Genomic DNA, 288,358 nt, shown 5'->3' on the forward strand with positions numbered 1-288,358 from the left:
TATGGATAAAATTTATTTTTCTTTGATTTTTTTCTTCATGTAATTTAAAAATGGACATGAATCAATCAATAAATCCTGAAAAAACATATTCACCTATATGGCAGGGGCGGCCCAAAAATGGATTTATTTATAAAATTTAATTTTCTTTGATTTTTTTTCATAAAAACTGAAAAATGGGCAAGAATCAATCAATAAATCCTGAAAAAACCATAATCACCTATATGGCAGGGGCGGCCCAAAAATGGATTTATGGATAAAATTTATTTTTCTTAGATTTTCTTCATGTAAATTTAAAAATGGACATGAATCAATCAATAAATCCTGAAAAAACATATTCACCTATATGGCAGGGGCGGCCCAAAAATGGATTTATGATAAAATTAATTTTCTTTTTGATTTTTTTTCATAAAATCTGAAAAATGGGCAAGAATCATCAATAAATCCTGAAAAAACCATAATCACCTATATGGCAGGGGCGGCCCAAAAATGGATTTATGAATAAAATTTAATTATCTTTGATTTTCTTCATGTAAATTTAAAAATGGGAATGAATCAATCAATAAATGCTGAAAAAACCATAATCACCTATATGGTAGGGGCGGCCCAAAAGTGGATTTATGGATAAAATATATTTTTCTTTGATTTTCTTCATGTAAATTTAAAAATTGGGCAAGAATCAATCAATAAATCCTGAAAAAACCATAATCACCTATATGGCAGGGGCGGCCCAAAAATGGATTTATGAATAAAATTTAATTTTCTTTGATTTTTTTTCATAAAATCTGAAAAATGGGCAAGAATCAATCAATAAATGCTGAAAAAACCATTATCACCTATATGGCAGGGGCGGCCCAAAATGGATTTATGAATAAAATTTAATTTTTCTTTGACTTTTTTCATGAAAATAGAAAAATGGGCACGCAACAATCAATATTTACTAAAAAAACCTTAATCACCTTTTTGGCAGGGGCTATATTGCGGGATAACTAAATATTCGTGATAATACTTATTGCGGGATAACTAAATATTCTTGATAATATATATTGCGGGATAACTAAATATTCGTGATAATATATATTGCGGGATAATATACATTGCGGGATAACTTAATATTTGTGATAATATATATTGCGGGATAACTAAATATTCGTGATAATATATATTGCGGGATAACTAAATATTCGGGATAATATATATTGCGGGATAACTAAATATTCGGGATAAATATATTTGCGGGATAACTAAATATTCGTGATAATATATATTGCGGGATAACTAAATATTCGTGATAATATATATTGCGGGATAACTAAATATTCGTGATAATATATATTGCGGGATAACTTAATATTCGTGATAATATATATTGCGGGATAACTAAATATGCCCAAAAATGGATTTATGAATAAAATTTAATTTTCTTTGATTTTTTTTCATATATTCTGAAAAATGGACATGAATCGATCAATAAATGCTGAAAAAACCATAATCACCTATATGGTAGGGGCGGCCCAAAAGTGGATTTATGGATAAAATATATTTTTCTTTGATTTTCTTCATGTAAATTTAAAAATTGGGCAAGAATCAATCAATAAATCCTAAAAAAACCATAATCACCTATATGGCTGGGGCGGCCCAAAAATGGATTTATGGATAAAATTTAATTTTCTTTGATTTTTTTTCATATATTCTGAAAAATGGACATGAATCGATCAATAAATGCTGAAAAAACCATAATCACCTATATGGCAGGGGCGGCCCAAAAATGGATTTATGAATAAAATTTAATTTTCTTTGATTTTTTTTCATAAAATCTGAAAAATGGACATGAATCAATCAATAAATCCTGAAAAAACATATTCACCTATATGGCATGGGCTGCCCAAAAATGGTTTTATGGATAAAATTTAATTTTCTTTGATTTTTTTTCATATATTCTGAAAAATGGGCAAGAATCAATCAATAAATCCTGAAAAAACCATAATCACCTATATGGCAGGGGCGGCCCAAAAATGGATTTATGGATACAATTTATTTTTCTTTGATTTTCTTCATGTAAATTTAAAAATGGGAATGAATCAATCAATTAATCCTGAAAAAACCATAATCACCTATATGGCAGGGGCGGCCCAAAAGTGGATTTATGGATAAAATTTAATTTTCTTTTTTTTTTTTCATATATTCTGAAAAATGGGCAAGAATCAATCAATAAATGCTGAAAAAACCATTATCACCTATATGGCAGGGGCGGCCCAAAAATGGATTTATGGATACAATTTATTTTTCTTTGATTTTCTTCATGTAAATTTAAAAATGGGCAAGAATCAATCAATAAATCCTAAAAAAACCATAATCACCTATATGGCAGGGGCGGCCCAAAAATGGATTTATGAATAAAATTTAATTTTCTTTGACTTTTTTCATGAAAATAGAAAAATGGGCACGCAACAATCAATATTACTAAAAAAACCTTAATCACCTTTTTGGCAGGGGCTATATTGCGGGATAACTAATATTCGTGATAATACTTATGCGGGATAACTAAATATTCTTGATAATATATATTGCGGGATAACTAAATATTCGTGATAATATATATTGCGGGATAATATACATTGCGGGATAACTTAATATTCGTGATAATATATATTGCGGATAACTAAATATTCGTGATAATATATATGCGGGATAACTAAATATTTGGGATAATATATATTGCGGGATAACTAAATATTCGGGATAATATATATTGCGGGATAACTAAATATTCGTGATAATATATATTGCGGGATAACTAAATATTCGTGATAATATATATTGCGGGATAACTAAATATTCGTGATAATATATATTGCGGGATAACTTAATATTCGTGATAATATATATTGCGGGATAACTAAATATGCCCAAAAATGGATTTATGAATAAAATTTAATTTTCTTTGTTTTTTTTTCATAAAATCTGAAAAATGGGCAAGAATCAATCATTAAATCATGAAAAAACCATAATCACCTATATGGCAGGGGCGGCCCAAAAATGGATTTATGGATACAATTTATTTTTCTTTGATTTTCTTCATGTAAATTTAAAAATGGGCAAGAATCAATCAATAAATCCTAAAAAAACCATAATCACCTATATGGCAGGGGCGGCCCAAAAATGGATTTATGAATAAAATTTAATTTTCTTTGACTTTTTCATGAAAATAGAAAAATGGGCACGCAACAATCAATATTTACTAAAAAAACCTTAATCACCTTTTTGGCAGGGGCTATATTGCGGGGAAACTAAATATTCGTGATAATACTTATTGCGGGATAACTAAATATTCTTGATAATATATATTGCGGGATAAAAAATATTCGTGATAATATATATGCGGGATAATATACATTGCGGGATAACTTAATATTTGTGATAATATATATTGCGCGGATAACTAAATATTCGTGATAATATATATTGCGGGATAACTAAATTCGGGATAATATATATTGCGGGATAACTAAATATTCGGGATAATATATATTGCGGGATAACTAAATATTCGTGATAATATATATTGCGGGATAACTAAATATTCGTGATAATATATATTGCGGGATAACTTAATATTCGTGATAATATATATTGCGGGATAACTAAATATGCCCAAAAATGGATTTATGAATAAAATTTAATTTTCTTTGATTTTTTTTCATAAAATCTGAAAAATGGGCAAGAATCAATCAATAAATCATGAAAAAACCATAATCACCTATATGGCAGGGGCGGCCCAAAAATGGATTTATGGATACAATTTAATTTTTTTTGATTTTTTTTCATATATTCTGAAAAATGGGCAAGAATCAATCAATAAATGCTGAAAAAACCATTATCACCTATATGGCAGGGGCGGCCCAAAAATGGATTTATGGATACAATTTATTTTTCTTTGATTTTCTTCATGTAAATTTAAAAATGGGCAAGAATCAATCAATAAATCCTAAAAAAACCATAATCACCTATATGGCAGGGGCGGCCCAAAAATGGATTTATGAATAAAATTTAATTTTCTTTGACTTTTTTCATGAAAATAGAAAAATGGGCACGCAACAATCAATATTTACTAAAAAAACCTTAATCACCTTTTTGGCAGGGGCTATATTGCGGGATAACTAAATATTCGTGATAATACTTATTGCGGGATAACTAAATATTCTTGATAATATATATTGCGGGATAACTAAATATTCGTGATAATATATATTGCGGGATAATATACATTGCGGGATAACTTAATATTCGTGATAATATATATTGCGGGATCACTAAATATTCGTGATAATATATATTGCGGGATAACTAAATATTTGGGATAATATATATTGCGGGATAACTAAATATTCGGGATAATATATATTGCGGGATAACTAAATATTCGTGATAATATATATTGCGGGATAACTAAATATTCGTGATAATATATATTGCGGGATAACTAAATATTCGTGATAATATATATTGCGGGATAACTTAATATTCGTGATAATATATATTGCGGGATAACTAAATATGCCCAAAAATGGATTTATGAATAAAATTTAATTTTCTTTGATTTTTTTTCATAAAATCTGAAAAATGGGCAAGAATCAATCATTAAATCATGAAAAAAACCATAATCACCTATATGGTAGGGGCAGCCCAAAAGTGGATTTATGGATAAAATTTATTTTTCTTTTTGCTTTTCTCTTCATGTAAATTTAAAAATGGACATGAATCAATCAATAAATCCCGAAAAAACCATAATCACCTATATGGCAGGGGCGGCCCAAAAATGGATTTATGGATAAAATTTAATTTTCTTTGATTTTTTTTCATATATTCTGAAAAATGGGCAAGAATCAATCAATAAATGCTGAAAAAACCATTATCACCTATATGGCAGGGGCGGCCCAAAAATGGATTTATGAATAAAATTTAATTTTCTTTGACTTTTTTCATGAAAATAGAAAAATGGGCACGCAACAATCAATATTTACTAAAAAAACCTTAATCACCTTTTTGGCAGGGGCTATATTGCGGGATAACTAAATATTCGTGATAATACTTATTGCGGGATAACTAAATATTCTTGATAATATATATTGCGGGATAACTAAATATTCGTGATAATATATATTGCGGGATAATATACATTGCGGGATAACTTAATATTTGTGATAATATATATTGCGGGATAACTAAATATTCGTGATAATATATATTGCGGGATAACTAAATATTCGTGATAATATATATTGCGGGATAACTTAATATTCGTGATAATATATATTGCGGGATAACTAAATATTCGTGATAATATATATTGCGGGATAACTAAATATTCGTGATAATATATATTGCGGGATAACTAAATATTCGTGATAATATATTGCGGGATAACTAAATATGCCCAAAAATGGATTTATGAATAAAATTTAATTTTCTTTGATGATTTTTTTTCATAAAATCTGAAAAATGGGCAAGAATCAATCAATAAATCATGAAAAAACCATAATCACCTATATGGCAGGGGCGGCCCAAAAATGGATTTATGGATACAATTTATTTTTCTTTTTTTTTTTTCATATATTCTGAAAAATGGGCAAGAATCAATCAATAAATGCTGAAAAAACCATTATCACCTATATGGCAGGGGCGGCCCAAAAATGGATTTATGGATACAATTTATTTTTCTTTGATTTTCTTCATGTAAATTTAAAAATGGGCAAGAATCAATCAATAAATCCTAAAAAAACCATAATCACCTATATGGCAGGGGCGGCCCAAAAATGGATTTATGAATAAAATTTAATTTTCTTTGACTTTTTTCATGAAAATAGAAAAATGGGCACGCAACAATCAATATTTACTAAAAAAAACTTAATCACCTTTTTGGCAGGGGCTATATTGCGGGATAACTAAATATTCGTGATAATACTTATTGCGGGATAACTAAATATTCTTGATAATATATATTGCGGGATAACTAAATATTCGTGATAATATATATTGCGGGATAATATACATTGCGGGATAACTTAATATTCGTGATAATATATATTGCGGGATCACTAATATTCGTGATAATATATATTGGCGGGATAACTAATATTTGGGATAATATATATTGCGGGATAACTAAATATTCGGGATAATATATATTGCGGATAACTAAATATTCGTGATAATATATATTGCGGGATAACTAACTATTCGTGATAATATATATTGCGGGATAACTAAATATTCGTGATAATATATATCGGGATAACTTAATATTCGTGATAATATATATTGCGGGATAACAAATATGCCCAAAAATGGATTTATGAATAAAATTTAATTTTCTTTGATTTTTTTTCATAAAATCTGAAAAATGGGCAAGAATCATTAAATAATCATGAAAAACCACATATATGGCAGGGCATAGGGAGGGGCGGCCCAAAATGGATTTATGGATACAATTTATTTTTCTTTGATTTTCTTCATGTAATTTAAAAATGGGCAAGAATCAATCAATAAATCCTAAAAAAACCATAATCACCTATTGGCAGGGGGCGGCCCAAAAATGGATTTATGAATAAAATTTAATTTTCTTTGATTTTCTTCATGTAAATTTAAAAATGGGAATGAATCTATCAATAAATCCTGAAAAAACCATAATCACCTATATGGCAGGGGCGGCCCAAAAATGGATTTATGGATAAAATTTAATTTTCTTTGATTTTTTTTTTTTCTATATTCTGAAAAATGGGCAAGAATCAATCAATAAATGCTAAAAAAACCATTATCACATCACCTTCTGGCAGGGGGCGGCCCAAAAATGGATTTATGGATAACATTTAATTTTCTTTGATTTTTTTTCATATATTCTGAAAAATGGACATGAATCGATCAATAAATGCTGAAAAAACCATAATCACCTATATGGTAGGGGCAGCCCAAAAGTGGATTTATGGATAAAATTTATTTTTCTTTGCTTTTCTTCATGTAAATTTAAAAATGGACATGAATCAATCAATAAATCCCGAAAAAACCATAATCACCTATATGGCAGGGGCGGCCCAAAAATGGATTTATGGATAAAATTTAATTTTCTTTGATTTTTTTTCATATATTCTGAAAAATGGGCAAGAATCAATCAATAAATGCTGAAAAAACCATTATCACCTATATGGCAGGGGCGGCCCAAAAATGGATTTATGATAAAATTTAATTTTCTTTGACTTTTTTCATGAAAATAGAAAAATGGGCACGCAACAATCAATATTTACTAAAAAAACCTTAATCACCTTTTTGGCAGGGGCTATATTGCGGGATAACTAAATATTCGTGATAATACTTATTGCGGGATAACTAAATATTCTTGATAATATATATTGCGGGATAACTAAATATTCGTGATAATATATATTGCGGGATAATATACATTGCGGGATAACTTAATATTTGTGATAATATATATTGCGGGATAACTAAATATTCGTGATAATATATATTGCGGGATAACTAAATATTCGGGATAATATATATTGCGGGATAACTAAATATTCGGGATAATATATATTGCGGGATAACTAAATATTCGTGATAATATATATTGCGGGATAACTAAATATTCGTGATAATATATATTGCGGGATAACTAAATATTCGTGATAATATATATTGCGGGATAACTAAATATGCCCAAAAATGGATTTATGAATAAAATTTAATTTTCTTTGATTTTTTTTCATAAAATCTGAAAAATGGGCAAGAATCAATCAATAAATCCTGAAAAAACCATAATCACCTATATGGCAGGGGCGGCCCAAAAATGGATTTATGAATAAAATTTAATTATCTTTGATTTTCTTCATGTAAATTTAAAAATGGGAATGAATCAATCAATAAATGCTGAAAAAACCATAATCACCTATATGGTAGGGGCGGCCCAAAAGTGGATTTATGGATAAAATATATTTTTCTTTGATTTTCTTCATGTAAATTTAAAAATTGGGCAAGAATCAATCAATAAATCCTGAAAAAACCATAATCACCTATATGGCAGGGGCGGCCCAAAAATGGATTTATGAATAAAATTAAATTTTCTTTGATTTTTTTTCATAAAATCTGAAAAATGGGCAAGAATCAATCAATAAATGCTGAAAAAACCATAATCACCTATATGGCAGGGGCGGCCCAAAAATGGATTTATGGATACAATTTATTTTTCTTTGATTTTCTTCATGTAAATTTAAAAATGGACATGAATCAATCAATAAATCCTGAAAAAACATATTCACCAATATGGCAGGCGCGGCCCAAAAATGGATTTATGGATAAAATTTAATTTTCTTTGATTTTTTTTCATATATTCTGAAAAATGGGCAAGAATCAATCAATAAATGCTGAAAAAACCATTATCACCTATATGGCAGGGGCGGACCAAAAATGGATTTATGAATAAAATTTAATTTTCTTTGACTTTTTTCATGAAAATAGAAAAATGGGCACGCAACAATCAATATTTACTAAAAAAACCTTAATCACCTTTTTGGCAGGGGCTATATTGCGGGATAACTAAATATTCGTGATAATATATATTGCGGGATAACTAAATATTCGGGATAATATAAATTGCGGGATAACTAAATATTCGGGATAATATATATTGCGGGATAACTAAATATTCGGGATAATATATATTGCGGGATAACTAAATATTCGGGATAATATATATTGCGGGATAACTAAATATTCGTGATAATATATATTGCGGGATAATATACATTGCGGGATAACTTAATATTCGTGATAATATATATTGCGGGATAACTAAATATTCGTGATAATATATATGCGGGATAACTAATATTCGGGATAATATATATTGCGGGATAACTAAATATTTGTGATAATATATATTGCGGGATAACTAAATATTCGTGATAATATATATTGCGGGATAACTAAATATTCGTGATATATATATTGCGGGATAACTTAATATTCGTGATAATATATATTGCGGGATAACTAATATGCCCAAAAATGGATTTATGAATAAAATTTAATTTTCTTTTCTTTGACTTTTTTTTCATAAAATCTGAAAAATGGGCAAGAATCAATCAATAAATCATGAAAAAACCATAATCACCTATATGGCAGGGGCGGCCCAAAAATGGATTTATGGATACAATTTATTTTTCTTTGATTTTCTTCATGTAAATTTAAAAATGGGCAAGAATCAATCAATAAATCCTAAAAAAACCATAATCACCTATATGGCAGGGGCGGCCCAAAAATGGATTTATGAATAAAATTTAATTTTCTTTGATTTTCTTCATGTAAATTTAAAAATGGGAATGAATCTATCAATAAATCCTGAAAAAACCATAATCACCTATATGGCAGGGGCGGCCCAAAAATGGATTTATGGATAAAATTTATTTTTCTTTGATTTTCTTCATGTAAATTTAAAAATGGACATGAATCAATCAATAAATCCTGAAAAAACATATTCACCTATATGGCAGGGGTGGCCCAAAAATGGATTTATGAATAAAATTTAATTTTCTTTGATTTTTTTTCATAAAATCTGAAAAATGGGCAAGAATCAAATTTTATCCATAAATCCATTTTTGGGCCGCCCCTGCCATATAGGTGATTATGGTTTTTTCAGGATTTATTTATTGTTGCTCATTTTTAAATTTACATGAAGAAAATCAAAGAAAAATAAATTTTATCCATAAATCCATTTTTGGGCCGCCCCTGCCATATAGGCGATTATGGTTTTTTTAGGATTTATTGATTGATTCGTGTCCATTTTTAAATTTACATGAAGAAAATCAAAGAAAAATAAATTTTTTCCATAAATCCATTTTCTGGCCGCCCCTGCCATATAGGCGATAATGGTTTTTTTAGGATTTATTGATTGATTCTTGCCCATTTTTCAGAATATTTGAAAAAAAATCAAAGAAAATTAAATTTTATCCATAAATCCATTTTTGGGCCGCCCCTGCCATATAGGTGATTATGGTTTTTTCAGGATTTATTGATTGATTCATGTCCATTTTTAAATTTACATGAAGAAAATCAAAGAAAAATAAATTTTATCCATAAATCCATTTTTGGGCCGCCCCTGCCATATAGGCGATTATGGTTTTTTTAGGATTTATTGATTGATTCTTGCCCATTTTCAAATTTTATGAAAAAAATCAAAGAAAATTAAATTTTATCCATAAATCCATTTTTGGGCCGCCCCTGCCATATAGGTGATTATGGTTTTTTCAGGATTTATTTATTGTTGCTCATTTTTAAATTTACATGAAGAAAATCAAAGAAAAATAAATTTTATCCATAAATCCATTTTTGGGCCGCCCCTGCCATATAGGTGATTATGGTTTTTTCAGGATTTATTTATTGTTGCTCATTTTTCAATTTACATGAAGAAAATCAAAGAAAAATAAATTTTATCCATAAATCCATTTTTGGGCCGCCCCTGCCATATAGGTGATTATGGTTTTTTCAGGATTTATTGATTGATTCATGTCCATTTTTAAATTTACATGAAGAAAATCAAAGAAAAATAAATTTTATCCATAAATCCATTTTTGGGCCGCCCCTGCCATATAGGTGATTATGGTTTTTTCAGCATTTATTGATTGATTCTTGCCCATTTTCAGATTTTATGAAAAAAAATCAAAGAAAATTAAATTTTATCCATAAATCCATTTTTGGGCCGCCCCTGCCATATAGGTGATTATGGTTTTTTCAGGATTTATTGATTGATTCATGTCCATTTTTAAATTTACATGAAGAAAATCAAAGAAAAATAAATTTTATCCATAAATCCATTTTTGGGCCGCCCCTGCCATATAGGTGATTATGGTTTTTTCAGGCTTTATTGATTGATTCGTGTCCATTTTTAAATTTACATGAAGAAAATCAAAGAAAATTAAATTTTATCCATAAATCCATTTTTGGGCCGCCCCTGCCATACAGGTGATTATGGTTTTTTCAGCATTTATTGATTGATTCTTGCCCATTTTTCAGAAAATATGAAAAAAAATCAAAGAAAATTAAATTTTATCTATAAATCCATTTTCGGGCCGCCCCTGCCATATAGGTGATTATGGTTTTTTCAGGATTTATTTATTGTTGCTCATTTTTAAATTTACATGAAGAAAATCAAAGAAAAATAAATTTTATCCATAAATCCATTTTTGGGCCGCCCCTGCCATATAGGTGATTATGGTTTTTTCAGCATTTATTGATTGATTCTTGCCCATTTTCAGATTTTATGAAAAAAAATCAAAGAAAATTAAATTTTATCCATAAATCCATTTTTGGGCCGCCCCTGCCATATAGGTGATTATGGTTTTTTCAGGATTTATTGATTGATTCATGTCCATTTTTAAATTACATGAAGAAAATCAAAGAAAAATAAATTTTATCCATAAATCCATTTTTGGGCCGCCCCTGCCATATAGGTGATTATGGTTTTTTCAGGCTTTATTGATTGATTCGTGTCCATTTTTAAATTTACATGAAGAAAATCAAAGAAAATTAAATTTTATCCATAAATCCATTTTCGGGCCGCCCCTGCCATATAGGTGATTATGGTTTTTTCAGGATTTATTTATTGCTGCTCATTTTTAAATTTACATGAAGAAAATCAAAGAAAATTAAATTTTATCCATAAATCCATTTTTGGGCCGCCCCTGCCATATAGTGATTATGGTTTTTTTCGGATTTATTTATTGTTGCTCATTTTTAAATTTACATGAAGAAAATCAAAGAAAAATAAATTTTATCCATAAATCCATTTTTGGGCCGCCCCTGCCATATAGGCGATTATGGTTTTTTTAGGATTTATTGATTGATTCTTGCCTATTTTCAAATTTTATGAAAAAAATCAAAGAAAATTAAATTTTATCCATAAATCCATTTTTGGGCCGCCCCTGCCATATAGGTGATAATGCTTTTTTCAGCATTTATGATTGATTCTTGCCCATTTTTCAGAATATTTGAAAAAAAATCAAAGAAATTAAATTTTAATCCATCCATAAATCCATTTTTGGGCCGCCCCTGCCATATAGGTGATAATAGCTTTTTCAGCATTTATTGATTGATTCTTGCCCATTTTCAGATTTTATGAAAAAAATCAAAGAAAATTAAATTTTATCCATAAATCCATTTTTGGGCCGCCCCTGCCATATAGGTGATTATGGTTTTTTCAGGATTTATTGATTGATTTATGTCCTTTTTTCAGATTTTATGAATTAAAATCAAAGAAAATTAAGTTTTATCCATAAATCCATTTTTGGGCCGCCCCTGCCATACAGGTGATTATGGTTTTTTCAGCATTTATTGATTGATTCTTGCCCATTTTTAAATTTACATGAAGAAAATCAAAGAAAATTAAATTTTATCCATAAATCCATTTTTGGGCCGCCCCTGCCATATAGGCGATTATGGTTTTTTTAGGATTTATTGATTGATTCGTGTCCATTTTTAAATTTACATGAAGAAAATCAAAGAAAAATAAATTTTTTCCATAAATCCATTTTTGGGCCGCCCCTGCCATATAGGCGATTATGGTTTTTTTAGGATTTATTGATTGATTCTTGCCCATTTTTCAGAATATTTGAAAAAAAATCAAAGAAAATTAAATTTTATCCATAAATCCATTTTTGGGCCGCCCCTGCCATATAGGTGATTATGGTTTTTTCAGGATTTATTGATTGATTCATGTCCATTTTTAAATTTACATGAAGAAAATCAAAGAAAAATAAATTTTATCCATAAATCCATTTTTTTGGCCGCCCCTGCCATATAGGTGATTATGGTTTTTTCAGCATTTATTGATTGATTCTTGCCCATTTTCAGATTTTATGAAAAAAAATCAAAGAAAATTAAATTTTATCCATAAATCCATTTTCGGGCCGCCCCTGCCATATAGGTGATTATGGTTTTTTCAGGATTTATTTATTGTTGCTCATTTTTAAATTTACATGAAGAAAATCAAAGAAAAATAAATTTTATCCATAAATCCATTTTTGGGCCGCCCCTGCCATATAGGTGATTATGGTTTTTTCAGGATTTATTTATTGTTGCTCATTTTTAAATTTACATGAAGAAAATCAAAGAAAATTAAATTTTATCCATAAATCCATTTTTGGGCCGCCCCTGCCATATAGGTGATTATGGTTTTTTCAGGATTTATTGATTGATTCATGTCCATTTTTAAATTTACATGAAGAAAATCAAAGAAAAATAAATTTTATCCATAAATCCATTTTTGGGCCGCCCCTGCCATATAGGTGATTATGGTTTTTTCAGGCTTTATTGATTGATTCGTGTCCATTTTTAAATTTACATGAAGAAAATCAAAGAAAATTAAATTTTATCCATAAATCCAATTTTGGGCCGCCCCTGCCATACAGGTGATTATGGTTTTTTCAGCATTTATTGATTGATTCTTGCCCATTTTTCAGAATATATGAAAAAAAATCAAAGAAAATTAAATTTTATCCATAAATCCATTTTTGGGCCGCCCCTGCCATATAGGCGATTATGGTTTTTTTAGGATTTATTGATTGATTCTTGCCCATTTTCAAATTTTATGAAAAAAATCAAAGAAAATTAAATTTTATCCATAAATCCATTTTTGGGCCGCCCCTGCCATATAGGTGATAATAGTTTTTTCAGCATTTATTGATTGATTCTTGCCCATTTTTCAGAATATTTGAAAAAAAATCAAAGAAAATTAAATTTTATCCATAAATCCATTTTCGGGCCGCCCCTGCCATATAGGTGATTATGGTTTTTTCAGGATTTATTTATTGTTGCTCATTTTTAAATTTACATGAAGAAAATCAAAGAAAAATAAATTTTATCCATAAATCCATTTTTGGGCCGCCCCTGCCATATAGGTGATTATGGTTTTTTCAGGATTTATTTATTGTTGCTCATTTTTAAATTTACATGAAGAAAATCAAAGAAAAATAAATTTTATCCATAAATCCATTTTTGGGCCGCCCCTGCCATATAGGTGATTATGGTTTTTTCAGCATTTATTGATTGATTCTTGCCCATTTTCAGATTTTATGAAAAAAAATCAAAGAAAATTAAATTTTATCCATAAATCCATTTTTGGGCCGCCCCTGCCATATAGGTGATTATGGTTTTTTCAGGATTTATTGATTGATTCATGTCCATTTTTAAATTTACATGAAGAAAATCAAAGAAAAATAAATTTTATCCATAAATCCATTTTTGGGCCGCCCCTGCCATATAGGTGATTATGGTTTTTTCAGGCTTTATTGATTGATTCGTGTCCATTTTTAAATTTACATGAAGAAAATCAAAGAAAATTAAATTTTATCCATAAATCCATTTTTGGGCCGCCCCTGCCATACAGGTGATTATGGTTTTTTCAGCATTTATTGATTGATTCTTGCCCATTTTCAGATTTTATGAAAAAAATCAAAGAAAATTAAATTTTATCCATAAATCCATTTTTGGGCCGCCCCTGCCATATAGGTGATTATGGTTTTTTCAGCATTTATTGATTGATTCTTGCCCATTTTTCAGAAAATATGAAAAAAAATCAAAGAAAGAAAATAAATTTTATCCATAAATCCATTTTTGGCCGCCTCTGCCATATAGGCGATTATGGTTTTTTTAGGATTTATTGATTGATTCTTGCCCATTTTCAAATTTTATGAAAAAAATCAAAGAAAATTAAATTTTATCCATAAATCCATTTTTGGGCCGCCCCTGCCATATAGGTGATAATAGCTTTTTCAGCATTTATTGATTGATTCTTGCCCATTTTTCAGAATATTTGAAAAAAAATCAAAGAAAATTAAATTTTATCCATAAATCCATTTTTGGGCCGCCCCTGCCATATAGGTGGTAATAGCTTTTTCAGCATTTATTGATTGATTCTTGCCCATTTTCAGATTTTATGAAAAAAAATCAAAGAAAATTAAATTTTATCCATAAATCCATTTTTGGGCCGCCCCTGCCATATAGGTGATTATGGTTTTTTCAGCATTTATTGATTGATTCTTGCCCATTTTCAGATTTTATGAAAAAAAATCAAAGAAAATTAAATTTTATCCATAAATCCATTTTCGGGCCGCCCCTGCCATATAGGTGATTATGGTTTTTTCAGGATTTATTTATTGTTGCTCATTTTTAAATTTACATGAAGAAAATCAAAGAAAAATAAATTTTATCCATAAATCCATTTTTGGGCCGCCCCTGCCATATAGGTGATTATGGTTTTTTCAGGATTTATTTATTGTTGCTCATTTTTAAATTTACATGAAGAAAATCAAAGAAAATTAAATTTTATCAATAAATCCATTTTTGGGCCGCCCCTGCCATACAGGGGATTATGGTTTTTTCAGTATTTATTGATTGATTCTTGCCCATTTTTCAGAATATATGAAAAAAATCAAAGAAAATTAAATTTTATCCATAAATCCATTTTTGGGCCGCCCCTGCCATATAGGCGATTATGGTTTTTTTAGGATTTATTGATTGATTCTTGCCCATTTTCAAATTTTATGAAAAAAATCAAAGAAAATTAAATTTTATCCATAAATCCATTTTTGGGCCGCCCCTGCCATATAGGTGATAATAGCTTTTTCAGCATTTATTGATTGATTCTTGCCCATTTTCAGATTTTATGAAAAAAAATCAAAGAAAATTAAATTTTATCCATAAATCCATTTTTGGGCCGCCCCTGCCATATAGGTGATTATGGTTTTTTCAGCATTTATTGATTGATTCTTGCCCATTTTTCAGAAAATATGAAAAAAAATCAAAGAAAATTAAATTTTATCCATAAATCCATTTTTGGGCCGCCTCTGCCATATAGGCGATTATGGTTTTTTTAGGATTTATTGATTGATTCTTGCCCATTTTCAAATTTTATGAAAAAAATCAAAGAAAATTAAATTTTATCCATAAATCCATTTTTGGGCCGCCCCTGCCATATAGGTGATAATAGTTTTTTCAGCATTTATTGATTGATTCTTGCCCATTTTTCAGAATATTTGAAAAAAAATCAAAGAAAATTAAATTTTATCCATAAATCCATTTTTGGGCCGCCCCTGCCATATAGGTGATTATGGTTTTTTCAGCATTTATTGATTGATTCTTGCCCATTTTCAGATTTTATGAATTAAAATCAAAGAAAATTAAGTTTTATCCATAAATCCATTTTTGGGCCGCCCCTGCCATATAGGTGATTATGGTTTTTTCAGCATTTATTGATTGATTCTTGCCATTTTCAGATTTTATGAAAAAAATCAAAGAAAATTAAATTTTATCCATAAATCCATTTTTGGGCCGCCCCTGCCATATAGGTGATTATGGTTTTTTCAGGATTTATTTATTGTTGCTCATTTTTAAATTTACATGAAGAAAATCAAAGAAAAATAAATTTTATCCATAAATCCATTTTTGGGCCGCCCCTGCCATATAGGTGATTATGGTTTTTTCAGCATTTATTGATTGATTCTTGCCCATTTTTAAATTTACATGAAGAAAATCAAAGAAAAATAAATTTTATCCATAAATCCATTTTTGGGCCGCCCCTGCCATATAGGTGATTATGGTTTTTTCAGCATTTATTGATTGATTCTTGCCCATTTTCAGATTTTATGAAAAAAATCAAAGAAAATTAAATTTTAAATTTTTATCCATAAATCCATTTTTGGGCCGCCCCTGCCATATAGGTGATTATGTTTTTTTCAGGATTTATTGATTGATTCATGTCCATTTTTAAATTTACATGAAGAAAATCAAAGAAAAATAAATTTTATCCATAAATCCATTTTTGGGCCGCCCCTGCCATATAGGTGATTATGGTTTTTTCAGGCTTTATTGATTGATTCGTGTCCATTTTTAAATTTACATGAAGAAAATCAAAGAAAATTAAATTTTATCCATAAATCCATTTTTGGGCCGCCCCTGCCATACAGGTGATTATGGTTTTTTCAGCATTTATTGATTGATTCTTGCCCATTTTTCAGAATATATGAAAAAAAATCAAAGAAAATTAAATTTTATCCATAAATCCATTTTTGGGCCGCCCCTGCCATATAGGCGATTATGGTTTTTTTAGGATTTATTGATTGATTCTTGCCCATTTTCAAATTTTATGAAAAAAATCAAAAAAATTAAATTTTATCCATAAATCATCCATAATCCATTTTTGGGCCGCCCCTGCCATATAGGTGATAATAGCTTTTTCAGCATTTATTGATTGATTCGTGTCCATTTTTAAATTTACATGAAGAAAATCAAAGAAAAATAAATTTTATCCATAAATCCATTTTTGGGCCGCCCCTGCCATATAGGTGATTATGGTTTTTTTAGGATTTATTGATTGATTCTTGCCCATTTTCAGATTTTATGAAAAAAAAATCAAAGAAAATTAAATTTTATCCATAAATCCATTTTTGGGCCGCCCCTGCCATATAGGTGATAATAGTTTTTTCAGCATTTATTGATTGATTCTTGCCCATTTTTAAATTTACATGAAGGAAATCAAAGAAAAATAATTTTTTTTATTTAATATTGTTAAATTTTGGATGAAAATCCACTGGTATAAAATTTTACGCTTTTATCCAATTTTGGGCTGCCCCTGCCTTATAGGTCACAATGGTTTTTTTTGTAAATATTGATTTGTTTCTTGCCCATTTTTCAATTTTTATGAACAAAATCTACTTGTATAAAATTTTACGCTTTTATAACCTAACCTTGGACCGCTTTCGCCATATAGATCACGATTGTTTTTTCAGGAATAATTGATTTTTTCTTGCCCATTTTTCAGTTTTCATGGAGATAATCAGTGAAAATTTTATTATTTTTCTTTTAATTTATGGGGAAGTCAACCCATTTTATTCTTGGCTTATAAATATGTTTTTAAGCTTATGTTTAGTTCTTTTTAAGACTACGTTATAAAATAGTCAATAAATTCAAATATTGCCTTCTATTATAATGTTTCTTGAGTTATTCTTGAGGGGTTTTCTAAAAATTAGAAATTCATCAAGAATTTCTATTTTTTATTGGTTCCCTGTGCATTTCCATAATATTGACAGAAGAATCTTTTTTTTTGTCTGATATTTTCAATGGTTTCTCAATGAAACTGCCAAATATTTGTGGCCTTTAAATATTTTTTAGACCTTACATTTAGTTGTCCTTAAAACTACGTTATAAAATAATCAATAAATATAAAAATTGTCTATAATGATGTTTATTGAGTTATTCTTGAGAATTTTTCGAAAAATTACATCCATTGTAAATTATGATTATCTATATTATAATAATTTAGCTCCCGCATTTTTGTATCCTCAAAACTCAAAAATTATTCAATGAATTGATTTTACATTTTTACATACTTGCATTTCTATCCATAAGTGTTGTTGTACACTTTTCGTTCCGAATTTCTAACAACAGGAACGAGAGATTTCAAATGTTTTGCGAGACACTAATAAAACAAGTATATCCGACCTAATCTATTCAAAATATAATATATCTAAGAAAATATTTTTATGTTATATAAAAAATATTTCATGTTTTTTATCCTTATTTTAGACAGTAGGGTACATAATATAACCAGCTATGGATATTTATTTAGATGTAGTATTTTTCTTTCTATCCTTTTATTGCACACTTAGTCACAACAACTCAATGTTAATTACTAATTAGGGTATTAAATTAAAATATGTATTTATCAGTAAATTTATGTTCATTTAAATGCTTTTATTCACATTCTTTATTATAAATAATTAATATCAACCTGAGCCATAGCAAAGCGTGACTGGATTCAGTCATGGGCGCCCATTGGGGAGTGCAAGATAAGGCACTTCCCCCCCCTGGACAAAAAATATTATGAACTTGTAACTCAATAAATATTAGCATAATATTATTAGTATTTTTATTATCTTACATTTGAAAACAATTTATTTTGACCCCCCCCCCTAAAATGTTACCTATGGGCGCCCATGGATTCAGTTAGTAAAATAAATTTTACAAAATATATAGGTATGCCGGCGTCTTAAATAGGTAATTTTAGTACATCAGCTGTGCACGGTTACCAATAAACGGCATGTCACGAGCAAAATAATAGTATACCTTATAATACCTTTATAGTTAATACAAATATTATTATGTGTATCGGATAATCGATATAGCTAGAAATATTATCCTTAATCTGAAGTCGTGTCTTCTTAATTTTTTAATAAAATAAAAAAAGAAGCAATTTCTCAAATATCAAAGCTATTTAATGCATAATTATTTTATTCTACGTATTATATTATTAATAAATACATTATAATATCATTTATAATAAGTATATATCTTTATTTTATTTTAACTTTTTATCTTTTAAATTAATGATCTTTTTTAAGTATTTAATGGATTTATATAAAACGAGTGTAGTTAAAGCTATAATAACGCTTATAAAAACCATTATGTCAATAACAAAATATTGATACCAACTCAAACTCGTGGATACAGGTGAAGTATGGTTAACACCGTTTCTGATTAAGTATTCAACCGAATACACTGCGGCATCCATCGCAGAAACTGGTAGGTCCAAGAAAATATTGGAAGCTCTTTGAGCGTTGTTCTTATAACTGAAATAAAATGTAGGTACCATTAATATATTTACAGATATTAGGTATAACCACGTAAAAAAAGGTGTAAAAATTTGGAGAATCAAACTAGTTTAAATTGGTTTTGAAAATAAATATCTTAAAAAATAATTACTAAAAAGGAAACACTAATTTTTTTCATGTTTTATTTGGCTTGATATTTCTTAAAATTAATTTGTGAACAAATGGTGGTTTCTATAAAGTATTCTTAAATGATAATATTATAATAACTTAAGTTTTTCTTGATTTATGGTAGTAAAAAAGTTTTATACTTATTGCAATTTCAAAATATTTAGACTATTCTTAAACTATTTAAATCACGAACGTATTCACACAGTTGCACGTTATAAGAAAGTTTAATATTGACAAATAAATTAATAACAGTAATATATGATTTAATAATTGCAATACAATAATTAAGTGTTTATAACATATTAGCAATAATTTAGATGAAAATGTGTAAACATATCATCAAAATACTAATAATCATAATAATTTAAATATGTAAATTATAAAATTTCCTTAGAAATTGAGACTGAAAACCCCGTTTCTACTAAGAATGATTTTAATTATGCAATAACTTATTATTGAATTCGAATATAACAATTAACAACTGTAACATATTCATTACTTTGACTAGTGTGACTTATACAGTGACAAACTATTAAGTGGCCCTTTGGCCCATAATAATATATTATTATTTAGCTGAAAGGGTTTTCCAATTAATTAAGAATCAGTTTGATACTTTCAAATACCAATTTAAACCAAATTGTTTAACTTGTTTTCAACTTAATTTATAATTTCGGATAAAAACTTTTCACGTAGTCATCTAAGCCATCTAACTATATTATATTTTTATATCCTTATTATTATATTACCTAATATTATTCAAAATATTTCCTAATGCATCGTCAAGGACTTTTAGATTCAGGTGGTCCAGTGAGATTTCAATTCCGAAACCGTTTTCGATAACAAACCTCATGTTATAATACTGGTCGGTATAAAACGGAAATCCAATCAACGGCAAACCAATGTGCAGGGCCTCCACGAGACTATGATATCCTCCGTGAGTGATGAACAACTTACAGTTCTTATGGCCTTTGAACAAAAGCAATTATACATCAATTACAATCGACCAGCATATATAGTTGTAGTTAATATAATATAAATTATAATGAAGTTTGATCGAAACGGTATTTCCAGGGTAATAACACGTCATATTTTTATGAAAATGCAGTGGTGACTCTTGTGTAGAGGTAACGGGGCGGTACCACTAAACTATTAGTAAATTACTTATTAAGAATTTAGATATTGATTTAAATATTAACAATTATCTCGTATAATATTATTAATGAAAGTAAAAATAGTTTTCTCTTATTATGAAAATACTATCGGATAATCGGAGTTTAAAAATATGAAACGTAATCTACTATAGTGTACAACAATATAGTTTAAATGGATAATACCCATCTGCACGATTATCGAGTATAGAATCAAAATCAATAGGTACAAATGGTACAATTATTATTTCATTTGTTATTAGGATTTGGCCATAGTGCTTGGCACTATTTTTTTTTTTATTGTTGGAGAAGCTAACAACCACCCGTTATAAACTTATGTTATAATTTATTATTTTATTTCAACTGGTTTACATCCTCTTTTTACCTTCTAAGCGACATGCTACTTTTTGGGGATTGGCCCAATTTTACATGTCAAGGTATGGAAAATGGTTCTTGGTTAACTACACTTGTAAAATTATATTAATTAAAAATCATGAATAATAAATAATATTATGTACCTAACTGTAAATCAACACACATGCAATATGTGTAAGTATTAATATTATAGGTACACTACCGCAACCTGGCAACCATATAGGTTTAATATTGGTTTCTAATACTGATATTTTCGTTGATTTTAAATTCATGAATTTGTGTAGGTCAATTTACAACGAATAATAGTATTTGACATTTAGATATGAATTTAAAGAATACAACTTAAATCTACTCTCTATTATTATAACTGTTACGTGTTATAACTAACACATTTAATTTAATTTATTCAAGATTTAATATAATTGACAATAAAAATAGTTTTTTTTAAATATTTCCATAAAGTTATTTACATATTTTTTCAATTAGGTACGTTTTACGATACTAATAGAAACAACAAGTTCCGCCTATCACTTGTTCGTTTTAATTACAGAGAAAAGATCTATTGAAAAATAATAAGGTACTAAACAACTAAACTGATTAAATTCTAATATGTTTTATAAAAAAAAATCAGTTAAGATAAGGAACAAAAAATACATTGAGTAATAATAATTTAAAATAGTTACAGTTTATATAATGATCATTTTAAAAAAAAATTATAGTAGGTATTATACTAGGTAGAATTAAGGAAAATAAATAATGATAAATGTTCATCGTAGAACCAATCAGGTTTATCTTCATAGTTAATGAAATAATATTAATTATACAGATTTGTGTAACACACGTTTCGAGATTATTAATCTTATAAACCATACCATACCTACTACCTATATTATATAGACTATAGCAAGGGTTCCCATATTTTTTTTTTTTTTTTGATTATCTTATTAAGATTTTCATTAATTTGCATGTTATATTATAATTTTGCTTTTACTTTATTTGGATAAACATACATAATCTGTCGTAATGAATCTGAAAACTTCATGAATTTTTAAAGTGGGTCTCCACTCTCCAACAATTCAAGAATTTGAATTGGTGCCTATCATCTATTTGTAAAATCAGTGCTTAACTGAGTTTAAGAACATGTACCTAGTATATTTAGTCAAATGTTCGATATTTGTTTATAACATTTATGGACCTACTCAAGATGTATTGCTGTGGAAACCATTTGTCGATGTACACGTTATCGGGCAGATTAGCAATGGTCCCATTTTCCCATTTCCACAGCACAATTTGTTTAAGCTTTCTAAACGATTCGACAAACACCTGTACGTCGCGTTCCGCCAGGTCCGACATCTTTAAATTCGATCCGAAACTGAAATAGATAACTCCATGAACCGCACCGTCAAGAAGTGCTTTGAATTTCTGTCGAACATTATAACAAAGAATATTTTAAAACGTGTTCGAAATTCACTATTTAAATAAATAAGTATTATTAGCTATTTAATTCAGTATTCAATCAATAAAGTAGATACCATCTACATTATAGTTTACTAAAATAAAAACTAAAACAAAATATGCGATATTTAGTTATACATTTTAAAATCGAGTGGGTATCTTTAATTTTATATTGTACACTCTCGCCCATTTAAGTTACTAACGACAGATACATCCTATAATAAGTTTTGTAAAATAACATTATGTATTTTTTCAAGAACTAAATCGTTCAATACATTAATTATAGAATTACATATTTCTATAAAATATTTATGGTAAGTACTAATATTATAATAATGTATAATTACAGACTACAGTGTTTTTAATTGTAAAGTTAATTTAGAAAGAACCAGCATAACTACTATCTATCTATCTAACTACCTATCTTTGAATCCTTGTTTACCAGGTATATCCTCATCATGCGTAAACGACTGGACCGATTTAGTTACCTAATTCTTTTTTTATTGTATTTGTTATTATCAGGAGAAGGATCTTATGAAAAAAAAAATAAGAGAATTACAGAGTTAGAGGGATATGACGTGGCAGTAATACAATTACAGTGGCATCATCTGTCTAGTAAAAAATAAACGAAATAATAATAATATATTTTTGTAATCAATGGGAACCATTTAATTAACAAAAAAACAAAATAAAATAAATTTATTATTATTGTTATAAGTTTTAATCATTTATTTAAAGTGTTTTGGAAAAGTTGTTTTTAAAAATGCCAGCAATTAGACGTACAAACGTAAGTTGTAGAACCACATTAGCTACAAGGCAAAGATATACATGAGCAAATGAAACTGACAATCAACGCGAGGCGATATGAAATTGAACGGAATCGAAATTGACAACAAATGGATGTTTTATTTAACCCCAATCGAGCTGCATTCAATTATAAAGTGAAAATCAATTACAGTTCACGGCAAATAGTTGCTATTGGACCAATAAACGTTGTGTGTCAATATTGCAAGGCATTTAAGTTTAAAAATGAAGCCCCTGAATTGTATTGCTCTAGCGGTAAAGTCAAATTGATGCCATTTGTACCGCCACCAGAGCCACGACTACATTCATTAGTTTACGAAAATGGCCTAATTCTAAACATCATTTGACTCATATCCAGCAATACAATAATTGCTTTCAAATTACACATCATTTGACGCAACTAAAGTTTTTCGAGAAAATTTTCAAATTAAGTATATTGAAATAGTATATTGTGTGGCAAGGGTGGGAAATGAGCCATTTCAGTCGCGGGCGTTGTGTGCGGTACGAGCCGTAGGCAAGTGCCGCATTTCGCCCAAGACTGAAATGGCCTTCCCGCGCGAGCCACACATACTATTTTTTGTCACGCCCCTGCGTTTATGAAAAAGGTTATGCAGGGATCTATGCAACAATTATAGACTATTACTAACGCATCGTTCGACGCCCTTATATAGGAACAGTGCGAATTAAATATGTTTAAATGTTTATGCGTCATGCAAGGAGGTTACTATACATTTAAGATGTAACCAAAAGTTTATGTTTTGTAAGAACCGTGGTAGGTGTACATTTTAGTTTCTGGTTGTGCAGGGGATACCTACGCGCCCGGTGGCCGGCACTTTTTGGGATTTCCTCTTTTCCGCCCGGCACTTTTGGGGATTTCCTCTTTTCCGCCCGGCACTTTGGGGATTTCCACTTTACCGCCCGCTGGAAGGAAAAAGGACGCTTTCGAACGCTTCAACCGTGGTCGAAAACCAAACTTTCGATGCAGGCGTGACAAAAAATACATTGTAGGTATATCACCTGTCCCTGTATCGGAATACCCACGAAATTGTTTATATATATATGAGCCAGAAAATAAAACAAAGAATGTAATGTATCATAAAGTAGGTATTAGAATAATAAACACAATGTTTTTGGAATTTTTTTTAATTATACCAATTAAAGCTGTTTTAATTGTATCACATTAGGGTTGTTATTTGATCCATACCGTTGCCTAATTTAAGCAAAAAAATAACTCAAGGTGATCCATAAGTAAATTAATAAATCACAAGCGTCAGTATTTTTAATAAGCAACGTAGTGCAAGAGATCAGCTAGTATTATGTTATATTTTCTCAATATTTAATAAGTTTTGTTTATTTAAATATACATTGAACACATATTGCATAATTTCAAATTATATACTGATAAGTTATATAGATAACATGAAATTGATATAATATGACATATTACTATAGAACATTATAAGGGTTGATTATTATTACTATATTTTTTTTTTTACTATTTTGTTGTACTTCCTTACAACTTAAGATAATGAAAAAAAAATAAAAGTTTCTTTTTTAGGTTAGGCCTCGCGTATAGCTTACCTTATCGACGAAGGTGGAAGTCTTAGACCGCATGTGCATGCCGGCCACTTGTACCACGTTTGGTGGATACGGCCTGGGGTATGACACGGAATAGTGGCCGTTGACCAACGTGAGTTGAACGGTTCGGCGGAGCTCGTCTAGCGGTGGGCAATTTTGGTGCCCGGGGTATGTGTACAGGTCGACTAGCATTTTCTGATTTTCGTAATGGAACACGACCTTAGATACAATCAGTTCAGCAACAGCGATTGCCGCGTTGTATAGGCGCTCACTGAATGACATAAAGTCCGAGTACCGGAGCCAGAATGACGGTACGTACGCAGGATGGTCCGGGATGCCCAGTGATTGGCTGAGTGTCACTGGTGGTGTCATGGGGCTCAAACACACTGTCGGAGCGGAATATCTACGTAGACAACGCGAAATTTTAATATACAGGATGATTAAAAATGAATACTAAAATCTTTTGTTTTCAATTTTATCAATTAAAAGAAACACAATGCAACTTTGAATAGTTAATCAACATAAATAGTGCATAAGAAAGTTTTTTTAGTAGAAAATACATAAATTCAAATATTCCCTCCAATGATCCTCTTGAAATACTCCAACGACATCAACCCAATAATTTCAGAGCGAACCTGAACAGTTCTTATTTTATCACACACAAGGAATTTGAGGTTACTCTCAGGTGAAGTACGCTCCTGTAAGCACATCTCAAAGTTCCTAAATTAAACTTCATAAGATTACTTAAACAATGACATATACCCCTTAGCTCTATTTCTTTTTTATAAAGACCTTGTTTTTTTAAAAAATGTGGCATAGTTTCTGAGTCACCGTGTAAACTGTAAATGTATAGGAGTAAATAAGTGGTGGAAAACCGTACACCATATAAATCGGATAATAATTCACAAAAAATATTTTCATCGACTATGTGAAACATTGGCTAAAAAAATGAGTAGGTACCTATGCTAAAAGAACATGCTTCAAATTTTGCTATTCTTAAAATTTATTATAGAAAGAGAGATGTTGTCCACTTATAATAAATTACGACGAAAATTTAAAAGTAAGTAATTTTTTAAAAGACACAACATTATTTATAATAATAAATTATAAATTTAACTATTTGATTAAAATATTTATGATAATTTATATCTATATCTATATCTATATCTATATCTATACTACTATATAAAATAGAACCCCCTTTTTTGTATGTACGCGCATAACTCAACAATGCCTGGGCCGATTTCGCTCATTCTTTTTTTGTTTGGGTCGTAATTGCCAGGAGAAGGTTCTTATGGACGAAAAATTTGAGAAAGTTATCGGGTTAGAGCAGGGGTGGCGAACCTATGGCACGCGTGCCAGAAGTGGCACGTTGACCAAATTTCAGTGGCACGAAAATATTATTTATCTTAAAAAAAAATTATATTTAAAAGTTTAGTACCTATGAGAAATTTTTAGAATCAAATTTATAAGTTTGTAATAAAACTTTACATATATACTATTTATTTATTAAATTATATACCTAATAAAATGTGTGTAATTATTGCATGCTTTTTTTTTCATCTTACCTAGTAAAATTCATTTTTTTTTTTTTGGCACGCGAGCATATTCCAAAAAACTTGATTTTAAATTTTGGCACTTGACCCAAAAAAGGTTCGCCACCCCTGGGTTAGAGAAATATGACGAGGTGGTGATGAAATTATAGAAGCGCCATCTATCCAGCAAATAGTCAACTAAATTATTTTTGGTAGTCAATGGCAACCATTTAAATAAAATAAATCATTTATTTAAAATGTTTTTAAAAATGCATGCAAATAGACATACAAACTTAAATCGTTGTCATAGTAAAAAAAGAAATTAAAAATCTATATATATAAAAATGGAGACAAAAATGTATAAAAATTCATCAATTGAGAACAGCTGAACCGATTTCGCTAATTATTTTTTAGTTGTATTTGTTATTGTCTGGAGAAAGTTTTTACGAAAGAAAATTTTTAAAAAGTCAACCGAATAAGTAGAAAAAGTGCAAAATCTATTCATTGATGTCTGGGATTTGAACTCGATACCATTGTCTTTATTTACTCTATGGTAGACGTAGACATCTAAACATCAGCTCGATGTACAATCAATATAATCTATGGTTTCTATAGTTATTTTAGTTTGGAAATTTGAAATTTGTTGAGTGAATTTTTTTTTAGTTCACAATAATCTATCTATCTTCTATCTTTATATAAATAAAAATAGAGACAAAAATGTATAACATTTCATCAATTGAGAACGGCTGGATCGATTTCGCTCATTCTTATTTTGTTTGGGTCGTAATTTCCAGGAGAAGGTTCTTATGTAAGAAAAAGTTAAGAAAATTGCACGGAAAATTAATAAAAATACAATGAAAAATAAAAAATACCGATGACTACTATTACTATTATTATTATTATAATTATTATTATTATTATTACTATTTTATTTTCGGTAATCATGGTAACAATTTTTTTGTTATTATTATTTATTTTCCCCATTTTGGTAACATTTTTCACTGATGATTTGCTCCTATTGGTCGCAAGAGAAGGTGCTTATGTAGTACAATTTTAGGAAAATAATTAGTTCTAATAGTTACGTTTAAAGATGTAAGTTTGAACATTTTCAATTAGAATTTCTTTTTTTTAACTTTCTTTGAAAATTTTAGTTAAATGTATTTTTCTTAACAGGATGTTATACTAACGTACATCATAGCAAATTTGCGTTCAGCAGAACACATTTTGTGATGCTAACTTTAATATTAGAGTAAATTTACATATTATCAAATTTAAAGGTAAGAATATTATCTAAGAAATTATTTTATGCTTTTTTGGACATTATCATTTTAAAGTGAGGTATAGCTATGTAAAATATTACAACTTTAAAATGATAGTATCAATAAAAGCATATGACATTTCCTTAGATAATATTTCAGTTATCTTTAAATTTGATAATATGTAAATTCACTCTAATATATCAAACTGAAACATAAAGTGAAAAAAATGTATGATAACCTGTTACATCAGCTGTCAAACCTTCGCTCTAAAATTATTGCCTGCTTAATTTTTTCTCGACTCAGTCCTACTTATTACTTTTGATTATTTATTGATTAAAATTTTCAAGCTATAATTATAATAATAATAATATAATAAATATAATAATAATAGTATAATAATATGTAATTACAATTATTTTGATTCGTTAATTGACAGTTATGACTATTTCGTTTGATGCCTTTACCCTTTAAACGTTTATTAGCAAAAAAAATTTTGGTGGTTAGTGGGATATTTAAAATAATTAAAAAACTTGAAATATTTCAAAACTTTGTGATAATAGAATAAATTTTTGTTTAAACTTTATCTGTATTATACATTTGTACAAAATGTACCGTATACAAATTACATTATTTAACTGTGTATAACAACATAAAAATCGATCAAACTATTCAAACTTACGAATGGCTCATGTACAAATAAAATAAAAGATAAAGCAAACACCCAAAAAAGAGAAAATGGATACTGATTCACTACTTAATTCCATAATCCATATACATTTTCTATAGAATCTGTTTAAATAAAACTACGAAATATATTTGTAGACATTGTTACCTATGCCCCAATGCCAGGTAAATGTCACTGTACCAACATTCAACTAACACCACATCGAAGGAATTCCGAGTGTTGTTGAGAAACGTACGGGTCTCATTGAGCATCAAAGTTCGCTTGACCGTTTTCATCATGGACCGCTGGACGTTAATCATATTGCTCACCCGATATGCATGCCGGATATCTATTAGATTTTGTTTTGTATTTCTTTGGATTTTTACTATACCACACAAAATAATCATATATTATACATTCGTTATTAAATAGATCTCGTTCTATAAAACCATACTATATTTAACTGATTTTAATATAATAAATTGTAGTTTATTCAGTTTATTGATATATTTTTCTACACAATAAATTTTTACTACTAAAATGGCAATATATGTTATTACTCATTAGCATAGGGAACTAATGGGAAATATTAATTTTTTTTAATGAATTCAGTATAATAATATTTTTGGCTAAAATAATAAAGCTGAACAGGGCCAAAGCTGGTGATATATGATTTCATACCTTTGTCCGTCTTAGAAAAAGGATTGCGTACGATTTCTTTAACAAACAATTTAAAAAATACTACAATTGTGTATAAAAATGAATGCAACGTTGTCAACATGCATATATATTTAGTATTCAATATTTTTAACAATAGTAATATTTTCAAATAAACATTATAAATTAACTGTTAAGACGTATGTTAAGAAATGTATGTTTATAGTCATATTATTCAATCAAGTTAATCAGTTTTTGTTACATATTATATCAAAAAAATAACATAATTTTAATTAAAACTATTGAAATAAAACTAATAGTAAAGTCAATATATATATATAACGTGATAAACTTACAAGTTATAAATTAAAACCTTGGAATCGATAACTGCAACTGGGAATAATAATCAAAGTAACTTTTATGAAATTGTATCAAAAAATAAACAATTATTTCTCAAAGTAAGTTATTTTACAAATTTTAACAATAGTGAATAACGTTAACTTTGCATTAAATTTGGATAGGAAAATCATACGCAATCGTAATAGTGAAAAAGGTCCATACGTAATCGTAACAGAACAGTCAAAATGAGTAGGTATAATTACGCATAATATTATTCACATATATATATATATATATATATATATTACATACTGTTAGGAATAGGTACATGTTGGTAAGTATTCGGCACGTCCCCTTTTGGATAAAACGGACTGACTACGGTTACGCGGTGACCGCGATTCGCCAATTCCAGAAATAGTGGATTGAAACCCGAAAAATGACTGTAAATTGGCAACGGGAAGAATGCTAATATATTCGCACCGGCAGTGATTGACCGCGCTACGTCGCTAGTGGAGATTATAAAAATCCCCATTACTATTGAAACCTGTGATAGAAATCAAAAAAAAATATTAAGTAAAACAAGTTAACTCAATACTCATAATAGAAAATGATCATTGATTATTATTTATATTTTCGATGACTCCATGAACGCCAAGTGAAGAAGTATAGACGAGTCACGTGTGTGAAGCTTTGCTCTTTACTATGATGGAAATATTTTTCCGAATAAATTATAAGTTATAACACTTAAATTGTTAAAGTATATAACAATATATCAATAAAAATGTTATTTAATAAAACAATACGTATTATACGTATACATAATTATAAACAACATCGTATAGTCTCATATACTTTTTAATATTTATAATGTATATGGAAGTCCGGAACTAAAAGTTTTATATATAAAATGTTGACCAAACTTTATTCTTATATGCGCCTACGGATCAAAATAAAGCTTGAATAAAATTTGCTTTGGATTAGTATTTTTAGACTCTGAAGATATTTCTATTTTTTTTTTTTGCAATAGAATTAATGTCTAAAGCTCAAAAACTCAAAACTTACTAAATTCGAGGATTACTACATATTAGACACCTACATTTCATAAGAAGCATTATTTCCACCAAACATTTGGGCTCAATGTAACAACGAATGCATGCGAGTCGTTTCACTCACATTTACCCCACTCATTTGAAAACACATATTATGCATATTCAAATATACATAATTTTACAAAAGTTCTATTAGATATTTAATCGTTCACTTACATACACATACAATACATACAGTATTAAAGGACCTATTAACCTCAAGTATCAATCTAAATTTTATATTTTATTCAAATAATTATTATTTTTTTTTTTTATTAACTCAATGTTCATTATTGATAACTAGTAATATTTTAGGTGCCTATATATTTTTTGTAAATTTATTTATTCATTTTTTTCCAACTAATTATTAACTAGTGATCATTATTGATTATTTTATACATTTAAAATTTCTGTAAAAAGATAGAAGTACCTATCTAAATATAATACGTTTAAATAATAAATCTGTACATAACTTAGGTATATGTATTATATTTTTATTTTTTTCAATTAACTACTCACTAGAGATCATTATTGATTATTATATAATTTTTAAATGTTTGTAAAAAAGATATAAGTATCTAAATAGTAAAAATATAGTACGTATAAATAATAAATATGTATACTATATACATAAATTATGTAGATACTTATTACCTATTGAAACTTATTTACGATAGTTTATTGTTATTGGGTGTATAGTGTATACTAGTTTTAATTTTTATCCCATATGCTATATTGTAAGCCGTAAGGTAATACTAATTAATTTGTCTAAAATGTAAGCGGGTATAAATCCCGAATATCTAAATAAAAATAAAATAATGTTATTTTTTTTTTTAAAACAACCCGGTGGAATTAACATTTTTTTAAAAGTAGTAAAAAATTACTAGTGAAATGAATATGAAAAAAAGTCTTAATCGGTGGAATTTACATGTACCGGATACCCCACTTCCATGTGGGCTGTAAGAACGTTTATATAAGTATTATTCCAAACATGTTTTATCGTTTAAATTGTTTAATTTCTTTGATAAAATAGATATAGGTATCTATCTTATCAAAGAAATTAAAAATAAAAACATGTTTTTTATGATATCGATGTTTTCTTTTTTAATACTAATTTTATTAAATATATTTATAGATACCTAATATACCTATATTATGTGTGTAAGAGAAGGAAGGAGTTAAAAATTTACAAGTAGGAACATGTTAAATAGTCATGCCATTGGTGGACTTTGCTACAATTCTGTTTGTAATAGTAACTCGCAAAAGTCAAGTTTAAAAAATGATATTATGATATTATGTTATATTAAGCAAGTCTCTATATTATATCATGTGTGGAATATGTTTAACGTGTATGTACTTACTTGATAAAACATTTTTCAAGAAGGTGACCGTTATAATACAAGCGTGTATAATATTTTATAATTTATATTGATCTTCTCGAACACACGATGATGTTTTAGTGATTTTATTTACTGTAATTTCGAAAAATAGACAAAACACTGTTGCTATGAGATGATGTTCGCAAATGAAACTGATCATTGTTTGAACACACAAAAGTAATCCTAAAATAACTGAAATATGAACTTACGTCGTTATCTATTTATTGATGTACATTTCTATTCGATTTACGTAACATATATATTTATGAATATACAGGATTGTTCAAATGATACCACTATTAAAATAAGTTCTTACAGGCTAATTTAAAATAAAATAAAAATAAATTTAATTAAAATTTTTAAAGTTAGGTACCTATACTGAACTTGACACTTGTTATTAGAAAATAATTTAGCGTCGTAAAAAGCAAAAAAAAAAATACGGCAATATTTACAAACGAACAACGCACAAAACCCCAAATCGTATTTAAAATCATAACAGCTAAAAGCCGATAGGGGTAGGTACTATTTTATGTAGGTACTTTTCAGGTAATTTAAATTAAACATTATTTATTTTAAAATGTAATAAAATGAAGTTCCATAATAATATAAATTATACAGTTAAATCAAATATAGATATTTACTTTAAAATTAAAAAAAAAAATTAATCAAACGAGATTTAACACAAGAATAAGAAGAATCAAATCTCCGAAAGTAAGTAGGTACCTTCACTTATTGCCACATCACTGTCGTCAAATGATTGAAGATAGTTCTTAGCTTACAGTCATAATCAATTATAATAAAAATATAATAAATAATGTTGTAGAACAGTAGAAGGCATAATATTATAGACTATAATCATCCTACTAGATTAAGTATATATTATATATTATCCATAAAAGGTAATTCTTTGACCACTATAAATGAATCATATAGGTTGTAGATTATATTATATGTTCTTGAAAATATTTTTATTCGTGTAATTTAAAGTAAAAACAATATATTTATTCTGTTTTGAGGTAAATTAAAAAAATATGTAGTCGTTTAAAAAGTAGAAACATTAAAATGTATTTTCAAGGCACATAATTTTACTAAGACGATAATTATTCAATGATAAATAAACACTCTGTATGGGTGCATCGTGTTATATGTACGCGTATTTTTTTTTTAATTTCATGTGTTATGACTTTGTAGCCAATTAGATGATAAATTATGATAATTAACCGTTACATAAAAAATTTTAAACATATAATTTTCTTTTTATACCGTTTTATTAAATAGATAAGCTTTTTAAAGATTATTTATTTAAAATTATTGTCGTGGTTCAAATTTTTATTTGCATTACCGCATTGGATAGCATAGGAACTTAATTCTTGATATCGAGATTTGTTAATTATGATTATTATACGATAATTTATTATAATGTATTAACCGTCCACTGTACACCTGCACTTGTTATAGCCACTTATAGGACTAGTGAAAACAAATAATAATATACATTTTACAGTAGTTTGCTGATACCTTATTATGGTCTTGTAATAGTCTAATACCCAATAGGCTATGTTGAATAGAGCCTTTATTTTCTATCCGCAATTCTAAACAAAAAAAAAATACAAAAAAGTAACACTTAAACAAGGTCAATTCGCCAATGTTTTTTGTTGAAAATCATACGACGATCATGACCTAGTCTTAAAATGACTAAAATTATGGCTTAAAAATCTGAATGTTGATCTATTTCGAAACAATGAAATAATCTCGAGTTGAAATCATTAAAAATTTCATACATAGATACATATAAAAAATTAAGTCGATGACTATTAATTTGTAATATACATATATTGTAATGTTTATGTATACTTATCTTTTCTAGCATAATATTATAATATAATGCTGGTAAAACAAAATACGGCATGTACCTACCTTTTTTAATGCATTGTAGCAGCCCACGGGTGTGCAACCGTATGTTGAAAAAGATTGTTAATACATGTATTATAAATATAAATACAGCAGTAAAAATGTAAAATGTTGAATTTAATAAACATGCAGAATAATAAGTAACTATAATACCTAATTAGTTTACTGGCTACTATATGTATACGACGTTATTTCTGGAGATTTATGTAACATAATATTTCTATATTATTGAACCATTTTTATGAGAAATTGTTTACCTAGTATATTTTTACCATTACAATTTTATAAATCATATTCTGTGCGAGATTTTCACGTTAAGTATGGCAGAATGTATACTTAAGTAATATTTGATCTTTTGTTATAGAAAAATAAGTTTAATGAGAAGTTGGATCGTTAAATTTTTTTTTTTTTTGGAAAAGGGGAAAGGATAAGTGAACAAATTTAAAATTACTGACTCTTTTGTTCGATTATTTCTTAACATTTTATAATTAGGTAATAAAAACATTTAGTTAAACTACTTACCTATATATTATATGACATTCACGGGGTACTTTTAATGATAATTTCACTCATTGAGGGTGATTTTTGGTAGCAAATGTGTTGCATATACCAAAGATGATAATATTTTTATTTAATATATTATTTATAATTATCAATAATATTATTATAAGTATATTTTATGATATATTTAAATTTATTTTTATACACGATATTTTATGTAAACTTAACTTGATTTATATATACATATATTTATATAAATTCTCTCTTATCCCATAAATACTCATGTAACTTTCTTGTACATTTAAATAGTAATTGGAATTATTTATTTATTCTGTAATAAATATTATTGTTATTAGGTATATTAAATCCCAAGTAGAGCAACAAATGTATAGATTTATCAATAATATATTTTTTTTTTTATCAAGTTATAAGGTTGGTTGCTCCAAGATTGATAATATTAAAATATAAATATTCATCTATTTTAAAGATAACTATGCTTTTAGTCCATTTAAATTCCAAATCAGGAAGTTAAGTTCCAAGTAAGAATTAAGCTAATTATGTTTATCTTTTAGGCATTAGTTTTAATGTTAAGGAATTAATTAAAAGTATACAAGTTAACTTTTAACAATCTCAACTTACTTTTTTCTATAATTAATTAAATTATTGAGTTACACAAATTTGTTCATTTTTTCTAATTTGTAAATCCTCGTCTACGACAGCAAACTAAAGTCGTAATATTATGTTCAATGCTAAAAATAATAGGTACATCAAAATTCTCAGGTTATACATCATATAAGATACACATTGAAGATATAATGAGAAAGGGTCTAAGCTATAAGAAAAGGTTTAATCTTCTGAAAAGTGGTATTTTTATATGTATCAATTTTTCATCCATAAGAACCCTCCATTTATAAGTTTGTAAATTTGATTCAGTAAAACAAAATTTATAAGCCGCGTCATAGAAAATAGTGATGTTTTTAAATAATAGCAGATCAATCAATATAGTACAGTAGATACAGTAGAGACTAGAGACAATACAAACATACTACAAAAAAAAATAGTCTACCTCTAAACAGCCATCTCCCGTTATACATATTATTAACTGTTTAAATACAATATAACATTACTGTATTGTAATAACACAAATACATTGTAGCCACTAATATTACAAGATATTTAAAATATTAGAAAAATAAAACAGACTTAAAAAAAACAACAATTTTTGTTTTATTATTGTTCTTCAATATTATATATACAAACATAATGTCATTATAACTTACAATCAACAGTTTGTGCATTAAATTTTGGCAAACAAAAATATAATAATTATAATTATAATAATATTGATGAAATTAAAATAATAAAAAAAATTTGTTACACAAAATCGAACATACACAACCTTAGTTTTAATAAGAGTACGGCAATGACATATCATCCACCAGAGACCCATTCACTCACATTATTTGTGTTTTTATATGTATATATATTAAATAAAAATCATAATTTAATATTAATTATCTGGTGTCAGTTAGATATTGGTTTCAATACAATAACAATAGAATCGTATTATATAAGGCATCGATATGATAATCATTAATATTGGACCATCACTATTGAATATTACGAGTACACTAGTAACATTTTTTTTTCTAAATATTATTACATTTTAATAATATTTATATTATACAAGTACTGTCTATAGTATTAATTAATATATAAATATATTTTAGTATTTTAGATTTTAATAATATTAATAATATTGTACGAAACTGCACAGTATTTATAAACAATAATAAAAATTATTATAGTAAAAAAAAAATATATAAAATATAAATTAGTCTAAATAAACATTTGACTAGACCCTTAAAAAAAAAAAAAAAAGAACCTGAAGATGTTTATATGGAACATTAAACAAATTACTTGTATGTAATCGTTGTCTAAACTGAGATTTCTTTTTTGAAAATCGATGTTCTCACAGCAAATATTATATAATACATAAATATATATATATATATATATATCCTCTAGAAAGCTCTAAAGTTAAGTCAATCTCAAGTGATGATTATATTTAATCGATGTTATCTTAAATGTAAAAACAAATAGTGTTATTTTTCTTCAATAATGTTTAAAAACTACTTAGATAAAAATTTAAAAGATAATGTAAAATAGGAATGTTGTCTTGATAATTATAATAATATTAAATCTGCGGGGACATGATCAGACTTAAATTGTCAATGTGCCGAACACAATCATACTAAATCATCACAATTGACGAGTGTAGTAGAGTAGAAATTTAATGTTTTTAATTTTATTTGTTCATCGTAACAAACTTAGTCAACTAACTAGCCTCCTTCGTCTGTTCTTTTTGATACGCTATGGGTGACTGTATGGCTTTCAGAAAGTCCTGTTGAGTCTGTAGTATTTGTCTGAGGTTCTGCAACCATTCGGAACGTGATTCGGGACTATGCGCATGGCACACGAACCAGAGTGGCGGCCTCTTGGGGTCAGTAGATTTGATGACAAACGACCCATCTGATGAGTCATCAGATGAGTTACTACTGGATGAACCATGCCTCTCATCTAGAGTCATTTTGTTCACCTGAAACGTGTTGATATAGATTAGGTCAATCCAACATATATACATATCACAGCACAAATAATAAAATAATAAGTTGATTAACGAAAACACAATTCAATAAGTAAAAACTTTTCACGTGATATGAAATTAACATTCAAATTTGGTATCATGTCTATTCACTTTATTATTTAATATAATTTTAATATTATTATCCAACATTATTATACTGTTGACAAATAGAGAAATTATAACCTCCTAATATAATAGAAATATAATGTATAATAGAACTGTTATTTTTTTTTTCATTTAAAGTATTGATTTTATAACTAATACGTTTTAATTTTTGTAAGTCAAATAAAATATTATAAATAATATACAACTATTTTAGAGTTTGAAAGCGAAACAATGAATGTATTGATTTTACAATGGTGTGTGTTATTTTGGTTTCTGCCATAACCTTCTGTGATAGGTAGTAAAAATGTTTCAAAAAAACAATGAAAAAAATAAATTAATTAAAGAGTGGTCAAGTAGGTAACCCTCTGCTATACAGTAGGTATTGAGTTGATCTTGGATATTGAGTATTTCACTATAATGAATGTGTTAAATTTTAATGCAATGATAGGTATCATTGTATACGAATAATTATTCTAAACAGAGATGATTTGTCAGCTTAGGATATATTTTCCACTGGGAGATGGTGAAAAAAGTGGATTATGTTTTATTGACCTGAATACTCAATACTTAAATCCAGTACAGAAAATAAAAATTTAAACAACTGGTGTACATTTAAACTGTTAAAAGTTTCTGCGGCTAGTAATTTTTAACTAAAATAAAAATCTAAAATTATTTGTTAGTTAATCGTTATTTTGCGCAAGAATAATGGATTTTAACGATTTCGTAAAAATGTTAACTTAAGATAATTTTTTAAACTTCTTTTTCAATTTTTTATAACTCAAAAATTAATAACTGTAGAAATTTTAAATTTTTAATAAGTGTTTAAATAATATTTTAATTTTTTTTCATAGAAGGTATTGTATAATTAAAAAAAAAAAAAGTCACATTTTTTTAATTATTTATAGCCTTATAGGTGTAAAAATGATTGGTATTTTTTACTCTTTACGGTAGATTCTTAACTGGGGTGCAGGGAACTTTATTAAGGGTTTAATCTTATTAACTTCTGTGATTATTATACAAGTACTAAACATTGTATATATCATTACATTATTGGTTAATTGCCCGGTAGGGCGTAAGTTAATTAAAATAAAATATAATAGGTACAAATGTTTATAAGTTAATATTATTTTTGTAATAAATTATAATTATATTATATTATTATTTAAATGTATACATAAATTGACAAATAAAAGTTTCAAAATTAGTTTCAATAATACATAACATAACATTATTATGATAAAAATATTTAATTTTACCTAAATCAAGGAAAAAACACTACATATGTTGCATCAAATTTGAGTTTTCATACCACCAAAAATTTGTCTATTTGAAGAAATTTTTTCAATACTTTACAGAGTATAAAAAAAATAGTTTAAATCTCACGAAATGGTATCTTTTTGTAAAAAGAAAAATGTGTTCAATTTTTATAAGCAAAAAAATATTGTAGACGATTGTGTACCTGAATGTGCGCCTTGTAAACATACACTGGGCTGCTAAACTGCGCCTTTTTACGCATTTCTTCGCTGAGTATTATGCTCTGTTCAAACAAGAATACGTGCAGGTCTCTGTGCGGTGGTACTCGGTTCGGATTACAGCTGGGTCCCTCAGCGCACGTCAACATTCCGTGCAATAGCAGCTTACCCTGAGCGGTAATTTTACCCTAAAAGATATTATAATAGGAGTCTATATTGTTGAGTCATTGAGTCATGTTTTAGTAGTATTATGGCCAAAGACATAAATTATTATTTAAAAATATGGGAAAAATAAAAGCAGAATAAAATATAAAAATTATACGTTATTTACATTTTCCAAAAAAATTAATTTATCAGGAATATATATTATTACTATTAAGTACTCCTGAAATTTTTCTACTTTAAAAATTAGCAATAGATTAATTAAAGAAATGACAAAATATCACATTAAAAAAAAAAAATGCATTTATCAAGAATGTGATTAGACAGTGATAAAAAGACTACCTTGTATTTTGAAATAAGGGTTTTACCAGGTTAATAGCGGTGTTAAATATTGTGTACTCACATCGAAACCTTGCAACCGACCGACGTCCATCATGTCATTGGCTGCTTTGGGAACTACTTGCATAACGTGCATAGCCTGCCGTAGAGCTTCCATCTCATCTGCTAGCTTTGCCCGCTCCGTATACTTGAACATGTCTCGCAACAGTAGCTGGTATTTCATAATCCTCTGCACAGGCTTGATGAGGATGTCACTTAGCTGGAGCTTGTGGCCTAGGAACTGACGCATTTCCTATAATAAACAACAAAGCAGGGGTTAGATTTTAGACAAACATATGGTTATAAATTAAAGCATATGTTTTGAACTACTTATATTTTTGGTTACATGATTGATAACATTACGATTAGTTGAAATAACAAAAAACACCATAGTTACTGTTCGGCTATCCATTAACCTAACAGTTCTCAGAAAAATTAAGCACTCTCTCATTGCCAACAGGAAAAAAAGTATGCAAGATAAAATAAACATTCAATTTGTTTGTTTAATTTTACATATGAGGCTATTGGAAAGCCATAGGCTTACGAACGCTTTTAAATTGCAAAAAACTAATTATAATTATATATTTATAATAAATTCTGTAACAAAAAAGCATATTTTGAGTTTCAGTTATACCTCAGTCAAATACATATTAAAGTCTATTCAATTTCGTTTTTATTGCATTATTACTAAAGATATTATTAACATAGAAAACTCCAGTATAGTTTGAATACGTTTTCGAAAAAAACAAATGACAAAAAAACAAATTGTTGAATATGAAGATTTCAACGTTTTTAAGTGTTTTGTTTAAAATCGAAATAGCTCAAAGATCATTTAAAATGATTTTATTATTCAGGATATCATTAATACTTAATTTAAAAGTTTTTGCACACTGCTACAGTGTTTGTACCTAAGGCTGTTCCTTAAATTTACGGGCACCCAATGTACAACCAAGGACTTGAGGACTTGGGCGTGGGAACGAGGTAGTTAGGACAAGGGACAGCTCTGTATTTAAAATTTTAAAATAAACATTTATCTCTAACGATGATTTATTTGTGAAAAAATTTACCTCGAAATAGTCATTGTGATCAGAAACGAGGTACTCAGAAACTGGCTTGTTCTGGCAGTAAACCACGTACATTAAAAGCTTGCGTTCGTATTTTTTGAACAGTTTTCCGAGTTCGTGCGGTCGGGTAAGACATCGCTCAACAGCCGCCAAAAATACACTGTAAAAAAAAAAAAGTAAAAATACAAAAAACTATACATCGAAAATACCGAAAACGATAAATTCAGTAGCCTGAAAATATGGTACGCTAAACAATGACGAGTGCACTTCCTGTATAATTTATTTCATTAACAATTAAATAATAAAATTAAGAATTAAAAACATTTTTCCAATAAATAATAATGGCATATCAATAATTAATAATTTAATTAAAAAAGAATTGTATGGTTAGTCGTTTTTAGTAATACCTATATAAATATATTATATTATTATATATATAACTATGATAATAATAATAATACATATTATATACATCTTAATTTACTACATGTTCAAGTTTAAAATTACTCACTCTCTGTGCCATTCGTAGATAAGTTCGATGTTACCAAAGATCATTTTGTCTTTACCAGACCTCAAGTCATCAGGCATGGGGATGTCACAGCCGGCGGCTTCGGGATCTCTCATCACAGTCATGTAACCTTCGACCACTAGCGACAAGTCTCTGACATAATCCCGTTCGGTCTCGACTAGCTCTCTCATAACGTATTCCCGTTTATGCAGTGCCTCTTCACACTCAACGTCTTCGTTTTTCAGTCTGGACTCACCACTCATCTTTTCGGCGGGGAAGATGGTGGGGGTGGTAATGGAGGCGGACGAGGAAGAAGCAGCTGCAGCGGCGGCAGCTGCGGCAGTGGTGGTGTGTTGTTCCTGTAAAACGATCAACGATTCAGACATGAAAATAAAACAACAAAAACAAAGAAATGAAAACATAAAAATACAAGCCGTGCATAATTAAATTACTATAATACTACTGTGATTGCACACACACACGCACATACAAACACAACACTAAACACTAAAAAATATTTCTATTTTCTATATAATCTTTAACAACTGTAGTCTATACAACAATTTTCACTCTCAAAATTCACCATTCTATCTTTGACGATCTGTTCGATTTCAGCCAGGTCGGCCGAAGATGAGGCTGTCACTTCTGCCGACAGTCCCGAGGTCTGAAGAATAACAAACACAATGTGGTTTTCGTCAATTATTAATTTGATTTAATATAATACAATATTATAAAAATACGAGTATAATATATACATAATTAATACACATGAATATAATTAGTCTTGTCACAGGACAATTACATAGATGCAACTTAAGAGTAGGTACCCTCATAGTCTATACTACCGTGGGTTGAAATCAGAGGGTTTGTGAGAGCTTATAATCACTTCCAAAACGTTTAAGAATTAGCTTACCCCTAGCAATACTTAAGTATAAAATGGTCATTATTCCATCTAAATATTCACACACACACACACACACATATATATATAAATGAAAATTTATTTTGAAATTGATAATTTAAACCCTTATTTATATCTAAGTAAATTTTTGGTATAGCTATAAAATAGTTTGATAAGAGTTAGTAGTATACTTAAAATTATTCATCTATATAAAAAAAAATCGTACAAATGTAAACTTAAGATAATTTTCTTTTAATTGGCCAACGCTCAACTTCTTTTATAATATTATTGTAAGTCAAACTTATGAAAAATCTTGTAATAAATTGTCCATTTTTAGCTATTGGTACAAAATTTTTTATAATTTTTAATTACAAAATAATTTACAAATACTCATGATTTTGACAAATTGTTGTCAATATTTAAACTTCAAACGCTAATAAAAAAATTGAGCCTATGTATTCTTATAATTTTTGAATCAATATAAGACTAACTCATGAGAAACTTTGTATTACATTTTTAAGTATTTTGACTAAGCCAAAAACATTTTATCGATATTTATGAAAAAAAAAAAAAAATTAAACTAAAACGGATATTTCAAATGGTTATAAATATAGCCTTAAAATAAGTGAAAAATTTTTAAATTCTGTAAAGAAAATGCCAATATAAATAGCTAATGAAATTTTTGAGTATTTACGACTTATAATTTTTGATTAATAACAAACATTGAAATCGTTTGAGGATAAATCGTTATGGTTACGCGATTAGTAAAAATTTAAAATACATAACATTTTCTTCTATAATGACGCTTTGAATTTTCTCTATAGATCTACTTTTAACATCAGATAAACATTTTTATGAATTTCCAACTGAAAAATTACTAGTAAATTTTTCCAATTTTGATAAACTTCGTAAAACATTGAACTTTTAACGCCCATAAAAAAAATTGTGATCAACGATTTTTGATTTTTTTTTAACTATAATAAGAACAACTTATAAGAAATCTAGTATTGAATTTTCAATTATTTTTGGGTTAGAATTATATATATATATATATTATATATTTTAAATTTTTTTCGTCGACATTATAAAATTCAAAATATTCAATTTTCTATAAATTGCTCAAAAAAACCATAGTATTTTGAAAATTTAAATGTACCTACATAGATAATACTAATATAAATATTTGTTGAAAATTTTAAGTATTGACAGTAATTTATTTTTGAGTTACAACCATATAAAAAAATTGATTTTTTCGAAAACTGGTTTTGCATAAAAATTTCGTTTTCCGTCACTTTTTTTTTGTTTTTCCCGATTTATTTGAAAACTTTAGAAACATTTTTACTTATTACTTATATTACTTAAAATGCACCAAGGATATTCACTTTGCCATCGGAAACCACCCCTGAAGTTTAAAATTGAAGAATTTTTTCGACAAGTTATGGTATATACACACACATACACACACATTAAGTAGTGTAAAATTAATAAATGCATAACTTCATTCAGAATTTAAAAAAAGATACATAGTTTTATCAATAGTGGTTTCTGAAAACACATAAAAGTTAAATATAATATCATCAGAACAAAAACTCTTGTAAAAATGACTAAGAAGAATTATAAAGATTAAAAGATGTGATATCGCGAATACATACTTCATACTAAGTAAAATAAATTAAAAGTACAATTCTTTTGTTTCAATAATTGATTTACTTGGCAAGGAATTCCTTACTTTCTACGATACGAAATAAAAAGAACAAAATAATAAAAAGACATTAGGACTTCATTATCAATTTTAAACATTAGAATGGAAATTTATGCTTGTCAGAATAATTTCTCGCCAAGTAAATACATTATGGAAACAAGAGAAGAGTACTTTAATTTGATTTACTTTGCATTTATTCATAATACTAAATCTTTATAGTGATTACAGATCTTATACTTATTTATTTAATTTTTTTTTTAGTTGGTTTATTACATAAAATTTTTTGAGTTTTTGTGGTGATATCACTAAGTGTTTTAGTACTTAATTACATTTTTATGTTTTATTTTTATTAATTTTGTCTCTTTAAGATTATAATAAAAACATGTTTACCATTTCGAGGCTTTTTTATTTATGATTAGATACGTTTTATATCTAAACCATTTATTTGTTTTTTTACTATACTTATGTATAATTGTGGTGACAAATTGCAGAAAATAAAATATATAAGTTTTCTAATCATTTTTAAAATTTTTATCAATAAAGATATTAATAACAGATTATGATTGTATTCTTATGAATCACTTAATCATTCTATAATTATAATTGAATATATAATTAAATACTTGAGAATGGTGCCCTGTTATATTACAGTAAATGCAATTAATTTCACGAAATATTATTTCTCACTTTTTTGATACAACACGTGCACGGAGACAAATAAACAATCTTGTAAGCAAACCAGAAGTCAAGAACAATGTGTTCGAGAAGAAATACAGCGATAAAATAATACGCGGACACTCGGCGATGGCACAGCAGTCATTTTCTCGCATCCAGCACACCAACGCTTCGCGCTGCGTAAACGAATTTGAATGAGAGTTCGGTCCACGCAACAACGCTTGATGCGATGGTAGCGATTCCAGATTTCACTATATAATTTTTCATTAAAAAGTTTGCACGCTTCATTAAATAAATTCATTTCTAGTCGTAAGATTTTCATAAATTTTATAAAAATATTATCTAAATAGTCTTTTTGATGCTTTGCCATACATTATGTAATATAATATATCAATTAGATTCAATAAATAACTATAGTTATCTCGTTTAAATAAAAACAATACAATATACGAGTAGGTATACACGCCTTAAATAAGAAACTCCTGATTCGTGAAAATATACATCATACACTATCGTGCCACCACTATGCATTATTTTTACTAAGCTCGCGCTACGATCACTGGATAAAATATTATGTTATATAGGTATACAAACCAAGGGTATTAATTTACATTATTATTGATAACATATTATACCATTACGATAATTGTAGATTCAAAAATAAACCTTACTGGTTAGTAATAAAAATAATAAATGTAATAATAATCATACTCACTCTTTGTGAGACGACTGTGTTCGGGTCGGAAGTGTTCACCAAAATCGACTCGGAAATGGGTTTCATGGGCGGAGGTAACTCTAGTTCGTCATCCGGTTCTTCACCGTTTTGTTCATCTTCGTTCGGTAACGATTTGGTGGCTTCACTGACGGGCGACTATAGAAACAAAAGAACACATATTACTATATCTAATATATAATAATACATATATATTTAAGCACATACAACAATAGAAGACTAAAAGTACATAATATGAGAACTTTTTACTTTGTATTGCTTAATACTATAATATTAATCATGGTTCGAGACTTGCAGCACGTAAAAACGTTAAAATATGATCTTTATACAAAAATTAATTTTTAAACAAAAATATATATGTAAAACATTATAGTATGATATTTATCTTAAAAGTTTCTTTTCTTTTTGATAAAAATAATTTCACTGCAATCAAACCACAAACTTAATATTTAAGGCCGGATAGATATATATATTTTACAATCTAGAGCAATTTTTCCCTTCCAAAGGATATGACGTCGTTAAATCTTAATAACATATTTAATTAAATAAATTCTAAAATACTTATTTTTGCAAATAGTTTAGGAACTAATAATGATTCATAAAGTATACCATAATAATTTAAATTATTTCATTTTTCACAATATATTTATGAATAAATCGTAATAAAATCCATTTAGAACTTTAGAAAAGTATAAATGGAAAAAACAGACATTCATATTATTTTTACTTAGATCGTATTAGTTGTATAATATATTACTTGGCTATATTTTATTATACATCTATTACAGTCATCAATAGACATACGCTAAAAATTGCGAACCTAGTGCAAGTGCATGTAATAATATGGTGGTTATAAGGTATACATTTAGGTTTACTTTGTATTTTTTATCCGATCCCTTTTTGGCCGACGACTGCACGTGGTTTTTGTCGACTTTGCTGCCATTGCTGAATTTTCTCAATGGTTGTGGGATCCACATCCTCCTGTGGACAAAACAAGACGTGAGAAATGAGTATACGACCTAATTAATAATTAAATTATAATATATACCATCGCGATCGCGGCTGTGGTCAGGTCTCAGAGACTACAATATATGTGTGTGTGTGTGTGTGTGTGTGTGTGTGTGTGTATATTATATACAACCGCTTATGGTCATAGACCGTAAAACGCGTATTATTATTATAATATATATGGTAATGGGCCGGAGGTTGGGAAATCTCCGTATAGCCCTATAAGGAAACCCAACGGACGAAATATCATCGCTGCAGCGGCGCCGAGGTAAATCGCTTTTATCAAAAATATCGCGTTACCGACGAGTTCGTTATAATGATATACGCCTTTACATGTATATAGGCACACAGGTATCAGTTATGTGTAGGTAATATATTTATTTATCACAAATATTAAATGTTAGTGTTCTACGATGAAAAGAGAGTCACGCAAAATAAGGATTATAAGAAGATAGTTGAAGAGTAATAATACTGTACGAGAAGGGCACATAGGTATATCCATAATATTATAATAAATATTACATTATCAACAGTGCATCGATATTATGAAATTTATATAATATGTATACTGTATAGTATCATAAAACAATATAAACTGTACTTATACATGAAATACGTTTTGGAAGTTTTTTTTAATTGAGGCGAGTTTAATTTTTGGCTAATAATAATATAGAATATATAGCCGTGCTTGTATTTTTTTTTATTTATTGCAACCTTAGAATAATATGGCAAAAATCTGCGATGGATAAAAAAAGAAATAATAATCACACTGCATACAGATACATCGGCACATGAATATGTCTTACGGCCACTATCACGTAATATCTTATCTTAATTTATTGCATAAACAATGGTTTTGTACATGACGTTATGGTAACATTCTTGGTGTTACACATACATTTTTGAAATGACCCCCACTGAGCTCAAGAACCTTATCAACAAACCTGAATATACAAATGTACATGACCTTTATACGACCCATAGTACTGTATGCCGCAGAAACATGGCCACTTAGGAAAAAGAAGAAACTAGACTAAAAGTATTTGAAAGGAGAATCCTACGAATAATTTATGGTTCATGCATCGACACATACACACACACACAAAGGTGAATGGCATAAACGTCATAATGAAAAATCCAAGGAATTATTTCAAAGATCGAACATCGCGAATGAGATTAAGAAAAGAAGGTTGTCTTGGGCAGGGTATGCATGGCGTAGAATGGGATCTATAGTCAGAACAATAATTGAAGAGAACCCGGTTGGTAAGAAACCCCTAGGATGACTACGCTTACTTTGGGAAGATTGCGTGAAAAAGGAGGTGGAAAACGTCAAATCAGAGATATGGAGAGTAGCGGCAGAAGATAGAGATAGGTGGAGAGAAATTTATTTGACGCGGTATGGTCTCAATGATCGAAAACCGAAAAAAATATATGTATTGATGCAGAATACTGATACAAGACTTTCAACTACACGTTACCAGGAAAAAATAAACTACATTGAAAAATATATTAACTTATATGCTCAAAAGCGAATTACTAGGTTAAAATTTTTTATTTCAGTTTGCTAAAATAATTATATTCGAGTGACGACTTAAAAAAAATTTAAAAAATATATTTTTAATATTATATTAACATGAACTATATGTATGTAACATGTTTGCAATCATTTTTAACCACGCTAATGACTAAAATCATTGTCAGTCCTAAGCCTGTAAGTGGGAAAGGAAATGAGTGTTTTCTAAACAAAAACCCTTTCAAATACATGATGATTTTGTTAAAATACTTATTTTGAGCCCAAGTGCAATTCAACCACTACCTGCTTTTTATCATACTGCAATTCGACCATTACCATTTTTAAGCTCAAGTGCAATTCGATCATACTCTCGAAAGTCCGAAAATAGAATTATATGTATATATTATAGTCAGTTTATATCGATCCCGTTTGCGACTGAAAATATAATATGCAATGATAAATTTGAGATATATTCCAAAACAGTTCGTTAAGTGTTGTCATAATAAATATATAATATGCCCGAACTTGTACGCTGTTATAAGTGTTAGCCTATATCCACCATCATAATTATATTTATTTGATAAAAATATAGAAACAGATAGTTTGATTTAATAATTTATCTTCTAAATAGTGTATTATTAATACAAATTTATAAAGAAAAAGTAATAATATTCAAATCGAATAATTTCATACTTAAGGTAAATCAAAATGTATTTCAATACGTATTAAGTCTCCATAGTACATTTCGTGACATATTACGTGTATTATATATATATAGATAGGGTATTTATGTATATTTTGTTTTTTCAAAATGACAAAATTGAATTAATTATAAATTTAAAACGGTTAAATTCTACATAAATATAGTAATTAGAGCAATATATTATATTATATATATAGAAGTTACTAATTTATGCATGCATAAGTTTTTTCTGCAAAAAAAAAAAATATTGACAGTAAAGACACGTTCGACTAGACCCACTTAATATTCGAACTTCAACTTCATAAAATATGCAAGATGAAAACGAAGTTTAAATCGATAAAATGTATTAGTAATAATATTGACAGACATTATAATTATTGCGATTAAAAACATGTTTTCAAAACAATCGATTTATACGATGGTATGTATGTATAATGTATATGTTCATAATTTAAATGAATTATTTATCAAATTTATGATAACACGTTGCGAACATTAGAATATAATTATATTATATATTTTATTATGCGACAATCGGTAAACCGGAAAATGTGTATATTTTCAAAACACTTGAAACGAATTAAATAGTATGCATACTGCTAACGTAGGTATATAAGATTAAAAAATTTTAAATTATAGAAAAAACCAATAGTTTAATAATAAATCACTATTTTACACCTATATTTAATATCTAATTTTGTAAAAATTTAGAATATAAAAAGTTCACACAAATTGTATAATAACACTCAATATTATTTTTTAATTCCAGTTATAAAAATAAATAGAAGTTCTTTTACCAAACGAAAAAATTTTATCGACATTTATAGTGAAAAAATAAAATTTAAAATGCTTATAAATAGCATCAAAATAGTCAAAATATTTAACTAAACCATCAATATATATAATATATTATCAAACATTTAGTGACAATTTAAAGTATCTTAAGACATTTTTAATTACAATAATATAATGAGAAAATTTTTACTCTTAACCTCCCGATGTACAAACGAAATTAATTTTCCTACCAGAAATATATAGATGAAGAAGATTGTAGAACTTTTACTGCTTTCATAGGTGATGACAGGCAAATAAAAACAGACTTTATAATAACATCAATACATTTATCTCTTTACTAAAATCTATAATATTTATAATAATAAAGTATTATTACATAATTGTGTTTTTAAATTTTCTTTTTTTTTAGTCATATAATTTTTTTTCTTGATTTTTCTATTATGGTTTTATAAGGAAACTTCTTCGTCTAATATTCTAATACTTAACTAAAATTACTAAATCACAGTGTTCAAAGACAAATATTAAATATTGTTCTCAAACAACTCTACTCAGACTAATTCAAAAATATGAGATATTATATGTATATATAATATTAAGAAAATAATCATCATTTCTTTTTGAATTAAATTGAAAAATATTTGTTTGAATGTTTGAATGCAATAACAAATTTCTTTAGATTTCACATTAGTAAAACGAAAAACGGGTTCATATGAAAAATTAAATATATACCTACTAAATTATTATAGATAAATACTCGTACAAACAGTACATTTTAGAGAACAATTTGCTTGCAATGCTTGCATACATCCGTTATCCAGTAATATAATAAATTATTATACTAATCAACTAATAGTGCCAATAAACAATCATGATATTTTTAACGACTTGAAGTCAATATATCAATAGTCAAATTATCTTGTTCGATAGAAAGTATAAAAATCAACAAGTTAAAAAATCAACATCGTATAGACGATAGTTGACAGAAACTATTCAATATTGTAAAGGTGAACACACAATTAGCGTTTCGAAAGCCAATAACGCGACATAAGGAGTTATACCTATTATTTAACACAAACGATATAGCAAAATACATCGACACACATAATAGGTATATAAAAGTTTTGACAAATAATATATAGGTGCCCGACAGTATGTATAATATATGATGTGGTATAGACGAATTGATCACTAATATATGAATAGATATCATAAAAAAATGACGGACTAATAAGTCTACAACAATTGTGCAAATAAAAAATTATTACGTACCCGCTGAAAACACGTCTTTTGGTTACTGGTGAGTTGTTGCAAGCCAAAGATGTTGCAACGGTGGCTGCAGTGTTATCCGCGCATTCTCCCGAGGTAGTTTCTGAAAGAAAAAAATTAATTTCAATTAGTACTTATCATTACAATCACAAATCGACCAAACTGACAGAATAAATGGACAACATATTATTAGCACATTATTAGTACCTATATAAATCTATCTCCTCGTAGGTCTTCTATAGAGCAAAAACAACACCGAAAACGTAAAATATTCGTTATACGTGATATAGCTTAAAATTATAATTCGATTGGTTAATAAGAAAAAAAAATGACGGTGACCATACTATTTTTTCCGTAAAAACGGCAGTTCAACACATTTGCCGTGATCGTCGTATGCACTATGTCATCATAATGCATATTATATTCCAAAAGCCGACGGCAGTACACGTTACAATTTATTTATCACTACGACTGGTACTATTGCGTAGAGGTAAATGGGGACTACATCATTTCCTATCTAGACAGGATATATTCAAGTGATGTGAGTGTGATGATGACTGAACAAGCCACAATACGACTACTTCCGGAACCAATAATAATAATACAAACAAATCAACCAGAGTCAAATAACAATCATTATTAAATTATAAAAAAAAAAATCGTGCTAGTATACAAAAAGTCTAATTGCTATCGGCACAAAAACTAAAATAACATTTAATAAATATACAATATTATATAGTAAATAATTTGACAAGTTTTATGTTTTTAAATTACTAAATAAATGATAAATTCTTTAAAACCACTCAATGACGATTGAGTCACCATTGGTTTTTAAAATAGGTAGTATCTACTTATGTATGATGTAATAATAAAATCAATTTTATTGTAATAATAATAATTATAATGTGTAACAACAGCGGACAGTGAATCCAGGCGGTTATTGTCACCCTAAAATTTACGAGGTACTCTTTAATATTATTAAATTATTAAAATATCTTTGTACTAGTAGAGTTGAATACATACAATATTGCGATGTATAATACAGACATCGATTTTGGAATTCGATAATAAACCAACGTGAGTCGTTCCGTCCCTAATCGATTTGGAAAAGCATTGAACGTACTTACTGTAGTATATCATAGTGTAGGACAGGGGTGGCGAACCTATGGCAAGCGTGCCAGAAGTGGCACGTTGACCAAATTTCAGTGGCACGCAAATATTATTTATCTTAAAAAAAAATTATATTTAAAAGTTTAGTACCTATGAGAAATTTTTAGAATCAAATTTATAAGTTTGTAATAAAACTTTACATATATACTATTTATTTATTAAATTATATACCTAATAAAATGTGTGTAATTATTGCATGCTTTTTTTTTCATCTTACCTAGTAAAATTCATTTTTTTTTTTTTTGGCACGCGAGCATATTCCAAAAAACTTGATTTTAAATTTTGGCACTTGACCCAAAAAAGGTTCGCCACCCCTGGTGTAGGATGATACTACAACGTTTTGTAACAAGAGATTTTTAAACGTTACAATATTATAGATTACTCCAATTAGATATTCTGAACATTTCGATTTACAAATATAAAACGTCTTGAATTGATGATAGTTTATTAAATATCTAACCAAACTTGTATAGGTATTTATGAACATTTGAAATTTGGTAAATTTATACAGACTTTGTGGACACTATCACCCGATATAAATCATTTCAAAAAATACTGAGCTTCAGAATTTTTTTTTTCAATTCCTTAAATAGTCAAATGACAAAAAAACAAAAACAAAAATTACGTCGAAAAAATTTCTGGTAGCACTAGCAATAATATATTGTACACTAGTGACTAGTATATGATAATAAAATATTTAAAATCTACGATTGCGAGACAGAACTGCTTAGGCGCTGAATTAGTTAAGAACGACCAACTCTTTTTTATTTTTATTTAGCTTTTATTAATAATTATACCTCATTAATTACATTACATTAAATCATTAACAATCCAATACAAAAAAACAACCATAATAATAACAATAGTAAGTTATATAAACTAAAAATATAAAAAACATTCAAATAACAAAACCAGCCTCCTAAATAATAGAAATAAGAAGAGTAACAACCTGTTCAGAGTTGGAATTTAAAATGGAGGAGAGTTTGAATGGAACGTTCAAGGAGTTAAGAGAAGTAACTATAAGTTATGGAGTTCTAAGAGAGTGAAAGACAATCGAAAAGAATAAATCGTAGATGCTTTCTTCCATATGAAGAAAACTTAATGTTAGCAAATATTGGAAAAACAAAAATAGATAAAATATTCATATACCTTTTAGCTTTATAACATCTCAATTAATTCTAATCATATTAGGTAAATCTAACAACACACAATTGAAACTGTTGAAGTCAAATTTGCTATATTCTACGATTTTAAAGATGAATACCACACACATATGCATATTTCACCCTACCTAACATATTTTGGAGGAAAATAGACCTACGTGAGTTACAAAATACTGACTTTAATTTTAAACCAATAAATTTATAATTTATTATTTCTTAAAAAGAAAAAATTTCTTACAAGGAATTATAGAAATTTAATTGGAAAAAAAATAGTTTTTTTTTTATGTATAAAATTCCAATTTGAAAGAATTTTTTTTTATATATTTCACAATATATTCAAATTCATTATTCGAAATTTAAGTCAAATTAGTACGTAAAAACATGTATAATTTTCGGTATATTTTACAAAAAAAAAAAAAAACGGTAGTGTATATCCCTAATAATCTAATAACCTAACCTAACCCCCCTACAGAAGCAAATACAATACGTTTTATGAAATAATTAATAAATTCATAGTCGATATACTTAATAAACATTACTTATTGTATTACTATAATATGTAATAAATGCCGTTTATTCAACAATATAACTTTTAATCACTATATAAAACCTATATTATAAATATATAATATATACACAACAAAATCTTGAACTGTAATATATATATAGCAATAAATTAAGTGGGTTTCAAATAAAAAAAGTTGGTAAATTTCAATAAAATTAAATCTATTTCGAATATAATAAAGGATGCTAACACAGAAAAAAGTACACTTAAGATTTTGCAGTTTAAAAGACCTTCTTCCGTGCATTTATTGGGTTAGTTTTTGGTACCTTTAGGTTATATATTTCCAAATAAATTATGCGTAATACAATAATAAATAAATTAAAAAAATTAAAATTAATAACCACTAAAGAAACAACGGAAACATCTAAGAGCTAATGTAACATGAAATATTATTCCACAAGATTTAATACGTACATAATCACAATAGAATGACGTAATTATAATCTATATCGATTAAAAATACTGTTTAAATATTATACTTTATAATATAACAGCCGTAAAGGTAGATACATTAAAATATACTTTAGCGATATATTATTTAGCTTAGGTAGATGTAAGTCGGTACACTTATACAATAGCTATTATTTTTTATAGTACTTAGTCGCAAACTTTATAGAATTAATATATATATTAAATGTATTTTAACGTACTATACAGAACCCTCTTCGATGTTATATTGTAAACACGTAAGTGGAAAGAAAAGAGCGAGCATCTATAGAAGAAATCGAGACGTTACCAATCTATGACAAAAATTAAACCACCTAACTAATTAATATACAAATAAATTGTCGTAAATACTATTACAATATATGTACATATAAATAAAATATACAATGGAATAAGTGAGGGCTATTATTAAAGACAATTGTAAAAACAACGACAACGGCATCACCATCATACAAATTGTACATACAAAATATATAAATATAAAATTATTCAGTATAAATTACACATTTTTCTTTTATATTGCATATTTCATTTTTATATCGTTAAATTATTTCGAATTTAGATGGTATACCTACGTAAATGAAATTTAGTTATATCACTAAACAATTTGTATAAATTGTGATCATATACTAGAGTACCACCATTATTATTATATATATATATATTGACAACGGATGACTATTATAGGTATAATATATTTGTTTTTTTTTAACAGTTAATTAAATAAATATCAATTATTTTAAAAATAGTCAATGACGATAACGAAAACAGGTCGAACTCCAGTTCAATTCGTATGAATTTAGTACACTGAGACGACTTTGATGAGATTTGTATCATAAACACGTATAATAACTCGTATAATATATAATATTACAATATAATGGAGTTGTGTAATGAATAATCAATTTTTACAGCAGTAACGCGGTCAATCGTATAAACCGGACCACCTCGCAGTAATTGGCAATTTCAATAACTATGATATTATGGAATGACGACTTTTAGCTATATGAGATGATTTTTGGAGCATAGTAGTGCAGAGGAGGCGAACGAGTGTTGTCTGAAGGCGACAATAGGTTAATAATATTATATGTACCATTGTACCTATTGTACCTATGCATTTTGCTTCCAGATGAAACGTATTGACCCTTTTTTCGGCTTTGAAATACTTGCTTAGAAGAATGATTCACAGAGTTAATATAATAAACTAAATGTACCTATAAAATGTTATTGCGTGCATTATTTTGAAGAATCTAAGAGCCTAACCTAACCTTGTATGGTACCAAAAAGTATATAGTACCACGCATATTTTCGACATTCTCTGGTTAACCGTCTTTAACGGAAGGATATATAAAAATTATTTTTTTATTATAAAACTTTATAGAAAATGTAACCTTGAAGGTAATAATGGCCTAATGTATTATGGCACGGAGACAGTGCAGTCTATATCGTTATTTTATTTATTATTTATTAAATATTAATACATAGCAATACTATTGTTTTAGTATTTAAACATGAGGAACGGGTGACAAATGATGTAAAAGCTCATAGACCGATCCATTAATTATATTATGATAAATAGTATGTAAAAGAGGATATTATTTCTCGAAAATCACGAAAATTAAGTAGGAAAACTATTGTGTTAAGATAGTCAGTAAGTAAAAATAAATAATAAACAGATTGCTTTGTATGTTAATGCACTCGTTATAATTATCGTTTGAGACTTACAAAAAAAAAAAAAAAAAAAAAACGATACAGTAATTATATTTGTAATATCATTCGTATACAGACATTAATATATGGTAGCAGGAATTTAACACAAACAAAATCACGGCAGTAGAATTATTCTTCTCAGTTCCTTAGCTGTCGCCGATAATATATTATTACAACATAATGCGTACCTAGTTATAAACACTGAAAGCCCGCTTCTTACGAAGACTTTTACAATTAAAGGATTCGAGAAAATACTACAAATCAAAGGCGATTGGCCCATTTATCGATTGCGTTAAATTCTATAAATAAAAAATGTATAGAGTAAATAATAATCGCTAATATACACATTACACAATATACCAATAATATTGTAATTATATTATATAATAATACATAAATGAGAAGTATTATAAATGATTTATAATATATATTATATGAGTTGTCTTTTAATTCGATATTACCTATACGTATCGCCAAACGGTAAAGAAGAAATAAGCATTCATGCGGAAAATCACCATAGCATTATTACAATAGTAATAATAAAATAAAATTAAATATCTATAAACTTTTTTTTCATATAATAAACACAAAATATTGTTTTTTTTAAATGTACGAGCTGTGCGTGTATAATATAATACGTATTATAATGTATAATATATCACGGTAAATTATGTTAAATAGAAATTAACATTATTCATCGGTTATTAAAGTTATTGACCAAATCCATAGATAATGATTGCTTAAGACCATATACGAGTATGCACGTGAAACTCAAATTTTATAATTTGAAAAATTATGTATGTAGGATTTTGAAAATAAAATTAATGCATTATTATTATTTATTTATTTCTACAAGTTGCACTGCGTAACATTTACTATTAGGTACACAACTTTTCTACCCTGCAACACGCACACCGTTTATTGTTGCAACCACTCTTGAAATGGCAGCACTGGTACCCTTGAGTACCAGTTACAACTACAGAACTATTACTAGCTACTTTTTAAATATATTTTTGAATTTCTAATATGTTTAATAAAATTACTGTAATCCTTAGTTAGGTTAAAACAAAGTAAAAAAAGAGTTATTATCATCCCGTTTGTTCATATTTTTAATTTTTTCGTAGTAAGTTGTACGAACAATTTGTACAACAATTATCAATAACCATTTCAAATTGGTACACACGACGACAGTTGTACACATATTAAGGTATAATCAACTATGCAATTTTTGTTAGGTATGATATTTTTAAATGTAACATCTACCGATGTTGGGCGACCATCATATTTAATATGTAGGTACGCCTTATCTGTGCCCGATAAAGTTTTATTAGTTTTTTTATAGTTAGTACCTACAGAAATAAGTTCAGCAGTCACCATAAAAGTGCTCCTTGAAAATTTATTTTATAAATTATTATAACCAACATTTCCCATTTCACACGTATTTATAATGGTGGGAAAGTAAATTCCCAAATGAGGAATTTCCCTAATGGGAAAGTGTAAGCAAATTTTTTCTTTGAAGTAAATACTATGCCAAAAATACTATTTTAAAGCAATCGGTAAAGCCTTTATCGAACGATAATTATGCATAATGGATTTCAAATGGTAATTGTGTTTGTATACGTTCAACGTTGTATAGAATATATAAGTATACTGCAGTACAATTAATCTATAGTAAATAAAAAATGTCGAACTACATACACAAATAATACATAGTATTTTATGCTGCTAGAATAAAATATGTAAAAATAAATGTGTTTTCAGCAAAATCGTCGTTTTATGTACGGTTATTTTTTTTCGGCACCATCATAAATCATTATTCAAACATTGTACACGTTCTTTATCCTATGATATCAAAATACGCATAAATACGCTAATATATTTCTCAACGTTTTAATCCAATATTGTTCGTTCTTATGTAGAATTCGGATAGATTCCTGCAGTATTTAATACATTCATCATAATTGATAATAAATGCCATTTGCGGGAATATAATACGGTTTGCCAAGTGCAGTGTACAAAGTCCTGTGTATTCGAAAAATTAATTTAGTTTCTAATATAATTTTAAGTACATGAATATGTTTTACTGTAGTTCGCAATGGGATTTGATTACGATTATAATGTATCATTGTTCACACGTATATATTTTATCGTAACAAATAGAAGTCATATTTTAATTTTATTTTACTAAGATGACGATTATGTATTATATTTAATAACATATATGCAGGGTAATCCACCCATCTAACTTTCACTACACTTTTTTTTTGTGTGTTTTTGAATTAAATGTTATTATTAATGAATCAAGTATTAATAATACTCTTCGTTTTTATAATTGTTTTTATTATAATAGGTTTTGGTTATTTTTAATTTCACGACCAGAAGCAGAATACTTTTCTAAAAATATTGATGTATAAATATAGAATAGTGAACAAATAGTATTATATAAATAAGTGTTAAAAGTTTAGACGAGGCGAGTAAAATAGCAAGGGATATAGGGTTATGGTCCATAACTTCTGCACTCATCTATTTAAGCTTTAATAATGCATGTATTTTAATAAACAAAACTGTTAAATATCTGATATTTTTTACACTAACATTTTTAGAAAATATACTGCTTTGAATATGGATTATTAAGTTTAAAAAAAAAATGTGATTTTATACTTCAAATTGTATCAAAACATTTTTATTTCAAAAATATATAAAGTGACTTGAAAAATGATTACTCAATAAATACGTGTAGTTGGTGTGCCGATGATAAGATATCGTGCATAATTAAATAAAAGCATAGATTCAAACCGTTAAACAAAAAACGTTTTATCTTCTTCGAAGTGTACACGTAACACGTGTATTGCAGATACTAAAGGAACTTTTTTCTCGACTACAATTACAAAATACGAGTATAAAATAAATTATAATATAATACACATGAACCAATCGTTGTCGATACTAACTGCGAAACCTACAATAAAACTTTTCATTTGTATTTACAATTTTTGGTTTTTATTTCTTTATTCTAGAAACTACTATGGTTCACAAATCTGAAGATTTGAATTAAATTACGTAGATAACACCGAGGAAGGAATTAATAACCAATTATTCGATAATTTGACAAAAATTGTTTCTAAATGTAGTGTATTAGTGTTTGAGACGTGAGTTACAGATATGTAACTCCAAGATTCACGCGTCATCGAATGAAAACAACTGTAGAAACCAATATTAAATGCACTGATTGCAACAGCGACATGTTAAACATCGTTTAGTAACAGAATACAGAAATGTACAGTATAAAAATGGGCAATAAAAAATAAATATATAGATAAAAAAAAAATTATTTGCAAAACTAATAATTAGGTACATGATAACCTGATAATAAAAAAACTCCTAATTACACTTATTAAATTAAATTTATTACGTAAATTACAAACCATCATGACATTATTATAATTATTATAATGTATTGAAATATTAAAATATATTAGACGGGTTAGGTCATAACATAAATGTTATCGGGGTTCCGAATCGGAACTTCCGATGACTGCAACAGCTAATGTTAAACTAAATGAGTGACTGCTTTGACTTTGTAAGTACTACGTCGGTATGTCCAAACTATTTAATAGGCAAAAAAAGCTTATGTTTCTACAGCTAGTCATTGGTAAACGAAATTGCGGATACGCACTTTGATTGACCGTCAAAACTCACAATATAATATATAGCTTATACGTTTATGTAGTTATTATACTAGACCTAAACAGGGTTATTTACTTTTTTTACCTGCGCCTATACAGACGCGGACCACATAGTTAGCTTATGGACTACAATAGTAAAACAATTTCAAAAATCAATTTTACCCGAAAGCATAATGACTTGGTGGCTTTGAGAGTATATTATTGCTAATCGAATGACAATTTTGTGAAACATCATGAAAAATAATATGAATTCTTCGTAGTTTTTCAAAGAAAAAACTAAAATTTTTAACATAAGCGAATACATTTTGTAATGAATTGAATTCACAATGTCGTTTATTATAATAAGTAATAACCAAGCCAAGCCGATTGATTTTTTCCCCGAATGACAACTTAGCTTCCATCTACTGTTCCACCCATTAACGATTATCTCACTGTCTATTCTTCAATTTAAATGATGATAATAAGTTACAACAATTATCAAAAATTTGTATAATTTGATTATAATTAATAACACATATAAATTCAGTTTATTGGAAGGAGGTAAAGCGCTGTAGACATTTCCTGAAATAGGCCTTATAACATGGACATAATATATACACCGTACAACACACATCACATCTCTAACCGTTTGTGCGCATTATATATTTATTATACAAAGAAGACGATGAAACACGATTCCCTGACATACATAGGTTTATCGTCAATAATGTCACTACGTTTCCAAACAAGTTATGTCATCTTCACTCAAGTATAAAAATTATAATTATGTCTATAAAAAGCATCCATGGCGTATATTATTATCTTATAACTATAATATATTTGCGTATTTAAATAGGTACACTGGTGTACTGCAACTTTTAGGTATTTTTTTTTATTTTTTTATTTTTTATTTTATTTTTTTTATTTTTAAACAAGAGAATTGTACAATCTGTAATTTAAGGTTTACAATAAGCACAAGTGATATTAGAATAGAATAATAATAATAATAATAATTGTTTGTTTATTTAAAAAATATTCTATGACTACATCACTAAGTGCGCAAATGTTTGTACAATAATGTAATATAAGACAGGAAAGATGAAAAATAAGACAATAAATTAATTTAAAAACTATTTATTTTTTTGTCTATAAAATACGATCATTATAAATTGTTTTATCGTATACACGTGCATTGCTATTTTTGAACGAAAACTTGGTGTAATAATAATAAAATAAATGAAAACAACAACGAATCATATAAACAGAGTAGGTACCATCCAAATCTAATGCGACAGTAGACTTCACTATGTGTATATAGTATACAATAAAGATACTCTCTCATCTCATGAAATTTTGGATAAACTTATTTAAAAAAAGACTATTAGATTTTTTACTTTAAAATTTCAAAACAACCATTTAAAATTAAAATATACACTATAACCCTTAAAATAAATTAAAATACATTTAAAAATAATATATAAATGAAATATACTTCAAAAATATAGTTCCCTATTTGAATTTTATAAGTTACTCCTAGGGGCCTCCATAAGACTAGATTCTAAGGAGCATTTTATAGACAATTTCTTATACATTTATATACGTTTTTTTTCCATTATTTTATTAATTAAATTTTTTTTAAAAAAAAAACGCAGCGTCTTGCCCTCAAAAATATTGTCGTAATTCAATTTTATAAAAAGTATATTTATACTCTAGAACCAAAATTGAGCAAGTTCTACTCAGTCTACTTAAACGCGTTTTGTCTATGTCGTACATGTGTACGACGGAGACTACATACCACATTATAAATAATGTCTGATACCATATGTAGCGGTTATACAGTGTAATTCTAAATAATGATAATAGTAACAACTGTATAACAAAAAAAATAATAACAAATAGGTAACTTGTATGATTTTCCAAACAACAATAATAGTCAATACATGTGTTTTATATTGTGTATACTACCTAAAATTCTAACCATATTACTGCCACCGTTTGCAGTGGTGGAACAAACCATAATCACATAAGATTGACGAAATACTGAACATTTTCATAAACTTAAATTTTCAATACACAAAATGTATTTTATTAGTACTTGTTGCATGTATATTTTTCAAAAAAAAAAAAACTAACAAACAAACAAATTAAAATTACGATTTATTCAATAAAAATATTTAATTAAACATATATTTATTATCTCCTTATAGCACACATAATTAACGTTTACAAAGATGATGGTCGTTTGTACATAAAACACGTTATTTTGGCGTAAAAAAATAATATATTATCATAATTTCAAATATGTAATCAGCGAATAGTCGCATTTTATGTTATAGTAATGATATTTATCTAAATAATAATCATAATATAATATGTTATATTATGTATTATCCATTGTAATTTTAGTGGATCACAGTTGACAATGACCAAATAAGTAAATATAGGTGATAATTATTGGTGAAAAACGTATACAATACGATATACAGCTGTAGACAATATATTTATACAAAATACTATTGATATACGACCGACTGACCGAGTAGGGAGAAGAGAGTGAGGTATAATGAACAATTGGCGTATTATACAAATTAAAAAAAAAAAAAATTGGCACTGTGTCCGATATTATTAGTGAACAATATTGTTGAGATGTATTCAAATTGAAATTCTAACTAATAGCAATATTTAGTGATATTGTATACTTAAAATAATTATAAAGGTGCTGTTCGATTATATAGTTGTATATTCACATGTTTGTCTTCAAACTATTGACAACTTCACCTCCCCTCCTCAATTATGCTTTGAAAACAAGAAACTGCAGGAATGAATTATACATAGTTTACATATCGCATAAGGCTAAATAATGGTGTATTTAATTTTGATTATCAAGTTTTTTTGCTAAATTTAAATTAAAATTTTAAAAAGCATTTATATCTGTTTAAAAATATAAAAGAAAAACATTATATTTCAATTGGAATATGTAGCTATTATAGGTGCGAGCAAAATGTATGATATTATACATATTGTTGGAATTCATGGGTTTAATTATAATTTTCTGATTATTTTATTACATTAAAACAAAAATATAAATTCAAATTCAAATTGTATAGATACTAAATAAAAATTTAATCTAGATAACAAATCTTTTATAACTATTCATAATATAAATCAGATTTTTTATTTATATTTTATATACTCAACATTTCACTACAATTAAATTAATAGATGAGATGAAAACAAGAAATACGAGATAAATAAATAAATAAGAGATATGTATAAACTATTAAATGATGAATTAATAAATTGTGTTAACGAATTATATTTTAGGGACAAACCGAAATCCTGATAAATATTTTCAGGACACTGGAGTAAATTTAAAAAAAGCACACCCGTAACAACTGGACACTAATTCATATTAAAGCCACTCCTAAAAAATACGTAATTCAAGGTAAAATACATATATGTCTGTAAGTAAACATACATGATAATAGCTACGACTAGCGAATAGATAAAATTTAAAGAATACAGTTGGCATTAGATACATGTAATGTTAGTATCGATTTGACGTTCCTATAGTGGCCATTGTTAATAATCAAAAATACATTTTTTGACATTTATAACTTTTTTCGAATTATTTTTTTGTAGTTTTATCACCCTCTCCCACACCAGAATCTAAAAACTATTAAAAAAAAGTTTTATCAATAGTTGTTCATAGTTTATTTTTAAATACGTATATAGATATATGTAAGATACATTTGAGATTAGATCACAACCTTTGATCATTTATTCGTAAGTCCAATTAATAATACAATTTATTGATCGAACAAATCAGTTGGCATGAGAAAAAGTTTAAATGATACTCGATCGAGCATCCATTTCATTCGCGTATTATAATGTTGTTAACTATATACTATTGTAGAGTTCCTAATGTGTAAATACAAACTCTGGTCACCGAGAAACATAATACGCGAATGTACTAGCGTACTGTAGTGTTATAATTACGACTCTGATAAAGGTCAACGTGGTTTGGTTAAATAGAATGAAATTTAAATATTTGGTTTCAAATGGCTGATGGCAGGGTGGCGGTAAACGATTCACAGTCATAAAAACCGTCCAACACACATTTTTGATTTTAAACTTTTCATAGCACATACACATAAATAACAAATATACCCGAGTCTGAAATTCCTGAGCGTTCACGAATTCGCTACATAACGTAAACTATTATTTTTAGTGTCTCTGAAGGACAGACACGCGCGTATATACGTTCTCAATGAAACCGAGCGCGAATCGGAAAACTTTTATTTTATACGTCAACACACGAGACGAGTGAAAACGGGATGAGCACCAATAATAAACAAAGATTATAATATACTATCATTTCTCTCACTCACTCATTCTCTATTGCATTCTTACGCGCTCTTTTCCTTTAAAAAATAAGAAATAACGAGACGACGACGCAACGATGAGTATAAAATCGATTATTCGCTGCAAAATAATAATATAATATATATTGAGTACTCGTGGCAGCAACAAGCGTTCGATAACGACAGAATGAATAGTTTGTTTGCCAACCCTCCTCTCAATACAGCACCGCTATCGTCAGAAAAAGCGGTTACCCAATTTTCTTGATAAAATAAAAATAATAATGATGAAAACTACAATCAAACGGACAAGTGGGTACCGAATACCAAGGGTAGTGGGGATAGCACGTTGTACATTTTTAGAATAAATACTTTTTTACGCCGTATACCTAACATTATTATTTTCGATTTTAATATACTTGCTCGATAAGTCGACACAAAAATAATAGTTGTTATTATTTTAGAAATCATTAAAAACAAAAAACCAGAGTTGGTGCGAATTGTATAAAATCGAGTCTATATAAATATTCTACCTGCTACAGGATTAGGAGGTAATGGTACAGGAGTGTTGCCTCCGTTACACTGTGGACACGACGACGACCCAGCGTTTGCGTCTACCATGGTCGAATGTCTGCGATGGCGGTGATGGCGATGATGATTATGGTGATGTCGGTGGTGACGGCTGTGGTGGTCATGTTTGGCCGCCACCACCGCCACTGAAGTTGACTTCTTATGCCGAAAAGACCGTATCTTTCGGCTCCACCGGCTCAACCGGCCCGGCGACGAAGATCCCGAAGACCCGTCCGAGTCGGCCCCACCACCACCGGCCGTACTGCAAGACGCATCGTCGGCCGACGACGAATCAGATGAATCACTGTTGTTGCCGGCACTGATGCTGCTGCTGCTGCTACTGCTGCCGGAGCTACTACTACTGCTGCTTGACCAAAAACCCATCGTGTCGTACGTTGGTTAAAGTTAAATGTCGTTTTTCACACACTATAGGTACTCTAGTTATGACAAACGCCTTTACGGGAAGGAACAGTTTTAAAAACACCAATATCGAGACCCGCAAATCGCAATTACATATACTGTACGACAACGAGAATAAAATATAATATAAAGACGAGAAACCGAGAGCAATGTATGTAAATTACGCACGATATACTAAGAAACACTCACGCGATAACCGTCGTCGTTTCGCCGACAGTCGTGCCGCGCGTCTAACAAGAAAAAACGTTGTCGGCGTCGGACTGCACGTCGCTGCACCAGTTCTTCTCACGTTCTCTCACTTCTGGGACGCACGTCGGTGACAAACTGTGAACGCGCTCACACTCACACACGGGCGAGACAGAACTTGGTGACCGGCCAAACGTGCGCGCGACACCCGTCCGAACTGGTGTCGCCTCCTCAGAGAGCGAGCGCGAGCAAATGCCACACACAAATTGCACTGTACAGTAACCACATTATTATAATATAAAACGTATATTATCATAATGTATAATGATACAATTCTGCGACAATTATTACCATTTAATAAATACATAACTATGATCCTTAATAAGAAGATTTTTCTGAGTTTCCATTTCTTCGATTCATCTTTCTATATATTATAATGCAATGTAATATAGATATTTAAGAAAAAAAATTCAACAGGTCCTTTATCAGAATAAAATTAATTTAAACCGCAATTACTAACAGAACATGATATTATATCTAATCCGGGAAAATTATAGAACAATAAATAACAGACGGCATAAATATTTGTTTCCATTTCAAATACATTAATTAGTACTATAATAGGAAAAGAACTACATAAATTAAAATTTAAGGATTTAAATATTTACCCAAGAAATCTAAATATTAAATATTCTCACATTTTTAAACCCACAAGAAAAATTGTCAACATAAATATTCCGTAAACAAAATATATACAAACATTAAGACTAGCCTTTTTCGAAAAACTAAACAATGAACATTTTACAAAATACTTTCAAACATGAAATTGGTGCTAACGCAAATACCCCGTTCTTCTTCTACATACCAATTAGGTAAGTTTAACAATAGAAAAAAAACACCAAATCATGGAAAAAAATCTATATTATGAATGAATACATAAAATATCGGTTCATATACATCTACATATATACGAAAGCTTCAAAAACAAATTAAAGAGTTTATAGTGTAGATATTGCAACAATATTTAACAAACCGTAATATCGGAAAACTGTAAAAAAAAATACAGCTGAAGCACTAATATATTAAGATACATTGTATCTTAATATGTATAATACCTATATATTAAACCTTTATTTTAGCCTACAAAATAAAAATTAATTATTTTTAACGAACTATGTGAGCATTATAATAATATTTACAAAAAATAACGATATTATTATTATTATTATTATTATTATTATAAATAATTAGCATCTAATAAAATTAACAATTATATAATTTAATGGTGAATACCGAGGCATTACACAATAATTGAAAACTAAAAACTATACTTGCTTAAGAAAAATAACCAAGAACACTTCGCCATTCTAGATACCTCTAGAATACAAGATGAAGTATGATTATAAAAAAAAATGTATCAAAAATAAAAAAGCAAGTCAAATATGAGCAATAAATTAAATGAAATAAAAATGGAACAAACAGAAGACACGATATACAAGTTATAGGTATTAAAGTTCAATTAAACCGTCTGAGAATTGGTCATACACATTACACAGATAGATATAGTCACATAAAAAAAAGAGCCACTGAAAATATGTCAAATATAATACGTATATACTACACCCATCAAACATATATTCACGCGATGTAGAGGACACAAGAAGCTCATTTAAAATTCAACATAATAATCATTTACCTTAATTGCTCACTTGGCATGACAAAACCACAGTTAAAAATTTAATATTATTCATCAAATACAATAATTTCAACAAATTAATGTAAGTTTATTGTATGTATATAATTACAATTTATATAAAAAAAAAGAATGTGTTAAAAAAAAAAACTTAAGTCAATGGTTTAGCGACCGAAGTAGCTTAAACAATAATAAAATAAATAAAAAAAGGTATCAGTATTTCACGAATTTTCAAAAGTTGATAATAAAATAGAATAAGGAAGTATATTATTGTAATAATGAGTAATGACTGCTTTTACAATACATAGGTAGGTATACATAAATACATCCACAAAACGCGCGTAGCATGTTTTGTGTTTACTCTATAATATATATATATAATATATATATATATTATATGATCGATATAAACGTCGACTATTACTCACATAAGTTTGAGGTTATCTCTGATTAATGAATAACATTGGGATGTTGACAAATGATTTTTCAACGCGATTTAAAACAAATTGATGGACTGCGTGATATTAAAAACAACGAAATTATAAGAGTATCATAAAAAATATACGACGATCGAGAATGGGTTTTTAATTTCTTTAATTTTATTTAATACAACGAAATTATGATGCGGTATATAAATATATAAATATAATGTAAATACATATTTATTTAACAGCAGAAGACAATAAAAGTATTAAAAAATATTAATAGTACAACTTTGATTCAACATATACATTAATTTTAAACATCACGTCAAATAAAAATATGGTTTAACGTTTTACTTTAAAGTAGTATTTTATATAATATTAGGTAAACCTCTGATGTCATCACTGGTTTATTAATTAAACATACGAGTGCGTTTTTGGCCTATATGTGTGTATAATAATAAGTTTGCTAATAATTGAAATATTTTTTACACGAAATATAATATTATAGTAAATATCAATATATTTGTACAATATATTTTCCCGCGTTTTGTGCGGGATGTTCATACTTGTTTGATTTCCGAGAATAATAAATATAATAACGTTAATTAATGTTAATTATATTATGCGAAACAAAACAAAATTGCGTATACCTATTATTGCTAATACTAAACGATTTAGATGCCGATTATGTCGAGGCGGAGGTTTTCACTGTGCATAATATATATATATATATATTATATATAATAAAATGGCGCCGACTGCCGGGATGACGGTTTAAAAAAAAATAATAATAACACTTTAACAATGTCACATAGTATTGCAGTTGGCGACCTTGGTCAAGTGTCATCTATATATAATACAATAAAATATGATGGAATACTGCAGCAGGAGGATGTGCCTAATTCGAATTTGATTCCGTACGCTGCAAATTCAGATCAAGGCCGTGGAGGACCCTAATGGCATTTTTAAACGCTAATAATGACTGCAGAGTATTAACAAGAGACAAACAGAAAGAGAGGGAGAACGCGGAGAAGCGACAAACCCGTTCAAAAAGCGATAACCGTGACTGGTACACAATGTGTTATGACATTAGAACAATTATGTAGCTAATATTGTAATAAATTATCATATTTGAAGCCACGCGAAAATAATGATAATTATCATTGGTTCTGGGAGTAATAACACGTGCAATAATACAATAATTATTAAAGAATCGATATTATTGTATAGTCATAAAATAAATCAGCATTAGCAGGTAACTTGTAATGCGAGTTTATATTCGTGTAATAAAATTAACTGTAACTTGAATACATATGTTATACATATATATATATATATATATACAAAAAGCACAGCGGTCAGTCTCTTTTTTACCTAGCCAAAAATGGCTATACAGTTGCAGACTGTCACGGCTTACATATTAAACATAATATATAAAGAAAGGCAAATGAGGTTGTTTATGTATATGTGTAATATGTAATGATAGTCAATGATATTAATAAGCTGATAAAATAATAACATCATTTGGTTAAAAATATTTAGTGTATAAAACCAAGTAATATAGATAGATGGTTGCATTATAGCTATTACGAGTACCTATATTGGTATATGAATTATATTAGGTTTTAAGAATTAAAACATATGTATGAAGAACGTAAGACTTTAACTGAGTCTAAAAAGCTCCACAGTTACTAAATGTAAATAAACTAACTATGATAAAATAAATTAAATTAAAAACAGAATTAGTTAACATAATGCATAATAAATATGGATATAGTTTTCTGTTAATGGTTAATTCTATGATACGGTATCGATATTTGAAAATATGTTTTTGGCCATCACTATTCACTAGTAATAATATGCGTATAATCTGCACACACACATACCTAACATTACGCAAATTACGACATATCGATTTGGCGCAAGAATATAACAAAAATAATATAGAACGATATATGCCAAACGTCAATGAAGGGAATTATTTTTAAAAAAAAAACATGCGCGCCAACGTATACACTATTCACATACTCGTATATATACAAATGAAAATTAGGGTCATCGTTAAATTTGTGGATATTCAGAATTTTGTAGTACATTTTTTTTTCGGGGGAATAAAAAAAAATACTAATAAATGTCTTGTGGAAAAAGCAAAAAAGATTGTGTCAGTCTAAAACACACGGTCGTATTGCAGAAATAGAATTTGGACAGTGGCCAGTAATGTGGATGTGTGTGTATATACAAGAAATAACACGGAGATAGAAAAGGGAAAAAAGACAAGAGACGCAAGTGTATTACCGCATAATACCATTATTATATTGTCCAAGCGTATGTGCCGCGATGACCTAGTTAGGATTTATTGAAGTAGTAAACAAACACTCGCGATGGATCTCTCAAGAACAAATTTATTGACCCATCATAACATTATCAAAATACCTACACTTGATCCAAAGTCATATAGCTATTTTATTCTTCATGATCGTAAATAAAATAGGTATAAAATAATATGCCCAAATATTGATTGTTTCCAATTTAATTAAGTTCAATGTTGTGGATAAAAAAGAGTATGAAATATATTAACTATATAACTGTATATTTTATATCTATAAGACTTTTTAAAACGCAGATTAAATAGTTTTTTGTACATCAACACAATATATGAAAGCCATGTGATTCTCGAGGACATTTTTTTTTTTTGTTATTATTATTGTACTGCAACAAGTATAGATAAATATATTTAGTTATATCTCTTAAATTAACTATATACATAAACGAATTTAAACAAGTTTAAGTCAAGTCAAGACTCTATGTCTCTATGTGTATACATAATACATATCCAATATCCAAAAAAGTTTCAATCAAATATCTATACTATATACAACTGTAATAGTTGCAGCTTTTTTAACACGTTTACAATAGGTATATGTTGTTATAGTATATTATTTACTTTTCAATACTATAAAAGGCATTATTATAATAAGCTAAATAAGCACATATAATAATATAATAATAATATGCAGTGCTCATTAAATTATATTAAAAGTAAGTCGCGTTTATTAATATAAAAGTTAATTTAGTGTTTTCACTACATTAATATAATGTAATGGCATAATTAATAGCACATGCCATATAGTATATAGTATTATAATAACTGCTACTAGATATATAACCTCGTCGAGTTTTAATGAAGTATTTTTGAACCGATTAGCTCAGACGAATTCAAATTATGTAATAAAATCATATATTTTCTCGTTATAAACGTTGACGAATTTTACTTCCAAATAAAAATACACTCTGAAAATGAAAAACCAACAAAACACATAAAACGACTAAAAAAACGACATCCATCATCCATTAAATTTCACGATCTAAAGCTTTTTTTAAGCAAAAGACATACTTTACAAAAACTATCTATCTTATATAAAATTTTATGAGTGATGTTTTTCTTTGACTCACGACGAATACAGTTAAGACGATTCAAGCTTTCGGGTCAAGCAAAATGTTCGTTCTACTTTGAGGTTTATAATATGCACAAATAAGAGATAAAATATTATATACATGTAGTGTATTGTATACTATACACATATGTCATCACGTTCAATCATTCTGTACGAATAGGTACCAATGAATAATAAATATGTGCACTTTAAAATAGAAGTTCTCGCGTACCGAACTATTGACATGTCTACCTACTTTATTTATTTTTTAACACTAACAAAAAAGGTCAAACGCAATAGTTATGGTTCACTATTGAGAGTTATCCTCTTCAAAATATTAAAAGGCGACCTCAAAAAATTTAATACATTAAACACATCGGCTCGTTTTTAAGAAAATGTACATAATATACGTGTTCCCATATTAATATGTACCTATTATCCCGTCAAATTTGAATTTAAGGTGTAATTTTAACACTTATGTGTGGAAATTAAAAGATGACATTTAAACATTTATTTTATATATGAATTTATATCAACGAGCAACATGAGCTTAAATGACTGCAAGAATCATAATAATAAAGATATAATCATCATTCGATTAACTTCAATTCAGCATATAGGTAGTTAGTTTTGAAAAAATATCATATTTTGTCTTTAACTTGAATAAATAAAAAAAAAAAATTGTTTTTTAAACTTATATTACATTATATTATAATTATATTATGAACGAATATGTATCATTGGGTTGGATAAAGATCAAAATGAGCAATCGTCTAAACTTAAGTACGGAACAAAAACTGACTATAAATTAAGTAGTTAGTAGTTATATAGAAAATACGACCAAACTTTATACATAAAACATTATTTATAAACAAACGATTTAGTGTTATTTTCATACGATTAAAACTTGATAAATTCATCGTACATCTTACAATAAAAAACACTCTGAATAAAAATCGCTAATACTATTAAAAAATATAATGCGTGATGGTAAAAAAAGGTTGGTGATTATTATTTAATTAAGTATACCTTTTAGAAAATAATTCATTTTTTCGAGTGACCAAGTGGTAATTAATAATTATAACCTAAAATATGTTTAATATATTATGCTATTAAATATAAAATATTATAAGAAACATATATTAACAACAACCCAAAAAAACCACTAAATTGTATTAATTTATATAAAAAGTATCAAAAGATTCATTGCGACGCGATACAATAGAGGAATCATTATAGAGAAATATGATGTATAGTAAACCGACCACCGACCGTTGGACACTAGCATTGATTAGCGTTTCCAGGCGAGGCACAATGATCTTTTCTCTCATAAATATAACATATTTAATACCACTATACTGTCTCTAATAGTTTTAGTTCGGAATCACAATTTATATTCGTCAGATCCGCTCTGCACTACAATCAGAACATGCCAAATATATAATACAACATTATAGAGTCGATAACAATAATTAAGAGTAAAAGAGTTCAATATAAAATATAGCAATAATTATATTATAGTATTATAGGTACATAATATAATATGATCTATACCTATTTGAAAAATACGTCGGAAAGATGCAGTAAGAATTATAATACCAATCATAAGAAATATTTAAATTTTGAATGGAATGATTAATTTATTAGCTACTTATAGTGTTTTACAAGATATACATTTTTTTTTTTAGCTTATTATGTCATCGATTTTTTAAGTGGTTTATAAGAAATATCGTTTTCAACTGTGAGAGTGGTTTTTGATAGATTTATATAGTTGTTAATACTTCAAAGGTTCTGAATTAAAAAAAAAATTCCTAATATTATTTAAAATTAATATATAAAAAAAAAACGGGGTATTTACATAAATTTGACTTTGTTCTTTAGGTTGTAATTCGTTTTTTATAAATATATATATACAATTTAAATTTTGACAAAATTCGTCAAAACCTACTTATATATATAGCTAAATATTCTGAATAATGATGAATACAACTCATTGTTAACAACCTATATACTATGATATAAATATAAAACATAATGAAAATAGAACTGTTGTCGACTAATAGTTGGAGATCTAAATTTAAAAAAGGGACATACGTATAGTTTTACACAAGTGCTTTAAAATTGTGATACCAAAAATATGGATATTAAAACATATTAACTTATATAATATTTAGATCTTACGTGATAATACGAAAACTAGATGGATCGTACATAACAATGAAATATAAAATTTAGTGTATAATAAATCGTTGCGCAGCTTTTCAAGTTATCCTTACTTAAATATTTTTATGTACAAAACTCCGATATCAGCAGGTTACGTTACATACACAAACCTCAGTTTCACAACATATTAAAATTGTAGTTACTTTTTTTATTATATCATTATAATATTATATACTTTTTTATATAATATAGTATAACTACATATTTGCAACACAAAATAGGCTATTTAACCATACACAATAAACGATATAATAAATTATAAACAATAAAATAGCATGTATCGTCATCAATATGATTACGTTATATGCGATTTAACTGAAACCACGAGTTTACAATCATATATAGAACACAAGTATTAAAGTTCAATAGATATATAACTATATAAGTTTTATTTGAGAATACCAAGTACACAAACAATATAAACATAAATAGGTAACATTATACGTAAGTACAGTGATCGTTTGCATAATATATAAATTATATATATACTTACGTATCAACCAGTATTGGACGGACGAAAATTGCGATGTCAAAGCGATAAAACGTTTCCCTTTATACTTTAACTATGTCGTACATATTTGCACATGGACGTGACTTATGTATTATGTACATTGTACATCGTTTCACTCGTATACGTATATATAAATATTTTCTTTTAGTCGTTATGTATATGCTACCCCTTTCTAAATTATATGACAGTCTTAGAATAAGAGAAACTTAGACACTTTTATCAAATTTTTAAATTAATTATTGTTTTATATCCGTAATGAGAATACTACCTATAAGACGAATGCCTCGTATAAAATATACATAGGTAATTATAATCAAATAATCTATATAGATGATAATAAAAATGAGTACCTACATAACAATTGCGCTTTATCACCTTTATGCAAAATATGTGCATAGGAGTCGGAAAATCTGATTATCTTAAGTGAATAAGCGATTTTGGTATTTTGCAATACGTATATGAACTACATTTGTAGAAAACCATTTTGCGTGGTAAAGAAACCAAATTATCAACATGGAAAAAAAATGAATTTGGATTTTAATATAGGTACCCACTGTTTTACGTTTTTGACAACACAAATATTTTTAAACTTAAACAAATGTTTTTAATTAAGTATAATTTTTGATAAAAATAAAAACAATGTCACGCGGCCATAGTTCTTTTTGCAAGGAAACAATTTGGTTTCATAACTATTTATATATGATAATTACCCTAATGGTATTCGCTCACTCGAAAGTGTAAAGATTTTAACAATAAATGTATTAAGTAATTTAAAATACGTCTAATCATAAAAGTGACTATTATAATACGTGAGATTTTTTATCATAATAGTTTTTATTTGAATTATTATACTCTTTTAAATAACAATACATACTCATATTTCATAGCAGAATACTTTTCTGAGAATAAAAATTGAATTATTTTGAATCAGAAGTTAATTAGCTATAATTATATTAGTTATTTCAAAAATACATAAATTGATCGATTAAGTTACTGTTAAATGATAAATAATCACTGAGTACAGATAGGAGGAGGTGACGTTTACCGTGGAACTTAGCCACCGGTTACCGATGTATAAATACATTATATAAACGACCACGAGTGGTGAATGCGTGTGCTTGAGAAATAATAATTTAATCGTACTGCGATGGAAAAGGCTCAATAATATAGTTGTTGTAACCGGAAAAACGAGGATTCGAGATGTAGTTACGGCCAACCGTCTTGGGAGCGTCGCGCCGTCGGTAACGGCGCCGGAAGCGATACACGTCGCGCAGCCGTGCGGCATTCGTCGACGGGGTTGTTCCATCGATTTGACTGCGGCCGCAGTGCAGCCTCCATCGCCCTCCGCCACGCTTTTTCCTCAACCACCCACCACAATGACCCTGACCTTCGTCCATATTTTATCTCGCGTCTCTCTATATCCCTTCATCAAAGCGTCCAAAAACCGAATTGTTTGAAATCAAAAAAACAAAATCATCGTACAACGGTATTTAGTTATAGTAATATAGAGAACATTAGGATATCATTGTTATAATCACACCGCCGTCAGTTACGATTATATAGGCAAATTCAGACGAAAATTTACACTACTTTCTAGCAGGCGTCACGCACAATTTGCAAGCCATAAATACTATGAAACGACCAAACAATGTTTGAAGCACTCAAATACGATATATAGTGATAATTTTGTTGCAAATCAAGCAATATTATATGACAGGAAGTACATTTTTTTTTTTTTACATATTCATATTACTTCCTTCGATATTGCCTAGTAACTAGTATATTAAGTAAATATCGCCCTGTATACAGTTTTACGACAAACAGTAAACAGTTCTAAATCAATCCGTTGTCCGTATCATTGGTGATGGTAGCTGTGAAAAGTTTACATTTAAAACACAAGTAAACAATAACAACAACAACGATGACGACGATTATAATATATAGTAACATCACAATATTCACAACTAAGATAATATCAAGTCAATAATATATAATATATATTTTTTTAAACAACGATTCTAATGTAAAACTAAGAATATAAATTCATCGTGCCAGAATAAAATATGTAATAAATTGTTTACATATTAATAATTTTATTCTCGCGACTCTAATATATTTAAAAACAATTATTGTTAAGGTATTTTATTTCTATCACCATTAATTTTCCCCATTGATTATAATTTATAAATCATAATCAATTATTTAAATCACTAAATATTCAATAGTATTTACTCGGTAAACTTAATAGCTATAGGTACCTGTTATACATATAAATACATAATATATAGATCATATTATTGCTATGTAACGATAAGTTACAACAATAATAAGTATGCAACGATCAAGCTGTCTGCAGAAGATCTATAATTTTATAGAAAAAATCTATAATAATCTAATTGTAATTTAAAATATGCCTACTTCACCTCTTTAATTTTATTATCCCATTCAAATACTATATTATAAATAAAATATTATGTATACTACTGTTTAATTAAATTACTATGGTATAGTCGTGACTTTAAACACATGATCTCTGCAAATATAGATACTAAAATCAAAAGTTTATTCCATTTATATTTGTTTTAATCATAAAATAAGGCACAGAAGTTCAATAAAATATTTAAAAAATAATATTACATTAATAACTTTCTACGCCTACACGGAGAATATTTATAACATATAGACAAAAAAATAAATAAATAAAACGCTGTGTTTTCCTTAAAAATATGTTATTCAAAACTTAGATGTATTTATAACCATGACATGGCGAAAACTTTAATGACAACTATATACCTATATATTATACTTGAAAATTATAGTTTGGTACGTTTTTGATGGATGCCCATTTTATAATATTTTGAGAGCTTAAGAAAATTCTAATGCTCCAGGAATAAAACCATAGTTCGGAAATAACAATAGCGTATTTTTATTGGATTTCATGGATCAAGGTCGAGATAAATATTATTACTTATTAGTAAATAAAATGTACAAAAAAACAAGAAATTTAATTACGCACGTTTTATGCATTTTATAAATGTTTGCATGTTTTAAGGATTTTGCTTTGTCAATAGGAATATAATATATTCAATATATTCAAAGGTTTTTTTATAGTATTTTATAAATAAATTAGTAAGAATAAAAAAATTTAATTTTAATGGGCTGATTGAAAATGTAAAAAGATTACCTTGCTATCAAACAACAATTAATATAATAAAATTTGATTTAAAAGCATAAAAAATATATTTGTTAATATATTTGTTGGCAATATCAGTAATAATATAAGGAAAAGAAAATCTTTAACAAGTTCAACCTACCGTATATTAGAAGAAAAATAAATTACCCAAAAGTTATATTAATAGAAATATACAGCAAAGCCAGTTCCTTGGATTTTACATTTACCTACAGAATTTAATTAAAAATTATAAACAGAGTTTTTCAAAACTATTATAGCTTCTACTAATTAAGAACTCAAGTCATCGTACTATTATCTCTTTGACCCACAGACAATATATAGCAAATTTGCATTCAGCAGAACTACTCTAATGTTGTTAGCTTTATTGTTAAAGTGAATTGATCTATTATCAAACTTTAAAGTAAAAATATTATCTATAAGGTACCTCTTTTATTGATATTTTAGCCAAGTAAGTTTTTACTATGTAAAATAATACAATTTAAAAATACTTATCACACTATAATATTGTTAACCTACATCGATTTTAAAAGATGTAAAATTTGCTCAGATTAGTTTAGGGAGGGCCTAGGCACAATTAATATTATACTAATAAGATATGTTCAACTAACGCGATTTTATATTATGGAGTGTATATTATATTTTTTACACAAAACGGACAATGTAAAGATAATGATGTTATTTATGTACTTCACGTAAAAAGCCCCTTGCTAAGAAATATCAGTGTTGAGATTGGAATAGGAATAGTTGTGAACAAACTGCTCTTAGTTTATGTGTATTGGTACAAAATAAATTATTATTATTATAATGCACTATTATTATAATTCGGTAAGCGCAGTTTAGGTTAACAGTCAACAATTATAAAACTAAACTACAAAATATTATTATTGCTGTTTTTAAATAGAAAATTAAATCATATAGGTAGGTACGTTACATTAAAATGTAACCACTATAATATTTACTTAGGTTAGGATATGAAACGTTATACTTCATTGAAGAGTTAAACAATCCACGAATCTCGCAACTATGTACACAAGTTTTTTTTTTAATAGGGAGGTATTAGGGGGTGTCAATTCTTACATTTGTCACAATCTTTTATTCAGTAATTTACAACCTCGTGGGATCTTTTCGCTTATTCAAACGCTCACAATTCCAAAGTTTACCAAAATGGATAAGTCTGCCCTAGTTACTGTAGTACATTCAAGTACCATGGAAGTAATGAGCCTCATTTTATAAGCCGGCTTATAAGGTCCTCCCTCATACATTAATTTCCATACAAGGTACAACGATGTCACATCCATAAAATTTCAATATCGAATATTATAAATAAAATAAAAGAAAAAATGTCGTTTTCAAAATACCAAGTATAAAGCGAAGATTTAACATTGAATCTTTCGTCTTTATTAGTTCTACCATCATGACAATGTATTATATATATATTATATAATACTTGAAAGTGGTGCAAGTCAAATGGTTTAATTTCGATACGTCGAAATTGCAATTTCGATAATTTTGTACTTTACTTCTGTTGCAATACAGGTTGACGATGAAAAATTCGAGTTTAACTTTTTATTCGTCTTATCGCCATATTTATATATTTACCCAGTATTTTCTACTTAATATTCAATGACTATTGTATTTAAAACATCATTGTAAGCGTTATATACAATGTACATGTATATATATATATATATATTATATATGCACTATGAGGGCAGTAGTGATAGAAAGTAATATTAATAATGCATTATACAAATTTTAATTAGGGCGGATTTTACTAAAATTTTGAATCGTGTATTACTTAAATATGAATTTGGTTGTGCAATGATTGGGTAAGGTGGACAGAGGACGTATACGTATCTGTCTATCAAACCTATCATATCATATCATATCATATCCTATCCTATCCTATCCTAGGATCATATAAATGATAATGACGATGCCCGATACCCGTAGTGATTTATGTCGTCAAAATAACAACTATCACCTATATCAATTTATGTGACTGAGAATATATTTATAACCGTGACACTTCGAAATGCGTTTCTTGATAGTTCGTACAGATTATATGATTAATATACAGGGCATATAAATAAGTACATATATAAAGCTATAACCTATTATATAAGTTACTATATAGCAGTTATGACGGTTTTTCTGTACCTACTCAACATATATACTAATACTGTACACGTGCGTGTGGGAACAAGATCGATAACGAAAAAATGTATCAGGTTAGCTCTACAGTTTTAATTCAGATTCTTTATAATTAAATAATTATAATATTTCTACAAATATAATATCGAAAGCTGAAAAGTTTGAGGCTATTTTTTCATGAGTTTTTAAAAAATTTAAAAGATTCAATAAAATGTAGAAATATAAAAATAATAATATTTACGAAATTTAAATAACAAACCCTGTAACAATAATAATTATACAATATATTATTATTATTATTTATCTTAACGAGTATAATAACGCGTAAAAGCTAAAGAATCAAACACTCACCAACATGCAGTTATAGATGAAGAAAAAATAATAAAACAATATAATAACTTCACTATTTGAAATTCAATTTACCTTTTACACGATACACCTGGCTAACATTGAAATCGTTTTGTCTGCGAGTATTCACTTTTTTATGGGTAAAATATTTTAAACTAACATTACAATTGATACATGAAAAGCTAACACGTTGTCGACCTTTGTTCGATCGATTTACAACATAAACGTAAACTATTGAATACATTTGATACTAAAGTTACCGCACTCGGGCACTGCACAACGGACAATTGTTATTATCAGTTCTCGTGTGAAGTTATAATTGGAAACATAGTTTGGAATTTTAATTCACACACACTGTTTACAAATATAAACTATTAGGTAAACGACATTGAAAAATTCCGCTCTATGTAATCTGGTTTTAAAGTCTCAATACACTCTAACGCCGCCACAGTATATGCGGCGGTAACATTTATTATTATTACAATAAATAAGATAATCGAATGCCACGAAATACAATCAAATTAGTCATTAGATAATAAACTAAAATCATAAAAAATATATTATTTAACCTTATTTGAAATAAAAAATCAGAATAAATTTGACAGAATATCCACAACGACGTGTTTTTCTATTTTTTTTATAATTATCTTACTTAGTATCTACTTAATATAAGTCAAAACGTGGGAACAGTTTATTTTTAAAATTTTCTAATAATAAATATATTTAATGCCAAAATATGTAAGATAATGAACTTAAAGGTTAAAAAAAATAACAATAAAACGTACAGACTTTGGATTAATCGATTAATGAAGTAATTAATAAAATTACTAATGAATATTACATTGAATTTATATATGACAGTTATTTATATAATTACAATGGTACACGAATAGATTATAGATTTTATATTCTGGAAATTTCAAATTAAATTATGAAATATTTTTGTTTAATTTTTGAAAGATAACTCATGTAAGTATAAATTTTTAATGTAAAATTAATTTTCGGTGATACGATATTGCAAAAATATAACAAAATCTAAACAATAAATCATTATTGATAATTATTGATTCTCTTTGGATATAATATATCCAAATAACAATGATGAAATAGATGGGTTAAAAGGAAATGGGGTCAAGCCGGGTTGGGACTTACTTTAAATTTCATTGTAGAAACTTTTTATTCTTGTTTCTTTTTTTTTTTCAATAACAGTGACCATATGTGGTTACTAATTTATAATGTCTTTTCACACTAATACAAGAACATTGATTATTGATAAAAAAAAAAAGATAAACAATTTTCCGTGACATTTAATGTGTCAATATTAGATTGACAATAAAAACTAAAAAATGAGTTAATATTGTAATATGTGAAGGATAAATTACGAAATGTAGGTATCCATTATGTTTATGTAGGTACTCCAAATGTATAAATTAAATTTAAGTTCATTTTAAATAAATAATACAAATACGTAATTAAAACCCTCTTCATACACTCGTTCAAATATAAACTTAACGCATATACGAATATAATACGAAGTAACTCAAAAATAAGGTAAGTTTTCTAAATCTTAAATTACAAACAAAATAGTTTATGTATTAATTTTAGCAATAAAGAATAAATAGCAGATAATTATATATAAATATAACCATTATCTATTTATTCGAATTTATTCGACAACTGTTTCAATTACGTTTATATTTTCAGTATCTATACCGTTGAAGTAGCAGCAACAATAGTTGTAACTTATAACACATAAAAAATATTTATAATAATCATTGCAATAATTACACGATATCTTGAATAAATTGTATAAGCTATATATAGATATATATCTTAAACAACTGAGAACTTGAACTTGTTGTATTCCTATACATTAAAATTATAGCCAATAGTTGTTTAAATGTTGTATTACAGTACTACACGCCTTATGCAAGTGTTCTGGTAATATAAATAAGTCTTATACAGTTATAAGTACACCATGGTATATAATAATATAGTTCGAATATGCCATGGGAATGACAAAGTCCTCGTAACTACATAGAATGACCAATAAAAAGTGTTAACCGAATTTTACACGATATGAATATCATGTTATATGCTACAAGGTCTACTTGCAGTACGAATATAAATCATAAGTAACTGGGATTAGGTATTATATTATATTATCATAATAGGAGATGAGTATTATAGGAATTAATAAGTAGGGAGCTTAACACATTATGTATCTACGAGTCATATACATTCAAACTATTGGTATCGTTCATTTAAAAAAATGTATAAAGTATAAACATTTAAAATATTGTAGGTATGTATATCACTAGTTTAGTCTTAAAGAACATTACACTTAAACTAATTATAATATGCAATATAGAGGTTTTAATTTTCATTGAAATAGCATCTTGGGGGAGTTGTTTAACCTACGCTATTACTCTCATATTTTATTCTCATCACGACCTTACAAATGTTATATACAAATGATACGATATCTATTATAACTATTTATAACATGAATGGTGTTTTTTCTTACCTGTGGCCTGCGGTGACTTGAGTGATGGTGGTTGCTTGAGTACGATATGAGGCACCATTCCTTCGGTACAGTCGGACGGTACACGCACTAAAACCATTTCGCTCGTACCACCACAGCAGTCCAGGAGCTCTACCTGCTGACCTTTGGAGACAGTCACCTGGCCGGCAGCCGTTGCCGTGAAATCCGCAATCACCCAAGTCATCTCCACGCCAGAGTTCTGTAAACAAAAATCATACATTAAAGCCAATGATCTTAATAAAATTTAAAAAAAAACAGTAGGTACCTAAATCTTATTACACGATATTATTATAATAATTATTTAAACAGAAAATGTTCTTATAGAATGTGCCTACGTTATAAAATACAAGCCTTATTATAAACCATTTAATATCATATTATATTCATGTACTTTTACTTATATCTCCCAGTCACTAGTGCCCAATGACCAAATTAAAATTAAAAAACAAAAGACCAAAAATTAATAAATTAACTAGAAATAATTTTAAACACTTAAGTATTACTTTTTAATTTATTTAACAAACTTTAATAAGTATTAATATGAGTTAAAAAATGTATAAAAAAAATAAAGTAATTAATATACTTGAGTAATATATTTGACACTATAAGTTACCTCCTTATATATTTAAGAGTGCTAGGAGTCAATTAAAATTATTTTTAGCATATTATGCTAAAAAAAAAAAAGTTTTACAGGACAATTTAATATTAAATAACATCAATGTAAAAATGTGTAAAAATGAAATTTTTACAAATAAATCTAAATTATTACATAAAGCAAAGATATATTAGTTTTTAGTTATTTTATATAAATATATACAGTTTTAAACAAATAATTCTTCAGTTATTTTTCAATAAGTACCAATTCGAAAAATAGCTCCAAAAATATGAACATAGAATACCCACATTAATTTTGCCTTTACCACAGACAACCCTTCACAAAACTAAAAGTTGAGGAAATCAGATAAATTACTCTGCCTTTTTAATATGCTACTGTTTCTAGAGACGAAGGTTTTTATAAATATAAATTTAGCTACAACACAAAAACTCTTTAATTGCATAAGTGTAAATTGCTATAATATAACACATATTGTAATAATTACCATTTTTGACGTATATATATATTGTAAAATTCAAAAACCATGGGAATAAAGCAATTATTGATCATTTGAAAAGTGCTGGTCAACATTTTATCCCTCATCTATGACAAAACCTAAAAAACCACTAGAGGCTTATACAAATAATAATACCTACACATAACTGAAATAGTATACATAAATATTAATTATGATATAGGTCGCATACGGGATTTTTAGATCGTGAATGACATTCAATAATACGCCACGAGCGCCAGGTGAAATTATGTGCAGTACATAATGATGAGAAATAATATGAATATATCAATGGTAATAAAACACGATTAATAATGGCAATGTTTAGCAGGTTCGAAACGAATACGGTTTTGTGCGGTCAAAGGGATTTTGAAACAGGTCAAGTGCATAAATATAATATATGCATGATGTAGGACATACGAGTACATTGTAGATATAGTAGTTTCGAGCTGCACACTAAACACCTGTGCAGCGAAATCAGGAATGTTTACGACGATTTAGTATCCTATTGTAGTATCCTATACTATAATACAAAAATGCTCACGTAACATATATTATTATATCATATAATGTACAGTGTACACCAACATAAAACTGTATAAAAAAGGATATCGTCCTAAATAAAATAAATTACTACATGACAAAAAGATATAGAGCAATGCTGAGATGCGTTTTTTTATATGACCTATACACCTATTACCTATACAATATACATATTATATTATCATATATATTATATATAATTTTATAATGTAGGTATACGTCTAGCTGTTGGTACACGGATATCTAATGCATGGGGATGCCAGGATATGTACCATTATATTCATTGGAATTTTCACCTATTTTAATACAAATCGACTCAGCTGTGCAAGTATAAATATATTTTATTCATATACAAGCACTGAACAATCTTCAAAAAATGCAATTAGTAAATAGTATAATATAACAGAATTACATAATATAGAAAGACAAGAAACAATTAAATAAAATATTTTTTTTGTATATAACAATGTCATGGATCAATCCATACCTGAAAACGATGTCAGTATGAATTACCGCATTTCCATGTTCGTTACATTTTATTAATTTAAAACGTGTTTACATTATTTAAAAAATATACATAAAAATAAAATGTATTATTAAATTATACCTATTATATAAACTTTATGCATGGACTACGACGGCACTTCAGTGGTATTCCACTGGCTGAATCATATGGTACCTGTATTATTTTATATAATTTCATGATTTACTTACATACTTAAATATACAAGAACAATTGAAATATAGCATATATATAATGTTGGTACAACTAAATAATAACCATTATTTTAATCGATAAAATATCCGTTTGATAAAAAAAAAATTAAAGGCACACTCAATTAATACTGTGCTTAATAGCAATAAATACGAATTAAATCGTTACACGCGTATGCGTACCACCAACTTTACAGTAACTAACTATTTTTTATCTAATAATAAGATGAAATTTGATACTGCTAGATATACTTTAATAATACTGAGGCTATATTATACAATATTATAATAAGGCTTATAAAATAAAATTTAAAGTGGAGCAAATTTTTTAAGCTCTTTTTATTTAAAAAGTAATAAAATATTCATACGGAATTATTCAAATGCACGAGGTATGCTATACAGATCATTTAACAACTATTAACAGCCAATTCTCAAGGGGTAAACTTTTGTTTCAAAAGTAGAAACGCTGCAAATAAAATTACGAATATTCTGACATATTATATTATACAGTTTCACAATAACGAAAGTTTCGTACTAAATTACAAAATTATATCATTTATGTATCGTACAAACAAACAAAATATTTATTAAAATATATAATAAATACATTTTAAGATGAAAAATATTTTATGCTTGTAGTGTATAAATATAAATGTAAAATGAATAATAATAACACTTAAGTTGATCTTAGATCTGTGTAAATATATTTAAGTGTATACTATATTTTATGTATAACATACTTCTTTTGATTTATAAAAGTGTGCATTTTAAATTAACTTTTAATTTTTAATTGAAATTTATAGTAACATATAATAACGTATAAATGGTATAAAGTTATTTATTTTAAATAACAATATGGGACATCCTTAAATTATAAACAAAAATGAATATATTCGACAATAACATTAAAATATATAAGCTTATTTTACACATTATAACATTTTTTTTAAATATATTTTAATCATTAACGTATAAATTATTACTATCGAAGAAAAAGAGAATTGTTGTTATATACTTAATGGACGAAAAGTGCTATACAATTATATGACACCAATATAGAAACCGTAAAGGAGAAAACAGGACAGTTAAATTTCAACTTGGGCCGTGGGAGTTGTAAACAAATTACGAGTTCTTCAACAGTAATAAATATTTCAAAAGTTTGATCCGATTGTTTGCCAAATATAACAAAAATATATAGTCTGTTTGGTTAAACGTTATATAAACTGAACATTAAAATAACAACAGATAATATGCAATATTATTATTATTACTATTTTTTATGAATAATATAATAAATTATATTTAATTTTCACAGTCATTATGCGGATAACAAAAATGTGCATAACGTATCTCTAAACATTACCCTTCCCTTTTAATTTCAGAAGAATGAAACGATGCGATTAATGTATTGATTTTACAGTGATGTGTGTGTGTTTTTTTTATTGTTAGTCTGTCATATATTTTATCATTCATCGCCTTTTGGGACAGTAAAAAGCTCTAATTTTTAACTTTAAGGATGGTTTTTGGCAGTGAATTGGATATAGTTGGTACTTTGATTAAATATATTTATTATTTTGTTATCATTAAAATTTCTTTAGGCATTTCTTCTTTGCCTATATCTATATATTAAATTGATCATTTAATTTCAAAATAATTTTAAATACGCATAAGTTAAAATTAATATAGAATACTTTTAATTTTTAGAAACTTAGAGTTAAGTTAATGTGTTATTTTTTTATCCCCCCTGAGTTTCAAACACCTACAACGAGTCGCAAAAATGAATTAGAGAAATTTAATGAAAATTCAATTCAATAAAACAAGATTCCCTAATACTCAATATACATAATAAATATACCTAGACTTATCATACACCTTTATTAATTACTTCATAACATAATTAGTTACTAAAAAGTTTAAAACTAATCGATTAGCACTACATTATATTATATTTTATAACGTCATTCACTAATACTCACTAATACAACACAATATTCATAAATACAATATTATATTTCGAGGTAAATGAATACCCGTAAGTAAACAATTATTTTTTGTTATCTAGGTACCTGAATAAAAAACTTTCATGGATAACACACATTCTGAAATTATAGTACGTTAAAGGTTACAACATTTCATTATCTAGGTTTAAACACACATAATATTCAATACTGTTATTTAATAGTATGTATTTCATAAAACATTATCATTATACAGGCTGATTCCACTATACGCTTACCCCCCCCCCCCATTTTTAAATGTAATAATTAATTTATTCAAATCCTAACTTTAGAAATACATAAATAAATAAGTATACTTTAAAACCATAATATTATCAATATTTTAGATGTCTTTGTACTTAATGAGGAGTGTCCTGTAGCGATACCAACTTCAGGTTTTTAAATGAAAATTCTTTTATTATTACTACTATTTATTATTATATAATATACTTTTTTTAAATATCTATGTACTCAATTCAAAATTTGAACGAGAGATTCTTCAGTTATTAAAATATTTTTACTAAATATAAAAGTTTTTACAAATTGTAAATGTTGATAGATCAATATAAATTAATAAAATAAATATAAAGAGATAGTATATAATACTCAAATTTTAGCGCTATTATTTTAAACCTATTATCCTTACTACAACATGTTAATAACTCTAAAACTACTTGTTCTAATTTTTATTTTTATTTTATTACGTTAACATTATCAGAAATATACGCTAAATAATTTACAATAAAAAGGGGGGGTCTCTCATTTGAAAAACGAAAAATTGTATCTCCAAGAAATACTCTTTTAGTAGTACAACAAATCTCTAAATCCAAAAATATAATTTTAATTTAATATATTTGATATATTTGTCAAACATAAGATTGTAAACAATTACAATATTGAAGACAAAAGAGTGTGGTAAGTGGGTAAAGCTCTTCTGTACATTATAGGTGAGCCGTGTGGATTACATTATACATATAGTAGTGTTAAATTTTAATCCAATGATGGGTATCATTGTATACGAAAAAGTAAAAACGATTCTGAACGGAGATGACTGTCAGCCTAGGATATAATAAATAATATATATTTTATTTTAAATTGAATGGTGAAAAGGTGGTTTATGTTTTAATTACTTGAATACCCCAAAATTAAATCATGTACAGAAAATACCAATTTAAACAACTGGAATATGTTTCTAGTTTCTACGACTAGTAATTTTTAACTATAACAAAAAATCTATAGTTATTTGATAGTAAATCGTTATTTTACGAGTAAATTTTGGATTACGTTAAAATTTAAATTAGAGATAATTTTTTTTTAATTGGCCAACGTTCAACTTCTTATATAATTGTTGTAAGTCAAACTTATGGCCAATTTTGTATTACATTTTCAATTCTTAGCTATTGGTACAAATTTTTTTATACATTTTTAATTACAAAATAATTTTCAAATACTCATGATTTTGACAAACTGTTGTCAATGTTTAAACTTCAAACGCTAATAAAAAAAACTGTGACTAAAAATTTTTGTTTCTTTTTCTAGAATAAAAACTACTTATAAGAAATCTTGTATTAAATTTTCAAGCTTTTTTGGGCATCTAATATTTTTTTTATCAACGTTTCAAAAAAAAAAAAATAATTGAAAAAATCGAAAATTTTAGCTGTCTAAAAATAGATAAAAAAAAAATGCCAGATTATTTTGAAAATTTAACCATATGTATAGATAATGCTAATATAAAAATATGATGAAAATTAATAACTATTTATTAACTAATTTTTGAGTTAAAACAATATAAAAAAGTCGATTTTGTGAAAAACTGATTTTGCGTAAAAAATCCTGTTTTCCGTCACTTTTTTTTCCTCAATTTTTTTTTAAAACTGTTGGAAAATTCTTTTGACCTTTTTGACTTTTGACCTCTATAACACATCATTGTAAAATCAATACATTCATCACTTCGTTCAGAATCTAAAAAAGTTACCTATGCGCATACTTGGTGAATCGCCCTGTATCAATTCATATTTTTAATTTGTTTTTTATAACTATAGGAATTAAGTTAATTGTCTAATAAATTAAACGACAAGAATTAGTAAAAAAAAAAAGTAGGTTAGGTTAGTATAGTATCGCTATACAATATTATATTTAAACGTAAATAACACCATGACAGTAATGGAAATCTACAAAGAAATAATATATACAATAATATACATAACTTATAATGTATATTATAATATATCGTACATCAACTTAGACGACATTCTTGACGTAATAAGTATATTGTAATAAGTTAGATAATATTAAATTTTAAATTTTGTAATAAAAAATACATGAATATCTATAATTATTATTTCGTGCAATTTACCCATTAACCGAAGAAGACATATGCAAAGTTATATGAAATTCAAAAATACTTTAAAATTACGTAATTTATTCATAAATAATAACATGAAGTTAATGAAAATTAAGTTAGCTATAACATTTCTTAACTTAGAAACAGATATATAATCATAATATAGGATTTAAAATAAATTAAACTATTATATAGGATAATCTAAAATCTCATAATTTATATATTATTTGGTAGTAACTTATAAGGAATGCATGTAAAACACACGATTAATAATAGTTAATTCAAAGTTCTGAATTAGTTTAAAATTAGATACAATTAATCGCTGTCAACGTGTTTATGTAGGTACCTATTGTAAGTTGTAATATTATATAAGAATCTAACCTCTGAGTAGGTAATAACTGTTACTATGGTTAACTTCAGGAAAAAATTACAAACTAATTTGACGAAAAATTTATCATCAATAAATATAGTCCATACATGTTTGAAATAACTTATTTAAATATTATCAATTTCATAACCGAGAACCAACAAAAAGTAATTACAATAATAATTATAATGAAAATTATTGAGATCGGTGATTAAAATAAGAGAGGTACGCCATAAATGTTTTGGTACAAAAAAAATATATATATAACATTAAAAAATGAACAAAAAGCACGCGATTATTATATGTTGACCATATTATTGTGTATAACACGCCCAATCCATACACTTTTTGTTAAAAATATTAACTTTACTCGTCATCATATTGATACACCGATTTAAAAGAATACATAAAGACATAGAAGTGATTATTCCATTTTAAAAGCCAGCAAACGGAATCACAAAAATACGAGATAAATTAATATCATTATAGAAAAATTATAAGATTAGAAAAAACAAAATAGCAAAATAGTAATACTACACAAAAAAAAATGTATTAATTAAAAACAAAATTTAAATCATAGAGTAATATAGAGTAGTATTACTCTATGATTTAAATACACCTAGCAAATATATATACATAGATATATTATAAAAACTATTATTCATTGCATTTCATTCGAGTTTTATAACTTCCTACGATCGACGTATAGTGAATATTATAATAAGATACCTATCAAAAAAGTATAATAATTTAAATTTAATTGTAAAAAAACTTAGGTAATGATATGATATCTCATCACTGTGATATCGATAGAATGATCGAATTCAACGACGTTCCACATAAAAGTACGTCGTTATGAACTATTGTACTGAACCTAACTATGTACCTACTGTACTGTGAAATACCTGTACAGCCGTGGTGGCAGCAGAGGATCGCGAGGCTATCGAACGGTGCCTGTACGAGCCCGGTGTATCAATGGTGTGTTGCCGGGCGAGCGCGGCAGCTGCGGACGACGTGCTCGTCTGTCTGAACCACGGCAACGATATTTTGCGCCGATGTGACTTATCCGCAGCCGCCACCTGAGTGTCCGCCAGACGCGGTCCGCCGATCGGACGCTGCAGCGGCGGCATTTTCGACGGAGTATTAGTCGTCGTCGTTGGAGCGGCGGCGGCTAGCGGGACAACCGCGTTCGACACGTCGTCGGCGCGGCGGCCACCACCACCGGAGCTCGGTGCTGCCATCGACCAGAGCGGCTCGCCATCGACTGGCGGTACTCGCCGGCCACCTCTGCTCGATCGCTCGCTTGCTCGCTGCCGCCACCGCCGCCGAGTCTTGTACTTTGTGTGCGTGTGCGTGTTTGTGTGTGTGTGTGTACAATACGTACGTGCGTGATGAGTGTATGCGCGGTACGTCGGTGCGTGCGCGAGTGTGGTATGGACCAGGTAGATGGTGGAAACGGTGGCGGATGGTGGTATGGTATGTGTAAAGCGCCGAGGGGGCGGTGGAGCGTCGAGCGGCGCTACGGTCGCTCGAGTTTCACAGACAGCACAGAGGGGAGTAGAATCCGTTGTGGATAGCAGTTGAGGGGCGCATGTTGTTATGGTAGGGGGGATTGGCATGCGGGGGAGCTGGTCGAGGAAAAACCGCCCCACACGACCTATCCGCCAACAAAGCGGATTATCCTTATCTAAAAACTGTTCACCGCCACTGACCCACCCGTACCACCCAACATTATCCCATACATGTTCGCGCGCGCTACATCACTTTCTTCAGAGCGCAAATAAAATTATAACGTGCGATCTGGATGAGAATAAAAGTACATAAAAGGGGGAGAAACTCTCATTAGCCATTTTTGTTTTATTTATTATTTATATTTTGTTTTATACCACAACAATAAAAGCATCAAATATGTACATATGATTGAGCTGCTAGTAGATATTCGAATAGACGCTCACCGAGAACGTAGAAATAGCGATGGTGAGGACCTCTATCAACGTATTTTTAACTGTAGTATCTACGAAAAGAAATTTTAGATTTAAAAAAATCGTGCTAGGAAACCGATAAGTATTATGGTGATAAATAATAATTCACGTCTACACGTCTATAATTATTTATTACTGCTTTATAATTGTCATAAAAATAATATATTACACTGGATTTCCTATACGATTTCCGTCACCGATGTAAAATTAAACTATGAGTTGATGAAATCATTTGTCAGACTACATAGTTGTTACATTTATTTATTTATTTAGCACGAGTGATAATAAAAAAAAACTTCATAACGTAGGTGTATCAACTATTCAGCTATATGATGTCACAACAATATTTTTTCTCTGGGGCATGGAGGGCCGAAATAATATGTTATGTTGAGGACCATACTCGTATAAATATAGTATTATCATTATACGAAGGTACGTATACAAAATAATATTATAATCATTTTTCGGTATCGATCGATCACCGCGTACTCCACTGCAGCACACCACGACGCTGTTGGTTTTGTGCGTACATTATGCATATTTTATACTATCCGTCGAAGAGAAATAACCGTACAAATATATACTCAACAGTTGCAGTAGGTACATATAATAATACAACAAGTGTCGCACAACCCATAACTACGCATAATATATCATAATATAATATTATAATATCGTACACAACATTATTATGTTCCCTCTGAAATGCACGAAACTAAATCTAAATACACATTAGGTCTATACTCTGACGAACTAAATTTTAAAAATGAAACATTTATTTGACGTACAAAAAATTTGTGCAAATAAGTTACTTTTGTAATTGAGTAAACCTCGACGGAGTAGTTTAAAAATAATAATAATAATAACACTAAAACTACCATTAATATATCCAACAACAATGCGTATGTAACATAAAAATGTGGAAATCCTAGCTCCTTTTCTCAACAGTAATTGCAATTTTTGTTTGAAACGTTTTATTTTAAGAAAAATGTATACAAATAGGATATGTTTACCTACTAACAGCAAAATAGAAATTAAAAAACCGGGTGCCTTTTGTCGTTTTTAATATAAATATATAAGTATTAAAGAAATTATCAATATAAATGCGTTAAAAAAAAAAAGACAAAATGCTATATTATATTTTGGTATTTTTGTCGGGCTAAGATTCAAATTTAAATAGCTAATATTTATGGTGACGTTGTTATTTATGGCTATGTTGTTTTCGGTCTTTTATTCAGTAAAAAAAAACATGTAAATAGCGCAACGACTTTTAGCCTCTAGTATTTATTTTGTTATACTGCTGCAGCAGAGCTCCGGACGACGCACATTGACATTCACCACTCAATATTTTCACACACAATTTATTCAATCGAATTTGAATTGAAAACATTTAATATACATTATACTTTAAGCGATAATTATAACATTATAATATTATACAAATATAAGTACTATTACGTTTAAAAATGCTCACACCATATACGTGTTGGATGCCAAAGCTATTTACATGAACTTATTTTTACCGCGTTTTTTCTGTGAAATTTGGGTGTTAACAAGAAAAATTATACGATAAATTACAAATTTAAAAATTAAAAATACTTTGAATGTTATCGATTTACCGCACCATTTCCGAAAAAGATCAAGTAGGTAACTAGGAATAATCATAATACATAGTTATATCTATTATTAAGACCATTATGGTCTTAACAAGAAAAAAATACTTTTTTTTTGTTAACCTAAATATGATTATATAGGTAATGACTAATGACTAATGACTAATAATGATCAATTTAAAATTTGAATTATTTTATAATACTATAAAATACAAATTTTATTATCAATTTTCCGTGTTTAAAGAAAAAATATATTTATGTAGAATTGTAAATGGAACTTTTTCTATTATATAATTGTTGCTCTATGAGTACGATTGAAATAAATAAATATGACGAAGAATAATCTGTAGAATATAAATCTCATAAGATAAATAAGGCAAATCGATTAGATAGTCAACTGTGTAATTGTACGGGCTAAGAGCTTATTTTAAGACGAATGGAATAGGACCAATAGGTACATGATTGGTGAAGGGATGTGTGCGTGAAAAGAATAGAGTAGTTGTCTCCCATCGTCCGTTGAGAGGTTTACAGTTTTTTATTGAAAATTAAACCAGGATATTTAGTTTTGTTTTTACCCAATAATGGGATGAGGCGATAATAAAGGTGAAGCCGATCGAAATCCAGGTTTAACATTGTAAACACCAAAGACAACGCTGCGCTCTAATTATACACATACATTGATATTAACAACCATGATGCAAACAACATAACAAACTTGTATACAAACAACGCCTATATTTATTCGTTAATATTAAACTGTAGTTATAGTCCGAAATAATTGGTAGGTACTTTAGTTATAATTACATTGTATAATCACGTCACTCAGAATTATTATTGAACCAACCACTTTGTAGGTACTGCAGTGTCAATCACTCATGAACAATATATAACAATATTATACTCTACAATATTAATGTGTAAAGTACTCACTTGTTATTAAATAAGACAAAAAGCCATTTAACATTCAATTAAAATGCAAACTATAGTATAATAACAGTGTGCGTTTTAGCGTATGTGTAATGATAAAGTAATGATAAGAGAATTTCTAGACAATTAAAAAAAAACTATACATCACAGTTCGCTACAATAGAATAATCCCCAAATATACATATGATAATACTATAAATTGAGGATCAAGATCTAGACTCAATACTGTAAAGTTTAAAGTGTAAACAATGAGCTTCATAATTTTACCTGGACAAACATTAGCTAAAATAGTATAAACACTCTCTATATCTCTATATTAAATCGATTGAGCGGATGCCAATTGGGTGTTGTTAGTTACCTATATGCACATTTTTAACATATGACGATAGATCAGGTTTTGGCATAAAACTGTATTTGAATGCCTATGTTTTCACAAATGAGATTATGGCTCATCTGTTTAAGTTGAGAGGTTTAGGATACACAACAGTCGAACATTCTTATTATTCATAATCGTATGTTCGATCGTTAAATTTTTATGTTAAGTGTGGTCTGAAAAAAATCTTCATCTATATGTTTAACACAATTTTTCAACCAGAAAATTCAACCTTAACCTAAAACAATTTATGCCAAAATCGTTTTGCATCAATTTATGTTAAATGTGTTTGTGCCAAAAACTCAAATCCGTTTTCTCCCATAAACAGATAGAATGTCATTTTCGTGATTGCCTGATGTTGGATTCGTAAAAAAGGTTTATTTTGAAAAAAAACACTATTATTATTATGGGCCAGCATTTCAAGGGTACCTATGTTTTATTTTTAAATAAAAAATAAAAGTTGCATATTTTATAGACGATAAATCACTAATAAGTTATAATAACTTAAAAGTAGAAATTAACTCTAATAAACAATTCATAAAAAAAAAACGAAAAAACAAAATGTAACTTTAATTACATAATTTATAAATACATAAAAAATATCAAACCTAAACAGACAACGTTATCAATATTTAAACTACTTAAACATAACGAATAAAAACTTATTTACAAAGGGTTCATTGAAATTCTGTCAATTAATAAAAAACAATTCATGTTTTAGTATAAGGAGAACATAGAATAAATTCAGATAAAATATTTATGCAGCTGTTTATCAATTATTACAACCTATGTAAACTATCGACATGTATTAAATTTGTAAATACCGAAATTTTCAAATAAAAATGTCCTGTTTAAAATAATATGAGCTAAAGAGCCTATAGTTTCTAGGTTCTCTAATGTGAGCCAGTCAGTTTTAATAGTACTTTTTATTTTTTTTTTTATGTGTGCAAACATTTAAACGTATTTTATGTGAAATGAGCTATTCATTATTGTACAAAACAAAATGAAAAATATACCAGATTTCTAATAATTTTAATTGTATTACATGTATAATATATTAGGTAATACAATAATATATATATTAAATATATCAAGTATTTTATAATATAATATAAGTTGGTAAATTATTAAAAAAAATGTTCAACCACATAATTAAACCAGTTAATAATATTTTAGATAATGGCCAACATAGTTTCAGGCCAGGTAGATCCACCCTATCATGCAACTTGACATTGCAACACTTTATGTTAAGCTCTTTCAAGAATAATTGTTCTTTATGTTAATTTCTTCTTTACTCCATTATTATTTACAATTCATAAACTACATTAAGCTACAATATATAATATTTTATAATAATATCAATCTATATTGATCTATAACTATTAACTATATTATATATTTTTAATCTATCTTATTATCTATTTGGTTAATATTCTTAAAAATATTGAATACTTTTATATTATATCACATTATTTTATTGTTTTTATCTTATCTATTACCTGAACTATTAGGCAGTTCCTTGTTTAATTTATTTGAATAAATTATTTTTATAACTATTATTATTAATTTTTTTTTTTTAATGTATTAAAGAAGTACATACCTTGTCTGAATCTGTAGTATTGCCTGATCCAAAAGAAGCCAATGATCCTCGATCCAAGTTTTCTTCTTCTAAATCTCTAAATAATAAATTACAATAAATGATTAAAATATTTTGAAAAAACAAGACTACAAAAACACAAACCGGCTAGATCGTTGACTGTCAGGTTTAAGTTTAGCTGGACTCTTGGGCATATACATACGCAAAGCAGAATTAAAGTATGTCTCTTGAATTACTTCCCTGAGTTTTTTCACCCATGTTTGTTTTGCTTCTAACGTGGATGCTTTTAATACAATACGGTAATCTGAAATTGGTGCACGGCCTGTCCATACAGCAAATTTGCATTCATCTCCTTCTATATGCTCGGTTACACCGAGTTCTGAAGTCTATAATACATTTGATATTAAACATTAATATTGAATACAAAATCAAATAAATTAACAATAAAATTACCATGAGTTTATTTTTGTATAAGTATTTAACTTTAGGATTATTTGAATGATCTTTAACATGTTTGGCAAATACTAAATACAACTCAAATAAAAAACAATGTCTTTCACGGCTTTTACGTAATAAGTGATGTCTTGAGTCAGAAACGTACAATGTATCTTGTACAACAACATCGCCTAATTCATCAGTAGAAATATCACATCCTTCTAATAAAGATAAATGCAAAGCATCATTGGCCTTTCTAGGAACACTCAACATTACATCCAAGCCATCTTTAATTTCTCCTTGGCCTTCTTTGCAACATGATTGGAGATCTTTTAACAGTAACTGGTACTTCGTGATTCTTTGTACTGGTTTAATTAAATAAGCAGCAATAGGATGATCAATGTTATGTTTTTTTTGAAGCTCTTCAAAAACACCACCACATGAACCAGAATGTTGTACTAATATTGCATTAGACTCTGGTTTATTTTTACAATATTTCACATACATATCAAATTTTTGTGCCCAGGTGACAAAACAATGTCCTACGTCTTCAGGCATTGTCTCATACTTTTCCAGTTCTTTGATAAAAACATCTCTATGAAAATTGCGTATATCTTCAATGTTACCAAATAAAATATCAATTCGTCCATGAAGTCCAATTGGAACATTTTGAAGAGCTCGTATTTCATCTAAATAGGCTTTGATGCAAACGTCTAAGTCTTTCACATACGTTCTTTCAGTTTGAAGAAGTTCTGCCATAATGAATCTTGATAAACAAGAAATAAAATTATTTATACAAGCTTTTTTATAGTAAAAAAAAATAAATAATAATACTTATTTTAACTTACTCTTTTCTTCTAGCTGATCTTCTTTTTTCTTCATTTAATTCTTTCAAATCTTTAGTTGATTCTTTTACTTTTTGCTCTAAATTAGGATCTGAGTTTCTATCAAAGGAAAGATCACGGGTATCAATATGCTCTTGAATGCCTAAACTCTTTTCCAATTCAAACCTAGGAACATAAAATCATAATTACATTTTAACTTTTTAAGCTTTTAATTATTAATCTATATACCTATATTTATCCATTCTAGAACTAAAATGTTTATAGGTATTGTCAACTGCTGCCACCCATTGCTTTATAGCATTAGCATGAGCATGGCCTTTTTCCACTAAATTATCTGCCAACTGTATTAACAATTTAACTTTTTCACGTGTCTCTTTCGCTGATGTCTTAAACTCATTGTGTTCGTGAAGTAAATGTCTTGTTTCATCCTAAAAGTAAATAAAATAAAAATAATAAAACTCTACAGTATTTATTTGACATTTACAAACCTGTGTAGTACCAACAGTAGTATGAGTATTTAGATATTGTTCACCAGCATTATGTATCCATTCCATAGCTTGTTTAGCTGACTTATCAAATAATACAAACTGTTGACATTGATCAAGTCGTTTTTTTCTTTGTGACCAATGATCCAGTACTTTGTTTTCCTGACCCGATAATTTTTCAAGAATATTTTTAACTCGAGCTTCAGAAGCCGTATCCACAGTAGCTATAGACTGATTAGTACAACTATAATACTGCAAGCTACGATTAGTATATTTCAAAAATGTCTCTGCTGTTCGTCTAGCCAATGTACAAGCTTTCAAGAAAGCTTCTTTTTGTTCTTGATGTTTAGTACTAAGTTGTCCTAATTTATCGGCTTCAATAGTTCCACCACCACACCAATCTTCCTCACGGCGGTATTCTCGTTCAAGACTATCCATGACAGAACATACCTAGTAGAAATAAATTAAAATTGCATATTTAAAATAAATATACGTACTAAATAGTTTACATTTAATACAATATGATACAGTGATTGAAAAATATAATACTTACTTGTTCTGCAGTTTTATAAAAGTTCAGACTAGCAGTAACTAATTTGTGCCGTTCTTCAGCGCATGTAACCAACTGTTGCCATCGTTTAGTCACCTCTACAGCCATTTCTTTTACTGTAGTTGAGTCATAATGATTGGATGCAACAAGAGATTCAGCTAATTGTTTTACTTGAACAGCAGCTGAATGAGTTTTCTAAAGATAAATACATTTTAGAAAATGGATCAAAAGTATATTTTAAGAATAAAATTACTTCAATTGCAACTTGAAATTGTTCGTGTTCTTTTTTTAAAATTTCTGCATCTACTAAACAGTTTGGAATAGTGAAATTTGCTGATAACATTGATTCGCCATTACGAATCCAACTTATTACCTATAAGTGAATATAAATAAAAATTAATACATATTATCCTATATTTAAAATATAAAACCTAATTTTTAATTTAAAAAAATTATGTTTACTTGTGATGCATCATTATTAAATTGACACAATTGAACAGCTTGATCAAGCCGGCTGCGTTTGATTTCAGATAACTCTACTAAGTCCATATGGCGTTCATGCAAAAACTCAAGCAAAACTTGCACTCTAGTTTGAGCCGTATATTGACTGTCAGCCATTACACCAACTCCAGATTTATCCAACACCTAATACAAATACACACATAGCACGTATTATTAAAAATATTTATAAACCAACATTTTAACAACAATGGTAATTATATATATATTAATATTTAATTTATCTTTATCTTTATCTTATGTATATAATTAATTACTTGAGCCAATTGTTCGCCTTGTTCCAGTGCTTGATAAACAGCTGCCTGCATTTGTGATACCGAATCATTGTGGCGAGATAACCGTGACTCTGCTTCTGATAATGTTGTTATAACTTCATTTTGATTTCGTTCTAATTCATTTGCCCAAAGCTCCAACTGTGAGGACACCTAATTGACAATGATAAAAAAAACCAAAATTACATTAAAAAATAGTACTTGGGTGCTAATTAAATGTTGTATTTATTACAAACACGTAAATAACTATTAAGACAACGAGAAATTTGAGGATTAACTTTTTGTTTTCATATCAAACAGACATTTAATTTTAAGTATTATTGCCAGTGTGTCCCAGTTATAGTACTAATAATCTATGAATAGAACTGGCTTAAGACCATAATGAATTCAAAAAAGTTGTATTCTCTTAGCGTCTGTTATTTTGCTACAAATTGCAGTAATTAAGACATAACCTGTACAAATTATTTGTTAAATTTCAAGTATTAGGTATTAATTATTAACATTAACTTCAATAACAAATAACAAAAAATTCAGAACAATATTGCATAAAAATCATTGTTAAAAATCATTATACATAAAATATTGAGAAGTATAATTTAAACATTGATTGATGCCTTTTGTCTTTAATGACAAAAAAATATTAATTAATTTACATTAATTGTTAAGAAAAAAAAGATAAATACAAAAAGACAATTACCATTATATCAACTTTTTTTTTTATTTTTTACAGTTAATAGTAGGTACTTACAATACATCAAATTATTCTTAAATATCTTACTTCAAGTGCATCTCTTTCAAAAATCCGTAGTCTTAAGCATAAATCCAGTTTTAATTTTCGAGTAGCCCATAATTGTTCCAACTCTAAACGTTGTTTATTTAATCGTTCGAGGGCGGCATCTACCGCAGCAACTGATCCAGTGGGGTCCATTTCAGCAGTAACGCCTCCACTTCTACAGAGAAAAAAATTAGCTTTAACAATAATAATTTTAATATATTTTTTTTAAATTACGAACTCGTATTCTAAAAATTCTTTTCTAGTAGCTTTGTGGTAATTCCTCGCCCAAGTAATTTTAGATTTTACCATAGTACTATTGGATAGGGTAATTGATTTTTTTTTTTTAAACATTTTTATTTTGAATTAAAAACAAAAAAATAATAAAAATGTTAAGAAACGTATACCTACGTCTAATTTATTATCATCGTTAAAATAGAGAAAGTAATAATAATACTACAATGTAGCAGCGCTTAGGTAATATACGCAAAATTAAGATAAAAAGTAAAATAAAACTATTAAGAAAAAAAAAACACAAGATAAGAAAAAAATACGATAAAGAACAGGCGCCAATGAACTGATTTTAGCCAATCGCAAACAAATTAGCAGTTCGGCAGATTTGGTTAATTTGTTTTGCTATTTTTAAACATATATTTAGCAAGTTATTTGATAGATTCACATGATACATATATATACCAGTAGCGTAGTGTGTACGGAAGACACATCTCCTCGCTAGTATTATAAATTTTAAAAATCCCTGCAAAAACTATTCAAATAATAACTTTTAGTTCAACAATCAATAACAATTGAAGACTATAGTCTTAATAAATATAAAACAATCTAAAAACAATTTTAGAAACAAAAATTCTTAAAGTATTTGCGAAAAAAAATTCAAAAATATCAGGTATTGGCGTATTGCAGGATTATGCAAAATAATATTATTTAAAAAACCTGAGAACTCGCTCAGCTGTATAGTAGAACTCAAATATATCTCAATATTCAATAGATCACGATAATTGGATGGTGTTAAATTTGCATTTAATGATAAATAATTAAACAAAAAAAAACATTTATTATATATATTTATACACCAAAGTGCTATTACTGGATGGTTCTTAAGTAAATAAGTATGACTTTTTATTATTCTATTCAACACTCATTCTTATTCTACCGATAATGTATAGATTGTATGATTGAAATACATATATTATACTTTATATAGCTTCCTACAAATTTATTTTTCTATAAAAAGGTTGAGTTAATTTTTATTAAAAACAAATCACACACATTATAATTTAATTAAAGTAATAATATTATAATACTATTTATTATATATTTACATGATCTAACCTTATACGTTAATATAATATGCCTACTACCTATATAGCCGTAGAACGGAGTTATGAAAAAGTTTCAAATTCTTGTATGATTAACATTTTTTTAATTACAATATAATAACTAAAACCATAAATTTTCATTTAAATATTTAATTTCATCCACATTAAATCTTCAAATGCTGCTTAAAAAAAATTATATCTTAAGTTTTCGTGTCCTCATCAGCAATTCTTAAAGAAATTTAAAATTATCAAATATACGTAAGCATAATAATTTTTTTTTACAATTGAATTAAAATTTAACACATATAATGACCTACTCAATAACAAGGTGTATTCATAATTTATGATAGATACAATATGTTATTTTTAGACATTTAATAGTAACTCATAATTTGTAGAATATCAAACTTTATAATTTTTAATTCCATCAGATCTGAAAAGAATAGGTACTTACTACTTAAATGTATCAATATACAAAATACATCGATGATATTGAACTAATAGTTCATATTAATATTCATTCATTTATAATTCTTAATTAATCTTTTATAGTTATAAGTACCTATCGATTTTGGAGTAAAATAAGAATTAACAACTAACTCAACTCATGTTGATACTTTATTACACTAATTATTATATAATACTAAGCGAAAAAGATTACCTCAAATAATAAATGTATACCAATATTATTATTATTTTTATTTAATATTCTCAACTATACCCCCATACTATCACGTCCCACGCAGGCCATAACATTATCATTAGATTACCTCAGTTCTTGTAACAACGCTTCCCCTTCAGTAATCGTTGAGTGGCACGCATCCAAACAAGAATCCCGCTGATGGCTAACTTGTTCTAGAGCTCTTTCAGTTCCTTCCAGAGTGTCTGCTGCCTCATCGCACCCGTCGGTTTCGGCTCTGAGTTCATCGAGCCAGCCTTGGAGCTATAATATACAATACTTAGTGTACACTTCATGTTGATCAACATAAGAAATATATATTATTATTAGTACACAATTATATAATATGTTTACAGGGTGCAGATTTAAACGGAATTAATTAACAATGAACACCAACTTTATATACTATTGAGGTTTGGTATACCTACTTCGCATAGTTTTAAGACAATAAAACAAAGAGCAGTAAAAAAAATCTATTTTTATTTATATAATCATTTTTTTATACTATTTTTACCTCGGATTGATGCGTATAAAAATTCACGGCTCTTTGCAAACGCCGTCTTCTAGCTTGAACACGCGCCGCAAAAGCGGCTACATGACTTTCAAGTTCAGCGGCCACTGAGCAAATGTCAGAAGCGTCACATTCGCCGGTTTGAGACAGCTCTTCTGCAGCCGTCAGCAATTTCTCAGCATTAGTATATGTGTTCTGAAAAATTAAAATATGCGTTATATTATACCTATATAATTTATTAAATATTTTAACAATTTTCTTGATTTTTATAATCATATCCTTATTGTCGTTAATCACTATATTATATACCAGTGATTCCCGAACTCTTCTATCCTATACCCCCATTGTAGGTTTTCAAGAATCTCGCACCTCCTTCCTATAATCATTTTTCATTTTTTTCCTTACATTGTAAAATAAAAATAATTTAATAAATAAAATTTTACTTCGTATAATGACTACTTGCGCCTCAACAACAATGTTTATACGACCACCAGGGGGGCGCATCCCTCTAGGTTAGGAAACACTGCTATATACTGTTCAATGCAATTATTTATTTATCTATCTAACACTCCTTTATATAAAATATAACTATCACACTATTTAAAATTCAATTTGATTTCTGCCTACATAAGTTTATTTATTAAAAAAAAAAAAACAAAAATTAAATTATGAAATAAATTAATATAAAATATAATAAGACATCAAAAATACAAGTTACAAGTTTATAATTTTTAAGCAGTTCTTTATTTAAAATAAATAATTATACAGCTTACTCAATACAATATTTAAACTTCACGTATAATCGTAAACAAATTTATAATTTAAAACCACCATGTCCAAAGGAATGTATATAATACAATATTAATAATAATATTGTGATAGGTATACGTACTATTAATATTTCTTACAATTTAAAATAATTTTAGACATGGTTATATATATAATAGATTTTTATCATAAACGTGGTACAATTATAAAGTCATACAATTTTGAATCACTATAAATATAATACGCAAAGAGAAAACTTAATATCCCTTTTTAAGCATATTAAGCGCAAAAATAATGTAAGATTTTAAACTCAAAATACATAAAAAAAAATCATGCCTGTGTATAATATAATTATGATAGATATAATAACAATTTACATGGAATCTTAAATTAAATTTTCAAGAATTTTGACCCAGCGATACATTTTTTTGTTGCCATTTATAGAAAATTTTTTTTAAAAAATCAAAAATTTCTCATACCCACAAATAACTCAAAAAAGTAAAAATTATACCACATAAAGAAAATTATAGTATAAACTTCATTGAAAATGTCAAGTATTTACAGTTATTAGTTTTTAAATAACAAAATCGTTCGAAGACTGAGGAGAAACTACAGTTATTAATACAAGTGAATTTTTAACACACAATTTTGAACTTCAAAACATAAAAATTTCATTTAACTTTTTGGTAGACATTTTTTTTAGTATCTATAAATTGAAAAACTTATATAAAAAACCACGAGTTAAATTTTCAAATTACAAATATAAAAAGGAACAATTTTATGAATTTCTTACGACAAAGTAATTTTATAAATTGCATCAAAACTTTAAATTTAAATGCGTATAGGTATCTAAATATTGTGATAATAATTTTCAATTTTAATTTAACATTTTTTGCTCCACTATAAATTTAAAATAGATATAAGTACGCAATTATAATAATTACTATGAACAGGTACTTTTAAACAAATTTAGGTTTATAGGTTTAAAGTATTAAATACTGTATTACATTGACCGTACACCATATTTATATTATAATAATCACCTGGCATATAATACATAATATGCATAATGAATATGATGTATTTATTATAACTAGTTGGCCTAAAAACTAAAAACAATTTAAAAGAATAAGTGTTATTTTTTATTACTATAATTTTCTGTGCACGCGGACATTTTAAAATTATAGAAGAACTGAGTTTATTAAAAATTTACCTATTATACTAAAAGTATCTTAATAAGCACTATACAGAATACAAGAATACGTGTTTATTCATACACAAATTAAATATTATTCATAACACACTACATATACTTAATATATGAATGGTATAAGGAATATGCAAAACACAATTTTCACACTGTATGTTAACCTTCCCAATAATTAGTGGACTAGGTACACGCTTAGCAAAATTCTTTATTAACATATACCATAGATTTACCAAAAAGAAGAAAATAAGATAATTACCTACACAATAGGTATAAAAATTTTAATTTACGACTTAATGCCGTAATATTACATGATGACATTCGTTATTATTATATGTACATATAGTATACATTATATATAATGTACATAGTTCAGAACATCGCCGAAGTAAACTGTCGAGTACCTATATATGTCCACTCCTATATAAGGATTTTGGCCTTCGACGTCCATCATTTTTTTTTTTTTTGCTTTCTCAAGATTTAATTATGAATTTCGAGTTATATTTGAGATAGACTATTCCCTTCTGCGATCAGACTTAAATATTTTATGTATTGTAAGCACAATAATAGTTTATACCAACAACGAACCTTGTCAACATTCCACACCAGACATTTTTGTACATATGTCTGAGCGTAGTTTATTCGTTAGTAAAATCGTAAAAATAAACATATAATTTCACTGCTATACTAACTTATCATAACGAATACGATAATATAATATAATGGTTTTATAATAATACAACGAACGAAAAACGGTTAATATTTTAAAACATAATGGTTCACAAACTTAGCGGTTGACTCCTATACACACGCATTCATATTATACTATACTCGTTGATATTATGCATGTTGTCATAAAAATCTTACAAAATATTATGCAATGTAAAATAAGTATATAATAGATAATAAACTAAATAATGTTGATAAATTCAATAATAAGCAATTATTTTGTTTTTCATAAATATGATACATATATTTATACTTTGAGTAGGTTTAAATATTGTTAATAAATATATTCTTAACAAAAGTTTAGCGAAAAAAAATACAATTTTCAAAAGTGCACAAAATATTTGAATAATTTGGTTTAAAAATACCTTGAATTTTCTTTAAGTTTTAGCGTTGATAATGAATGGAAATTTATTTATATTATTTTACGGGTTAAACCCTTTGAAAAAAGAAATATATCATAAGGTAAACCGTAATAGCATCTACATTTTCATCATTTTTCAAGAGAGCATTTAAATTATTTATATACGTTTGAGATCAAACCATATAAAAAAAATATAATACACTCAAATATTAAAATAAAAACATACATTTAAAGATTTAGTTAAATATATTTAAATTTAACATTTGGTGATTTTTCTTTAAAATGAAATGAATTTGCCGAAGTCCCAATAATTAATAAGTTTCGATAAAAAATATAAATACATAATATAATAATGGTTAAATTAGGTACTTAGTACTGTTCAAGAACATATATAATTGAATTGATTTTTTAAGAATATAATACTTGTATAATAAGACTAGCTGAACCTCACAGCTATAAATAATTAAGCAACTAATTTATACTCTTCATACGATTTAATTCAATTTTACTAGAAAATACTAATCAACTATAATATTATAATAACCCGCGACTGTCGTCGACAATGCCGTTATTGTAGTTCACCGAATACGTACTACATTCATTTATATATATATATATATAATATATCATGATTACCATGAATATCATTATATCGATCTCCTAAAATACGCCTATTATAGATTTATATAAAAACTTCTGTTTTTAATTGATTTATATTTCAAACATAATCTTACGTCTGGGTGTCTAACACACAACAAACACTTAACACTTTTTATAAGATACAATACAAAATTGATTCTTTTTATACAAATAAAAATGTATTAACGATATCAATAATAGAATTTAGTTTAAAATCTTACTTTAGAATTGCAAATAATTAACTGTTAAGTAACGCACACAAACATATCCAGGTCGATGTTTTATATATATATATATATATATATATACTTCGTAATGTAGTCCCTATAGTCCGCAACCAGAGTTTGTTATATTTGTGAATAATAATACACATATTAAACAAACAAATAAACAAAAAAAAAAACATTTAAAGTCATTCAATCATTATTTAACATTAACTACAAATTGCAATCCTATACGAAAGCCCGGAAAGGTTAGGTTTTAAACACACTAAACTATAGACAAATTCATAGACAGTGATAGTCACAAAATAATTCAAAAGTATCTATTTATATCAATGAATAAATTAAAATAAATTGATTAGTCTAAATTTCATACTATATATTATTTTTAAATTGATTTGGTACTCGCTTAGAATTTAATTTGTATACCGTTTCTTTATAACGTTTATTTAACAATAAAACGGATCGATTACCAATAACTCAAATAAGCGTTTTATTATATTATATTCAACAGGCGTTTCATAAACAATGAATCGAATTATTAAATTCAATTTAATGCTCACGTAGAATACATTTTAATTGAATTAATCTAGGCCGTACGCCTTGTACTCAATTTACCGCGGAGATTACAAATTGAATATTAACATTATTTTGAAGATGTTTGTTAGAATAAAAATATTAACCTGCATATTTAATAGATTTTCTAATTTTGTGTTCATCGTGAAAATAACACGTTTATACTGTTTGTGTAACCATACTAAGATTATTTAAAATAAATATAATATCGATTACGTTAATATATGTATATGGTACATATATATTACAATTTAAATAAAAAAATATAATCAAAAATTACCAATTAGTAATCACAATAGTTAAGTCATATTATTACACTCTTACATTTTAAGTTAAATTCAAGAAAAGACTAAGATTCATTCATAAAAACAAAATATGAAATATGACGTAATCAGTGGTGTATGATAAAATATTTAATTATATATTAATGAAACGTTACACGAGTTAATTAGTGATAATGAAAACATCCGAAATAATTTGATAATAAAACCTCAATAAAATAATACTTATAAATTATAATTGATAACAGATTTAGTTTTATAGTTCAAAATCACTAACTGGTATAAAGATAAGCTACCTATATTCTATATAATATGTTTAAGTGTAAGTCTTAGATCATATACAAAAAATAAAGCCATGTCATTTAGGTTCACGATTAAAGATATTATTATATATCTTTAATCGTGTTTAGGTTACACGTAATGTCGATTATGCACACATTAGCAACGAGTCGCGAGTTATGTGACCTCTACTACGCATGCGCCAAGCGACGAGTTGCAAATTTATTTCGGCCTATTTATTCCTATAATAATTATATTCATTTTATAATATTTATAATATAATATAATATAACTTAAAGCCTTAAAAACAGATTATCAGTTACGTAATATTATTTTTATATTTATCATTATTGGGAAAAATGTGCGACAAGTCGTTTGCGCATGCGTAGTAGAGATCACATAACTCGCGACTGGTCGTAATATGTGCATCAAAATATTTAGCTGTGGCTCCATCCATTGTATATGATCTAAGGTTTAAGTCATATTAGGCGATAGAAAAAATTGAATTTACACGCTACGACCGTCTGCATATCAGACAAAATCGAATAATATCAAAATAAAAGCCAACCATAATTATTTAACGCTAGGTATATAAATAAAACATTTGATATGATAGACTGAAAGTATATTATATTTTTTTTATTCTTCTTGAATACTTGAAATATATAAAATAATTTTATTAATAATAATTTTTGACACAGTTTAAAGATATAAAATACATTCATTGTTTAGATATTAAACACATAACTTGAAGTAAATATAGATATTTACATTATTTAAGAATAATATATCCTAAATATATAATTCAAACAATGTAGGTACAGCATTATGAATCAAAAAACTGAACCCCTTTTTGTAATATGACAACAAACATCTAATTAACTTATGATTGATTAAAAAAATATTTTTAATAAAAATATTTTTAATAAAAATTACAAAACTGAGTTATTCAAAAATGTATTCACAAATTAAAACGTTGTTACGTTAATCGTTTGAATCAAATTAATGATAAATCATACAAAATGTTTCGCGACGGAGAGAGAATATATTTTAAAGGACTTTTATAATTTATTAGAAGAACTTATTTACTTACTTGATTACAATTATATTTGTAATCAATGGATGACTTTATTCTGATCTAATTTTTGATAAAAAAAAAAAATAATAAAATCACATGTAACATGTTTAAAATATTATCATATATATTTTATTCTGTATTTTTATTTTCACGAAATTACCTAAAAGTTGTTTTTATTTAAGATTCAACTAACAGTGAAATATTTCATAAAGACTTTAAAATTATAAAATATCCTTTAAAAATTTTAAATTTTTGTAAAATGCTCTTAAGTATTTGTATTTTTAATCATACTTTCATGGCATATATTTTGCGCATACTTAGCTAAGTACAATCGACCATAAAATAAAAGCAAATGTATACAAATCCGAGTACTAATTAGTCATTAAATCAAAATTACATCATTATAAATCCAAAAAAAAAAAAAATTGATAAAAATGTTAAGTATAGGTACTAGGTAATTAATATAATTTATTTTTAAATGTTAACAAAATAATATTATATTTTTCTCACTAGCTGATACTACGTAAATAATAACGTTTATTTACCACCCATATTCCCCAAATTACCAACTAAATTCAATAAATAATGGTACTAAAAACCATCCTGCGAGTTGAAAATTGAAATAGTACTAATCTAATAGGTGATAATAGACACAATAAAAATAATACATCATTTTAAAACTCACATATACATCCCTCCATTTAGAATCTAAATTCTGGTTGTCTGGTATATAATTTGAAAGTAATATTAATATACTATAAATTAAATTATATAGTCATAATATTATATAACTATATCAAACAAGAAATAGTTGATGATATAAATACATAGAAAATTTTAGAAATTAATTTAAATATAGATTTAAGTTTAAATCATCCGAGAACATAGCGCCCATATTTGAAAAAACAATAAAATACGTTTATTAAAAACTACTGAACCAAATAATTAAGTCTTAATATATATAGTCATTTACACTACATATATACAGACAGATATATTATAATATATATTCATTCATTTATATAGATAAATAATAGACTAGATTCATCCAAGTTTCCTATATATTATCGGCCACCGAAAACATTATTTGAAATCGTCAATTACACCCGTTTTATTCATAAAATTTATTGGAATGGTGATAATAAAGTTATTGATAGAATTATTATTATTGAAGATTATTATTTGTATTAATATAATGATAATAATTGTACATTACTGTCTTAAATCAATATTTTCTATACATTTTGATATGACCGTTATTATTCATAACGGTAATAACATTCACTATACACATTATATTGCAGTGTACGCTTACACACAATTATTTCTTAGACATAAATTAATTTATGTAAAATCGTATTTTTGGGATTTTCCCAATTTTTGAAGGGACGCACAAAAGGATAAGCCTAAGGTTGATTCTAAGGCACATCCGTGAAAACGCTCAGTAAATAAAAGTTTAATAAAATACATGTATATATTATATTATTGTTGTATATTATACCTATATAACATACTCAGTATAGGTAATAAATAAAAATGCTAAAAAATTATATTTATAAATTGGATTGTGATCCATCTAGGTAATAAATATTCACGCTAGTATTCCAGGGGTAGATTATAAACGTGGTTATGTACACATTGTTTGAATTTACAGTATACCTAATTTTAGGAACTATAATAGAGTTTTGAACAACAACTTTAAGCTGTATACGTAATAGATCAACATCTTCTGTTAATTTTAATTTATAGATTTGCTAAATGCTGAATAACCTAATACCTATACATATATTATAGACAACTGTTCAGATACAAAAACAAATATTTTATAATAGCTTATAAATTCAATACAATATATATAACTAGATACAATTTAGTATATATAATGTATATCAATAAGTGATATTCAAATAGAATTACAATATACGATTTATAAATTAAATCATTTTTTGATTGCAAGCAACGCTATACAATAAATAATGCTATTATAATAAACAAAATTATATACGTACGAGCGCTACCGTTAAAATGAATGCCTTCGTAAGATTTAAAATTCAAAATTCTTAAAATGACTAACACTACGATACAGTACTTATTATATAATTCGTATTCCACAAAATTCGTCATGATGTGAGATTCCTATTATATACAACATGTGTATACCTACCCTATTTTATATATAATTTTTTTTATTTTATTATATATATATATTTATCACATTCATCATCCATCTTATACGAATAACATCATAATAATAAATGACCTCGATGTGATGCAATTTATAATCTTATGTAAACGAATCACTATACGATAAAAACGACAATTTGAGTATACTCTACACTCACTTTGAAATGAAAGTCTCTTAGTGTTCCTTTAGATAGATTTTTTAGTAAAAATGTTCTTACATACTTTAAATTGATTAAAAGAATTTAAAATTATTAATTATAAGCTAAAAACAATTTAAAAATAAAAATAATTCCAGCTGAAATTTTCACCATCACTACGCCCGACGATACATGTAAACTACAGCTATACATTGACGATAATCATCCCCATGCTCCCGTGGAAATACATTATAGTATCAATCCAGTACAAATATGTATATATATACAAATCTGCAATTAAGCACGATGAGTACTTAATGATGAAGATTTGGAGACATAAACACCAAATAGGAGAACGGCGGTCATTAAAAAATCTAGCACGCGCGCTCTCTGTGAATTCAACTATTATATTAAACCTATTACCCACATTTAGCATATTATAATACAGGATTGTACGCTTATACATAATACATACTACACACGTTTTTAGTTAGATATTACTACACAACCATTCACTTTGTGCTGACTCCGGGCTAAACAAAAAAAAAAACAACAAAAACTGGTTGAAAGGGTCGCGACAACGTCGGTAGCATGCGGCAATCGCGATCTCGGTCCGACAGCGCGCACGCGGAGGCATAGATGATTTCGTATTCGATTAAATAATAAGGTCAATAATCGATTTATTTTTCCGAGCAATAACATTGTTTGCTGCCACTGCAGTGTCGATATATATAGTTTATAGTGCAGGCCGCAGGTAACGGACAACGGTATTATTTATACGAGGTGTTGTCTTATATACATAATACATACATATATTACATAAATATATATAATATATATTAATTCACACTTACGTCTTACACCTATTTCATTACAATAACGGCGATGAAAATAATCGTCGTAAAGTCACAGTAGGCGAGTTAGTAATAGTTTTATTATTATTATTATTATTATTATTAATATTATTATTGTGACGTTGTTGTTGTGCTACCGATTCCCACCGCACAAATAATGTTAATTGGATTGGACAAATAACAATAGAATAATCGGCAAGTATAGCGAGTAAAATACGTTTTCTGAGCTAGGAAAAACAAAATTCGATTCTGTTCGTCCAATATTCATCTGTAGTCTCAGCACTATACAACCAATTTACGCTCAGTATTAAATATTGATTGAGTATACAATTAAATCTAGCAATTTATAGAAGTAAACACAATAATATACTTAGCATAAATATTAGGTATTAGATAATACCACAGAAGTAATAATTTTACAAATTATTAGGTATAAATAATCACACTTCACATTGATAGCCTACCTCCAGTCCTCTTCTTAAACGACTAAATAATTTTGTAATAGGAATAGTGATTTTACGGACATAAAAATCTCGACGAGACACGTGTTAATTTTTAAATAATCCATCTCATATTTTTTTCTCTGTATAAACATTACATGCAAAGACATTTTATTTCGGTTTAGAACAAACATTTTAAATTGAATTTCGAACGAATTTTGTGCTTTTTTCCATATTCCTTCCAGCTTGAGTTTGTCAGACTCACAATAATTACAGGTCACCGAGCCTACCAAATCTCAATACTCAGTCAATAGATAAGGCTGATTGTATTATAAAATCATTTGTATATATTATAACCACTATTTACAAACACTTTTTTTTATGACATTTAAACATTAATTAATTAATTTGATTTACTGAAACTTATTGAAATAATGTATAATATACTCGTATAAATAATTTGTTATTTTACATTTTTACATGGACAAGTATATTTTACCTACACACAATATTAAAGATTTATGGAGACAGTTTTAGACTAAAATAGTTTTTTTTAAAGACATTAGATCAACGGTTCACAACCTTTTTAAGATTATTACCCATAAATAAAATTAGATATTATCAAATACCCCTTTCCCTCGAAAAAAAATCAGTTAAAAAAATAAATAATAATTTTTAATTTATTTATCATTATCAGTAAGTAATCTCCAAAGCTATACATATAAACATCAGTTATATTAATACATGCAATACTACAATCCTAGTAAACATAACTAATTCAGAGTCAATAATAATAAATAGAACAAAAAATAAACTGTACTCTCTTTATCCCTGAGAAAATCCCGTTTCACCTCTCAGGTTACAAATCGTAGCATTGCGATACCTTTATAGATTATGCATGTCATACAAAACATAATACACATTTTATAAAAGTATTCCTTTCCCGGAGATTTAAAGATTATTTTAATATACGTCATTTTTAATTATTTTCTTCTATATATTTCCCAAACGATAATTAAACGAATAATATTTTTTCTTAACTTATATTTATTAGTTTTTTTTAATTTAATTATACTAAATATGTGTATAAAATGTAGAATTACGTATTATATCTCAAAATTAAAGCTAATGATATTTCGATTAAGGTTTATGTTGACATAAATTATGAGAAATTATTAATTTTTCAACTATTATGTTTTGATGAACTTATAACTTATAGATAATATGAAACATTTAAACTAATTAAAAATATTAATTTAAAAAGTAATTTACATACTTAAATATTTCACAAGAATATTTAAAGACAAATTGTGACAAAATGCATATGCAACAATATTCATCTAGTAATGAGAACTTGTAGTACAAGACTATATTCACTATACAGAAACAAGAATGAATAAGACATTTCGAAACAAAAGAATAATTTTGAATACGGTAAATACTAGTTCTTAAACAGTAGGTGTACTTAATAATACTATTTTGTCAAAAACCAGGACAAATAATATCATTGTTGGTATAATTTTCTGGAGGCGATAAGTGAAATGGCTAGATGCATTGTTTATTCAGAATCTCATGTATTGATAGTTTGATGTCTCGAGTATATACATAAAAAAAAGATAATGGATGTTATCCACGATGTTTTATGTAGGTCAATCTGACTAGAATATTTCGGTTATATTCATTAGAATCATTATTATTTTCATATTTATTTTATTAATGTTTCACACACGATGGATGTTTCTATGATCATCTAAGGTATCTAAATTGAATAATATTTTGACTACATCTGTTTTAAACTATTATTAATTATTATATATTATAGGAATTATTAAAAATATAATTCACACCTGCAGGTCATAGATCCTAATAAAATAAACATAAACATAAAAAACTAGTTTTTAATTTTGTTATATTACGAAATATTGTATAAGTGAGGCTGACCAGTTTGTCATAAATATTAATACAAATAGTAAAAAACATATATTACAGTATACGTACTTTATTTTCCTTTACATGAATAAATCAATAAAGATTCCTTTGGCACCTTATGATTAATACAAAATTCAACGCAAATTTGTTTTAATACTTTAATTATATTCTCAAAAATCAAAATAAGTAATTCTGATAATAATATTTCAATGGTTTAACTTTGAAATATAATATTGATATACAGGTAATAAACTCGAATAGAATACAATTACATACAAGTCATTAGGCATATACCTAATAGCATAATTAATAGTTTTCAATATTTTAATTATATTTACACCATCTCAGTTCAAAACAAAACAAAGAGAGCTTAGAGAACCAATGATTGAGAACAAAACCTCTTTAATGACAATATTTATTATAAAAGTGCAATATCATACAGGAGTGTAAATATAAACATCCCTCCGTTTTATTAAAAATGCTATACATTTTTTATAATTAAAAAGAATATATAATTTTACTTTATGTAAAATGCAAAATAGGTACATAATACATATTTTGTACAACACTATTTTGTTAAATAAAACCTATTTCTAAAAGGCGAAGGAAATATAGGTACTTCTGTAAAACATTTGCAAAATGAAAATGTTGATTACTTTTAAATAAGTATATGCTCAATACAAATTTAATATTTTAATCTTCAATTTTCAAAATAGTTCCAATTAATTCAAATCTAAATTATACTTTATATTATATTTTTGATTCGATGTTTTATTTATGATCAATTATTTTTTTTTAATTTCATCATGTAAATTATAAAAATATACGTAAGAGAGAACACTTCTAAATGAGAAAACGCGTTTGTTAGCGGTTAAAAACAATAAGGCGTGAATACAAAACCACTTCCTGGCTTAGGTCACACAACCCCACGTCCCCACATTTCATAAAACAAAAACCAACTCTTTGTCCAGATAAAAACGGGGTGCAGCCTGAATTATGGTCTGTTTAAAGACTACGTTGATATTATTTTTCATATTTTCAAAAAATTATATACATATACAGTATAATAATTATTTAAATTAAGTGTCGTCAATGGGTTCTTATCCAACATTTTATATTCGATTATTACTCATACCACATAAACTAGTAGTGCATAAACTGTATAGATTATTTATTTCTAATAAAAACAAAAAAAATATTTTCTAGAAATAAATAATTTTTAAAGTTATTTTATAAAACATTATCATGTTTAATTATTTTTGTTACTTACTGAATTATTTATTAAAATATTATTTCATTGAGATAAACCTCAATCTAACATAATATTATTTAGTAAGTATGTATACGATTAGTAAAAATTAATTGAAATCAAAAAAACCACGGTATGATATTTAGGTAGTGAGCAGTTTATTTGAATGTTTCCCATATATTATTACTTTGCCGTTGTAGTTTAATTGCCTACCTTTTAGAAATAAGATTAAAATAAAATGTCAGCAACTTATAAACAAATAAATATATTATAATTACCTACCTAACTTTACATGTAAAATTGTTTGAGTAAATAAATTGGTATATGAATCTATCATATTCTTTATAATTTAAATGTTTAATATGGCGATATAATATTATTATACAAGAGTACTATTTACAGTTTTTTGTGTATGTTCATAATAAATATTTATAAAAACTAAAAAAACTAGTAGGTAAGTACCTTATTAATATCACAATTAAAATACATGAGAAATTAAACATTAATACATACGAATTAGAGTAGCGGCAGTGTTTATTTTAAAAGATGTATGTAAACAAATGCATAATATATTCTGTACCACAAGAACGGTTTTGCCATAGGACATGCTCAACGCCCACAAAGAAGTCTGATGTTCTACAAAAATTACAAGTCCAATGCATGGTTTCAAGGACGCAATACTGTATAGGCATACAAATAATTGGGGAGGAAACTAAAAACTACAGAAAACAACAACAATGGACCCTTTTTCGTGTGGGGTGATATGTTAAGTTACACTCGTAGTATATTCATACATTTTAGTCATTCAAAATGAATGAAGTTCGTTTCTGATTACAGAGCCACTTTTCTTTAACTATAGTATACAGACTACATATATAGGTACATTTAAATTTTCGCTCAGTATAATACGCTTGTAATATTAACCCAAGGACAATTCTATAGTTTTTTAATCATTACTATGATGGTTAGATTTTCACAATAAAACAACAATATACTTTTTGTTAAATTAAAAAAATCCTTGTACTGATGAATGCGCATCCGTCGATGATAGCACATCAAAGAAATTGATTTTTAAATAATATGAGAGTAAGTTTATTATGTATTTAATACATTAAGACCTTGTAAAATAAATCTACAAATAAATGTATATAATATATTGATTTAAAAGCTCCCACTTCCAAACTATAGTAATTAATAATATATTGATAATGCTAACCTTAAAAATTATTGATTAAAATTAGAGACAATAAAATGTTTACATCCTTCTTAACATGAAATACAAGTAATGAGTTATGATTACTGAAAAATCGTCTATATTGTACAATATTATGCAGTTTCTAATAAATGACACGGTAGATAGAAATTTTTTAAGTATCAATTAACTAAAAATTTTGCATAACGGATAATCGTTACCTGCTGCATATTTAAACAAATAAAAAAAAACTTGGCAATTAATTTGTCCATAAAATCTCTCTATAAGGAAATCGACATCAGAAAAACATTTCCTTTGAGACTTAAAAACTCACTCGTAGTTGCACCTATACAATAATCTATTTATTATATACATTTGTTTGTACAAATCTGTATAAAACATATAGTTTATATTAGAACTAAATTAAAGTGAGAAAAATAAATAATCTATAATATCGAATTCTGCCGTATTAGTTCTTATTAAAATACTTTATAACCTATACTTAAACAATTAATTATGTGAATCGATGAAAATTAAATAAATATACGAGTACGTAGTCTAATACTCTAAAAATCTAATGCATATTAGACGATTTATATTATACCTACACAAAAATAAAATATATTATCACGCATGAAAATATATACACAAAAATACACATCCGAAAAAGTATCAAATACCTACGATGGGATAAGTAACGTACTCGATAGGCGCGCTCGCGAAAAACAACTTTTCCACAATAACTGTAACAAAATTATAATAACTCTCGTCGTGGTGGTTGACGTGCGCCATATGTTCACTTTTCTCTCTATATGCTTGTGAGATATTTTATAAAATAATATATACTATATAAATATTCAAAATATATAACGACATTTTTGAACAACCGTAAAGTTCCGAACACGGGAAGAAAATCTGGGTGCAATAATAAATTATTATTATTATTATTAAGTGCCATATTATAGTGATGGTAACTGTAGTCAAAAAGAAAAATACATATAGTATATATTATATTCTATATAATATACTACGTATATAATAACGTACTCACCGAATGGACTGAGAAATACGTTTTTTTTTTATTATTTTCGGAAGCACAAAAGAACTCCACGCATTCCTAGACGTAAATATAATAGACGACGGATCTCGGCGACGTGAACGATATAATATACTATATATATATGTCATGCATGCAGAGAAAAAAACTTATAATAAACAATATTATATATAATACACATACACATACACACACACGATCGCGAACTCATGTGCACAAAAGAAACACCACACTCGCAAAGATACACGCGCGCACTGACGACCGCCGACCAGAGAAGAACCTTCTTAATAATCTTAATTCTCCCAAGTGCAAGTACCTGTAGCATGCGTGCAGGCCATCGGAGACTGGAGAATCAGCGCGACTCGCGTATACTACGGTCGCCGCAGTTCCACTACTATACTACTACTACCACCACCATAACTACAATCGCCACTTTTGACGCACTCACTACGACTGCCGTCGATGACTCTGCGGTACCTACTATACCTATATAATATAATATGGCTTCGCGATGATATTTTTTTATACACAATGTACACGCGGGATGAAGGTACGGTCTACCGATAACGGGATAAACAAATAAGAAAAATATTATGAAAAATTCACCGGTTTCGCGCCATCGACCGCACATTAAACCATTAAACGCTTGTGCTGCTATCTCTACACACGCGCACGAATAAAACACGGGGTGTGTAATTTCATCATTACTATTTACGGTTCGTGAAAATCGCCCGAAATTATCTTTCGATTCACTCGCTAGATTATATATTTATATAAGTATCTATGTACATAATATTATAATGGTAATGTACTAATGTATAATATGACAATGGTTAATGTTTAAAATAAAATACAAAGCAATCCATTTATCTACACAGACCTTACTCTTTTCCCAAATTAATTCTAGCAGTTTTTGGAAAAAATAAAATTATCTAATTATCTACTATTTTTCCGTTAAAAACAATTTTTTTTTTTTTTTTTGATAGCATACATTTTTAATTTTGCAATTGGGAACAGAAGTCCACAAAAATGTTATGTAAATTAACAAATACCTTTTTTTATCATTAATATTGTAATTAAAGATTTTACGAACGAGTATTGAGTAAATCAAAACTTGGGGAGTATTTTTAATAATTTTATAATCTACTCGACTACTACTCATCTAAGCTATTTTTTATAATACTTATCAATAAAAATATATAATATATTTATATAAATACATCAATATATATATTTTCAATGATTCCCATTATAAAATTCAAAGTACAAATAAATGTTCAAATAATGAAAAAACTTAAATAATAGTAAAACAATTACATTTTTTGTATAAGGTAGACAATACAAATTTAAAAATAAGTGTATCAAAACATAAGAAAACACTACTTTCATTGTCATATGAGTCTACAAAAAAAAAAATTGTATATTATAAATACTTTTGTGTGTTTTTAATTAAATTTTTATCCCGTATACGAATTACAATAATACATATTATCATTAATGTGACATTGTGACATAATAATTTGACAACCTATGTCCTAATTAGAAAACTGTCCATGTGGACGAACACCATCTGTATAATTATAATACATGTGTCATGTATATTGTAGATTATACAATACACGATGAAGGAGTACTAAACGGTAATAAAATAATATCAGGAGTTAAAAAAAAAGTACAATCATTTTTCGTAGCTATTTGTTTTTGATTACAATTTTTGCAATAGATTTTGTACGTAGATACACAGTTCAGTTCTCATCGATTGCATGTATAAATCGATAATAGTATTTTGCGTTCGCTGTAAGAATTACACAGTCCCCAACACGACGGAAAATCCGTCCAGAATTTTTACTACCGTTTATTATACTCAAAATATACAATTTTAATACACCTAACGTTTATTTTGAATGCATTGAAGTATAATTTAGTAGTACAACTACTTTCAAAAAAAAAATTAATTTAAACGATAGTTTATTAAATATAGCAATATGTTATATTATTACAAATCAATGAGAAATCTATTCATCTATATAATATCAACCTTATTTATTCGATGATCTACTATTTATTTAGTCAATACAGCGTTTAATTTACTATAAAATAAATTGTTTGAAAATTGGGGTTGATTATTGATGTTTATAGATATCGGTACCTATATATTGATATTGAATGTAATTATAAGACTAATTATTGACTTGGTAATTATCGAAACTAATATTATTGTTGTATAGTATAAAATAAATAAATAAGTAATAGGTAGATAAAAAAAAATATAATTTTCAAAAAAATAAATAAAATTTGTCAAGTGAGTAACGCTTTGTTGTATAGTACGTCACTATAATAGATGTATTAAATTAAAATCCAATGATAGGTATCATTGTATTTGTATACAAAAAACTATTCTGAACGGAGATAATTTGTCTGCCTAGAATATAATTTCTAGTGATTGGTATAAAAGGTGGTTTATGTTTTAATGGCTTGAATATGCCAAAATTTAAGTTCTTTTATCAATATTATAAGCCAAACTTATAAGAAATCTTGTATTAAATTTTCAACTCTTAGCTACTTATCAACATTTTTTATGAATTATACCTACAAAATAATTTGAAAATATTCATGACATTGACAAATTATTGTAATATTTGAACTTCAAAAGCTAATAAAAAATAATTGTGCCTATGTATTCTTATAATTTTTTTAATCACTTATAAGACTAATTCTACTTATGAAGAGCTTTATATTACATTTTCAAGTATTTTGACTCAGTCAAAAAAAACTAAACAAAAACGAATATTTCAAATGCCTAAAAATAGCATTAAAATAAGCTAAATACTTTGAAAAATAAATTTTGTAAATAAAATGCCTATCTAAATAACTGGTGAAATTTATAAGTATCTATGACTTATACTTTTTGAATAATAACAAATATTTAAAATCGTTTAACGATAAATCGTTATCGTTACGCTATTTTGTAAAAATTTTAAATTCAAACGCACTTAAAATTTTTCCTATAACGATTCTTCGAGTTTTATCTATAGCTATTTGAAGAAAAACTTATGGAAAACTTAGTGATGAATTTTTTAACCTAATCTTTGATAGAAACACAAAATTTTTTAAATATTTCAACTATAAAAATACTTGTAAATTTTCACGATTTTGACATATATCGTACAAATTTGAACTATGAACGCTTATCGAAAATTTTTGGTATCTATAAATACCTTAAAAAGTCAAATATTTTGAAAATTCAACTGTAAATATATAAAACTAATACAAACATTTGATAAAAGTTTCAAGTAATTACAATGATCAGTTTTTGAATTACAATCATATAAATGTTTTTTTTTTTAAAACTGTTTTTAGGTACCTCTATAATGCACCAAGGATATTCCCTTTGCCATTGGAAATCACCCCCCTCCCAAGGTTAGTTTGAAATTGAAGGATTATTTCGACAAGTTAAGTTTTCACAAAAATGTCATTACAAAAATCACATAAATCAATACATTCATTACTTTGTTCAGAATCTAATATTACCAACAGTTTTTTTTTTTAAATAATAGTTTTAATATACTATCTTCAATGATCGTAATTTAAATGTTTACTTTAACATAATACATAAAACAACTATTACTTAAGAGGTATTTACATCCACAAATGCTGTCTTTGTTTATCATGAGTATATTATAAAACGCATACGCTGGTATACTAAAGAAAAAAGTAATCCTTCAAATATTTATTTCAGACAAAAACCTAATAGAATTTTATAAAAGAAAGGAAGTTTTTTAAGTCAAATTGTTTAGATATTTTTAGAACGAATATTATTTAACAATTTATCTATCTATTTTAAACATATATTGTTCAGTATATTTTTAAATTTAAAATAATAATATCAACTATTAAACATAGCAATACAGTTTATGATCAATTTTATAATAAGTATTTCTCATATTAACCTAAACAAGATGGGAGAAGAATTATTAACTATAATTTACATTTAATTCAACATCAATCAAACAAGATGTACATTGTACATCCATTATTTTTCTATTGGAAGAATTCATTTCGGAAGTTAAAGAATCCTGTAAGCTTGTCATTGAAAAGGGATTCTATATAGGCAATTTTCATGACATTTAACGAAATACTACCAATGTAATATTAGTACCAGTTCTGATCCAAAAATATACACTTAAAATATGGTATAATACAAAAAAACTCCAAAAAAGACTAATAAATTATTATATTAATTGTACGAAATGAAAATATTTTAACTATTATTTTTTGTGTATAATGTTGCCTATATATAACTCCTTGAACAGTAACCCTCTGAATTAATTAATAATGCAATAAAATTATTAAGTAATTTATTTGAAAAAATATTATGATTTATGACAAAGCACTCCACCATTAACTATTACTTATTTGTATTAATAAATAAAATTATTCACTGTTTTTTTACATAACATATTTTATTTTTTCTTGTTTATTGGAACTAATAATTATGTTTGCTTAAATATTTTTCTTACAGACTACTGTCAACTAAATATATTAAATAAAACTAATAATAATATAAATTATATTTACCTGGGCCACATTTTCGAAATGTTCATGACTTTTTTGATAAACCCGAGCTTTTTGCAATGTCCGTCCAATTCCAGTATTCTTTCTTAAAAACACTTCTCCGTGATTAGACAACCAGTCAAGAACCTAAAAATGTATTCATAGAATTAACATATTACGCCTAAAAATAAAAATAAAAATAATTGTGACATATTAATACTTGTTTGACATCTTCTTGAAATAATCGTAATGCTAATTTCTGATGAAGTCTTATCTTTTTAGAATGCCATCGATGTTCTAGACTTCTATGATGATTTAAAATTTGGTGTATGACAGCAAGTACATGACTGGCGCCTTCTGAATAATCAGCTGCAGCTTGTTGATGGTTTGTTCCAACTGTCTTAGTTGTGTTTGCTGAAGAATCTGATCCACTATCCAACTATAAGTAAGAGAAAATATAGGCTTGTAAATTATAATTATGTTTGAGACAAAACTAGCTGAAGCTACAAGCAAATTTCATGCGTGTTAAAAAAGCTTACATGTTTATGATGTTGTTCAGCGACTGGTGTCAAGTCACTTTGGTTACACACCTGAACCAAATGGTCTAACTGATAGAGCAGCTTCTTACTCGTGCTATGAACCTAACCCAAACCAAAAATAATTCCCGTCATGCATTTTAGATAAATATTAATATATTTGCTTTTAATGACAGTTAATTATTTTAAATGCCCATAAACCAAAGTGTTGAGATATAAGGAATAAACCATAGCCAATGCACAAGTTGCCATCAAATTCTAACCAAGGCTTTAGTCATTTTGTTTAAGGATTCTGGGTTATCGAAGAATCCATAAAATTGTACAATAATGGAACATACATTTTTTTGTGGAGAATTGCCATAATGTATAAATGGTACATTGCTTGGAGGAGTTGGAAAACTTTCACAGACTTGTACCAAAGTATCCAGCCCATTTAATAGGCTTTGATACCCATTATAAACCTATATTGGTCTCAAAAATTTAAGTTTTGTTAGGAGAAAATATGATAAATAATTTACCTCAGTATATGCTTGACACATGAGTTCGTACAAATTCTGATGTTGATGAATTGAATTTTCTAACACCATAATTTCATTTGGTATGGTAACATTTTCTATGGCCTCATCCCAGTTTGGTACATTTTCAACATACTAAAGCAAATATAAAATTGTTCAAAAAATATTTAGATTTTAAAGTATAAATTCATACCTGCTGAGCTTTATGATGAAATAAAACAGATAATGCTAACACTGATGTCCGTTCATCTAATCCGGCAGCAAACTGTTTCCATGTTCTATCTAATCGTTGAGCAACTGTTCTTATATGATTAGAAGCATAATGTCCAGATTCTATCATACGATGTGCAACAGCTACAATACGATTTATGTTCACGTACACATTCTAAAAGTATTAAATGTATTTAAAATAGTTCTTAATTTAATTAACATTAAAAACTATACCATGGAACTCATGGTGAAATGATTGTGCTCTTCTTGTATATCTTTGGCAAGCTGATAGGAATGTCCAATTTCAACATAACTCATCAAAAATACATCCCGATTATGACAAATCCAATCAAACATCTAATTAAATAATTATATTACATTATATAATATTATTATAATATAATAAATATTAAACATAAACTTAAGCATCACAATAAAATACATAATAACACTTTACCTTTTCACAATCTTGTTCAAACAGTCTCAACTGGAAGCATTGATCTAATTTAAGTTTTTTATGCTGCCATAGCTGTAATACATGTTTATGAGATGTTCTAATGGTATCCAATTGCTGAAGTATTTGTGGTACAGATGCTTGTAAATCTGGATTACTAATACCATTGCTAGCTTCACTATCACGTCCAGAATAACCAGAATCATAACCACTATTATTATCTCCAGATAATCTGAGCATGAATTAATAATAATTAATAAATATATTTGAATAAATGTTTTGTTAAATGAGATTACCTTTGCAAAAGTTGTTGACCAGCTAAATCCATATCCTCTACTGGAGTCTTAAGTACTTTCTTTTTCATGTCGGTATGAAAGTCAAGGGCAAGTTTGGCACCTGCAATATCATCTCTACAATCGTTACGACTTAAATCTTCTTGTAAATCATCTAATCGATCTAACAAATCAGCTGCTTGCCACATGAATTCTTCAATACTCTATAAATAATAATTAAAAAAATATATATATAATTAAAAAATAAAAGGTTGATGAATTAATTTTTACTCACTAGTCTAATATCAATCCATTGGGCATGATCATAGTGTAAAGATCCATCGAGATCTGATGTCAATTGTGTAGAATCTATAAACTTAGATAAGCCTTCTAAATTAACCATCGTTGTCTAAAAAAAATCCATGAATTACATTACATTTTTTTTATAAAGGATATATTAAAATTAATAAAGTTATTACTTCAAATTTATATTTATGACTAGCCATGCTGGTTCGTTGTTTATGCCAAAAATTATCAGGTTTTACAACGTAAACAGCATACACATGGTTCCCATTGCCTCCAGCACACCAATCTTGGAGGGCTTTCAAGATTGGCTTGACAGATGACCAGCCAGAACCACCTCGCATATCAATCACAGCTACTAAACCTGATTCTCTAGCTTCACACCTAAAAATTAAACAGATAAATTAAATTTTATTAACTAGCAAAATAATATTAAATTTAATAATTTGACATTTATAGACTATAAGAAGACATATAAAATTAGATTTTGAAAATCTTGTGTTTATCTTTTACAAAATCCTTTAATTTATTCTAAGTTTGACATATGTAATCAGTAGTAACTAAATTATTCTATATTATACTGTGTAGCGATAAAAAAGTTTTAAAAAAATCTATTAAAATATTAATGAATTCTTTGTAAAAATTATTTAAAAAAAATTAGAGCCATAATAATTAGGTATAAGCCATGAATTATAAATTTAATTTTAATATTTAGAGCCTAAAGTATACACAGGGCTTATAAACCATTTTTTAAATTAAGTGATCGTGACTATTTCTATTAATATTATGTCTATAATCTATATACGCTTTACATTATATGACTAATTGGCTCTAAATAACGGTCGTATAAACGTCTTAATATGAAGAATATGTGAAAAGTAAATGATATTCCAATTGCATTTAGGTGTACATCTTTGGCAGTGCACGAAAAAAGGTGATGTATTTATCGCACTTAAAGCCAAAATATCATCGCATATTCAACACAAAAATAAATGCAAAATTCCAAAGTACAATTTGATCCAGAATCATTGAAAATCAGACCATAGTATGAAAAACAGTCCTTTTCCATTTAACGAGATATTTCGTACTAGGGTAACCAACAGAAAATATCGCGATTACCCGCTTAGAAATATCGTACAAAATCTACTATTTTAACCGCGGTATAAATTTGGCGACTGCCGTTAATTGATCCGTCTCATAAAAAAGTGATTGTCGCCGGCCTTTTTCTATTTATTTGTGGTTCAGTTTGATTCTCAATTAAACGTAATAATATGCATATTTAATGGTATAATGCTACACTACGAAATTGTAACAAAATTAGTTTTTTATATATGTTTGTAGTATCGTAATTTCATGCCAGATAAAATGCGTAACTGAGGATTAAGAGAGTTGAGAGAAAAATAATATGTCAACTATATTATTCACATAAAGGTAAATAGACAACCTACTCTTACTCGTAATCATATACACATCTACAATCGTTATTGGTATTACTTAAAATTATTATGTTTGTATATTATTTTATATTTATATGTTTTATAAAATTGTTATTATTGTACCTATACATTAGTAAAATTCAAATACAATTATTAAAACACACATGACTAAATTAATATTTTCAAATATAATAATACGGAATAAAAATTACTTACGGAGGTATAGATCCAAAATATTGCAATAACCGTCGATAGTCTTCAAGTTTGGCTCGTTCTCTTCTTGGAGTAGAGGGAAATGTAACTACAGGCGCCCCTCGTTTGTCTCGACCACCTGTGAGGAATGCGATCTTCTCTTGAAGAAGACCCATCACTTCTAGAGCTCGGACACTATCCATAGTAAACCTTTAAAAATAAAACAAACTTCTATTTTTACTCCAATTTTTAGACGTTATCATAAATTTTATATTTTAATTTATAATTATTATAGTAATATATTGATTAAATTTAAAGAAAAAAAGCTGTATCGAACGCAACATACAACAAGCTCTTGTGATGATCATTGTCATATTAAGTCTACTTATTCAAATTAAATTAAAATTATGAATGCATAACGTCTTGTGTACATATTATGCCAAGTTTTCATAATATTAATACATCGTGATCAGAAGTGAACACCACCAATATAATGAACATAGGCCATAGTCCAAATATGGTTTTAATTATTCGTGATTTTTTTTTTTATCTTTTTTTCCCGAAAATATAATAAAATACCAATTACTATAAAGATAAAATCATAACAGTCTATAAAACGTTTGTATAGTAGTTCAATGACTTTAAAAATACCTAATACCAATACATAATGTATACTAATTGCACAATAATATACATACATATTAAAATAAATATAATTTTACAGTTTAGACTACTCTAAAAACCTGAAACAAATATTTAAAATGAATAATAAATAATAAATTTAACAAAAAAGTTGACCATTTATACAATTAATAGAAAAAACAAATAACAATTACAATCAATATAAATTCTAAGTTTATAATTTTTACAATCAAATGTTGAACCTTACGCCGTTAACAATTGATAACCTATCCTATGTCATTCAATCCGCACTTGTCCAAAATTATATTGCATACATATTTTTAAAAAAAAAAAAAAAACTTTTTAAAAATGTCTAGGTAGACACTTTAAAATTTAAAAACTCATTCAAACCTCAGGTAAATGGTTATTTATTATAGTTATCACATTAAGAAAATATTACCCAATATAATAAATAAAATAAATCTACAATAGGTACTATATATATTACAGTATACATAGTGTTCGATCTCTCGATATCGTCGTGATTATTATTCGTATCGATTCTAGGTATTCGGCAGTGGTCGTACAGGTTTTTTATTATTATTATTTTTTGTATTGGGTATACAGAAAACAATGCCTTTTGCGTAATTTATAGCGTACAGTATTATATAATGTATAGCCGCCACACTGCACAGACCATGGAACCCGGTGGCGATTTCTGCCCAGCTCCACGACCGAGTCGAACGCAATATCGAACACCGCCAACTGCCGCAGCGCACGTACATTTTTATAACGCCAACTATACTACTACACCGCCACAGTTGGTTTTCGTCTCATCTTTTTTTTTTTTTTAATTAATTAATCACGTACACACGACAGACGACGGGCTCCCGCAGAACATAATATGTACCATACATAATAAATAATAATATTATTTTATCGTATATTCTCAATATCACGCAATGGATGGTTCTCGCCGAGAGCCGACCGCCGTAGGTCTGGTATAGAAATGACCGCCAATCGTACGATGATACAATGTTCAGGAATCTCTAAATTTCTAACTACTGGTACAACACGAATAAAATTTTCTCTCATTCACCAAGAGTTTAAGCTAACGCGTAGTTTTATTATAGTATTAACATACCATACTATAATCAAGCAACGCAACTATCTAAAAACAAATATACACAAAACACCTACAACAATTCGCCTACGTTTAAAAATAAATATAAACAAAATAATTTTAAATAATAAAAGGAATCGTTCGTAATTTTATTTAAAAATTATATTCAATATATTATGTCATATAATCAAGTATAATACATAATCGTACAAGATTACAAAAATAATTTGCGAAGTTCAGACACATTTTATTAGAGGAACCTCTGATAGAATCGTTCACAATTTGTAATACAAAATTCGAACCTGTAGTACACAACGTCATTGCGTCAATTATAGTAATAAATAATATAATACCTATTATATTATGTACAACAGTAAACAGTATACACCTACACATTCTTCCACTATACTCGACTCTTTGAAACATCATTTGTATTCATTAAACTTACGATATTATAAAAAATAATAATAATCCAAAGGTTGAAAGAATACATTATATATCTTAAAATGTAAACCTTATGTATAATATTAATGTAACATTTTAGATACGCGGTTGAAAACTTGTTTATAAAATCAATTACTTCGATTATCAATAGAAACAAAAATCAAGCACAAAATAGATACTTAAACAAGTTAAAATATGAAATAAAAAAGAATTGCGGTAACTACTCAACCATTGCAGCATTAAAGAAATAAGAAGCTTAAAAATAATCAATAGTTTCTATAGCGATTTAATGACTTCAGCATTCTATCCATTACAATTTGCGGTTGATTGCACTGTTGTAAAAAAAAAAAAAAAAATATTGAATAACTTTGAATGGTTTTGTATTTTTTTTAAAGAATATTTTTCTTACGTTCTATACTCAAAGCGTATCGATTTAAAGTTCTAAATATAATATATAGATCTGATCACACAAATTTATAATTATATTTTAATAATTTGCTAACAAAACTAAAAAGTATAAAATAGTGCGTTCATTGAAAAATTATTTAAAAATCTGAGAAATTCGATAAACTTTAAAGATTTAGTACTATAAAAATATAGTTTGTATACTGTTTTTTGTATACTTATCTAGCTATTATATAAACTTTTATGTATACAATATACATATATAAATTACAAATTTATAAATGATTAATCTAAAATAAATCCATTTTATAATTCAATTTGTTTTTAAATATTTGTTTATAAATTATAATAACGACTATTAAAAAAGTATAATATGTAATCATAGACATCGCCCCTTTTTAAACTGCAATATTAAAATGATATGTTTGTTTTACAAGAAGAAGTAATACATTTTTAAATTTAATTATTCACAGTAACCTAAATATAATCATCAACTGCAATAAAATACTAAACATGGAAATATATCTAGATATAAATTTAATTATTATTTAACTTTATACTTTATACTAATCTTTTAGTTTACTAATTATTCTAAAGAAAATTTTGGAATTAACTATTCACATAAATAAAAACTATAGAAGTTTAAATTGGAAGTATTCGTAATCATTGTCTCTGAATTAAGTGATTGCGGTTTAGTAATAAGTGATCTGTATGTTTTATATATTATATTAATAACTCTATATAATTTACCTATACAAATTATGACCACTTTAATTTTTTTCGAATAAATATCAGGAAAAAAAACATTTTTTTTTTTTTAAATTTAAGTTTCTCAGACATCTAATTATAATATCAACTAAACTTATTGTTAACAGAATTACATATTTTTGACAGTTAAAAAATAGATAACAATAATAGCAATCACAAATCAATAAGGAAGATAATCCTAACCTAAAGGCAAAAATACATTTAAAATTATCTACCTAATTAATTTGATACAAAAGGAATTACAATATGAATTAACTATTTAATGATACGTGAAAATACTATAAAAATACTCTTTATCACTTTAAAGTTATAAAGAGAAACCAATTTATTACTCAAATATTAAAAAGACGTTTTACGTATATTTAGGTTAATAAAACTAGAACCTTTTATAATAAACTATGAACCTCATTGTTTATGAACAATTTAGACAACAAATACATGGGAAAATAATATTTCATTATAGTCATTACACAATATTTTTTACTACACACTTTCCGCTGTGTTCTACAGTTTTAGTAAAAACATAATTTATTGACACAATTAAAGATATGTCTTTAATCGTGTTTATTGAACACCTTTTTTATCACTAGATCTACAATTATTCTCACTTTTCAGTGATCTCTTTAATACTTTATAAAATCAATAAAATAAAAAAACACGCAAGTATAATTTTAGTATAGCCTAATAATATTTACAACCAGAACCAAAACGAATAAAATAAATGGTATCTACAACTTGCAATTGTAAAACTAATTTCAGCTTTTATTGTAGTTATATATATACTAATAGAATTCACATTTGCATCATTAATCAACCTTCAAAGAATACCTATACCCTTACCTATTCTTATTTCTTGCCTTTCATGTTTGGACATTTTAAATTTTGTGTACAAATTATACACACACAGAAAGGTGGTTGAGTGGGTAGGTACCTATAACTCTGCTGTCTCTGTTGTACATTAAGTTTTGAGTACGTCGCTGTAATAGATGTGTTAAATGTATGTGAATATTATTAGAACTATAGGCTATTCAATTTTTGCCTAAGAAATTGCATTTAATGTATAAGTATTTATTTGTAATAGGTAATAATAATACATAATATATTTGTACTAAATTATTTAATTCTTAATAATTTTAAGTCAATACCACTCAATCGTAGAACAGTGTGAATAAATAGATAATATCCTAAAATCAATATACATAATATAATTAAAATATAATGTCATTACTCATTACATATAGTAAAATTCATAATTAAGACGAAAGCTATAAGCACCCGCTCTGGCCCTACCCAAATAATAATCTTAAATTATAACAACAAAATATATCATATTGTTATTTATTATTAAAGCATGTAATTTCGTCAAAATGTTAACTTCAAAAACCTATAAAAACAATTGTAAATGTATATTTTTTTAGATTTTTTAGTTTCAATTTGAATTGTTTATGAGGAATATTATAGGTACATTTTCAAATTTTAGATGTAAAGATTGAAAATTTTATGTTTTTTTTTTTTTACTAAAATAATAATTGTAGTTTGTAAATTTTTATGGTTTTTAATTTTTATGAACTCCATAGAAATTTCAACTTCAAATGCATTTAAAAAGATGTTGATAAGTTTGCACCATTTAGTTGAGTACAAGGTGTGCAGTAGATCACTATTATGGGTGTAATAAATTTGAATTCAATGACATATTGTTAGAAACAGTTCAGAGTATAGAGACGGTCTGTCGGCATAAATATATTTTGTGATGTTATTTTGATATAGCTATTAAAGTAATTTATTTTACTTTTAGTATTAGGGTAGGTGATATAATTTAATTCCGTAAATATTGCATTTTCTATTATATTAATACTATTTAATTATTACAACAATATATATGTTTCCCATATTATAAAAATGTATAACTTAAAATTTAATAAAATCTTTCTGTAAATATCGTAAAACAGTAAAATTAGATTCATAGTATAAATAAATAATATCTTAAAATAAATAAAAAATGGTATTATGTATAGTAAAATTAAAAATAATATAAAAATAATTAATGTAAAAGTAAAGTTTTCATAAATAATGTTTTTAAATGTTAACAAAATAATTAATATCGTTTTTAAATAAATGATTTCCTCAAAATTCAAATTTCAAATGAAAGTTTTCCTTATGTATTTTTAGTACTTTTATACAGATATAAGAACAATTTATGTGGTATCTTGTGTTAAATGTGTATAAGATATAGTAAACACCCAGTGACGTGTCCAGCACAAAATAACTGGGTAGGCCCGTTTTGTTCTGTTGTGTAGTAACTATTAGGACTTACACTTTTTGAATAATAACTAATATTGAGTCGTTTGAGGACCAATCGTTATCGTTACGTGATTTCGTATAAATTTAAAATTCAAACCCTCATAACATTTTTCTTATAATGAGGCTTCGAGTTTTCTCTATAGCCATTTGAAAGAAAACTTATGGATAAGTTGGTATTATTTTTTTTAATCTTAGATATAATAAATACAAAAAATCTTATGAATTTTCAACTACAAAGTTACAAGTAAATTTTCGCAATTTTGACATGTTTCGTAAAAATTTGAACTTTAAACGCTTATAAAAAAAATTGTAAGTACCTAACAATTTTTGATTTGTTTTAACTACAATAAGAATAAATTATAAGAAACCTTGTATTAAAGTTTCGAGTTTTTTTGGTGACACAAAATTGTTTTATCAACACTTCAAAAAAAAAAATGGAAATTAGAAAAATTGAAAATTTCAGCTAACTATAAATAACTCAAAAAAGCCGAAATATTTTGAAAATTGTTTATTTTTATTATTTTTTTATTTAACTGTATATAGATTATAGATAAAACTAATATAAATGTTTGGTGAAAATTTCAAGTATTTACAGTGATAAGTTTTTACAACTACCTATATAAAAAAATCGATTTTGTTGATTTAACTGGTTTTCCGTCACATTTTTTTGAAAACTACTGGAAAATTTTTAGTTTTGACCTCTATAACTGTACCAAGGATATTCACTTTGCCATCGGAAACCACCCCACCAAGTTTAAAATTGAAGCATTATTTGGACAAATTATGCTGTACAGACACCCAACACACATCACTGTAAAATCAATACATTTATCACTTTGTTCTAAAAATCTAAAGTAATATTAATTTATAAAGTAAACGATATTTTTACTCCAAGTTTTTACTTGTGATAAAAAAAAAATCAAACAGTCAAACAAAAATTGGGCAGGCCCAAGCCTAGTCGGCTTACCCTGTAAACACGCCACTGTAAACACCTAACCACAGATACGACTACAAATCAGAACGGATTACTAAGCCGCACGACCACGCGATGTAATTTTTCAAGCTCTAACAACAATAAATACGAGATGATAGTGTAAATTAAAATTAATCATAACATATATTATAATAATTCCTATATACTACAGTAGACGTCATCGTTTTCTAGATTATTAACACAGCTTATGTGATACTTTTATACATATATACCATGTTTTCCATACCGTGGTTCACTGCGTTCGTTGATTAGATAATAATAATAACAACTACAGCATTAAATGAGTAAAATCAACGCAAAATCTTACCGAGAGGTATGAGAAGACAATCACTTAAAGAGAATTACTGACTAACAATATGCAATGAAATTGGGGTTGTTTAAAATGAAGGCGGACACTAGAAACAGACATAAATGACAAAAGAGTGAAAACGATGGATTTCTGCTGATACAACGGCTGAGCGGTCGACGAAAGTCTTCCGTGGGTTATTATGTTGAATAGACAGCCTGTCAAGTGACGAAAATTAAATCAGTAGTACCCAGCCAACGCGTGTTCGTGTTTTCAATGTGAAAAGAGGAAGAAAAAATTATAGAGTGGGCGGAGATAACGCGAAAAAAAAATAAATTGACCGTAAATCATATATACGAAGGGCGAATGGTGAGAGTGATGTATACCTACTATCACACGCACAATATAAAATATTATAAGAACCCGGGCACGTTTAAACACACGTAACACGCATTATCTAAAATGCCTAAACCAAAATAGACACGTGCACAAAAAGAAAAATATATCTTAAACCCGCCGCCAGAGATTTACCTGTGAACGCGGTAGTCTTTTCGGTTGAAGAGGAAGGCGGATATATTTTGAAAATTAGACGGATGCTACACTATCCGTACTCCGTAGTCAGTAGACCGTAAGCATTGTGTATCAATAAATGTAATAATCGTAATATAAATATATATGTATTATGTACAGGATGTAAATAATTGTACAAATATTTTAAAATTAAAACGCGTACAAATACATAGCTACATATAGGTACGTCAGTAGCGCCACCAGAAATTTCCCGAGGCAAAGACTTAATTATATCAATAGCAATAAATATTATTGTTTTACATTATCAATACAATTTGCATTAATTCTGAATAACTTTTATTTCTTGAAAACTTAAATATAACCACATAGAATAAGGTCTTGCAGAGGTCAAATCCCTCAATAGCTGCACAAATGGTGTACATACGTAGTTGACGGATTGGAAAAATCTAACGTTCAAGCAGTTTTTATGAGAAAAAAAGTGTAATTATAAAATAAACTAGATCTACGTTTAGTAACTACTGACTACGCACGGATATGGGGAGGTGTGAGGTCGAATAAACACGTGTAACTCTTTTCCATGCGGCATCCGGATTGGAGTGTCATCGTCGTCATGAGAACGGCGTGTAAAACATAATAATATATTCGGACGGTTATTCATGGTGATGTTTTAGTAAAATACCTTCTTGACGATAAGCCATTACCACCTCACTGGATGAGAAACTTATTGCAAAATACGGTTATGAGTTTATGACTAACCGTCATAATAATATACTTCACGTGCGTTTTTGATTCCAAGCAACGTGACCCAATTATCTTGTAAACCCAGGCTCTCCATACCAATATAAATATTATTATAATCAAACACTTGTTAAAAAACATAACTCTATAGACTGTATTACTGTAATATAATTTTCTAAAACCGTCTGAATATCAGATACACTGAGCGCGAATTCGGGCTGGAAACACATAATCACGATTCGCTGCCATCGTTAATGATCAATGGCGTATTTATAAAGTAGTGTAATGAGATTAATTTCCCTTTAACCAGGGGGTTGACACTTTTGGGCGGCAGGCCGATAACAGCTAATCAGTCGCCATTTTATTTGAGGTTATTTTTATCAATTTTAATTAGTAATTAGAATTAAACTAAAATAATGTAAACTATAAACGTAAAGTAAAAACTACAGAATCTAATTAAAATGATGGCAAATCATTAAATCAAAAATCAAACAGAATTTCTGACGTCTGTTGAAGAAATTTGTAACGTGAACATGTGGTTTGGAAGGGTGAACTGATAAAAACTACCTCAATTAAAATAGTGATTGATTTTTTTTTGGCCCTATCTTACAATGTAATTTGTTATCAGTGTCCATTCTGAATATTCTATTCTGTGCTTTAACTACCTAATTTCAAATTGACAGTAAAATTTAAATATTTATCTTAAAACCATAATATTAATTATTAATCATAAATAATAAACAATGATAGAAATCTTATACAAAAAGTTCTATACATACTACATAACATACAGGTTATGGTTGTACTGTGTTTGTACATTATAAGTTATGACGCATTTAAGCAGTCTATAAGATAAAAAAGGAAAACCTCGGAAATTATCTGTTAATTTGCTAACTGTTTTATTTATTTTTTTTATAAATATCACTATAATAATAAAAAAATATAAATACATTTTCAGTTTATTTCAATAACATTGTCATAAATAGCACTTAAATAAAACAAAGCTGAAATAAATAATCAAAACAGCATACTATTACTACCAAGGTTAGTTGTTAGCCTGTGTTTAACCCGTTATAGTAAAGATATGGAAAACGATAGATGATGTTGATAATAATATACTCAACTAAAATATGTTTAAAATAATATAATATATAATAATACACTATATTAAAATTATTCATCGAAATCAGAAAATAGAAAATATGAATGTATTGTATAACAAGAATATATGATATTTAATACAATTTTACTAAATCACTAGGTATTTCAATTATAATAAAAAGCATAAGAAAAAAGTATTATATTATAAGAAGAAGTATTTCTTCTTTCCAGGGACACGTGCGTTAGCAGGAACTTAGCTCAAATATACGTTAATATAATATTAAAACAATAATAATATATAAGGTTATTCCTTGGAAAAGCATTTCTTATTTTGAAACATTATGAACAATTGTATAAGTAAATATTTTTATAATCGATCTACTAAAAAAAACTCATTAGTTCATTACAGTTATCTCATTGTGGTAGGTAGAAGTTAGGTGACAAAGTTAGTTCTCAAATAAATACTTTAATATTCTAATTCTTTAGATAACATTAGCATTGATTATTTAATTATAAATGCTATACAAAAACTATCATTAATAATAATGTTACTTATTTAAGGTTCTATACATTATTTAAAGAGAACATTACCTTATCCTGTCTATATATTAATAAAAATCATATTTTGTTTTTATAAAATGTAATGTTACGATTGAATTAAAACTATTAGAAATTAAAAAAAAATAATAACATAATATTCGTGGTATATTTTAAGAGTTTTTGCATTTCATTTTCTCTTATTACCTCATAAAATCATAAATAATTATTCTAACTATCTAAAGTTTTTAAACAACAAAATCTTCAGATTCCGGGTCTGACATCTGTCAAAAGTAACAAGTTTCAATGACTCAATACTTTTAAATACAACCATTTTTTCAATACACTTATAGGTAATATGTAATCAGAATAAACCATTTTACCAAAGTAATAAGATAAACTAACTGTATTATATTAAATAACACTGTTGCTGAACCTGATTCTGTAGTAAACCTACCAACAGTAATCCTAGTTATAAATGCGTAAAATATGAGTGATAATTCGATTCAATTTAAATTAAAATATGTGTACTTAAAAATAAGTACATATTATATACAATGAAAAAACAAATGCTGAAACAAAATATCGAAAGCACATGAAAGTCCTAAAAAATAACACAAAATAATATCTAAAAACTAAAAAATTGTTAAAGGGCATCATAAATAATATCAATATTTAAAAAAAAGTATATTCGTGATATTTTTAAAAACACCATCATTAAATTAAATCTCACAATAAATTAGTAACATATCATACAAAATATATTCAGAATATTTTTTTTTTATTTCAACACAAAATATACCGAGGAGTTATAAAGTAAACAGTTATGTTTTCTGTATTAAAATTAACACATAAAATATTTTAATTTACTCAATAAATTGTCTCACATGAGAATAACTCACCACTTAAACAAACCACACACCATAACAGGCAAACTGCTTCACCTACATGATAAATTTTGATAAAATTTTATATGCATAAGTAAAATAAGCACCCACTAGTATTTTATATTGATCAAAAGTTTAGTGTATTATAAAGTTGGAAGGCTAACTATGTTAAAATAAATATAAAAAGAATTAAAAACAACACAATATTTTATTTTTATTTTGTAAAAGATAACATATTATGTATACCGCATGTACCCACAAATATTTTTAAAAAAATTTGGGCGGTGGTAAACTCTCCCGATTTTCAAAAATAGTAAACTCTCCCGGGTTAATATTATGTATATGTTTATCTGAAGTATATGTGTAAACTCTCCCGGGTCAAAATTATGTTTACCTAAAGTAAAATGTGTAAACTCTCCCGGGTCAACTTTATAGTTACCTGTAGGAAGTATGTAAGCTCTCCCGAGTTGTTTTAAATGTTATTGCTACACTACGAGTTGGAAATTTTTACATATATTTTGTAATTGTAACTTATATTATTATTATTATTATTATTATTATTGAGTATTTTTAAAAGAAACTTAAATGTATATTAAATTTATTTTATGATTTTTACTAGACCCGGGAGAGTTTACATATTTCCGTTAGGTATTAAAGAAATAAATCCGGGATAGTTTACACGTTTCTGTCAGGTAGTACTGGAGTAGACCTGGGAGAGTGTACCATCGGGAGAGTTTACAATCGCCCAAAAATTTACTTTAATTGACATAACGCAACCCATTTGCAGCCGAACCCATTTATCGTAGCCCGTATGGGCCCGATTCAGATGAGGTAAAAATCATGCAACGTTGCTATTTATAAAACTTTATTCCAGATTTTAATTTGGAGCATTTATCGTAATTTTCTAATTATATATTTAATAATTATATCATTGAAGGATGTCCATTTTCACCAGCAATTTGGGCTGAATCATTTTATAAACACTTTGATTCTTAATTTTATTCACTTCATTCTCCATTAACTAGTGCTATTGAAATTTTAAAATTATACAAGTGGGATCATATTTAAAAAGTCAGCAAGTGGGTACCGCTCTGCTGTACATAAGGGGGTGGGGTGGTCCTCGCACTAGGGTAGGTTAAATTTGAATGCAATGATAGGTATCATTGTATACGAAAAACAACTCTGAACGGAGATGATTTGTCAGTCTAGAATATTTAACGTTAGATATAAATACAATAACAATTTTATGAATTTTGAACTACAAAATAATAAGCAAATATTCATGATTTTGACGAATTTTTGTCAAAATTTGAACTTCAAATGCTAATAAAAAAAAAACTATGCCTATGTATTCTTATAATTTTTTAATCACTATAAGAATAACATATGAGGAACTTTGTATAAAATTTTCAAGTATTTTGATTGGGCCAAAAAAATTTTATCCACACTTCAAAAATTTCAGTTGTTTATAAATAGCTCAAAAAAACTCAAAATATTTTTAAAATTAAGCCAAGTAAAGAAAATGCCAATCTAAATAACTGGTAAAATTTTCAAGTATCTACGACTTATACTTTTTGAATAATAACAAATATTTAAAACCGTTTGAGGATAAATCGTTATCGTTACGCGATTTTGTAAAAATTTAAAATTCAAACGCACTTAAAATTTTTCCTATAATGATGCTTCGAGTTTTATCTATAGCTACATTGAAGAAAAATCTATGGAAAACTTAGTGTTGCATTTTTAATCCTTGGTTATAAACACAAAACATTTTATGATTTTTCAATGATTTTTCAATTACTTGCAAATTTTCGCGTTTTCGACAGATTTCGTAAAACTTTGAACTATAAACGCTTATAAAAAAAAATTGTGACTAACGATTTTTAATTTTTTTTAGCTACAATAAGAACAACTGATAAGGAACCTTGTATTAATAATAATACCAGTGATTAGTTTTAGAATTACAACCATATAAAAAAATCGATTCGGTCGAAAATTGGTTTTGCGTAAAAAATCCCGTTTTTCCGTCATTTGAAAATTATTTTAGTAATAAAATTTTTTTTTTAAAATACTAATTGTATACCCTCAAATATTTTTGGCGCAATAAATAATAACCAAATAAATCCGTAGGTTTCATAACTTTGGACAACTTTTGTCTAAAGACAAAAAAAGTTAACTGAATTCTAAATCCACAGTATTATTTTTCATCATGTGGTTAATAGAAAAATTTAACTGTAATAGTTTTAGTATCGATTAATCATGGCATGAAACGGTTTTTTATCAACCCTGAATAATATCAAAACGTGAATTTACCTGGTTATTGTTTCAAGCGCTTCAATTTACAGAATTTACGATACATAATAGATGATTGAATATGATTTCAATGAAAAATAATATTATACAATAGGTATACATAACACTACCATAAGTCCTGCTGTCCACAAAGAACTTAAAAATTGTCCTGCTTTAAAAAAAAAAGTCAACTAGGTATATGGTAAGTTATTGATCACAAATCACAATCACAAAAATCATGTCAAGAGCTCCATTCATACATAAAAATCAAACAGACTATTTTAAAGTGCAGATTATGTGGATCCGAAAAATATAGAAGTATATTATGTATATAAATATGTAATTTTACACAAAATTATATGGTTTTTTTTTATTAAAATGTACAAGTGTCCCGCTTTGAAGAAAAAAAATTATGGTCACGTTAAGTATACAATATACATATTACATATTATTGTTATATAAAAGTAGATTTTGAATAGAGAAAACAGATGGATCAACCCCTATTTCTAAAGATAATTTTCATTGTATTATATTTAAATTATTATTATTTACACACAGAATTTTAAAACCAATATTAGGTAATCAAAGCTAAGTGTTTAAAATACATTTTTCATTAGAAAATGTTTATAGAAATTATTTATGAATAAATGTAGATACAGTACAAAATAAGAATACTTTTGTTCATACTTATGTCAAGATACACTAAAACCGTGATCCCCAAATTAAAAAATCATAAACCTAACCATACATCACTAAATACTTGACAACTTTATTTATCTAGTAATTTTCTCAGGTAAATAAGAAGCACACTAATAAACGCAACAATTAGGGAAAAATAAATATACCAAAATAACATTATAAACATATTTAAATTGTAATAAATTGTAACAGCAATAATACAATTTTAATACATACAAATAAGATATAGGTAATTCACATCAAAATATTAAATAATTAAATAACATGAATAAAATCATGAAAAATGAAAATAATCAAATATAGTAATATAGAATATTATGCAGATAGACACTATCTACATTTGATCTATGACTTTTCAAATTTTCTTGAGAATATCATACATACAGCGCACATGATTAATTTTTGTATTATAATTTCTTAATCAAAATTATTCATACCTAACTAGAGTTTCAAATTATACATGTATTTACACAATAATTATATTACAATTCTTAAATTGTCAAGTGCCTGTGAAAATGTTTTTCTGTTTAAAAACATAGGAAGTAATTAACCAATTAAAAGTTATTTAGACTAAATTTCTTTCAAAAAAATTTTCTTCAGTATATGATTATCACATAAATTTAGATTTATCAATTTGAAATAACAAATTGCTTAAAATTTCAGATGTCTAAAATGTGTACCTACCAATAAATAAATAATTTTATTTAATATTAAATACTAAAATAGTTTATATCTTATCGTTTATATGTTACTTGAATAATATTCCTGGTAATAACAAGCTAAAATTAATTGTTATCATAGAAAAAATACTTCTAATTAAACATTACTCTTCAGCCTTTACTATACCCAGGTACTTTGATCATTACAGTTATGAATTTATATTGTTAACTAATTAATTAAGTACATACAAATCTGGGTATAAAACTTAAGATGATAGTTACTTATTTTTCTTTAAATAAAATAAAAAAATTCAAAGTTTAACAAAATTGTTTGGTAAATGTTCATAATAATTGATTAATACTCACAGAGAAATATAAGTTAATAAATAAATCTAACAAAATAACAATATACATAAGTACCTAGATGCCTAATACAAGTTTAAAAATAATTAATAACAAGAAATAATAAGAAAGTATTTGTACAACTGTAATTTTATTATACAAACATTAAAGTTAAATTAATTTAAACAAACACATTCTTTGTTAAAAATAAATATAAAATATAAAATGGTAAGTTAGAACTTACTAAATAATAAAGTAAATTTAATCAAGTTCAATACAATATACGAATGATATGTTACGTGGCACTGAGCAAGATTATTCACAAGAAAAAATTAAACAATTTTTCTAGAAGATCAAAAGATACCTATAAGACGTTTAACCCAAGCCTGAAAGCTATTAAGGGGATTGGTGACGGTGATTGCCTGTCTTTGTCTAACACACGCGCAACATAAGAATTCAAACGTATTTTTTGTCCAACGTACCGATTGATACAGTAAAGCGATAAGAATTCTGAAAACAGATTTGAATTCGTCGTCAAGTCTACTTGAGAACGGCCAGTCCACATTTTTTATATTAAAATATAACTTTTTAAATAATTGAAATATGACAATTTTTTAATTACTCGTTTGTAATATAATAATTTTAAGATTTTGGCAGATAATATCAAAAATGTGGACTGACCGTTCTCAAGTAGACTTGACAACGAATTCAAATCTGTTTTCAGAATTCTTATCGCTTTACCGTATCAATCGGTACGTTGGACAAAAAAAACGTCTGAATTCTTATGTTGCGCGTGTGTTAGACAAAGACAGGAAATCACCGTCACCAATCCCCTTAAAGATAAGAACAATAAAACAATTCTAATTTTATGATATAAATAAACTACAAAACTATTATTTTTCAGATGGGTTAAAACCCCCACCCCCCCCCCTCTTGTAAACGTGCCTGGTGATAGACTACATACAACAAGAATACCTAAGCAAACTAAAATATTATTGTTGGAGTGTCAACAAGAATAGATCTTATACATTAAGTTCTCTTAAATGTTGACCCATAGGTAGTGTATTATACTATATTTAAGGAGGAAACAAATAACTATTTATTATTTATTAACATCAAATACGATAAGCACTTAGTATTTAAAATAACATTAAACTTAAAACTTAAAAAAAATTCAGTCATCCAAAATATCACACTAAGGCCTAATAACCTAAGGATTACAACAGTTGAGGAAGATGCAAGTTTTCTACAAACTGTTTTTTCCAAGTTAAATCCACTATATTCCATTAATAAAAAGGTAATACATATTTATACTCCCAGGAAATTTTCACTGCAGAATTAAATAGAGATTGTGTAGACATATTTCCTAATTCATTTAATTATACTAACTCAAACCTAAGTGTCACTAATGGGTGGCTTCTTAATCATGCAACCAAATTTGTATTGTTCTCATCTCACATATTATACTGATTGCACTAAATTGTATCAGGTACTTGTAAAAAAAATTTTTTTTTTAAATGGTAATCAATTAACCCAATACTATTGTATTTATACACTGTTATAGGTAACCTATTACCTAATAACAATTGTAATTACTATTTATAATATTTACTGAACTTAATCATACTCAATCTATACAAAACACCAACTAAAAGAATTCCTTCCTCATAATTTTCTAAGGTACAAAGCAAATGATAAACATAAGTGATAAGTAATGAACTATAAACTGAACCAACATCAGTTTGCAGATTCGAGGAGGGGCCCAGACCCTCATTAGCTGTTATATTATATTTGTAAGGCGTAACATCAAATCTTAAATTGTGTTTAATAAATTAATATAAACAATTTTGAGTCCCAAAAAAAAAAAAAAAAAATCCTATATCTGCCATTAAACAATACTATGTTTTAATACACTGCTATGTGTATTCATAAGCGTGCGCACGGGGGAGGCAGGGGAGGCGGCTACCTTCCTTACGATATTTTATATTATATCAACAAATTGGGGGGGGGGATTGGAGTCTAGACCTCCTTAGCTAAGGTATTGCCTCCTCTGCCAAGACCAGCATACGCTTATGTATGTACCTATGTACTATGTAGTACTAATATAATATACATATATATTTAATTATAAGACAAAATCTACTAAATCCCTCAAAAAAAATATATTATTGAACAAAGTTCTAACTAACTTATAATTGTTTTAATAAAGACATCTACTCAGTATTTTTTTTTTTATATAACAAAACAATATAAAATGTCAATTAGGTACACTCGAAATATTTCAATAAAACATCAAAATTCATTAATCAATTCTTAACTTTACTAACTCATCACAAGTAGTATAATATGCCTAATGTCCATTGTTGATGAATTTTAACTGATGCTGGATTATAGGTATACCTAATTTGCTTATCATATTGATGTAGAACATCTAGTGTAGGTACCAAATATTTGATGATTGTTTAATAAAATTCCGAAACATTAGGTACTTAACTTCCATCACATCAATAATAAAATAGTTGTTGTACAACAGTACAATTAAGACAGAGACAAATCTAAAAAAAACATATTCTTTTATAAATATGGACAGAAATTTGTGCACTAGAACTTATAAGTAAAAACGGTAAGATAACAATGGAAGAGCAAATATTAAAAAATAAATCAACAATAATAAAGAAAAACAAGTACCTAATATACCTTAATTGTTCTACACTTCTACAGGTAAATATATATAATCTTTAAAGAAGCTATTATTATTTTGACAAGTCAATAGATCTTACCCGAAGGAGATGAAAACATCACAAAGATAACAATAACATTTAGATGATAAGTAGGTAAGGGGTAAATATTTTTAATAAGCCAAGCAAGGGTAATAAAAACTTCTATTTCCAAAAACTAAAGTCTATCAATCAGAAATCAGAATAATTCAATCGCAGCAGTAGTAAGAGAAGTATACAAATATAATGTTAGAAACACACTAATTGTATTGTCTCCAAGATCGTGACCATGAGTTAACTATAAGCGGTCAGACCATAGACATAATTATTAGTAGTTCTAGGATAAGACTTACGGTGTTATCGCGACGTTGGGTTCAAACTGTTGCTCTACAGTGATTTGACGACGTCTGGTCACTGTCGGGTGTCCGACTAGTAAAATCCGTTCGGCTGATAAACATTGTGATCACAAAACTTCGACACAAAAACAAAAGCCCGAGAATAACCAGTAACGCGCGAAAATAAATGTTTATCTCGTTGTTATGTTCTTTTCACTTTTTGAACGAGTTCACACACTTCACAGCAAACTCCAATACCGGTTGAACGTCAACACGGAATGTCGGAATCAATTGTAGACTGTAGTTGTAGTCCCCGTCTGCCAGGATCAGCGTCCGACTCTCGGCGATTCGTCGTGTTTCGCCGCCGGCAATCGGGAACATTGGTGGACCGCGGCGACATCTATCGCAGCACTATACACCCGCTAAACCTCAGTGTGACCACCACAATGTGTTTATTTTCGTATGACAATAATTGATAAGACAAATGCCAAGTGATCCATTCCACAATCCGCATTCATGATCTGTCTTTTCAGTTTTCATCCTTTTGCCTTTTGCCTTTTGCAATCACTAATTAGTAATTTAGTAATTAAAAGTTGTAGTAAATCCGGGTACTTGATATTTTTTAAGCAGTACAACTGTACAAGTCTGATCAATAAACCATTCAATTCAACTGTGCCAACAGAAACAATTTACAATAAGCTCACCCTTCTCACTAATTTCTTTGAAAGTAAGCACTGTTAAAATAGTTTTTAAAAATGTTTCATGTTTGTGTCACAGTATTTAATAACCTAATGAAATAAAAATGTACATACCTAAATCTTTAAATCTTTCAAATATGTTTTTTTATAATAATAATAATGTTTAATGATTAAAAAGAAAATGTTATATTTTTATTCTACGATCCTAAATTCTAAAATTACCTACCTACTACATGTTTAAGTTTCTTCAGTTTATATTAATATATTATACCTATCTAGTGTCAGCCGCTGCATTATGTAATGAATAATGATTATTATAATAATAAAATACAAAACAAGCGTTCCTACATTATTACCAATGCACTAAATTAGTTGATGAATTTAGGAACACACGGAATGATTATGGTTAGATAGATTAAGTATTAACCGATTTTAACGTGTGGATCACGATTAAAGATATACATAAGTATATAATATAGTACATACAGTTATATTTATATATAAGTATTAATTATTATCTTTAATCGTAGTGTAAATGAAAGAAATAACGAAAATCGATTTTCTAGACGTTATAGTGGTAACCACTAATCAATGATGGATTTAAATTTAAGGAAAAAAGCTGACTCTATAAACATTACAAGGGTCTCAATAAAATAATTATTCAGAGGTGAGATAACATAATCGTTTTTAATAAATATTTGAGTTAAATAAGACTATATAGATAAGAGTTTAATTTAAATTAAATTATACATCAAGCAACTTGGTACGAATTAATAATATTAATAACTAATAAGGTAAAATAACACAACATAGACAACAATTTAAAAAAAGGTAGGTACCTAATTCAATAATTGAGGACCAATATGCTGTCTAGGTGTCAAGTGGGTCAGACATACTGGCACTTGACAATATCATCATTATTCATTTTGTTAAATTCGAATTCAACAACATATCATATATTAATATATTACCATTATATACGAAAAACGATTCTAAGCGGAAACGGTCTATCTCTATCAGCTTATATCACCAAGTGATAATGTTTTTTTTTATTATAGTTATTTGTAATTTACTTTACTTTTATACAAAAAAAAAAAATAGTATTATAGTAGGTTGATATAATTTATATTCCGAAAATATTACATTTATATTAAGTAATTAATAGGGCTCTTTTAATAATAAGCAACTAAAAGGGACTCAATTGTTTTAAACAATCAAAAATGAAGAGTATGTATTTTGTTAAAAAGCAAAAAAAAGACAAAAAATTAACATGAACTAGGTAGTTATAAAAATGAATAAAAAAAAATTAAGAATTATTTTTAATTAAAAAATTAATTAACTATACTACCATTTTACTGTATATAGATAACAATATAACAATAATATAAACATGTGGTGAAAATTTCAAGTATTTACAGTGATTAGTTTTTGAGTTAAAACTATTTAAAAAAATCGATTTGGTCGAAAACTGGTTTTGTGTAAAAATTCCAGTTTTTCCATCACTTTTTTTTGTTTTTCTCGATTTTTTTGAAAACAATAGGAAAATGTTTACTTTTTATATGATAGCATAAAATTTTAATTTTGCAATTGGGAACGGAAGTCCACTAAAAATGTTATGTAAATTAACAAATACCTTTTTTTATCATTAATATTGTAATTAAAGATTTTACGAACGAGTATTGAGTAAATCAAAACTTGGGGAGTATTTTTAATAATTTTATAATCTACTCGACTACTACTCATCTAAGATATTTTTTATAATACTTATCAATAAAAATATATAATAATAATATATTTATATAAATACATCAATATATATATTTTCAATGATACCCATTATAAAATTCAAAGTACAAATAAATGTTCAAATAATGAAAAAACTTAAATAATAGTAAAACAATTACATTTTTTGTATAAGGTAGACAATATGAATTTAAAAATAAGTATATCAAAACATAAGAAAACACTACTTTCATTGTCATATGAGTCTACAAAAAAAAATTGTATATTATAAATATTTTTGTGTGTTTTTAATTAAATTTTTATTCCGTATACGAATTACAATAATACATATTATCATTAATGTGACATTGTGACATAATAATTTGACAACCTATATCCTAATTAGAAAACTGTCCATGTCGACGAACACCATCTGTATAATTATAATTTATAATACATGTGTCATGTATATTGTAGATTATACAATACACGATGAAGGAGTACTAAACGGTAATAAAATAATATCAGGAGTTAAAAAAAAAGTACAACTTTTTTTTCGTAGCTATTTGTTTTTGATTACAATTTTTGCAATAGATTTTGTACGTAGATACACAGTTCAGTTCTCATCGATTGCATGTATAAATCGATAATAGTACCTATTTTGCATTCGCTGTAAGAATTACACAGTCCCCAATACGACGGAAAATCCGTCCAGAATTTTTATTACCGTTTATTATACTCAAAATATACAATTTTAATACACCTAACGTTTATTTTGTATGCATTGAAGTATAATTTAGTAGTACAACTACTTTAAAAAAAAATTAATTTAAACGATAGTTTATTAAATATAGCAATATGTTATATTATTACAAATCAATGAGAAATCTATTCATCTATATAATATCAACCTTATTTATTCGATGATCTACTATTTATTTAGTCAATACAGCGTTTAATTTACTATAAAATAAATTGTTTGAAAATTGGGATTGGTTATTGATGTTTATAGATATCGGTACCTATATTGATATTGAATGTAATTATAAGACTAATTATTGACTTGGTAATTATCGAAACTAATATTATTGTTGTATAGTATAAAATAAATAAATAAGTAATAGGTAGATAAAAAAAAATATAATTTTCAAAAAAATAAATAAAATTTGTCAAGTGAGTAACGCTTTGTTGTATAGTAGGTCACTATAATAGATGTATTAAATTAAAATCCAATGATATGTATCATTGTATTTGTATTCAAAAACTATTCTGAACGGAGATAATTTGTCTGCCTAGAATATAATTTCTAGTGATTGCCGATTGGTATAAAAGGTGGTTTATGTTTTAATGACTTGAATATATGACTTAAACTTTTTGAATAATAACAAATATTTAAAATCGTTTAAGGATAAATCGTTATCGTTACGCTATTTTGTAAAAATTTTTAATTCAAACGCACTTAAAATTTTTCCTAGGTATAACGATTCTTCGAGTTTTATCTATATAGCTATTTGAAGGAAAATTCATGGAAAACATAGTGTTGAATTTTTAACCTTAGATATAAACACAAACAATTTTATGATTTTTCAACAATAAAATTACTTTCAAAATTTCGCGATTTTGACATATTTCGTAAAAATTCGAACTATGAACAATTATAAAAAATAAACTGTAGAACAATTGATCGTTAGAACTTGGAACACATATTGGAACAAATTGACTTTGGTCTTTGGTACAACTATTTTGTGGAACAAAAAGTACTGTACATTTATAGGTAAAAGGTAAAAAGTAAAACATTTTACTTTATGTTAAATATCTATGTCTAAAATATAGTATCGAAATTTGAACAACATGTAATACATGTTAAATACAAATTTAAAATAATAAATCTCTATTACATCTTCTATAAAAATTAACCTTCAGGCAAATTCTAGCGCACTCTAGTGAGTAATTCCGATTACAGATTGTTGTAATTTTTAGTCGGAATATCATAATTTAAAAGATACGAGAGTATCACCTTATCTTTTTTTGCACAGTAAGTTTTAATATTTAGTTACACGAACATCGTGGGTACTGGATACTATATAGTATCGAACTCAGAAAAATACTGTCCCAAATGCCATACTTCATAGTGAATCAGTGAGTGTTCTCGAGTGATCCTTAAATTTTGTTTTTAGCGATGCCGCCACCACGATTAGTTATGAACTTGTGCCTTCGTATGCAAGTTGGACCGGTGCGTCATTTCCACCGAGTTTCTCTTTCCAAACGGCTAATTTTACTCGGCCCCAAAAAGTTCACGACTCCAGATCTTAAACACTTAACGGCCACGAATTTCACATTCATTCGACATAGTAGTGGCGATGGACGTGAACAGCCAGAAATGCTTACTTCGGACAACCGCGTTCTCGTGGATCTGACCGAAGATGTCATACCCGAAGCACCAGAGGTACCCATTGAAGCAGTAGCCGAACAAGTTGAAATAACTTTGGTATATTTTTTTATTTGATAAACATATTTGAAGAGACTGTTATAATTATAATATAAATTTTAATATTTCCTCAGAATGCATTAGGTGAACAAACATTACAAAGTGCAGGACTTGGTTCCTTCACTCCTGTAGGATTATTACAAAATGCTTTAGAATTTATGCATGTCTCTTGTGGTTTACCCTGGTGGGGTGCCATTATAGCAGGTAAGCAAACATTTGCCACTTTCCTGGTACCATAAAATACCATTAACATTTTTAACGAATACTTCGATTTTTCATATTGTACATAAAATAATATGTTTTTTTCTAAAATTTTGTTACAATGATAAGTGGAATTATGATACAGTATTTTGATATATATATAATGGTAAATAAATATAAATGTTAAAATGTTTAAAAATGAAGTTTAAGTAGCCCTACTACTTTTTCTTTAATCTTTGGCAAAGACTGGATACCAATAATATTTAATAAATGAAAACTAACTATAAAATATAACAATCAGCTTTTAAATCTTGAACTGTGATGCCCAAGCCATTGTAAATCTTAGTTTTTAAAAAATATAAAAGTTATTCAAAAGATTGCTCGTTGTTTAAAAAAGATTTATTATACTTATTTATAGTTATATTTATTTTATAAAATTGGCCATGCCTATTATAGTTAAACACTTACATAAAATTGTTATACCAAAATAATATTACTTAATACTTATTTTTCTTTTAGGTACCACCATATTACGTTTATTAGTTTTTCCTTTAGTTGTTACGTCTCAACGCCATACAGCAAAAATGAATAATAATATGCCTCAGATTCAAGCATACCAAGAAAAAATGACAGAAGCTCGATTACATGGAAATCCCTATGAAAGTAAATTATTCACTTATTTTTAATACCAATACTAGTATAGAATACTCTTTAAAGTTGCTGATTTAATTAGTGCACTTGTCAACTATTTAAATTTAAACTGAAAATTATTGTTACTTACTTGTTTTAAAAAAAATAAGTAGTGTGTTATTCAAAATATAAAAATTAGTGATATCCAATATGATTTATTAAGTTTTGAATTAAACTATTTGATTTACTTTTACTTTTTCTGTACTCATTGAAATGTATAATAGCTAGTTAATAGTTATATACTATAATAACTAATAAGCAACAATAGATATTATTAATACTTAACTTAATGACATGTTTACATTTTTACTTTATTTACTCCCCTCCCCCCTTTAATAGTAATTTTGGCCACAATAGTAGAAGCAGTTAATAGATTAATATGAGTTAATTTATAATTTACTTTTAACCATCTAATCTTAGAATGATTTCTGGATAAAGAAAAACCTAGACCTGTAAAATATTTTATAATAACATTTTAAGTCTAATAGTAAAAAGGACAAGCTGTTATATGTATAATAGTTTATGAAAATATCAAGATTGTTTTAATTAAATTACTATTTAATAAAATAATGTGATTAATATTTATTTTAGTGGCAAGAGCTTCACAAGAACTTATGTTATTTATGAAATCTAACCAAGTAAATCCATTGAAGGGTATGATATTACCAGCTGTCCAAGTAATTTATATTCAGTTCTAAAAATTGATCTTTAAATAATAGTTAATTATATAATTTTTTTATAGTTTCCTATATTTTTAAGCATGTTTTTGGGATTAAGAGGTATGGCAATGTTACCATTAGAAAGTTTTAAATATGGTGGTCTTTGGTGGTTCTCAGATATTACATTGCCCGATCAATATTTCATATTACCTATTGTTACTGTTGTCACTCTTGGTGTGACATTAGAGGTAGTATTATATTATGACTGTATAAATAATATATGATTACATACATTTGTATTTAAATTTTTTTAGCTTGGAGCAGATATCGGTAAACTTGCTTCCTCGGGTGTAGGATTTGGAAAATATCTTAAATATGGAGTCCGTGTATTACCTCTCGTAGTATTTCCTTTTATTGTGAATTTCCCATGTGTGAGTATCAATTTAATTAAATTTTAATATTTTTATTTTAACCTTTTCTAAGTAGTTATGGTATTTTAAGAATTGTTTTATTAATTTTACAGAATATATCTATTTGTTCTTATCATTTAATAAGATGAAACATACAGTTTTATTTTAATTATTAACACTGGGTTAAAAGCAAAGAATAGATTGTATATTATATAGCTATAAGAAAATCAAATTCATTATAGTTTATCACTGTTACTTTTATTGTTTTTAGGCAGTATGTTTGTACTGGGCATCTACTAACTTTATTTCACTAGGTCAAGTTTTATTTTTGAAAATTCCAAGTGTAAGAAATTATTTTAATATCGAAGAAAAGAGAAATGTAGAAAAACCTAAGTCAAAAAAGAAGGGAGTTATTGGAGAGTTTAAAGAATGTAAGAATTTGTAATTTCTTTAATACATAATATTGTTAAAATAACTTGATGCATTTTGTTTCATAGCATGGAAAAATATGCAAGTTGTAAAAGAAATTGAAGAAAGAGAACGTTTAGATCATATGAAATTCACACAAGCTGGTCGAGCAGCGCCGGTTAAGACCTTTAAATATAATCCAAAAGTTGTTGGAGGTCTCAAAAAAGAAAACTAATACCAATTGTTGTAGTATAGTTAATGTTTATTTTTATATATAATATATTAAAATGTAATAATGACTAAATGTATATATACATACATGTTTCATCTTTTAGAACAAAGATACATTTTATCACATGGTGATTACCTATGCATTTATTTAAAACTTTTTTTTATCTAAGCTGCTGTCACTCTTTCTTTGTCATTTAATTATGTATAGATGGCAATATTGGCATATTCAGATACATTACTTCCTGGTAGTAAAGTTAGTAAAGTAATAGATATTTTTAGTCATGGTAAATTCTTAAAGACTGAACTTTGATAGATAATATTAGTGTAATGTTATTGTTACAATTGTTACAAGGGATAGGTGAATAGAATCTTAACTTTAAACCTTTAACAGGGATGGCAAACTTTTTGAACACTATATAGGTTAGGTTATTATGTATGATATTCAAATATTCAAAATTAACGGATAAGAGCTGTATGCTCGATATATTATATAATATATATGGTAAAAAAATTTTAATTTTGTGTGCCATAGATTTGCAATCCCTTACCTACATATAACATCAAAATATACTTTTTAATAACCATGTATATTTGAATATTTTTTAGAAGTATTAAATATTTCAGAATCTTGTGTTTAACATTAGGATGGTGTTATTAATGCAATAAAATTTTAGTAACATATGCCACTATTTTAAGTCTATAATGCTTGATTTATGAAACTATAGTATATCAATTCTTTTGTGGATTTAAATACACATAACGATGACAAGTAAGCTTACTTAAAGAATATCTTATTCTAAGAACAGTTCATTTATTCCTAAATTTCTAGTGCATATTGACTTTATTACAAATTCGAGATAGTCATTGAAATAATTTTTATTAATTATTAGTTCTCAAAATTTATAATAAAGAGTGATTGTAACACATGAATAACAGTTTTGATAATATACTATAGTAAATATTTAGAAATGATATAATGTAAATATCACAAAACTCAATACTGTGTTAATGTAGAATATAAAAACATGAAATATATTCTAACTAGTAGTTTTAAAATGATTGAAAACAAAAATAAATGTACAATATATCTTTTTTATCAGATTTATAACCATCCATTTATTTAATATATTGTACATAAAATATATTTATTTAAATATATTAGTTATTATTATTTTTTTTTATGGTATTACTGACAGGATAACGAGGGGAAACAGCATGATTGAATGAGCATTACTTCTCCCAGTTGTGTTATTAACTTTTACATTTTAAAAATAGTTAAATAATTAACTTTCGATCAACAACTTTTAATCCTTCAAAGGGCAGTGGATGTTCTGATTCTATGATTCTTCTAAATAAATTTAATAATAAAAAAAATACACAATAGATCAACTGTATTAGGAATAGTGGGTTGTTATTAATATCAAAGATTTCTCTAGAATCAATTTTTTCAACTTCATTATAGTATTACTTCTTTTTTTGTTTTAATTGCTTACGTTGATTTAAATTTTATTAAAGTAATTTACTAGTTTAATACTAAAAAAGTATAAATGTACACTAGTATTAGTATTAATGAATATTTTAAATTATTTGCTAACATTTAAAATTAGAAAATTGACAAATTTATCAATTTTATCATAGTAAGTTATAGCTTGTTTAATAAACATTTAAGTATCTGATTACATTTTATAGAAGAACATACAACAAAAAAGTAAGCAAATAAACATATTTAGAAAGTTAAGTGATAAATATTCATTTTTTTTGGATACATTACAAAAGTGTATACTTTAACAACTAAATAAATTAAAAATTAAAATTAATGGTCATAAATAAAAATCTTCCTATAGAAATTCACAACAACATACATATATTTAATGTTTCTTTATAATAGTAGTAACATCTTCATCATTAAAAAATAAATGAATAAGATGACCATCAACATTATTGTTTTTAAACACTATCATCATAAATTCTGTTTCACTATTACACAAAAGTTTCAGTTTATATAAACAAAAATATCTCTCATCCAAACCAAGTGAGCAACGTAATGTTAAGTACTTAACACTTTGTATGTGTTTAGGAAGTTGAAATAATTTTTTTACATTAACAATACTACTTCCCATATCTACCAATATTACATCCATTGAACCTTTAAACTTATTTTTTAATTCAGCACGATACCACTGATTATTAACCAAGGCTCCATATATGTTACAATATTTTGGTTTTTCAACAGGGTTTAAAGTTTTAATAGTACTTAATTCATTCATTACAGTGCGTCTACCAGGAGAATTTACTTGAACTGTTAATACATTCATATGAATAACATTAAACACAATCACTGGAATAGGTTCGATTAGTTTGGCCACATTAAAATCATCAACATAGAGTTCAACTACACATGGTTCACCAGTTTCTACAATAATTATAGTCATCTTTTTATGTTTGTATTGTTCCATTTCATCAATAAAACTTTTTGATAAACTCTCAAATAGTTTTTTTTTTTTTTTAATAGTCGGAATATGTAATGAACATAGTTTAATAAATGGAGGAGCCAATTTTAAATAACCAACTGCTTCAAAAAATTCTGAGCATTTATCTTGTACTCCATAATCTATTAAATAACAAGTACATTCACCTCCATCATGTACCATCAAAATTCTTACTCTATACCATCTGTTGTCAGTTAAACTTTTTGCAATCGCCATTTTACCAATTTTATATTCAGTCAACGGTTCCCAATTAATTTCATTTTCAAGAATATGTTCAATTTTATTTTGTATTTCTTTACTATTTTCAGTTTCGACATAGAATTCATTTATTGACTGAGTATAAATAAGATTCACAATCATCTTTGCACCAGATTGATCAATTTCCTTCAAAGTTTCATATGTTTTTGGAGTAATTCCATATGAAATAATGTTGTTTACAAATGTCTTTATACATCTATTATCCCATTTCATATTCACCAAATAGGTTTCTTCATTGTTCAAAAAAGTTACTATTACTTCTATAGATCCTAAAAAGTTAAAAATTATATCATATATATCATTTTCAATTGAAATTATATATTCTTCGTGGTCCACATCATCAAGCATGCAATGATATGCCATTGCATGATAACAAGCTATTTTGCTAGGAAGTATTTTAATATTTGATGATAACTCTGAATTTCCATAGTCAATAAATTTAACAGTAAAATTATTTTCCTCAATATTTAAAATTTTAGCTCTGTACCAAAGACCATCATTTTCATATTTAGCAGCAACTAGATCTCCGGGTGACGCGGAAATCAATATTGAATCTTCATTTTCAAGAAGTTGAAGACTTGTTGTTATTTCTTGAATAACCTTTTGATCATTTTTGTTTTGTATATAAAAGTTCTTAAATGAATAAAAGTATGAAATATAGGCGTCCCAAAATTTAACTTCCATATTATTCAGTTTATCACCTGTAAAGTAAAAATATTGGGAAAATTAATACAACTAAAATATAATATAAAATATGTACATTAATTCAATTTTAATTATTAATTAAGTGTTTATACTGTGCAACAATACAGATTTATAATTTATTTTTATATTTATAATAAACTACCTATAGGTATTAATGAATATAGTAAATACCTAATTAATAATAACAGAAATAAAAATAAATATATATATGTTAAATATATATATTTATGTGTATAATATTATAATGTATAAAAGTATATAGATTAGGAGTAATAAGAAAATAAATATTATCAACAAAAACATAATATGTAGGTATATTTTAAAAATATTACCCCATTGATCGACCAACTTAATATCTACCTAATCAACAAACAAGGTATTACTTGTAACTTTTTACATGTTCATAGTAAAATATTTAAAACATGAATAAAAATATTAATATTGATTTTGTTTGGATTCTAAAAAAAGTGAAATTATTTTTAACTTTATATTTGATTTAAAGGTAGTACGTATATTAAAATTTTATAAAAAAATTTTTAATAATTTTTAAATTGTAACAAATTAATTAAAAAATATTAATACAATCAGTTAACATTAAATTCTTAATTCCTTGGATATTCTTAATTATTATATGATCTGTTTAAATACTTAATATTAAAAAAAAAAACTAGATACCTACCTATGTTAATTTGTTAAATTTAAGCGATGTTAAATATTATTTAAAATTTAATTTAAATTACTTGGTAAAATGTTTTTATAAAGTATTATAGTACTTGAAATCAAACAAATAGGTATTTTTTTACAAACAAATTAAATTAATCAAATCAACCTATTTATTAATGTTTTAAGTTAATTAAGAATAATTATTGAGTATCTGCTTACGTGTATGAAAGTACCTAGGTGGTACTAAAAGATGGATTTACTGAAGATATAACAAATAAATAGCATCTATGACAATGAAATAATTGTTGAAAGGTCATGAAGCTTTGATTGTTATTTCTTAGAAATGTACCTGTAGTTACTAGTTAGTTTAATATACCTAACACAGCTAAGATGGTACCTATTAAATCAACAATTTCACATGTATATAGAGAGGTATACTAAATACTTGCCAGTTTCCATAATACCTTAGGAAATATGAATTAAAATAAAATACATCCAATTCATGTATACTTACAGTAAATAAATTAAAAAATAATGTAAGAAGACATCAAGCCTACATGTGGTTTTTTGTTTCACAAACATACAATGCAGCAAATTTGTATTCAGTAGAATCTTTTTTGTATTATTAATTCAGATAGGTACTAAAGTGAATTGATCAACAAAATATGTAATTGTAAGAATATTATCCAGTGAGCAGATCTGGTAGCTTGGGCCTACTGACTTTTCTCCGAATATAAATGTCTTATATATTATATTGAATGTGTTGTCTATAATTTATATGATAATGTGTATATTAATACTTCCTGTCAAGATATAGGACTTATCCAGAAAAAATCTTTAGTTACTCTACTGATATTATCTAAAATAACTCATAGGCTTTTATCCATATAATAATTTACTAAAAATTAAGATACTATTAAAAGCAAATTAGATGATACCTCAAGAATTATCCTTAACTTTTCAATTTTAGAAGAGGGTGATTCACTCTAATGTTAAAGATAACAATATAAAATTGGTTCTTCTAGTCTACTGGACGCATATTTACTTACCTATTATATGATTGTAAGACGAAGAAAACGTAGACTTGAAAGTTGAAAGTTGAAGGTTTTATTTGGATTTATGGCTTTAACATCATTTATGAGTACAATTAGTTCAGATATACCTATCGATATCGGATAATGAACTAATATCGAATATTGTTGATGTTATTACTATTGATATTTTGCAAAACAACTCTATTGATGAGGTCCGCCAATCCCGGAAATGCGATGTATTTAGTAGAACATAATATTTATACTTGCACGTGTCGACGTAATATGACGAGCTACAGATTACGATAATATTGTAATATAACTCTTATAATTACGGATGTCGGACTATATTTTTTTAAATTTTACTAACGCGCGAAACGCAACAGATGGGAGTCCGAAGTCGTGAGTGTCAATATATGTACGAAATTTTTAATACACGCTGCACGTTGCGATATAAATTATACAGGTCGTTACGATCGCATTCAGCTAACACGTGTTTTTGACAGTTGACATACCGTAACTATTATCAATATTCAATATTATATTATGGTACAGTAAAGTGCAAACGCTATCGAGTGATGAGTGGACGACTAAGTAGTAAGTAGTAAGTACTGTAGTACTGGACTATTATTTTTATATTGTAGAAGTGATGAACGACGATAACACGATATTAAATTTGTACTTTAAATTCTAAATATATAGGTAACGCTGGTAACGATCGACTTATATAATATGATAATACCATTGATTATAGAATTTTATAATAATTTTATACATGGAATTCTATAATTAATGTTAATACTACACATTATTGTATCATTTGTATCTATTCTGTGTTTATACCTTTGTGAAATTGTGTAATAGTCTAATGTTCTATATATATATATATACACATTTTTATTATTTGAAATACTTGAAAATAGGAACAATTTGTTGTATAATAACTTCTATTTGGAACAGTGTGGGAATAATTATTGTATACGTTGTATAAATTGTGTAAGCAATATCCAAGTAATTTTTTTTAGCTATTTAAATTCCTGTGTAAGTAGTGTAATGCCTATTACCTAGTAGTTCTTGCTTACGCTTGTTTATTATTATTTAAAAGTCAGTCGGGCTACAGAATACAGGCAACGGATTCATAGAACGATAGAACGATACAGCCATAATAATTGATTTAATAGGTATAATATACTATATATTAGGTAGGTACCGCAAAAAATAACCACGAAAAAATAATCCCATAAAAAAAAATTATGATAAATAAACATATTATAATATATAAAATATAAAAACAAATTTCATAGATTTTTGTCTAAGTCCTGAGGACTAAATTAAACAAAGCAGTAAAATAGATAAAATATACATAAATTCTAGATATACGGCGTGCGTAAAAGTTTGAAAACGTTAGTTTTAAATAACGATAAACACCAAAAATAGTCTGGCAAAATAATTTATAAAAAATATTAATTATTAGTAGGTCACTATTTACAACTATTATAGTATACCTATTACCTATTGGCTATTATGCGTATACATTGAGGAGGGCAAGATAGGGCACTAGCCCCCCCCCTTGGACAAAAATATTATGAACTTGTAGCTCAATAATATTATTTTTATAATATATTATTATTATCTTTATTATCTTATATTCGAGAATGTGCGTATATAGTATGGCGTAAACTAAATATGCTCATACCTAATTCACTTAAAAACTAAATAATCAAATAAATTATAAAACAAAAATTCAAAACATAGTCACAGAGATAATGTTCTTACCATCAAGTTTCATAATAGGTCGGTTTGATCTAAATGTTTAACTAACGGAGCTAAACGTAATTTGCTGAGTTTAAAATTTGCCATGTTACGCAGTGTAAGACAGACAATATCCACATGGTCGCATGTATTGTCTCCGTCTTAAATATTATATACAGCATAGCTAATTTTCGTTTAGTGGAATCAATATTAGGTCCGTTAGCTTTAAATTTTAATATTGGAGTTAATTTACTTATTATCAAATGTGAAGATGATAATATTATTATTTAGGGAATCTAGTAGACTTTTATTGATATTTAAATTTCTAAGTGAGTTAGCAACATTAATATAGGTAGTTTTAATATTTTACATAACTATACTCATTAAGAGGCCGTCACACTAAGAAAAAATCGACTGTAAAACATGATTTTGTAAATCTAATAGTACTCAGGCCTAGTTGGTCGTAGAAACATGATTTTTGTACCAAATTAAACGTGAGAAGTTGTACTAATAACTGTTGGAACAAATTTTTGAAATTTGTTTTCAAACCGATTTTATTTATATTTGAAATTTTAAAAAAATTATATAAAATCAGCAAATTGAGATATCAAAATTTTAATTGATTAATATGGTTGAGTTTAAATTTACTATTTATATAACAGGAACTACTCAATATCGAATTTGCACTTAAAACCTACTGTATAATGTACAGTAGTAACACAATATTATTATGTGCTTGTTATAATAGTATTAATTATTATTGTATTTATAATAGGAATTTCAATAATGTATATTTTGTAATTACAACTGTTTTTCCAATCAATGACATTGATTGCCTATAGAATAGACTATGGATAATTCAATTATTTAGAATAGTCTATAATCAATGGTTTTTCCAAATTATAATTATTATTTTTTTTTCACTGGAAAGAAAATAGGCTTCAACATGACAACATTCAACATCTAAGATTTTAGGTTTTAGGTTAATGATAATTAGCCTTGTGACTTATGTACATGTAAGTTCAATGTTGCATTGCTTGTATTACAGTTACATTAATGAATAAAATTAAAGATTACAAGTTTTAACATTTAGATATTTAAAATATTATATTAATAACTAATTGGTTAGAATTTGTTTATAATATTGATTTTTGTAAAAAAGTTTAGAATGTATTTTTTTCTGAGGGATAAAGAACTTCTTCTAGTCTGTTTGATATTAATAGGGTGTTTAGAATGACTTGGGCATCTGGACAGTTTTGGATATGCTCAATGCTGGATGGTTAAGTCTTTTTGGCATACGCCATACGGGTACGACGTTCCCTTAACTAAGGTATTTTGTTAACATGTTTAAGATTACGCTATAAGAAAATATAAGTTAATAATAGCATGTTCATTGTTAAATAATTTTTATTAGCTAATAACTAATAAGTAATAGGCCAATTAATTATTCAGTATTTCAGTGCAGCACGTATTTAAAATTTCAAAATATTTTGTATTTAAAAAAAATATATTTGTAATGATAACATTACAGAATTATCACAGAATAATATTTCATATTATCATTTTTCGTACAACTATACTATAATACCAGAATCGTGATGTAGATATATTGTTATATTCTGTGATACAAGTATTATTATTATCTACTATCTAGTGTAGACTTTACTACATTAGACAACTTTCGTTTAGTGGTCACTAATTTGTAGTCCATCTGTTTACATATTCTGATGTGTTGTACTGTTGCTTACTTGCGTATTAGTTTATAGTTATTGGAGTTTAGGCCCTGACCAGATACGGTCACTTCATACACACATATATATATAAACATTTGTATAACATCATATTAATATCTACTGCATCTACGCATTTTATTTATAAACCGTTGAATAGTTAACGAAAAAAATTCTTTGACCTACATTGTGAATGTGTACATGAATGTATTGCAGGAATAGAATATTGCGTTTATCCAGTGATATTTTACAGTTAAGAAACAACATCGGTCTTATTAGAATAAGGACCATGAGTCAAGGAGAATCGGCCGACTACAAGGCAGACTTAAAAAAACGTTTATCGCCAATTCAATATCATGTTACTCAAGAAAAAGGAACAGAGAGGTAGGTAACTATTTGAATTAAAGATAATTATGAATATGAAAAAAAATCATTAATTCTTTTATATAGAGCTTTTACTGGCAAATATAACAAAACTACAGAAGCTGGTTTGTATACTTGTGTAGTATGCAATGAAACATTATTCACTTCGGAAACTAAATTTGATTCTGGCTGCGGTTGGCCAGCTTTCAATGACGTTATTGATCAGAAAAAAGTCAAACTAACAACTGATACTTCGAATGGTATGTTTAAATAGTTTAGGTAGTGGCCATGGTTTTGGTGTACAATTCTATTTTTTTTGTGTGTGTATCTGTCGAGGGATTGGAAACGCTGCATAGTTAACAACGCTTCTATATCATTAATAATTATTGCTTGTTGGTTAATTCTATACAATATAATATGATAATTATACTAGTCTATTATATACATTTATTACAAAGAATACTTTTCTAAAGCTTCTAATATTGCTCAATATAAAAATATTTTCAAATTTGTAGACAATACAATATTTAAAAAAAAAAAAAATTATTTGAGGTGATTAAGATATTTAGTTGCACTCCTCAGTTGAATACTTAGTCATTCATAGATTAATTATTTATCTTGATTATAAACTATACAAAATATGGATTTATAGTAAAATGTTTCATTATTATATTTCTTAGCTGATAGTAGCCAAAATACACTTCAGACAATGATCACCCAACAATTTATTTTCAATGATAATTTAGTTTACATTTTATGTATTTGTTCAGCAATATTACATTTATGTATTGATTAGAGACTTAAGCAAATATTGCTTAAGAGCTATCTTTCTGAGATTACTTAAATTAAAAAAAATATCTGTAGTATTCCCTAGTTTTGAGAAATTGTTAATTAAAATTTTTCATAAAATTTAAAAATGTTCTTAAAAAAAGTTTAATTAACCAAGTATTAATGTATTAATTGTTTTTTTTTATTGATTTTTCAAGTTTCTTGCACTAATTTATTTAATGAGTAATAACTGATACGTATTAAACCTGGTATAATTGTAATATTCAATTAAATTTTTTTTTTTTTTTTAATTGTATATTAAGTACATTAGATTATGGAAAAGTTTTATAATTAATATTCAAACCCAGAAGTTTCCATAATATTTAAATTTATATAAAATAATTTATGTGGTGTTGGTGGCGTTTCCTTCATTTCTCGACTATACAAAACAATGCTGTCGCTTTATGACGGTGATGGATACAGTTGGAGCAAATTTGCTGTTATTGATAACCAATCCAGGTATGATAAGAACTGAGGTGCAATGTGGAAAATGTGATGCACACCTAGGACATGTTTTTAAAGATGGCCCACCACCAACAGGACGAAGATTTTGTATTAATAGTGCTTCAATGAATTTTCATCCAATAAATCCAGAAAAATAATTTTATCAAATGGTAATTGATTATAAAAATTAAATTTGATTAATGTAAAATTTTTAAAATAAAAATGTTTATTTTTCCAGAAATATTGGTTATATTTTTGTTTGCAGTTACTTACTACATATTTATTAACACAAAATGGATTTTAGTCACTATAAACATGTTAATATTTATTTGTGGAAGTTTCCATAATTAAACTAATACTTTATTGTGTCAATGATAATATAACTATTAATTATCATCTTATAAGAAAATATTGTGATTAATGTAAAATAATTAATATTTATTTGGAATTGGATAATAAATGTGTTTGTAAACAAAATGTTGTTCTATTATTCATCGTGAAATGAAATAATATTGATAAAAAAAAAAGACAAAACTTTTTGGGATTTTTTTTGTACAATATTCTAAATTAAAAAGATACTAAAATGGAATGTATTTCAAATGTTACACGTGCTAAAAAAAGTATGTATATATATATTTATTATATATATATTATATAATATATCACACACCCAAGAACAAAGAAACATTTTAGAGATCTTAAAGTATTAAATTAATATTTAAAATAAAAGCAACTTCAATAGTTAAAAAATAAAAAATAACCCTAAAACAAACTTGTTTTGTATTATTTACACAAAAATTATAAAAAGAAAATTACTAAATAATATATATGTATATTATAGATAGAAATATATATATACATATATATATATATTATATATATAAATATTGCCTTTTATTTATTAATAATGTAAGTTTTAATCAGCTTATTATTCTGCAATTAACAGTACAATATAATTATTTAAGTTGGAATATATCGTAATTAGATTTATGTATATTTTTTTAAAAGTTTGATACTACATTAAGAAATTTACTCAGTGATAATTATGAAAGGTGGAAGGAATGTTGTCCTTCAGATGCAGCCAGTTGAAGTTTTTTCCTCATTAAATCTATGCTAGAGTAATCTGGTAGTTTAAGGTAGTTAACACATGTCATTACAGATGGTAAATAATCGTCTGGATTATCGTTATCATCAAATATTCGCCGCACAATGGTCAACGCAGGAGAAAGTGATTTAAAACCTAAAAAACATGAAATTGTTTTAACTTAATTTTATAGGTAAATAAATAATATAACCAGGAAAGTCAACTTTTATGTAAAGTTTATTTATACATGAAACTTTCTTTATAAATATAGTGCATATAAATTAATGCTTACCTCCAACAGGAAGACGTGGAGCTCCAGTAACAAATCTCAAAAAGTCTCTTTGTTGTTGGTGATCATACTCAGATAATATTTTAAAAAGAAATCCGATAGCTCTAGAATTTCCTGTATATCCATGATCCAAACGACATGACTCAGATAACATACGCACATCCCAATTTTTAGTCGTATTTGTATGTCCACAAAATATTGCTTCCAACTCTTCAGGATAGAATAGCTGTCCAAGGCGTTTAAGAGAGAATACACTTTCAAATCCTTCTCGAAGACTTTCCATCTGCTTAGAAACTCCTTCCCGTAAAAACCAATGACAAACCAACTAAAAAATTATAATATTATAACATTGTCAACAAAGGTAGAATATATATATATATATTTTATAAATTACCTGTATATACTTTTCCAGGTTGTCAATTGTTACATCTATATTTGCACCGTTCTTACGTAATTCAATTGAGGCATGTCCTGGTAATGTAAAATTAAGTCCTAAATCTTGTACTGGACAACCATCTAAAGTAATTTTTCTAATCTAAAATAAAAATTTTTTTTAATAAATCGAGATTCATAGTTTTTTTTAAACTAAGTTATTACTCTATATTGTAAAAATACCTTTTCAGTTTTTTGCTCATCATTTAGTGTATTATCAATAAGGATAAGTCTTTTTTCGAGTACTAATTGATGAAGTTGTGATAGAGTTTTGTATATTTCAGGAACTATGTATGAAAGATCACCAAGTGTAAGATAATTTTCATGGCCTAATAGCCAACGATACATGGTAATACTTAATGGTAAATCCAGCTAAAAAATTTCATTAATTAATGAATGGCATAGCTCAATTTACTATTTTATATCTTACTAATCTTGAATCCATAATAGCCTTGGCCATAAATTTTCCTAAAAATTTAAATTTTGATTTCATTTTAACTTGATGAGGAAGTTTACATGTTCGAGATAATGGATTGGGATAGAGTCCTTCTGCTGAATGAACGTAAGAGTCAAATTCAGATCTTGAAGGATTGTTCCATAATTCTAAATCAGCTTTTTGTAACTCTTTTGAGACTAATGCGTAAAACTCTAAAGTTGGTCCTAAACCTGTTCCCACCTGAAAATATTGAATTAAGTAGTAATTGAATTTGGACAGTTTAAGTTATAATTACTTCATCTTCATATTGTATTTCTAGTAATGCTCGTGAAGTGGCATTTTCAGATATCACAGCTTCGGCTTGAGAAAGTATATTAGATCTAGTTACGGAACGTTTACGTCTATCTAGACGTGGTGCAACACGATCATGCATATCACCATTAGTATTATTTCCAGCACCTTGAAGTTCAGAACTAGAGTCAAGTAAACGTTGCAATGCACGATCTCGGTCAAATACAGTTGCATAGAATAGTAATTGTCGTGTTTCAAATGGTAATAAAAATGCGCTAAAAAAATTAGTGTTCATAGATTATAAGTGTAAAAATATATATATATTTTTTTATAAACTTACCATGCTGATGCAACTTGTTGAAGCCAAGCAGGTAAGTTTCCAGTCATTATAACTAATGGGTCTTGAAGTTGTCTGTTTGCTTTTGCAGATATTTTAACATTGATAAATTCCTAAAATAAATGGATAGTTGTCAAAGATCATACATAATACATATTTTATATTTTATTATTAACTTACATTAAATGGTATTATAGAATTATTATGAAGTTGTGTTGGATATAATGAAGTCCAATATCTATTAATGGCGTTTAAAACTCTTAAAAGACTTAGTACCGGTAATGAAGGATCTTGAATTTGAACATACTCGGGCAATGATAATTGAAGATATGGTTCAAGAGACGATTTGACGGGAGAAACTACTCCTTCTACAAAAAGCAAAATATAATTAACATAATTCATTTGCGGTTTTAGTTATTAGTTATTACAAAAGTATTTGCTTATGTATACTAATTTAATTTAAAATAATACTAAAAATACATATATTTATACTTTACCTAACCATAGTTCATCCTTCACTTTTTTTGAGGCACTTTTGTGAGTTCCTGATCTACCTTTTTTACCTGAACTGCTAGTAGTAGGTTTAGGTGAATGTACCTCTGTATCTTCAGGTAAAGGCCTTGAATAAAAATTATATATTTTCATTAATTTTAGTAAGTATCTATAAAACTTTACAATACCTAAATATATAAATTATTAATAAAAACAAACACAGTTGAAACTATATACTTTCAAATTTTTATATCAATTCTGCATAGTCTTCTCAAAATCAAACACTTCAATACCACACACATTGATATGTATTAATAACGAACATTTAAAATTTTAAAATCACATTATCATTTAGAAATTGGAATGGAACTAAGTGTTGGTAACCAAATATAATAGAAACTAATAGTATAACATTATTTAGATCGTAATTATTGATGATCTAATTGTACATAATTCTTTGTTTCACAGGTAAAAAATAAAATTTATAATACAAATTAAAATCAATAAAATATTGAAGGTAATAGGTGGATCTATATTAATTTTTATGAATACTTTTCATTATACTACTATTTTTTTAAATTTGGTAAGTTAACTTAGTTATTGCCAAAACTTTATCATACAATTAATTAATACGACAATCTTTAAATTAGTTCATTGAAGCATAGAGCATCCTATATTTATAGCAATAACTTATGATTTTATTATTGATTGTAGTACTATTATTTCTTACCTGTAATAAATTGTATGGGTTTGCACCCATATTCCAGCTGACCCCAATGGTAGTTCAGATTCATTATCAGTCTCCATGTCACTCGTTGTAGAAAATTGACGAACAGCTTGATATACAGTCATATTATAAGGGAGTATATGATTGCCTATAAGAAATTGCAATTTATGTCTTGCTGAACCTTGTCCAATCACAACTGCTGCCTGTAAATACAATTTTTGAGTTAAAGCACAAGCTTTTATATCCTATTCAAACACATAAGACATTTATTTAATGTAACCATTTTAATAAATTTTAAACACTATCCTAATTATGAATAAAGGTATCTTTTAATATTAAAAAGAACGGTTTCAATGAAATTTACCAAAATTAAATGTATTATTTATAGAATCACATACTAAATTTAACGATGAACCAATATTAAATAGTATATTAATCAAATAATTAAGATTAGTAATTCTCAACTCCTATGTACCATCTATACAGTTTGAAAATTTTTAAGTAACTGTATTGGAAATGATGGTGTAATTTCTTTATTTTTAAACAATTGTAGGTTTATCTTCTCTCATTCTATCATTTATCTTTTTAACACGTCTTTAAAAACTTTAAGTTTCCATGTGGAAAAATATCTATTTCTAAAAAAAGGTGATAAATCTCAAGTAAAAAATTATTGCCCGATATCCAAAATTGCATCTTATGGCTTATGCTATTAACTCATTAATAATGAAATTGATGATAACTAAAAAAAAAATAAATCATCACAATATACATGAAAATGAACTTTTTTTTTACTTCACAACACTAGAAAACATACAGCATGCTGTCCTATTAATTTAATTCAATCTGCTAGTAATACAGTGTTGAATGATAAATTGTTTAATTGTTAGATAAATTAATGTTTTGATTTGCTTATTTTAAGTTTTTATAGATATAATCTTAAGGGGATTGGAAGCGGCGGTTTTCTGTCTTTGTCTAACACACGTGTAACAGAATACATCTATAATCCTATGTTACACGTGTGTTAGACAAAGACAGAAAATCGCCGCTTCCAATCCTCTTTATGTATCTAGATCATTGTTATAACCAATTAAACTTAAAAATATGCACTAAAGTCTAAGTCATTAAAAAAAGGATTTATTTCATATAAATATAAAAAAAATTGCTATTTAAATAAAATTATTAATTAATAATAAAAATAAAATCTTTAAAAAATATAACTACGTGGTTTTGGATATATTGAGTATTAATAAATCACGTTCATGTGCTACATTTTTATAACAGATAGCTACACAAATAGTATTACTACATTCAAAACCAATTATTATATTTAATCATTTAACAATTTATTTAATACATTTTAAACAATAATATTATCCATCAATCATTAAAAATCATTAAATATGTGTCAGTATAATAAACAAAAAATATGCAAAAACCCTAAAATAAGCAAAAAAAAATTTCATATTTGAATTCTCCGGACTATAAAATGTATTTGTATATCATTCTGCTATTACATCACCTATGATGGATATGCAAATGCTATGTCCCAAACCCAAGTTATCACCATTGTATCTAATCACATAAGTTGTAAAAATTGGACTTATGTCCGTTAATAAATAAATGTTGTTTCTTTTTATAAAAGGAGATTTTTGCAAACTATGGGTTGAAAAGCACTGATTTAGATTATAAACAAAAATATATTCAGTATAATATCAGGGCTGAGCGTACTTGTTAAAGATAAAAAAAAATAATATTAATTGTATACTCTATTTACCTATTTATATTTATAGGCAATAATATATTGTGCCAATTAATACAATTTATATGATAATGCAATTTAATATGAGTTTAATAAAATTGATACGTACATCTTTGTAAAACAATATTTCTTTTAATCAGGTGGTTTTTAGCACTATAATTTATTTGGCTTATATTTAGATAGATATATTGTTATTTAATTATTGTATATTTATTATAATTTAATTATTATATTTCCAAGTATTTAAATAAAACATTTAAACCAGCCTAAGATATTTATCATCGTTTTTTAACTATAAATGTATTAAAATTCAGTAGTACATGTAAGATTAAGTAATATACAGAATGTTTCAAAATTTAAGGAGTAGCTATTTCATTATATAAATATTAATATTTAGTAATTTTTATTTTTTAAAGAATATTTTAGGGGATTTGAGGGTTAACTTAAGAAATTCAAATGGGAACCTATTATTTTTTGCAATTACAACGTGAATAATTATTTTCAGAGTATTTTTTAGTACATGAATATTGAAATTTAAAGAGTAGTTTATGAGTTATAAGTATTATAAGTATAGATGAGCTAAATAGTAGAACAATATTTTTTTTAGGGGGGGGGGGGGGTATTTGCATACCATTCAACTTTTAAAATACTTATTACTCATTTCAATTTTTATGCATCAAAATTCTATGAAAAAATAAATGGTTACATAAGTTCTACAAAAAGTATAAGTTACTATTTTAATTTCTAAACTTGATTCCTATAAAATATTGCAAAAAAATATAAAAATAACTAAATATTTTAGATATTTTTAAATAAAAAAACTTCTGTATCATACACTTCTCTCTGTTATGGATATTTATATGATAAAAAACATAAATTTTGAATTATTCTGTAGATTGTAATAATATGAACAATATTTACCAAGGTGTCATCAATATCATCATCAGAATTGTCATCGTCAGATTTAGACTGATTATTCTCTCTAATATGAGAAAATCCTCTAACCACTAAATATCTTTCAATTGCTTGTACTAGTGCTAATGGATCAATTTTAACAGTTCCACTTTTCCATTGTTTCAAATTATTGCAATCTGGATGTCTTTGTAACAGGCACTAATAAAATAGAATTACAATTAGTCATTTAATAAGGAAGAACAAATTCCTAAGCCATTTACTTTAAGTTGATGTGTATTAAAAAATTTCAAAGCGCTATTTCCAGCCCCTGTTGATAAGTCATGTACTTTTACTGGAAATTGTTCCAATTGCGATACACAACTACCCAACTTTCCTATTAATGCAGAAAATGGTCGAGTTTCTATATTGTTGTGGTTCTTTGCAGTAAATGGTTCAAAACTATCGAGCTAAAAAATAAAAAATGAATTGTTTAGTTATACATAAATTCATTTTTGATCATAAATTATGGTCCAAATTCAAAATAAGTTTTATAACATAGACATTTATATTGTTTTCCACACATGTTCCTATGCCAGAGGTATGGTAAACATTATATAGCCTATTTCATAATTTAATATACACAAAGTGACTAATTAAATGAATACATTCGTTATTTAGAAAAAGTTAAACTTGAAGGAAAATGTTTTTACAATTTTTTAATATTATCATTTACTTTTTTGAATAGTAATATACAGGTATATATTTAATTTTATACCTTAATAGAATGACTGCAATGACTGAGTAGTTAATAAGTTTTAAGCAACTTTAATTTAGATAAGCATAGTAGCACTAAAGTATTACATTTTACAGGATATCATTGTGCCTATCTACTCCACTGACATTGCTCCAGTGCCTGCGTTATATATATTATAAGTCTATGGCACACACTGCCACTCTGGCCTAGATGGGAGAATATATGAGTTAAATGATAAGACCGCGGGGACTTAATGTTACGAGGCTAACGCTCTGACCTCATTGCTATATGAGTCGTGGATTCAAATCCCATACTGTGTATAATTTTCTCAATTAATTCTCGATATTTCTTCCATGATCAGCCACATGATATGTGGCCGTGTCACCACTCATATGAAGTTAAAATACTTACAATTAATTAACTACTCATTCATTTTTAAATAAAAATATAAAATTAACTTAAGCATAAAAATTGTAGTTAACTATAATAATGCATTTAAATGAATAGCTTTGTAATATAAGTTAAGTACCATGTATAAAATTGTAAATTTAGGATGTTATTACTCATTATTTGTTATACTTACAGGACAGCCAGCAAAAACATGTAAAAACTTTCGTAATCGTTCACTTCTATGATCAAAACCTAAAGTAACTTCAGTTAAGTATACAGTAAGTGATTTGATTAATCCACTATGATTGACTTCAAATGGTGATATGTCTGATGTCAATACTATTTCTCTTAATTCTAAAAGAGCATTAATATCTTCATTTCCCTATAATTCCATACACAATATAAAAATAAAATCATAAACATAAATCATGAATACATATGCTATACTAAATTTTTACCTCATTTTGTAATTTATTAATAGCTTTTGTAAGGCGAGCTAAAATACTTTCTGATTTTTCATTTTCAGTAGTCATATCTTCATCTTTTGTACTTTTATCATATAAAATCATAAAATGTTGTGATCTTTCTTTCACCCATAATTTAGCTTTTTCTTTATTGACTGCACTTATATTTGATGCTGGATTTATTAAAGTTCCTGCTACATTGATGTGCATATTGGAATTTTTACTTAATTCCTAAAAGATAATTATTAATATAATACAAACATATATATGTAATTATGTAAATCTAGAATTATTTATAATTACTTTAGAAAATGCCCTTTCTGTACTTCTTAAAAGTCTTGCGGGATTTAAAGATGCTAAAAACCCTGAAGTTGATTTAAAATTTGAATTGGAAAAACGTGTTCTTGATGATGATGAATTAACACCTACAGCACGCGATGCAGAAGTGTTACCAGCTTAAATTAAATAAAATGTTATTATTATCCTCATTATATTTCCAAAAAAATTATATATTTTTATTCAAAAGTGAGGAGAATGATTTATATTTAACACTAGGTTTTTATGACTAATAATATAAAATAAAATATAAATATTTACCTTTGGATATAAAAAATTCATGAAGTGTAATAGCTTGAGCAGAATTTGGCGAAATAGTATTACTGCTACTTGCACTACTACTAGCTATTGTTTGTACATCATTCACTTCGTTGTCTTGATTTCCTTTTTTACGTGCAGCACTGGCAGACTGCCGTTTATTATGTTTTTTATTACGTTTAAATACTTCTGACATACGACTAAAAAAATATTAATAATCAAATAAATTAATAGATAAATATATATTTAAAAAAAAAAAAGCTTATTACATTTTAGATTCTAAGCAAAATAATGAATGTATTGATTTTACGTGTTTTTTAATCTGTTATTCTGAGAAGAGGGAGAGGGGTTAAATATAAAAATGTAAGAAAAATTTATGATCAGGGAAAAAAACAATAACAATAAGAAAAAACAGGAATATATTATGCAAATAAAACTCAACAAAATCAATTTTGTTTTATTGGCATAATATAAAAATAAATAACCACAAATACCTAATTAAAATTTTTAAAATATTATTTTAACTATCATAGAACTAAGAAATTTTTTTTTTTTCTATAATAGACTAAAATTTATTCACTGGGTATAAATGTTAGAAAATAAATATAAAATCCTACAAAAGTTGTTCTTAAATTCATATAAAAATATTAAAAAAATATATAAGCATACATATAAAAAATTTTCTAATATGCATTTCGAATTAGAAATTTTACGACAAAATAGTTAACTATATTGAAGTGAAAAATTAATAAAAACTTTTAAGTTTTGAAAATTTAGTTCTAGATTCCTTTTAATAGTTTAAGTTCAAATTTGTATGAAATTCTTTATTTAAATGATAAATACCGATATTCTTTTATAAATTTTAGTACACGCAATACAGTTTTAATTTCTATTAATATGTTATTAAGTATTTATATTTACTGTTTTACATACAGATTTTAAAACATTTTGAATATATCAGTTGATAAAATATGGTATAAATAATAAATATACATTATTATAATAATTAAATAATATTATAAATGCAATATTTTTGAAATAAATTATATCAATCTATAGCAATATTAAAAGTAAAGCAAACTTCTTTAATACTTATGTATACCAAAAAATATTCATGAAATATTGTTTGTGATAATAGGTTGTTTCTGCTCAGAATTGTTTCTTTGTGTACAATGATAAATCATTAAATTTTTACATACCTATAATAATGTACAGTAATGTACAGCAGAACAGTACCTACACATTTGCCTATATTTTTCTTTTTAAATTAAAAGTATAAAAAAGTTATGTTTAAATTGCATTTAGAAGATAATAAAATAAAGTTGTATTTTAAATAGGATTAAAAATTCAATAATTAACAAGCACAAAAACTATTTTATAACTGGGTAATCATTAGGTCTACAAACTACATACTTGGTAGAACAACGAGCTACTTGAGCTAAGATAGTTGCTTCAGGTATGGACTCTGCTTCAACTTCAGTACCACTAGTTGTTGATTGAACTTCATTTCCATTTTCAGTTGGTATCGGATATTGATTTAAAATATTGTCTAAAAATGTCATCATTTAATTATTTTATTATGAAAATGTAATAAATATTTTGATAAAAAAAATTAAAAATAACCATTATGAGAACTTCTAGATGGTCCTGGTAATCCTTCAACTCCAGCACTTGAAGTTGATGGAGAACACTTCACAGGTGTTTGAATATCAGCTTCAGCTAATTGTTTAACTTGATGCATAACACCCTCACGTATGAAATGAGTTTCAAAAACTTGTGGTAGTTTTTGCATTAATATTTCAGCCATCTGTATTGCACCAACCACAATACGTAAGTCTTGAGATGCCATCATACCAGCAATATGACTAGCAACCATTTGTTTTTGAGTAACAACCTTCTAAAAAACATAAATATTTATGTATATAGATATTTTTTATACATTTTAAAATGCTTTAACATTCAACAATATTTATAAATTGAAATATTATACAACTTTTTAGGAAAGAGGTACTTTTTCAAACTGTGGGTTGTAATCATACTGTTAGTAGGTCACATTATATATATTTTTTAATATGTGTTTTAAAAAGGCCATTGATGTTATAGTGGGTCAACAAAATTAAAAAAAAATCCAAAATGGATTATTATACAAAAAGTTTGGGAACCTCTGTTTTAAAAGATAATAAATAATATTTTTAGTGTAGTAAACAATTAATAATTTACCTATTCTAGCATATTATTATTTGTAATATGTTAATTTGTACTTTGTAAATTTAAACTATTTTAATATGAGTACCAATAGATTAATTATATCAGATTTCCAAGAACAAATGGGGAACCATATTAGGGCTCTAGGTATGTGGTTTAATCAAAATAACTAAACACATGTATTACAATTTTAAGAATATGCATTAAAAATATAAAACATACAAGTTACATAAATAGTATTTTTAACAAATAATGGATAATGTGAATGACAATACGTAATTGGTATTTAATCATGGTATAATGGCGATAATAAACGGAAAATTCATGGAACTTGTTTAAATGTCTGTTTGGAGCAGTTCAGTCGAATGTGGCGCTACTGTATAGAAATAGTTATTGTATGAAAAATATAGAATTATTAGTAAAAAATTAATTCCCAATATATTATATAAAAAAAAAAAAATTATAAAAAGCACATTTTTAATTGTTATTTGATTTATTTTAATTACCAAAAGTAATTCTGCTGGAGAGTAGTAAACCATACGTAATAATGCACGTAGACACTTATATCTGACCAATGGACCAGCTGAACTATTATAAACTTCATATAATATACTAAACAATAAGCGCACAAATGCTCCCGCCAGTTCATTTTCACTAAAACATAAACAACATAAATAAATAAAAAAATTGATATATTGAAAGGATAAGATTTTAATTTATAATAATAATAAAATAAATATCTATAAATTTTAATTATAATAAAAAATACATTGACCAAATATACATACCCAAATGATGCAACCACTGATTCTACGTCAGTGGTAGATCTGGTTTGATGGTTATTATTAAAAGATGACGGAACTGTTAAAACTTTACGTTGAATTGCTCGTGTAGTACCAGTATCTTCATTAATTTGTCTCATGGAATGAAGATCAATTGTGTAGGGAGCATGACTTAAAAGAACTTCATCTTCACCAGCTTGATGCGCAACCTAAATAGTTAAGCAATTGTATAGTTACTGTTCTTATGATTGCAAACAAAATAATATTGGAAATTCTATTATTGTGACTGTTTTGATAAATCTATGTACTATGCAATTTATTAGTTTTTTTTTTAATATACATACTATCAAATATTAATGTATAGGTATGTACATAAAGAGGAAAAAATTTCCATCCTAAAAATACTCTAGTTAATCTCAAGAATCTCTAGTATATTTTGGTATATAATGTACTGGTGAAGAATGGCAAACATGGTGATTTCAATAATGTACTTAGTTAATATACTTTTTGCCTAATTTGAGTAATAAACATAATATCTAGAAAATATTGATTTTTTTTTATAAATAACTTCAAAGAATCATTATCCTTTAACTTTTGGGAATCCTTATGTATACTACTGACTCTTATGCTATAACCCACTATGTTGTTATTAATTGTATTATTGAAAATATAAATTGTGACCTATACCTCGATTATTCTTGAATCTAATGATGTATAAGAATGCCACATAGATCTATCATCCCTCCATTGCCACTGTACCATTTGTTGAGAAGTTCCTGTTCCTTGAATTGTGCCGTAAATACCATGACGATCAAGAAGACTATCAACTGAAAATAATCCATCAGCAGGCAATCTTGGCATAAGTTCGCCAATTAAACATGTAACTTCATATAATTCTTGAGAACTTCTTGGAAGTAATTCAATCTAAAATAATAATAAATCAATAAAAGTTATGACTGATTGATTTGACTTATTTAAGTTAATAAGTTTATAGTTTCAGTACCAATAATCATAATTTTGTACAATAAAATAAATATTAAATAATGTTAGTAAAAATATAAAATAAATTATGTTATCAAACATGTATATGAATGTATATAACATGATATAATGACATCCAATATCAATAAACAGATAACATTTATATACAACATTCGTATTTATGCTCTCTTAATAGCTAATAAAAATTTAACTTAAACAGATACAGATACATAGTTATATAGTCCGGTCATCCTAAGAACGCTATTCGTTTGTGCATCCAAATGACCGAGGTCCGCAGTTTTGTAACCATATTTCTCCCACTCTACCGTCTAATAGACATATAGATGAAGTCTAGGCGACAGTGGCGGCAGCCAGCATTCGAGAAGGTTTAGTGATAGGAATGCGCGAGATTGGACGAATTTTGGTCACTGCCCAGTAGCGTTCTTAAGATAGCCAGACTATACATCAAGTTTAATAATAATTAATATTAATTTTTACCTGAGTAAGTTCTGGAGAAGGAGATCCAGTAAGAAGGTAGCCAAGAGTTTCAGCAATGTTATTTTTAAGTAAAGTTTGTGACAATTCTGGACAGTTTGTACATAATGTTGACATCATTCTCAACACCATAATAAATGTATTTGTACTCATAACAGGAGGAGATGCAACAACCTAAATAAAGTAATATAATCATTAAAATATTAAAATTACCTACCAATAAAATTAATTGATAAATATATTACCAATTGTTGAAGATTAGTCAATAATTCATCACTCGCAATTTCTTTTAATTTATTAGAATCAGATTGGAAGTTTTCAACCAGTCGACTGAATGCTAAACAAACACTTTCTACGCTTTTCTTGTCCTAATATTAAAAATATAAAATTTAAAGATAATTTCAGTGATAATTAGGTTTGACCCTTAACATTTTATTAACTTTATCAAATTAATATTTTACATTTTTAATATTTTGAATATAATTTTTATTTATACATAGAAAATACTAACCATAACATTTTTTTTTCAATAATTTTTCATTTTAAACTAGATATAAGCCATATAAACTAAAAATGGTAGTCAAATATTTAATTCAACTTATGTGGGTAGCCATGGGCTCTACCAGAATAAATGTAAAAATGTTTTTAATGTTTTTATCAACAGAACAACCACAGTAGAACATAATTTTAAATTATTATGAGTTAAGCTAAAATTGATTTTTCAAAATATGCTTAATATATCAGTAGAAAGAAAAGTATTTTAAATTTGTAATATTGTGATCGGTAAATTTAATTTAATTAATAATGTAATTTGACTTTTCCCAACAGTTCCAGATGTTAAAAAATTTGATTTGATTTACTTTCAAACAGAGCTTTTTAGCTTATCATTAGTAAATACTTAATATGAAGAACACATTATCTTTTTAATATTTTTTTTAAATAGTGTTTACCTGTTGAGTTACACGACTTGACAGTAATGGTAATGACTTGGAAACATAGTGAAATTCATCAGCATTCATATTTTGACAACAATTTGCAGTGATAGCTAGAGCTGCTCTTTGTGCATTAATACTAAAGAAATCTATAAAAGTTAAACATGCAGCCACACCATTCTAAAAACAAAGAAGTTTCCAGTATTTTAATTTAACTAATATAAGTTTCTGTAAAATGATCATGATAATTATGTACTTGGAAATATATACTCAAGATCATGATTATGTTTATGATTTAAGTAATGTACTAGCAAGTGTACTTACAGATTGTAATATAGATCGACCATGTCTTCTAGAAAGCATTTCTAAAGCAGAAAGGGATTGTTCAGCAACATCCATACACTGGATAGCTTGCAGTTTATCTAACATAGCTGGAACAGCATCAAGAACAGCAGCTGACGAACGTGGAAGAGCTTCCATCATATAAGTCAAAGCACGACAAGCATGATTCATCTAAAAATATCATTAAATGAAATAATTAAAAATATGGGTGATTTATCATTAATATAATACAATGGTGCCATATACCACTTTTAATATCTTAGTATTTTTGTATGATATTATTCAATGTATTAAATAATAATTATTGATGCTTTAAATAAATAATGTTTTCATACTATCTTAAATTTAATATTGTTGACTACAAATTTATAAATATTTAAAAAATATTAATAACAGTTAAGAAAAAGTTTTTGATTTGTACAACATACCATGTCAAAATTGTGTTCCATCGAAAGTAAAATTATTAGTGCAGTGACAACAGGTTTCACAGGAAAACCAGTTAAAGTATCTTCATTACCCATAACCAACATTTGGCACATTTCAATAACGGCTTGAAGTTGCTGTCCTTCATCTCCTGTAGCTTGCATTCCTTGTAATAATTGCTGAGCTTTAGAGGCTACAAAAGAACATAATAAAACAATACAAATAAAAGAAAAATGCAATAAATGATAGTACTAAAATTTATAAACCATACTTGTAGATGCAGCACCCATAGAACGATTGAACAAATGGTGCATGCGAGGAGCTAATGCGCCAAATAAGTGAGGTGGTAATCCTCTAGATTCTAATAATGCTTGTAAACGTCCAACTTCACCTTCTTCTTCACTATCATGACTAGTAGTACCACTACTCCATGCTGTAGGCCCTGAAATAATTTTAATATATATTTTTATGGTTCTTGAGTTAAGGTTCAAAATTTCAAACAAATATAATTGAAAAAATTACAGTTTACACCACCTCCAGTAGCTTGTGAGCCAGATGAAGAAGGATTAGTATTAGAAGTGGTAGATGATGATGTAGCCATATCAGGGGCATTAGTGCTAATTGAACTAGATGTAGAAGGAAGGATATTATTCATGTTGTCATTGCCTTCAGCCATTCCATCCCCTTCAACCACACCTTCCATAGCCAATTCTGCCGCCTCTCTTCCACTCGCTTTGGTATTACCGCGGCGACTAAACAAATAATTATAGTGAAAAAGATAGTAATTAAAATAAGTTTTAGAATGTATTAATTATTAATTGACGCAAAAATTTGAAGTTTTAATACCTGCTACTAGCACAAGACCCCGTTGTTGGTCTTCCTCGTTTCCTACGCAGCGGTAAAGACGCGCGTAAATTAGTTTCCTCCTTATTCTTACTTTGACTTGAAGACGTACCTATAAATTATAATTAAATAAGTTATAATATTTAAATTTAAGCAAAATACAAAAAATTAAATAAATTATACCCAGCGTAGGGAGTTCTAATTTTGGACGTTTATTTGGAGAAGGTTCTATTTCTTGGGTAGAAAGTTCGTTTGTTAAATTATTTTCTTCAGAGCGTGAAGGCCCTTTTGATTTACTACGCAACGGATATCTATTTTCAGCAGGGCTGCAAGTCGAATTATCTACTTTTTGCTTTCCTATTAAAAAAAAAAATGATTAATACATTAAGTTCTATATACACAATACGTGTATTCACACTAAGTGGCAACATTAAATATTGAAGCTGGATAAACTTGGAATAAAATGGGGTTTTATAGAGGATAATAGTACTAAAATACACATTTTAAGAAAATAATAACAGATATTGTTAAATGATTATTTAAACAGTACATTGACATTGAGATTACATATAATAATCATAGTTTAAAATTTATTGACAATTTCAACTAACATTAAAACTTGTTAAGAAAAAAAACTTTTAAAATTATCTAAAAAAAAAAGTAGTCTACCTGAATTCAAGGAAAAATTGGTATTGCTTTTTAAAAAAAGAAAAGAAAGGAAGTTGTATAATGTTAATTATTTATCAAAAAAGATAATCATTTAAGTTTTCTCAAAATGTATACTTTCAAGTTAACAAAACTTCATTTCAATCTAATGTTATCTATTTAAGTCCATCTCTTAATGCAACGGTTTCCAAACTGTGCACTACAAGTACTTTCTAAGAGCACATAATAATAGCTTAATATAGAATTTTTTTTTTGTTCTGTCTTTCATAGTATTCACAGCAGGGTACCGCCTTAGTATACCAGGGATGGCAAATCCATGGCACGCATGACCAAGTTGACAAGCAAAAAATTAAAATATTTTTACTATAAATTATATTATATAATATAATAGGTAAAAATACTTTGAGCATACGGCTTTTTAGGTCAATAATGAATATAAAATATATATATTTTTCATGGTATGCTCGAAAAAAAAGGATGTAATTTTTGGCGTGTTATGTTCAAAAGATTTGCCACCCCTAGTATACAATTTATTCATGGTTGTATAATGTGGGACTTAAATTTAATCTTTTAAATTAACAAAATACTGTTATCACAAAAAGTGCTTACACTTAATTTTTTTTTTTTCAATTTAAATTTAAAATATTTTGGCTAATTTATTTAAGGAGCAGTAACAAAAACCAAAGAAGTAGCTAATTGTAAAGTAGATGTCCAGTGTACCACTTATAAGAACTATAAGAAAAATATTTTTATACAATGATTTCTCATTGAATATAAAAAAATAACAATTTATTAATATGCAAGAAATACCTATGCCTGTTATTATACTTATAATTTTTTTTAAATGTAAAATACAAATCAATAAACTTACTATTTTTAGGCGATTTGGATATTGTTGATTTTCTACTAGTACCTGGTGATTCTTTTTGCTATAAAATGAGAAAAATAAATAAATAAAAACATAACTATACATAAATATATGCCTATACTAAAACATTAAATTAAATTTATAAAATTATAATGAACTGCTTAAAAATGTTATAATACATAGGTAATTTTACATATTTTAAAAGCTTACAGTTCAAATATTTTATTTTAAGATGTTTATTCAAATTCTATACATTACTTATATTGTTATACAAGATTGATAAACTTACTATTATTATATTAGAACTACTGGTGCGAGTATTCCTAATATTCGATTTACTTTTACGAATACTTTGAATAGATGCAGTTGAATCATTCACAATTCTGAAATAGTTAATATTTAAAAACGATTGAATAAATAATTTAAAGCAATAAACTTAAACTTACGGTGCTTCAGTATTATCTAAATTTAATATAGCCACATCCACTTGATTGTTTGTGCTTTTTTTACTATCCTTGCGAGAGCTGACTCTAGATCTAGTATTTCCTTCTATATTTCCCCTCCTATAATCATAATTCAAATGTATTACCCAATTATACAGCCACAAATAAAAAAAAATTTAAAGTAAGAAAACATTATTTTAATTTCTAACCTGGTACTAATAGAAGACGCGTTAACCAACGCGGAACTAGCTTGTTCGGCCATAGACGTCACCTCCAAGCAATTTAATCATGCCACAATCAAATCACAATTCCTGCAACAACAATAATCAGTACAATCAATTTTTTAATTAGACTACATTAAAGAAAAATCATTATAGGTAGTTCCAAAATTAAAAACTTTTATATGAAAAAAAAATCGATGTCATGAAATATTTTATCAAAACAAAATAATTAATAGACGATCAGTGCTCATTAGATGTTAGTCCTAAGTGGGTACTCAAAATTACCATCATGATAGACGTAACAAACCTAACACCTATCCCTTCCATTGGCACTCACCATAAAACCAGAAGCGAATAGTATTGGGAATTTTTGTTTACAATGATTTGTTAAAACGACCAGTGTTCATGGTTTCTTATTGAATACTTATTCCAAACTCGACTAACGAGAACTTCCATAATTCGATTCAACGTCTTACTAAAGGTAAACGAAATTTGCGACCACGGAAGTCGCAAAATACAATACTCCACTGCCCAAAACAGACCAACGTCATGAAAAGACAATGGAAAAACAAGATTGATTCAACAGCTGTTAAATCATATGAGTGTGCGCATGCGTGATTGATGGCAAACCAAGAAATACCACATCGTACCACGGATACCAAGCTACTTGGTACTTACCACAACACATGATTGAGGTTATGTATATGTGTCTAATAAGTAAAATAATAAACCAAACACTAAAGTAATCACTATAAAAAAATAATCAGTATTCACTTTTCAGTTTTTACTATTCAGTAATCAGTAATCACAAATCGTATTAATAATTCGTACTTCGTACTTGCGTACTTTCGTAGTCAAATCTCAAAACAGTAAAGTTTAAAATATGTTACAACTTACAAGCTTACAGCGTTAAATAGATACTTATTTAACCTATCATAATTTTATCTAAAAAATACTACAAGTATTAATAATATAAATTTTATGATATAACAAAATTCAAATAACGATTTACGACCAACATTCAACATTTACTCTAGCGTTGAGGGACGACGAACGATATATTCCATGTATGTGAATGATACATTTATTTCGTAACTTTATACTTACTAGATATAATTTTAATTATACTTGAATATTAAAGGATAAATTAAATAATAATTTTATTATACCTAAAACTTTACCTATAGTTACATCATTGTCCATACATTGGCAAAATGGAAGGAAAGAAACAAATTGATTTAAAAAAAGAGTTCAGTCATTATGCTACTAAATATAAAAGTTTAAACCCGTTCAATGAAATAGACTCAAAAAAACTTCTCAAAGAAAGGTACAAACAAAATTTGGATGATTCCAAACCTTTGGAAGACGAACAACCAACTAAAACAGTCACTGTGGACTTATTCAAACAAATTCCATTACTAGAGGATATAGATTTAACTAAATCTGATCCTTTATGTAATATGCCAAAATTATCTGAAAAAGAAGCTGTACGTAGAGTGAGGAATAAATTTATACGACTACAATTGTTATACGCCCAAGAATACAGGTAATATAAAAAAACTATTTTAAACAAGAATAAATGCCAAATGCCTATCTAATTTAAAACTTCTCTATTTTTTTTTTTTTTTTTTTTTACTATAGATATTTGTTATTTAAGTATCGTGTAAAACGTCGAGAATACTTAATTAATAAAAAATGTGATTCTGAATCATATGGACATCTAAATAAATCAAAATGGACTAATGATGAAGAATATGCAAAATTCCGTAAGCTAAAACTATTGGAACACTATCAAAAAATGACAATAGGACAAGAGGCAGTAGTGTTTAAAACAGCAATGGATAGAAAAATAAGAGCAACTTCGTTATTAAACAATAAGGGAAAGTCACATCTTCCACACTGTACATATGTAGAAATGGGTATAAAATGCACAGGAAAAATGATACCAAAAAGTAAGTATTGTAAGAAACATATCCTCAAGGATCCAAAGCAAATTTTATTCAGAGCTTGCAATGTGCTTCAAAGTGATAATCAATGTCAAGAGCCTATTGTAAATTTTGATATCAAATCTACATGTGTCTTACATGAGAAATTGCCAATGCTTCGAGATTAAATATGTATTTATAGATATACTACACAAAAAATATTTTATGTATTTCTATTTAGGTTACCTACCAAGTACATTTTTTAGTTAAATAGGAATTCTTACTTTAATTTAATCAATTTATAATACTCTAACTAAAATAAGTTTTATTTAACAAATAATTACTTAGTTATATATAATATATAAATTATGCTGTTAAGTATATAATACGTATCTTAGTATAGGGAAATTGAAATGTAATAAATTCATTTTGCCATTATAATGTTTATATGTAAATAATGATAAGATCTATAATAAGTTGAAATATATTTATGATAGCCATTGTAAGAAAATTTGGTTTATTGTTCAATACTAAGCAAGACAGCTTAACATTTTGGGTTAAATCAGCATATAACTAAATCTATTATTAATAATAAAATTACACGTGTCAAATAAATCAATGTCAAACATAACTCTGGTACAATAAATACTTAAATAATAACATATTAAAAAACACCATCATGTATAAAAAAGTATAGTTTTATATCAATTATTAACCGTTTGGTAATAAGCAGTTACTGAACAAAGAAAAAAAGTTTGAAAGCAATTGCTAATAAACAATGGGAGCAAATTTTTAAATGTATCATGTTATCTGACATTAACTGTATGTTATAACCACTATTGCACTTATTTATAAGAAAATAAAAAAAGTTATCTGTAGATACTTTCTCATTAAATATGAATAACCTCGGGAATTGACTGGTTTTCATTTACAACAAAACACTGATTATACTTAATTACTATAATTTTATGTTTTTATCTGCTTATGAAAAATTTTGCACTACATGGTTAATTTTTATTTCATTTTATAACAGACTTTATAATACTTAGAGTATCTAATTTCTAATATACGTCTATACACATGGTTTTCCAACTTATAATAAATTATCAAAGCTGTATGGTAATTTAAAAGTTATACAATAATATAACATTCTATTCTTTAGATGTGTAATTTATCAAAAAAATATTCAATGCAGATTGATAAATAAATGAGAATAGAAGATATTATTTTAGAGTAAAATGATCAACAATGCTTTACATATTGATTTACAAATACCAACAATTAATGATGTAGCACACTGTCATTACTAAAAATGCCATGAAAAACTCTATTCAAACCAAAAAAAGTTTTAGTTAGGCTAGTAGGTCATGACACCACTTTCTCATAAGTCTTTTTATTGGGTTAGTTGGGATGGTGACAGATGAAAGAGCAAAGATTAAGGAATTTTTATAAAGGGCTAAGTAACTGTTAAAGCATTTGTAGTGAGTTTTGGGAAATTCAGAAACATATGGTATTTTAAGATCAAACTGAAGAGTGTGGTTTGAGTTATAGAAAGAAGCTTTCAAAATTATGTGTAGAGCTTTAGATAGGAATCTTTGTATGCAATTAATGTTGGTTATTTTGACAGCACCCCAAAATTAGATTCCATAAGTCCTAATAGATCTTAGTAAGTGTTTATAGAGTAGGAGCATATTGGGTAGCTTTATGTGCTTTGAAGTTAGAAGTGGCTGAAGGAGTTGAAAATAGTCATTTAGTGTATGAGTTTTGTTTATTATGTGTAGTCGTCAAATGAATTGACAGTCTATAAGGATAGCAAGGTAGTGTCCATTCTGGCAGGAAGAACCAGCTGATTATTGAGATAAAGTATAGGGCATGTTCCGTAACAAAGGGTAAAAGTACCATGAACAAATTTGGTTATATATACATAAATATATATAGTGGTCGCCGCTTATTGGACTCACGTTTAATTAACTCATTCGTCTATTAGACACAAAACGGCTAGTCCCGATTCGCACATATACTAATACACAGCAAAAAATTTGTCTATTCGACTCACACACCAGTTAATAGGGTCATTTGAAAATTAGATAAGTAAAGAAAATATGTACATTCATAGAATAAACGTGTTATAAATAGGATATAAGTAATATAAGTAAGAATGTGGCTAGTGATAGCGACGAAGAGAAACCTGATGAGAAACCACCATCAACTAAACAAATGGTAGAAGCGCTTCAAATTGTACATAGAGCTAATTGTACTATCAACAAAGAGGCGATTTTGACGTATTCGAGCAACATAAATCTTATGAAGTTGGCTGAAAAGGGGAAAATCCAATCAACGCTAGATGGATTTTTATCAAAAAATTAATTAGATTTGAAATACCTATGTATTATTTTATTTTTAATTGGGTATAGCTAGATTTTTATTTTTATACATACCTTGAATCTCAATACATATTTTTAAGTAAATAAGTTTTTAAATTTTTTTTGGATCATTCACCTTATTGACTCATTCGGTTAATCGACTCAAATGGTTAGGTCCCAAAGTGAGTCCAATAAGCGGTGACCACTGTATATTCTATAATATTCTATATTACACGATATACCAATTAGGTATTATCTTTAAGTCTAACATTAAAAATAAGCCTATGAGAACCACCACACCCTCCCTTAAGAGGTTGCAACACTTGGATATAGGGCTCAGCACTACTGCTTACTATGCCACTACATTTTTATTCAGTACATTATTGTAGTGTCATAGAAACGAACAATTTAAAATCATATAAATGTATGATCTCCAGTGATCACAAGGTGGTTAGTGTTAATTGCTTAACATTGCCATAAAAGAAAATTTCAATCATATTCCTACAATTAATAGCCTAAATTCAAAAAGTAAACATTTTTTTATTATTATACACACATAAGGACATTATATTATGTAACATTGTAATACAAAGACAACAAACCGTATTCACTTTTAATATAATGAAAACTTGTGAATAACAATTTTATGTGTAATCTGAGTACATTTTTATTGAATATATTATAAAAAAGATAATTCTATGAATTAAATTAGTTTTAAATTATCTAATTAATTATAAGCTTTTCCATTATAAATATACAAAATTTAAAAAGTATAAGGTTATGATTGCAAAAGCATTTTACCACCAGAATACACATAACCTAATGGTTCTATAAAGTCAACATTTCAATAGTTTTTCTCTTCACTAACGCACTCATGGCAATTAGAACACTATGGTAAGAACAGTTAATAGTTTATCGTTGATTTTCAATTTTGAAATACTAATAGTTAATATGACAATTTTATCCACCTATAATTTATAATTTATATGGTTAATATTTTTGACCATAATTTAGTTTTATCAATAACTTTTTTTGAAGGACCATTGTTAAGTATTAAAAGTTAAAAGTACATTGAACATCCTTAATTTAAAGATTAATATGACTTTATCTTTCCTAACTTTAGCAAAAATGGTAGATATTAAACAAAATCTTATTCTAGAGCTTCTGTTTCAAAACCTTTTTTTTATGAATAATAGATTTACCTGAGAATATCCATACAGCTCATGTTAGATGATTTAACAAATTGTATGTATAGAAAACATTTTAATCAAGATACTTAAATTTTAGATACGTAGTTACATTTTAAAGTTGTAGTTTTATACTTTTCTTTTTTTCTAAAATTAGTTTACAGTTTCACGCAAAGTATATAGATAATAAATATTGTAGCAAAGTTACAATACCAAGATTTAAAATAAACATTGACTTGAGCCTAAAATATATTTTTATTTAAAATTATAAAACAGGGACTTAGTACATACCCATAACTAACTAGACTGTTAAAATGTTGCATCTATGGTGATATTTGTCATTTGATAAACACAAACATGAATCAGATGATACTTGTCTTAATAATGATGTATTTCTGCAATAAAAATATATTATTTTATTGAATTATATGAATATATAAATAAGTTTGAATAAATATTTATTTTCTAGACTGGTACATACAGTGGAACCTCAATAATTCAAACTTCTATAAGTCGAATTTTCGATAACTCGATTTTTTTTTTATACTCCCAACCGATTTGAACTAACGAGATTCCACAGTAATATGTACAATGTACACAATGAAATACAAAATTACAAAAAAAAAATATAGCTTATGTGACTACATACATAATAAATATTAACAAATTTATCGAAAATATTAATGTGGTAAAATGGTGAATACGAGGTGGTTATATACCTTGGATGAATAATAAAATTACGATAGATATCTAGATGTCTACAGTCCATAAAAAACTGTTAAATTTTGGGAAACAAACATTTCGCTAATATAACAATAATAATTTTAATGCTTACCCAAATTTGATATCAGCAATCACTAAGCAATGGGCACTACTCACTATAGTTGCTAGTCCGGCCAGTCAGCGGTCACTAGTCACAACTCACTATTATAAGGAATAAATCTACAACACTCAAAGTGCATCACGCTTGACCACAGCTTACTACAGCAGTACAGCTCAATGGCCAATGCACCATTTACTGATTTACTATATAATCAGTAATGAATAAAATGTCCAATACAGACATACCACAAACACACAATCAATCCTGATAATATTGAAAAACAGCTGCGCAGGTCCATCTTGACGTCGTTGTTATTGTTATTATTATTCACTATAAAAATCTTTTAAACGTTGAACTTAGAAACGAAGAATATTATCATTACAATACTATATACAACTACTATATAACGATATGATATAACCACTTTATGATGGTTTTTATATCAACTATCTAGACCTCTTTGAATCACTATAAAATATTACCTAATAGTATTTGATACTACTATTATAGTACTATACAACAATGAACAAAATCATGATCAAAACCAATAACCAATTATGACAGTGATGGTTTTTTTAATTTACTCCAGAATTCCTCCAAAATAATATAATAAAAGGCTGACATTAAATAGTTAGTGAGTTATTGTGTAATGTACTTTGTATTTTTATTAAATTGTTATAATATTTGTAATATTATTTGTAAAATAATTAAATAAATTTTTAAATTAAATACTATATTTTAATAATATACTTATTTGTTGTCCATGAAATATTGTGAAAGATAATTAATGACTTGTAGTTTTGATCAATTTATTATTATGAATTGGTAGATAGTCACAGTTATTTCGACAAATTCAAATGTTACGATTCAATTAAAATGAGTAATTTTAATTCTAAATATAAATTTGTGGACATGTTCAATAAAAAAAGAACATTATTTTATTTTGGTATTTTTACATTACTAATTTTTTGGTTCATTGGAATTCGAAGTAGAGGTAAATAGTTTTTGGTTTTATTTTGCTTAAAAGAAAAATATTATTTTTAAATATTTTGTTTTTATTAGATGCATCACAATATCAAATTTTAAAACAGGCATTGGAACACACTAAAGAAGAAGTATGAATACCATTATATTTTAAAGTAGTATGCTTAATTACATTTATAAAAAAATTATTTATCTACAACAGCAGCTCCCAACCTTTTTAAGACTATTGCCCATAAATTTGATTAGATACTAGCAAAACCTCTTCCCTCAAAATAAAAAGTTAAGTTAAAAAAACAAAAAACAAATAATAATTTTTAATTTATTAATTACCTAATCAGTTGATTATCAGTAGGTAATCGCTAAAGCTATATAATATGTATCAGAGCCGTGCTGTGGGGGGGCTTTGGGGGCATGTGCCCCGGGCGCATGGTTTAAACTGTTAAAAGGAGTGCAAAAAAATTTTTTTTAGAATATTAAGGGGCTAATATTTTTAATCTAAGCTGGTCTCAACATAAATACATAGAGTTATAATTCTATAAATACAAATAATAATCCACCTATCTAATATGTGAAATAAAAATCATCATTTATATTTTATATCTTTACCATTTATATGTATTTTATATGTACTTTACTGCTACGTCAAACTTCAAAATATATTTACAAAGTATATAACTGTTATGAATAAAAGTTAAAAAGTGTCTACTACTAATAAGAAAATTATTTAAAATCATTTTTTTGGTATTTTTTTTTTTTTTTTTTTTTTAAGTATATTATATTGCATTATTAATATAAAATGTTTTGTTAATAGGTAGTTATTTTATCAAAGTTTTATTAAAATGTAATAGTGATATCTATCTTGGTTAAAATTATCGGATTACTAACATAGTTTGAAATTATTCATTTCATAATAGTATGGAAAAAGTATTCCGTGTAGAATGTTTTTTTTAATCATTTTTCAAAAAAATTAGTATTAATTGTTTTTACCTGTGGTTTTCTTAGTAACAAATATGAGTAAATGAGTAATAGCCATCAGGTGTTATATTTATTCTTATTTGTATTTGATTAATTACCAATGTATTGTATTTTTAAACTTTATGATGTATACATTTTTTCCAGTTAAGAATCAGTTCTATAAATTACAATATTTTAAAAAAAAGATTTGAAAGTATATGTGATAAATGGCAACCAAACATTCCAATTATATATGCCATCACACCTACCTACAAAAGACCTGTACAAAAAGCAGAACTAACAAGGTAGATTTAATATACTTCTAAATATATATATATCTTAATAATTTTTAATATTTTCAAATCTTTTATTTATATTCTAGATTATCTAACACTTTTCGTCTTGTAAATAATTTCCACTGGATTATTGTTGAGGATTCTGAAATGAAAACGTCACTCGTAGCCAATTTGCTGATTAAAAGTAATTTAAATTACACACACTTAGCCATAGGAACACCAGCTGAATGGAAAAGAAAATTAAAAGTATTCAATTTAAAATAATTGGTATTTTTATTTTATTAAATTAAACTAATCATATATAAATTTAGGAACCTAAATGGAAGAAACCTAGAGGAGTTAAACAAAGAAATAAAGCTTTAGAATGGTTAAGAAATAACAGAGCTAATGAAAATGATGAAGGGATAATTTTTTTTGCTGATGATGATAACACATATAGTGTTGATTTATTTAATGAAGTAAATATTACTATACTATAACAGTTTTAATCTTATCATGAACAAACATTTATTATTTGTTATAATTATTTCTATTTTCATATTTATTTTTCTTAGATGAGAACAGTAAAAGGTGTTGGTGTATGGCCAGTTGGTCTTGTTGGTGGTCTTTTAGTAGAAAAACCATTAATAAATATTAAAGGTAAAGTAATTGGTTGGAATAGTGCTTGGAGACCAGAACGACCATTTCCTGTTGATATGGCAGGTTTTGCCATTAATTTAAAACTTTTACGTAAACGTCCGAATGCTGCATTTTCATGGGATGTTAGTCGGGGTTTCCAAGAAAGTGCCATACTTTCACAGGTAACCACTGTAGAACAATTGGAGCCTATGGCAGATAATTGTACAAAAGTAAGTTTCCAGTAATAATGTTTTTTATTATGATGTATATATATTATACTATTGATTATAAACAGTGACAGATTTATGGGAGGAGATGTCTAGGGGGTCTGCCTCCTGTAAGTTGACATGTATATTTTGTATTATATACTTGATTTATTAAAACACAAATAATGTATTTGAAATACATATTTTTTATGACCCCCCCCCCTCCCAGAAAAATTTTGAAAAAATCCGCCACTGATTATACTCATGTACTGAAATCCAAATTGGTTATAATCAATGATCATACTCTACTCATTATAATTTATAAATGTAGGTTTATGTATGGCATACCAGAACTGAAGAACCAATATTAAAAGCAGAAGAAAAACTTAAAAACCGCGGACTACGATCTGACATGAATATTGAGGTTTAATCTCAATCAGTGATGCAAAAAACAAGGTGTTTTCTATATGCATACAGTAAGACCTCTTTATAACAGATCCTTTATTAGACGAAATCCTTCTTATAGCAGAAAATGACAATAATGCCTGTTAAAAAATATATTACATATAATTCTACCTCCCTATTATAACGGAAAAAATTGTTGGTCCCAAGCGATTTTTTATAGAGAGGTTTTGCTGTAATTATTTTAGTCTATCATTAATCTTGAAAGACTAGCTGCTCAAAGGAGAAATTAAAAACCAATTTATGCTTTTACTATTCAAAATTAGTTGTTGCATAAATAAAATGACTTATTAGTTAATGACTCATAACTAACAAATATGATTGAAACAATGATTAAATTATAAATTATTTACATTTAATCATCAAATAAAGTGAAAACAATTTTTTTTATCACATGTCATATGTGATTTATTTTTTGACTTTAGTTCAAAATAATAATATTTATTAAAATATATTTAAATGTTTTACTATATTTGAATATAATTTTGATAAGAATATAATAATTTATATCTTTTTATCATTAAACAAACTAAAAAACAAAAAAAAAATATTCCTACTATAATAAATTATTGATAAATTGACTTTTACTACAAAATATTTATAACTTGAAACTAATACAATTTTGTAAATAAATTATAGAAATGAAAAATAAGTACTTATTATATTTATATATTTTTTATTTTTGACGATTTTTGTGCCATTTGAATAACCTTGAATTAATTTTTATTTTATCATAAAATTGTAAAAGTTTTGATTGTATGTACCTACACATAAAATATATTTAGAAAAAACTGTCTAATTATCATTAAAAATCAAAAAAAAAAAGTCAAATAATATTAGGAATTTTATAATTTTGTAAAATATTGTCTTCTCTCTTTATGAAGTTTTCCTTTAATTTGATAAATAAAATGTATCCCTACTTTTTTATTTAATATACCACATTCTATATAATTATGTACACATACACTAATTATTTTTATTTTATTTGTGTTGTATTTAATGAAATGTAATGTCCTTAAAACAGTGCTCAAAAGTATAGAAAAGATTATTTTTTTAATAAGAAATTATATAATATATAAATTAAGTTATGTAAAAACCATATTTTTATAACAATTGAATGTACCTATTTATGTTGATAAATCAAATAACTATGTAAAAAAAGGTATAGTCATGATTTTAAAATTAGTAATTAATAATACTTAAAATTTGAATAAATATAAAGTAGGTTTATTTTAAAATTGATGTTAATTAAAAGAAGTTTGACAAATTGTATTAAATTTTACTCATAATGAAAGTATAATATTGATTAGAAATTAATGATCCTATTAATTTTAATCAGGTTTATATTGAAAATAATAAGTTTAAGAACTCCCTTATATTACATGATAACAATAATATTTATTTAATTTTTCGTTAATCATTAAAAAACAACAATTTTTTACTAAGCAATTATAAAAATGTTTAATTTTTACAATTTAAATTTAAACTAATATTTTGTATTTTGTATCATAGCAAATTTTGTTCTAGTTAAGATAAACATATTATATAATTGAAGTTAAAAATTATTTTATTTATATCATACTAATCCATTATATTATCATTCAACCGTCCTTTATTATTTTGTTTATATTCAATTTAAATTATAAAAATTTTGTGATATTTTAAAATGTTTAAATACCATGACATTTTATTTTAAATATAGTTACCTAATCATATTTTTTATACATTTAATCATATGTGTTTATCAAACAATATTATTTTGATAATTTTATATCTTAATTTTTATAAGATTAATTTATCTAAATTTAAAAGTAATAATACCAGCGTAATATAATTTATTGTAAAATAACATACATTTATAAAATTTTTATACTTAAGTATTAATGTTTTTAAAGTTTAAAAATATCATTATTTATATATTTATTTTATAGTATGTACCACTAGAAATATTTTTATGGGTTTGTATTTTATGTATTTAGTACTTATTTTAGTACCTATCCATTTTTATTTTATCAACTATGTAGCTTCAGCTTCATTGATGGTTTTCAGATGGTTTGTTAATGGACAATTGACGGTCGTTTGTACCTCATTATACCAGTTGTTGATTATTGTCTATAATATAGACATATTACATGTAATAATATGTTTACTCTAAGGAAATTATTATTTATTTATAAAATAAAAATTATTTAAATTTTATGTATTTATGATTGAATTTGAAATTTGTCTTATTCAGTTAATATTGATTTTAGAACCACATTTATCAAGTTAAAACTACTTTGATAAAATGGCTCTATCTAAGTATAATTTTAAAAATACTTATTAGGAACTTAAAGAAATATATCAGTAATTTGTAAGTATACTATGTGGATACCAACAGTTAAAAAGCGTGGTCAAGTGGGTACCGCTCTGCTGTTCATTAGGTACATATAGGTATCTACTGTAGGTACATAAATAGATACAATAGAAACTATGAATTAAAAATATTAAAGGTCAGCAATTGGAATTGTTAAATTTGAATTCTATGATATATTGTAGGTATATAAAATAAAATTCTAAGCAGTGACCGTTCGTCATCCTATATTACTTACTTAACCTACTTATAATTATTACAATAATATGATAATAAACATTAAACATTAAAAACATATTATATTATAATTGTTATTAACATTTGAGTCAATCCTGTAAGATAGTTTGAATAGATTCATGGCAATAAAATATAGGATAATGACTTAAAACTAATCTATACATCTTGAAAATTTAATTGGTTAGGAATAATAAAATCCATAACATATGTAAATGTTTTACTGTTTTAGTATTCACAATTTATGTTTATGAAACAAAAAAAAATATAGCTAACATTGTTATTCTTGGCTTGAACATAATAAAATGTTATCCAAGTTTGGACTTTAAATGAATAAAAAATTGTGCTTATAAATTTTGATTTATCTAAAATTGTTTGGTTTCAGTATAAACTATTAACTAGGTAGGTATTTATGAGTAATGAGCAACATTTCATTACATTTTTAAGCTTTAAAAATCAAAATTGAAGAATTGTTAACATTGTTAAGTACCTACCTAAAATATAATTTACTAACTGTTTGTGTGTATGATAATTTTTGTTAAAATTTGAATTTGGATATCAATGTATTAATATTTTGATATTTTTGACTTATAAATAACTCAATAGAATAAACAAAAATAGAAAATTATCAAGGATATGATGGTTTAAATATTTAACAAATATTTTGTATGTAGGTACCTATATGGTTATTCGTTTTAGAATCATAATTTACAACAAAATACTAAAAAATCTCGATTAAAAAGTTAAATAGATTTTTTGAACGAATATGAATTACCTAATTTGAATTTTTAAACGCTTATAAAAAGTGAATGTGAATTTCCAGTTAACTTTTTCATTATAAACGAAAAGAGATTTGAGGACTTTTAAGAACCTTTTTTATTTTAATTTTTATTCAACAATAATTTACTTATTACAATTTTAAAAATTAAAAATTAAATTTTTAGATCAGTTAACAAAAAATGAATCATAGTTATTAGTTATTACAATAATATTGTTGAGATTCTCAACTGCGTAAAAATTGTCATGAATCAGTTTTCAAAGATATTTGATAAAAGTTATTGAAAGGGAGGTGAATTACAAACACTGAAATATTTGTAAGTATGATAGGTAATGAGGTATTAACAATTCGAGGTCAAGCTTCTATAAAAAAAACTTCAGACAAATGAGATGTGTCTATAATGATGACTGCAATATTTCTCGTCGAATTTCGAAGAACCGAAATTCTGGGACCAAGAAAAATATTATATAATTTATAGATATGTATATTATATACGACCCATTAGGCGGCGGAAGGGGGATAGTAGGCCACGGTCTGTGAAAAAAACGTTCACATCATGTCATTATGTAGGAATAATGTGTGAACACGTTTTATTTTTAAGGATTTTCACTTTGAAATTGTTTTTTGTTTATTTCTACTTTCTGCTGTTGTCAATCTTAATTAAAAAATACCTACGTATATTTAAATTGTGCTATTCCTATATAATAATTATAATTTATAAGATAATGCTTAAGTTAAAATTACAGTCGATGCGTTACACACACACACACACACACACACATATATATTATGTATATATGTATTATTATTAGTAAATTTTTAGATATAAACTGTAGGTATTCCAAATACCTAGCATTTCGTAATGGTACAATAAAAATCATTTTTGTATTCATAAGAATTTAATGTTTGAGTTAGACAAGAGTTTATAGAAAAACCTATAATATTTGTTTCGAGAATTACAATTACATGATGTTAGTACTTTAAATTAATTTACTATGTATTATTTCATTAACATGTTATTATTATGATCGAATTTCGTTGATACTTCGGGTTCCGGACGTTCCGGTGCAGGTACCTATATAGGTTATAATGTTTAGTACAGGTATACATAAAAATATTAATTATGTATAAATTTGAGTTTTGAAATATTATGTACGATGTTACTTATAAATATACCATACTCAGTAAAATATATAATATATCTGTTAGGTTTAGATAGGTATAGTATTATTATACGATTGAATGTCATTTGTTTGAAAAAAATGTATTTTAATACCTACCTATCCTATAGTACCTAACCATAAATCATTTAAAATCGTTAGTTCTTACGTTTATTATTAATAGATTATATTATGAATCATAATTTTTATTATTTAGTGTAATGATAACTAGTAGGTAAAACGTAGAAGTATAGTTTACAAGTAGACAGTAGTATATAGGTAGTAGGTACCTAATATTAATAGGTTAATTAATTTTGATTAATATTAAATTATTAATAAAACTAAGAATTTAAATTGTTCATATGATTAATCAAAACTTCAAAAACACAAAATGAAACAGAAAATAATATTAAACATGGTACCTAGGTACTTATTTATATTCCGAAATCCGAGGTAAGTGTTCGTATAATTCAGTGGGTTTTAAATAATTATTTGATGAATTAATAATTTGATAATGTTCATAATATAACGATGGTATAGTATTTAAAACAATAATATTACGTTTAAGTCAGTCGTTATTATTATTATATTTTTTTTTTTTTTAAATAAAAATAAACAATACAGAAAAAAACACTCCTAAGAACAGGTAGACGTGGTTCACGAGAACCTTCGGCTCCGCTTGCGCCGGCCGAAGCTTACCGTGGTTGTGGGACCGGACGGTCTGAGTAATACACCCGGCCGTTTTTTCCGGTTGACCACCACGGCCTTGAGCGGGTGTGACGCTGTGACGCCGTCGTGCAACTGCGTAGGTCTCCGCATGTTCTGCGCGACCAGGCTGATCACGTAGCCGCCGAACGCCAGGAACGACAGGACGGTAAGGGACATCTGAAAGGCCGTTTGCATCGAACTGTCGGCCGCCGACGAGTGCATAACGTTTGTGATTCTTCGCAAGGCCATGGCGTTTGGCGCGTCCTCTTTCATCGGGACCGTGGACGCCATCGCCTCTTCGTCTGCTTGTCGTGACAAACGTTCATCTGTAGGTAGAAAAAATTAAGTAAATTTTATGCTTAGATAAGCTGGATGAAATTGTATAGCACGACTGCCACGTAATAGTTAAAATTCCATAAATATGCGTTAAACTAACTTAAACTATTAACATTACTATTGCTAAATATGTGCTAAAAATATGAAATAAAATAAACAAAAGGTGGTCAAGTGGTTAATACTCTGATGTATAATAGTAGATAATATGTATGATGTATCGAGTGGATCTCGCGGTCATGGAGTAAATCACTATAATGGATGTGTAAAATTTGAATCCAATGATCGGTATCATTGTAAACGAAAAACGATTCTGACAGTGATTATTTTTCAGCCTAGGATATATTTTCCGCTTGGTGGTGAAAAGAGAGGTTTATGTTTTAATGACCTGAATATCTCAAAATTAAATAGCCAATTTAAACAATTGGTATATATTTCAAGTTTCTACGACTAGTAATTTTTAACTATAACAAAATGGTGAAGTGCAATAATAATATTTCGTGATCCAGACGGTCGAAAACTTTTCGAAATCTGTGAAAATTACATCAAATTGCCTGTTTTCTTTAAGCCTTCATAATAAAATGTTAAAATGATGGATTTGATAGTAAATCGTAATTTTACGCATGCATTTTTGATTTCTTAAACATTTAAACTTAAGATAAATTTTTTTTATTTGGCGAACGCTCAACTTCTATTGTAATTATTGTAAGCCGAACTCGTGGAAAATATTGTATTCAATTTCCAATTATTTAGATACTTACCTATCCCAAAATTTAATGTTTTATAGTTTTTTAAATTCAAAACAATTTGCAAGTATTCATGATTTTGTCGAATTTTGTTAATATTTAAACTTCAAACGCTAATAAAAAAAAATGTGTTTATGTATTCTTATAACTTTAGAATTACTATAAGATTAACTTATGAGAAAATTTGTAGTTAATTTTTAAATATCTTGACTCAGCCAAAAAAATTTTATCGGTATTTATAAAAAAAAATCTTAAAACCCTTTGAGGATAAATCGTTATCGTTACAAAATTTCGTAAAAATTTAAAATTCAAACTCACGCAACATTTTTCCTATAATAATGCTTCGAGTTTACTCTAAAGCTTTTTGAAAGAAAACCTTTGAAAAACATAGTGTTGAATTTTCTAATCTTATATATAAATACAAACAATTTTATGAATTTTCAACTACAAAATTACTTGCAAATTTTCGCAGTTTAGAAATATTCCATAAAAATTTTAATTTTGAACGCTTATAAAAAAAATTGAGATTAACATTTTTTTATTTACTACAAAAAAACTGACTTATGTAAAACCAAGAATTAAATTTTCAAGTTTTTTTATCGACACTTCAAAAAAAAAAATTCTCAGAAAAATCAAAAATTTCAGTTGTCTATAAATAGCTCAAAAAAAGTCAATATATTTTTAAAATTTAAACATGTAAAGATAATGCTATAATATAAACATGTGGTGAAAATCGCAAGTATTTATAATAATTATTAGTTTTTGAGTTACAACCATATAAAACAATCGATTTTTGAAAACTGTATACTTTTGACCTCTATAATGCACCAAAGGTATTCACTTTGCCATCGAAAACCATCCCCGACGTTTGAAATTGAAGCATTATTTTAACAAGTTAAATGAGCTGTTCACAAACACAAAAAGAAAAAAAATACGAACTATTAAGCAAAATCATGATGCTGATTAATCAATGAGCAATTTTCGTTTTTATAATTAAAATGTTGACTTGTATAATATTATTATGAAGTATCACGAATAAAAAGTAATTATTTTCATCTGTCCAACGGAAACGCGTATAACTGCCGTAAATCAGATCAAAAAGCTCGCGAACAGTAAAAATGTCAATATAATAACAATAATATGTGATATAATAACGCCCTGAGATTCGTTAGAGATCGCAGATGGCTAGTTTATTATTTTCTAATAATTATATTACAATAGTTTCAATAATAACAACGGTTAACTGCTCTGTCTATTGTTTCGTGTGGTACAGATAACATCTCCGTTATTATTACTCGACGCTCATACAAATTCAACACATTTTTTCTAAAAGATGGGAAATAGTATGGTTAGACAGACTGTGTTTCGCGGGTCCTGGTGGGCCAAGGAGTGCCGCCAAGACGGCAGAGAAGTCGTCGATGTCAAGACTATCGTCCAGCCGCCACAAGAACGGCGCGAGCGTCGGGCCTTTGAAGAAGAGTGTTCAGACAGCGACTTCGATGGTCTCGGTATGACGGTCGTGGACGGTGGATGCGACGACGCGGTCGGCCACCAGCTGGTCGGGAGTTACTATACCGAATGGTATAACGCTCCGGAAGATGTTTGGCGTCATTTCTCTGAGGACGCGGTGTTCAGTCTCGTGGACGGCGATGGCACGAGGTATTTGGCCTCGGGTTGAAGACAGCTTCGGGAGCTGTTTGTTAACGTGGCGGCACCGGAGACCGGCAACTACGGCGACGGTGATTGCAGAACGCTGGTCGTCCAGTCGGTGGTGACGGTCCGGTGCCCGCAATCCGGTCAGCTATTGGTTATGGCGAAGACGGAAATGTTCACACAATCCTTCGTCGTCATGTACACCGCGCCCGACCCGTTCATGATTGTTGGTTCCGTGGTGGTGATAAAACGTGCTGGCGTCAATCCACAAACGCAACATCAAGCCCGGCAGGAGCCGCAGACATTGCAAAAACCGCGGATGCCGCAGTCGCCTCCACCGCCACCGGTGCGCGTGGACGACCAGCCGTCGGTGTACGACGCTGTCGTCGAGCCGAAGACGGCGCAAACGTCGCGGATGCTGCTAACGCCACGGACGCCGCGAACGCCGCGGAAGCCGCAAACGTCGCGGAAGTCACAAACATCGTGGAAGCCACTAACGCCGCGGATGCCACTAACGCCGCGAATGCCGCAAACGCCGCGGACGCCACAAACTCCGAGGATGCCACTAACGCCGCGAATGCCGCAAACGCCGCGGATACCGCAAACACCGCGGATGTCACAAACATCGTGGAAGCCACTAACGACGCAGATGCTGATAACGATACGGACGCCGCAAACGCCGCGGAAGCGGCAAACACCGCGGGTGTCACAAACATCGTGGAAGCCACAAACATCGTGGAAGCCGCAAACGTCGTGGAAGTCACAAACATCGTAGGTGCCGCAGACGCCGCAGACGCCGCAAACGCCGCGGATACCGCAAACACCGCGGGTGTCACAAACATCGTGGAAGCCACTAACGTCGCGAATGCCACAAATGCCGCGGATGCTGCAAACGTCGTGGATGCCGCAAACGCCGCGGATGCTCGACAGGAGCCGCAGACATTGCAAAAACCGCGGATGCCGCAGTCGCCTCCACCGCCACCGGTGCGAGTGGATGACCAGCCGTCGGTGTACGACGCTGTTGTCGAGCCGCAAACGCAGCGGACGCCGTTGTCACCGAGCCGAAGATGACGCAGATGCCGCTGTCGTCGAGTCACAAACGCCGTGGACGCCGCAAACGTCGCGGATGCTGCTAACGCCACGGACGCCGCAAACGTCGCGCATGCTGCTAACGCCACGGAAGTCACAAACATCGTGGAAGCCGCAAACGTCGCGGAAGTCACAAACATCGTGGAAGCCACTAACGCCGTGGATGCCGCAAACGTCGTGGATGCCGCAAACGCCGCGGACGCCCGACAGGAGCCGCAGACATTGCAAAAACCGCGGATGCCGCAGTCGCCTCCACCGCCACCGGTGCTCGTAGACGATCAGCCGTCGGTGTACGACGCAGTCGTCGAGACGCAAACGGTGCGGACTCCGAAAACGCCGCGGATTTCACAAACGCCGTGGACGCCGCAAACGTTGCGGATGCTGCTAACGACACGGACGCCGCAAACGTCGTGGATGCCGCAAACGCCGCGAACGTCGCAAACGCCACGGATGCCACTAACGCCACGGATGCCGCAAACACCATGGATATCAAATAATTTGATCTTAAATAAAAGATGATTTTTTTTTTTTTTATGGATTTGCAATAGTATATATTATATGGTGCAGAATATTTTTTACTATTTTTGGCTATTCAAATGTGAGTGTACAATAAAACTTAACAAAATAATTTTGTAATAAATGTTGTTACAAAAATACCGTTGTACCGTTATTACCTGTATATTTTATAAATATTTTTTACTTTAAATATTACAAGTATTTTCAACTGATTCAGCTTGCTGACTTTTTTTTTCACACACTTTAAAACAGTATTTTTTTGATTGTAAACAATTTTATGAGTCTTAATTTAATTTTATATTTTTTGTATATTTTTATAATTTGCTTAATTTAGTATCTAATACTTGAATTAAATATTTGTGTGTCTCTGTATAAATATACCAATAATATATGAATATATGATAATTGTTTATTTATTCATAAAAATTATAAATTATCTTTTAACAACTGCTATAAATTATTTAAACTCACGGTGCACAAAATACTTGAATACCTTCTTATTATAGTATGTATGTACATTGTACATGCATCATGCACCTGAGGTTATCCCGAGAATAAAAACACAAAAAGGCATATAATATATATATATTAAAGCAAATAGCTAGTACTCTAATATGATTGGATATTAATTTAAAGTTATAAACTATTTTATATTATTTACTCAGAAAATTATGCATTTTTAGATTTTCTACAGTCTTAAAAATATAAAATAGTTAATATACTTTTTATGGCTCATGCATATTATATTTTAACGAAAGTTAAATCAATAATATTAAGTAAAGCTATGGTGACCGATAAATTATGATACTATAAACTGGCTTATATTTTAATAAATCTTTATTTGTTAAATTAAAATAATTAAACATGAATATTTTTTATCGTGGGGTCCGTCATCTACAAAAGGTTAAGAACCACTAAACTAATGTATTAGGTATATTAGGTATAACATTTTATTGTACTGACGATTATTTTATTTTATTATTTTTTCACAAATTTACAGGTAGCTAATAATTTTTATAAAAATCCCATTTTTGGATAATATCATATTAAGTTCAGTAAACTTTTTATAATTATAAATTTTAAAGAAAACTGTACTGGCTGAAAATTGTGGCACCGCAGTTGGATCATTACCTATTTTTTACCCGAGTGCAGATCGACGATTTAATTTAGGTAAAAAAATACAATTTGACTTTGCTCCTTTCTTTTTAACCAGTGATCAGTGATTCGGATTATCTAGGAAAGACTTTTTATGAAAAGGTTAGGATGAAATTGGAGTCGTTTGAGAAAGCGTATGAAAATGATAATAAGTGCTTCCTCTTTTATTCCTAACCCAAATCATTATGAAGCCCCAAATAACTGTATGAAAATAATTATGCATAACTTTCACTGAAGTCCGAAATAATTTTATACCTACGTGGCTACGTCCTACATGTTTTGTAAAAATGTGGCACTGTAGCAACTTATTATATTTCAATACAAATATGTAAAAATAAACTAAAATTTATGAATGTAGGTATTGCGTTCATATTATTAAAATTATATTACTAAAAATACTAAAATAAAAAAAAGTCGGCAAGTGGGTACCGCTCTGCTGTACATTAGGGGGTGGGGTGGACCTCGGATTAGGGTAGGTTAAATTTGAATGCAATGATAGGTATCATTGTATACGAAAAACGATTCTGAACGGAGATGATTTGTCAGTCTAGAATATTTAACGTCAGATATAAATACAAACAATTTTATGAATTTTGAACTACAAAATAATTTGCAAATATTCATGATTTTGACGAATTTTTGTCAAAATTTGAACTTCAAATGCTAATAAAAAAAATTGTGCCTATATATTCTTATAATTTTTTAATCACTATAAGAATAACATATGAGGAACTTTGTATACAATTTTCAAGTATTTTGATAGGGCCAAAAAAATTTTATTGACACTTCAAAAAATTTTTTTCAGAAAAATTGAAAATTTCAGTTGTCTATAAATAGCTTAAAAAAACTCAAAATATTTTGAAAATTAAATCATGTAAAGAAAATGCCAATCTAAATAACTGGTAAAATTTTCAAGTATCTACGATTTATACTTTTTGAATAATAACAAATATTTAAAATCGTTTGAGGATATTTATCGTTATCGTTACGCGATTTCGTAAAAATTTAAAATTCAAACGCACTTAAAATTTTTTCTATAATGATGCTTCGAGTTTTCTCTATAGCTACTTGAAGAAAACCCAATTGAAAACTTAGTGTTGTATTTTTAATCCTTAGTTATTAACACGAAACATTTTGTGATTTTAAACTTCAAAATTACTTGCAAATTTTCGCGTTTTCGACAGATTTCGTAAAACTTTGAACTATAAACGCTTATAAAAAAAAAATTGTGACTAACGATTTTTAATTTTTTTTTAGCTACAATAAGAACAACTCATAAGGAACCTTATATTAAATTTTCAAGTTTTTTTGGTCATCTAAAATTTTTTTACTGACACTTCAAAAAAAAAAATTCGCATAAAAACCGAAAATTTCAGTGGTCTATAAATTACTCAAAAAAAGTCAAAATTTTTTGAAAATTTAACTGTATATAGATAACACTAACATAAACATTTGGTGAAAATTTCAAGTATTTACAGTGATTAGTTTTTGAATTATAACCATATAAAAAAATCGATTCGGTCGAAAACTGGTTTTGCGTAAAAATTCCCGTTTTTCCGTCATCTTTTTTTTTTGTTTTTCTCGATTTATTTGAAAACTGTTGGAAAATATTTACTTTTTACCTCTATAATGCACCAAGAATATTCACTTTTCCATCGGAATCTAAAATAATATGTGGAAAATAAAAATCAGAATTTGTAGCCGCAATTGACAAAAGATCATGTCAAAATCAGCAGATAACAACAGTTTAAAATTAGAACTTAATGTTATGTAGGTAGTATGTAATGGTGAACACCGCTGCTAGCGTTGTGGCAACGTTATGTCCGAACTATTATTGGTATATTTACTAAAATAAATCAATTAATAATAATCTAAAGACACGTTTATTAAAATGTTATTTCATACAATATGACTATAGTTTTGATTAAAATCAGGTAAAAATGTCAAAATATCTGAATTATCTCATTAAAAATTCCTAAAATATTATTAAAATCTAAACAATCGTAAAATATGCAAAATTTCATTTTTAGTTTTAGATCTCTGAATCATGAAACAACGTTTTAAACGTATTCTGCTATTTCTTAAAATCTTACAAGTAATATGCAAGTGCTATAAAATCTCAACCCTGATTAAAAAAAACATATCATGGTAAAATTAATACATAGGTATTTTATCTCTGTGTTCAGAATCTATAGTAAAAAATCATATAATACATAGGTAAACGTAAAATACTAAATATTAATTATAATCTATATTTGATATAAATATGAAAATTGAATTAGTTTAATTGAATTGTTTAAATAAGATTAAATTTTTATTTGAACATTTATTTTGAGCATGATTTCTTATAGAAATAGATAAAGTGTAAATAATGGCCTGCATTTTATCAGTTAATTATTTAGTAAGTATATTATTTATAATTTAAGTAGATAATACACTTCTTACCTTTTATTCGAAGTTCTTTTTTCATTTTTAAAAGTTTTTCTAAAGGCAATGCTTCTAAATCCATAGTTTCTGTGCCCCAGTATAATTTTTTTTCGTCAAGTCCATTTAAATAACATATGAGCGAAAAACTTAATCCTATCAGTAAAGTATTCATTATTAACTTTAATGCATATATACTAATACTATTTTTACAAAGTGTCTTTAAGTCCTCACTGCTAAAGACTATAATGCTTAACTATTTGATATCGTCGACTTGCTGTAAGTACCTATATATGATCAAGATCTGGTATTTTAATTGCATCGTTTCGCACTAAATGGCGTTCACATTTATGTCACCTCAAGTGACAGTGCTGTACGGCTCACGTGAGTAGCTATGATGTGACCTAATTATCTAATTGCTTATAAATAGCTATTTACGTTAGGTACATATTATAATAAGAAGATTTAGATAGTAATATAGGTAGCCAAGAACAATAGCATAATAAGTATTTAAATCTTTCTATTTACCTATATTAAAATTTAATTCACAAAATAACTAAAATTTATGATTTTCGAATTATTATCGAACATCATTTTAAAATTATTATAAATTTATAACATTGCGTATACTTATTTATAAACGACTTGAACTCTACAACTGTATAGTATACGGTATACCTATATAGGTAGTACTATTAGTGACTTCTGGCTAGATCTTATATACCACTCATAACTGATGTAACCTAATAAACACGTTCATTTTTATGACAAACATATAAAGTAATGACTAGTGAGAAAGAAAATATCTATTTTAAACATGAACTTGTTCATATTATTGGAAAATAAGTGTAAATATTAAAGGGTTCACTTTTTTAATGAACGTTATAAAAATTGAATGATTGATTATAAATAATAGTATTATACTAGTATTTATACCTAATCAATGATTGTATATAAGAAGGTAGGTATATATAATCACACAACATATTAAGTTGATTAATATTTGTTAGATTTTAAAATTGTATGACAAATTTTAACATTTTAAGTTTTAAAATGTTTACACTATAATATAATTAGCACTGCATACTAGCAGTATTGCTCATATATGTAAAACAGTTCACTGACCAAGGCCGTAGCCAGGGGGGGTTAGGGTTCAAACCCCCCCCCCCAATTTTTTTTTGAAATATGACTGAATAGTTAGAATATCATATTTCATTACATAATATAACAAATTTATACATTAACCCCCCCCCCCAAAAAAAAAAAAAATAATAATATTTTTCTGGCTACGGCCTTGCATTGACTTATCACTAGAATCATTAAAATTTAAAATCATTAACTAATAACTATTATAAGTTATACCACAACCAATGCACTTCAGAAATAAAGTCTGTAAGCAGACTACACCTAAACACAATAATATTTATAAACACTACGGATTATAGTCGAAATAAAATGTAATTGATTTTTATTTCAACAGCTGCGTCCAAATGTTATAGCGTCAAACAACACAATAAATCTCATAACATGTAAACTGACACTTTGTATTTTAGGTTTACATAACGTAAACATTGTTAAAAGTTTAAAGTATTTAAACCACAACGGTCGTAAATTAGGTTCTTAAGACACGAGTGAACAATGTTAAACTGTTAAATTATTAATTATCCTTCCCTTCTATATTCGTTGAAAAACAAAATCAAAATATGTGAATTGTGAATTTAAACATTCAGTACTCAAAATGGATTACCGACAACCACAAGCGTGTCTGAAAGTGCCCGACTCATTGAATTTCGGAATCGATAGAATACTAAATATTAACACTGACTCGGGTAAATATTTATTGTATATTATTATTATTATATATATTATGAAAAAGGTCTACATTTCGTACTCAGAATCTTATATATTTGACTGAAATTGTTGAATTTAGTGCTTGTATCCTGTGTTATTAGTAACTTAGATTTATATAACTTCCAGAGTCTATGAGTAAAATAATAGAAATTTAAAATGCATTTTTAAATCGTAACGAAGCAGTGAAAAAAAAAAATGAACTACCTACAGAAAAATAAAATTTGTGTGTGGAAAAACATATTCATTGCTAAATTATAAAGTTTAAACAATAAACATTTTTCATACGAATATACCTAATATAATACTTTTATCAGATAATAGACGTAAATATTGTGTGTTATTGTGAGCTTTACAAATACTTACATATTACTTTATTACGTAGTTAAATTATATTAGGTAGAATTTAAAAAATTGATATAAATTTAGTTAAAATTGTAAAATATTGTATAAAAAAAAAATAATGCTCACATTTTTATGTCTATTCTATAACAAAAAAATAAACGTAAGCTTACAAATTTAGTTTTAAATACATTCAAAAATTAAACATTTCATTTGTATTTAATTTATGATAAGTATGAATAAACCCATTATACAAATCTGTATAGGTACATTTGTGCATCACTCTACTATGGAAAAAATTTAAATGATTTTTAAACAACGTTTTTGCATTTTTTTTTAATCATGGTAAATTTACATATTTTGTATAGTATAGGTATTTAAAATAAGTAATGCATTTATGAATTAAAGTCATAATCATAAATTTATACCTAATTTATGATCGGGGTACTTATTATCCAAGAATAGGGTACCTTTAAGCTTATGTATTAATTTTATAATAGATCGATCGGCGAATAAAAAAGAAAAGTGTACCGGTAGAGCAGTGTTCACTGTCACGCAAAAGAATTGGTTAGAATATTATTTCCAAATGGAAAAATACATTACCAAACAGAACAGAAAGATACTGGCTTCCAGTCTTGGACTTACGGACTTGCAAGTTAGTTGATATCCTACAGTCTACACCATTACCGTATAATTATTAATTATATTGGTTTTAAAGTCATTCAATTATTGTTAATTGTTATTTATAGGTAAAAGTATGGTTTCAGAATAGAAGGATGAAATGGCGGCATTCTGCGGCTGCAACGTCTTCAAAAAAGTAGAACTACAACAAATTCGTATAAATCTTCATTTAATCGCAAACAAATACAAGTATACAATACTAAATACTTATATAGTAGGTATATACGTTATAATTCGTTAAAAAATACATTTTATATATTATTATATATTATTGTTTAGTGCACGTTTATTATACTAGTACCTAATTACTAATTACTACGAGCTACTAGTGGCCTTCTTAAGATATATTATTATAATTTATTCGTTCTTATAATCTAATCATGTTCAATAATAAAACTATGACATAATAATAATATACAATCGTATGTAAAAAATGCATATTATACGCTATTTATCTATAATATTGTAATAATACACTTTTGGAACAATACGCTAGCAATATATTATGACACTCGCCAATCAATAATATAATATTACGTCGATAATAGTCAATATATTATAATATTATAAAATCTTCAGAAATTAAGAACAATATACATGCGTTTGAAAAATAACAAACCTTATTGCGGTGAGGATATTATACCTACTACGCATATATATATACCTATAATTATCGCTCAAGACCGTAAATGTAAATTTATGGCCGTAAATCGTTTTATTTCTTGATCGAATTCAAATCGTCTGCATCGTTGCCAAACTGCTTTTCCAGAACATATGACGGCGACGGCACCCTGTATCCGAACGGCAGTATGTCCAAACTCTGAACGTGAGCCTTGACCACGGCGCCGGTCGGGAACCCGCCGAAAGCGTTCGAGCCGCCGTCGTCTTTGGGTTTCTGATAGTCGGTGCCGCCGTACTGGCCGTATTTGTCGTCCACCACTATCGGCCGGGACGGTTGGCCGTACGACGTGTCCGGCGGCCCGATCGGCCTGCCGGTTGACGACTGCAATTGGAGAAGGCCGAACGCGCTGGTCGTCGACTGGCCGTAGGAAGACGTCGTGTCCGCCGGCACCGCGTGATACCCCCCTTTCTTCGGCGGGCCGTGTTGTTCCCTACGCTTGTCGAATTTTTCGAACGACTGGAAGAACGACTCTTCGTCTTTGTTCTTATACGTGGTCGGCCATTTCTTGGGCGGCAGCGCGGGATCGTCTTCCGGGAATGCCGAACCGAGAGGAAGCGTGCTGTCCGGCGACAGAAATTCGTCGGACAGGCCGCTGCCACCGCCGCCGCCGCCACCGCCGAAGCCTTTGACCGGCGACTCGGGCCGCCGGCGGTCGGGCAGCGATGGTGCAGATGTGCTGGCCGCGGGCCCGAACAGGTCTTGCGGTTCGAAAGCGATTGGCGACAACGGCGTGGACGACGACGAGATCAACGACAGCGGTGGCAATGCGGAAGGCGGCACGGGCACTACCAGGCCACCGACCCCGCCGACGACGACGCTGCTGCCCGGCAGTGATGGGGCCGCGGCCGCGCCGCCGGCCGCGGCGTTGTTGACTACCCGGTACCCGATGTTGGGCCCGGCCACATACTGCACCGTCCGCTGGACGCCCTTGTCGTCCACGTAAGTGTACGAGCCCTGAACGCGCCCATTTGAATCGCTCACTTCGGACCGCCGCTGGTCCGGCCCGGATGCAGTGAATCCGTACGAGCCGTCCTTGCCCAGCACGACAGACGAGTGGCCACGCGGCCGGCCGCCGGGCTTTCCGGGAGGACCGCTGTAGAACACGCCTCCATACGTGTCTGAATCTGGGTGCGCCGATTTGACGTGGAATCCGGTGCCGGCTCCCGCCTCGTACTGTACATCGTGTCTCTTGCCTATAAAAAACACCAGCGACGCGATTTCAATAAACAAAAACTGAAAGTGCTGAGGCAAATGACACGCATTGTGCGGGGATGAGTTTAAATTAAACTCGTGCTACTGATTTAAAATACTGGGGCTATTAATGGGCGACAAGTCCTTCCCAAATTGTGTCCACGACGAACACGTATATGATAATAATTGGTTTACCAAAGATAATGGTGTATACAGACACGGATCTGGTTGGATAACGTTGTATGAACCATTGTTGTTCCAATATGTTAGGATAAAACGATTGCTATTTTGTTATATATTTATTTTAAATTGCCAATTGGTGGAAATCGAATCGTGACGATTGGTAGGTATGCTTCAGTTGGTAAAAATACTCTAAGATCGATTTTAACTAAACACTACAAATTTAATAAAGTTTAAAATATTTTAGTTATAAAATTTCAATTAAAAAATGAATTTAACTATTAAAGTCTACACACTTTATTGGTAATATAATATAATGTATACCAATAATTGTATACCATCGATTATATAATATTTGTTTTTATCATGAATGTTTTATTCCATATATATATAATATATATATATAGTGGTTATTATTGTATAATAATCAATTCTTCAAGTTTAGACTACAATTACAAAATTATGGAAATAATAGGTACTACCTACTTGAATAGTATAGCAATAATGAATATAACTTTATAAGTAATCATTCACAGGTGTCCCGATTGTTAAAACGGTTAAAAGTTCTATTTAGGGAATTTGATCTCGTCTGGATTTTATAAACGCCTTAAACACCAAAGTTTTGATTAATGTTTAGTGAGCTTAACCATATAATAAGACGTTATTATTTTCACATGAGTATAATAGAATATTATTTGCGATAGGTTTATATAATATATTCACTTACCAACATCGTCTAAGTATGAATATACGCCTTCGACGTGGCCTCTGGAATCGGCAGTTTCGGATTTCGATTGTGTGGGCGTTCGGACGGTGAACTTGTAGCTCGGGTCTTCGTTTGGGTCGTAATATCGGTCATAGGCCGGATCGTATTTGGAAGAATCTGTGGGCACAGGTGGGTTGTAAGGCAAACGGATTTGCGATAGATCTGTCTGTCTGGCAATATCTGGTCCTCGTGCGCGAAAACCGCGAGGGCCGGACGAATACGACGTTTGCACGATTCGTCCTGTTTCGGGACTTCTGGAGCCAAATCTGCGCGTGCAATCGAATCATGATATGAGTACGCATTAAAAACAAAAAATATATTATTTGTTTATTATATGAATATAAAATACTATTTGTATTTTAAACGACTGTTGGAAGTTATGTAGGTACGCCTTGACCTTATAAAACTATAAAAACGATTACTACAGCAGGAAGTGCAGAAACGTAATTGTTGCGTTTTAATTAAGAATTAGTATATTATCATTTCGTGTATCGCATCCAAATAATCAAACGCGTGTACATAATTTATCTAATAATTATTAATTATAAATTAAAATGCGTCTATGTTAGGACACATATTATACACACATACAAAGGTAAGTATTAAGTATACCTTCCGGATACAACATTGTCCTTATTAGCGGCGGCCGAGTGGAACTGGTTTCTGTCAGCGTACCGGAACGCGTACGATCCGTCCGACGACCTGTCGGCAAAATCGCCTTCCGTGGGCGCCTGTCGTTTGTCCACTGCCGACCGCCGCCCGACTTCTCCTGGCGTAGTAGCTGCTGCTACTGAAAACGTCAACGACATTACCGTCAATGTCCATCGGACCGATAGCGCCATTACAACGGAACTGAAAAATCGAAGAATATTTGTGTTTACATAAATCGACCAACCACTGCAGTGTTTCTGTGACTTCTCAATATGAATATTACTCGGTAAAATACTATTGAGAACGAAATTTTTAGTAACACGGTTGGGAATGCTTATTTATAATTTTTTGTCCAAAATCGCTAAATTTGATAATTTTTATAAAATTATAAAGTACGTACAAAGCTGAATATAGGCTAGGCAAGGTATCAGTCTACAAAATTTTAGGATTTCTAACGTTTGATTTATTTATGTAGCTATATTTTTTATAAGATTATAATTTACAACTAAATATTTTTATGCGTTTATCACATAGTTATTATATATATTATATACAAAATTTATTTATTATTTTTCGTTACATTAATATTTTCAATTTAAAAAATCGCAGTCGATTCATCGCTGCCACAATTTGACACGATCGACTACATGTATGATATTTTACCTATTAAACGTCTATTCGCGCGTATCCGATACTCTGCGTAATTGCGCGCCTCGCGTAACGGTCGCCCGCAGACGGTGATATCTTACTATATATACATTGTACATAATAATACCGTGTATTACCCTTACACTCGTATAACATATATATGTATTGCAATAACTCTATTCTCTATTAAAATATATTATATATAGATATATCTACTTATGTACGTAATTTTCAGCCAAAAAACAATATATCATTAGGCATCCACACGTTTTCTGGTTCGATTCACATCGTGATAATAACATTGTCGATGACATTGTATTTCTTACATAATATAATATTAAACGAAATTACGGTATACGATATTGTAGCTTGATTACCAGACTTCGTCCCGGGTTAAAATTATCTTTCAATCGATTTCTGTGTTGCTTCAGTTGAAATGTATAATATACACATACGCAATTACAATAATTCGTTTTACGACTTTTCACATTATAATAATTCTGGATATATTTTCGATGTAATCATAAAACACTGGAGGTAAATCCGACATCGTTTCGATTAATCGTCCTCGTAAATCCAATATCGTTAAGATAGTATTATCTGTCTTAATGTCTTATGTATTTACATCAAAAATATGTCCAGAACAATAAAGAAGGCAAATCATTACTTACCTACCTATTGAAAATCATAAAGGTTATAATTATATAATATATGTGTTTGATTTTAAACACTTAAATTAGTTTAAATATCTCAAATAATTGTATAAATCGTATATAGTTCAAATTAAAGCCTTCTATCGGAAATGTATACATAGAGTTAATAGATAGATTGGTGTTTGTTCGAGAACAAACGCGGTGATAAACCCCGACTCCATGATATTCTGCAGTTCTAATGAATAATGAATATAATACATTTATATATTAACAACAACAACAATAACAATAATAATAATAACATATTTAAGACGGAGTACTATAAAAAGAATCACATGAACCGCCGCAGCGATGAGGGTCATCGTCAATTCATTCACACATTACATCATGTTATTATAATTATACAATAATACGTATTATGTGTGTATATATTTTATATCTAATATGTAATTAGTAAGTATAATATAGTAAATACAGAACAAATATGGTATGAAGTAGGTCTCATCAGCAGTTCCTTTATTAATAAATAACATAAATTGTATACGACAATTTAAAACAATAATGCATTTAAATTTGAATAAGGATATATTTTGGCGATAAAAAAATAATAAGATCAAAATACTTAATTATTTTTTATCGTTGTTAATTTTTGATTTTACAATTTGTAATTGTATTAACAATAAATACTTACTGGTGATTGTCTATGCTAAAAAAATTACCTACTAATATCCATTATTTTCACATTGTATGACTAATTGTATAATATTTTTCTAATAAAAATGTAATCGTTTGAGACGGCGCAATGTGCATGCAATTTAGTAGCATCAGTTAGCAGTGTTGTTGACATTGGTAATCGCGTGTTAATATATTATTTAATCTAGCAGTAATAATTATAATGTATGGGAAAACTTAAGAGAATATGATATGGCCAAGGATGTATTTTATTTAAGAATTACTCTAATTACATAATATACACACGACTTGCATCATTTTTTGTGAAAAATATATAATATACAATAAATATATCGTATAACAATAATACAAATTAAATTAATAAAAAATAAAAATAGAATTTTCAAAGCTGCTCATGAAAATAAAATGTAACTTTAATCGATAACAATCAGTATATTAAAACTAAAAAAAAATTGTATGTGTTTTTATATGAAAACAATTGTAGGTAGTACCTATAATATAATCAATATTTAGTAAATAATAGTTATAAATCCATTTTGATTTTTCATGATATAGATTACAGGGATCTCCAAACTACGGCCCTCGAACAAATTTTAACCGACCCGCGCCCCTCATAGGATAATAAATATACAAGATGATATATCTAACATTTAAAAATTAAAAATTGTATGTGTTAATGTGTTATAATGTATGTATGTATGTGTGTGTACTATATATTAGGTCACTATTATAAGTGAGTTAAATTTGAATTTAATAATATAGCATTGTATTCGAAAAACAATTTCGAATGGAAACAGTCTATCAAACTAAGTTACCAAATGATTTGTTTATTTGATATTGCTATTAAAGTCATTTTTTTCATTTTTAGTATCAGAATTAGATAATATATTTTTTCAAAAATATTACGTTTATTACGACTTACGATTATATTATTGGTATTTAATAATAATAGTAATATATTATACTTAATATTTATATTATATTATACCAACTAATTTTTAAGTTAAACCTTTTTAAAGTATAAACTATAAATTAGATCAAATGTGATATCCAAAACTACGTTTTGAAAATCAAAACATTTTTTCGACAACTTATCGAGCACTTGTACACAAAAAAAACACATCATTGTAAAATTAATACATTCATAGCTCCCCATTCGGAAACTAAAAATAAAAATGCTTGTATAAACAATTTTCATTTTTAAACTGAAAACATTAAGTATCTATTTTCTATACTTGTTGATATTTTTTCTTATTTCATAGTAACATTATTTATCTGTTTTATTAACATGAATATATTTTTTTTGTAAACTCCCTAGGGGCCTAATGTCTGTGGAAAATAAATAATTTTATCACGTCTTCTTTATGTTATAGCTATAACGGGACGGACCCAATACAAATAAACTTAGATATTAATTTTAATGATAAAGTATTAATAGTATTATTAATATTAATGTAGTGATAAACATTATTTTCATAAATGGGTAAACAGGACTGGTTTATTTCCTAAATATTAACGACAAGTCCTCGTTCGATATTATCATCATTCGAACTTTTCACAAATAAGTCACAGAACAAAAAAAAATATGAAAGGGAAAGACACTATAATATGTCTACACTTCTACAATATTATAAACAGTATAAAATATAATATACAAACATAACTTTATTTATGTTTTGTAACTATACAATATTTAAGTAAAAAATGATATGAATATTGGTTAAGTCATAATTTTTTCTATATAATTTCTTAATTTTAAAATTTTATAATTCTAAAATTAATGTTTAATAAATTTTGAATTATAGTGTTAACTTTTGGTGGAATGATTGTAAACAAAAAATATAAGTTTTATACATTTTCTAAAATTATGCCTGTTTTGGATAATTTTAATTCTGTTCTTTTAAAATTATCATTAAGAGGATGTTACCCATGCATTTGTTGTCTCTGTCTTACACACGCCCGACCTAGCAAAATTTCGTTCACTAGTTTCAATAGTGTGCTTTTAATTTTGATATTTTAGAGTGAATGGACCAATTATACAATTTTTAGATAGTAACATTATCTGTGCTTAAGCGTTTGTTTCTATTCTATAGTTTAATTTTCAAGCGAGATAAGAGCATTTTGAATTTGTGATATTTCACTGCATAATTGCTCATAATATGCTTGAAAAAATTGAAAAATCGCCAACGCTTAAGCACAGATAATGTTCTTATACCTAAAAGTCAGATAATAGGTCAATTTAATCTAAAATCAAAATTAAAAGCACATTATTGAAACTAGTGAACGAAATTTTGCTATGTCGGATGTGTGTAAGACGGTGACAACAAATGCATGGGTAGTGTCCTCTTAAGTTACACATTGGGTTTCAATTTTAAATTAGTTTAAAATCATGATAAAATCAAGTAATAAAATAAATTCAAATAAATCAGAAATAATATTTTCATACCAAAAACATTTTAGTTTCAATATTTTAGCTGTTAATGAATTGGAAAATATCATAGTACATATTATTTATTTGATTTGTAATATTACTATTATGAAATGTTATAAACAATGCATATTATATTGACGATATTATTTATCTTACAACAATCTGATGGAGAAATTCAGTAAGAAATATTATAATATACACCAAATATATACTTAATATCAACTGTTCTAGACTTAAAACATTTATAAATAATAATCGCAATTATCAGAAAATTATTCTACATCAACATTTTTATTTTCCATTTAAAAAATAAAATATGAAACTTGACGCTTTTAAATATTGTGATAATGTATTTATTTTCTTCGTCAATTATAATTTATAAAAACTATGAGTAAATTTAAAAAATATAAAAATTTCACTGTCAATATAAAATAGTGCACGTGCCTATACGTTAAATATTTATAATGTATGTATAAATATTATGCCTAATAATTATAGGTGATAATATTTATATAAGATTAAATACTTACAAAAATATTGAAATCCCGAAGAAAAATGAGTCTATGTATATTTTTGAAATATTTCTAAACGATTCGGAGGTTTTAACAGGTACGCAGACTTATTTCGAATGCCGCCAAAACAAGTGGCCGGCGGTCTTTTCGTTCTATGCAGAATCGACTTATACATTTAAGGTCTTGTCCATTGCACCGTGAAGATGCTAAGAAGATACTACTGACGTCACGGTCAACAGGTGCCATTGGTATATTGTTAATTTCAATTTTTATATTCGAAATATTTACCAACAAAAATCACTTTGTTATCCATTGTTAAGCTCATGGAATTTTAATTTATCCTATTGTATACATTTATAGATACTACGAGTATAGTGTATTATATAAATAGGGTGCTTTAATTTTTGACCTGAATTAATATTACGAAATCATTTAAATACCTAGCTAATTGTTTGTAGAATGATAAGTATATATAATAGTATACAAGTATACAATATATAATTAAAATATAAGGACATATTATATAGATTTTTAAAATAATTGTATGTAAAAAATATAATAAAATAAATCGTATATACTAAATAAAAATATATATTTTTGGTGGATTTGTTCTATATCAAGATCGACGAATTTAGTAATACCAAACTGTATTGAATAAGGTGCTTGATGTATTTTATCATTTTTTATGAGTTAATTTAAAACTGCAGAAACACCACCACAATTTAAATATTTGTCCATAAGATATTTTAAGTTTAGTCAGTAATCACATGACTGTCTTTAAGTATATTATAATTAATCAATCTTTAATAGATATTTATTAAACGTTTAATACCGTTTAATATTCTCTTCAGTGGCATATGGAATAGAAAAGTAGTTGGTAAACTAAATAACATAATTAAGTCACTCAGGCAGGTAGCAAAGTTATAACTTATAAGTTATAACTGACATTCAAAACTAAATTTGGTTGAAAATTGTAATTAATAATAAAGTTGTTATAAGAAACCTTTTTCTTAGAAAATTAAATACCTAACAATATGGTATTATAAATATTATTTTTTATCGATTAAGTGTAAAGTAATATTTTAAGAGGTTAGTAAATTATATTATAATTATTTGAGCAACATTAATTTGTTTTTATGTACAGTGTACACTCATTACTCGGTATAAATACACACCGAACTGATACTAATAGTATCACTATGTAATTGTACACAGAATTTTTGTATTTATGTGACACGATATTAGCATAACTAAGAGAGTATAGTATTAAAAATTAAAAACAAAATAAATATAAAAATTTTAATACATAAATACAAAAGTTTTTTAGTGGTGAATTTAACCACACGATTTTGAATTTTAAACCATTATTAACCATCTATTCTATGATAGTATTTCATGTACAGTATTACTATTGTCATTCTTTGTCCGTGGTGTAATACAGCTGTATTATTATTTTTATGATAAATATGAAAAAAATGCTTTTATTGTAAATTATTTTGTGATATGTTGAAAATAACCGAGGTTCAAACATTTATTACAGGTACACTTGCGCATACCAATGAATATTATAGTATAGTTATAGTTAATAGTTACTATTGTTCAAATAATGAAGAAAACACAGTTTGTTAATAGTTATGGTTGTTATAGGTAACTCATGAACGTAGGTACATGAATAATGTACTAAGATTTTTTTATTAAATAAAATAATTAAATACGTATTATGCTTATTAAATCACCTTGTGTGTAACAATAGGTTTTAATAATAGTTAACCACGCATTACCATTTATATCCAACTATCCTACAGTCAAATTATAAAATGTTTTTATATATATTTAAGTATGTGATCAATTATAACATTTAGCATTTTAGTATTTTATGAAAAATTAATTGATTCATTTTGGTCAGAAAAATTGTCAGAACCAGATAACCGCAGAGTACTTTTATATAGTATATACTAAAATATAGATACCAATATGAATACAAGATAAGACTGATTGATTTTAGTTTACGTTTAAACTGCAGTTTAGGTTATCGTGTATTCAATATAATTATTGGATTACCTACAAATAAATTTAATTAAAATTTATCGAATATCAATTTTCTATAATGATTATATTTAAAAACGGTTTTCATAGAAGTATTGTTGTAGTGGGCAATGATTTGAATGAATGATTAAGATTTGTCAATCGTGAGGTTATTGGTTTATGAACGTATATTTCCAGGATGTCTTCTAACCACAAAATAAGCTAAACGACCTTAAAGATAATAATAATAATAATAAAAACTTAATATCAAATAAAATAATATTTTAACTTAAATCTAAATTTTCATTATTTTGTATAATATTATAAAATAAGGAAATAACAATTAATTTAGTATTCTATTTTATCAAAATAAGTTTAACTAACAATTTTACTACAATTTATTTTTTTGGTAGGTAATTAACACAGCTACGACAATTAATTTGAATTTAAATAAAATAAAACTATATATTAAATATTAATTAATTACAATTTAAAGATAGTTGGTTATGTACAATTTTAGTATATATATATAAGAATATAAGATACAGTCAAAGAAAATTTTTTTAAACTTGACGTTGGCTTAAGTTATTCAACTTATTTTCGACTCCACAGTTCTAAAATAAAATAATGAACAAGGTATAAATATTAATATAGTTTTAATTTTTTTTTTTTTTTTTACTACATACTTCTTCAATTTTTTCACTGACGCATTCAAACATTTCATAAGCAAGATCACACGTTTGTCCATCATCTAAAATTAAAAAAAAAAATTATAATAATACTCTAATTAGTCTAATTAGTCTAATTATTAATTACACACTGTGTGAGTGTTAAAATTTTATTAATTCATAAAATATTAATTATGTGTTTTATGAAAATTAATAATATACAAATAATAAATGTGTGTTAAACGTATCTCGATTGTTTACGAATTGAAATTTTAATCACCTTATTTAAATATTTGATTTTATTATTTTTACCACATCAAAATATTTTTAAAATAATGTGATAAAAAAAACCATTACGTATTTGTGTGACCAAAATCGTTAAAAATTGTTTTTAAACAAAATGTAATTTTGAATTTAAAAATGTAAAGTTAATAATATTACAAAGAAAAGTTATTTTATGATAAGTAATACAACGTTTCAAGGTTACTATTACTTTCTATGGTTTTATATTCATAAATACTGAATAACATATTAATCCTAATATATATTTTTTATTTTTATCACCTTAAAGTAGAGTGATTTATGTATATTATAAACATTTGATTTGTTAAAGGAAACTGAATTTCATATAGCCTATATAGTATATACTATTTACTAGCTGTATGACTATTCCAGTAATAGTTACGAAGATTTTTTTATTATTAGGTACTTATAATCAAACAATCTTACTGTTTTATATCGTAATTATACAATTTTGCTTTAAAATATAAAGTATTCTTTAATTTCTAATTTGGAAACTGCATAAAACTTAAATTACTATTTGCCTTGTTTTAAATTAATTAATTTGTATTTTATCAGACATCAGTGTTACGTATGTTATTAACACAACTTATTGTGACTGTTAATTAGTATTATACAAGATGATATAATGACTAATACTAATATCGATATAATTATATAAATGATATTAAATATTTATTATGTTTCATAAATGTTTGTTACCAAAACTTTTGGAGGGTTGTTGCTGTTTCAGTTGTTGTGCGATGGAAATACAATGTCTAACTGCAGATAATGTAGCCATATAGTAATTTCTGTCCTGAACTCCTTCGTTGTACAGTTTCATCAAACCATCAACTACCGGAAAGCCGGTTTCATCAACCTAAATTAATTATATCGTATATAGTATAATATTATGTAGACCAATAATCATATGATTCATTCTGCGTCAAAATAAGATGAATGCAGCAAATATAGGTGTAGTTACTACATAAAAAAATTATACTCAACTGCTTTCACTTTCTTGTAGACGCACTGGAGCAAACACTGAAAACAATAATTACTATATTACTATTATAGAAGAGTCGTAATAAAATTTATGTGCAGAAATGGGATATATTTTGTTTTATTATTGAATGATCAAGACCATTTGGAACAGGTTTCAGTTATGCAATAAGTGAATGTTTTTTTTTTAATAGCTCACTTACTTTTCAGATTAGGTATAATACTACAACATGTTACTACTACTGCGGACGGGTATAAAGCGCTTTTATAATAATACTTATAAAAGCATATATACAACATAATTTAACGGGTGCAATTTGCTTCCGGTTCTGTCCTATTGTGTAATAGGTATGATAAATTTCGAAATTTTATTTGTATACTTAATATTAAAGTGTTTATGAGTATGATGCACTGTAAGTTAAGAAAACTCAAAGGTTTTTATAGTTGTTATAAATTATAACTAATGAAACATAAAAGCAGAATATCGTAATTTATTTATTTATTAATATGTAGTAAAATATTAAATATAGAATACTTTAAAATTAATCATTACAAATAATAATTAGTTTATAATATATAATTTTTCTATATTTTCTATATTATAAATTAATACTGTATTTGAAAATAACAAACTCAAACATTTAATTGAACACAGTTTGCATCTACGAATAGTAACTTCCAAGTCATGATATTCCTTATAGTTTCTGAGAGATTTTAATAAAATAAAATATGTAAATATTTTAGTGAACCTCCTTTCTTAGTATGATAATATATTTAACAATTTTAAAATAACTAAAGCCTCGCGAACTTTTTATCCTAAACTGAGATGGCTGTCTATTTAGTACAAATTTTAATTTTTTTGATCATTATTTTAGTAGAATAAAAAATTATTTACAAGTAATTATATTAAAAGAAAACAAAATAAACAATATGAAAAATGGTATATACTGGGTGAATTTTTTAACAATATGAACTCAGTATCTCAAAAAATATAAACGTTGTTTAAAATAAATATTTTTGTACTATCTATTGTTCATGAACAGGCGGCTTTCTAATGCCATCTTTCCGCGTATATTGAGTGTATAACTTAATTTAATGTACCTATACAAATAGATTGGAAGTATACATTTCTTTTAGTAAAAAAAATGACACACACACACACATATGTGTATATTAATGTGTATACATAGTTTAAACCATTTAAAACATGATTATTTATTCTACAACTTTAATCGTCATAATTTTAAAGAACCTTTTTTTCATATTTTAAATTTCATACTTCTAAGAGAGATGATATTTTTTTTTTTGAAAATTTCAGTAAAAATCGAATTTGTTTTAAGTACTTATTTAAATTTTATAAATAATCTGAAAAAATAGCCCGACATTTTTAGGGTATTCCTGTTAAAAATTGTCTAAGCTTTATATACCTACCAACTTAGTACTCGTAGAGCTAAGTTTTTAGTAAAATTTTATTTGGTAATGACTTAAGAATATATTTATTTATTGAATTTTTTTTTTAAATTTTATTATTATTATTATAATTTTTTTCTGAGATAATGAATGTTAACTATAAAAAATTGTCCTGTTTAACTTTTATTAACATCTTAATATACATCATTATTGAGTAAATAATGTTTGGCTAAATACGAATAATGAAAAGTAATTACTAAGTAATAATAAACAGTCTTTAAAGAACCAGTTATAATGGAAACATTATTTTTAATACGTTATATTTATTTAAGTTAAAACTCAAAACGAATAAAGGCTTAAGGCTTTTATGTATAGACAATTTTTTACAAGCAATGAACTTATAATTTACCTATAACTTGTTTGAAGTATTAAAAAAAATATTCATTATTGTAAAATATAAGAATTAATCAATAATTGTATAACTTATGATATAAAGTAATTAAGTAATAATGTATTTACATACGTAAGAATTTATAATATTTACTAACAGTAATTTTTTGGGGTGTTATAGTTAATTTTATAATTTAATTAAAAAATAAAATATGGTTTTCTTACCCCCGCAACTCTACGTTCTTCATTTGATAAATCTTCATCAGCATCCCTTTTTGATCTACTATAGCTGGGTGTATTTTGTTCTAAAGTGCCATCATTAAGAATATCTAAAGCTTCTGTAAATTAATTTTATTTATTTATTAAAATCAATTTAATTAATGTCTAACGACGTTTTTTTAAATTTTACCTTGAAGTAATGCGGATTTGATTTCTTCTTGGCAAATATTAATTATTATTTCAAGATTTAAAGGTGCTTTGTCGGGAGCTCTACATTTTCCTGATAGCTTTGCATGAATAAATAAATTTTAATTAATTAACAAAGTTTTATTAGTGATATAAAGTATAATAAATAATTATGAAAATACTTACTTCTTGTTTTTGACAGTAAATTTCTAGTAATCCAAATCCAAAAAGTAGGAAAACCACCAAAGAATAATTTCCACGCATGTTTTGTTTGAAATAGAAACACTAAATAATATATAATATTTTATAAATTTGTATTTAATACTATTATTCTTATAATTTCCTCTCGAACGTTGTGTATTTGAGTTGTTGCTGTTATCAAATACGAAATTCAAATAAGACTTCTGGTACACACACGACTACTTTCTTTGTAGCGAGTGCAAGCGTGAGTGGCTTTATATTAATTATGTCACTGGTCTCAGTGTACGTGTGTAAGTATGTTCATCATTATGAAAAACCGGTACCAGAAAACTCTAGCTAACCACAATCCATAACGAGATCATTGTGTATAGATATACAAACGAAGTATATGTGCTAACCATAAATTCAGGTTATTTTGATTGGGTCATCATATTATGTTATCCACACGTGATTATATGCATATTTATGAGTTAATTATCAGTGACCATTAATGGTTAAAACTTAAAAGACACGTCCAATTATTAATTTTTATATGTACAAAAAAATAATAAAAATAAGAAATGTATGCCTAAAAAGTTGAACTTATTATAACATATGATTTTCACGAAATACAACTATTTTTTTAAATTTATATGAATTTAAGAAAATCATTGCTTATACTTATACCTATATATATATATACAGAATTTTTGTATATTTGTATACTAACATAGTACATATATATAATTATATAAGTATGTAATAGGTATTATAATAATACGATTAAACAAGACGTACCTTTTAGTGTATGAAACATCATAGTTAAATGATAGCTCAAATTAATTTGGTTTCTAAATGTATAAATGTTTAATATCAAATATTAATAATTACGAGATAGCCTGAATATAATATATTAATTGTTTAATATTAGACATAGTTCACTTTAAACAAAAATATTTTTATATATATTTTATTTTATTATACAATCTATAAAAGTTTATTAATAAAAATAATATACGCTAAAATATAATAACATGAGTTACAAACCCCTGTGGTTATACGTTATAACTGTATTTTTAGTTAATATTATTATTATTATTATTATTTTTATAAATTTAGTATATGTCATAACATCATCATATTTTATAGCCAGAGGATATCCAGGCATTGAGTCAGAGTTGAGTACAGAAATTAGATGTCTTAGATGTTTTTTAGACGTAAATAATCACTTTTGCGTATAATCAAAGACATATCAGAAACTGTTTTGAAATATAAGTCTGTATGAAGTGCATAGTTTGACGTATACAAATGGTTCTTGTTATTATGTGTAAAATGATTAATTAAAGACAATATTTTATTTAGATTTGATAATTTAGCCATACCCCATAATTGGATGCCATAAGTCTAGATAGGCATAATAAATAATTTATATATAGTAATAGTTTTGTATGAATACTGAGCTTGGAGTGATTATTTAGCAAATATATAGTAATTTTCTCCAGAGGTTTAAAGTAGTACCTACTTTTCTTTTTAACATGTTCTGAACCGGTAAAATGTTTGTTGAGTATAGTTAGGCCTAGCTACCAACGAACGCTTGAGACTTTTGGTGTGATTTAATTATTTAGGTTGACCGAAGGAACTTCACCTTATCTTATAAAAAAGTAATATATGCTAAAGATTAAATTTGCTGTCGGAAACCACCCTCGAAGTTGAAAATTGAATAATTTTTCGAATACCAACTAATTATGTATACCAGGAGTGGCCAAACTTTTTTCGGTCACGATCTACTAAAAATATACTTCACCTTTGAGGATTGACTTCCGTATTTTTTTTTATTATTATTGAATAATTATAATTATTATGAAACATTTAGAGAGCGTGGTCTTAAAAATAAATTCTAACATGATCGACTTTGAAATTGTCCGAGATCGACCGGTCGATCGCAATCGACTGTTTGACCGCCTCTGATGTATACAGGCACAAAAAAATTGGACACCAATGTAAAATCATTACTAAGTGAATTTTATGCGTTAAATAGGAGATTAAATTCTTCTTAACTTCTAACAGTACTATAATAAATCTATTTCAAAGAAATTAAATTAGTGTGTTTATATTTGGGAATTTTCATAATTCAATTGTAATACCTTTGTTAAAACCTTGAATACATTAAACGTTTTGATTTTTTTTAACATAGAAATTAAAATTTTTTTTTTTATTTAACATTATATCAATCATTTAGACAATCTAATTTATATTCTATTTAGAGTTTACCTTAATTTAAATTTTAAAGACTTATTATATGTATATATAAAAAACGTATTCAAACGGAAATTGAAAATTTATCAGTGGCATGTAATAATATTGAAATTTATTGACTATGATATAGACATTTTGAATTGACATATAGGTAGTCATTCATTTTAAGTCCTAACGATGGTGATTGTACAATCAATGATGCCATAGTTAGGTATGCTTATACACATATTTAGTGGTCATTTAAAAAATTGAATGATTATTAATTATTTTATTAATATAGGTAGGTACAACGCTCATATAATCAAATTTATGAAGATAATTTCTAATTTTATGCTAAATAATCATTGTGTCAATATTAGGTAGGTATAAATTTATAATAACATTGATTGCAATTTTTACTAATAAACTATAAGTAATACCTAAATTATATGTGTATACATATGTATTGTATATATATTATATATATATGAATGAATAGATGCATTATCAATGATAAAATATTTTAATTACTTTTGTATTATCTTGTCGTTTAACTGACGCGTGGTAGATGATTGATAATGATAATAAATATATTGAGGAAGAATATAAAAGCTGCATTTTTCATAGATTTGAATTGTTAAGTCATTGCGGCACTCGTTATTAACTATTATAACTATTGACTCGGTTGTAAAGTGTTTTGATAGTTTATGATTATTTTTAAATAAATAAATATGATGAGAATCAGATTAATTTAATTACAATTATAATTTAATACTGATTTTTAGTTACGCCGAACTTATTCCAACAAAATAAAATTTGATGGATCAAATAAATATGTAACTGTGTTAATTATGTATCAACTATGAAACATTGATGAGTTATCAAGTATTAATATTGGTGTTTATATAAATACAGAAATTGTAACTTAATGTAGATATATGCATACAGATTATTGAGTGATCATCTAAATTAAATATATTATAATATTCATACAATATAGCGTAGAAATAGAACAATTATATAGAAAAATATTGATAGTCATATTATGAAATAAACAATAGTTTTAATTTAATGTAGAAGAGTCTAAAGAATAATTTTGTATTTCTAAAGAAGTACAATTTTTTTATAAAAACTTCATGTCATGGGATAATGTTCAAGACACAATCATACCTAATTGATTCAGACGTAGATTGTACTTCGGACCTGTGGTTTAAAATATTGTTTAAATGTTTGAATAGTACAGTAAGGTACTATTATGAAAAATTAATAATAATATCATATTGTATAAATATAAACGGTTCAACGGTTGCACTTATAAATACTAATAATATTATAATAGATGCTACGTTTTTGGAAACAGACGGTCTCCGCTCAAAATCGTTCTACGTAGGTATACAACGACAATTGATAATACTTTGATGTATCGTTGAATTTGAATTTAACACACTTTTTATAGTGTCCCAATCGACACCTGAAGTACAGTAGAGCGATACCCACATTTTGTTTAATAATTATTATAGAAGAAAATAAATAATTACTCCAAAAATATCTAATACCAATTTTAAACTAATATTGTATAAATGTTATTTTCCGGAAATATCAATCTTGGAATTGAAATTTAATGTCATTTGCATTAATTACTAATTTTATCTTTCCGAGTTATTATAAATAGGTATAAATATAATTTAACATGTAGTTGTGACAAAAAAAAAAAAAATAAGGCATGATCTTTGCTTTAAGGTTTTTAATAATAAATACTAATGAATATAACATTTAAACGGGTGTAATTAAATGTTGAATTTGACCTAACATCGTCTTCTGCGATGGATTTATACAGGTACAATCCTTCTAGCAATTTAATAGTGCCTTACATTATTTATAATGATACTTGTTTCGCGATAATGTGAATATGATACGTGAACTCTCGATTAAGCTATGTTTTGATTGAAATTTATACTTGGCTTTTTTTATAAATAGATTTGGTCAAGCGAACACCGATGAAAATATTGTCCAAAACAGCCTATAAACCATTATAATTACTCGCGTGACTTATTTCCGCCGAAAAACCTTGCACAAAACTTGCTATTAAAAATGAAAACGACGAGTAACACATGACCTTCAACTGATAGGATACCTACTAATAATCACCGCTTTTTCATGTGTTTTAATATTTTAAAATTATACTGGAGTAAAAAAAATCTTACTTTGGACTGTGGAAATAAAACATAATTTAATCGCATAGGTATAGTAGTATAAAGTTGGCAACTTTTATTTTTCAGTTAAACGTTTGTTAACATTTGTCTTCGTTCGCATTCTTTTTATTCCTCGTTAAAAAGACGATTTATAAGTACTTATGATTTTCTAATATTTATTTATGGTTATTTAATTATGGATTGCCATAAGAGAGTCAACGAGTCAGACTACACCATTAATAACCAAAAATAACAATTATAATTTATAATAGTATTTATTCATCTGGTATTGGGCAATTTCTGCCAAAATAAAATACCTATACAGGTTATAATTAATTATACTTGAACATTTGTCATAATTAGACTAATAAATTTGAACCAAGACATCGTGAATTTAAATTTCACACAAAAAATATTAATTCAAGTATGAACACTTCTCTGTCTATTGATATTAAATTCTGTTGAAGTTTACCATATATATATATACTAATATACTAATACCTACTAGTATTATATTATTACCTATATGTCTGTGGTTTAAACTTAACTGAATTTATTACCATCTTCAATATTATGAACTTAAAAAATTACGAACCATTATCCAAAGGATAATCTATTACTTCATGTCGATATTATCAAGAAATTTAATATTTATTTTCTAATGAATTATTACTTAGGTAATATTTTTTTTTATTTCGATAAAATATCTTTCTTAGGCACCAAAATATAAAACTGATAATTTAATAACATAATATATGATAATAATGTGTCAGACATTTTTGTTATCAAACAAATTATTTGCGTGAAAAAATACAACTATATTTTTATTTTGTACACATTTAGAAATAATTGTTATTCAGAAAACATTTTGCTTCTTATGAAGTATAATATGTATTATGTATCTATCTATTATTCAAAAGTCTCATATTCATATTTACACATCACCTTCTAATGAAACTGTTGTGAGGACGTGAGGTTGAAAAATTATTTTTAATTTTATCATTCATTTTATTATTTTCATTATGAAATATCTTTTTTTTTGATCTTTTAAACATATATTTAATTTTTACTAATTGTATTTTTTTGTTAATGATTTATTAAAATTAATTATTTATATAATTATGTGCTAAAATTAGTTATTTATTTACTAGTGCTCAAATTTATTTTTAACTTTGTTAAATATAAATATTTTTTATTGTATGTAAACTGTTAAATTGTATTGTAACTAGTAAATAATATTATATAATATGTAATAATTTGTAAGTTCAATCAAAAATATTTTGATTTTAAAAATACCTATTAATATTAAAGTGTTAGGTAACATTTATTAAACTAAAAAATAATTTAAATTTAAAAGTAAATTTTTTAGTACCAGATAGATATTGATTTTATTACAATTTCTATTATTTCTATTATACTTCTTCTTCTTTTATTTAATAAAACAATTTCTTGAATAAAAATTGATCATTGTTTGAAGGAAAATGTCCTTTTGTCTAGTATAGGGCCACAGAGGTCTCCATTCTCCAAACTTATTTATTTAAGGGATACAAATAATATCAAATGTTCTTCACATATAATTTAAAATTTTTAAATTTTAGATATTTATTCGTATATTTACAGTCCTATGGAGGCTATGGGCTGTAGTTTGAAGATCTCTGGTCTAGTATATTAAATCTTTTAAATTGTTTAAAGTCTTAATGAATTTAATGAAAAATTTACTTTTTTTAAGAATTTTCAGCTTCATTAATTAAATGAGATCAATTATCCGAATATAATGAATTGACTTTATTGGATCAAAATCATGCCCATTTTTCATTGATTTAACATGTGTTTTTCATTAATCAAATGACAATTTTTGCAATTATACATATTCATTATAAAATATTTAAAAATTTATTTAATTTTAGATTTTTAGCGATGAATTTATTAATTTTGATGATATGTCTTTTTTTTTTATACAAAATTTGCTTCAACGTTAACATCTCTAGTAGAAAACTGTACCTAGTTGGTACGAAATTCTTAGAACTTAATTTTTAAAATAAAAAAAAAGAACAAAAAAAATTAAGGAACTTGGAAATTTTAATGCCAAATTAGTTTTCATTCCACTAAGAGTCTAATATATATATTTATTTTAGTTTTTTTTTTGTATTGTAATCCAAATATTTAACATTGATTAATCTAATTAACATTCAAATAAAATTTTTATTTTTAATAAGACCTACTGGTCATATACATTTTAAAATGTAATGCTTATCAAATATGATTGATTCAAAATTTTATTTTTTATGGCATGTAAATATAATGAACACATTACATATATATATATATTAAGTTTGTTTATCATCACTTATTAGACTTGGTTAGATAATATTGGATTAGTTAGCTTAACTTTGAAAACCTTTTGGGAATCTTCAAGACAATCTTTGAATATTTTGTTAAAATCAGTTGAGTAGTTATTGAGTATAATTATTTATAAACCATAATCATAAAAAGATTAACTTTTATACATATTGTAAATAATAGATTTGTAAATCAACTATCTTTTGGAAATGATTTAAGCCTTTCAAGGAGTATCCTATGAGTACCTATCAACTGGTATATTAATTTAATTCAACTGAAAAGCTCAACTACATTTTAGTTTCATAGACTACAATCAATAGATCCACAATTCACCCGAGTTAAATATCTTCAAATTTATACTACATAGTTATTCTTAGTTCTTAGTATAGTTTAACTGAAATCGAGTATGTACTATAGTATAGTAAATTTTTTATGTAGAACTATTAAATAATTACATATGACATAATATTTAGCAATTATTTGGAGTACAAATTTTAATACCATAATTAGGTACAAGTTTTCTCAATATTATTATTAATGCATTACATTAAATTTACTTTGTTAAGTAAAACACCTTAAATTTGTAATTTATTTAGTAAAATTATAATTTTCATAGGAATTTTAAATCTATAATTATCTTTTTTTATTGAAAGTATTGAAAATGTATATTATTATTTATTGAAATATTTGAAGATTTGAAATATGTCACCTAAGACAGATGTCCATCATGCATGATTATGTTCCAAAATGATTAACTCCAATAAACATATTAACCTATGTCCAACTATCTTTAAATCGTTTAATTTTTCTAAAAATTTAAAATTATTCCAAATTGTTGGAAAAGTTATCATCTAAAAATTAGTTCATTTAGCAACTGGAAAAAATGTTAAAATAACACTTAATAGGATGCTAAATCAAATGCGTTTTTTCCATATTTTACACATATAACAGCAAATTTGAGTACAGTAGAACCAATATTGTGTTTTTAACTGTAATAATAGAGTTAATTGACCTATTATTACAGTTATAACATACAATTGGTTCTAACAAACATAAATTTCAACACTGAATGATTTGTAAGACAGACACAGCATAGGTAAGGGTAGCATCCTCTTGGTGTGAAACTGAATGTTTCTCATGCTAAAAAGACCAATTTTTATTCTCGTGCAGTGAATAACAATAATTCATCTAATGATGGGATATTGATATGGATTTTAAGATCAGGTGGGTATTCTTTAACTTGTCTTATGTAGATCATAATTTTAAACAAATTTGGACATTTATTTATCAAAGATTGTCTTACAAATTATAAATCTTAAGTATTTATTTTGTAAATTCAACAATTAATTATAAGAATTTAAAATAAATATATTAGACGTTTAAATTGGTTTTCAATTTCAAGAAATAAAATAAATTTTCTTAATGAGTAGTGACCAATGTTACTCTTTGAGTTTTGAAAAATATTAAAGGCTATTAAATAATATAAAACTTGTAAGCTTAGAGACAAGCAAAAACAGTGCTACCAAACCTACAAAATTCATTAATTTTGTCAAGTCATATCAGGTAAACCTATATTCAACCCTTAGTTAATCTTGACAATGATTATAAATTACAATGATACATTTTAATTTGTAATAACTACTAATAGAATTTGTAAGTAGACAAAATAAAATGAATACAATCAATATTTGCTATTTAGATAACTAAAAATTATGTTTGTAAGTAGTATTGTATTTTGTACATCTACTAAAATACTAAGTTGAATTTATTGCAGTGATACTATTTAAAATATCTATTGACATATTCAAGTAATGCATGTGAAAAATAAATAATGTAATATGTATTATAATTTCAGTAGTTGGCCAACATGACTAGAATCACTATAATACGTTTTAGTAATTTAATGTTGCTTCATATATTTTATTATTTTAGTCAAATACCTAATATGAATTAAAAATTATAATATTTGTACAACAAATCAAAGATTTTATCAGTTAACTTAAAATATAAAAATAATATATTTTAAAAATTTGTAAGTAAGCAGAATATTGTATGTTTCATAATACTTAATGGAATATCATTTAAATAAAATATGTTAGCTAAAACTAAAAACAGTAAAAATTAAAACTCACAATATTTGTGGAATTTTTTTATTGGATAGTGATGAGAATAATTATAATTTCAAACTTCAAAAATTAACAAATTAAACGGAATATGTAGAATCTCAGTTTTATTTTAAAAGCCTAATTGTAAATGAGAAAATTCTTAAACAAATTTCCACACTAATATAATACATAGTTTACGTTCAGTATTAGTTTCCTGCTGCTAAAACAAGTGCTTCAGCTACTTCAACGGCAATTGCAGCTTCTGCCTTGGCAACATCACCTGATGCAGTTGCCAGTTGACTTTGAGCCTCTTGTAGTACTTGGCGTGCGGCTGATCCATCAATATCTTCAACTGGGTGAGCTTCTTCAGCCAAAACTTGAACACTAGAATCTTCATTTACAGTTATCTAAAACACAATTTACTTATTACATAAATATTAGGGTAAACATTAAACAAAGGTATTATACCGTTCCACTAGAAACAAATATTTTTTTAGATGTTCCTTCATCTTCATATACTGTTACAACACCAGGGCGGAGAACAGCCAATGTTGGTACATGATTTGGTAAGATTCCGAATGAACCACTAAAAGATGGCACATCAACTTGCTTTATATTTTTGTTGGCATAAAAAATCTAAAAAAGTTTGAATAAAACTATTAGGTACATATTATTTGTAAAAATGTATAAGCCCTTATCAATTATAATAACATGTCATATCATAATGTACATATGTACATTTCGATTTTCATCAGATATTTAAGTTTTACAATTACTAGATTACTATGGAACATACTTGATTAGCGGCAGCAAATGTGAAGTTCATTTGGTCAGCATAATTTCTTGAAAAGCATTTAGTTGGTCCTTGTGTAAGCCTAGCGGCTAATTTAGTTGATCGCAAAAATAAAGCCATTATTTCTAGAATGAAAACACAATATTTATTTTTATCAATTTAATGTTACGAGCTAAAGTAATATTACTTACAGTTGTAATGAATGGTAGATTTTACAAAAGAAGAATTCAAAATAATGAGGTAAATGCTAATTGCTACACGAAAATCAGAAAATGACCTCTGTCGTTTAGTCTCTCTAGCTGCTGCACTCAGTATAGATAACAAATAATGATAGTGTACAATCGGCTGTTAAATTTCAAAGAGATTCTAAACGGTACTACGGTAGTAATCTAACCTAATCTCTGGGAACGTCTTTATTTTTTTTTTTTGAACGACGCCGCGGGAACTGTTTTCACAATACTTCCGCGGCGCCATCATCGTTTATTTGAAATAAAAAAACATAATATACAAATAATTTGTAAGCCAATAGAGGTTGCAGGGACAATTTTCCGGCTAACCCCTTTAACAGATATATCAATAAATAAAATAGAAAACGAGGATAAAAAAATAGGAGTCTGACGGGACAATTCCCCGCCATTCGCCCTTACAATGTTTTATCGGTCGTGGTTGTTGTCCGTTCCGGTTTTCGTGGGCTGACAATGGTCCGACTCTCTAGACTTCACGTTCTGATCGGTCCAAAGGAACGTCTAAACTGTACAACTGAATACTGATATTATACTACTTTTAAGCATAAAAATTCTATAATGACTAATTTATTTAAGTTATAGGTATTGTAATTTCATTTTTACAATTTATCTAGATTTAGGATTAATAATACTTAGATAAACTTAATCTTTAGAGCTTAGAATAAAAATATAGAACCTGCCATGAATTATATTTGTTTTAAGTATACCTAAAAGGCTAAAACACATTCCAAGCGAACTGTTTTGATCTGTCATTTGTGTTAATTCTTATTTAATATTTATTAGATTCTAATAGTATCGAGAAAATCTATTGACTACAATAAAGTTTATTGTATTTATTTTTCTGTGAACAATTTTTTGATCAAAATACTTGATTTTATAATATTAAATATGTACATTTCGTATTTTACGAACACTACTCAACGTTTTGATTTATATAACACTTCAACATAATATAAATAAATCTACTCATTATACAATACAGTATAACTAATTAATTAGCTAAATAAATTTAGTTATTTATAACCATGTTTTACAGCTAAAAGTTTCTGGAGTAGGTACTTAAAAATTATTGATAATCGAAAATGGTGAATGTGGTGATACCTATACAGATTAATGAGTAATGACTATTAGAGACTTAGAGACTATTATTTTTAATGTTTTTTCCTATGTGTATTTTCTTTAATGGAAATATAGGTAATGAACTGATGAACGAAAGTGTATTCAGCTTGATACTGTGTTTTCATTTACAAGTATAACTACAAAAACACTTTTTCCGACAAATTTTACAACTATATTAAAACTCGGTTAAATCGTCTACTACACAAAAAATATGAATTGTTTAAATGTTAAAATTTTTCAATAATACATTAATACCTAATTCAATACTTTAATTATAATTGTAGTTATATATTTAATTATTTTAATTTGACTTTTTTTCCATGGCTTTTTTTTCTGTAGATTATTTTTCCCGTGGCTTTTTTCCTACATTCGGGTATCTAGGTATATGACCCAGAGCCAAGAGATAATTGAGATGATAAACCAAACTCCTTATTCTAAAGATAAAAACAGTAATATGCTTTTATTGGCATGATAAATTATTGAAGAAAAGTCATAGGTACTGAATTTTTTTTTGTCAACTTTCAAGTACCCTGCTGTTAAATTTATTAAAAAAATTAATATTTAATTATTAAAAGTTTAAATATCATAAATATTGCAGTTTTTAATTTAGTGAAAAAAAAAATTGTTTTAAGTTGAATATTAAAATATATTTATACAATTGGCTCAATAATACTAACACAGTAGAATGTGACACTTAACGCTTAATAGTTAATACATTGTAATATTGGAGCTGTTGTCTCATGTCTATTCTATTATATTTAGATCATACTAATAATTAAAAACATGTGGTAATTGTTTTAATAATATTTAACAAAACAGCATAAAAAGCAGAGTAAAATAGATAAATAGAAAACCAATTTTTCAAAGTGGATTAATATTGTAGTATGTACATGGCTTGTCACTTATTGGTTACTACTTTACTAGTTGATTTAAAATATTACACAAGAAAAGTTTACCACTAGATCGCGTTGAATACCCGATAGAGGATAAAAATTATACAGCATTACAGCTTTTACATAGATTTTTTTTATATTTTTCAATAAATTATTTAAAAAAGTGGAATATAAAGATTATTAAATTTTTAAAAATGCTTTAGTACAGATGAAAATATTTTACTCTACAAACTGTGCTTGAATATTTAGGTAGGTAGTGATTTTACACTTAAAAATTAGGGTGTAGGTAAGTACACTACACATGTACTTACACGAGTGTTACATTTAAAGCAGCACATTCTGTTGACCATTGTAAATAATATACCTATGGGCTATAATATAAATCATATTATGGTGACGTCAACTGCTCTCTCTCTCTCTCTCTCTTTATCTCGTTATCTGCACATTAAATGAGTAGGTACCTACCTACAGGCTACCATTTTGCGTCTATACGACTATACGAGTGGGCAAGACCGCGAGGGTACGATTAATACTTACAGCTGCAGAGTGCCAGACTGACTGAATAATGAGTATAGTGTACCTATACGGTTTTGGTGATGTCTTGTTTTGTGGGACAGTTTTAAAATCGTATATTTCTGCTTGAAATAATGACAATGTTTTGTTTTATCTTAAAAGTGAATTAATTATAAATTTACAAGGTATATAATAGATACACTATAATTTATTCATTATATATGAACTATATGGATATTAGTATATTACTATATGAACTATATGAACTTCGATAATTTTATAGATATATTATACCTATAGGCTATAACCTACAATAGAATTGCACTATTATTGACATAATATGATATCTGATCTTTATATAATTTATAGGTTATAGCCAGTGCCGTCTTTAGATTTGCAGGGGCTCATGAGCATCCGGAGCTCAAGGGACCCTTTTAGTAGGTCTACACATGTTGAATAAAAATATCAAAAGTTTATTTAATAAATGATTACTTTATTAATTAAAAAACTATTTTACAGAATTTAGAATATTTTTTTTTTATAGCTGGTCGTATTAAATATTAATACGTTATAGCTTACAATTTAAAATTGTAATTTAGATTATTCGGTCGTCCTCATTTGGCTGGGGGCCCTAGCACGTGCCCCACGTGTCCATAGGGTATAGAAACGGAACTGAGTATAGCTGGTCTATGGTATATATTTTATCTTAGAGACATCGCGGACCGCGCGGTAGGTATAAAATTTAAAATTTAAGAAATAAGTACTTTTACAAAATAATTTTCATGTGAATTATGTGCAAAAAAATTATAATACTTATATAGGTAGGTATAAATAATATATAATATTATCGTTAATGTATTTATTTATTTGTCATATCATGATTGTAAATGTAGGTAAATACTATACGCTTATGGCTACATCTATATCTGCTGCAGCTAGGTATAAGGTGGTATAAGTACCAAGTACCAACACGTTATCAATGTGACAACGTGAAAGGTGAATAACTAAACAAGCGTTATTTTCCTGCAAGAAAGCTCATCTCATTTTTTGTCTTTTATTATATAGTTATTCATAGTTTGATTTTTGAAATTTTTAAAAATATACTTACTTTAAAAACATATTTTAATATTATTGAATTTTTTTAGATATATACTATATGCTTAGAAGAACGCCACGCCAGTGTTACTCCGTCTTAAACACATACACACACACACACACACATACATATTATATATATTTTATATATTCAATATACCTATAAAATGTGCATTAGCAAATTTGCGTTCAGTATAGAAACCATCATGAGTTGTTAGCTTTAATATTAAAGTGAATTTAATTATTATTAAAGTTGGAAGTTAGGATATTATCAGTAATGTATAGCGTTGGATTTTTTCAATATTTCAATTTTTAAGTAACATATAAGTAGGTATTAAAAATAATAAAGTCAATAAAAAATGTTCATATCTTTATTAAGTTTTAACCTTTAATTTTGATAATAGGTAAATTAATTCTAATATTAAAGCTGACAAAATACATATATAATCTGTTCTATCGAACGTTAATTGTTTTGTTGTATATATGTTTGTATAAGACGGAGGCAGTATAATATGCGAACTTGGAGTTCATAAAGTAAAATACTGAGGGAGGGTTGATCACGCTTGGTGAATTATTTTATAAATTTGTAGTTTTATAAATAGTTTCTCTCCATTAAATGTTTAGTCAAGAAGGCGGATTGATATATTTTTAAGTTTGCATTTTACATAATTTTTAAGTATACATATTAGATACATACTATAATATTTGTATTTTGACCCGTATACGATAAACAAAATAATATTTAAATACTTTGAATAGGTACTAAATAATTCATTGATATTATATACAGTTGAAATCTTGTAAAATATGTTAAAACAAATTATGCATATAAACAGGCTAGTCAATTATGATTAGTTTAGATTTGAGTTGAAAATCATATGTCTATGCAATGTACTCGTATATAATATACATTATATTAACCAATAATACCTAATATGTGTCAAAATATCTGGGAATTAGCTTTATGCAGTAATATACTTGAAATATAATTTAAAAACTAACTATACACAAAATCGAATTATTCACGAAAAAGAAAGATAATATTTATATAATGCAAAAATTTTATGTGGGTATCTTTTTCCACAAGCGTTTTTAAACGCACGTTTATGGAATGCATTGGAAGAAATATATATGCGTACCCATTTTAACGGGCGTCTAACAAACTCAATTGCAGATTAAGGTTAGAACGTTTCAGCGGGAAGAAAAACGCGCGTCTCGGTTTACCAACTATACTATAATTTATGCAAAAAGTATTTAATATCAATCAGTGCAGGTTGGTTGCAGGGGTTGGTATAGTTGGAAAAAGATCGAGAAAATCATTACTATCAAATTTCAGTTACCAAAAACCAGTTTTATCACGTAAATACAAATATAGAAAACTGTTTTTTTCGTTTTATAATTTTTTAATTTCTTTACTAACTATGGACTCGAGATACGAATCTATTGACACTGAATTATTTATAAATACTATTGAAAATTAAAATGCAGAATAGAAAACTTAAACTGCTGAATATATATAGCTTGAGAAATGCCAAGTCAAAGGCCTGGAAAAATAAAAGCAAAATATTTTACGAACATTTTGACGATAAACCAACAGCAGAGAAAAATAATATTGGTAAGTACACTGTATACATAAATTATAGTTATTATACTTATATACACGATTAAAGATATTTTTAATTGTGCTTATATACTTAAAAATATACCTAATTAATTTCAATGTAACTGTTTTTATATATTTCTAATAAAACAATTTACATGTAGTGTTTTGTTGTATATTAATACATGAATAATTAATAGGTACCTATTCATTTTTACTTGATCAACAATTTATTCATGGTTTATTAGTCTGGTTAGATATCCTCTATTGGAAAAAATAATTTAAATAGGTACTATTTAATATCTTATATTTTGTCAATTGTCATATAATAGGTATCAAATTTTTGTTAGTTCCCTACATATTAATAATTAAACTCAACTTTATATATATATATATATTATATTTGTCAAGTGTTTAGATTTATTAAAAGTTTTTTGTTCTTAAGGGTGTTTAAGTTCTAGTTATTCAAATTTTAAATGAAAATCCCCGCAATAAGTATTTTAGCATTAGCGCATACCTATTATATTATTATGGTATGGCTAATTATAAATCTCTAATATATTTAAACAATAGTTGAAGTCGCATTAAATGAAATTTATTCAATATAGGTACTATATAATATACCTAATATATTCCTATAACAATGGATATTATAATATTATATTGACTACCAACCACTAGGTATATACCTATATAATCTTAAAGATGCTTTAACTGATTCTATTTAATTTGTTCATAAAGCTTATTACTTTATTAGGTACCTATATAAATTACTAATATTTTATTACTCACTTCCCTACGCGAACAAATGAACGGAAAATCGGCACGAAACAATGTCGTAGTAGGAGGGGGAACCTCCGATGGTTTTAACTAAATATTTTGGTACTGTATACCACGGTGGGTTTCAATGTTTTAGTATTTGAATTTTTAATGCAATAATATAATATTTAATTTTCAGCAAAAATGTAGCATCGTGGCTCGGGTACACGGCGGAGGGTTGCGCGGTGACCTTGCCTGTACGGCTGTACCCCTACGGGTCCGGCTGACAGGACACATCGACGAGCGGACGAACCTACGTACGGACTGTCGACAACGATTGGTCGGCGCGGTGGGCGTGTCCGGGGGCGCTGGTTAACCAAGCCTTTCCGACGGTGGCGGCGACGGTACGCGGGCGCCGCACGAGGTGACCGAAACGCTCCGCGACGTAGACCGATTGCCGCAGTCCCCGCGCTCACGCACAGACATACGCACCTGCGCACCGCGTCTATCGTATATCGTGTCGTCGTTGTGATTTTTCAAGTATTTATATTATTTTTGTGTTTTACGAAATCATTTTAAACGATCACAGCATAAATTATTTGTTCTGTTTTTTTGAGCGATTACCTATTACGAGTTTACTGTATTATAGTGATTGCGTGAATTCACGACGCCGTTGCCCGTTAAACTGCAATTGTTCGTAAACGTAATTGATTGATAATAATATTGTGCTGTACTGCTGCATATAAATACACCTATATTATTTATTCAACGTTCTCGGGTTTTTTCCTTTAAATTTTTGATCCGTGCGTTTATCATCGCATTATTGTATTAATCTGTATTATACTCAGTGGTCTTCGTGCGTGCTTGTTAAAACCGTTTTTAATCCATACGCAATATTATAAATAAATGTGTCGGGCGCGCGTCGGGTGCGGACTATGAGCTGCACAGAGGTTATGTATCAGGCGTATTATCCGTATCTGTACCAGAGGTCTTCGGGCACGGCCGCTCCACCGACCAGGGCGCCGCATCATCACTTTGCGCCGTTCACTCATCAATATGATCGCGTAAGTCAAAATATTGTTATTTACTTATCTATAAAGGTATAGACATCGCCGTGTATGTCCTAGTAACACATTGCAGGTGCCTTCAACACTATACTTGGTTGTCATTTTCGTGAATATTTTATCAAATTTCCCAATGCCCGGATTGAGACAGTTTTGGGCCCAGGGCCAAACATTCTGTACCTACCTATTATTCATTATTTACTTTTTTCACTAAATATTTTGCTTATACCAACCAAAAAATTTGTATATTAGGTACCCTCATAATTTTTTAATTGTTTAGAAATGAATTATTTTTATAAATGTATTAATAATGTATTATAGATGGTATAATTAACTATCCAATACTAGTCTTCCTTACCATTAAACGACGAAATTAATGTGTAAAAAAGTTAGGTATTTTTAGAATAGATATCTAGTGAGGTAGGTACACAGTTCTATCGTATCTGTGACTCATTGCATATGTGGGTATCCCATTCCTATTTGTCATGTTCATAGGTCATTGATAAAACCGTTGTGGCTATTATTTTCCTAATTTAAAATAACTATAGGTATACCTATTTAAAAGTAGGTATATAAGAAATATAAAAATATTATCAACCAATTAAATTAACAGTGTAAGTGTAAATGTTAGAGTAATAAAAATTAGAATTCTTGTAATATGTAGGTAGTAGTGAATTTTCGTAAATGTACGGGAGAAATAAAAATAAAAATATATGTAGATTAGTCAAAAATCTTGATAGGAATGCGTTGTAACTAGAATTTTATAAAATTTATTATACGTAGGTACATATAGTATTAAGGATCATATTTTTGAAATACCACCTTAGTAGGTTATGTATTTTAAGATTTTTATAGTAATCGACCAAGTCGACCAATCCATATCTTACATGATAATATTGTTAATATATGTTTATCCAACACTAGTATGTTCGAGAACTTAGTGTTAAGTTCTGTCACTGAATTGTCTCCTATTCAAATGATTTACGTCACTGTGCTTAATTTTCTAGTCTATGTTAAACAAGGCGTTGCCTTTAAACATAATGATATTGATGTTACTTGTATACCTAATGTTAATGCATTGACATGTAAAGTAGATAGTAAATATATTTTAATATTAAAAAAAGTACTTAGTATATAATAATAAATAATAATATTATATTGTAGGTATACATAGGTAGTTAGGAACTCTAACCGATGCATGTTTATAGCCTATAGGGATTATAGCTACACTTCACAACACCCTCTAAACTATCTACTTTTTAAATCTAAAACTATTGTTTTGTCTATAACTCTGATTAGGACAAACCAAATCAGAATTAAACTTGTATTTTTTTAATTAAACTCAAACCTAATCTAACCATTCAAATCATAGGGATAAATCGATTTCTAAAAATTAAAAACAACATGAAGAGAATGCTGCACCTACAAATATATTGTCACCACCTTAAAACAAATAACCTACATACCAAATTTACATTCATTAATTTCAATTATTTGTTGTTGATTTTAATATTAGAGTAAATTAATCTTTTATCATATTTAAAGGTAAAAACATTATTTCTCGTTTTTCATTTTTCGATTTTTGCTTGTTATTTTAATTTTTTAACTGAGATATGAGCATCTTTAAGTTATGATATTTTACATTATTTTGCTTAAAAATTAAATTATCGATAAAAATCGACGTTATAAAACGGATAATTATCTATAATATTCTTACTTTTAAGTTTAATAATTAATTATACTCTATACTAAAAAAAATTACCTACAACATTTATATTCATTTTAATTTATTTCACTTCAATGCATAATTTTGACTGTGAAATTATTATTAAATTATTTAAATAATATTATAAATCGAGTATTAATTAATATGCCTAAATATAAATTTGAACTGTCTTAAAGTTTCTAATATTATATAGCTTCTATACTATGAGCTTTTCAAGTTTTTTCCCTATTGTGAATCTATTTGCTTGTTATATTATTATGTGGTAAAGATTGTAAATGTTATATTTTAATTAATTCAAAAAAAAAAAAAAAAAATTAACTAAACTAATATAGGTATTTTTTAGTTTTGATAGAGTAGTTCGGTTTGGTTTAAAAATCGAACAATTCGTTATATAGTAACCTACCTAAAACGTAAAAAATGTATTATTGCATTTTATGTTAAATGTATGGTAGAGATACTACGGTAATAAGTCATTACTAACAATCAATAATAATAATTAATAATCGCAATTCGCAGTTATGGTATTTTTATGCAGGTGTATATTATATAACTCTATGTCTGTACAGCCTGTAGGTATAATACTATTTAGTGTGGGTTAGGTTATATTATAAGAATAGTTGAATGTCTAAACATATTATGTGTTTATTATTTCAAAGGCATACTTATAAATTTCCATCCTTTATTTCTTTAAAGTTTAATTTATTTATCACCGAACAGCGGTAATTGTTTGGTTGATGTAAATACAAAAAAATAATTAAGATTTACAAGTTTTAGGTATTGAATTTATAGTTTATATAAATTCCAAATTTGTGTTCGGAAGTGCTTATTAAATATAAATAATCCAAATTTATATTGAAACATAATTTTTTCTGCGAATCTCAAACTTGATGTGGCTGAATCTTTATTGGGACTCACTGATATGTACTGATGATAGTTATGAGAATATTATAAACTTCAGACTCAACTTAACAAATAATATCTATTATTCTCAACTTTGAAATATTATATTGTGGTCTAAATTTAAATTTGATCAGTTAAAATATCATTTATAATATTTATTTTATTTATTACCGAGAGTTAAGTAATTTGGTAAATATTGTATTGTATTGTATAACAATACCTAACTTTTCCACCTTAGTTAATAATCTATATTAAGTTTTAACACTTACATACTTGAATTGAGTAAACATTTAGAGTATTACACATTATATACAAATCACAGTAGTATAAGGTACAATAATATATGTTACAGAATATTAGAAATTTAATACTCAACTAATTTTTTTTTTTAGATTTTGTTTTTTATCTGGACTTTTTAGACCCGAGTTTGTAGAGCATAATAATTATTACGTACTAAACGTAACTACAATGTCGTACGCACTTTAATAATATATTATACTATACTCGTATACTCGTAATAATTTACCCCTAATTTATTAATTTATATAATATTATATAAAATCAAAATGATGGTTTTATTTTTATATTTTGATTTTATTGTAAATTTTGTTAATGACAATTTGAAGCTTTTTAAATGCGTTTGGATTTATTTTATTTTTAATAATATAATGAAAACATTTTTATTTTCTTAAGTCAAAATATTCTTGATTGTATTCATTCATTGATAATATATTATATTTTATATTTGTACGTCACACAATAATAATTTAAATTAGTATCTAAACATTTTCAAATTGAATATCAGTATGACTTCATTCCTAAAATCTTGATTGTTTTGATGGGCATCATTATTATTATCACATATTATTCATAATATTATTTAGATTATAAAATTGATTTTAAATAAACTAACAAAACATTCCTGTAATCAATGTCAAAAGTTCGTCAGTACAATTAATAATGTGGTATCTACACAGAGACTATATAATATGTAACTACCCATAGTTACCATCTCTGGTATTATTAAACATCATAATTTTACACCACATTAATAAGAAATTATACATTATATTTAGCTATATTTTGTAGATTACTATCCACTAACGGTAATAGTTCAATGTTTAATCGTTGATATTAGTCAATGAGTTCTTTTCAATTATACCTAAGTGGTCTTTAGTCTTTACATTGAAAATTGTCATTAATATAATTATCCTTATCTTTCATTAATAGATTTATATTTACATATTATATTATTATATATTATATTTATATTTAATTTTCATATTTTTCGTAGTAATTTATCAAACAGTTTAATACTCATACTCGTAGATAAGAAGGTTGTGGAGTTCGAACCCTAATTTGATTAAACTTTCTAAATATTAATGTAGGGTTGTTGTTGATGAACCAATAGAAATTGTAAGCGTTAAAGTTTAAACCAAGACACTTTTATAGTTTTACTTTCAGTATGAGTAATTTAAATTTTTGAAGCCTTCTCATTAATAATATACACCTACGGCGCCTTTGATAATATCACTTAGAAGCGATATATTAGCCTTTATTTTTTATTCATATTAATTGTTTGATTAAATATTTATGATTTAAAGAACGAAATGAAAATATAATATTGAAATATTGTAAATAGTTAAATAACGAAAGATTTTATACTATGACATATACCAAAGTACTATTATTAAAGGCAAACTTAGTTCTATTAATTCCTAATTGTTTCACTGCTTTACAAATTGATTATTTACATTAATTTTAAGCATATATTGAAATATAATTTGGATATCTCTGTTTTAAGTTTGATTAGCTATAATTTTATTATTCTATATTCTATAATTGTAATTTGTGTAGTAAATATTATTACTATATTACTATTTTCCCGTTATAGCAAATTTAAAACTTTTTAAGATACATGCGTACAGTTGTATGCAAGTACAGTATAAATATCTACTTTATGTTGTTATTTTTTAATAGCATTTGTTGTATATAAATGATAAATAGCGCATACCACATTGTCATTGTAAATAATAATATATTAAATAATTTTATATTGCTACTACCTATCAAGACTTATGAAAATTGATTACTCGCCTTGTTAACATCATTTAACTGTAGAAATTGTTTTCGTTGAAAAATGGAAATATTATAGATTTGTCCATGGTGAGTTTTTTGAAAGACATTATAAGGATGTTCTGGAAAACGTTGTATACTTTTTTTTTCAAAAACAATAGCTATTTTATCTATGTTAGGTATATTTATTTTAGAATATTTTTGTAAAATAACTAAGTGGATATAGATTATCTAATATATATTATATATATATTGTAAAAGCATTAAATATTTTGGTTATTTTTAGTTGAATTTATTACAATATTTTGTAAGTCTAAAATATAATCACTAATAAACAGACACTTATGACCTACGTTTATAACATGAACAATATAATCAAAATGTTTATTAGAGTTATGAAAGTTATTTTACCCTCTGTTTTATTTTATCTAAGTTCTCTTATAAGTGTCAAACACTCATACTCCAACTCATGTAATTTGTTAAAAATAATTATTTTGAATACATTTGACAAATAAAAAAAAAAAAAAATTTAGTGTATGTTGCACAATAGGTACATTCATATTTTGATTATTCGAAATCATTAATGTCAGTTTACACAAGACCATTATAAAGTTTAGGTATAGTATATACCTACTTATTTGTATCTGCCTCTACTGCAGATTCAAACATTTAATAAAACATAATGGTTTTTATATTCTTAAACTAACGGCCTCGTAATGCTTGAAATATTTTTTATTATACAAGACTTTGACTAAGAAGTAATTAATACTGTTGAACTTTTGAAATTCTCCTCAATCATAACGCGGGGCAGCTAGTGTTGCACGTGTTCTCGTTGCAGTTGATTAATTTAATATGAAATGATATAGGTACCTGCATTATTATTGTATTTCAAACACGTCTTGATAGTAAACATACAGATCTAATCAACTGCCTATAATATAATAATAATTATAAATATATATATTATATATGTATATGATTTCTACTTTTTTATGGGTTGAGCACACTTTATAAAATTTTTTTCTTGGTTGATCATTACCTATTTTCGATGTAGGTATACTCATATACTATCACATATAAACGTGGAACCGGTTGTTTTGGAAAACTTGTCTTAAAATCCAATACGGATAGAGAGACAACGATACTAGTTAATGTTGGTCGATTAAATTTGATATCTGTTAACAAGTGCTATTATCCTTCAACAAAAATACGCGCGAATGGCAATTTATTAACAAAATTTCAATGCTATTGTACAATATTTATTGGAACTTGTATTATCTTAATAAAATTTCTTTATTAAGTATAAATGATTAATCATTTTCTATAATATATGTATATAATATGTTGATAAAAAATAGCAAAAACTAAAATAATTGTATGATTTAACTATAATATTATTTTACTTATGTTCAATGTTCATATATTTATATATATTATTACATCTACAATGCTGTATTATGTTGTATAAGTTCCGTATCAACCCAAGCATTTTTAAGGTAAATCGATATAATATTTTAAATGTGTTTTTTACTATTCATTTATAACGAAATATCAATTTAATCGCAAACATTAGAAAAAAAAATTAAATATATTTTATGCAATGAACGTTTGAATATTTCTAATTAACCAACTTGCATTGTAAAATCTCTTTAAAATCAGCTGTATTAGAAATGAACACCAATTTACTTTATTATATTACATAACAATTTGAGTTTGTTGAGAGTAGAGCATATATATTTTGTAAGTACAGCTTATACATACATTTATGTATAATTATATTAAATGTAGAATTATGGAGGTACCTATATACATTACTACATAAACATCCGTTAAAAGGAGGTTGGGTAAGAAGGAGAATTCCCCCCACTGGAAAAATAATATTGAATTATAATTTATAAATATTACCATGATATTATTAATACCTATAATGGCTTGGATATCATTAAATAATTTGTTTAACTACTCGTACATTAGGATACCGAACATTTATTTATAGATATTTGTTTGTATTTTATTCCTGTACCTAATTATTAAAATTTATTTTAACTAGGTAACTTTAATATATCAATACAAATTTGAATTATGTAAATAATAGTAAGGTATATAATTAAGCTTATTTATATTTATATGTTGAAACTTGAAATAACATTAAACTTTTATTAATGTCGTAATAAACATTTCGTTTTTAATTTTGTGTAGGTACCACCTTAAAATGTTACTTACGGGGGATTATGCGCATCACTTGAATGATACATTAATACCTACTATACATATTCAGATCCATAAATTAACTGTTTATAATAATAATTTAATGAATATGATAAATGTCAAACATATTTAGCTTTTAGTTCTATTCATAAATGTAATGAGATACCTAATACAGATAGAGTTCGTTTTATGGCTGGAATTATATATTTCTCTTTTCTGTGTATAGATTACAAATTTAACACATTTTGATCTCTAAAGATATGAAAAGTACAAAAACTGTTTAATATTAAGAATATAATAGACATATAGGAAGGTTTAGTATATTAATATTTGTAATTTGATGATGATAATAGCTTATGTTACTATTATCAAATATATCTGCCTTTGATTTTGTATTTATGGTAACAACGATTAACATTTTAAACTAAATATTTAAAGTGGCAACTAAGTACATAATATTTTCTTAACTTAAAATTAATTAATTTTCTTAATTTTGATAATATGGAATTATAGTCATCCGTTTTAATATTAAAACTGACAAATTTCATCACAAATTACGGAATGGAAATTTTTTATGTCGTGTTTTTGAACAAAAAGACAATAAATGCGCGTGTGGCATTTATTCATTAGAGTCATATAATATATGCACCTAAATAACATATTTTCAGATAAATGTTAAAACAAGTTTATTACTTAATTAAGAAATTTGTTATGTAAATATGTACATTATAAGAATATATTTAGGGTGGAAATAAAAACTAAAAGTAAGTTTATAAAATATTTTTGTTAAAATGTGTCGACTACGGTTGTGAATTATTTGTAGAATGTTGGAGAAACAGGATAATATTATTGGTATGGACAAATTTATACTACACGCTCCTGAATTGCCGTATTATGTTGACAACCTTCTCGATACGTGATTATTTTTAAAAACAATGTTTTGTTTTAAGGTATTGTTAGTTCCTTGATATTAAAAAATGGTACATTCTATAAAATTAATTTATATATATATATTCTAGTATGATAATATCTTCTATATTATTTATTTATTTAAACGTGTTTGGATATTAATTAATTTAGGTAATTACATTTTAAAATGTAATTCTTATTACTACTAGATAGATGATTACTATTTAGGTGGCTATACGTTTGTAAATTAATTAATGTTTAAACGAAATTGCAATAAATACATTATTATATTATTCAATACTCAAGTTTTAACTATATATCTTACCAATAATTATATGTATTAATACATTATCCATACACATTATCTTTTTATTAAGTATAAAAGTTAAAGCTTCAAATAGTTCTAATTATATTATGTTCTGAGTTGAAAAATACCTAAGTAATCAATCTAAGAATAGATACCTACGTATATTATATTTTGTTTGGAAAAAATTAGTTTTGTGTGTGTTTTGTTAGATACTAGATACCTAGGTAATAAAGATAAACCTTGATATTAAAATATACAGGTTATTCAACTATGTTCAAATAACTATTTAAATAATATCTGTGAAAATACTTTTTTAAATATATTTAAAATAATTCTAGTTACCATTTAGCATTGGTTTGTGTACTTTTGTTAAGTTAATTATATAAATTATAAAAATACTATCTAGGTAGGTATAAACTTATAAACTTTTTAGCAACTAGATATAGACAAATTTAGTAGTAATTTTATGGTGTAACGATTTAGAAGGTATTATCAATAATGATAAATACTAATGATTTTAACTTAAGATTATAAACAAAAAATGTAAACAAATGATGGTATTATTGTAATCTTATGAATTGTTCGATTATGGTTAACTCTCACCCTGGATATTTTTATTCGCTGATGGATTTATGAATAAACGTGCGTGATAAAATTATATTTTATATAGTTATAAAATATAATATAGACAATTTAGTATAGGTAGTTATAACTATCATAGTATGATATAATTAATATTAATTATATTATTTTTTGATTGTGCACATAATACATTTTTTAGTATATTTTTTATACCCGTACAGTCAAAAAGTTATTTCTAATATTTGGTGATAATGAGTTATTATGTTGGCCATTATAATATTGTTATTTATTTAACATGCATGGCATATTAACAAAATAATTCTTAGTTGCAAACTCCGTTTAAAGTTATCAGGTTGTATTATTGTATACTTACTATAATATATCTACCGTGTTTTATTTCGAAGGTTAGATTGAGTTTATGTTTAGTTCTTCTTTGAGAGTTCGTATATTTTCTAAAGGCCGTGTGAAAATATTTCTTTGACGCATACTGCAAGGAGAGCGCAATGAGTGAACGTGAAAATACTCGTATGCATAAAATGCTATGTACAGTGTACACGAAAGAAACATTTGAAATATTTTTATATGAACCAAGCCTAATGAACAAATTGGAATGGCTGAGATGAGTGGGATTCCGTTTCTCCGTGCTACTGTGTATTGCGGCGCCCCTATCAAAAAAAAAAAAAAAAAATCCCCAACCGAGAAATATTTAATGTTATAATAATAATAATACCATGTTCGTGGAAAATCTTGACTGTTTCCTTATAAAATGAGGAAAAATCATATACATTTAATGTAGTGTTATCGTATTAATTCGTATAACGGGATCCGGTGTATGGGAGAAACGAAAAAATACTATTTATACAAAACAAAGTATAAAAAATTACCGCGCGTTGTAAAGTTTAGTGTACGTACAAATACTGTGTTATAGGTATATACGGGTATGTATCCATGTTGATTTATGGTCATCAGAGGCAGCCGGTGTGTGCCGGGACACGAGGAATGCTCTTTTAAGTCCGGCCCGACTCCGCATTCCTATACTGTATCTGGTCCATCTTACAATTTATTCTTGTTTAGATTTTTTTTTATTCTTATATTATTATTATTTTTATTTTTTCTTTATTATTTTTTTCCTACAATGGACTGTTATATTATACGAAAGGTAGTATGATGATAAGACAATTGATATTTTTCGGTAGAAAAAAGTTTGGGCTACCACTTTTTTTTTCATCCGCGTGTCCTTTACACTCAACCGGTTTCTCAGCACTCGTTTGACTTGCATTGTGTAATAATAATAACTAATATTAATTGATCGTCATTAGTTTAAAAGGCTAAGCCGCAACAGTGGATAATTGTTTTTAATTTAATCAACACGTCTCCACGATGTCTATAGTTAAGAATTTATGATAGCAAATAATAATAATTATTAAACTATCTATGATTAAATAAAATATGATTATATCTCAATCTAATATCTAACATAATTAATGCAAAAATACATTAACTTATTGTAGATATTATTGTATTTTTGTGATTTATTGTATTTTGTGAAACGAAATTTTCAAATTATAGTATTTTATGTGTTGATGAATATCGATAGGCAGATTTCGATATTAGTATAATAATAAATGCAATATTATGTTTTGATTTAAATAACTTTATAGGTATATAGTGAAAAACCTATTATTCGTAAAATATAACAACCTTAACTTGTAGATACTGATAATAGACTCTGCCTACATAATGTACAGTATTTTTTATTTACTCTAACCTTGTCTATTTTATAGGTAACTTTAAAAATATTTTTAAACAAAATGATTATGTAGGTACACAAAATAATGACAATAATAATAATAAAAATAATGTAAATCTGAAAAAAATATTGGCGTTGTTATTTGAAAAAAAAATAACTTGCATTGGGTAGGTATATCCTTATAGAAATAGTTAAAAAAATTAGATACTGACAAAAATTGTATTTTAAATACTCCCTTTCACCTTCCAAAAATCCCATTTAAACCCATTGATGGCCCATTTAAGGCCATCCATTTAAAATATTTAGTAGTACCACTTGAAGTGAACACATTGTGCATTTCAATGCTATAAATTATGGTTTTTGTATATTATAGTATTATACCATTCAAACAACGCTTTCGTTTACAGTTGAGAGCGTTGGAAACGCACCAACAAGCATCCACATCTTCGCCAATTGGCGGTGGAGACTCACCAGCTAACAGATGGACAACAATTACAGATCATACGGACTCACACCATAGCAGCGTTGGATCCGGAGCGTCCAGCGTGGGCCCTGTTGGAGGAATCGCGAGCCCTGCATCCTCGCCGGCCACAGCCAATAGCGTTTCAGTAGTGCACAAGGAAGAGGACACATCCAGAGACGGTAATTATAATAATAATAATAAAATAATATAGCCGTAATAATAATTAACTTTTGTACAAATTAGAAGTCATGAAGTATATGAAAATGAGCAATTAATTTTATAAAAAATAAAAGTTATATTTTATTATAATATAAATAAAACGATTTATATTATAACTATATAAAAAAAAATATATGTAAGTTACAATTTAAAAGCTAAAGTTATTAATTGGTAGTTCACAAACCAACATATGAAGTTAACAAGAATATAAAAATGAATACTTTAGAGCGTATTATATATTTCGATTGTGTGTATATTTTAAAGTTTTCAAATAATAAATATTTTGGTTAATAAATAGATAATACATTACCTTGATTATAAAATATTTATCGATTATTAACGACTCCATAAAGAAGTTTAATGTTTAAAAAATGTATACAATTATTGTATCCTGAGAAATCAATAATAAAACTATTATATCATAAAGAAGTTTATATAAAGAGAAAAAGAATCATGTATGTGTTATAGACGTACCTATAACCTAATGTACAATTCTAAATACTCCGATATCCCAACGAGTCATGCTTATCGATTGTCTTAGCAGTCGCTTTATAATTTATATATATTTATATATAACAATATAACAACACCTACAGTCTCGTTTCATATATTTCATATAAAACGTGAAAGATAATATGATGCTTCCAGTATTGGTGTCAATCTAATGTAATTTATATTTCCATAAAATTCATATCCTATAGGTTTTATATTGAAATTTTCAATAAACAACGAAACGTAATTATATATTACATACACCTGCTGAAGATATAGCTTTAATATTTTATTTAATTTTAGACTTCAGTCTACATTATATATTATAGTTTTCTATTTTATATAAGATTATTAATATGTATTGTAAATTTATTAAGAAAAAAATATTAAAATTAATATTTTATAATTTTTAGATACTTATCTAAAATAATTTTGGAGTATACTTCAGATAATAGTTATAAGTTATTTCCGAGTGTTTTGTAATTTTTTAAAATACTTATAGCTGTGTAGTTCTTAAACAAAGCGTGTTATGTATAAATATCCTTAAAATACTTAGAAGCGTTCACAAAAGACAATATTCATCGCCCCAAAGCATCCTCTTCAATTAACGTGCCCAAGGATGCTTTATCTTTGTGATATTGAGATTAATCTGCTTTGTCGTCTTGTAAAACACAGAGGCGTCTTAATAAACATTATTTTATAATATACAACGCATAATTGTGGTACATAAATCGTCCTTTTTCAGAAGTTTTATACCGAATTGTAATTCAGTCCACGGTGACTTAACGAGGTGGTAATGTATTCAAAAGAGGGATAGTTTTAAACTGTTTTTTTCCTTGTTGTTCGTGTCGTTAACAGAATTAAGACGAAAACAGAAAATAAGACATAATGAACAGATTATGATGATGGATTTAAAAAGTTTTATATTTTTTTTGTTCTCAAAGACTTTTATTTATGTTTTTTGGTGGTTGGTGTTTTTTTTTGTAGATGCTCGTACTGAAATGGATGAGGACGATGACAACGTGCAGGAGGATTCTAGAACGCGCGGGGACAGGCGTGCCGCCGCACACGCGCAATACGTGTCGGTAAATTGCGTGGTGTTCACCCACTATACCGGAGACGTCGCCACCGTGGTAGACGAACACTTTTCCAGGGCGTTGAACAGCGATCAAAAACTCAACAACGCCCATCAAACGTCGACCAAAGGTAAATTACTAAACAGTTTTGATTTCAATTTAAACGCTTTTAATTAATACATAATATTTAATATAGTTATATAACGAATATAATGTAATAATACTAATATAGTATATCATACTATATTTCACAACTTGGATAATTGGTAAATTCAAGAGGGAGCGGTGTTTTATGATTCATAAAAGTGGTTAAAGTGGCTCAAAATAAGTGGAGGGATGCCTAAACTTTTATACTATTGTTATATAACATCTATATTATACCTATACCCATACCTATAAGCGGAGGGATGAAAAATGTAGATATAAATTATAATAAATGGCGGTATGCCATCCCTCTGTATTCACTTCAACCACTGTCTATGAGTATAATCCAGCGGTTCCCAACCTTTTTGAGACTATTACCCATATATTGGATTAGATATTAGATATTAAATTCTCCTCCTCTCCAAAAAAAAATTCAGTTAAAAAAAAAAAAACGAAATAATAATTTTTAATTTATTAATTATCGCAGTATATACCGTTAAACTGCCAGAGCTATTGGTACCTACATATTATTATTAATTATATTATTACAATACTACAATCGTAGTATACGTTAATGAATAAATGATACTGAGTTAATAATAATAAATAGTATATAAAATAAAATAATAAACTGTCCTGTCTTAACCGCTAAGAAAATCCCATTTAACCACTTGGGGGTGATAATTATCGCCAATTTAGGAATCGCTGATATATAGACCAACAACGTATCCAAACCTTTACATATTGATTAGTGATCTTTAACAGTAGTATTGAGATTTGAGAAGACTTACTTATAGAAGAAGTACAATAGTTATATATACCTACCGTAGGAATATTTCTTTTTCTCGCTTTCCTTACCTACTCTATAATATAATATATTAATATAACATTATTTTCTTTAAGTCTGCCGCGCGTAAAACACATAAACCGCCGGCGATGTTGGGAATGACCTTATGACTGAGAATGCGTTTTCGCTTTGGAGTGAAAAAACTTAACATCTCAGACCGCAGCCGTTTTTTCTTTTTTTTTATACTTCTCTCGAAAAATTGTTCTTCTGTTTCCATCTCGCGAGTCGCGGCGACACATTATTTATTGTTATATATACTGACCGCGTGAGAATTGAGCATTATTTTAATAGGTTTTTAATTAGTACAAGAAAACTCTTTCACTTGTAAAACACCTCCTATAGGAATGCGTCTTCCATCGCAAATAAACTGGTTCTTCATGCAAGAATCATATATCTACGCGCGCGCGCGCACATACACACGCACGAGCACTGCGTATACAAGCAAATGCGCGTGTGAGCGTATATGGAATAACACACGCCAAACTAGCGTCGACGATACATTACTTATTTTTTTTACGATATCATTACATATCGTCAAGCTCCGAGGACACTAATCGCGCGTGCTATTCATTGAAGCCAAACATAAAGATGTATCGAGTGTTTTATAGTATTATACAGTCAAATTTTAAGAAAAACTAAATGGAATCAAATATTAGGTATCTACTTATTTTAAATAATGTTTTAGATAAAAGCCTATTATTTTATAGCAGTATCTTTTACTTTAAATCAACACAAAATCGTTAAGACTAATTTTTCATAAATCTGGAGACAGTTTTATAAAATAACTAATACTAGAATATTCATGATTATATTATAAAATTTACTAATTTTTATGAAACTCGGCATTATTTACTATTTTAATAATATATTTATATAGGTACTTTATAATTTCAATGACATTTGGTCAATGTTTGTTGAGGCTAAAATATTTACTTAAATTATACTGAAAATATAATCCGATAAAATCTGGAGTTTTATTTAATAGACTAAATTTTGTATTAATTATAGGTACATTAAAATATATGATTGTTTAATGTTATTGAGGTAGGTACTTTGAATAATTAACATGAATTGATTGTATACTTCTGAAAACAAATTATAGTTTAAACATTTCTTTAAAGTATAATATATTTTAGTAGTCATCACTTAAATGTTTTTTTATATTGTATATACTATATATATTATTTTAACATTGATACGCTGGAAACACACCGCTAAAATTGTTCACCGTATAATGTTTTTGTGTATACCTAATACATTGTTTATCCACGATTGATCAAAATACACACACACACACACACACACACACACACACACACACACACACACACACACAAACAAGAATTAATGTGATTAATTTAACCTAGGGTCACCTTAAAAAATCCTGTTAGAGATACAATCACACTCTGTCGTAAGATGAAAATATATGTCGTAAACCATTAAAAAAAAAAAATTTTAAGAAATATTGGAAACAACATTATATACCTAATCCTACTGATACAACGTTTAGATTGTTGTGTATTATATTGTGTATATCTAATCATTTCGTAGTTAATATGTTGTGTTGAACATAATAGCAAGTAATAATTGTTTGGACTAATTGTAATTATTAATTACAAATTAAATCTGTAATTACTTTATTTATTTTATGAATATTAATTGGAAAATTATTATTATTTATTTATTATTATAGTACCTAAATTATTTTTATTATAGGTATAAAATGACAAAATGATTTTTTTTAACAATTAACTACCTATTTATTGCATATGATACAGAAAAATTCTATCATAAAAATCAAATAATTGACCTATATTTACAATTAAACTAAAATATTGATGTTGAGATTCCATATTATGACTATGTGTAATATACCTACACTTTTTGTATAGGTATACCTAAATATCTGTAGATATCTTTGTAATAAGAAATTTCAAACTTAAATAACTATTCTTGCATTAACATTTGTACCTATTAATTATTTCTAGCGATAAACATTTTAAATGTTTAAATTTTATCAGTCAATTAATATTTCTATAAATCCTATCAGTGGAACGTAAAGTCACGTGCGTTTTATTTTTTGCAATTATGCGTATGTAAAATATAATTTATAAATACCTCGACATATATTCATTAATTAAAAATTTGTATAATACACTAAAGTTCTATAATTAAAATCATATACCTAATAGTAAACAAATTGAACGATTAACGTAACAACGTTTTAATTGATGAATACATTTTCAAATAACGTAGTTTTATAATTTTTATTAAAAATATTTTTTTAATCAATCATTAGTTAATTAGATGTTTATTGTCATATTACAAACATTAGTTCAATTTTTTGATTCATAATGCTGTACCTACATATTTAAATGTATCTAATCATGTTAATACATTAGATCTAGTTAATATTTTGGGGTAAGTACTTAATAGTTATTTTCTAAATAATCAAGTAAAATCAAAAGTATGTTATAGACGACGGAAATACTTTCCTAACTAAAAGGTAAAAAGGATTTTGTTGTAATTCAAAAATAATTATAACCATTGAGGCTTTACAATTTTTACTAAATATTTAAATAGCATTTTTTTAAAAATATTTTTAGTTTATATTGACATAATTCTTGAATGCAAATTAAAAATGTTGATAATAATCTATAATAATGTTTCTCATTGGGAATTCTAACAGCAGTTAATAGAATATTAATAATACACAATCAAATTTTTTATAAGCATTTGAACTGTAGTATCTACAGTTTTTAAAGAAATTGATCAAAATTAAGAACACTTTAATGTTAATACCTAAGTTAGAAAATGTAATAAAAGGTTTTTTATCATAATTTTTATAGAGTAAAAATGTAAGCGTAGAAAACAACAAAATAAATATTAATATTTTATTAGCGATTTAAGTATTTAATTTTGAATGGTTTTAATTATTTGTTTATTACTCACAATAGGTATTCGTAAAAAAAGCCTGAAACATTCCACTATTTCTTAAATCATTATTTTTATACACAATGAAATGTCAAAAATATTCATTTTTAGTTCTTAATAATTTGAAATTTTCAAAATTTTAATTATTTATATCAATTTTAATAAAAAGACCACTTGTTTAAAAAGCTTAAAATTTAATAATAAATTTTGTTTAAAATTTACTTATATCAATATAAAAATATCGAATATACAAACTCTCAATTTTTTTATAGTTTAGCTTTTGAAGTTAAAATTGAGTAAAAATGAATTATTTTTCTGTTTAAAATTACGTGGAATTTTTATTTAAATAGCTAAGTTTGAATGTGTAATATGTACTTGGTTCTTAAAACAATTTAAAATAATTAAAAACACATAGGTATAACCTTTTTTAATTATGATATTTATAGTTTAAAATATTATGAAATTGATTAATTAAATAAAAACTAAAAAGTAATGGTTTTTTCCTTTAAAATTTTCAGTTACTATGTTATAATTCAAAAAATATTAATTACAGGGCTTTATAAGTCATTACTTATAATATTATTTTCTATACACAATCAATGAATATAATTTTCATAATATTTTAAATAATTTTAAGCTGTCTATAGAATTGATTTTAGAATATGAATTTGTTCAGTGTTTACATGGTATAAACTATAAATTAAAAACATACATAATATTCATTATCTATTTAATTTCACTTAATGACGAGATACATTCGAACTATATACTAGAGTGACTTCTTAAGCGACTAATTTAAGTTGGAATTATAAATTTAAGCTTAAAAACAATTTTTTAAATTATTATTATTACTATTACTATTACGTTAAGCCTACGAACATAATGTTATATGCATAATATCATAGATAATAATATTTAGTGTTCATAGTGGTAGGTATATATTTTAACAATAGGAATACGTATTATTTTATAGTATATACTGTGGACGGGATTACAATATTGATAATATGTATAAAGCTTTACACGAACTATTTGCATTAAAGATGTACATAATATGTAAGTATATAATGAAGTTTGCCGCGATTAAACAGTTCGTAGAAGTCTAATAATAATATCCTCGAGTTTCGACGAAATATTTGCGAAACCCGCCGCGTTTATAGACCGGTACGGTAACGATGAGGGTTCTCGAAACTTGGCGCTAACGAAAGTTTAATAAACGAAAATCGCGCACACATACGTTTCGTATATTATTATTACTAGGGCTCGGAAGTTGTAGGAGCTAAAAATGACAAAATATGCATGCAAATATGCACAAAAAATTTACAAAATATGCACGAAAAATGTTAAATATGCAAAACAAAATATTTTGAAAATGCTGTATAAAAAACTGTATAAAATATGTAAAATAAATGTATTAAATATAAAAAAAATTAATTAAGTAGCTGTAAATGTAGTTGGCTGATTTTCAAAGATTGTAATTTTTCAATCTAAAAATAAAAATATAGAATAAAAGTTATTTAAAAAATTATATTTATTTATTTTTAATTTAGAGACGTTTTTGCAATAAAGATAAATACGCTCTGTAGTAATAGTCGATATATATAGATATGATACGGTGTACGTTAAATAATCAAAAACAAATAATAAAACCATAATTGTTAGAAGAAAACTACAGTATTTTTTAGAAAATATTGAACAAACATAGAAATCCTATTAAAATAAGAAATATGCCTAAAAAGCATATGGAAATTAAGAAATATGCACTTTTTTTCTGAAATTGACAAAATATGCAAAAAAATGCATTTTTAATTTTTGTATTTAAACTCGTCACTGTATCGAAAGAATTTCTAGCTTGGTCTGCTATAAACTGAGAGCATACAGAAAAATATGCAACTCCTACAACTTCCGAGCCCTGATTATTACAAACAACGTATTTAAATAGATTTGTTGAGGGCCAGCATAACTTTATAATAGTTTACACTTAAACGAAGACGTTGTTACAAGATGATCGGTACATTATTACATAAAACCAGTCACGTAATTGAGGATTATTTTTTTTTGAAGTGGCGTGGGACGGACATATAAAAAAGAAAACTGTACGATTGTAATATATCTACTTCCAAATTGTCAAATCGATTACACGTATACCGTTAGTTAATTTAATGCAAAATACAACAATTTTTCTAAAAATATTACATTTTTAATTTCTTAATATTCCATTGAAAAATATTTTTTGAAGTTCTTCGATAAATGAAAATAAAATTCTAGACTCATAGTTTATGAGTAATAAGTACTTATTTTATATTATTATGAATAAAGTATTACTATGAAATCACGAAAAATGTTGGACTACTATACTCTGTTCATTCAAACTTTAATACTTATAAATTATAAGTTTTTAACTAATCACAACTACTTGTTCTTAATTTGATTTTTATAGATCAAAATATTTAAAATAATATTTTGTTTTGGGATGTGAAATTGAAATGATTGTTATCATTCAATAGAATAAGAAACTTAAAAAAATAGTAAAATTATATTTTTTTTTTGATGTCATGATAATATTTTATTCTACATCTTAATTTTTGTAATTGTAATAAAAATATAATAAAATATTTTGTAACCTTTAAATCTTCTTCTACCATTGGTTACACCACCCTAACCTCATTTTGAGAGTTCAATTATTACGGTTTGTTGCGAGAACTCACAATTTGTGCGTGTCGGCTGTAGGGCAAAGAAGCGCGGATTGTTCGGTCCGAAAAGAAGATTTATAATGTAAGTCGGGTGTTCGGGCTGTAACAAATGTGTCGTATTCGGGCTTTCCCACGGGTTCACTGTTTCAGTTATTTATTTTTATCTTCGGTTGCGCTTTGGAAGAGCTATTGTTGTCTTTTTACAGGTGTAGAAGAACGCATATGCGCGCGCGAGGTTGTGTTTTGTGTGTATGTGCATGTGTGTGTATGTGTGCGCGCGCGCTAGTGTATGTGTGTGTGATCGAGTAGATTTGTAAATTATATTGGACCCAACCAAACCTGTTATACACACACACATATGTTTTATTCGCTTCTTAATTCCTCATTGTTTTTTTTATTATTTTATATATTTTTTACGTACACACGCGCGTATATATTCGTTTGCACTTCTCCGAACGTCTTTTGTCCAAACGCCGACTTCGATCCGTATCTCTTTTTATTTTCCACCACCGTAGTAAATATATACATATACATATACATATACATGTATACCTACTCTAAATTCGATTGGGAAACAATAGATCGGATTGGCGGCATCGGCGGTATGAGCACAAACACACACTTGCTCATATAAACGACTTATATAAGTTATAATACTATAATATAAGACCCAGGCGTGGAAATTGGTTGATTTTTTTTCGGTTAATAAGTAATAATACAATATTATGCTTTGACTAATTATTTTTAAATTCGTACAGAGAGTAGGAGGTAAAAGATTTACAAGCATTAAAAATACGAACTACCCAAAGTCCGAACAATATATTATATATTTATATATAAATTTACGTAGGAAAATACATATAAAGGTAATAATTGTAATCGTATGTTATGCAATAAATTCAAGTACTTATGTACGATAGCATATTATACTGCAGGTATATTCTACAGCAGTGCTTTAACCGTAACAATATTTACGGGATTTTTTTTCTACAGAAATATTTACACATACGAACTCTTTGAACCTATTTACGTATGTAGGTATACAATGACAATTTGACACGCGTCAAAAACCGTCGCATTTTTATACGCACTCGTTGATTAGATAACGACATTTTTAATGAATACTTTATGTACATATATATGTGGCCATGTAATTTTTATGTTATATGATGATCATTTTATAAATTTTATTAAATTTAATATGTCATCATACTATTGATCAATGGATAGCTTTAATTGGTGTGTATAAACGTATAATATATAAAAACTATTAAGCGATTACTTATTGGTACATTTACTTCTGTTAGGTTACCTATATTTTATTATACTACTGTAATGTGACACCCAAAAATGTTTTCGTGTGCTGCTCTCAATTAACTGTCCGCTCGCTGATCACATTTTGTATAATTGCATTTTTATTTTTTGATATAATCATGTACTTGAGTTCAATAAACCTGTAACGTATATGCAACAGTATACGATGTGAATAGAACAGACTTAACGTAATAATTGCATTTTTTAACGATTAAAGCATCAAATTGTTTTACCAGCCAACTAATAAAAATAGTTGGGTTTTCTGCGATTATTCGTTTATATCACTTGCAAATCGTTTTCTATCTGCAAGACGTACCTGTTAGGTTCACGAATCTTTTCTGCGATTAAATATTGACACGGAACAGCACGTTCGATTTTAAAGTACGTGCAGATAGAAAGCGATTTACAATTTGCGTTTTCCAACTTTTTATTGCTGCATGAACGACAAATACGATTAAATGCAGAATTATAAAATATCGGTAACTATTTCAATTTATCTCTTAACTCTTTTACCGTTTGAACTTAGAAACGCACAATCGCAAATATATTCTGATAGAACAATGTTTTTTAGTGTTATTATACAAAGAATTACAAAATTTGTTTTCGATTAATTCAAATAATGCTTAATTATTTTTGTTATAAATTATATTTATATTTAAATTTTGAAATATATTTTTATAATATTATACATACATTCCAGAAGAAAATATGTTAATTTTCATTTTACTTTCATCGATCTATAGATAATAATTTATTTCGTTTATTTTATTAACTTATACTTTATAACATTAACCAATAAGAAAAGTATTATAAATATTATTAATATTTATTTTTAACATTGTACATTTGAATTTATAGGGAAATATTTATATGAATAATTAACTTTCAACTTCATAAAATGAATATTTAGGTAACCTTAACTAAGATAAAAATAATAAAAATAAAGATATTTAATAACTAACTTATTTAATTTAATTTAATTATTTTTTTAAATAATCAACTCTGTATTAATTTCATTCATATCATTAATTTGCCAAACCTTGGCTAAAGTATTTATAATTCATAATATTATGTACTACCAACAAATTAATCATACGTAATTTATTTTTATTCATGTTAATGTTATATTTTATAATTTCAGATACTTCCCCAATGTCTTCCAGAAACTTCCCAGCGTCGTTTTGGAACAGTAATTATCACTCACATCACTCCACTAGTCAAGTGTATCATCCAGACACAATGTACCATCATCACGGTACTGCAGGTAATCCAGCAGATCCATGGCAAACGCATTACCAACAATATACAGCTGCAGCTGCTCATCACCATCACAGGTAACTTTTGAGATTTTATTAACATAAAACATGATTTATTTTTAACCGGAATGTGTAATTGTTTATCGGGTACGTGTTTGCAACATTAAAATAAACATACTTACTATTATGATATGCTAATAGATAAATGGAAAGAGCTATGCTTTATAAATTTAATATTGTTCCTGATAAAACTTATATTCAACAAATAAATTAAATTTTTTAAAGTTATATTTATTCGACTGAGAAAAAGCCGCAAAGGTAGGTTATAAAAGGTTAAAGGCTATAAAGGTTATAAAGGCTAACCAAAGGTAGGTATACTATTTACCCTCATCTCTTTTAATCTACATCTATAGCAATCTAATATACACTTATAGATGTAGACAAAAATAATATTTTGATAAATATAAATGCTCTCAGAATAGATATAGATTAACCCGAATCAAGTATAATTTGTTGAAAAATGTTATATTGATTACAGAGTAGATGTTTAGAATATTATCATAATTTATGTGATTAATCAGTTAAATCTTGTTGATTTAAGAGGTGTAGTAACCATTTTTTTTAAACATTTTCTTTGTATTAATTAATCTGATATATCAATTTTACTTTTACAGTATAATTTATATTATGTAGGTTTAAATTTTATTGTACCTATTTACTTAATATATTAATCAATATACCTTATTTTAGGAAAACTTGAGATGGGTTTCGAGATATTTAATTGCTCAGGTTAAGCGTATGTTAGGTCTGCGGTGTTATTAGATAATATTCGAATTGAGTCCTCAGTAATATTTTATCTTAATAATGTTATCTTTATAATGACGTAACAGGACAGTTATCATTATTTCAAGCTATTTGAAACACATTTTAAGCTAAAATTAAGTAAATTTTAATAATTTTATACTTTTTTTTTTTTGCTGTTAGAACCGACGACCGGGAGGGGACTGCTTTCGCATTACTTCCTCCCGGCCAAATAATTTTATACTTACATCAAATAAAAGTAACAAATACAAAAAAAAAAATTTGCCGATTGAATAGAATTTTTAATATTTTTATAATTTTTGTATCAGATCTTTATGTTACAAAAAACAAAATGTTTGGGAACTTTCTAGCCAACTTCCATGTGGAATTTTCTGGAAAACGCTAATGACTAGACCCAACTTGTAATGTACTTAATGAAATACCTAGGGACCCAATTCATCCCGTTTTTGAAATTTGGAACCCAACTCGAGGGTATTTCTCATTTTTCATATAGTATGTATTATGATTTTTAATACTAGCATAAAAATGAATATATTCGCGATACGTCGCGATCGAAACAATCAATAAACGATTAAATAATATTTATGAATTTAATAGATAGGTACTCCCACTCCAGTATGATACTTTTGCAAATGTTTTCTTTCGATTTGTCATGAGTGCAGACAGAATTTCTCTCCTAATGACTCATGAGGTATAGTTGTATTATGGTTTATATGCATAAAAATGTGTACCTATATTAACTTGAAATATTTGAAATTGATACATTTTTTTTTTTTACAAATAACATGTTTGTGTATGCATTTCCATACAGTGTTAAAATAATTATTTTAACATAGAACATTCATTATTTCATTGACCAAATTTTGTAAAAAACATTTTAATTTTAGTATTTAGTATTTTTTATTTCGATTAGATTCGTTTTGTGTATACATAACATATGTATAAACATGATATATGGAGTAGTTATTTTGACTACTGTATAGTACTCGATGGACTCACTAGTACCTGATATCGCACTAGATGATTAAGCAACGAAACTTGCATTTAGACGTTTCTATCACCTTGTGTATTAGTCTCAAGTGACATCATTTTTTAACTCACAAACAGTATAATTCTGATAATTCTTTTATAAGTTTTTTTATGTATATTCATTCTAGCTATTTTTTATTTAATGTTGAATATACTTATTAACAATTTTTTAAAATGTCCACTGCAGTATAGGTACCTAATTTTTAATAATTTTAAAAGCAAATTACACCAAGTAACCTTACCTAGTATTATTCAATCTGGTACTATTTTGCCGCAGGGCCGTGCACGAATACCATCACCACCATAACATGGCTGCCCAGTACGGTAGCCTATTACTACCACCACCGACTTCGAGACTGGCGCCACCGCCACCACCACCACCTCCACCCTCTAGTCACCCACATTCACACCAGTATCACGGCAAAGCTGGCATGGAACCGTGGCCCAACAGCGCCCATCACCCGGCCTTGGATACTGGCACGTCTTATTCACCATATCCCACTGTTCCAGGTAATACGACTAATAATAAATAATGTGATATACGCATACCTAATAATATATAATATTTAGTACTTTTAATATGTCCAGCAAGAGGACAAACCGTAGCCCGACTTAAATAGGTTTTTTGTTATCTCTAGATGACACCTTGCTAAGTAGAACTGGTCTCGATAGCATGGTGTCGAGCACTCGAGCGGGAATGCGCAGAATCGAGATGTTTTTCTTGTTGAACAAAGTGTATAACTGATGTGTTTTTATACCACAATACCTATAATCTACATGTATAAAAATTGGTATATAGCATGATTATAAGTGTTAAATTGAATTCACGGCTATAATATAATCTATTATGTTATGTTGTATCGAGTTTAATAGTTGAGGTCGGCTACTCTGGAAATTTCCCGGTAGATTATGATTAGTAAATGATGCTATAATTATTACAATAACGGCTTATTAGAATATTACAGTAGCAACAAAGTCGGTACAACAGATGATGTAGTTCTAAACTTGGTTTTATGCTGTATAAGTAAAGTTCCCAGAAAATTATAAATAATTAAATATAAGGTAGGTATATTTAGACTTACAAAGTTCCAAGTATATGTAACACAGTAGGTACATATCATATACTATATGGGTACTTCGTATACACAAAATATACATGTACGAGTACGATACTACGATACAGTCTCGTGAATAATATATAAGATGTGGGTAACCATTGCATTGAAATAACAATTATTTAACGGCCATTTATTATTAAAAAAATACCACATAATATGCAATAATAATTTATGAGTTGAACTTCAACTGACAGCAGGTTTGACATCTCGAAAAAAAGGAACGTATAATCAACCACCATAATTAATGTTTAAAAAAAATTATTACATCGTCCGTATTACATACAATATATGCGTGTACAAAGATAATATACCTAAGCATCGATAACCAGAAACAATATAATATTTTTTTCCCGTTTGTCTGAAATCTCGCAGGTGTCGAGACCAAAATATATAAATGTGCACAATGCGCATTGCACATAGTATATCAATATATATATATATATGTATATATTTATACAAGTGGCAACAAAGGAGATTGTCGGCATCGTTACTTGTGCGTGTATACACGCGTATGTATTTGTAGTGTGCTTCCCATTATATATAGAAAATAGAAACGTTTCCTTAATACCTAAATACCTATATATACCTATATATATATATAGTCGGCGAATGTGTATTTATAAAAATATTATGAAATTTAAAAAACGACGTCATAAAATATAATATAAACAATAAACGAATAAACATATTATCGTATAAATATATGTTATATAGGTACATTATTTATATGAAAAAAATTGTTTAAGTATTTTATGTATATACCTATAATACCTATATATCCTACAGATTATTATTATAGGTATATATAACCATATACCTAGTCAACGTGTATATAATATCGTTGCCACTGCAGCGGTAGAACAGAAGGCCGCGACTATATACATATACACAGATACAATGGACGATAATTTAGCAATTGCCTTGGTTTCAGTTAAGCCGGAGAATCGATGCGAAAAGAATAATGATAAAGCGTGCCCGTGTATACTATTTATATATATATATTTAAAAAAAACGAGTCGGCTCACGGACTTCAGGTCACGTGACCAACTGCATTGCTGACGACCGATTTGAAACTGCCAGGCACGTCATCATATCGTCCATATAAAGTTAATTGAACTAAAGACCTACATCGCGGTCACCATCTCTAGACGTATAATAATCTCATTTTGATAAACACGCACACGCGCGCGCGCTCGCTGCACATTACTACAACTGCAGTTGTCTTGATCCGCAGCGGAGCGAAATGCACGCAGAAATGTAGAAACTGCTGCGATATATCGCTACTTAGTTACTATATTATATTATAAATTATGTATAACGTACAATAATAATATACTTACTCTCGGAACGTTCAGTAATGAATTTACTATATACCTATTTGTAACTTGTACATCAGTAATAACATCGCAGTTACACATTAAACTATTGCATCTTAATATCATGAGTCCATATTTACGGTATTGGCTATAAAAGGGTGGGTATATATATATAAAAAAATGCATATCTGAATATATTATAATACCTATGTGCATAGGACCTAAGTACTTTATTGTAAGTACAACAAAAAATAACGTTTCATTTTGTTTGTATTAACATTTATTTTAGATATATTACAATTTTTGCATTCATCAGTTAATATTAACCTTCTATAATCTTTAATATTTAGAATATTATTCGTTCTTTCTATAGCCCATCCACAACTATTATGCTTGTCTTCTCTCACATTCATTGATTGTATAATTAATTTATATTTTAAGTTATACTTTAAAACTTTAGGTAGGTAATCTTTCATTTTTTTAATTCACTATTTTATTATAATATTTATACGTTTAAATATTAAGTACTACTTCAAGTTCACAGAATATCTGCATAATAAGTGAATATAATAAATAACTATTAAAAACAAATAAATTATATTGTTCATTATATTATATTATACTTATACATTGAAACTATTATAATTTATTATCTTTGATGGAAAAAAATAGATATAGCAGCTATAGATATATAAAACTATTTTTAATTTTACACTTTCTTTTCTGTATTAAGCGCTTAAAGCGGATATACTTATTTAATTTCTCTTTAAAGTTAAACAACATCTATATATTTATCACGTCCATCGTTGAATAAATCTACAATATAAATATAATGCATGCGAAAATGCAGGTAATTCTCTGTGTAATTAATTAACAACTCCGTTGTCTCAAATGTCAGATAAATAGGGGTGGAAAATAAACCACAGTCTTTAATATAGCCTTTTAAACGCTAAAGAAACTTTACCGAGGACACAATAATTTATTAAGTATATAAAATATTTGTAGTCGTACAGTTTTATCAAATTTATTGAATCGTTTTAATTTGGTATATTATAGCCTTGCTAATAAACTTTATTTCCATGAATAATAGCGAGGATAATAATTTTTTTTTTTATTTTAAATTAGTTATGTGGACTTAATATGTTAATTTTTGTTTATGAATAATTCAAGTAAAAATTAAATAGAATGCATCTTATAAGTTATATTATTATAAGTACCTATGCATTTTTGGCGCCTAACCAAAACAAAAGATAATTGAATCACAAACAGAACCTATATAATTTGCGAATATGATTTTAATAGTTTTTGTGGTTTCCAAGATTTCCGAGTACTAATAAACTTACAATAATTTTTGTATGTTTATTATATAGATATACAGATATAATAGTCACAAATGTTAATTAGATAATGTATAAAATATATAACCTATAGTTCATATTTATATAAAATCAACAATTATAAAAACTTATATGTAAAACTATTTATTTAAACTTTAATTATTAAACACTATCTATGGTTTTGTATAATAAGTAATAATAACAATAAAAAATCGAAACATTCAATAGTAACTTAATATTAATAACATTTTTTATCATTATAAAGCTCAAATGTTTTCGAAATTCTGTAGGTACACTGGAGATTTTGATAAAAAAAAATTATAAGAATATGGAAATATTATTATATAAATGAATTAGGTACGTACCTATATAATGTATATTATTTAATATTTACATAATTTTATTTTAATGATATACCTACCATAAAAAATATAAAAAGTGTAAATAATAAGATTTTAGGTATATAAACTGACAATAAATATTAAAATATTTTTTGGATAATCATGCATCTAGATTCTGGACATCATTATTTGAATTTCAGTGATGAAAAATAAAAATCATTGCGTGATTTCCTTAATTAAATGTAAATTATAGTATCTTCTCGGTTTCTATATACATACTTCGATTTTTAGTGTATTCAATATTATACCTATACTATAGTATGTATAGTGTATACTTATTATAGTGAAGTCCATTAATGATTACTCTCAAATAGCGGACTCTTTTTTAGAAACTTGCAACAAATTTACAATTTACTTTACAAACTAAATTCACCATAATTATAGTGAAAATCTATAAATACCAATGACAATTTTAGTGACTGAGTGTTTCCAGTATTTAAGATTTTACCTATGCACTACCTGTATACACCTATCAAATATATAATTATACCAATCTTAAAAAAAAATTTGATTTTAATTTCAATTAATATAATTTATTACAATGACAATTAAAATAATAATAATTAAAAAAAATTAATGCAGTTATGCAGTTATGTGTATTAAATTATTATGCAAGCATTTCAGACCAAACATCCGGGGGTTGGAAATCAGGGGGAAAATTTTCTATCGTATTCTATCACCATAATATTATATATTTTGATGTATATGTGCTGCAGTACAGGAAACTTGTAAAACCATGACATGAAAGCGCGTTGCGTGACCGTCCATCGGTAACAACCACAGTCCAAAGTTACCTATACACGCACATCAGAAAGCGAATAGCGTAGGTATATATGTATATTATTATTGTTATATTGATCTCACGAGGGGTATATGCGGTACACAAGCGAGCCGTGTCATTGGTTCGAAATGACCACACCTACACGGTCGGGCAACGTTACCAAGGCAACCGCGGTCATATATAAATGCCAAAATGTGCACGCACACATTCACATGTTAATAATATAATATATATATTATATTATGCTATACCCGGTACCCATTTGTAACAGAGTGCAGTGAACGTTCGAGTGTGTATATACTGCCCAGCTAACAACTTACTATATAGTTAGAAATATATTTCCAGCGCCAAAGTGCACCAGGACTGTATAAGAATATACATCTTTTATTTAATATAATTGCATTCACTCCGCGGGAATAACTTCGGTACAGTTAAAACTTATCAATCGTTTTCCAATGAAATCGTATACACTATACATTCTAATTATAGCTATAACTTATGACCTTAATGTGCTTTAGCTGTAACTAACCTTTTTGGATGAATTGTTCGTACGATTAAGTTTTAGGTTTCTAAACATAAGTTTAGAACACCTTAGATAATATCCTCGTTATTGTATCCGTCTGTCCAATCGTTAGTTACCACCACTTACCATTACATATAGTTACGGTTTTAGATATTACGATATTGATTTATTACTCGTAGTTATTTTAAATAATAACGATTGCTGTACTACAATTTTATAATGATTAAATATTTAATATTATAGCCCGATACCTATTAAGAAAATAAATATCAAAATATGAGTATTTAATATAGATCCATACTAGAAAATTAAAAAATAAAATAAAATGTTAATTGTACATGACGTAATCATAAATTTATTGTGTTGTACCTATTAAAATATGTACCTATAGAAACCGAAAATTGATCAGGATCAGAGAATCAACTTTCCTAACTTAATAAATTTGAATACCAACAGTTATGACGTAATGTGTGAATATATACACCATCGTAAAAATTTAAATTAAGCTTAACTTATAAAAAAATAATTGACAACATATACAGGTACATTACATTGTCATATTACTTATAGATTATAATAATGTTTCTTTATTGTATTATCGTATTTATTTGTATAAATTTTAAACATTATTGTATCACTTAAGTCATGATTTATGTTCAAGCTAGTTTCTGACTTATTAGTCACAGTAAGTAACTATATATTATGTATGGGATACACATTACATATTACGTACGTATAACGACGTTTACGTTGTATAGTATAGGTAGTATTTTGTACCTACCCTATCTTTTTAACATTGGATTCTTCTATTTTATAATATTGTTGTTGTGTGGTGTTTTACTCTGTTTCTCACATTCTGGAAAGCTCAAAAATTTAGATTACTCCATTACGCCGTCGGTAACGAACACGCAGAAAAAGGCAAACCGTACGTGGTGCGTCATGGTGGTATCCCAAAGTTTTTCTCCATTCGCCCACTATATACCGTGGGTTTCGAGAGTCCTTCCCTCGCCCACCCTTTTACTCACCATACCATAATCGTATACATGCTCGCGCGCGCGCATACGTTGAACCCTCCCGGACGTTACAGCTCGTATATACATATTACTGTAGGTATATATAGTAACCCTCGTCGCGCGTGGAACGAAACGACGCGGCTTTAAATTCTTCCCATAACTCAACCTCTCCCTCTCGATGCTTTCTCATTCCATCTCTGTTTTCGAGTCGCTCTTTCTATCTATATCCCCCGTTTTAATAAAACCCTTCGACTCCCCTACAGCGTAATATGTACGCGTTCTTACTATGTATATATATAATATATATATATCATATACTTTCCAGTCAGTATATAAGCATATATATATAACAGTCGTCGTCGTCGTCGTCGTTGCAGACTCCGTTCAGAAACGTATATTGTTATATACAAGTTTACCTCCCCACCCCCTATAGTCCCAACTATATAATGCGCTATCTCTCTATATACTTCCCTCAACTCCTCGTCACCACCACTCCAACCCATCGTTCCGCGCGCTTGTACACGGTATGTAAATGTGTATTATATTAACGCGCGAAATTTCGTTTCACAAATGAAAAACGAAACAAGACCATGTTTGGAATGGTATACATAATATGTATAATATGTATGTACATTATAATAATGTAATATACAATAATATGCACGCACAGGATAACTGTATATTAGCAGGTAAGCCTAATAACTTAATGAATTGTAATATGTTATATACAATATAATATAGTCATCGCTGTAGAGTTTATAATATCGCACCACAAAGGAGTTTAAGTATTTAGACACAGGAATAACCATACATTTAACATTTATCATCTTCGTCGTTTTATGCGTCTATACATAGTTATTACGTTTAAGTTTTATTTAATTTTGTTTCAACACGATTTTTTTTTCAAGTTTTTATATTCCTTAGATCTTAATACAGCGTTTCGAAAAGTTTCTTTCTTCGGACCCTTTAGATGAAATAGCAAAAATTATCACACACTGTTTAATATATAATAATAATATTAATTACATTGCTTAATTTCTTTAACTGAATGTACATATTATTAAGATACAAAATTCAATTGATATTAAAAATAAATAAATAAATATTTAATTTGTCTATAAATATTATACTAAAAATATTCCGATTTAACAATGGTATTGTTTCTTCGACACTAAATCGGGTATATTAGTATGTATATTAGACAGCTTGATTTGTAAATCTGATTCCATTTGTATTCGCTTTCTATATTTATTTTTAGTATACACATGAGAAGAAAATTCTTTTTTTAGTGAAGTAGGTATATTGATTAAAAAAGTCTTGTCTTAAACTTGACGGTGTACTTATATTTAACAGTATATTTTCTAGTGTGAAATATTATATTGGTTTTATTTCGTTTTTATATAAGTATAATATTTTCAATTTATATTCGTGAACCCTCTTTAATATACCTGCAGACCCAATCCCTAGGGGTCCACGGATCACAGTTATGGGAACGCTACCTTAATTTATAATGATATACACAATTATTTAACATAAAATGACTTTAAATTAACTAGAATGAAATTAATAGTATACCCTAAAATTGCTACGTCTCACTCAAAAATAATTTATTATATACAATTGATTTTCTCATTAAATTATACTACGTGTTTACTGTAAGCATGTTACAACTTAATATATTGTATAATATTATGAATGTGGACGTAAACGATGTTATACCTCAAAATAACGTTATTTTTTAGCAAATAACAATATTTACCTATCAAATTAATTATTATCGTGGTTTATCATTTTTTGGGTTTGATTATCGATAATTTCTATACACGATGGAAAATGTTATAATATTATCACAATGGTATTTGATAGCATTACAGCCGTAGTAGATAGAACCATCATAGACTAAGATATATCTACTGGTTAATTCTGTATCTAACTACAACCACTAGTTATGTTTTTTAAAAAAAAATACTGGAGCTTAGCACTTTATTATAACTATTGTAGATAATATTTTTGTCAGTCTTTCATGGTGCTCATCGGATCGAAATCGTTATAATATTGTACCATCGTTGTGTATTAAAATATTATATTCGTAAAATGTTGTGTTAATTTTCTTTAAATTGTATTATTAATACAACTCAATACGGATGAACTTGAAATATAAAACAAATTTAACAATATTATATTTGGTATACGGATTGGTAGGCATACTTAATTACTAAAATACATAGCGATAATATCTCATTTCTTACTCTATGATGAAGTGTACAACAAAAAAATGCGCCTGTTAAGTAGTTGGAAAATTATATAATTCAAAATGCCATACCTAGTTCATTAATCATTATCATGTAAAAATACATAATTATAATACAAAAATGTAAATACAATTCACATGATTAACTAATATCATTTGTAATTAACGTAAATCCTTAGAAATTAACGTTATAAACCTAGAGAAATATTCATTATTATCTTTTAACGTTAATTTCTGGTTAATAACATTAATATAAATTTAACGTATTTTACTGCCACACACTATAAACAGTATACAAGGGTAAAATAATTATATACATAGTTTTGTAATTAAAAAGCTACAAGATAAAATAGTCTTATTAAGTTAAGCTAAAAGTTGAACTTAATAAGATTATTTTTTTTATCATACCTCAGTGGATTGTATCTACTTATGAAATAGGTATAGATTTAAAAAAAACAACTATGCAACTTCTTATCATTGTTCTATCTGTTCATATAATACTATCCATCATTCAATATACTTATAAAAACACAACTTTTAAATATTAATTTTAGGGAGTACTGCAATGTTAATTATGCGCTGGCCCGTGCTTCGAGATACAACTATATATATTGATATTGTAATTTATAATCACCGAAAAAAATAGAGAAAACTATTTAATACAATAAAATATTCACAACGATAATAGCTAGGGGTCATAATAAATTACTTTAAATATATATATATATATATATATAAACAAATTAAATAAATAAAATAAAAAATAAATAATTTTACCTACATTTATGATGTATGTATGTATAATAATTCAGTTATTTTTATTGTACCTATACATTTGTGATTATATTATATGTGTCAAAATAATTTTTAGTTATGTGATAGCTAGTTGGTATACCTATATCAAAATAATCATAGCCAATTATTGGATTAACCGATTGGTATAATCATATTAAAATTCCACTGCTCGATTGTAATGTGCTAATCAATAAGTTTACAAATTTGGTTGGCAGGACCGCTGCACTTTGTGCGAATTGCTATTTATCTTTATTCTCTTGGCACTTTTCGTGCATTCGTTTATATAGTAATCGAATTCCGTGTCTGCAGCCAAATTTCAATACAAACGCTGTTTACTATAACAGGTGTATCTATAATTATTCTGTATATTAAAATATGTTAACTCAATACGAGACTATAAATCACAATAAAAAAATGTAAACGAAATACAAATAATATATTTTTAATGAAAATGTTGAATTAGCTGTAAATATAAATTAATAACTTTTAGTAATAAAAAAAAATATATCAAATTAAATGACAGTTCGACAGCCTGTCGTATACTTGTATATTAATCTTAGTCTTTTTTTTTTTAAATTATATACGAATAATAAAACCGTGAGCTGTTTGGATTAAAAAAAAAATAATCGACAAAATTCTTTATATACTATAATATATATACATATATGTATAAGAATAAAGTGGAAAACTGATTTCACGTAAGCAGAAATGTGTTGAAGTGATCAAGCGAATGTCAGTTATTTCAAAAAATAATACATATTTAATAAAATATGATTTTTTCTAAGTATTAATTTTTGTATTTTCATTTCATCATCTCATATCTTACAATATATTTTATAGAGGCTAAATATGAAGAAATATTATTAGTGTTACTTATATTGTAAACCCGACCTCCCCCACCTCGTATTTAAGCATGTAAAAAAAAAATCAAGACATATGCATTTAGAAATATTTCCTCCGTAAGAAATAACATTTTTTTTCCGCTGACAGTAATAGAACATAAATTTAAAAACATTCGAAAAATACTTTATAAAAAAAAAATAGTCTATAAATGCTTTATGGGAAAATACTCTTACATTTTACTCGACTTGTAGAAATGTATTGTTTCTACATATTATATGTGTTAATTATATTTCTAATTTATGTACTTATATTGTGTCAAGTACCGTGTGTTGATAAAATGTTTTGTTTTTTTTTTTTTTAAACTATTTAATATTATATTCAATTTGCCATGATGATATTGTTGACATTCAAATTGTATTAATTATGAACCATAGCTTTTTTTTAATTATGTTTATTTGTGATTGCAGGTCTAGAAGCTCAAGTACAAGAGACGTCCAAAGATCTATATTGGTTTTAAATGTTTTAATGAAAATTGTTGTTAAATTTCGGTAAAATTTCATTCTTCCGTTGTTAATATTGAAATAAGTGATTTTTACGTATATATAAAATAGAAATAATTTTACTCAACAATAAACACCTCAGTGAATGCGCAAGCACCATTATATTCTTTAAATATTTAAAATTATTAGTCTTCGGTTTGTCTTTCTACAGAACAATTTAACGCCAAAATGATAATACAATAATATTATTGATATGATATAAGATCATGACGATAAATGCAAAATTGAATCATTTTGTTTTGAGAACGTGTATAGTATTATAATTATATAAACCGTGTTGTTTGACGTAGCGTAATTATAAGGTATATACAAATTATAAGCTATAGATATATTATGTAGTGCTGGAAATTAATAATATGATCGCCAGATTCTAATTTGATATAGAGCCCGATATCTGAGTTGTTAGCAGTTATATTTTCCAATTAAATTATTTAAATTATTTATTTTATTACTAGTAACTGACTATACAAATTTTGAAGTATATAATATTTAAACTATAAAATTTTTTCGAATTATGAAAAACACAGATATCAAAAATTTTAAAAAATGTATAACTTTTCCATGCACTATGTAATAAATAATTATATAATATACATAGCATATGAGTATCTCGTCGCTTCTCTTTCGAGAATTTAATAATTTTTCAAATAATCAATTTATTCAATTTTTAATTTTTAATACAATGTCTAATGATAATATTCACTTTTAACCATGTCAAACCTAAGTTAGATATATGTATATATATATATATATATATTTGGTAAACATACTATGTATTATATAGTATAGGTATATTACATACTTTTTCAAAAAAATAAAAAAAAAAAAAATATTTTTTAACAAGATTTTAGATGGTCTGTAGTATTCTATTCAATATTTTCGCCTTGTTGATAATTTATGTTTGACATGGCTGATAAGTACTATATATCTACATTTATAATTTCACAGATTTAAATTACAATAGTAGGGCGATCATAAAACTCGAAACTATAGAGACACTGTGTAAAGAAAAACAAATTTTGAGATTAATTATTCATGTCCTAATAATCTATACTTATATAATATTACAATATTTTGTGTTAAATTATCATTATAATAATTCTAATAGTTATATTTATATTACTCATTATATATATTTATATTTATAATCATTTAGTAGTGTTATTTTTTATTTGTGTACACTTTTTAACCAATCTGTTTGAATGTATTTCATAATTTATATAAGATATTTCATTTTCTATTATTATATTATTATTATACTTTGTAAACTGTTAGAATCGTGTGTTGATGTGCAATGTTAGAGTAGGTTCCTATGTAATATTATAGAAAATATTATATGATATTTACTCGGATATTATTATTGAAATTTATATTAATATATAATAATTGATAACCTACCAAAGGTATATTACTCGTAATTGTATAAATATAATTAAGACTTGTACTTATATAAATGTTGAACAAATATAAAATATGTATCCCAAACTTAGATACGAAATAAATAAAATACTGAACTGTATTAAATACTTGCAAATACGTCATAAGTATTTTTGTTTTATTTTTGAACACAACAATACCAGCTGGGCCATCAAGCTATCGAGATAATCTCGACGACTGTCAAAATATGTACCGGTTATGAGTGCTTGGTCGTAATATTATTTCTTTTATAGTCATGATAAATTAGCATAAACATTAGCAGAAAATATAATTTGAATTATTAAACAGTACAGTATAGCTGTAATCAACGTCAGAAATCCTAAAATTTGATAAGTATTGATACCTTGTCTATCCCGTATCCGATACTGCCAATGTCTTATATATCCTTTTTTGCCTATTTACAATTTTGTTCCAAATTGATATTATTGTATTTTAATTATAAATTTATAACAATGGTAATTAATTGATAGTAATAATAAATTATTTACCATAGATAAAGATAGTAAGTATCGATAAATTGATGGGATCTGCTTGAATAAACAAGTTCAAATTATATATCAATAGTACCTAATGTAACAAACGCAACTAAAAAAAAAAAATATTTCAAACTGATAGGAAAAATCCTCTTAAAAATTTAGTGATCTGGATAACAATGAACTCTTATGTATAGTAAATCAAGATTGTAGTGAACATATTAGCTTTTGCAAATTATAGAAATTATATTATTAATATGGAGAAGATGCCAGATGGTAAGAGTATTTTGTAGGTTACATTGTTATATCTTACATAAGAGAGATGTATACAATAAGAGAAGAAGAGTATAGGAAAAAATAATGATATAGGTACAGAACGATTTATCAAGTAGGTATGCTTATTTCTCAAAGTATTGCTCATCCTTTTGTTATCTTTTAACACTATATTAATTAAAATTCTGATGTTTAAGTATATAAAGTATACTTAAAAACTATATTTACAAGTACTAAAATTTTTCACATTATATAAAATAATTATTCTGTTGTGCTACTAACTCCTTTTTTTCATATGAGAATCGTTTTTTTTTACCATTAATTTTTAATCACATTATTTTATTGATGACTTTGACTCAATTTAATCAAAATTAAATTGAACTAGTAATTTATTAGCTAATATACAATTATTATGTCCTTTCTATAAAGAATAACTGTCTTTAATAATAGTTTTATGTTTTAATGCCTTACATCAAATATAAAATATTTGTAATATTTAGTTCATTATATGCAAATATGGTTCTTAGACAAATTTTACAATTTATAAAATTTTAATAAATTAATATACTAATAACTATAATTTTCAAATAATTATATAACATCTTCTAAACCTATCAACATAAGAACTTAAAGTTTAAAGGTTGTGGAGCTGATTTTTATTAAGAAGCAAATATTCAGGCAATTTCTAGCTACGTTGTGAAATGGCCAATGACCATACATCATGCCGTTGAGAATAAAATTAAAAACCATTATTTTGGAGATGCGTAAAAGTTTTTAAAATATATGTTTGGAATTGTATTAATCTGAAAAAATATTTTATCAAAAACGCATTTTCCATAAATTTTATTTTTGTGAAACTTTTTTTGTTGGAAATGCATTTCTCCAGAAACGTTTACCAACGTTAATACAGTTTTAACTGAATACAATCCTATACAATATTTTCTAAGTTGTTCCAAATTCAAATAAATATGGGTCCGAGAAAAAACATTCCAAATATTTTCCATATTAGTCTCCATTATTTCCCTTCGTGAAAGCTTTCAATAATTTGAATATGAGGATTTTATACTAGATGTATTTTCTCAGATTTCATTAATTTCAGGAACTTGTATAAAATCTTGATCTTTCAAACCACGGAAATCTAACTGCATCATGAGGCTTAAGCCTAGAGTTTTTTCATTGAGATATTTTTTTTAGTTGTTATATTAAAAAATATGTTGGTTCAGGTACTGAAAAACTTAATAACTAAGATCTCCGAACTACTTATTCGAGTTGTTTGAAAATGTATTAATATATATCAAATTATTCCAGAAAAAAATATATTACCCTAACAACTCTCAATAAAAAAATTCTATCAACCATATTACCACAGGAAACTCCATTAAATTATATTATAAATAAATACGGTCTTTAAGTAAAAAGTGTAGTTACTTAAAAATTTCAAATAATCGAAATTTTAATAAATGTTTGAGAATGAATTCGTGTAATATAGTTAATAGTTATATTACATCGCATATGCAATAACAACTAATAACACAACAATATTATTGTTGTTTAGATGATAATATATTATTTATGGTAGTAAGTTTGTACATAAATGTTCACGTGTTTATAATATTATGTGCCTAGACAATACAAAAAAAAATTGTGATTTTTTATTATTAATGGACGAGTATAATTTTATCTATGAGCATTTTTTGTAAAGAAATCTCGATAAAAATTAAGTATAGGTATATATCAGGGGTGGCCAAACTTTTTTTGGTCACGAAATACTAAAAATATACTTCATATTTGAGGATCGACTTTCATAGAAATTTTTTTTTATTATTGAATAACTATAATTATTAGAAAAATACTTGCATAAAGTGTATAATGTGCACTTAAAATAAATTCTACATGATCGACTTTGAAATTGTTCGCGATCGATCGTTTGGCCATCCCTGGTTTATATAAGCTATACGACGAAAACGAAATGCGAACGATGTAGTAATAATATTGTTATGATGCATTTGAGGTCGAGCATGCATGACAAGAATCTCAAGTCGTCTTATGGTATATATACCGTGTACATCGCATAATATAATGATAACATATAATAATATACAATATAAGTATATATATAGGTGCGACACGCGTCGCGTGACATTTATAATTTGCTATATAGGTACGTACCGTAATATATGGCTGTACGATTGATCCAAACTTGGCAGAGCGCAACACATTAGAGTATATATAATATATACATAATTGTATGTTACTTATATGTTAGGTCGAAATTTGTAACGAGGTGCGTGTTTAAAAAGAACCGAAGAATCCTAATTTTTTTCCCTTTTAAAAACTCACCGCAATAATATCATGTATATAGACAGTGGTAGCCAGTCATACCTACAGGCCAAAAATAATTTATTAAAACATCATATATTATATTATAATCTGCATATAGTGTTCAATATTCATTTTTTTTTATTTATAAAAAAACGTTATACAGTTGTGTCTCTCATAGATTCCAAATTTATGTTTAATTCAGTCTGAAAAATAACATATTTGCGAAAAAAAAAAATTTGACCTCCTATTTTACAGACTTAGGACCGTCACTACAAAATACATCAAGAACATGTTATAGTAATAATATCAAATTTAAAGACAATAATTTATATAACTATGTATAATTAATTAAATGCGCGTGTATTTTATTAAGTATTATAAAATATCACTATAGAATGTCATCGATCAACTATAGTCCAGTGGGTGTCCAACCTACGGCTCGCGAGGCGGTTCCCGCTCTCTAAGTTTATTATTGTTTTGAAAATAATATATTAGTTTTTATTAACTTTTTATTATTAGTCATTATTTTTAATTTATAATTTATTACAACATATTTAAAAATGATGCCTAAACATATTTCTCAGTCTTGGCCCACCATAAAAAATATTAAAGATCCCTAGACTTTATACTATTAACTTAAACTTGTGTGAAAATAATAATCTCATCTTTCGCTGTACATATTTCATAACATTAGCAATAAATTATCACATCGATAAGATAACAATAAGAAAGTCCAATATCAACTAACTGTTTTATCGGACTTAATTGGGCATGTTATCAGAAAAAATTCAATCATTCAATCACAAATTTAATTCCAAATTCAAGATTGAACTTTATAATTTTCTTTATAGTTAATATATATATATATACACATAATCAAAAACATATATTTACCATATACAAATCTTTATACCAACAAAATAATAGGGGGTAGTTTTTACCTATATTCAATGAAGACCAACAATAGTAACAATACATTTTATTCTAATATTCATCAATATACAGAGTATAACAGAGGCAAGTTCAATAATGTAGTAGTCCTTAGGCTTGGAGCAACTTCATAGGGTCCTAAGTGTAGTCCCCAATCCAGCAATCCCATATTTCTAAAAAATTGTATTTTGCTAACAATAAAATTACAAAAAAAAACATATTACTTCATCCATTGTTACAGATACATAGACGCAGATAAGTGAGTAGTTAAGAGTATGTACTTATCTATAATATGAAGTAAAAATAAACTATAATGGTATAAAAGATATTATTATGAATATTATGACTTAGTCCCTCTCTAACCAAGTCTTTGAAGTTATCCGTACCTTGGGGCTTGGACGGAATTAATTCTAAAGGCTCAAAATAAATAAACAGAAAAATACATTTTTTATTATTACATAATAATTACAGTCTTAGATTTTCAGAAAATATTAACACTATTCACTAAGTATTTGTAAGCAATAAGTAACAGTATTATTGTCTCTACTAAAACCTTTTGTACTTTTAATTTTATTAAGTGTAAAAATGCACTCGCCGTTGTTCTTGTACTATGTATTTACGTCCAATCATAATAATAATTAATAACCGATAATTATTGTTTTTGACATAGAACTCATAGTTCACTGTCATAGTACTAGTCCTACTCGGTAATCGTATTACTACGGATTTTGATGTATAATTTTCAACCTACATATATCTATGTTTATACTTAGAAATGTATTCGATAATATTATTATAATCAACCGTTCATGAATTTTTATCATATTAATTTAATTTTAAATAATAGAAAAATAAATCTCCATTTTATTTGTAATTATTTTAATACATGTAAACTTATCTGTATTAACTGTTAAATAATTATAAAACTGTGGGGGTCCCTTAGCTGTAGCCAACTATATTGTACCCTCTAAATCCAGATCTTAAGCAAGAAATAAATGGCGCGGTGGTGAATTTTTTTACTCATTGTCTGTTCACTGCGAGGGTCGTCTCCGCGGCAACATATATACTTGTATTAGTTATATGTAGTTTCTGCCGATCTAAACGAGAACGAAAAGGTGGTGAAATCGACGGTTTTGAAGGGTATGCATTAAAAACACATTATTATACACGCATTATTATATGTATATTACCGAAAAGAGAGTGGTGTTTGTTTAAATCGAACTATTTTTTTTTTAAATTCTCAATCGCCTAGTTGATCTTTTTATTTGATAACATTCCCCAGAGCTGTAAAACACGACCAGCAATAATAATTCAAACGAATCGTGATAATAATGTGTATACAAGAATGTATAATGTATATTCATGAACGAGCTATGGATAGATGGGTTCGATATAAATGCATTCGCTACCCCGTGTCAACCAATTAAAAATATATACGAGGATCGTCATCCCGAGATAGTACGCGACGCACAGCGGTATATGAACCCAAACCACGGTATGAATAACTCTTTCTATATTATTTATACGTATAATTTATATATTATTTACTAACTGTATAGTCTGTCTTTTTCCAAAAAAAAAAAAAAAATGAACATAAAACACGATGCTATATTTACTAGGTATTGCTTTATTTAATATTTCGGTGTTAATGTATAGATAACTCAGTTATAAGTAAATCGGCATCAGTGTACATTGTTTTGTGAGTTAATTTGGCTGTAGTGGTAACAATTAGTACATTTTTGAACGTGGTTTAGTTAACTTTTCTCAAAATCACTCGAGTATTTTTTCTATTTATAAGCTTCAGACATGAGGATATTGCCGTGTGTTGTACATTTGAATAACAAACAATAAATTGAATATTATTCTATACATTTAAAAAGAAATTTATAGTAAATAAACAAGTCTAATACATATTTATTTTTTAAATTGTATTTATAAGTAAACACAATTAAATATTCGATTTTCGTGAGCCAAAACAAAATGCATGTATTAACCACTCTTAACAACTTATATCCTGTAAAAGTTAAAACGCTACACGAGCCTCAAGGAATCTTTTAATATAATTTTTTTTTCAAATCATTGAAGTAGCTTATGAAATTATAGCGGTTAGTAATAAACTCATTTCACATTTTTGCATATTGTTGTATGAGCATTTTCTTGTATACGAGTGTATGTATATTTCCCATCATTTGGGGAGATAGTTAAGGAGTATCCTATAAGTGTCTTGCGGTCTATATAGGATATTATAAGAAAAAAGGAATACTCATCGAGTTTGATTTTCAAGGATCGAAACAAATTCCGTTTAGTACTCGCGTGCCATTCGAATTCGATCTGCTACAGCGCATATGTATACATATATAATATTATTTGCAATGATCAGTTTGCCAGTCTTATAACTACACTCTATAGCAGAAGTGGCAAATCCATAGCACGCGTGCTCGAGGTGGCACGCAAAAACATTTTGAGGGCACTCAAAAAATTAAAATATTTTTATAACATATAAAACATATAATATATATGTATATAATATATATATTGGCAGTGGACGTTACTTACTCTCAGTCATGTTGCCACTTGCCACAGTGTCACGCCAAGTCATATAAATGTATTATTTTATTGGATATAGATTCGTTTACCTCTTTTTATATTAATACATTAATTATACAATAAAATTACGATAATTTTATCGCGAGCCACAAGTTGGCCCTCCACCCTAGGTATATAATATATAAAAATGTTCATTGCAAGCTCGGAAAAAAAGGTAATTTTTTGGCACGTATAGCGTTCAAATAATTTTCCACCTCTCTATAGCTATTTGCAATGTTATGCAAAATTATATAATGATCAACTCGCGGACATAATATATTCATAATAGATCATAATATTATATATCATGATTAAACTATATTGCTGTTCGTTGGTTCCGTAGTCGGGCTCTGGAATCCATCCACGTGCGAGCGGTTTGAACCACTCTGTCGCGCGCAACTCTATATACGCGACGTCGTGTAATTATATTCGAAAGATCAACGCGCGCTCCGCGTGTTTGAGATTCTGTCGCCACGCTGCGGGAAATGGAGAAACGGTGTAAAAATAAATCGAATAGTTTGGCATCGATACCGCACGGTCTCATTGACAAACCCTTGAACTGGCGCGACGAACGCGCGAATGTATATATTATTGGAGACGATGCGGACCATCATATACGGATCCGAATTCTATTTCGATAATATAGCGAAAATAAAAACAAAACTAATCCCTCTCTCTGTCTCTCTCTCTTTCTCCTTCTTGCTCACCCCTCACCTATACCCTCTCGTAATATATATATATATAATATCCCCCGCCCTTCGATCGTCAGCTTCTCGTCGTCGATCGTCGATCGCGCAAAGACCGCGGTGCAAAAAGGCTGTAGCGCAGACTATTACTATACAGGCGTTTGGAGATGTTTAGTCACTTATTAGTTTTTACTATTATCATTATATATACCACGCGATGATTAGTGTGTCTACAGGGAATATAATATACGTGGGTACTCGTCCTCGGGCGCAGACGCTAAACACATTTTTCTAAACACATCGTATAGTCGTGTTTTCATGTCCTCGCCATTAACAAATCTTTTGGGTAACGTGCTAATGAAACGCGAGAGCAAGCCCGTGATTTACGGGTCTTGCGTTTGGTCGACGATAAATTTCGGAAAAAAGTCTGGTGCCAGAAAAACGTAAAATAAACTTAAATATATATGTGTACGTTTCCGTCAATGACGCGTCGACCAGAGAGATATTTTAAAATAATTTAAATCTATAAAAGACGTTATTACACATGTATACAATAAAATATACGTATATATTATAAGAGTGTTGTATGCATATTCCATATGCGTATTGCAAAATATATAAACTGGCCATTATTAGGACTGCATCAAATAAACATTTTAGGATATATGATTTAGATTTTATTGGATATATTATTTAATAACCCCTTGTAATTAAAGTATAAGTTACGCAACTGAATAGCAAATGCATAGTAAATATATTATATAATTATTATAACCTTTATTATCTGTATATTTTATTGTTTATCTAGAGTTAAATGACTATAGGAGAACAATTGTTTTAAATTAAAAAGCACAATATTTTTTATAGGTTTATATACACATAATGCATATTCAATATCTACATACATCTTATTAGTAATCATTGTCTTCTCTGTTTCAGTATGGATGTATTTAATGAAATCCTAGAGTATATTAATACAACTGCGCGTTGCTTAAGTTGTAGAAAATGCATGTCAATAAATCTTTGTTCAATCGATTTTCTTTGATACACATAAAAAACAATGTTTATGGGTTATATTATATATGTACCTACTAGAGTTTAGAGAATAATATAGTTTAAACCAATTTTGAAAATAACCGAATACTTTATATTCAATCCGATTCAGGTAGATTGTATAATTGTCCATGACGATCGAATTATTAGTTGTTTATTAGTTCATAAAGTGAGTTACACCGACGCCGATTTGCTTTTAAAATACACTAAAACTCAGTCTTTATAAAGGGCAAATGTAAATGGTTTCATAGTAATTTTTAGTTGAAATAAGATATAGAAAAGAACATAATTTATACACAATAGCGATTTATTGCGATTATTACAAAACAAATTTGTATAGTGTTACAAATATCGTTTTGGAAAATATAACTCCTTTGTTGACGATAATCAATTTAAAGTTGTAGAAAATTTACTTTATTATTAAATCATAGTAAATTCATAAAACATTAAAACGATTTTTTTTGTTATTACTATTTGTTATTAGTACAATCGTAAATAATAATTATATGATTGAATGTTCTAGAAAAATAATGATGGAATCAACGTAATTACATTGTAAATGAATATTTTTTACAATTGCTCTAAATTGCATATACTACTCTATTTTATATTTATAATCTGTATGGATTATACGTATAGATAAATTAATGTTTTTTTTTGTTAGTTGACTCTACAACTAATGGAGCGTTATCAACAAAATTTATATCAATAGAGTCACTGAGAGACGGAGATTGATAATAGCTATTATTTTTCCAACCTCTAGGAATTGATACAGGGTTGCTTACACATGACTTTATAGTTTTGGCTCACAAAAATTGAATATTTTTTGTTTATTGAAATGAATACTATTGACCACAGATTATATTACTATAATAATTAGTAAATATGGTACATAAAATTTTCTAGAAAATATGTATTTAAATTTTTTTTAAAAAAAAAACATTAAAATAAAATACTTATGAACGAAATCACAAAAATGATTTCAATAAATTATGAATATTTATTGTTTTTTTAATAGTGGACATATATTTTTTTATTTAAACACACAAAGACGGATAGAAATCTTATTAATAAGTATTGAATCAACATCGGCTTTTAATTAAGTTCAATCCGTCTCTAGTTTTTTTTTTTTTGCTAAAATTAAAAATGTATCCAGAATTAATAAGTGGAAAATCATAAAATGAATTATTATTATGGTATTTGTATTAAAGGTATACTATTTAAATGAAGAAAAATGAAAAACGACAGAAAAAAATAGATTAATTTTAACACAGAAAAAGTCGATTGATACAATAGTATAAAGAATATCATTATTATTTTTTTTTTATACTAACTCGTTTTCGTTAATTTTTCTTAAAATTCTGCGAAATATACGTAGGTATACTTATCTCAACTGTATATTTGGCCGTTCCAAACCAATTATGTAGACATACTGTAAAGCGGCGACTACAATATAGATAATATTCAGTAACGACTGCTGCAGTGTCATGCTGCAGGTTATACCAGCTACATTTCAGAAGGGCGTGTATATTATAGTCGCGTATAACGTGGTGGTGATGAGAACCAAACGATCTATCTATCTGTCGGAGACAAAATAATGTATAATGTACGCGTGCGTCTCGCGAGTGTGTATATAATAATATGTATTCCAGTTTTGAGGTCGTAGGTAAAAAGTATACGCCGCCGCGAAGAAAAGGCATATAGAGAGGATACATAATATTATATATATATAATATGTACTTGTTTGTATGTGTGTGTGTGTATGTATGTAAGCGAGAGGAGAATGAAAAAAAACATAGTAATAATAATAATAATAATAATAAAATAAAAACACACGCAGGAGAGAAACGGACAGAGAATAAGCGGTCACATCAAAAGGATATTCCGCAAATTCTTCCGATAAAAAGTTCCCTTTCATGTCCAGCCGCTTCGTCCGACCAATTTAAAACTCGTTAATTGTATACGCTGCGTATTATTACTGCCCGTGTGACGATTTTTGCAATACGAAAATAATAATAATAATAATACTCTACCACTGCAGCAGAGGACACCGCCATTTTACGCACTATATACCTATAATATGTAGTATTGTAGGTATATATATTTTAAGTCTATACATAATGTATATAACAAACAAATAACCATATATCTATATAAACTTTTACTATCTAAGACTACAATAAGTTATGTTTTTGTTTCACACTAAAATAATATATTTTATCATCAATAAGTATAGGATCGCATATTGCAATCAATATTAATTTATATTATAAGTACATTCAGCAACCAAATTATAATAATTATAATAAGAATTATTATTTTATTCGTATTAATTAACTTTATAGGATATTACGGTCATAATTATCTTGAAATTGGATTCATCGTATAAGCTTAACACTGTTATGTAGTTATGAATGTGTGTTGTAAATAAATTATCATTTATATTTTAAGTCAAGAAAAATACCTATCCCCGAGGTGTAAAATATCTGAATCTAATTTTGGGTAGCTAAACTTTACTGATAACTTTATTATTTATTGAAAATCCGTCATATTAAAAATATATATTTTTAGAAATTATTATTGGAATATTATGCACGTAGTTGTTTGTATGCATAGTTAATCCACCAATGATATTTAGTAACAATTTAAATACATACTCATACACGATACACAATTTATATACATTTGTACACGCGTAATAATAAATGTATAGTGTATACTGTATACAGTATATAGTACTATATACGTTAATATAATTTTATTTTTTGCTATAGGTAAGTATAACATTGTAATATATAATAACTGTTGACATTATCATATATTATTTATTCATATTTCAAGTTATGCCATTTAACGGTATGCCCGGAGTTCCAAGCACGCCGCGCCATGTCGAGGGAAACATTATTAGCGTTTCGACATAAACAGCAATACCTTATCTATATAATATGTATCAATATTGAAAAAATATGAAATAAATAAATAAATTCCTCGTAATAATGTATAATGGGGATATAAATAATAATAATATATATTTATTAATTTAAAATTTGTAATATTAATGTATATTAAGTCGATAATACTAAAGTGGATTACAGAGTATATACATATACATATTATATACGGTGACCCTTTAAAATGTAGTTAGGATCCTAATATCATAATATAATATATCCATCTGAATTTTGAATTATAATATGCTTTTAGTGATCAAACAATAAATTTGTATTCTACAAACTCATTACCTAAGTCCATAACATTTTATAACAATTTATCTCTTTTGGTGGTTGGATATGTTATGACTTATGAAATAACAAATCAATATTAAATTTATTCATGGTACCCGTATAATTATGTATTAGCTTATAATATGACATAAAACATATAATATATTGAATATAATTTCTAACCATATACATACTTTTTATGTGTAGATAATAGTTGGTATTTAAGCAGCGTTTATCGTAATAATGTTATTTATACTACTGCGCAATGAAGGGTTGAACGTTATTTTATGCCAAGACCACACATTTGTGTAGTAGTATCAGTGTACCTATAGTTTCGCTTAAATTAATTACTTTCAACGTTATTAATTGATCAAAGCACACATAATTAAAATATATAATATATTGATATTGCACGGTGTTCTAAGAGGAACTGCATCAAGCAATCACCACTGAAGAACTACTATCCGTCTTCTCTAATTTCTAATATATTATAGCAATATACCTTAAATTAGTTTCTTATGTTAATACATATTATTGTTATTGGCCTACTAATATTTACTGACTATAAGGACTTAATTATAAATTATTTTAATCAAACCTATAATACGTGTGTTAATCTTTGTGTGTAATAATTTAACGAGAGAAATGCCCTTATAACACTTAAAATATTAATGCTATATATATAATAGACAATGAATAAAAATTGTAATTCTCAGTTGTATTTTATTTTTCTTATTTAATAATGATTATTATGATAATATTCATTTGTATTTATATGTATTTTAAATTTGTATTTTTTTCTGAATTGAGTATAACGTATTTATTAGAACATTTTAAACTTTATTTTTCTTTCATGTCGGTCATTCTTGCAGTCCTAACTGTAACCTGCAAACGTGCATCACGAGAGTGTATTATTAACATCGTTCGACATCATTGTGTCAAAAGTCGGTTCCTAACCTTCCTCTCCCCGGGTGGTTTCAACACCACTAACTTATGGAGTCCAGTTGTAATTGAAATCCAAAGATGTGTTTTTGGTGTTGTTGAATTCTGCTCAGTGCTTGGAGAAGAAGAGCTCAACTGCTTACCCACTACCCAGTAATGGGTGGTGGGGGTGCCAGTTTATAGGACCCTTGAATGATTGGTGCTGTTATTAGTATAGAAAGAGATGGTGGTGGCTCTTAAACAGTGGGTGCCGGGGTTTAAGCGGAAGATATTTAGAAATTAGTAAATTACATTCTATTAGGACGTAATTTGATTTATAATTTGTATTTATAAGTTCAAATTTGTATAAAATTCGATATTTAAATGATAATTAACAATTTTTGTTATTTTGTTGTAATTCTAAAACATAAGTCAAGTGAGATTTTCATGTAGATAATGAATTTACTGTACGTAATCAATGAAATTTTTAAAGTATGTAATTAATTTTAAGTTTATACCTTATATACATGCAATGAAAATATTCACATTGTTTTATAACAGCAAGGACGCATGAACATTATATATTTTTGTATTTTAAATTTGTGACCCTATTTCTGAGTATCATTTAAAAAAAATATATATACATATACTTTAATAATTTGTGTCTCAATGATCGAGTAATAAAATATAAACAAATATATTGTGTATAAAATATGACCCATTGTCGATCACTTATTTAATGTATTCATATCTAACATAATATTATGATTTAACAGTAATTAAGAAACCAAATATGATCGTAGGGCGCATAGGCAGTATTATAGGCACATAATATGTTCGTGATATAGAATAGTGTATAATATTATATAGCCATGTAGGTACCTAAAATGTTTATTCATATAATCATACAGATATAATGTTAATCGTAGGTACTTTAAAATATTGTATGTTTTTTACGATATACTATTTACTTTTTTATATAACCTCAGACAATACACTTTTAATTTTAATACAAGCTGGGATGACAACAGTTTGATATAATATACGTATATTTTGTAACGCGATGTTTCGTTGCGTCTGGAGATTTCTAGACAGATATAATGTCTCTGTACAGGCTCGACGATTAATCAACCGACAAAAAGGTACTGGTCCACATTAACATGTCAAACGTGTTTTTTTTAATTATTTAAAACCGTATTTACTATATCTGTATATTTTAATTTTTACTCAGCTACCGGGCACACAGCAGTGGTATTTTACCGTCATAGTCGTCGTCGGTTTCTTATATGACCGGTATTCGTGACTGCTGTTGACGCCGTCATATATTTTTTCTGTTTACGTTTTTCGAACACAAATATGATTTTTATGTATATTTTTTTTTTACGTACCTACCTCCCCATATAAGAAATAACACAATACAGTGGTTTATATTTTAGTGTTATTTGTAGTTATATTAAATATTTATAATAAATATAGTGATTATTTAATGTAATATCGTATAGTAACACACCCAATACTTACTGCAGGGTCGGTTCCAAGAATTTTTGTCTTTAAAATCTTTGAACTCATTATAAAAGATTAGTAATCTATTAATTGGTAACTTAAGCCAATAATTACAACGGCAAGTGGTTGTATAGAACAAGTAAGTAAAATGAAAGGAAAACTGTGAAACATTAATTATTATTTATTATGCACCCCCCTAAGGCTTCAAAATAATCTATTTTATAATTTAAAAGATTGTAAATTCATAACACGTCGACAATTTTTTTTAACTAGATTTTTAAATTTAAATTCAATAACAATATCGTCTAAAACCTCACCAAAAGTTGTTTTTATATGTATTTTTATTTAAAATAAACAATATATACCTAAGATGTACAATAAGCTTATTATATACTGAAGATATGAGTTGATTAAGCAGTCACCCATTAGCGACACTTATCTTAATTCATTATTATTATTATTATTATTTATTTTGAAACGATTATAGAGATGTGTGTTATATTTTCAGTAAGCCACGAAACCACTTTTTTTAACCTGTGATGAGGATTCCCGGATAGTGTTACGATAGATAGATCTTTTATAAAGGGGTTAGAATGATTTTAGAGTCGCTTATGAAAACGTATATAATAGAGATGGTTCTTATTAGGAGTTAAACAAATTTTAAATGTCTGCAGTAAAAATAGATTGGTTTTATGTATTTTATACACAACATATTATAATCTCTAGGTTCGTTGTATTGTCTGTGTTGAATATTATACAACTATATATTATTACCATCATTATCAATAACATTAACATAATATTATATTACACGCGTATATAGTCATATGTAACTATGTACAACAATGTAGTAAGTAGGTACCTAACTAAGTGACTCAAGTCACCTAAGTTGGCCTCTATATTTTTAAAAATCCCCATTAAACGGAATATTATCATAGTTTATTTCCAATAATAATAGTGTTATCAAAAAATATCTAATTATTACCAACCTTATTAGTTATTACGTGCTCTGTGGTGGTTAGGTTTTGTCGGTTCGGTGTTGTGTTTCATACCAATGCAAAAACGTTTCGTAGAAAACGCATTTACGGGGAAACCCCACTAGTAAATATATAAAATGTAGAATGAAAAAAGCAACTGACATTTTGCGAAACGATCTTTGTAGTTATTTCTTGCAATGCAATATTTCGCGCGACACTGGCGTTCGCTATCCAGTAAACCACAGTGAATCTGGATCGAAAATAGTATCAACTGATAACTATCAATAGCAACACGTCAACAAGCAACGAGCAATCATCATCACGGTCCACGGATTAAGGTATTTATATTATACAGTTAGTTGGTGTGAAGCTATTGTTTCTTATGGTGGCCATTTTTTTATTTATGTACTTCAAATGACGGAAATCATAACCACAATGTGTTAGCTAATTGGAAAATGCGTATAGCTCAAAAGAGAGGTACGTATGTAATATAAATATTTTAATGCAGTTTTTTTAATATAAATTTTTTGTGCATGACTAATGACCCCCTTTTTATTACTTTTATCGTGATATACATATCAACTGCATTAAACTATTCACATTACATACTAACTCGGTTACTCCTTTAATGTATAGGTATAGGTGTATATATATATATAGGTTTATATCATACATATTATGTTAAAAAATTGTTATTTAAATATTCGTAGTATGTTATGAATTATAGGGTTACAGAATTAATTAATGACAGAGGTAAGTATTGCGCATACTGTTTGTTTATTAAAAAAACATTTACTAACCATTGATATATTATAACAATATTCATATTTTATATAATTTTAATGTTAAACTTTTGAAATAAATGTTTAAAAATAAAAAATTATACAGATATACATATTATAGAAAATATAACAATGTTGAATAATGTAAATAAATATATGAATAGATAGCTTGTAGTCAATGTAGCTAAATAATTATTTTGTTGTATCAAAAAAATATATATTATTATTCTCATTATTAGATAATAATACTTATACTACCTATCTTGCGTATACCTACGTTAATAGAGCCGAGCACTTGATTTGTGTCCAGTTCAAAAAAAAGGTTTAAACAAATTGCATCATTTTATATTAGTGTAATTTTTTTTTTTCGTTTTCACGGGTTCTCCATCACGTATTTATAGGGAATCTGGGTTCTGATACTTTTTTCAGTATGATATATTACGTAATATCATATAGATTATGTCATGAATGGATGTTTTTCTGATTCCTGGTTAATATAAGCAATAATAACTAATAAGCAAGAAGTCGTTCATTGTTATCACGATCAATAAAAATTTGACTTCTTTACTACTATATCGGTTAAGCTTTGTTTTATAAATGTACTTAATATTTAGTTTCGTATTATTTTGGATTTACTAAGCTCATATTAAATATTTGATTAGCGTTATAAGTAATAAGTATATATTCAACAAACAATAAA

General features: G+C 27.1%; 14 protein-coding genes and 2 long non-coding RNA genes across 23 annotated transcripts; 7 read left to right on the forward strand and 9 right to left on the reverse strand.

The window, feature by feature from the left end:
* Positions 1 to 3,044: 3,044 nt before the first annotated feature.
* LOC126549360 (uncharacterized) lies at positions 3,045 to 8,620 on the reverse strand. Its single transcript, XR_007603496.1, has 3 exons — positions 8,551 to 8,620; positions 4,917 to 5,030; positions 3,045 to 3,135 (listed from the first exon to the last, which is right to left on the reverse strand). It is a non-coding gene; the product is annotated as an uncharacterized LOC126549360 (long non-coding RNA).
* A 5,555-nt stretch (positions 8,621 to 14,175) lies between these two features.
* On the forward strand, positions 14,176 to 15,822 carry LOC126555915 (uncharacterized). Its single transcript, XR_007607010.1, has 3 exons — positions 14,176 to 14,434; positions 14,805 to 14,928; positions 15,658 to 15,822. It is a non-coding gene; the product is annotated as an uncharacterized LOC126555915 (long non-coding RNA).
* Positions 15,823 to 19,297: 3,475 nt separating this feature from the next.
* On the reverse strand, positions 19,298 to 32,291 carry LOC114130208 (UDP-glycosyltransferase UGT4). The gene is made up of 7 exons (XM_027995127.2): positions 32,087 to 32,291; positions 29,950 to 30,181; positions 28,810 to 29,026; positions 25,187 to 25,586; positions 22,546 to 22,768; positions 20,570 to 20,789; positions 19,298 to 19,673 (listed from the first exon to the last, which is right to left on the reverse strand). Exons 1-7 carry the CDS (start codon positions 32,096 to 32,098, stop codon positions 19,403 to 19,405), a joined length of 1,575 nt encoding a protein of 524 aa, XP_027850928.1. The 5' UTR covers positions 32,099 to 32,291; the 3' UTR covers positions 19,298 to 19,402.
* Positions 32,292 to 35,719: 3,428 nt separating this feature from the next.
* LOC114130195 (triple functional domain protein) lies at positions 35,720 to 142,656 on the reverse strand. Of its 3 annotated transcripts, none has more exons than XM_027995110.2 (35): positions 142,354 to 142,656; positions 124,580 to 124,765; positions 123,104 to 123,311; positions 122,920 to 123,033; positions 122,649 to 122,848; positions 122,356 to 122,584; positions 122,133 to 122,255; positions 121,882 to 122,073; positions 121,692 to 121,823; positions 121,177 to 121,278; positions 120,858 to 121,076; positions 120,662 to 120,784; positions 100,906 to 101,097; positions 100,483 to 100,655; positions 98,382 to 98,553; positions 97,589 to 97,756; positions 97,275 to 97,457; positions 97,066 to 97,185; positions 96,816 to 97,007; positions 96,266 to 96,712; positions 96,006 to 96,205; positions 95,781 to 95,942; positions 94,951 to 95,698; positions 94,642 to 94,883; positions 94,501 to 94,576; positions 80,914 to 81,130; positions 50,152 to 50,251; positions 45,739 to 45,844; positions 44,846 to 45,001; positions 41,436 to 41,516; positions 40,856 to 41,211; positions 40,348 to 40,504; positions 39,306 to 39,533; positions 38,728 to 38,928; positions 35,720 to 37,115 (listed from the first exon to the last, which is right to left on the reverse strand). In XM_027995110.2, the coding sequence occupies exons 2-35, from the start codon at positions 124,756 to 124,758 to the stop codon at positions 36,855 to 36,857; spliced, it is 6,759 nt and encodes a 2,252-aa protein (XP_027850911.2). In that variant the 5' UTR covers positions 124,759 to 124,765; positions 142,354 to 142,656; the 3' UTR covers positions 35,720 to 36,854. The 3 variants fall into 3 exon arrangements, with proteins under 3 accessions (XP_027850911.2, XP_050053650.1, XP_027850910.2); XM_050197693.1 differs by lacking the exon at positions 121,177 to 121,278 and adding an exon at positions 121,512 to 121,634; XM_027995109.2 differs by lacking the exons at positions 41,436 to 41,516; positions 121,177 to 121,278 and adding an exon at positions 121,512 to 121,634.
* Positions 142,657 to 142,836: 180 nt separating this feature from the next.
* Positions 142,837 to 149,968, forward strand: LOC114130205 (mitochondrial inner membrane protein OXA1L). Of its 2 annotated transcripts, none has more exons than XM_050197695.1 (9): positions 142,837 to 143,062; positions 146,933 to 147,243; positions 147,318 to 147,447; positions 147,964 to 148,107; positions 148,726 to 148,811; positions 148,877 to 149,041; positions 149,108 to 149,224; positions 149,475 to 149,634; positions 149,701 to 149,968. In XM_050197695.1, exons 1-9 carry the CDS (start codon positions 142,852 to 142,854, stop codon positions 149,844 to 149,846), a joined length of 1,470 nt encoding a protein of 489 aa, XP_050053652.1. In that variant the 5' UTR covers positions 142,837 to 142,851; the 3' UTR covers positions 149,847 to 149,968. The 2 variants fall into 2 exon arrangements, with proteins under 2 accessions (XP_050053652.1, XP_027850924.1); XM_027995123.2 differs by lacking the exon at positions 142,837 to 143,062 and adding an exon at positions 146,640 to 146,790.
* Positions 149,969 to 151,689: 1,721 nt separating this feature from the next.
* LOC114130201 (maternal protein tudor-like) lies at positions 151,690 to 156,777 on the reverse strand. Its single transcript, XM_050205259.1, has 2 exons — positions 156,765 to 156,777; positions 151,690 to 153,290 (listed from the first exon to the last, which is right to left on the reverse strand). The coding sequence occupies exons 1-2, from the start codon at positions 156,775 to 156,777 to the stop codon at positions 151,711 to 151,713; spliced, it is 1,593 nt and encodes a 530-aa protein (XP_050061216.1). The 3' UTR covers positions 151,690 to 151,710.
* Positions 156,778 to 158,367: 1,590 nt separating this feature from the next.
* Positions 158,368 to 160,582, forward strand: LOC114130186 (peptide methionine sulfoxide reductase MsrB). 2 transcript variants are annotated; one of them, XM_027995096.2, is made up of 4 exons: positions 158,368 to 158,854; positions 158,921 to 159,093; positions 160,085 to 160,275; positions 160,344 to 160,582. In XM_027995096.2, the coding sequence occupies exons 1-3, from the start codon at positions 158,676 to 158,678 to the stop codon at positions 160,261 to 160,263; spliced, it is 531 nt and encodes a 176-aa protein (XP_027850897.1). In that variant the 5' UTR covers positions 158,368 to 158,675; the 3' UTR covers positions 160,264 to 160,275; positions 160,344 to 160,582. The 2 variants fall into 2 exon arrangements, with proteins under 2 accessions (XP_027850897.1, XP_027850898.1); XM_027995097.2 differs by having other exon boundaries at positions 158,370 to 158,854; positions 160,121 to 160,275.
* Positions 160,583 to 161,078: 496 nt separating this feature from the next.
* On the reverse strand, positions 161,079 to 184,752 carry LOC114130184 (E3 ubiquitin-protein ligase TRIP12). Its single transcript, XM_050198490.1, has 36 exons — positions 184,560 to 184,752; positions 184,015 to 184,119; positions 178,238 to 178,339; positions 178,032 to 178,148; positions 177,875 to 177,968; positions 177,589 to 177,646; positions 176,235 to 176,408; positions 176,055 to 176,163; positions 175,731 to 175,960; positions 175,480 to 175,650; positions 175,214 to 175,401; positions 174,768 to 174,956; positions 174,462 to 174,623; positions 173,757 to 173,879; positions 173,515 to 173,685; positions 172,723 to 172,959; positions 172,042 to 172,244; positions 171,760 to 171,907; positions 170,672 to 170,945; positions 170,462 to 170,597; positions 169,052 to 169,248; positions 168,758 to 168,909; positions 168,449 to 168,685; positions 168,184 to 168,372; positions 167,128 to 167,313; positions 166,874 to 167,065; positions 164,197 to 164,396; positions 163,472 to 163,593; positions 163,155 to 163,342; positions 162,978 to 163,087; positions 162,642 to 162,912; positions 162,341 to 162,586; positions 162,094 to 162,282; positions 161,873 to 162,013; positions 161,482 to 161,803; positions 161,079 to 161,345 (listed from the first exon to the last, which is right to left on the reverse strand). Exons 3-36 carry the CDS (start codon positions 178,288 to 178,290, stop codon positions 161,149 to 161,151), a joined length of 5,976 nt encoding a protein of 1,991 aa, XP_050054447.1. The 5' UTR covers positions 178,291 to 178,339; positions 184,015 to 184,119; positions 184,560 to 184,752; the 3' UTR covers positions 161,079 to 161,148.
* On the forward strand, positions 178,959 to 181,087 carry LOC114130185 (KAT8 regulatory NSL complex subunit 2). The gene is made up of 3 exons (XM_027995095.2): positions 178,959 to 179,316; positions 179,437 to 179,795; positions 179,891 to 181,087. The coding sequence occupies exons 2-3, from the start codon at positions 179,464 to 179,466 to the stop codon at positions 180,360 to 180,362; spliced, it is 804 nt and encodes a 267-aa protein (XP_027850896.1). The 5' UTR covers positions 178,959 to 179,316; positions 179,437 to 179,463; the 3' UTR covers positions 180,363 to 181,087.
* A 236-nt stretch (positions 184,753 to 184,988) lies between the features above and the next one.
* Positions 184,989 to 190,266, forward strand: LOC114130210 (galactosylgalactosylxylosylprotein 3-beta-glucuronosyltransferase I). Of its 3 annotated transcripts, none has more exons than XM_027995129.2 (8): positions 184,989 to 185,181; positions 185,377 to 185,541; positions 185,610 to 185,662; positions 186,651 to 186,790; positions 186,868 to 187,027; positions 187,093 to 187,239; positions 187,336 to 187,629; positions 187,937 to 190,266. In XM_027995129.2, exons 2-8 carry the CDS (start codon positions 185,424 to 185,426, stop codon positions 188,033 to 188,035), a joined length of 1,011 nt encoding a protein of 336 aa, XP_027850930.1. In that variant the 5' UTR covers positions 184,989 to 185,181; positions 185,377 to 185,423; the 3' UTR covers positions 188,036 to 190,266. The 3 variants fall into 3 exon arrangements, with proteins under 3 accessions (XP_027850930.1, XP_027850932.1, XP_027850931.1); XM_027995131.2 differs by having other exon boundaries at positions 184,989 to 185,177; XM_027995130.2 differs by lacking the exon at positions 184,989 to 185,181 and having other exon boundaries at positions 185,226 to 185,541.
* Positions 190,267 to 192,987: 2,721 nt separating this feature from the next.
* LOC114130203 (uncharacterized) lies at positions 192,988 to 201,558 on the reverse strand. Its single transcript, XM_027995122.2, has 2 exons — positions 201,238 to 201,558; positions 192,988 to 193,626 (listed from the first exon to the last, which is right to left on the reverse strand). The coding sequence occupies exons 1-2, from the start codon at positions 201,389 to 201,391 to the stop codon at positions 193,250 to 193,252; spliced, it is 531 nt and encodes a 176-aa protein (XP_027850923.1). The 5' UTR covers positions 201,392 to 201,558; the 3' UTR covers positions 192,988 to 193,249.
* Positions 201,559 to 202,859: 1,301 nt separating this feature from the next.
* LOC126548986 (H2.0-like homeobox protein) lies at positions 202,860 to 204,294 on the forward strand. Of its 2 annotated transcripts, none has more exons than XM_050197186.1 (3): positions 202,860 to 203,045; positions 203,907 to 204,061; positions 204,174 to 204,282. In XM_050197186.1, the coding sequence occupies exons 1-3, from the start codon at positions 202,955 to 202,957 to the stop codon at positions 204,225 to 204,227; spliced, it is 300 nt and encodes a 99-aa protein (XP_050053143.1). In that variant the 5' UTR covers positions 202,860 to 202,954; the 3' UTR covers positions 204,228 to 204,282. The 2 variants fall into 2 exon arrangements, with proteins under 2 accessions (XP_050053143.1, XP_050053142.1); XM_050197185.1 differs by having other exon boundaries at positions 202,887 to 203,045; positions 204,156 to 204,294.
* A 52-nt stretch (positions 204,295 to 204,346) lies between these two features.
* Positions 204,347 to 212,663, reverse strand: LOC114130202 (uncharacterized). The gene is made up of 4 exons (XM_027995120.2): positions 212,513 to 212,663; positions 207,519 to 207,758; positions 206,868 to 207,172; positions 204,347 to 205,962 (listed from the first exon to the last, which is right to left on the reverse strand). Exons 2-4 carry the CDS (start codon positions 207,746 to 207,748, stop codon positions 204,803 to 204,805), a joined length of 1,695 nt encoding a protein of 564 aa, XP_027850921.2. The 5' UTR covers positions 207,749 to 207,758; positions 212,513 to 212,663; the 3' UTR covers positions 204,347 to 204,802.
* Positions 212,664 to 214,958: 2,295 nt separating this feature from the next.
* On the reverse strand, positions 214,959 to 219,157 carry LOC114130207 (general odorant-binding protein 70). Its single transcript, XM_027995126.2, has 7 exons — positions 218,860 to 219,157; positions 218,678 to 218,774; positions 218,494 to 218,606; positions 216,475 to 216,510; positions 216,190 to 216,346; positions 215,206 to 215,270; positions 214,959 to 215,133 (listed from the first exon to the last, which is right to left on the reverse strand). The coding sequence occupies exons 1-7, from the start codon at positions 218,935 to 218,937 to the stop codon at positions 215,083 to 215,085; spliced, it is 597 nt and encodes a 198-aa protein (XP_027850927.1). The 5' UTR covers positions 218,938 to 219,157; the 3' UTR covers positions 214,959 to 215,082.
* An 8,597-nt stretch (positions 219,158 to 227,754) lies between these two features.
* On the reverse strand, positions 227,755 to 228,856 carry LOC114130209 (ATP synthase subunit delta, mitochondrial). The gene is made up of 4 exons (XM_027995128.2): positions 228,710 to 228,856; positions 228,522 to 228,643; positions 228,194 to 228,361; positions 227,755 to 228,132 (listed from the first exon to the last, which is right to left on the reverse strand). The coding sequence occupies exons 2-4, from the start codon at positions 228,636 to 228,638 to the stop codon at positions 227,932 to 227,934; spliced, it is 486 nt and encodes a 161-aa protein (XP_027850929.2). The 5' UTR covers positions 228,639 to 228,643; positions 228,710 to 228,856; the 3' UTR covers positions 227,755 to 227,931.
* A 6,269-nt stretch (positions 228,857 to 235,125) lies between these two features.
* LOC114130206 (protein vestigial) lies at positions 235,126 to 272,027 on the forward strand. The gene is made up of 6 exons (XM_027995125.2): positions 235,126 to 235,806; positions 246,672 to 246,906; positions 248,426 to 248,644; positions 257,588 to 257,780; positions 259,831 to 260,063; positions 270,399 to 272,027. Exons 1-6 carry the CDS (start codon positions 235,678 to 235,680, stop codon positions 270,446 to 270,448), a joined length of 1,059 nt encoding a protein of 352 aa, XP_027850926.1. The 5' UTR covers positions 235,126 to 235,677; the 3' UTR covers positions 270,449 to 272,027.
* Positions 272,028 to 288,358: the final 16,331 nt, after the last annotated feature.

This window comes from Aphis gossypii, chromosome 1 (assembly GCF_020184175.1).
Source record: "Aphis gossypii isolate Hap1 chromosome 1, ASM2018417v2, whole genome shotgun sequence".
Taxonomy (NCBI): domain Eukaryota; kingdom Metazoa; phylum Arthropoda; class Insecta; order Hemiptera; family Aphididae; genus Aphis; species Aphis gossypii.

Excerpts from the sequence above, each read along its gene's own strand:
- LOC114130208 (XM_027995127.2), bottom strand. Across the intron at positions 29,027-29,949 it reads ACATGTACCTATTCCTAACA|TAAAAATCCAAAGAAATACA; the intron begins GTATGTAATATA and ends TGTGTGGTATAG. Across the intron at positions 19,674-20,569 it reads AATATTTTGAATAATATTAG|TTATAAGAACAACGCTCAAA; the intron begins GTAATATAATAA and ends ATTTTATTTCAG.
- LOC114130195 (XM_050197693.1), bottom strand. The coding sequence starts at position 124,758 with ATGGATAGTGTCCGAGCTCTAGAAGTGATGGGTCTTCTTCAAGAGAAG. Across the intron at positions 121,635-121,691 it reads TGTGTCAAGCATATACTGAG|GTTTATAATGGGTATCAAAG; the intron begins GTAAATTATTTA and ends AGACCAATATAG. Across the intron at positions 97,186-97,274 it reads TTAATAATGATGCATCACAA|GTAATAAGTTGGATTCGTAA; the intron begins GTAAACATAATT and ends ATTCACTTATAG.
- LOC114130205 (XM_050197695.1), top strand. The coding sequence starts at position 142,852 with ATGATCTGTCTTTTCAGTTTTCATCCTTTTGCCTTTTGCCTTTTGCAA. Across the intron at positions 148,108-148,725 it reads ACATGGAAATCCCTATGAAA|TGGCAAGAGCTTCACAAGAA; the intron begins GTAAATTATTCA and ends TATTTATTTTAG. Across the intron at positions 149,225-149,474 it reads TTATTGTGAATTTCCCATGT|GCAGTATGTTTGTACTGGGC; the intron begins GTGAGTATCAAT and ends TATTGTTTTTAG.
- LOC114130186 (XM_027995096.2), top strand. The coding sequence starts at position 158,676 with ATGTATTGCAGGAATAGAATATTGCGTTTATCCAGTGATATTTTACAG. Across the intron at positions 158,855-158,920 it reads CAAGAAAAAGGAACAGAGAG|AGCTTTTACTGGCAAATATA; the intron begins GTAGGTAACTAT and ends TCTTTTATATAG. Across the intron at positions 159,094-160,084 it reads AACAACTGATACTTCGAATG|TTGGAGCAAATTTGCTGTTA; the intron begins GTATGTTTAAAT and ends TGATGGATACAG.
- LOC114130184 (XM_050198490.1), bottom strand. The coding sequence starts at position 178,290 with ATGGCCGAACAAGCTAGTTCCGCGTTGGTTAACGCGTCTTCTATTAGT. Across the intron at positions 167,314-168,183 it reads ATGTTTTTGCTGGCTGTCCT|CTCGATAGTTTTGAACCATT; the intron begins GTAAGTATAACA and ends TTTATTTTTTAG. Across the intron at positions 163,343-163,471 it reads GAAGGATGAACTATGGTTAG|AAGGAGTAGTTTCTCCCGTC; the intron begins GTAAAGTATAAA and ends TGCTTTTTGTAG.
- LOC114130185 (XM_027995095.2), top strand. The coding sequence starts at position 179,464 with ATGGAAGGAAAGAAACAAATTGATTTAAAAAAAGAGTTCAGTCATTAT. Across the intron at positions 179,796-179,890 it reads TTATACGCCCAAGAATACAG|ATATTTGTTATTTAAGTATC; the intron begins GTAATATAAAAA and ends TTTTTACTATAG.
- LOC114130210 (XM_027995129.2), top strand. The coding sequence starts at position 185,424 with ATGAGTAATTTTAATTCTAAATATAAATTTGTGGACATGTTCAATAAA. Across the intron at positions 185,663-186,650 it reads TGGAACACACTAAAGAAGAA|TTAAGAATCAGTTCTATAAA; the intron begins GTATGAATACCA and ends CATTTTTTCCAG. Across the intron at positions 187,028-187,092 it reads AATGGAAAAGAAAATTAAAA|GAACCTAAATGGAAGAAACC; the intron begins GTATTCAATTTA and ends ATATAAATTTAG.
- LOC114130203 (XM_027995122.2), bottom strand. The coding sequence starts at position 201,391 with ATGAATACTTTACTGATAGGATTAAGTTTTTCGCTCATATGTTATTTA. Across the intron at positions 193,627-201,237 it reads AAAAGAACTTCGAATAAAAG|ATGAACGTTTGTCACGACAA; the intron begins GTAAGAAGTGTA and ends TTCTACCTACAG.
- LOC126548986 (XM_050197185.1), top strand. The coding sequence starts at position 202,955 with ATGGATTACCGACAACCACAAGCGTGTCTGAAAGTGCCCGACTCATTG. Across the intron at positions 203,046-203,906 it reads AAATATTAACACTGACTCGG|ATCGATCGGCGAATAAAAAA; the intron begins GTAAATATTTAT and ends ATTTTATAATAG. Across the intron at positions 204,062-204,155 it reads TTGGACTTACGGACTTGCAA|GTAAAAGTATGGTTTCAGAA; the intron begins GTTAGTTGATAT and ends TGTTATTTATAG.
- LOC114130202 (XM_027995120.2), bottom strand. The coding sequence starts at position 207,748 with ATGGCGCTATCGGTCCGATGGACATTGACGGTAATGTCGTTGACGTTT. Across the intron at positions 207,173-207,518 it reads GACAATGTTGTATCCGGAAG|ATTTGGCTCCAGAAGTCCCG; the intron begins GTATACTTAATA and ends TTGCACGCGCAG. Across the intron at positions 205,963-206,867 it reads TTCATACTTAGACGATGTTG|GCAAGAGACACGATGTACAG; the intron begins GTAAGTGAATAT and ends TGTTTTTTATAG.
- LOC114130207 (XM_027995126.2), bottom strand. The coding sequence starts at position 218,937 with ATGCGTGGAAATTATTCTTTGGTGGTTTTCCTACTTTTTGGATTTGGA. Across the intron at positions 218,775-218,859 it reads TTTACTGTCAAAAACAAGAA|CTATCAGGAAAATGTAGAGC; the intron begins GTAAGTATTTTC and ends ATTCATGCAAAG. Across the intron at positions 216,347-216,474 it reads TCTACAAGAAAGTGAAAGCA|GTTGATGAAACCGGCTTTCC; the intron begins GTTGAGTATAAT and ends TAATTAATTTAG.
- LOC114130209 (XM_027995128.2), bottom strand. The coding sequence starts at position 228,638 with ATGGCTTTATTTTTGCGATCAACTAAATTAGCCGCTAGGCTTACACAA. Across the intron at positions 228,362-228,521 it reads CATTTGCTGCCGCTAATCAA|ATTTTTTATGCCAACAAAAA; the intron begins GTATGTTCCATA and ends AAACTTTTTTAG. Across the intron at positions 228,133-228,193 it reads TATTTGTTTCTAGTGGAACG|ATAACTGTAAATGAAGATTC; the intron begins GTATAATACCTT and ends ATTGTGTTTTAG.
- LOC114130206 (XM_027995125.2), top strand. The coding sequence starts at position 235,678 with ATGAGCTGCACAGAGGTTATGTATCAGGCGTATTATCCGTATCTGTAC. Across the intron at positions 235,807-246,671 it reads TCACTCATCAATATGATCGC|TTGAGAGCGTTGGAAACGCA; the intron begins GTAAGTCAAAAT and ends TTTCGTTTACAG. Across the intron at positions 260,064-270,398 it reads ACCATATCCCACTGTTCCAG|GTCTAGAAGCTCAAGTACAA; the intron begins GTAATACGACTA and ends TTGTGATTGCAG.